We start from the raw sequence: 231,375 nt of genomic DNA on the forward strand, positions 1-231,375 counted from the left end.
CGCGGTGGCCCCGCGTGTCATCCCAGCGGCTCGGGAGGCTGAGAAAGGAGGATCGTGAGTTCAGAGCCAGCCTCAGCAGACAGCGGGGCGCTGAGCAACTCAGTGAGACCCTGTCTCTAAATAAGATACAAAAAATAGGGCAGGGGATGTAGCTCAGTGCCCCTGAGTTCAATGGCCAGTCCCTCCCACCCCGAAAATTTGTGCTGAAAATGTAGATCTTCCTAACAACACGGCTCCGGCTGAGTGTGAGGATCCGTGGGGTGCTGGGTGAGCAGAGGGAGCTGGAGTCTGGGCGACGGGGCATGAGTGCTGGTTCTGTGCACGCCCTGTACCACCGTACAGAGAAGGCTTGGGCTCTCAGGCATTTTGGCAATGCCTGGGGGGAACTTCTTCCTCTTCCTACTGTTTTGGTACTGGGGATCGAACCTGGGGTCTTGAGCATGCCACCCAAGCCCTCTACACTCAACCTCACCTTAGCCTTTTAAAAACTTTGAGTCGGGATCTTGCTGAATTGCCCAATCTGTCCTCAAACTCATGATCCTCCTGCCTCAGACTACAAATAGCTGAGATGAGAGGTGTGGCCACTGTGCCTGTCATACACTTTACAGTGTAATAAAAACTACCAGATCATCCTTGGAGTGGCTGATGCTTGAAAGTGCGGCTGTCCCCATGTCCTTCATGGTTACTGTGGAGGCTTGGTCGGCTGTTAGCATGTGACAGTGGCAACAGTGATAGGGTTGCTCAACAAAGCTTCCAACTTGGAGGTTCTCCTAAGGAAACTTCCTGGGCCAGACTTTACAGACCTCGGTTTTGTCATGAGTATCTGGTTCAATTTTAGTCAATGGGTATTTTTCCTACCATATCTGATTTCTCAGTGAATTCTTGCCATTTTCAGTGTTTACAAGCGTGATTGCTGTGGCTTCTTATCATTATGGCTTCTGAGGTCCGGTATGGTAGCCCCTGTACTCATGTGGACATTTGGTGTTTTTATTTTCATTTAAAGAGGCTCGTGTGCCATCCCATCTCCTCGAGGCTGGGGGATCACAAGTTCAGGGCCAGCCTGGCAACGTGGTGGGATCCTGTCTCAAAATGAAAATAATAAAGGGGGTCAGGGTGTGGCTCAGGGGTAGAGCACTTGCCTAGCGTGTGCTGGGCCCTGGGTTCCTTCCCTAGGACTGAAAAAATATTTAGTATGTATTTTTAAAGTGCAGACTTTTGAGGTATAACTAAGACACCATAAGATTCCTTCCGTTTTAGCATACAATTCACTGGCTTTTAGTGTTGTTAGAATTGTACGGCCATAGCACAACTTCATGCCGCAGTCTGGCTGGGCACAAATAACCGAGCCGCCACAAAGCCTTGTAGGTTCAAACAGCAACTCTTTATTCCCCAGCTCTCACCGGCACTGCACACACACTACTCGGGAACACACTCCTTCCACCGGGCTCCGGGCACCGTGCCCAATCTCCCGGAACCCTCACAAGAACTGCCTGGGAACTCCAAAGTAGCGGGAGCTACAACTCAATCAACCCAGCATCACAGCAATTACACACAGCTTCAAATCGTCATCTCAATGGTTGGCTGGTGTCACCTTTCAACCATTTCCTCTGGCAATAGGCCACCGCATCATTCTGACTCGGCTGTGGCTCTCAACAACTTCAGAACATTTTCACCACAACATTAAGAAACTAAATACTCTTTAGCCTCACCCCATCTCCCTCTTCCCCACCTCTAATACGTAACCTCTAGTCCACCTTCTCTCCATGGGCCTCTCTACTCTGGATATTTCATATGAATAGAATCACACAGTGTGTGTCCTGCATGGTTCGTTCATGTCAGAATGTGTTGGTGCTGCATCCCTTTTCCTGACTGAATACTATTCCATTCTATGGATGGACCACATTGTGTTGAGAGCCACAGCCGAGTCGGGATGAAGCATGGCATTTTTGCCAGAAGTAGTGGTTGAGAGGTGATGCCAGCGAGCCATTAAGATGATGATTTTTGAGTTCCTGTTGAGTTCCGGTTGAGCTCTCCCAGAGATTCCTGAAGAGTTGGCGTTGGTTGGTGAAGTTCCGGTGGTGGGAGTTCCGGTTGGTGTGGTGTGTTCCTGGAGGAGCCCTGTGGGTGGCCTTCGGGAAAGTTCCCGGGAAGTGTGCTGGTGGAGTTCGGAAATAAAGTTTGTTCCTGCTTGAGTGGCTGGTGATTTGTGCAACATTGTGTTTGTTTATGAATCCATTGGTAGACGTGCAGTGTCCCTCTCCTGGTTATTAGGAGTCATGCTGCTATAAATGTGGGGTATTGGATTTTGTTCTGCCTGTGTCCAGTTATTCTGGGAGTGGAATCCTGTGCAGGTGGTACCTGTTCATCTGAGGGTCTGTGGCCATGCCACAGTCTGGCTGGGCACAAATGCCGCAGTCTGGCTGGGCACACAATCACGAGCCACCACACAGCTTGTAGATTCAAACAGCAACTCTTTTTTCCCGAACTCACACCAGCCGTCTACAATCACGTTCTGGGGAAATCCACGTTCTCTTCCCAAATCCACGTTCTCTGCCCAAATCCACATCCACTGGGCTTCTATCTCCAAAATATACTGTCTGAATCCCGTGAGAACTCAAGGGGAACTCAGGCAGCAGGATACGCCCTATTCCCAGCAGGAATAATCTTAAACCTTAAACCTGGAACCTAAACTGGGAACGCCCTAAACACGATTATCTCAAAACCGGGAACACCCTAATCTGCCTTGGTCCTTGAGAAAGGTCACCTACATTCAATGTCACTGCAACATGTCAGCAACATGGGGTACGCTGGCAAGGAAAAATTGTCATACCTACTTGGCTAATGGCTCCCAGCATGGCCACACCACTTTGCATCCCCACCAGGGCAGCCTGGAGTCCCAGGGCCCCACGCGGTACGGTACGCGCACCGTCTCTGATCCTGGCTGTCCACTTGAGGGAAGCAGGGTCCCTGTGGTTGTGGCCTGCATTTTCCTGGTGACGGATCACCCTGGGCAACCTCTCATGTGATCGTGACCATGGATGTGATTTCCTGGGGAGAACGTCTCCTCAGGTCCGCCCTTTCTTGGGCTGCTCGGTTGAGCAGGAAGGCTGTTGGCTCTGGAGCCGGCTCCGCGGCAGGTGGGACCTCAAGACACAGCTCCCTCTCGGGGTTTCCTTTCCTCTCTCTTGGCCGTGTCCTTTGGGTCACAAGAGTTGTGAATTCTGGTGACGTGAGTCCTGTTTTCCCGTGTCTCTTGGCATTGCACTAAGAACCCTCTGCCCGTCCGAGGCCAGGGCAGTTCACCCCTCTTTTTTCTTTTATGACTTTGGCTTTACATTCGGGTCTGTGGTCCCCTCAGCTGGCCTTGTGTTTGCCGTGGGCAGGGTCGACTGCCCCTGCTGCAGTGCCGTCCCGCTGGCCCACTTGTTTCTCCAGGGAGTGGCCCCTGCCCTCCCGCTGAGAAACCCGATGGCTGGACACCTGGCTGTGTCCCCCGGCCTGTCGCCTTTTTACGGATCTGCGAATTTCTCGAGTGTGTGACTTCACTCTTTCCCCTCGCTGTGCCCGGGGTCAGGTCCGGGGCCTGTGCTGGCCGGGTGACCAGTCCACCCAGCCGCCCTCCTGGCCCTGTAGCTCGGGTGGGTTGACAGCAGGAGGCAGAGTCCGCCCCCTTGCCCCATCCTCAGGGCCGTTGGCCCTTGGGCGTTCCTTGCAACTTGACTGGAATCTTATTTTTCCAGTTCTGGGGATGGAACCAAGGGGCGCTGTAGCCCTGAGCCACGTCCCCGGCCCTCGGGATGTCTGACTGGACTCCTGCGCAGTGCTCCAGCAGCTGGAGGGCCGGAGAGGGCCAGCCCACCGCCTGGGGCCAGCTGGGCCTCGGGACTGGTCTGGAGTAGCCATGGCCCACAGCTCGCTCCCTGCAGCACTGGCCACAGCCACACCGTGGAAAGGACTCGGCTGTCCATCACAGGAGGTGCACAAGCGCAGTGTGGCTGGCCTCTACAGTGGACGTCACCCGGCTGAGAGGCAGTCGGAGAGGGGCAGTGAGGCCCCACACCGACAGCCCGGGGCCCCTGTAGGGTGCTGGGCTTACGGGCACAGTGCACCTGCCCGTCGTCCTGTGTCCCGTCCCTCGCCACTAGAACACTCAGGGTCCCTCCAGGGGACTGGGCTGCGTGAAATGACCACACAGAGACAGAGAGACCTTTCTTTGGGGTCCTGCGATGGCTCCCCTTACCTTCAGGGTCCGTGGAAAGAGAGGGCGAGAGCACGTGCTGACCCCTTTATTGAGGAGAAGCCATTCTAATGAGGCCAGAGTCAGGTTTCGGGGGGCGGAGTCTAGCTTGGTGATGTCCACTGTCTGCAGGCTGACTGACACCTGGGTAGGCCACCCCAAGGGCAGAGCAAGAGAAGGGGACACACAAAGGGCGTTTCCATGGAACATTCTGTGCCAAACAGGGCACAGGGGTAACATCACCAAGGAACGGGTGGGCGGAGCTCAGTCCATGGGGCGAGGCGTCCTCAACCTCCGGGACCAGGGCAGTGTCCAGGTCACTATAGTGACGGTCGGAGCCTCTCGCTTCAGGATGGAAGGCGTGGGTCACTCAGAGGGTCCCCAGTCCCAGCCACTGGGGAGGCAGAGACGGAGGAGCTGGGTGTCGCCCACGGGTTGGGCCCCTGCGAGAGCCGGGGGTGCTGGCCAGGGCTTGCAGGCGGAGGCAGACCTAGTCCTCCACGCAGGGAAGAGGGCGAGTTGCCCCTCCTCTGGCAGAACTGGTGCCCAGGCCAGCAAGGCCGTGTTTTCTTCCAGTGCGGGTGCCCCACCCAGGGCCCCTTGCATGCCAGGCACGCACTCTGCCACCAGCCTCCCACGGCCCTTGACAGTTGGCGGAGCTGTCCAGCCTGCGACACTAGGGAGGCCAAAGCCCACCACCTGTAAGAGCTGAGCCAGGCCGCGCTGCCCTCCGGCAGACTGTCCCCTGTGGGGCAGTCGGGCACCTCTACGTAAGTGGAACCGGCAGCTGGTTAACAGATAAATGATCATTTGTAAAGTTATTAACGAAAAATTGATAGGAGATTCCAAGTCTGCCAGTGCCTAAGCGTTTGGGAAATGGAGGAGATCCTGGCCGCGAGATGACATCAGAGCGCACGTCTGTGGGGGTGCCCTGGGTGGGCGGAGGTCTGGGAGAGACCACAGAGCCTCGCGCTGACGTGGGGGACAGCGCAGGGCGGACTGTTAGTGGCAGGCACGGGAATGAGGTCATGAATGGAGAAGGTGGGAAAAGAGAACAAGCCAACTCTGCAACTTGCAATAGGAAACTGATTAATTAACCTAGTGGCCGAGTTTGCAAAGATGATTCTCCGTGTGAAGGCCTCAGTGTCCACCTCAGTCCCCTTGACGTGTCTGTGCTCAGAAACAGTCCGAGCCCTCCTTGTGCGGTCCATGGTTGCCCACCTGCCCAAGGGCCCCCACTCGATGCCCGCGGGCTGGGCCTGGGGCTAGCCAGGGTCCCACCCCCCAGCTCCCCCCCCCAGCTCTGCAGTTCTGTGCTACCTTTCCAAGGCTGGGGCGGGGCCTGAGGTTCCTTATGGGGTTGCTGGGTGGGAGAAAAGGGAAGATGGTTTCTGGCAGAGGTCAGGCAGCTTTGAAACATGAACCTCGTTCTTTTTGTTGGTACCAGGGATTGAACCCAGGGGTCCTTAACCAACCCCTGAGCCACATCCCCAGCCCTTTTTGAGACAGGGTCTTGCTAAATTGCTGACCTCTATCTTGCAATCCTCCTGCCTCAGCCTCCCAAGTCACTGGGTTTACAGGCATGCACCACTGCATCTGGCTAAATCTTTTCTCTCTATAACCAAATTATAAAGAGGGAAGGTCTGTTTGGGCTCAGGGTTCAGAGGTCTCAGTCACGGCCAGTTGGTTCCCTTGTTCTTGGGCCCGTGGTTGGTACATCATGGTGGTGTGCGTGCCTGGCTGACATAGCCATTGTCTCATGACCAGGAGGTAATAGAGGAGACTAGGGTCCCACCTCCCCTTCAAGGACATGCCCCAGTGGCCCAAGCCCTCCCACGGGGCCCTGACTCTTAAAGGCCCCTCCACCTCTCAATGGCACGGAGTTAGGGACCCTCCTTTAAGACATAGGTTTTTGGGGACGTGCCAGACCTAACTGTAGCACACGCAGACACTGCGGCCACAGGCGTGGGAGGCTCTGAGCAGCCGCAGAGCACGAGTCCAGGGAATCCGGATCTGCTTCTGCTGGTTCTACCATCTCCCCCCGTGGCAAGTCCAGAGGAACAGGCTGGCTGGGGTCAGCTATAGAGTTCCTGAGTGCCCTTGAAATCCTCCTGCCCGGTTATATCTGGATCTCCTTCAGATTTTCAGGTTCAAACCAAACTCATTTAGAATTTTACTACTTTTTAAACAAAAAAATTTTTTAGTTGTCAATAGACCTTTATTTTATTTATTTACATGTGATGGTGGGATTTGAACCCAGTGCCTCACACATGATAGGCAAGTGCTGTACCACTGAGCTACAACCCCGCCCCAGGATTTTACTACTTTTTAAAAAATCAGTTAAAAAGGATTAAAAGGGGCTCACAGTCAGTGGCAAGAGGGTGTCTACCAAAAGGTTGGGTTAGGTAGTCAAGCAACATACCCCTTCAGTAAGGCTCCCTGACAGAACAGACAATCCCAAACCCAATGTGTGGAATCCAGAAGAAAGTCTGAAAAAAGCAACTTCTAAGGAGCATTTCAAAATAGAGTTGGGAGGCCATTGGGGGACAAAGGTCTATGCATGTACTAAAGGGCTACCTAGAAAAGTGAACCCTTTCTTTTTAGTGGCACTGGGGACTGAACTCAGGGGCACTCTATTTTTTATTTTATTTTATTTTGCACCAAGGATGGATCCCAGAGGTACTTAACAACTGAGCCACATCCCCAGATCTTTTTAGTTTTTGAGACAGGGTCTTGCTAAGTTGCTGAGGCTGGCCTCAAACTTGGGATCCTCCTGCTTCAGCCTCCAAAGTGGCTGGGATGACAGGTTCAGCTGGGCGGGAAAGTGAACTCTTCAGCTGGGCATGAAAATTAACAGGAAACTGACTTTGAACCAGGTCAAGGTCTGTGAAGCTGTTAACATCTCTCACTGGGGACTGCAGCTAGGCAGTTGCCACTAATGACCAGTCACATCCACACAGCCTAGTGCCACTAGATTTAGCATGAGGATAGCATCTGTGCACTTTTCTTTTCAGGCAACTTGGGGAGTTTCCTTGCTCCTCTCCTTCCCTTGAGCATTCACCCAGAGTCCTCTCGAGCTATGTTATTCTGAACTGCAGTTCTCAAGCCCAGAGGAGGTTTGCTCACAAGTTTCTGAGTTTGAACTGACAGACAGGTGTATCAGAAGCTTTGAGACAAGCTTTGAAGTGGTATCCCTGGTATCAGGGCTTCCAATTTTGTGCAGGTTCACAGGATTCTAAGGGAGGTTAATCACCAGATTAGCCAATGCCTCAGGGTCCACCAAATACTGCAAAAATATGGAAGCAAACTTGGGTATCAAGAAGAGATGGGATTTGGGGCTGGGGCTGTAGCTCAGTGGTAGCGCACTTGTGTAGCATGGCGAGGCCCTGGGTTCGATCCTCAGCACCAATAAAAACAAACAAAATAAAGGTATTGTGTAAAAATTAAAAAAAAATGAATAAGTAAGTAAAATAATGGTATTGTGTCCACCTACAACTAAGATTTTTTTTTTTTTTTTTTTTTTAAAGAGAGATGGGATTTCTCCAGCGTGGAGGTCCTTAATACTGGCTGCTTTTTGTTGTCAGGCAAGAAACTAGGTTTTACCTAAAGGAACTGCAAAATGGAAAAGCAAAACCAAAGCAACTATTGTCCCAGGGACATTGCAGCCTTTACATTCTCAAATCCTCTAGGAACACCCTCAAAAGCAAATCTAAAAGGTTCTTCAAGGGTCAGGACCCTGGGGGTGCAGCCCTCAGCTCTTTGCTGTGCTGATCTGAGTTGCTGCCTGTTGGCGGCTGAGGTTTGCGGCCCCTCCCCGGTGCAGCAGGGCTCTTGAGGTCCCCGGTCCTGGTGTCCAGCACCAGCTACGTGCGCCGGGGAGTCGTGCGGAGCGTCCAGTGCCCCGGCCCGACGTGCACTCGGAGCCGACTTCAGCCCACGTGGTGATGTCATTGTCTGACTCTGACCCTGCGGGCACCCAGGTCCCCTGTGCCATCCAGTCCTGTCCGGGTTGGGCGTCCCCCGGAGGAAACTGAGTCTGCAGTCCCGTGCACACCTGGTGCCTACGTCCAGGAGGACGCAGAGCAGAGCCGAGCGCAAACCCAGACACAGACGCGGCGACAGGAAGCGCGGCCCAGGGGAACTCCCGGCGCGTCCGTCCTTCGAGCCGCGGTCGGCGGAACCCGGAGAACCGTCCCATCAGAGCAGACGGGGCGGAGCCCAGGAACAATCGCGAGTTTGGGAGCGCGCCCTGCGTACTGGCCAATCAAGAGCTCCGGGAGGAAACCGTCCAATTGAGAGCTCTGGCGTGGGCAGCAAGAACCAATCAGAGGCCGGGGCGGGGCTTCGCGGCTGAGCCGTCCCAGGTGAAGGTGCCCGCGCGGTCCGCCAGCCACTGGGAGCGAGCGCGGGCCCGGGAGGGCGGAGGATGGTGAGAGCGGGCGGCGCCCGAGCCCAGGGGCGGGTGCGAGCGGCCTTGCGGATCCCTGCGCCCCGGAGTCCACGGCTCCGCGAGGCCACACCCGGAGGGCGGCGCGGAGCTCTGGCGCCTGGGCCGCGGGCGACAGTGTCCCAGCGTCCGTGTATGAAGACGGTCGGGGCGGGAGGAGCTGGTGGCTAGTTCCGGAGGTGGCGGGGCGGGCAGGGGCCCCGGGTCAGTTTTGGGAGGGACAGCCTGGGGCTTTAGGGAGCGGATCGGACCCGGGGTGACCTGCCCTGCCGCCTGTCCAGATCAAAGCCAGACTTGAACGGAGAGGCTGTTCGGAAAGGCGGTGGCCGGTAGAGAGGGTGCCCCGTCTCGGAATCCAGCAGGGAAGGACAGGCGAACAGGAGCTGTGAGGGGGAGGCCGGCGGGGACAGGCGGTCAGGTTACAGTTTTGTGCTGGCACCACCCCACGTTCCCCGAGTGACGATTGGTAAGAGGGGATTGGAACACTGGTCGAAGCCCGTGTGAAATAAAACATCCAAACTTAGCCCGCACAGACTTGTATCGAAAAGGATTATTGGGGGACTGGATGTAGGGGACAAGGGACTGTGGCCACATGGGGAGGGGTCTCCTGCAAGCGGCAACCATAATACTGCGGTAGGGGCAGAGGGCGCACTGGAACAGGAGAGTGTTTCTCTCGCGAGGTCCACAGCATCTGAAGACCTGGGTCAGAAGTTTTCCTTCGGGGAGGCCTAAACAAGGCTAGAAAGAGCCAGTCGTGGGAAGACTGATGAAGTCAGGCATCCTAGGCGTGCTGGTCCACCCCGCCTGATGCCAGCTGGTTCTCAGGAGGGCTGTCTGCAGGCTCAGGGTGCCCTCATGCACGCCCTGGAAGAAAGCCAAGGCTTGCCTATCAGACGTTTTGTTCCAGTTGGTCAGCGGGGACCTGCAGTTCAGCTATCCAGTATGTGAGAGAGGGTGGGAATTTGGAGGGTCTGGGTCTGATCTCCTGGGCCCACAAGGCACGACCCTTCACGGCTCATGTGCTTTGCAGAACCCTTCTCCAAAACACAGGGTGGGATTCCTTTCCCCTCTGCTGTCTCCGGGAGCACACACTCACCCCGGCTCAAGGTCACTGCCAGCTGTGGCTAGTGGCACCTGTCACAGCTCAGCACCAGTGCTTCCTGATCCAGCTCAGCTTCCATTCCTTGTAAATAGCAGCTTCTCTTGTCTTTTCCTTGTCTTAATGAAGGTGGGAAGTTTTTTTATCTGTTTTTTGCCTGTTGCTGTTAGATTGTATTCCAGGGTTTAGCCTGAGTGTGCTTTTGGGGAAAAACGTCTCAAAATAGGAAACATTCATTACCTTTCCATTAAAATTGTAGGAAGACACAGACCACCCCACAACTCAGGAGAGGAAGGTGAAGACTTGGGTGGAAAGGAGTGTAAAAATTGTAGTGACCCTGCCATGCAGGACTCTGTGCCACTTCTCTTTAGTGTCTGAGCATAATGCCCCTTCTGCAAAACACAACCCAGAAAACTGAGAAGTGTCAGTTTGATTCACAGTTTAAATTTGTCAGTTTATCGTGAGGGTAAGTATTGAGGATAAGGATAGTGGATGCTGTTTTCTTTAAGGGATCTTGGAGGGATAATACATTTCTTAGAATCTGCCCTCCCCATTCTTGAACATAGGGTGGATGTGTGATTCTGCTGCATTCTGATTCAGACACGCTCAAAGGGCTTAGTGTGAAGCAGGTGCATCACCTGGTTGGGGACTGGGGTCTGAGGACAGTGTCTCAGCTGAGCCCCAGTGGTGCACCTGGGCTGGCTCAAAAGCCTCCCTTGCTGGGGCCTCCAGCCCCTGGTGCAATGGCAGAAGGAGCCATCTGCTCAGGAAAGCAACTGAGCATTGGGGGGCTCCTGATGCAGATGTGTTTGTGGGTGTTTTGTCCTGAGGTGGCCCTCAACCTGTTTCCTGTGGTTTGGTTTGGATATGCACCAAGTTGGAGCAGTCAGAGTATAATCTGTGCCAACTAAGTAAATCTATGATGGCCTCACTAAGGGAGAAGCTCATGTTCAACAGGTGGTAGGCTTATGAGTATTTCTAAGTCACAACCTGGAGGGAAGGAGTGGGGGTCCTGAGCACCCAGTGGACCGTCTCTGCTTGCTTTCCATCCATAGCGTAGACCCCTGCCCACGAAAATGTAGAATAAAGGCACTGTGTCCACTTAAATAAAAAAAATAAATATTAAAAAAACGGGGTACCCCCCCATTCTTTTTGTTTTGCCACTGACCACACCGTTCACAGTCAGGGCCAGTCAGGGTCTCTCGGCTGGGATCAGTGAGTCCTGACCCACACAATGTGGAATGGTGCACATGGGCATCCTTTTTTTTTTTAGTATGGATAGATATTTTGCTCAGCCGTGTCAGTTGATGGGCCCTTGGTGGTTTTGGGGTCTGGCTGCTGGGAGATTTGAGCAAGCCACATATGGGTCACCTAACTGGTGATGTCTTCCATCTCTCCCTGTCCTGACTGCCGTCTCAGTCACTGTGAGGGCTCGCCCCAGCTGCCCCTGCCCCTGGCCCCACAGCACCCCGCCAGGGTGCCTGGCATTCCACTTGCTGCCCATTGTCACTGCGCACAGCAGTGTGAGGGCCAAGGGCTCAGGATTCCTGAGTCGATTCCAGTGTCCCCAACTGCCCGCCTCTGCCTTCCCTGCATGACGGGGGGGACCGTGCCTTTCTGAAACGGAATGTGTGATGTTCTAGGACCCAGTGGCCTTTGAGGATGTGGCTGTGGACTTCTCCCCAGAGGAGTGGGCCCTGCTGGACGGTGCTCAGAGGGACCTCTACAGGGACGTGATGTTGGAGACCTGCAGGAACCTGGCCTCCGCAGGTGGGGTGGCGGCATTCCTTCCCTGTGTGGGGAGAATATGTCTGTCTTTTTTCCTTTGGGCTAAGAAACTGGAGCATGCTTGAAGAGAGACAAAAGTCTTCTCCAGGAGGCCCCGTGCGGCGGCTTGGGAGCTGAGACAGGAGGATCCTGAGTTCAAGGCCAGCCTCAGCAGAGTGAGGCGCTAAAACTCAGAGAGAGTTGTTTAAATAAAATACAAAAAAAATAGGGCTGGAGACGTGGCTCAGTGGTTGAGTGCCCCTGAGTTCAGTCCCTGGTACCCCCCCACACAAAGAAAGTCTTCTCCATGAAACAAAATTTTATATCTTATTGCCGTTTTTCTTAGCAGGTTTTTTTTTTTTTTTTTGCTGCAAGGGATTGAAGTGAGGGGTCATGTGCCAATGAGCCACGTCCTGAGGTCCCTGAGTTCTGTAAGTGGGCACAGTCTCCAGTGTCACTCTGGAGCGTCGAAAGCAGCTCTGTGGGTCACTCCTGTGCGTTCCACCGTGGTCAGCCACGTGCGATGTGGCCGCTTTGCTGAAGTGAGCCCCACACTCCTGCCCCAGCAGCCTGGAGCGGAGCCGCCCTGCGCAGGCCAGGTGGTGCCCTTCCCTCCTGCCCTGGTTGTGTCCTCTCTACATGGTGGCAGCCCTCACACCCGCCTGAGCTCCCAGTGGCAGCTGGGGACCGAGATGGGATCCCTCCAGGGTCCGAGAAGGAACCCTCGAGGAGCAGTTTTGCATGAGAGGTGTAGGGACCAAGTCCGCCCTTGGTCCCTGCTCCTCCTGTCCCTCCTCTCACCGCCCCTGGAAGTGGCAGGATTGGGCTGTGCCTCTTGCCTAAGGCCTCCCTTGGTGCTGTCAGCGTAAGCCTCCGACCATGTAGAGCTGTCTCACAGGGAGCAGGCGGCATCGGAGCTTTTCCTTTGCCCTGACAAAGCCCAGCACCAAGGTCCTCCCAGGCTTTCTGACTCCCAGGTTCACCTTACAGAATGGGGTTTCCCGGGCTGGGCTGGGCTCAGAGGCAAAGCGCTCCGCAGCATGCATGAGGCACTGGGCTCAACCCTCAGCACCACGTAAATGTAGAATAAAGGCACTGTGTCCACTTAAATCAAAAATAAATATTAAAAAAACGGGGTATCCCTCCCCCAATTTCTGGGTCAGAATACAGAAAGAAATGTACCTGGGGTCTGTTATCTCACCATTCTTTTCCCAAGAAATAATTGTGTCACCGATTATCCCAGGTTGTGGCTTTCACACTGAAGCCAGCGGGTCACGTTTTCAGCAGTATATTTTGAGAAATGGAATATCCAGCGACGATGTTACAAGAAGGGATTTCTGGTCTGCTTTTGGAGAAAACTGGAGGCTCGAAGACCCTGGCGATGACCAGGTGCAGGACAGGTGTTGGAGGTGAGTGCCCTCGGGCATGTGAGCATCCTCTCCCGTGGTAGGCTGACTCAGGACGAAATGAAGCACGTCGTCCTTGCTGGACAGTGGGTGCCCGTGGAGGGTTTTCATAGGAGTGCTTTTATCAATGTGATGTTGACACTGAGAATCTGGAACAACTCGGCCCCGCCAGCAGGGGCCCAGGCAGGAAGTGCCATTGTGAAGGCTGCCGTGGGCCTCTGGCCGGCCGGTGAAGCCCAGGGCCCAGGACCCTGAGGCAGCAGTGCTGACAATAAGCAGGAAGATGGCGCGGAGTAGCCAGAGCCATCGTGCACACCTGCTGATGGGCTGCAGCAGCATGGGACCTGCATGCGGTTTAACAGTGTGCTTCCTGTTTTGAACAGAGGCAGTGTGGTGGACGGCCTCTCCAGACAGACGGAGGGTCAGCGTGGAGACGCCGTGGGCCACGCTGAGCGCAGGCGTGTCCCCAGTGGAGGTCAGCCCTGGGAATGTACCACGCGTGCAAGGGCCTCCAGGAACCAGCAAGCACCGCGCACTGGACACAGGCCTCATCCTTGTGAGGAACGTGAGCAAGCTGGCGGCAGCCCGGGTCCCCATGCGAAAACTGACACTGCAGAGAGACCCCACGAACGAGGGGACACCGGGGGAGCACCGAGTGAAGACGTCAGAAGTCCCAGTAGCAAACAGTCTCTGAAATGTAAGAGATGCGGAAAAGTTCTCTCTTGCCCCTCATCCTTACGGGCTCACGTGCGGGGTCACCGAGGGGAGAAAAGGCACGCGTGTGCCGTGTGTGGGAAGGCCTTTCAGTATCACTCCTACCTTGCCCGGCACACCAGGACGCACACCGGGGAGAAACCCTATGAGTGTGCGGAGTGCGGGAAGGCCTTCAGCTGCCCCTCCTATTTCCGCGACCACGTGCGGACGCACAGTGGGGAGAAGCCCTACCGCTGCGCGCACTGTGGGAAGGCCTTCAGCTGCTACTCCTCCTTTCGGGATCACACGAGGACGCACACTGGAGAGAAGCCCTACGAGTGCACCCGCTGTGGAAAGGCGTTCGCGTGCTACTCGTCTCTTCGGGAACACGGAAGGTCACACAGTGGGGAGAAGCCCTACGACTGTGAAGAGTGTGGGAAAGCCTTCAGGTACCCCTCGTCCCTGAGAGCGCACCTGAGGACGCACGCGGCCGAGAAGCCCCATGCGTGCGAGCAGTGCGGGAAGGCCTTCAGCTGCGCCACCTACTTCAGGAGGCACGCCAAGACCCACAGTGGGGTGCGACCCTACCAGTGTGCCCAGTGTGGCAGGGCCTACCGCTTCTCGTCCTCCCTCCGCATCCACGCGAGGACGCACACCGGGGAGAGGCCCTTTGGCTGTCAGCAGTGTGGCAAAGCCTTTGGCTGCGCCTCCTCCCTCCGAGAGCACGTGAGGACCCACAGTGGGGAGAAGCCTCACCGCTGCAGGCAGTGCGGGAGAGCCTTCAGCCACCCTCAGTATTTCCAAAAACACATGCGGTCACACAGCGGAGGGAAGCCCTACGAATGCACCCAGTGTGGGAAAGCCTACCGCGGCTCCTCGTCCCTGCGCGTGCACATGAGGTCGCACACGGGGGAGAGACCCTACGAGTGCAAGCAGTGTGGGAAAGCCTTCAGGTACCTGGCGTCCCTGCAGGCCCACAGGAGGTCACACTCTGGAGAGGAGCTTTGAGGACACAGCTGCGTGGGACGTTGCTCCCTCGGCCTGAAGCCCTTGGGAGAGGAAGAACACACCAGGGAAGACCCTATTTAAGTTCAGAAGGGGAAACCTGGGAGGGAAGTCTCTCCACTGTTACCAACGTTTACCTTCAAGTGCCTCGCTTACCAGGGCTCCCTGATGTTTAAGTCTCTTCTTGGTGTTGCTGACATGCACAGTGAACCCCCTGTTGGGTGCCATCACTGGTACTGTGTATATTTCATTAGATAAGACCTCAAATAATCTGGCGTCCACGTAGACTTGTCTAGTACACGTTATGATTTTGGACCTATGGGTGCTACCGTGTACAATTTGATGTGATTTTACATTAGAAGCTTTCTCTGTATATTACTTGATGACAACTTACTTATTCGTATGCAGTGCTGAGACTTGACCCCCGGGCCTCACAGCCCTCATGAGAAGCTTTTGATTCCTACTTTTGTTTCCAGTTTGAGGTCAGAATGTGACTGTTGTTGTTGAACTTGCTTTTCTGGTCCACAGGTGCAGGTACTGGACAGACACACACTGTCCCCCTTTCTCTTCATTCTTCATTATGGAAAGAGGCGTCTTCCTTTGCTGCTAGTGGACTCATGTAATGCACCGGAATTAGTAATTCTGGAAGGTTCTTCAAAGAGTCTCTTCCCAACTGATTTGTGATCATATTTTGATCTTGACCGGATATTGGACACACTGCATTGCTGAGAAGAGAGACCCTCTGGCATAAAGGTGAAAGTTCATGTATCAGTGGTCCCACTGAATTGGCCATCAGCATGAATAAGGCTGGAAAGTGTATGTCCTGAGTTCACGAGAGGACAGCGTGTGAGTTTTGGGATGTGGAAGTGGATAACCAGTATTCTCAGTAGTTTTTTTTTTTTAATATTTAGTTTTAGGTGGGCACAATATTTTACCTTTACATGGTGCCGAGGATCGATCCCAGTGCCTCATGTATGCCAGGCGAGCGCGCCTCCGCTGAGCCCCAGCCCCGGCCCTTTGAGTAGTTTTATTGGGAGACAGGGTCTCATCAATTGTCACCCATTTACCACGGTGACCTGTGGTCCTAGGTCAAGCACATTTTTCTGATTATCTCTGCCAATCTAGAATGGCGCAAAAGCAAACCCGGCACCCCTCTTGGCACGTGCTGCAGACTGTCCACACACCTCGCGTCTCGGGCCCTCCTGGGCTCCGTGCTCCCAGGTTCCCCTTGGGCTGCAGCTCTGTGGTTCCCTGACCCCCCCCCCAGCCCTTCCCCTCAGCTCTCCTGTCACCTGGTTTCCGCGGTGAGCACCTGTGTCCTGACAGTTATGTGGGAGCTGAGAGCCCGTGTCCTTGTAGGGCTGCTGAGGCAGCTCCTCTAGCGGATCTGTCACTTCATTCCTGTTGAGAGCCACAGCCAGTCGGAATGGCCCCTGGCATTTTGCCAGAGTAATGGTTGAGAGGCGAGCCCTTAAGATGATGCTGGATTGATTCAATTGTATATAGACCGCTGCTGTCCGCCTCAGGCGCCCGCTACTTTGGAGTTCTCGCGGGAATTCCTGGGGAGTTCGCGTTGGTTGGTGAAGTTCCGGTGGAGGGAGTTCCGGTTGGTGTGGTGTGCCGGAGAGGAGCTGCGTGGGTGGCGTTGGGGAGAGTTCCAGGGGAGTGTGCGTGGAGTGCTGGTGGAGTTCAGCAATAAAGTTTCCTGTTTGAACATACAAGTGCTTTGTGGCGGCTCGGTGATTTGTGCCCAGCCAGACTGCGGCACATTCCCAGCAGGTAGTGGTGTCATTAGTGCCGGTGGCTTCAGAGCCCATCACAGATCTCTGTGACCTGGAAAGTCAGAGCCGAGGTGGAGGACTTGATGGCCTTTCTCTGGGGTCACAGTGGTTCACACTGGTTTCCTTGGGAAGGTGCCTTAGAACTCGAGGCACTGCATTCTGCGTGTGTGCAGAGGACTTGGCACCCGCTCCCAGGCCTGCACTCACCGTGTCCCATGAGTGTGCGAAGAACCTCGTTGCACTCCTCTGGGAGACACTGCATACCATGCCCATCGCCCGATCATCTACCGCCTGGCCACGGTGTAAACTCCGCTGACTGTGGCCCCAGGCGCCTCACATGGCAGCCTGGATTCCCACCCGGTCCCCTCTCCTGTTTGGCAGTACCGGGGCTGGGTGCAGACGTCACGCATGCTGGGCAAGCGCTCGGTGCTTTTCATCTCCTCTTCTGGGACGGCCTCAGAAGTTGCAGGCTGGGCTCCATTTGCAGTCCTCCCACTCATCTCCCAGGAGCTGGGATGGAAGCCTGTGCCACTGTGCCCGTCCCCTCGTTTGACATGTTGATTCCAGATGATGACAGAAACAAGACACCACCAATCACTCTGAAAAGCAAGTCAGAAGTGTCGTGGAGTTAAACAGGCACCTGAGAAAGACTCCGGAAGGTGCCGCTTCCTGATAGGACTTTCAGAGCAGTCCCGGTGGAGAGGCGGGGGTCGTGACCAGGCAGTGGGTGGAGGGACACAGCTTCTCGGTGACGAACGCACGTCCTGCCAATGAGAGCCCGATGGGGTGAGGAGGAGCTGGGGGTGCTTTTTAGGTCTTGGGTCTGGAGGCAGAGAACACCTGGGGCCCTCAGCCAGGGCGCTCACAGCCCTGGCACAGCCGGGCATGTCCCCCTAGAGCTTCACCCCAGGCTCTGGGCATTTTTCTGAGCAGCCTCTTTCTTTTTCTTTCTTCTTTTTTAACATTTTAGAATTTGTTCTGGTTAGTTACACTTGACAGCAGGATGCACTTCAGCTCACGGGACACAAACGGGGGCAGCTTTTCATTCCTCGCTGCCCGGCTGTGGTCCCCCAGGAGCCTCTGTGGTGGTGTGTTGGTCACCGTCTTCCCTGCCCCCGAGCCCCCTCACCACCCCTCGCTCTCTCCCCTTTGCCAAAGGAGGCCCCAGGCTCTGCCCTGGCACCAACAGCCACAGTGCAGCCCAGGCTGTGCCGGGGCTGCCTGAGAGCAGGACTGCACCTAGCAGGACCAGGGCACAGACCGCACCCGTCACAGAGGCTGCCCAGCTGTGTGGACAGTGCCACACACCCTCCCACACAGCGCCAGTGTTCCTTTGTCAGAGTCCAGCAGAGCCATTGCTCTTCAAGTGCCCCCCGAGCTGAGCGAGGAGCACCAGCAGAAGTGGCGGAAATGACCAGATCCAAGGCATCCCAAGCTTATCTGCTGAACTGTCACGGACTACCCTGAGCCCAGCATGGCGCCCACCGGCCAGTCCTGAGGAGCTCGCCTCCAAGGCAAGTGGTTGGGTCCAACACTGATGCAACACCCTGACACAGTGGCCATCTGTCTTCATGGGACCGTTTAACTGTCACCTGGCTTCCTGAATTTGCTGTGTCCTAAAGGTCTGCAGCCTTCTGGGCAGCGTTGGTGAAAGTTGTGTGCATGACTCACTGTGGCTACACCGCCACCTTTGTCGTGACCTTGGCACAATTGAAAGGCCCTGGAGTCCTGGGCGTCTGGAACTCTTGCAGGGCTAAGAGCAAGAAGAGCCCGTCACTCTCCTACAGAAAACCCAGGGGCGGGGATGTGGCTCGAGTGGTAGCGCACTCGCCTGGCATGCATGCGGCCAGGGTTCGATCCTCAGCACCACATACAAAAACAAAGATGTTGTGTCCGCCAAAAACTAAAAAATAAATATTAAAAAATTCTCTCTCTCTCTCTTTAAAAAAAAGAAAAGAAAACCTAGGAAGGGTCGCACTCACCTAGCACATGTGAGACGCTGGGTTTAATCCTTAGCTGCACAAAAAAATAAAATACAGGAACTGTGTCCACCTGCCACTAAAAAAAAAAAAAAAAGTATTGAGAAAGTTGACATGTTACTTCCCGAGATATTTTTAATTCTTTTAAAAAGAAGAAGGAATAGCGATGCTGCCACATTGATGTCCCTAGCAGCTCAGTTCCCAACAGGTAGCTGTGGGGCCAGCCCAGACGCCACTCAGTGGACGAGTGGACAGGGAACCGTGGCACACACGGAACACGACTCGCCTTTCGAGGACAGAATCGTGGGTGTGCAGGTGAGTGGATGGAGCCGGAGGGTACCAAGTCAGTGAAGTTAGCCAGTCCCCAAACCAAAGGCCCAGCCCTCCCTGGTAAGTGGGTGTGACCCACGTGGGGGGTGATGGAAGAATGGTGCAGCCCTTTGTTTTGGGGCTGCGCCGCGCCCAGCCCTGGGCCAGGTGATCTGAAGTAGTACTTCACACACAGAATGTACTTGGTCTGAGCACAGCTGGACATGAGGAGTAGCTTCTATAGTCTCCAGCAAAGTACGGACGATTTTGAATGTTCCTAACACAAAGAAATGACAAATGTGCACTGCAACAGATATGCCAGCCAGTCACCCCAACCTGACCGTCAGATACTCTACGTGTGTACTGAAATCTCCCACTGCACTTCACACATCGTCCGCCCAGTTACTAGGTGTTAATGCAAAATAGACATTTTAAATACACAAAGCATCAGACTGTCATGTTAGGTAACATCCCTTTGCATGTATTAATATGTGGTAGCTTACTGTGAATATTTGTCGTCTGTCTTGATCTTCAAAAATAGACACTGGATGTTCTGGGCCTCTTCTGTACTCGAGACTGCTAGGAGTGGTCATCCAGGCTGGGAACCAGGGAAGACGTCTTAAAGGTGCCCTGATCTGCAGGACTGCCATTATAATGGTGCATTTCTTCCAGCTCCACTCTTTCTGGAACATCTGCTTTAGTAACTGGTGAGTTGGTGTCTGCTAGCTTTTCATTGCTGTGTCAAACTAACTGAGGAAAACCAGGTCGAGGAGTAAAGATTCACTGGGGCTCCTTTTCAGAGGTTTCAGTCTGTGGTCGGCCAGCTCCATTGTTTTGGGCCTGCAGTGATGCACATCATGGCGGGAGGCTTTGGTGAAGCAGAGGCGCTCACCTTATGCGGGGAAGCAGAGAAGGGGCCAGGCACAAGATACGTCCTTCTAGGGCATGTCCCAGTGACCTCCCTCCTCCAACTAGGCCCCGTCTCCCACAGTCTCCACCATCTCCCAACAGGATCGATCCACTGGTGAGGCTGGTGTCCTCGTCATCCAGCGCTCCCCACAGCCCCACCTCTGAGCCTGACTGAACGCGGACCCCACCTCCCACGGGAGACTTTGGGGACGTTCCAGGCCCAACCGTAGAGTTCTCTTGGAGAAGGGAAATTGGGACATGGTATCACACCGTCCACTGTGGAAGCATTCCTTCTGGCTGAGCCCTCTGTTGGAAGGAGGACACGGTGCCTAGCCCCCCACAGGTTTTCCTGTCAAGGAAGGTGAGCCAGGAGGACGGCACGTCACTTTGTGAGACCCTCTCTCAAAATGAAACAGAAGGAGGCCTGGAGAGTGTGACTCAGTGCAGACTGCCCTCAGCTCAATCCCCGTCACCGTGAAAACAAAACTGAGGAGGCAGCGAGCTCTCGGGTCACTGAGACTGACGGAAGCGCAGTGTAAGTTGACCCACGTGGCCACTGGGGCCCAGTTCTGCACCCTCCTCGCCCTCCACGTTCCATGACCACGAGTTGAGTGTGTGTGTGTGGTTGTGTCTGTAGACATGATCCTAAGCTAGAGCTGGTATATATTTGGTCCAGGGATGGAACTCGGGGCGTCGACCCCTGAGCCACACCCCAGCCCTGTCTTGTATCTTATTTAGAGACAGGGCCTCACTGAGGTGCTTGGCCTCTTGCTGAGGCTGGCTCTGAACTGCCATCCTCCTGCCTAAGCCTCCTGAGCTCCTGGATTACAGGGCTCCGCTGCGCCAAGCTGGATTCATACACTTGTAATCACTCTGTAAGAGGTCACTGGAAATGCCACTTGCTAGATGTCCTAAGTCTTTACTTGCCTGGGGTAATGGGCACCCCTGCCCGCTCCGCCCTCCTGGGAGCCTTCCCTTGGGGCCGCCTCCGCCCACCCGGCCCTCCCCACTCAGGAGGCCGCCCTCACTCCCAGAACCGGGAAGGGCATGGAGCTCGCCCTGTCCTCACTGGGAGGGGGAGGGGGAGGCTCTCGCCCTGGTCTCACCAGGACAGGGCCACCTATGGGGCGTGCTGGCTCCCTGTCCTCTCCTGAGAAGATACAGGGACGCCCGTTCCCCTGCCCCTCTGGGAGGGGACAACTGCCCGTCTCTGCCCCCGGGAAAGGACCGTCCTTCTGAGGCCAGGAGCCAGCTGCCTAGGACAGGGCCCTCATGGACGTCACTGCTAGCGTCCCCCTTCCCCAGGCGCGGGCAGTCCCCGCTCCTCGCAGGACGCTTTCATTCAGGGCCAGGAGAAGGTCATCTCTGGTGACAGCTGGCCAGATCTGAACTGTGACTATCTTCATCTTCTGCCGTCGCTGTTTGTCCCTCCGTCGGGGGACTTTGGACGACAGGCCGAGGCCTGCGCAGCACTGCGGCCGGAGGTCCTCGGGCCACGCGCCCTGTCACCGAGTCACGTGGGCCGCCGCGTCCTCCTCCCCCTGGCCCCGCGAGGCTCCGCAGGTCTGGCCACCATGGGCAGCGCTAGGCCAAGGGTGTTGCTGGGTCTGCGGCCGCTGAAGGCGGTGCCGGGGCACGGGGCCAGCTGCCGCTCGATGGTGCCAAGTGAGGACACAGAGGGCCACGGCCGCCCTAACTCTGCTTCCACCTGTCAGAGTGACAAAGGGGCAAAGTACTGATGGCTGGGCTTCTGGAAGGGTCCCTGCCACATAATGTCCCAGACATTTGGTCCTCTGGCTCCTGTCCTCAGTGGCTTGGGCCAGTGGGAGGTGGGCACCTATTGCAGGAGAAAGGCCCGAGGACCCGTCCAGCTGGCTCCCCAGACTCCTGGGGGACGCCCAGGGAGCCGGCCTCGAGGCGGCAGCAGAGCCAGAGGCCCCCCCCCGGCCGAGGTCCTGCACTAGCCAAGCCTCCGCGGGGACTTGTGAATCTCCCCATGACCGCCCTGACAGCCAGGGGCCAGGAGCTGAGAACCAGGCAGCCGTGGCCAGCAGCGGCTACCATGAGACACTGCGAGAGCTGGGGAAGGAGGAAGGCCCAGCCCAGGGGGACGGACGATCCCTTTGACTGGGGACTGAGCACGGCCACCTCACCACCGAGCCACAGCCCAGCCACTGCTTTGTTTCGGGACAGGGACTGGCTAAGATGCTGGGATCATAGGCATGTGCCCGTTCCTGCCTACATTTGTTTATTCAAGTAAAACGATATAAAATTGAAACACCTGAGAACAATACCTTACTAAAATAATATGAAAGATTTCAAACTGTAAAATAAAAATGAAGTTGTGCTTATGCTCTTGTCACATACATAACAACTTCTATGAGATAATCAATAAGATGGTTTTGTGGGAGCCACTACACTGGGGAGACTGTGGAGATTTAACATCCAATTTTGCTTCTAAGAATGATAAAATCTGAAATATTTATCTGGGTTTTTCCAGTGGAGCTCTTGATGGTGACAGAAAATTGAAATTTAAGAAACATTTTTGAAAAGAAATATAGATATGAAAAACTTCCAGGAGAAACTTACCCTAATGACAAGCTATAGCATGCTCTTTGTCATCTATTTATTTAGGTGCTGGAGATCAAACCCAGGGTATTTGACCACTGAGCAGTCCTTTTAAAAACCTTGTGAGACAGGGTCTGGCCCCCAAACCCGTGGTCCTCCTGCCACCATCTCCTAAGTGCCTGGGATCACAGGCAGGCACCTGTGCCCAGCTAGTGTGCACTTTATTTAGGAGTATGCACCCTTAAATATCATTTCTCATGAAACTTGTTAAAGTATTCGTGAAGCTTTCACTTTCTGACAGTTTAAAAGGATTTAATTTTATAATGATGGTAACTATTTGCCTTTTAAAGGTAAAACACAAATCCAACTGGCACACTGTGGTTTGGGGTTTTAGTACTCAGGACTAGGAAACAAAATCAAGAAACACCACAGCCGTGCAGAGACACATGATGTACTAGTCTGTTCTCCACTAAAAAGAAAAAGAAAATAAAAACCAGAGAAAGAATGTCTTGGTTTAGAACCAGGTGTGGTGGCTGGCACTCACCTGTTATCCCAGCAACTCAGGAGGCTGAGGCAGGAGGATCGCATGTTTGAGGTCAGCCCCAGCACAGTGAGGCCTTCCGCAACTTAGCAAGACCCTGTCCATAAAGGGTGTGGGAGGCTGGGGGTCGGGCTCAGTGGTGAAGTACCCCTGCGTTTGTGTGGTGTGAACTGATAAATACAATCAACAAGAGTGTAAGTGCTACTCTAATAATATTTAAGTAACAGAAAAACTTAGTATATAAAAATCAAACCTATTGTTACATTAAAAATGCATTTGAAATCACCATGGGTGCAGCAACTTCAAAATGAGAAAAGAGTTAAGTGAAGAAGAGCATCAACCACTCCCCTCTGCAGTATAGCTGAGAGGAGCGCTTCCTTAGGTCCGTGCAAGAGTGGGATGCTCATTGCCCATGGGTCCATTTTAAGCATGAGAGGTTGACAGTATGTGGGTATTGACAGTATGGGCTATTGACAGTATGTGGTATTGATACAGTACGTGGTATTGGCAGTATGGGGTATAGACAGTATGGAGTATTGACAGTACGTGGTATTGGCAGTATGGGGTATAGACAGTATGGGGTATAGACAGTACGTGGTATAGACAGTACGTGGTATTGGCAGTATGGGGTATAGACAGTATGGGGTATAGACAGTATGTGGTATTGAGACAGTATGGTGTATTGACAGTATGGGGTACTGACAGCACGTGGTATTGGCAGTATGGGGTATTGACAGCATGTGGTCTTTTTCTCCCGTGTACTGAGGTTTTTACAGCATTGAACATGAATTTGCATGGAGTGACCCCATATTTGTCACAATTACTGATTTCTGGTGATGCTCTTGGGTGTTCTGCGGGTGACTGATGGCTAGAGCTCCTGAGTGTCACATGCATTCCTAGGCGCCTGCCCAGGGCGCCTTCTTGGCGTGGTTTCCAAGGAGCCACCTGAAGCCACTTCCCACGCTCTGCTCTCCCGGGTGGGCTCCCCCCATGACGATCAGGGATGGGGCCGGCCGAGGCTCCCACGCTGCTCACGTTCATCGGGCTTCTCTCCAGCGTGAGGTCCCGGTGACCTTGACACGACCTGGGATCAGGGGTGCCTTCCCTCGTCTCCCACATTCGTCCGACGCGGGGAGGCCACCGGAGGCTTTTCCACACCGACCCTGGGAAGGGCCCCCGCAACGTGGGCCCTCGGGTCCCCTCACGGGCCCGGGGGGGCCGAGGGCTGGCCCTCGGCGGCGTGCATGGCCCCGTGCGCGCGCAGGGTCTCGGGCAGGCTGAAGGTCTTCCCGCAGCGCGCGCACTCGTAGGGCTCCTTGCGGGCGTGGGTCATCTGGTGGCGCTGCAGCGACTGCGGGTACTTGAAGGGCCTCCGGCACTGCCCGCAGGCGTACGGCTTGGCCCCGGAGTGCGTCCGCAGGTGGTTCTGGAAGGCCGACGGGTAGGCCAGGACCTTCCCGCACTCGCTGCACGCGAACTCCCTCCGAGCCCCCGCCGGGCCCGCGCCGCGCTGGCCTTCGGCGCGCTGGCCCTCGCGGGTGTCCTGGGCTCCGTGGTGCGTCTTCCTGTGTCGCGTGAGGGACCTGGAGTGCTGGAAGCCCCGGCCGCACTGCTCGCACGCGTAGGGCTTCCCCCCAGGGACGGTCCCCGCGGGTCTCCGGGAGGCGCGGACAGAGTCCTTCCCACGGACCTCACTCCTACCCGGCCCCTCGGCCGCGTGGTCCCCCGTCGCGAGGCCCGAGGGACTGCACACCCCGGGGGGCGCTGTCGCCCACGCCTGGCCCGCGTCGCTTCCGCCTTCAGTGCGCGCCGCGAGCTGTCCCGTGAGGGAGGACAGAGGAGGAAAGGCCCCCGCGCGCGGTTCCTCCCCGCTGGCTTTCTCTCCGAGGCTGCCCAGGAGCCAGGGGCAGGTGCAGGCCGGTCCGCACCCCCGACGCCCACAGGGCCACTGTCCACTGGGCCACCCGGCGGGCCTCCCGGGGCAGGAGAGGCGCACGAAGGCTGCGGCACAGCCGGGGCGCCCGCACGGCCTCGGGTCAGGAGCACCTCGCGCGCACTGGCCGGGACGAGGGCCGGGGCTGAGGGGAGCCTCGCCGCCTCCACTGAGGCTGTCCTCCACACGACCTCTGCCAAGAAAACGGGAAACGTCTTATAGCGCGATGACAATGGCGTTAACAGGGAAGTGTGGAACTCTGCCTTTGCATTCAGCCTCGTGAAGTTTCTATTCTGAACTGTCTAAAACGGGGAGAGACAGGCTCTGGAAGAGGCCCAGGGATGTCATCACTAAACAGCTCTGACACCGTCCGTAGATCAGTGCGACCCTCACATGGCACCAGTGTGCAGTGTGTGACAGTGACGCACCCGTCCCCACACACGATCATGTCAGGAAGGGCACTGATGGGTGTACGGTACTGATATCTGTCCGGGGCTGGGCTGTAGGTCCTCCAGGGCTGGCCTAGTACCGGGTGGCACTGGGTTCCACCCTCAGGACCACAGGAAAATGGATAAATAAATAAAACGAAGGCACTGTGTTCATTTACAACTAAAAAGATCTTTTAAATATATATGCAATATGTATCCGTACAAAATAGGCTTCCCTCTAATAGTCTATGAATTGTTTCATTTAGTATTTAAATAAAATTCAAAAAATTTCTCATTAAAATTCCTACAAATCAACAATTTAGAACCGTTAGGTCCCCAGACACGAGTAACTCCGTTTTACTGCTGGGACTCCATCTTAACCCAAACTGGAATTACAAACTGCCAATAAAAGGAGGATCACAGTACCCATCCCCCACCACCCTCCAGGCCCCTCCGTACAGAGCTCTGCCGTTCCCCAGCCACCTGCCCCTAGGTCCACCGAGCCCGCTGCCCCCGAGGTCATTTCCAGCTGGTTCTTGTGCCTCCTCCAGAAGATCGAAGCTTCCGAGGGGCGCTGCGCTGCGCCCTGCAGAAGGCCCGCTGCAGCCATTCTCTGTCAGTACCCTTCCCGGCACAGACTGTCAGTGTGGAACTGTGTGTCCAGCTTCCCTGGCAGGACTGCACAGGTCTACGAGCTCCACCTTGTAATGGTTTTCCTTTAAAAAAAAGTCACGACCTACTGGTCCCCAGGGACACCCTTTCTCTTACGAGTGCGACTCACCTCAGGTGTGCCCCTTGGGTCTCAGGCTCATCTTCCATGGGATGGTCTCCAGAGTTTTCTAAAATGTGGGCATAGGAATTAATTCTTGTGAACCTTGCCATTTTATGTTCCTCAGATATTTCCCCTACACAAAATCTGCTGAGAAACTCATGTCCTGGCTTTAAATGGAGCCTCATAACTGAAACAGAAAAAAGCAAACACACTGGTGTGTGTGTTTGTGTGCATGCATGTGTGTGTCATGCATGTGTTTATGTGTGTATGTGTATGTCTGTGTGTGCATGTGTGTGTATGTGTATGTTATGTGTGTGCGTGTATGTCTTTGTGCGTGTATGTCTGTGTGTGCGTGTATGTCTATGTGTGCATTGTGTGTATGTGTATATGTTATGTGTGCATGTATGTCTATGTGTGTATGCATGTGTGTATGTGTGCATGTGTGCATGTATGTTATGTTTATGTGTATTATGTGTGTATGTGCATGTCTATGTGTGTATGCATGTGTGTATGTGTGTGTCTGTATGAGTATGTGTATGCGTGTATGCGTGTGTGTGTGTATGTGTGTGTGTGTGTGAGAGAGAGAGGGAGAGGGGAGAGACTCGGAATTTAACCCAGACCCTCTACCACTGAGCTACACTCCAGTTCCCTTCCCCATTTTTAAACTTCTGAGGTAGGGGCTGGACGCTCGCCTGGCACGCGTGAGGCGCTAGGTTCGATTCTCAGCACTGCATACAAATAAATACAATAAAGGTCCATCAACAACTAAAAAATACATTGAACAATTTTGAGGTAGCGCTCCACTAAGTTGCCCGGGCTGGCCTTGAATTTGTGCTCCTCTCCTCAGCCGCCTGAGTGCCACCGTGTCCAGCTAAAACGGGAGAAAGTCCCTCTGGGCAAAGGAAGATGCCGAGGCAGCCGCAGTCTCAGGAGGGTCAGTGCAGCCCAAGAGGCCAAATGGCATCTAGTTCACTCAACAGTGAAATCATCACAAGATTTCAAACAAGAGACCCGAAGCCACCTGCGAAACCTACACTCCCTCCAATGACACCGAAGAAGCTTCATCTTTAATCAAGGCAAAAGTAACATCTGTTTAATTTGTGTATTTTAATTGTCACAGAAGAACTCTGAGGCTTAGCTCTGGGCCAGCCGACCCGTCTGTCTGAGATCCCAGCGTGTCCCCATGTAAGGTCCAGCCTCTGGAACAGGCTGAGACAAGCAAGGAACGTTCACTTCCCACAACTGGGGAGAGGCACCTCACCTACTGAGGCCAGGTTCTGCCAGGTCTCCAGCATCACCTCTCTGTGCAGGTCCCTCTGAGCCGAACTCAGCAGTGCCCACTCCTCCAGGGTGAAGTTCACAGCCACGTCCTCAAAGGTCACAGATCCCTGAAAGAGCCAACGCGTGGTCAGGAGGCTGAGTCCGAAAGCACTGCCCAGCAGGACCCGGCGTCCAGGAGGTGGGAACAGATTCTCTAGTTTCCAGCGTCCACCACGCGGTGCTGTAAAAGGCCAGGACTCCGAGTGCCCCTTTCTCTCCCCCAGATCTAGCCAAGGGAAGGAGTGACAAGAGCTGGCTGGACTGTCTCCTGTCACCTGGAGAGCCCTGCCTTCTCCCCGGTGCTGGGAACACAGGCTGCCTGTGGCCAAGCGGTCCCGGGCGAGCAAGCCCAGCTCCCGCGCCTCCGTGACCCGACCTGCCCAGCCCTCCCCGCAGCCCCGGGCAGAGGAGCGTCCACCCAGGCCGCTGCCCTTGGCAAAGCAGCAGGAAGGACAAGAGAAGCTCCTCCAGCAGAAGCCTGGGGGACTGTGTGGAGACGCTCCTGACCTCTCTGCTGCCACAGGGCATCCTGCGAGCGCCAGTCCACCCGTCAGCACTGGACCCGGGAGAAGCCCCTACGTAGCCCGCACCACTGGACCCCGGGAGCGTTTCTCAGCAGGCCTCAAGTTCCACATCCCTCTGCCGTCTCCTCCGGCTCTTGGCACAGGGGGCTACAGGCAAATAACATAAAGGCGGATGGACCTTTACTGTATTTGCTTTTTTATATTTATTTTATATTTTATGTTTCTATGCACTGCTGGGAATCCAACCCAGTGCCTCACAGGTAGGAGGCAAGTGCTCTGCCTCTGAGCTACGACTCTGCCCCAAGAGAACCAGAATCTTAGTAAACATGATTAAGTGTGCAGCACTCTGAGTTACTGCCCACATGCTGCTGCTGTTTTTAGAGTGGCTGGGAAGCAGCTCAGTGGTAGAGGCTTGCAGACCACTTTCAAGGCCTCAGGTTCAAACCCCAGTACTGCAAAAAATAACAAAGATAACAGACTATAAAAACTAATTTTAATTCCTAAATAATAATTTGAAATAATGTCAAGTTCCAAAGTATATCTAATAAATGACATGAAATAACAACCAAATGGGAAGATCATGAAACATTAAGATCATTAAATGTTGCTGAATGACACCAAAGCAGACCCAGGAGAGACAGCCTCGTTCCAAGAGCAGCCCTGCGTGGCCACACTGAGCACCTCCAGCACACGGGGGGTCTGAGTCTGCCCGGGCGTGTTTTTGATTTTATGGAAAACTGCTGAGTACTGAGGTGAAGGACACATAAAGGGGACAGCCACATTTTCTACAGGACTGAGGAGGGAGGGTCCCTGAAACACACCGAGGCCTTCACTCACGATGGTGGCCAGGAGAGGGTGACGACACAGAAGGACAGAGAGGAATGGAAGGTTCTGAGTCAGCACCAGCTGCGGATGGTCCTGTTTCTGGGGAAGAGCAACCACTGCCCGTGGCAGTGGACATGGTGGGCGCTGTGACACACAGGGCAAGGGCCGTGGTCATCTGGGATCAGCAATGTCTTCACCATCTCCAGGTGACCAACTCAGTGCAGACGGGCTGAATGACAAACAAGGCTCTGGGATCTTGCAGCCCAGTGTCCTGATGGCCCCGGAGCACAGGGTGTTAGGCACATGGGTACACCCAGAGTGCCAAGCTGCAAAGAGGAGACCACCCAGCTTCGCCCCTATGAAAAGCCCCTCCATCAGCATGGAGTCGAGGGACAAAAGGAAAACCTCCAACTCAAGAAGATCCTCACTGCACCCGCCAATCAAAAGGAAGCCGGGAGAACACCAGGCGAGCAGAGGCCCTGGGAATGAGCACACACGGGCCGGTCACCTGACACACGGAGGACTGCTGCCGCGGATGGAAGTGCCCAGACTCAAGGGCAACCCGAAACACCCCTCAGCAGGCACAGGAGACTTGCTGCACCCGCCAGTGACCACCAGGAGACCCTGCTTTATACACTACATGGACAAAAATGAATCCCAAATGTTGGTGATCAAATGGAAGAAATAAAAACATGATGGTGGGGGTCAACTCATACACTCTATTAGCAAATTTCTAGGAAATTAAACTTATCCAATTTACAATCCCATATTTTTTCCTCCAAAATTTAGAAACTGAAGATGCATTTTGCATATGGAGACCAAAACAAAGATTGATGTAGGAAAGATGAGGCCAGACACCCAGAGAATTTGCAGGAAGCAGGTTTATTAAAGCTCTAGTGGTACAGAGAGGAAAACTGCAAAATTCTTTTGACATTTATACTCAGTGAGAGGTTACATAGTTATTTTTTTTTTGAGAGAGAGAATCTTTTTTTTTTTTGTAGATGGACACAACACAATGCCTTTTTTTGTTTTTTTATGTGGTGCTGAGAATCGAACCCGGGTCCCGCAGGCGAGGTGAGCGCTCTACCGCTGAGCCACAATCCCAGCCCTACATACGTCATTATTTTGGGTACTGGGGATTGAACTCAGGGGCACTCCACCACTGAGCCACATCCACAGCCCTATTTTTTTTTTTTTTTTAATTTAGACACACGGTCTCACTGAGTTGCTTAGCACCTGGCTTTTGCTGAGGCTGGCTTTAAACTTGTGATTCTCCTGCCTCAGCCTCCTTCTTGCTCCATATTCTTAGGAGGGACAGAAGGGAGTTTTTACCAAGAAAAACAGAAATAGTAAATTTGGCACAGCAACCAGCCTGACTGCAAAGGTAACTGTTAAAAGAGGAACCTTGCAAGAAAGGGACGCTTCAAACCACAATGAGACATTCTCTAACAATCCTGCTGGCAGGGAGAACTGTTATGATTATGGTAGGGGCCTCTCTGGGGTCTTACCTCAGAATGACTACAGTAGTACTGTCTATGACATCATCGAAAAATAAACGTGAAACAACAAGCCCATAAGCTCTAGAATCAGTGAGTTAACAGGATGACCCACAGCCTCCGCAAATCCTGTGAAAGAGGCCAGTGTGTCTGGGTGGGGAGGGCATGGTTAATATTTTTTAAACTTAATGTTCAAACCAAGTGTTTAGGAACAACCTCGAAACAAACCACTTGCAAGCTTACATGCACCAGGAGCCTCCTCCAAAGCTCGGTGGCTCCTGTGAGGAGAAACTGCTCCTGCTGCGGCTGCACCAGGCTGGAGGCCATCCCAGCTCACCTCATGCACCGTGGGCTCAGCTGGACGCAGCCTCACCTCCCTGCCCCACACCCTACTCCTGTTTCACATCACCACTGACAACCTGGGTGGCAGAAGACCCCGCCCCAGGGTCTGAACACAACAGCAGAACTACTATTTCCAAGGTTCAGGTAGAGAAGGAAATGCTAAGGCACTTTTTATGTCGTTCAGTAACTGGAAACTGTCTCTATGGGAAAACAGGCCTCAGCTAACTGCAAATGCACCGGCACTGAGCGCGCTTCAGCACTGAGGTCCCATTTTACAGGACACAGTCACCTGATGCCCCCACTGGAGGAAATGCAACAGGGACAGTTGTAAACGCTGCACCTTGTGGGAAGAGTACTGTGTCGTTTTTTGTTTTTTTAGTAGTTTTTAGTTGTAGGTGGACACAGTACCTTTACTTCTCCCACGTGCGAGGCCAGCGCTCGGCCACTGAGCCCCGCCCCGCCCCGCCCCAGAGTACTGTTTTGGGGACCACAAGGCCTCTCCACCTGCTTCACCGTGGGGGGCCGAGCGCCTCCGCCGCCACCGCGGTGGGGGGACCCTGGGAGGCCTTTCCGCGGCTGCGGTCTCGGACCGCCCAGCATCACCAGGCGGCGCCAGGGGCAGCCGGACCGAGGCTCCGCGTCCTCGGCAACTGCGAGACACCCGGAGACGCGGGTCCACGTTAGCTGAGATGTGAGGCCCCCAAACCAAGCCCAGGGGACGGTGACCAGGGCATCCCAGCCCGCCGAGGCCCCGCGCAGACCATCCCCAAACGTCCCCTTCCCCACGCGGGCCGCGAGGCGGACGCCGGTCCTCCGGCTCCGTCCTCCCGGTGTCGCCGGCCCGGTCGGGGGAGACCTGGGGCCGCTCCCACGCGCCCAGGCTCCGGCCGCCTGCACTCACCATCCTGCGCTCCTCCGCGGCCACGCGACGCTGCAGCTGAGCGGGGAACCCTCCCGGGGAACCCTCCCGGGGACGCCGGGGCCGCGCTCTCCGTCCCCTGACTCTGATTGGACCGCGGGTCTCACGCCGGACGCTATGATTGGCGGACCCCCAGTTGCCGACCCCCGGCTTTCTGATTGGACAATAATGCAGGGCTCCCGCCTCCCGAGAGGCTTTCGATTGGACAGTGGTCGGACCCCGTCGCGCTGAGTAAACAGTTCCGGGTCTCGGCCCTGGCTCCCTAGGTCGGACCTGGGCCCCCATCCAAAAAGGAGCACCCTGAGCGGACGCCGCGCTGCGGGCAGAGGCCGTGCCATCTTGGGGCCGCGGCGAATAAGCTCGCAGGAGGACCTCGCGGGGCGGGCTGGGCGCCTTCCCGCCTCCTGTCGCTCAGAAGGCTGAGGAACTGTCCAATCCGGAACGAGAGGGGCGTGCCCAGAGAACCACCCGGAGCGCCGAGGGGAACCCTAGCCAATCCAGGGCGCCCGAGGCGGGTCCTTGGGAATCTGTCCAATCGGAGGTGCAGACGTCGGAAGCGCGGCCCAATTAGGGGCGGGGGCGCGGCTGAGCGGCCCTGAGGCCGCAGGTGCGGGTCCGCGGTGACCTGTCCTGGCTGCGGGGCCCAGGAGGGCGGAGGGCGGAGAACGGCGGCGGCGCCCGAGCTTGGGCAGGGACTTCTGGAGCGGAGTCCGCGCGAGTCGGTGGCCCGGCGCTCCGCCCTCGCCCGCGGCGGGACCCGGGGCGGCTCGGTCCCCGGAGCAGGTCCTACTGCCCCGGGCGCGGACGCAGGTGTCCAGGGCCCCTGCCAGCGCGGCGGAACGGGTCCCTCGACTCCCGCCGCACCATCGGCCGTTCCCGCCGCCTCGCTGCCCGTAGGGCCGCGGTAGTGCCCACCTGGACACGGACGGCGGGGTAGACGCTGAGACCCAGGCCTCCATCCGCTGCTGCCCTGCACGGTCCTCGGTCCAGCCCGACCTCCCGACCTCACGGCTGCCCAGGTGGCCGGGCCCCACTCCACCGCTCTGGGCGACCCGCCTGCTGCGCACCCCAGACAGCGCCGTGGGGTGACCCGGGCGCCCTGCTGGGGGAATGCCCGACGCCCCTTCCTCTTCGGGACCGCGGTGGGCACGGATGTCGACCCCCATTCCCCGCCCAGAGACTCTGGAGGTCAGCTCCCCGCGACCTAGAGGTGCTGAGGTAGTGGGCAGTGGTGCGTGTCCGTGGGGGGGCGTGGCCGGCCTCGACCTCCGTCAGTTCAGCGCTGTTCCCTGGGTTTGGGTCTGAAAAGATTCGTTCCCTTATTGGACCCTCAGTTTTTCAGTAAACATAAAAAAACTATAGAGTTTGAAGATAAAAATATGTCCAAAGGGGTGAATTTCAGGTTTAAAAAAAATTAATGTTTCAGCCCTCCCTTGGTTAAGTGTTCTCCCCCTTCTTCCCCATTACCACCTGTCCCCCATGCTGAGCGGGATGTTTGTAAAATGTATTTTTGTTGAATATTATAAAATAGTATTCAACAACCCTGAAGATTACAGGCAAGTCATATGAAAATATTCTAGACTTTTCCATGTGAAACAACATCTGTGCAAGAATACGTGATATACGTACAGTTTGTAGAAATATTAAAAGTCCATCATGAAGGAAAGGCCAGCCTTGATGCAGAACAGGCTTTTACCTTGGCACCCCCCTTGAAATGAAGCGGGTGTGGGGTTCCTGCACTCTGCAGATAACATTTTAAAGTATGTGGTATATATGTACACACACGCAGAGCATAGGATTCATGTTACACATAGTCATATATAGAATTCATATATCGGGGCTGGGATTGTGGCTCAGCGGTGGAGCGCTCACCTCGCACAGGGCGGGGACCCGGGTCTGATCCTCAGCACCACACACACACAAAAAAAGGCATTGTGTGTGTCCATCTACACCTAAAAAATAAATAAGTAAATAAATATTTTTTTAAAATTAAAATTCATATATCAAAAATAATGCGTATTTAGTTATATAATTGTATGTGTTTTTGCACACTCGTGTGCATTGTTCTATGTCTCTACATGTTGTAAAAGCAAAGAACAATCCAGGTATCAATGTGGAGTATTTCCTCAAATGGTTGTTTTAACGTTCTCCTTCAGGTGGCCCCGCAACTGGGAATCGGCTTGGAGTCATGCACTATGTAGGGGTCTGTCCTCCTGTGTCCCCCCCGCCTCCCAGTTTCCATGGTGCCTATGTTTGACTTGCGTGTTTATTGCTTTCCAACTGAATGTTAGATCCACGCAGTGCAGAACTCTTCTGTTCTTCAGGGTGGTCGCCCTCGTGTCTGTGTTCACTAGACTTGTGTGATTGTAACCTGAATGCAGGAGTCCAGGGAGCCAGGGGGCCGTGTTACAGAGCTAGTCTTGAGTGGAGAGGAGGCTAGGCTGGAAGAGGACGCTCCTCTGCCTCTCCACAGTGTGGGCAGATCTAGCCAGCGCCTCACCGGGGGAGTCACAGTGCTGTGGACAGCAGAGGTGTGTGCTGTGTGTGAAGGAAGGTGGTGCCGTGAGTGCAGGCTTTGTAGAGTCACTGACCCCAGACCTTCTGAGTGGATGGTGTCACTGTCCCTGCATTCCCTCGAAGGCAAGCTGATTCTACATTGGCTCTTCAGCGTCATAGGCATGTTGGAGCTGAAGTCTGTGCACCTCTTACGAACACTCATACTGTGGGTGCTTAGTCGATGGCACACCTAACAATCAGTGTGGGAGAGAGTGTTACAGCATCTGATGGTTTAAAACCAGGAGTCTTGGAGTTTCCACGGCCACGCCTGGTGTCAAGAGCCACCGGGAGGGTTCGTGGGACACTGTGGAGGGTCTTGTGGTGCGACTACTGAGTTCAATCCCCAGTGTCTTCCCCCACCCCCCGAATTACACTTCAGCCCCTTGTGGTGGTGCAGGCCTGTCATCCCAGGGGTTTGGGAGGCTGAGGCAGGAGGAGTAACATTCAAAGCTGGCCTCAGCAACCTAATGAGACCCTCTCTCAGAATCAAATATAAAAAGGGCTGGGGATGTGTCTCAGTGGTAAAGTGCCCCTGGGTCCAGTCCTCACTACCCTCCCCTAAAAAGATCATCCCGTGTGTGGCTCATGCCAGTTATTCCCTGGGAGCTCCCGGCTCACCACCTACAGCTCTTGCTGCTAGTGGATGTGGTTAGACGGGACTCCACTCAGAGAAAGACTTGTGGACAGGAGCTGCATAGCCGACCACACTCTTCTCCAACCGTGGGGCACTCTGGTTTCTCCTGCGTGAATCTTCTTGGGTGATGGCCAGGTTGCAAGCGACTAAGACACTCAGGGTCACTCCAGGGGACTGGGCTGCGCAAAATAACCACCAAGAGACAGAGAGACCTTTTTCTTTGGGGGTCCGCAGAAAGAGAGAGAGAGAGAGAGGCCCCACCCCTTGCACGCGCTGACCTCTTTTATTGAGGAGAAGCTATTCAAATGAGGCAAGGGGTCAGGTTTCAGGGGGCTGAGTCTGGCTTCCTGATGTCTGCTGTCAGCAGATTGACTGACATCTAGGAAGGTCACACCCAAGAGCAGAGCAAGAGAAGGGGACACACAAAGGGCATTTCCATGGAACATTCTATCCCAAACAGGGCAAGGGGTAACATCACAAAGGAACGGGTGGGCTGTAGGTCCACCCATGGGGATGTGGGAAGGCACGCCCTGGCAGGAAGACACAGTCGCTCTAGGCAGCCAGATCACAGAGTGACATGCCACACCCATCAGAAGAGGAGACAACGCGGTCACGTGCTAGTGGGCTCCCACAGGTGAAGTGCAGGAGCAGCAGAATGACAAGGCAAATATACAGTGAAATTTAAAATTCTTCCAAAAGGTGACTCATCACCACACTGTGGTCTGAATCCGTCTCCTTGACAAGAGTGTTCAGTGTCATAGTAAAGAGGACATCCTCAAGACATTCTTCCTGTTTTATTGGTTCACGGCCACTTACACCACGGTGGGTCTGTGGCACATGTTTGTACAGGCGCAGAATGTGGCGTTCAGTCTACCCAGGACCCTTCCCCAGGTCTTCCTTTCCTCTTTCCCCCTTGGTCCCTCTACGCCACTGGTCTCCCTTCAGTTTTCTTGAGATCCTCCCTTATCTTTCTTCCCCTTTTCCTCCCTAGTGTTACCACTGTTGGCCGGTGACGAGTCCTTGCTTCCCCCATGTTGAAGAATAACACCAGAGAGCACGCCCAGGCCAGGTCAGAGTAGAAATCAGAAGTTTATTAAAGGACAGCAGAAAAGACTTCTCCGGAGGAAGAAGGGGACCCAAGAGGTGGAAGTGCGGTTGTCTCCCCTTTTTATAGTTTTGGTGATGGAATGTAGGTGGGAAGGCCCGAGGGGTGGGACACAGGTGGGCCAAACAAGTAATCTGGGCCTTCCCCTGTGACCCAGACGCTCGCCGTGCCACCTCTGCCTCCAGATTGCTGCTCCTCTCAGGCTTCTCTTCCTGATTCAGACTCATCGTCCAGTCCCCAGCAGGACAAAGAGCCAAGGCATCCTGTGAAAACAACACTTCACACCGACCACTCTCAGGATCTCTGCCTGCTACAAGTCTCTGCCGTCGAGTCAACCAATTGGTAAGTGGCTGCAAAGCTCTACAAATAGAATTGTAGTCCTCTGGCCAAAGGTGTTTTTTCTGATAATACATACCTTATGTAAGTAAAAAAGTATTAACATCAAAATTGTTAGTTTTCTCAATAAAATAAAAAGGTAGAAAACATGTGATGTTCCGTGTGGAACACAGGGACAGTGAGATGCTAACAGACCCACGTTTCATTGGCCTGATGACCCACGTTTACGGAACCACCAACGACTACAAAAGTCACACTTACAATGTCAAAAACACACTGCAAATTCCTCGTTGGTGCAGCACACTTCAGAATGAGAAAAAGCAACTGAATTTATAGGAAAAACTTCTCTATTGAAATTTTATGTTCTATAAATGAAAGAGCACTTAGAGAAGTCTCGCCCCAGTGTTTATTTGCAGGAAAACTGGAAATTCAATTGATAGGGTTTCACTTTTAGGATGAGGTATTGGCCAAGGCGAGGCCCTAGTTATCAATAAGATTTCTCTCCTGGGGTAAATTTTCTGGACTTTTATAGATGACTTAATTTGCATAGGTTTTTTTTTTTTAACATACTACTTACATTTATAGGGTTTCTTTCCATGGCGACTTCTCATATGACCTTGAAAGGATTTGGCACAACTGAAATCTTTCCCACATTTTTCACATTTATAGGGCTTCTCTTCCAACTGCGCTGCGTTTTCGGAAGGCTGAGGGCCCCTGGGAGGCTCTTCTGCACCGCTCACACTCACAGCCTTTTCTGCACCGCTCACACTCACAGCCTTTTCTGCACCGCTCACACTCACAGCCTTTTCTGCACCGCTCACACTCACAGCGCTCTCTGCAGTGTGCTTTCTCAGGTGTTTACGCAAGGAAGAGGCCCAGCCCAGAGCTTTTCCACACTTGTCACATCTGTAGAGTCGCTTTCCGTTCTGCACGATCACACTCATGGAAGGACAGGAGCCCCCTGAAGGGGTTCCCATCCTGCCAACACTTAGTGATTTCTTTTTAGTGTGCATTCTGACGTGTTTGTGCAGGGACGAAGGCCAGCCGAAGGCTTTCCCACACTTTTCACATTTATAGGGTTTTTCTCCATTGTGAATTCTCACGTGTCTTTGAAAGGACGTGAGCCAGCAGTAGGCTTTCCCACACTGCTTACACTCATAGGGTTTCTCCCCGGTGTGCATGATCATGTGGACGCGGAAGGACTTGGGGCAGCTGTAGGCTTTCCCACACTGCTTACACTCGTAAGGTTTCCCTCCGGTGTGCATCATCACGTGGACGCGGAAGGACTTGGGGCAGCTGAAGGGTCTCCCACACTGCTCACACTCAAAGGGCTTCTCCCCGGTGTGAGTCCTTATGTGTTCAGTGAGAGAATAGGAACGCAGAAATGTCTTCCCACAGAATCTGCACGCGTAGGGCTTCTCCCCACTGTGGGTTTTCACATGCGTCCTGAGGTATGAGGGGCGACTGAAGGCCTTCCCGCACTCGTCACACTTGTGCAGCTTCTGCCCCGTGTGGATTCTCCGGTGCCTCTGGAGGGAGGACGAGTGGGTGAAGACCTTCCTGCACTCGCTGCACTCGTAGCGTTTAGCTCCCCGGGGGCGTTTCCTGGGCGTCTGGCAGGAGGAGCCGCCACCCTCGTTCCTTTTACCCCGTGCACAAAGTCGCTTTATCATATGGATTCTGTTAAAAACGGGGAGCATGTTAATGACTATTAGTGGTTCATTTTTTAAATTTTTTGTACCTTTTTTACTTTTAATTTTTTATGTGGTGCTGAGGATGGAACCCGGGCCTCCCACATGCTAGGCCCGTGCCTACCCCTGAGGGGCGCCCAGCCCTGTGGTCTCTCATAGTTACACACCGGGATGACATCCACCTCCGCGTAAGTGTAGGTGTTCTGCCCTGTTATTTCAGAGTAGAATAAACCAAAGGCTCAGGAAGAGGGTTCAGCCATGGTCCATTACGACAGAAATAGTAAGGTCTGGGGATCCGTGATGATTGCTTCCAACCGAATCATCTTTCAAATACTCAATGTTCCAATCATATGAAGAGGATTTCTGGAAACTTCTCTTTGAATAAATTTGGATCCAGCTTTATCTGCCCTCCTCCCTCCCCCCTTCTTTCCCTCCCCCTTCCTTACGTGGAACACAGGGGTGCTTAATCACCAAGCCATCTCCCAGCCCACCACCTTTGTTAGGGCCCCCCGCTGAGTTCGACCTTGAGATCGCCATCCTCCTGTCTCAGGGTCCTGAGTCGCTGGGATTCCAGGTGGTCACCACTGTACCCAGCATGGCTTTGTACTCTTTGGGTTTTTTTTTTAAGTTCCTTTTTTTTTTTTTTAATTTTTCAGTTGTAGATAAACACAATACCTTTATTTTTTTATGTTTACGTGGTGCTGAGGATGGAACCCAGGGCCCCGCACAGGCAAGGCAACCGAGCCTCTGCCCCCCAAGCCCCCGCCCCGGCCCCGTGTGTTCTAACCTTCCTCCTTACACACTGAGAGTCCCATGAAGTGACACTCACCTCAGATGTCTCCCCTGTTTGTTGTCCCTCTTCTCGATGCTGTGCTGTCCCCAGGTCTCTCCCAAGAGGGAAGCCCAGGTGTCGTTCCTTTTGAACCTGGCAATTTTCTGCTTATTGGACAACGTTTCCCCACAGGCTCCTGGCCGGGCGGGCCCACTGCGTTGACTGCCGTCATCTGAAACCCAGCCAGGGACAGACAGGAGGGCGGCGCTGAGGTCTGGCCCAGGCAGGAGCTCACTGTCTCCTTATTCCATTGTGACAGGCCCAGGGGACCAGAACGCAGGCCCCTAACATGCACAGAACCACCACAAGGACTCGGGCCAAGACCTCCCTGTGGCCTCAGTCAGTTTTTCTTAAAGAAAAGAGGTCTGTCTGGGCTCGTGGTTTTGGAGGCTGGAGGCTGGGCTGCCACGTTAGGTGGCTCCATCTGGCCAGCTTTGGGTGAGGTCCCCCCACCGGGTCAACTGTGGCAAAGGAGAGGATGGGAAGCGGTGGGGAGAGCCGAGGGCCAGGTCTGCTCTCCCAGGAAACCACTCGGTGGGCACCAGCCTGTCCCTGAGGCCAGCGTGCTCCTGCGAGGACCGAGCTCTCCTGACCCGAGACCCTGTCCTCCAACACGCTCCCACCCACGAGCTGAGGACCACGCAGCCACACCAGCCTCCACCGGGGCCTGTGAGTGGGAGCCCACACAAACGGCCCAAAAGCCAAACACGAGCCAGTGTGTCGCTCTGGACCGTCCCGGGGAGACCTCTGTGCTGTCCCCGATGGCAGCCGTGACAGTCTCCTTACCCAGGGTCTTCCCCATCTACTTTCCACACTCTGCAAGGGGCTTAGGTCAGTGGCGGGTGAAGAAGAAGCCGCCCTCACCCACGGAGGCCAGGTGCCGGAAGGTCTCCAGCATCACGTCCCTGTAGAGGCTCCTCTGAGCACGGTCCAGCAGGGCCCACTCCTCGGGGGAGAAGTCCACGAGCACGTCCTCAAAGGCCACTGGGTCCTAGAACAAACCATCAATGTGCACCCGAGAGGCGCTCCGCACTGGGGAACCGACTCGGTTCACAGGAGGCTCCCCCAGACCGTGGCTCCCCACGTCGACTTACGGCCCCTCTGTGGACTCACTTCCCGGGCCGGGATTCCTTTCCCCCCTCCTCCCTCGAGGCCATGCTGGGGACTGAACGCGCCTCACAGGGGAGGTAAATCCCACCACTGAGCTGCCCTCCCAGCCGGAGTCAGCTCTTCCAGTCCTGAGGGTTGTGCCCAGGGAGCTTCACCAACATGAAACCTTCAGTCTCTGAGTTTGGAGGCAGGGTCTCTCGGTTTGCACACGACCTCAGCTGGCGGTCCTCCCGCCTGAGCCCTGCTCTGCCCACGCACAGGTTGGCTTTTCTTGTTTAGAAATGAATGTGGCACATATCAAGGTGCAGTTGGGTGTGACACTCTACCACAGCCGCGGGTACGAATGCCCGAGCCGACAGCTGGGGTGTTCCAAGTGCGCGGTGTCCCTCACCACAGTCACCACGTGTGGGGAACTGTCCCTCCCAAGCCGAGGTCCGCGCCCCTTACCCGCGCTCCCCGCACACCCGTCCCGGGAGCCCCGTCCTGCACGCCCTCCAGCCGGCGGTCTGTCTGCCCTTCCTGCAAGTCCCTCGCGTTGGAGTGGCAGGACTTCCTCTGTCCTGCAGCTTGTGATGTCCCCGTGTGTCCTGGCCACGTTCCTCATCCCCAGCCACAGTTCTGAGCACGTCCCACACACCGAGTGCGTCTCTCTGCCTGCTGTGGCCCTTCCATTCTTTTTTTTAACTACTAAAAAGTTTAATATGAAAATGTGCGTGACCCGATTGGCGTGTCACAGGTCACAGGCCCTCGGCTGAACAGCCACCACCCACCACGCACACGAGTTTCCAGGCCTCTAACGGGTCGTCTCCTCGGGTTACCACCTGTCCAGTGTCGGGCTGCTGCCCGCGGGTCCACCCTGGCGGGTTCCACCCCACAGGTTCCTCTATCACAAGATGCATAAAGGGTCAAATCCCAGAAATACTCCTGGTCACACCTGCCACCATTTCATTTCAATGACACCTCCTTGTCCCTAAACTTTTGGGCGAGGGCAGGGGGGCCCCTCCATCCTCACAGGACCGTGGGGCAGCGTCTGGCAGAGCCCAGGATGCACTGGAGCAAGGGAGAAGAGCTTCATGAAAGTGACACACATTTTCATTTGAAGACTATCGACTCCTGTGGCAAGAATGACCTCATCCTGCCAGTGCCCCACCCACCACTCAGCACCGCACCAACCAGTCCACCCCTGGTGCCAGGGGGTAAAACCCGAGAAGGCTCCGGGTGAGGCCAGGGGTGAGGCCAAGGGTGAGGCTCGGGGTGAGGCCAGGGGTGAGGCCAGGGGTAAGGCTCCGGGTGAGGCCAGGGGGTTCTCCTGCTGCACCCCAATCGACCACAGGCTTCTAAGGATATGTGGAAACCAACTGGCACCAGGTCAGCTGGCCACAGGCAGTCATTACAAGTGCACCAGACTCTACCTGTGCATGAGGACATTTTTGAGGAAAATGCTAATTTTGTTTATTTATTTTGGTGCCAGCGATTGAACCCAGGGTGCTAAGCACTGGGCCACATCCCCAGCACATTTTTATATTTCATTTAGAGACCGGGTCTCACTGAGTTGCTTAGGGCCTCCTCAGGTTGCCGAGGCTGGCTTTGAACTCACAATCCTCCTGCCTCAGCCTCCTGGGATTACAGGCGTGTACCACCCACCCAGCTGAGAGAAATGCTAAGTTTTCAAAATTTTTTTTTTAGTTATAGATGGACACAATGTCTTTTTTTTAAGAGATAGAGAGGGGAGAGAGAGAGAGAGAGAGAATTGTTTTTTAATATTTTTCAGTTTTCGGTGGACACAACATCTTTATTTTATTTTTTTATGTGGTGCTGAGGATCGAACCCAGCGGCCCGCGCCTGCCAGGCGAGTGCGCTACCTCTTGAGCCACATCCCAGCCCACAATGTCTTTATTCTATTTATTTATTTCTATGTGGTGCTGAGGATGGAACCCAGGGCCTCATGCGTGCAAGGCAAGCCGTCGGCCACTGGGCCACACCCCAGCCCCGAGAGAGGCTGACTTTGATCATGTGTGTCACTTACCACAGTGACTTGCTCCTCCTTCCTTGCTCCCTCTCTGCACAGAGACCTGTTGGAAGGCAGAGCCGGGCAGGAGGAGGACCTGAGGACGCCGACCCCCACGGCCACTGCCTGCACCAGCTCTATGGGCAGCCGTTGACGTCTCCATGAGGGGTCCCTCCCAGGAGGCCTCTGTCCTGAGGGGACCAGGACTCAGAAGGGGACGAAGGCAGTGAGACTTCCCGGAGGAAGGGGTCAGAGGTGGCTTCCACGTGGAGGTGACATTATTAGATCATGAGAGCTGTGACCTCATGAGTGGCTGATTCATTGGGATCGACAATTCAAATGCAGTTCTGAGTGGTCACTAGGGGCAGGTGGGCATGGCTGGAGGAAGAGGTCGCTGGGGGCGTGACCTGGGACGAGACCCTGTCCCTGGATCCTCTGTCCCCAGCGGCGGAGCCGGGCGCCCCTCCTGCACTCCCTCCACAGACGGGCTCTGCCTCAGCCCAGCCCAGAGAGAGGCGCCGTCAGTCAGGACTGAGCCTCCGAAACTGTGAGCCCAGAATAGACGTGTCCTCCTCTAGCTTGTTCTGCTCGACTATTTTGGTCACGGTGACACAAGCTGTCCACACATAACCCCGGGGCGGGGCGTCTCGGCGGCATCGGTGAGCCCTTGGAGGCGCGGGGGCTTCTAACATGCCTATTGTGGAAAAGCAGGCTTGTCGTGGATCAGCCTTGTTGTTTGTGCTCTGTTTAAAATAACTGGGTGTGTGGACATTTGAGGTTCGCCCTGGCAGCCTCTGGGTGGGACCACGAGGCGTTTCTTGCAATCACACCCCATTTCTCCTTGCCCTGTGTATGAGGGTCGTCACTGAGCTGAGCCAGCGGCAAAGCTCAGACCTGACTTTTGGGTAAGATTAATTCTTTTTTTAAAAACATCTTTTTTAGGGCTGGGTTATGGCTCGGCAGTAGCGCACTTGCCTGGCATGCGTGAGGCACTGGGTTCGAGTCTCAGCAGCATATATAAATAAATAAAATAAATGAATAAAGGTCAATCAACAAATACTTTTTAAAAAAATCATTTTTAGTTGTATACGGATGGACACAATATCTTAATTTTTAAAAATTTATTTGTATGCGGTGATGAGGATCAAACCCAGTGCCCCACACACGCTGGGCAAGCGCTCTGCACTGAGCCCCGGCCCCGGCCCTGGGTTGATTCTTTACTGCACCCCAAGCATCCCATTTTGTGATTAAATTTCAAAATAGATCCCTCTAGATCAGGAATGGCACAAGGTTTGAGAAAGATGCCTATTTTAATTTACAAAATATAGAACAAAAGCAAAATAAATGAGCAGAAAAAGGAAAGAATCATTCAGGTGGCGTGAGGAGCCCGGGCCTGGGCTCTGTGGAGGGGTGAGCAGTAGACACTTAGGCCCCGCCGGGGGCTGGCGTCAGGGGTGCGCGAGTCCGAGTGACGGAGGGGAGGGGGCTTGTCTGCTGCGGCAGAGGCGCTGGCTGTGGCGCTGAGTGACAGGGAGGTTAGGCAGCGTTCTGAGCCGAGCAATGACCTGATCCAGCCCAGTGTCCCTCTGTGACCTGGATCACCCTGGTCTCGGGGCTCGGGAGCAGGTTTGCACACTGGCTGTAGCCAGGTCGTAGGAGGTGGAGGGTCTGAGGGGAGCAGGGGTGCGGTGCACGTGGATCAGGTGGATCTGAAGTCCAGCCAGCCACGTTCCCAGGGGACCGAGGGCGGGTGCCGTGTGAGAGGACAGAAGTCTCTTGCAGACCTCACCTGCTTCAGCGGAGTTCGAGGTCACAGAGGAGGACGAGGGAGGATGGCGCCTCCCCGCGCAGCAGGTGGGGACGGAGACGAGGATAAGGCACAAGAAGGCCTAAGACACAGTCACTACTGCCCCGCAGAGGTGTGAGCAGGCAGGGCTTCCCGCGGGAGGAGGGGCGCCCAGGGACAGCCACCTTCACGCCCGCCCCTGGGGGGCTGAGGATGGCCTTAGCTTGGAGACCCTGCTCCCCAGGGGGTCACCCTCTCCTGGACTCCGTGGACAGGCTGCTCATGTGTCTTTGTTGGTGCATGTGGATATTTTAATGACGCAAAATCCAGAGTTTAAAGAACCCAGATCACTCAGGCCCCTTGTTTACGTACAGAGGACGGAATAACCCTTGACGCACTTTACAGTTCAAGAAGAGAACCCGGCCCGGTCCTTTCAGAAGATGCTACGCAACTGTTTCCATAGAAACGAAAGGTTCTACAGACCATCATAGGTCCACGTTTCTAGGTGGCCCTCATTTCATGGCATAAGAATCATCATTAACCCTAAAGGCCACAGGAGATCAGCCTTGGACCACCCCTGTCACAAACGCCACCCCTATGAAAGGGGCGGACTGATCCTTGGTGGATCTTGGTCATTCACCCTTTACACACCAAGCCCTCCCTGGCAGGAGGAGGAGGAGAGCCACAGATGTGAGCTGACCGCACTCCAGAGGGGAGCAGGGAAAACGCGGCCCAGACCGCCCCAGTGGAATGCCCCCCACCCTTCACCTCCCACCTCTCCTCCGAGAGCCGAGCAGCCGGACCACGTTCTGAAGGAGACCGAGGCAGCAGGGCAGGGCCGGGCCAGCCGGTCTCCCACTGGGACTCAAGGGTCACGTCGGGCCATCCAACCACGTGGGGCATCCGCCCTGACCACCTGTTCCCGGATGTCCCCAGCCACCCTCCAAGGGACACTGGCTCGCGTCCCGGCCTGGTCTCTGCATTTTGCTTTGCAAGTTGGGGTCTGGCTCTCTCCCGTGGCCTGTCTGTGGGACTCTGGGCGACAGGGGGGGATCACCTCTTCCCTCTCCGTGACCCCAGCCCCTCGCGGTCAGTGTGTCCCCCAGAAACTAAAACCTGGGGGAAGAATTTCCCGGCAGCGTTCCGGGCCAGGCAGGGGCAGAGGCTGCTCAGGGTCCTGGGGCACCCCATGCCCACCCTGCTGGGCTCTCCGGAAGGAGAGGATGGGACCCTCCAAGGCCAGCACCGGGCAGCGCCCACCCACACTCACCATCCTGCAGCTCCAGGCTCACGCGCTCTGGGGGTCCTCGGCAGTGCAAGGCAGCGCAGGGCATCTGGGGCTGGAGGCCACTAAGGCCCGCCCAGAGGCCTGGCTGGACTGGGATGCTGACCCCAGCGCCCCATTGGACGGCCACGCCCCAGACACGCCCCAGACACGCCCCAGCCCCCGCAGGGTGTCCCAAGTGGCACCGCAGCTCCTGATTGGCCATTTCCTTGACTGGACAGTTCCCACCCAGTGTGTCCAGGGGAAGCGTGCCCAGGCCCTGGGCCCCCAGGTCTCCCTTCTGAAGTGAAGATGGTCCTTAGATAGGCGCAACCCGGGGCCCTCGGGCGGCTCCACCTGCAGCAGGTGCCGCTCCTTCTGTCCCCCTCTCGGGACCAGAGGCCACTGGGCCAGACTTGGGATCAAGGGAGGGGTCAGGGGAAGGTTCTCCACCCGTAACCCGGTCGGCCCAATCGCCTGAACTTTCCAGCACATGAGGACACACTGGCCAGCTGCCTCATCTGGACATTGTCCAACGTCTGGAGTCGTCAACCACGGCACAGCTGTGGGGTCCCGGGACAATGACCAGCTCCAAGGCCAGCCAGCCTTCAGCAGGCAGAGTGCAGGGGACACTGGGCTTCAGCCACCTGAGTGTAAACCAAGGTCACGCAGCTGTGCCTAGGCACCCGGCTCCAGGGCCACTTCAACCACTTCAAGATGGCTCTGTTTTCTGAGATGCCTGTGGACCTCTGTGATCAAAGGGACACCGCTGCAGGCTTGTCCCTAGGACAGACTTCATAGGGTCCTCTGACCGTGGTAGTCACTTAAATGTGCAGATTTCTTGCCGATCCAGAGCCCGTCTGCTGAAGGAACCCCGACAGCAGGCTCCCCAGGCTCCCCGCCCCCCGGGAGCTCGGGGCGACTCACAGTCACCAAGGCTCAGGGCTCCTTTCCCACCGCAGGACACCGGGCTCTTTACAGGGCCCCCAAGCACCGCCCTCTCTCACGCTGGGCTGAGCGGCCTCCTAGGACTGAGGGCCGACACGCTGGACCTCGGGCTGGAGCCCTGCCACAGCAGCCAGCTGTCCCCACCCAGCCCTGAGGGCCGGGCACTCTGCTGGGCCCACGGGCCCACGGAGCCTCCAGTCGCGCCTGCTGCAGCTGCCCCTCGCGTCACGGGCACTCTGACGAGCCGCGACCCCACTCTCCCGTCCTCCCGCTGGCCTCCCTCAGACCTCCCGTCATCGGTGCCGTCCCTGTGTCTTTCACAGAAGCCGTGGGCTTCCTGCCGGCTCCACGCACCTCTCCTCGTGATGGAAGCGCATTCGCTGTTCTGCGCACACGCGGCGCCATCCTGCCCACTCCATCACGGAACCGTCAGGAGGTGTGCAGAGCCGTCCTACCACCGAGGCGGTCAGCTGACATCCAGGTCATCATGAGAAGAGCCATCCTTGAAACCAGAGCAGCTGATGACCACTTGGCCCCGGCCTGTGCTGGCCAGCCAGGGAGACTTTCCTTCCCTTAAAGGGGCCGCCTGCTGCGTGGGCAGCCAACACGGGCAAGGGTTCACAGATACCCGCCAGGAGACAGAGTCGAGGCGTCCACAACGTCACTGAAATGTCTGAAAAGACGCCACAGAGATCTCCCCAGGGGCCCGGGATGACTGACTCCAAGTGCTCCTCCAAGGCCTGTTGTCTTAATGGTGCACTTCTTGGGCAGGTGGCCTTTAAAATTCACACACGGAAGTGCACTTGTCACACACACAGATGATCTGACACAGATCACTCACTGGGGATGGGTTCATCAAGAGGCTGACTCGATTTCCGTTTAGAATCCACGAGACAAGAACCAGGGAGAAGGAACGGCTGCGGAGCTGCTGGGGTCCCCCGCCACCTGGGGGCACGGCCACCTCCGGGAGCTGTGACGCTCATCAGCTGAGAGGCCTCGGCCGTGCAGACCCCACGGGTCGGAAGCAGTGAGCCCATTTCTTCTCAAAAATCCAGCTTCGTCAGAACATCCCGATGCAGATGAGACCCACGTAAAGCGTCTTTGGAGTCCCTGAACCCCAGGTGGCACCTGGCAGGAGAGTCCTCTGGGAAAGGGCACGGACTCAGGAGAGCCCTGCGGAGCAGGAGAAGGGAAGGAACTTCCCGAGCAAGAGCCTTCGACTGTGAAGGACGTGACCTCGAGTGGCACCCACCACAGACTGGGGCGGCCACACTGTGGGCAGGGACGTACCGAGCAGGGACACCCCCGGGTGATATGAAGAACGGCGAGGAAAGGATCCCCTACAATTCTGGGCATCGTCCTCATCCAGAGCAAGGCCCTGTGGTGAGGCGCCGTCCAGGCAGGGCTCGGGAGCCCTCCCCGCCCGGGACCGGTCATCACGACGTGGTCCTCACTCCAGAAGGTCCCAGCTAATGTGTGGCCCTCGTGCCGTTTCCTACACTATGTTTTACCACAAAAGAGTCAGCCAACGTGATTCACCTCCACATCACAATAAGGGAATGTCGGAGGCACTGTACACAGAACGGCCTTCCCCACGCACCCTCAGAAGACGGAGCAACTCGGGCGGTGGGACCCGCGTGCTTGACGCAACACTCACCGCAAAGCGAGTTACCAGGGAGGGGCCCGCTCAGCTGCCCCCAAGTGCAAGGGCACGTGGGCTCTCAGGGCGACGCGGTGGGAGGCTCTTGAGTGTGGCGCCGACAACACTGGTTTCAGGATTCACGTCGGTGCCTCTGAGGGCCAGGACATAGCCTCTGAGCGTCATCTGAGGGCACACAGAGGTTACAAGGGCGCGAGTCATTTAGGGTGCAGCGGGAGGACGTGGGGGAACACTTGCAGGAATCTGAGACAATGCCCAGCACCTCCTAGAACTATGCAGTGATTTTTTTTTATTTGGGGGGTAGGATGGATGAAATTGATCCATGCATTTTGGGGTGAGTTTGGAGGGCTCTGAGATCCTAAGTAAGTGACCACTTAAGTTACATGGGTGGCTCTGTGGCCTGATTCATTCAGCTAGTGCCTTTAGGAGGCTTGGAGCATCTGTGCAAGCACCCGGCTGGATCAGGTCACAAAGTGGGAGGTCATCAACTACTGCACAAGAGAGGACCTTACAGAAAGGTCACGTTGCAGTTGGATTTAGGATCTGGAAAGTCGCGGATGGGGATTCACCACCAAAAGCCGGTGAAAGAGAATTCAAAAGAAAATGGAAGGAGACAGGCCTTGAGGGATCAGCAATGCTTCATTAAAGCAGCAGAGGGGCAGACTTTCAAGGGGAAAATGGTGGCGGACTCAACAGGGGTCTGGTTGCATAGGGTTCAGCAGAGCCAGGTCGGGGGGGGGGGGGTTGGTGTCAGGCTCATTTAGGGTGGAGCAGGAGGGCGGTGGGGGAACACTGTAGACAAGGGGAGTCCCCAGAGCCGACTGTCCATCTCCTTCATTCCGCACTCTGGGAGGGGATGATGAGCTGGGGCACAGTCCTCGTATCTGGTTGCTTCCTGCTGTGATGGGGTGGGTAGGAGACCCCTGCAGAGATCTGGCGTAGGACAGGGAGATGGGAGGGACTTTAGGTCCCTATACAGTGCTGGCAGTTGTGGCTTGAGGGGGTGCAGAAGGAGGAACTTGGACATCCTCATGGGTGGCTCCTTCCTGGTGGGGTTCAGAGAGCCACGTTGCTAGTGAAGGAGGAGGGTGGCTTCTGCATGTCCCCGGGGAGGGGATGGTCTGGGCTGGACAGCTCACCTTACCAAGAAGAGCCTCTGTATCAAGTTAGGAAAGCAGCAGGGGGCTGGGCTGGGGCTCAGGGGCAGAGCGGTCCTCTCACGAGTGTGAGTCACTGGGTTCGATCCTCAGCATCACATAAAAAATTTTAAAAAATGAAGATATTCTGTCCACGTACAACTTAAAACATATTTTTTTAAAAAGTTCCACTGACAACTAAAAGATATTTTTTAAAAAGCCCAGGGGAAATGTCATTACAAAGAAAATGAATATTAGAGGGGTTAAAAGAGAGAGAAGCCAGCAAGTCCTCTGTTTCAGGGATCAGCTAATTCTCATCTCTGCTGTTCCGTTGGGTCCTGTAGCTGGGTGACCTTATCAGTCCTGATTGACACAGAAGCAACATTCTTCCTTGAAAAAGAGGCAGAGGCCACCTTGTTTAGCAGTAGGAGATCTGGACCCCCATGATTCTGCAGGACAACAGACGCCCGGGATCCAGCTGATTTTGTAAGGTCAGCACTGACTTGGCAACCTGTTGGGTGTCTTCAATCACCTGCACTGTGAAGAGAGATTCCTAATCCCCCCACTGCTGTGCCAGTCCTGGTGGGTATGTCTGGCCCTCTGAGCAGGGGAATAGGCTGAAGGGCTTTCTTGTGTCTGGTGTGTGAGGTTATCTCAAGATAGGCAAACCTTGGATGTTAGGAAAAACAAAAATGGGAGGAGTAAGGTAAACCAAGGTAGGGAGGCTGGTCCAATTTTTGGTAGAAAGGGATAAACATGGACCTCACAAAGGAAAAATGCCTCAGAATTTGGGGACACCAGGGCTGTGGAGCTGACACAAGTGTATATCTTACGTTCTATTAAAAAAAAAACAAAAAACTATTGTCTCTTTTTTAAAAGCCCAGATATGGGTGTACTTTGGTTATAACTGTTTTTGCTAGGTGTTCAAGATCAAGCTGGTCAAATTGATCTTGTTCCTATCTTTTGTAAGAGTCACAACTGAGTTCCTTCAGGGGATCACTCTTGGGAACTTGTGAGCAGCCTCTCAGCTCATTTTGTGCCATCTTCCATGAATGCTCAGGGTTTCCTTGAGCACGTGGCTTTCCTTGGAAGCATCAGGGATGTCTCCCTTCTCCAATGACCCTCCTCTCTGCAGCATGTGCACTGGTTGGCTTTCTGTTCTCCAGGGTCTCATGGATCCCCCTGGTTGGGAGGTCATGTGGCCCAGAGTTGCAAAGCCCAGGTTCAAGCTGACTCAGAGGGCAAGAGGCACATATTGGCCATTTTCTCTCTCTTGCCCTTTTATTTCCTTATCTTTAGTCTCTAGGCTTTGGTCTTAAACATTGAGCAAGCCAGTCTTAAAGTAAGAGTACTGGGGTTTAAATATTTGATGTCTATAATCTTACAGTCATTCACCCCTTTTATTTAATTGGGGTTGGTATTAGGAGTGGAAATTAGCCCTACATCCTGTACTTCTACAGATGATGGCCTATTATCTCAAATTAACCCAAGTTGTCATATTGAAAGTTGAACTTTTGTAGGACACTAACAGACAACAGTTAAAGTTTACAAGGAAAATATCAAATAAAATTTGTGGGGACCCACTCTGAATGATTTGTGCCTTCCATCCTGGAGAGGCTTTGACTGGTCACTACATTTCATAGTGACCTGGACATTGTCCCAGTCCAGGAAGTTGAGGGTGTCTCTTCAGATGTAGGCGATGCCCCTTGGGTTGAATTACACTCACCTGTCCCCTGTAACCCTGCCCCTTCTGGCCTTTTTTTTGGATGGAACTTTCTAACAATAAGGGTCCTCCAATAAAAGCCCACTTCCAAATGTGCACTCTCTCTCTCTCTCTCTCTCTCTCTCTCTCTCTCTCTCTCTCTCTCCAGCCTCTCCTGACTTTCTCCTGCTCTCCCATTTGGGGACCCTGAGGCCAAGAGCGGAGAAGCCGTCCTGAAACTCGTTTAAAGGTAAAGTGGTCTGCGTTTTATTTGGTGTTTCTGGAAATTCACTTGAGCGACCTTAAGTTTAGCTGCCTGTGCGGGTCAGAGGAAGCAGAAATTAACAAGAGTAAAAACGAGTTGAGATTGTATAATAGCTGGGAACTAAGAAACATGATTTTTATAACCCCAATCTTTTACATTAAACCTTGGTTTGAAGAAAATAAGCTTAGGAAAATGTTCTTCTAATCTTATACTATGAAGACTTGTACACGTGGAAGATATGTACACATTTACTGTACAGAGAGACCAGTAAAGCACCACAATTAACAGATGTTTTTATATTGACTAAATTTAGCATTTAAAGAAAAATTCAGAATTTTTAATGTAATGTAATACACTCAAATAACAGTTGTTTAAGCAGAGTTGTACAAACCCTAATTCCTTTAAGGCCAATTGCTCTAAAGAATAAAACTTAACATACACAATAAATTATCTTTTTTTAAACCTTTATTTATTTATTTTAGTTGTTGATAGACCTTTATTTATTTATTTGTGGTGCTGAGAATCGAACCCAGTGCCTCACACGTGCCAGGTAAGCGCACTGCTGCTGAACCACAATCCCAGCCCAAGAAATTATCTTGATAGATAGGAGCAAATTAATGTCTTAAGAAATCTTTGTTAATTTAACCCACAAAGGATCAAACTTTGGTTTACATCAGTACATCGATATTTGGCCTTAGGAAAAAGCTTTAAATAATTTTGACTCTGCTAATTATATACATCTAATTTAGTCATACAAACTCTTTGAAATTCACCCTCCACAATCCTTCTGCAACTTAGACATTTTATAACTTTTTACTTAACCACACAAAAGACTTTCTCATCCAGAAACATTTTCCCTTCTACTTTCTATATTAAAATACATTTCCATACCTAGAACCTTCTTGTATCTCTTTCCCAGCTGTTGACCCTTTTTTAAAAAAAATTTAATACTTATTTTTTAGTTTTCGGTGGACACAACATCTTTATTTTATTTTTATGTGGTGCAGAGGATCCAGCACGTTACCGCTTGAGCCACATACCCAGCCCCAACCCTTTTCTTAATTCACACTCTGAAACCATTTTTAATATTAATTTATTTTTTAGTTGTAGTTGGACACAACACCTTTATTTATTTGTTTTTATGTGGTGCTGAGGATCGAACCCAGGGCCTTGCTCGTGCTAGGCAAATGCTCTACTGCTGAGCCACAACCCCAGCCCTCACTCTGAAACAATTCTAACAAAATTTCTGAAATTTGACAAATTACTCCACTTTAATAAGATAAAATACTTTGTTTTTATGGTACTTTAAATGAAGCCCAAATGAAACCTCTTGAACTCTCTGCATATAAATCACAACTGATAGTATCTTAACTCTTAAAACCCTTGTTTTCAGTGAAAACACAGACAAAGCAATCTTAAACATTTTTCCATTTACCAATTTATGAAAACACACATAATGTTTGAATATATTACCTTATGGAATTTAAGAAGTGAAAAGTACCTGATTTTATATTCAGCAGTTAGAACTTTAACTTTGTAAATTTATTTATGATTAATCTGACTTATGTTTAATCTAATTTATTCATTTTTAACTGTAAAAACCAAGATATCATAAATGTAGTTAGCAGTATTGGCCATCACTTCCTTGTTGGAAAAAATCCTAGAAGCAATGGATATTACATTCTAGACATTTTATAGAAATCAACACTCTATTAAATATTGTCTGACAACTTAGAAAAACTTGCAAGTTAGCAATTTAAAAAAAATTTTTTTTAGTTGTAGATGAACACAATACCTTTATTTATTTATTTATTTTTATGTGGAGCTGAGGGTTGAACTCAGGGCCTCACCCGTGTTAGGCAAGTGCTCTACTGCTGAGCCACAACACCAGCCCTTATGAGTTAGTAATTTAAAGACATATTTACTCTCATTTGTTTACCTAATTTAATTTGAACATTTTCAATCATGTGAACTTAAAGATATCTGGATCCATTTTCCTTTTAAATTTTAATTTATGAGTGCTCATTTATCTATATGCCAATTTTGATACATGTACATGACATATGAACACAAATACATGTAGACACAACACACGATACACATGATACACACGTACACAAAACAGACAGGAGACAGAGAGCTTGTGGCTGTTTGTTGTGAGAGGACATTTTCCCAATGTACTTGAGAGCTAAACCTTGAAAATTAGCCTTTGAACTTTGACAAAGTGTAAAAACTGTAGTTAGATAAAATAAGACTGATCAGAAAAAGATTAATCTAGGCACACAGGATCAATGTGGCTCCATCATGAAACCATGGGCACAAAAATATAGAATCTAGGCGTTGGGGATTTAGCCATAGCAGAGCCCTTGCCTAGCATGAGTTTGGTTCTTGGCCCTGAAAAAAATATATAGAATTTTAAAGACAAGAGTTCTAGAAAATGACACAGCCATTACGTGATCAGAGTTCACTTTTTGGCTCAGATTAATTTAGATACTGAAAGAATGAGAGGGCCCTGGAATTGCCAGGTAAAGACGCTCCAGGTAAAGAAGACTTGACCATTCCCTTCCCTACCCGACCTGTAGTTTAGGGAGGAACTTGTTAAGACAGCAGTGTGGTCAGACATTTGGGTCCAAAAGGCATCTGGGATGTACAAGTGACCCTTCCCCCCTCTATGGTCCCAAATCGATTCTGTGTGAGCCTGGCCCGTCTTGCAGGCCCCCACGATTTATAGTTCGAATGTGAGCCTTGGTGAGCGGGAGACCTGGCAGAAGCCAAGGGAAGCTGCAGTCTTGAGCTAAACTCACGCCTGCGGTGTGTTAGCCCTTTTTTCTTTGTAAAATCAGCCTCCTAAGGTGTGATCCTGTGATTCATGATTCCCCCAGAGACCAGTTTTACCCCCCAGTTGATAATCAGGCCAGGTTGGTGCAGAAAGTCATCCGGCATCTCCTTTATCTCAACTGTGGTTAGGTCATCCCCTAACATCGAGGAGCAAGCTCCCCTCCAAACAAAAAAATAAAAATAAAAATAAAAAAAGAGAGAGAGAAATGGGTGCCTGTGGGGAGGACACTGTCTCTTTGGCTAGGGGACAGCTCCCTGATCCCAGAGCCTCTAGGGGGTCAGTAGCTTCTGCCTTTCCTTCCATGATCTCTGGCTGGGCCTCACTGAGAATGGAGGATGATTTTTGATAACTATCTTAATTTAAGGGAGGACATTTTCCAGCTGGTTGTGCCCTTAAAATGTCTCGCATGCTCCCTTGGTCCTGTGGGTCCTCACACTCACAGGACCACGGTTGCACATCGTGCCTCCCAGTTTGAAGTGGAGGCTCGCCTGGCAGTGCTCTGGGTGACGTCTCCACTAGAGAAATAAATGGCTTGGATTCCTGAACCAGGACAGAGGAGGGGTGGCTCTACTCTGATTAACAGGGATGGTGTCTCCACCTGCAATCCCAATCCTGCAGGACCCCCAGGGTCCAGATGAGCCAAAAGCCTGGGGTCTCTGCAGGGCGCTTCTCCACGAGACCAAAGAATGAGAAGGCCAGTGCTGTACGTGGGAACAAAGTGGCCAAAAGTGGCCTCTGACCTGAGGTCTGAGCACAGAAGGAAGGAATGGGGAGGGGCGGGTAGGAGGAGGAGGCCAATGAAGGACCGATGAAGGACCCGATGCTGGTCCTTGCTCCATCACCTGGCTCTAAGGCTCAGGACTGAGGCTGATTGCCAGTTGGTACTGGCCTCCATGAGCCACAGTGGACCTGGGGAGCAGGAAGGGTCACCTATGAGGCAGAAAGAGAGAAGACACGTCTGGAAATTCAGCCATGCTCACCCTGGCTGGGGGCTCCCCTGGCCACAGAGCCAGAGACGTGCGCGTCCTTCAACACTACCCCTGAAGTATTGGGGTTCACGTCAGTGATCTTCGCTTAAATGCAACAAGAAGCTGTGAGTCAGGGTGCAGCTTAAGGCAGGGCTCCCTGGGGCCGCAGCAGCAGGCCCTGCAGCCCCCACCTCTGCATTCCGTGTCCCTGTCCTCTCCTGGACCCTGGGCTCCAAGGCTGTGCTCGGCAGGGGCGCAGCACGACTCGGCTCACGGAGGAAGCGGGTGCTGCCCCCAACCCGCGTGGGCAGCTGTACTTAAGGTCACTCGTGTGGATTTCCAGGGACACCAAATGAAACACGGACACACTTTACCTTGAAACAAGCTTCAGGATGGCTTCTCTGCCCTCGGGCTCCGGCTCCCCACACGGGAGGGCAGGAGAAAGTCAGGGGAGGCTGGCGAGAGCGAGCACGTTCATAAGTGGGCTTTTATTGGGGGGACCTTATTCTTAGAAAGTTCCATCCACAAAAGGCCAGAAGGGGCAGGGTTACAAGGGACAGGTGAGTGTAATTCGTCCAAAGGGCCATGGGGCGACACACCTATGTCTGAAGATGCGTCCTCAAACTTCCAGGGCGGGGCAATGTCCAGGTCACCAGGAGATGCAGTGGTGGTCAGAGCCTCTCTGCTCCAGGATGGAAGGGGCAAATCGTTCAGAGTGGCTCCCACATGTTCCCCCTGCTTTCTTTGTAAAAGCAGGTGATGGGTCACTGTTTCGAGTCCCTGAATCCATGTTCTGAAGGATCTCCTCCTACAATGACAATATAAGAGAGAATCCGCAGCAAAGAGAACAAGACAAGGATAGACCAGGCAGAGTGTTTCAGAATGTTTCAGGGTTAAAGCCGTTTAATTCTTTTAATATTTGATCAGCTAAGGAAGCAGGAGCCGAAAAATCAATCTCACTTTTTTGTATTTCTTGAATGTGATGATGTAACTCCAAAAGATCCAAGCTGTTATTATTATTTTGCCAAATACCCAACAAATGGTTGTCAACCTTCTCCCAACCCCGTTGGGGAGCCGTGTATTCGGCAGCAGTAACACCCACAGACTTACAGTCCGCGTGACATTGAAGTGTTTCCTTGAATTTCAAAGCTGCAAGCTCATGACCAGTATTTATGACAGTAGCCTCTAAGGCATCTGGCTTAGTCTCAGTCCTTTCATCAATATTTATTTGACTATGAAGAGCCTTGGAAGAAATCTGAGCCAAAGCATTAAGAAAATCTGCATGCTGAATGTTTTCAGATAAGGCCACCGGAGCTGGAAACCGAGGCAACAGCTCCCACTGTCACGGGTCCAGGAGCACGTTGGTCTCGCTCACTGGGCGTGTGTGTGTTTAAGACCTGAGAACCAGCATCGGCGCACCACGGCCCTGAAATAATCGCTGGCAACGAGACAAAAGAGGGCTGAGGAGCATCTGCATTCCTCCCCTTATACACCTGGTGATAGAGTCATTCAGATTACCTTTATCACATGTCACAAGGTATCTGTCACCTCTCCTTCCCACTTCCCACGTCCAGTGATTAAAACCTAAGGAGACCGAACACAGGCCCGTAGGCCAGAGCAAGGACCTTCCTTCCAGTTTCTGCCGACGAACTCTGGTAAAGGTCGGTCAGCAAGATGTAGGCACCAGACACCTTTCTGAATGCCACCTTCACTGAAGGTCAGGATGGTGCTAACAAATCCTCCAGGGGTCGTGGCAGTGCCCTTGCACAACAGCCTTTTGTCGATTTTAGGAGACCAGTCCAAGGTGGACCCACTGTTCTAGACACCTTATGTCGAATTGGACAAGTACTTACACAGTTTGCCCACTTAGGAAAGGTGCCAACTTCTACTGCAGAACAGTTGGGACAGTGGGTACTCGTGGGCGTTCTGCTGAGGTGGCTGGGTTGTTATGAGAAAGTCCTGTTTTAATAACTGATCTGATCTAAGGCTTTAAGGCCCTGGGGGCAGTGCCATTAGCTGGTCTAGGTCCCCAACTCCTGTCTTTTCCTCAAATGACACTTTTAGACAGCCAGCATGTCTATCGTGGGACCAGCCAAGGTAGTTGGGCACTATAGGCAGAATAGTTAAATCCCGTCACACGGACCGAGTCAAGTGGGTGTCTGCAAACCCTCCCAGCGTACCTGAGTCATTAGTAAGTCCTGGGTGCATTCTCCAGTCCACACCGCTGGGTGCACTCAGGGTGGGCTGGAGCCATGTCCAGTGGTTCCCCCGATTCCCCTTTACCACAGCTCAATGGAGGGTCACTGCAGAGAGCATCGTCGCTGGGGACTCACTCTCCCCTGCCGTGGAGTCAGTCTCCTGGGTCCTTCCGTGACGGGAGCGTCCTCATTCAGTTTCTCGGGGACATCTTTCTTCCCCTCTTCCTTTGGGAGTTCTTCCTTTTGAGGGAAGGGTTCTCTGGGTCCATCTTCAGCGGTTTGAATCTTGGTTCTAGGTCCTCCATGCCTGATGGCGCATTCAGGTTCCCAAATAGGACAAGAAGCATCTTCTGGGAAAATACACGCATGACCTCTCCCCACATGACAACTGGACCTGGTCCTCTCCATTGGCCAGTCGGTAAGTCCTTCCACCAAACCCGGCCTAAAGGGCCTGTTGCTGTGGAAGCCACGTGTCGCTCGGCTGCGGTGTGATTCTCTGAGTCACAGTTTAGAAAATTCAGAATGAACAGAGCATGATTGAGGTTGTTTTGGGGAGTCCTAGTCCTATCTCCCCCTTTTTAGTTTTTGTAATTGTAGCTTAATGGATAAATGAGCTCGTTCCACAGTGGCTTGACCTTGGGGGTTGTGAGGAATCCCTGTTTATGGTCGATACAAAACTCTTGGCAAAATTGTTGAAAAGAAGAGCTTGCATAAGCCGGTGCGTTACCAGTTTTAATCTGTCAAGGACATCCTAAGACTGTAAAGGCAGCTACGCAGTGAAAGATGACGCGTTGAGCATTTCTTTTGCACGGGCTGTGGCAAAGGTAGATCTAGAGTAAGTATCTACAATTGCGTGCACATTAACATTGTTTACCAGACTGAGGAATGTGAGTTACGAACATCTGCCATCATTGATTTGGCTTTAATCCAGGGGGATTTACCCAGATGGTAAAGGTGGAAAGTGTCTAACACACTGCGGGCAGTGACGTACAAGTTGACGAGCTTGCTCTCTAGTAACATTAATTTTTTATGTAAACTGGAAGCATTTTGATGATGTAAGAAATGCAAAGCTTGTGCACAGTCATACAAAGACATTTGCTGACAAACAGCAACCGATTTATCAGTCTTATCATTACCTGATGTTAGAGGCCCTGGAAGATCAGTGTGGGCCGGTATGTGGCCTATAAAACATGGCTATTGGCACATCTGTGGCGTCTTTTGCAAGGTATGAAACAAATTGAATAACTCTTGTGATGGTGTATACCAAATAATTGAAGTTTCGATATTTTTTGTAACTAATTAATAAATATTAATTAGCTCATTGCAAAATGACTTAAAGCACAAACCAGAGCTTGAGTTCTGCTCGCCGGGCAGAAGTGTACAGTCTGTGTCACCTCTGTGTGAGCGTGACTGTAAAACCTGCGTTCCCCCGAGTCGAGCCACCAGTGAGCACGGTTAGGGCGCCATCTATTGGTTGTGCAGGCACGATTTTGGAAAAATAAATGCAGTTACTAAGGCAAATTGAGTCATTTTAGCACGAGGATATTGACTTTCTATCTGACCAGGAAAATTAGCAAAAGCTATTTTCCAAGTATTAGAAGTTTGGAAAATCCAATCCTTCTGTTGAGCAGAAAATGGGTTGATTATAATCTTAGGTTCTGATCCAACTAGCTGTAAAACTCACGTTCTGCCCTTCATAACCAACTGAGCAACAAATTCATGAGAAGGAGCTGATGGCTTTTGAGGGGAGTGGGCTAAATGGACCACTCAAGCACCCCCAGTGTTTGCTATATTGCTCCTGCAGGAGCGTGAGCCGTTGGGAGTATCAATAAATACAGAGGCTCTGTGGGCTAACTCTAGTACGCTGAGCATTTTAAAATTATTTTTTAGACATTTCCTCAAGAAGGGCAAAGCAAAAAGAGAGAAAAAAGACATCAAATACAAACCTAAAAACACCATCCTATGTCCTCATTCCTCATCCACATAAATAATGGCCGTCACCCTTCAGTACAAATGACTCAGGTAATGACAAGTGGCCCCTCCAGGAAAGGTCCTACTGTGTGATGGGGCTAGCTCGCTGCGGGGGTCTGCCGTCCACTGCCTGCAATGGCCATGCTGCTGGGAAAAGCCTAGCCCGAAAGAATCAAAAAAACAAAACGAAGCAGCACTCACCCCTGCCCCGAGGACACTGGACACCGCGGAAGCTTGACTAAGAGCCAAGCCACAGCACACGTGCTCTGCGTCATGAATCGCAGCCACCCAGTAGGTCTTCATGGGGAGGAAAATGAGTTGCTCGGCGTGGCCCCAACAGCGTCAGCACTAACCCTGGCTGCAAGAAGGCGGGGCGGGGGCGGGGGCCGTGAAGGAAGCTCATGAGAGTGTGAACCCCGTATTCCCAAACCGACGCATGTTAATTTGTGCACTTGTGCCTACATTCAACCTGCTACAGTTTTAACATTCAAAGACAAACCACAGAAAAGCCCTTCTACTTTGCGTGGTAGAAATGACCCGTGGCACGTTACCTGTCTGTGCAGTCGAATGATCATGGTGATGTCATTTTGAAATGCTGACATTGTCAAGTAAACCAAATGATAGGTGGCATATGCCTCTGAGAAGTCATGGCTCCTACCTCCTTCCAGAAGTCAGCCTCTTAAGACAGTCAGGTTAGTTCTGGAAACACCGATGGTAACAGCTGTTTTGTCTCTTTTCTGAAATGCTACCTTGGAGACCAAAGAAAGTATCATTGGTTCATTTGAAAAAAGGGACTAGAAATATGCTACAAAATTATTTTCTTTTTCTTTTTTTTCCCCCCTGCCAGTCTTTACAAAATTACAGTGTCTATGGTTTTTACAGCTTTCTGATTTGTATAACAGGCTACTGTCACCCAAGGATGGCTGTGTGCTTTTATCTTTCTCTTGTCATTAATTCTGATTAATGGTTTGGTTTTGGGGGGGTCTCACAAATGGCACCTTGAGATAGATTTAATAACAAATTACTATATGGAAAAAAATCACAAGAGGGGACAGGATTCCCCCTTGGATTAAATGCAGAATGTTGTTGTGTAGTGTGCTTGGATGCTTGTACCTGTTTTATTACAAAGTGATAGGCACTGAATATTTATCATAGTCATAGTGTTTTTTTAAAGTTCATTTTAGAAAAAGTTAAGCTTTGAGTTTTGTAGTACAAAATTATTTTCAAAATATATTTTTTGCAGAAATGATCTCTATAGGAAGCTTTTTCTTTATTTCTTTTTAAAAAAAATATTTATTTTTCGGTAAGACACAATACCCTTATTTTGTTTATTTATTTAGTTTTATATGGTGCTGAGGATCGAACCCAGGGGGCTGAGGCTTCAGAGGCACCCTCACGGGGACTGAGCCCGGGTGCTTGCCCACCAGGCTCGCCCTTCTTAAATCCACCGGCTCTCACAGAACCACCTGGGCTCCGAGAGACCCCTGAGCTCCCTTCCCAGGACAGCGCCCCCGTCACTGGGGATCTGCAGTGCCTCGGCGTCCACCCCCCCCACCCCCCGGGGCCAGGCCTCCAGCACCGTTGCCCACAGCACCTTCCCACTTGCGCTTGCTTGACATGGGCATGGGGCAGGGGCCAGCGGGGGGACGGAGGGCGCTGGAAGCAGGAGCGGCGTTGGGGGGACAAAGGCCCCTCCTGCCGTCCAGAAGCACAAGTGGCCAGGGTCAAAGGGCGTCCCAGGGCCAGGCTGCACACTCTGGTGGCCTCTCTAGCACTGCACATGGGTGGGCGGGAGGCAGGGTGAGGCCCGCAGTGCCACCAGAGCTCAGAGCAAGAGGAGCAGGGACGGCCAGCATCCCATCATGTTCTGTGCCCACGCCGGCCGGCTGCCCTATGGGACGACGCGTCCCGCCACACTGGGCTGTGACAGGCACACTCCACTCATCTCATTCTGCCACATCCCTCCCCGACAGGCCTGTATCCTCACAAGCCCCACCCGGCACAGTGGTGCCGTGCTGGCTGTGCTGTCCGCCAGGCGGAATGGCCGCTCCTAGATGGGCCAGCTGTGGCGGTCTCCAGTGGCCTCTCACCGACCTCCTGGAGTATCCGTCACTCTGCTGACCACCCCAGGATGAGCCATGACTCCGCACGCCCTGGCACATTACCACTGTGTCCCCGGGCAGCAGCATCTGTGCCCTGAGAGCGTGACGACTTCCAGGTCACTTCAGAATGAGAAACAGTAACCAGCTGTCCTTCGATGGACAAGGAAAAGCCAGAGCAAAGGTCACTGTTGTCCACAGCAAGTGGCCACGTAGAGGTCACAGAGCAGGCAGGCGCTGGGTCACGAGCTGGCCTGCGGCTCTCTGCTCCTCGGCTCACAGCTGCGTCCTTGGGGTCTTTGTGAAGCACAGACCCCCCAGCCCAGGCCCACCCCAGGGCTCTCGGCCACCTGCATCGTGCGGGAGACCACATGGGGACTGGTGTTCACTGTGGCAGTTTCCACTGTCCTGGCCAAAACGGTCACTGCTCCTGGCCTTCCAGGGTTGGTGGGTGGGTGAATTATGAGTTTCCTTTTACTGTGGCCACTAGATGGCTTTTTTGCACTAGGGATGGAGCCCAGAGGCTCTACCCGAGTCACTTCCGCAGCGCTCTGTTGAGACAGGTCTCACTAAGGCTGGCCTTGAACCCGCCATCCTCCTGCCTCAGCCTCCTGGTTGCTGACTGCAGGTGTGTGCCACCGTGCCTGGCTGCCTACCAGAGATTTTTAAGTGGCATGTGACTCACACCGTGTTTCTTTTGGGCTGTCCAGGAGAGGCCATCTGCCATGCTCCCACCCAGGTGCCTCCCGAAGCCCTCTTGAGGGCAACCAGGAGAGGTCCTGATACATGCTGGACCAGGCCAGTATTGCAGTCCCTGCCTCCTAGAACCCCTGGCATGTACCAGGTGCGTGGCAGTGCCCCAGGCTTGGTGAGAACAGAGGGGGGCACAGCCCCAGAACCCCTCCCCAAGGAAGTGAGGACTGGGGTGGACGTCTGGCCCACACCCAGTGGCCTTGGAAAGGAAGACCACAGCTGCTTCCCGCAGCCACGCTGAACCAGAGTGAGTGAGTCCACCAACCCTGCACAGGTCTGGTCACAAGGTCACAGCAAAGTCTCCTGGTGGGTGCTCGGGAGAAAGCACTATCTGTGGGCACGAGGCTGGAGCCGCTGACCAGGCAGGCTGCATGTCCCAGGAGGTCCCATCTCCACCAGGCCACGAGTGCACACAGGGTCCTGGGCTCAGGTGAGGCCAGGGCTGAATGTGGAGGGGAGAGGGAGATACCCGCAGGAGTAGAGAGATCTTAGCGGGCGACCCCAGGACCTTGGTTTGGCCAGATAGAGCCGAGGGCCCTTCCCAGGTGCCCAGTGTGAGCTTGTCCCCAGGGACCCAGGCATGCCAGAGCCCGGAGCCCAAGCACACCACTGCCTGGAGCCACACACAGGCTGGCCAGATCCCGAGGACCGAGTGGGACGTTAGGGGTCACAGAGACATCTCGTGTGACCAAGCGTAATGGCCACCTGCAGCTACTCCACGACGGGAGGGAGAGCAAAGACCAGCCGGGAGCCCCTTTTGTTTGACATGTTTAATGGCTGCATCTCAGAACCACCTCGTAGACCGAAGGCGGCCCTCAGAGGGACACCCTAGTGCAACAGGACGAGGCCCTCGCCAGGGAGGGCACTCGAGCGCCAGCTCGCACACCAGCTCCAGCCCAGAAGGGGCCACAACAGGACATCCGAGACCTGGACGTGACAAGGACAAGGGAGAGACTGCCCCTTGTGTGCTCACCCTCAAAAAGCACCGTGCTGGTGGCCGCCCACCCCAGACTGGGGCTAAGGCACAGGGCGGCAGGAACGTGGGCTGGACGTGGATCCCGTGGGCAGCGTCAGCAGGAGGGCGGCTCACTGCCCTCCACCTGCAGTCCCTTGCTCAGGAGGAAGGCGTCCTGCCTGGGGTCGCGGCCCAGGAAGAGCTTCAGCATGGCACTGGCGTCCTCGGAGCCACCGGGCCTCAGGATGGTGCTTCTGTAGTCCATGCCAACCTGCCAGGGCAGAGCAAGCTGGGCTGGGCGCAGAGGGCGGGAGGTGGGCGGGTGGCTGGGAGCACGCGTGCGACCCCATGCCCAGGGCCCGCGTCAGTGCGGACGCCTGGTGGGAAGTCCCTGGTGGAGGCTCAGGAAGGGCTGGGCCTGGGCCAAGGCTGAGCAAGGCTGGACAGGCTGCTGGGGTTCAGCAGGGGCCCTGTCCGGGAACACAGGGCCGAGGACTCAGCACCACGCCCTAGAGGCCTGGCCTCCACCTGCCCCTCTGCCACCTGGCAGTGGGCCTGAGGCCCAGGGTGTGCCGTTCCTGGTCCTGGACCAGGGACCATCACAGAACTCTGGACTGATGCAGGCTGAGACCCTTCCCTGGAGACCCCTGACCCGTGCTCGCTGCCCTCACCTTGCGGTTCAGGACACCCTCCTGCTTGAAGCGCGTGTGGAACATGTCCATGGAGTACACCTCACTCCACAGGTAGCCATAGTACTGGGCGTCGTAGCCCCCCGCCAGGTGGCCGAAGGTAGCAGGCATGTTGGTCCCTACACAGAACAGCGAGGCTCAGGTGCAGCCTCCTGGGCTCCCAGGGAGGGAGGTGCCAGCAGCTGTCCCAGAGCCTGGCCAGGCAGGAGGTGGGCACATGGCCAGAGGGAAGGTGCTGCTCTGCAGGCAGGGTGGGCATGCTTGGGTGTCACATGGGCACCCCAACGAGGGGCTTGGGCTGCTGGCTCCAGGCACACCCCCTGGTTGGCCACACCCATCATCCCAGTAACCCAGGAGGTCACGGCAGGAGGGACGCGGGTTCCAGGCCAGTGGGCAACTTAGCCAGGCCCTGGCTCAAAACAAAAATAAGGGCTGGGCTGGGAGCAGGGGCACAGCCTGTAATCACAGAGGCTCGGGAGGCTGGGGCGTTGGACTGTAGGTTCAAGGACAGCCTCAGGAACCGAGACCCTGTCTCATTAAAAATAAGGGCTGGGCTGGGGCTCAGCGGTAAAGTGCTCGCCCAGCACGTGTGAGGCCTGCCGTCCACCCCAGCTGAAAACCCCTCGTGTGAAAAATCTCTTAAGTGCTTACGAAATATTAATCCATAAAACGCTGCATGTTGAGGGGCTGGGCTGGGGCTCAGTGGTAGGGCGCTCAGCTAGCACGTGCGGGGCCCTGGGTCCCATCCTCAGCACCACATACAAATAAAATAAAGGTGCTGTGTCCCCAACAGCTAAAACGACAACAACCAATGCTGCAGGTTGAAGCAGCGTCGTCCTTGTGTGCACGAGCGTGTGCACACAGCCCAAGGATGCACACCACGCGCTGTGCCCTCGTTTTCTGTCTTAGACTCTGCGGTCTGCCATGCTTCAGGATCAAGAAGACCCTAGTTCCCTCGTTTGTTTCTCTGAAGCAAAGGCCCAGGAGAACCTGGGCCTGAGAGCCAGTCTCCCCGACACCGCCCCTAGTCGGCGGTGGTTTGCCCCCCACGGCGACTCCCACCCACCAGGTAGAAGGCGAGTGGCCCTCGTGGTGCGGCGGACAGCCCCCAGCGAGGTCTGGCACACAGAGACGCAGCAAGGAGGAAGGAGGAAGGAGGGGGCAGGAGGGGCACCCGCCGCTCCCCCCACACCATGGAAGTGTGGAGCCAGACCACGCCACGGGGCGGGGTGTCCTGGGCTGCCCAGGGGAGCCGCCTCCCCTGCCATGACCCTGCATGTCCTGACATCACTGTGTCCCTCTGGGCGGCCACTGTGGAAACCCTGGTCAGGGAAGCCCTCCAGCAGCAGGTGCTGGCAGGACACTGAGTGACGCCTGGCTGGGAGCCAAGGAGGGGCCGGGGAGCTGGAGGGGCGAGAGCTCGATGCAGTAGGGTCACCCGGCAGTGGAGAGGGCCGTCGGGACTGGGCCAGACACAGCAGCTCTGGGCACCCGGCGCAGGGCCGCCTCTCCCCTGGCTGTGGCCCCTGTCCAGGACGGGCTGGGATGGCAAGCGGCTACCTGGTGTGGCCGGGACCCCCAAGATCTCCTGGCAGAGCCGGGCATACTCCTCGGCGGGGTCTGCGTCTGTCTGCGTGTGCAGGGCCTGGTCCACCTTGGCGAGGACGATCTGGCGCAGGTTGAAGAGGCCTAGCGGGAGGAGGCGGACAGGAGGCTGACGTGGGTGGCCTCAGAGGTCCAGGCCCTGGCAGGACACACCGGGGCCACAGGCTGAGGGCAGAGCCCCTGTCCCCAGGAGCGCACCTGTGTTGGCCTGCCGGGACTTGATGAGCTTGTCCAGCAGCTCCTGGGGCACGGCGCTGCCCGTGCGGTAGTGCTGGGACATGCGCAGCAGGGGCTCCTTCTCCCACACCCAGTTCTCCAGCATCTGGGACGGGGCCTCCACGAAGTCCCGCTCCACGTGGGTCCCGCTGAACATGGCGAACTCAGCCTGTGGGGCACAGGAGGCCTCAGCTCCACGCCCTGCTCCAGACACCCGACCTGGCTGCACCTGGGCACGGCCGTGCAGGCCGCCCTCCTGAGCACAGGTGGACCCGCAGGAGACGTGCTGGGCACAGCCCTCCCCACAGCCTGTGAAGCCTGAAGATGACGGGGACGGGGACGTTCCTGGGCTACTGAAGATGGCAGCCACCTGTGCTCCTCTGTCCTGTCCGCGGAGCTGACCCCTAGAGAGGGCAAGGCAGGTCACAGAGTGACAAAAGCCCAGCTAGATAAAGACTACGGAGTGAGCCTCGTCCAGGTTAAAGACACGAGCTCCTCAGACCACCAAGGAGCGAACTGCACAGTTGGAACTCAGCCACAAGCAGGAGCGGGGGACAAGGCGGCGGTGTGGACTGTGCTCACTGGGGACCAGATACAACATCACCGCCACTCCACTGACAGGAAACGTCAAACAGGGCAGTGCCGAGACAGGAAGTGGGTGTGTGGGTACAAAGGGCTGGGGAGATGCCAGCGCAGTGGCACACAGCAGTCGTCCCAGCGACCTGCAAGGCCGGGGCAGGATGGCAAGTTCAAGGGCAGTCTCAGCAACTCAGCAAGGCCCTGTCTCAAGACAGAAAGGGTTGGGGTGTGGCTCCGTGGGACATGCCCCTGGCTCTTCTCAGTCCTGAGGTCACTACTTCGGGATGGGCTTCTTTTTGGGGCACAGGAGGCTGGACAACTTGGATGTGTTAAAGTCGACACACGCCTGGTCCCCAGGGCTCCTGCCTGCCTTCTCAGGATGTTCCTGGTGGGGGGAGAAGCGCAGTGGGACAGCGAGAGGCAGCAGAGCTCGTCCAGGGGCAGGCTCCAGGCTGCCACAGGACACAGGCTGCAGCCTGCCACACCTTGGTCCCCTGGCTTTCCTGGGGTCCCTGGCAGGAGCAGCAGGAGGCGACCTCTGCACCTCTCCCAGCACGTTGGCAGCTCCGCGAGGCCTGGGGCTGGACTGTGTCCTCTCAAGAGCCACCGAGCAGGTGCTAAGCCCTCAAACCAAAGAATGTGATGTGCCGGGGCCGGGGACTTCCAAGAGGGCAGCAGGCGGGACTCGTCCATCCCGACTTGTGAGAGATCAGGACTGGCCGGCAAGGGGGCGGTTTCAGGGCACAGGGGAAAGACGCCCTCACCAGCCAAGGCCCCCAGAGGAGGCAGCCACCCCATGCGACGGCGGGGCTGTCTCGGGACCGCCAGGAAATCACACCCGTGACTGAGCCATCAGCTTTGCGGCACCTTGTGACGGCAGCCCCAGGCCACAGTCACGGTGGGGCTGCCATCTCCATGGTGATGTCTGGTGCAGAGCCCCACGGGCGGCAGACCCCCAAGCCACACCCACCTGTGAGCAGAGCTGGTGCATCACGTGCCCAAACTCGTGGAAGTAGGTCTCCACCTCGTCGTGCTGCAGCAGGGACGGGGCGTCCGGGGTGGGCTTGGTGAAGTTGGCCACCATGGCCGCAATGGCAATCTGGCGGCTCCCGTCCTGCCGCAGGCAGCCTGGCTGCAGGCCGAAGCAGGCCGCGTGCCCGTACTTCCCTTCCCTGGGCAAGGAGGCAGGGTAAGGCCCAGGGAACAAGATGCCAGGCTGTCCCATTCTGCCACCCAACTCCAGCTCCTGCAGCCCGTCAGATCACAGACCTCAGGACCCCTCAGGACCCCGCAGGACCCCGCAGCCCCACTCCCTGGGCAGGGCCTCCCAGCGTGAAGCCCGAGGCCAGGCCACAGGGCCCTCCCTATGTGCAGAGTAGCCCAGGCACCAGCAGCCGTAACGATGGTGACAATCAGGTGTCACCAGGCAGGCCCTAGTGCTCCTCCCCAGAAGGCTCCTCCCTCCCCAGGCCCGGCCATGCCCACCTGGGGTAGAGGTCCAGGTAGAACTTGCCAATCACCTCCCCGGAGGCTGCGTCCCGCACCGAGTACAGCCGCACGTCCTCGTGCCACACGGTGGCGCCCTCCTCCAGGTGGAAGGTGAGCCCCAGGAGCTCCTGGTAGATGCCCAGCAGCCCCCGGGTGACGACCTGCATGGGGAAGTACTCCTTGAGCAGGTTCTGGTCCACACGGAAGCGCGTCTCCTCCACCTGGTTCATGTAGTAGCGCATGTCCCAGGCGTGGATGCGCCCGTCGAACGCCAGGCCCCGCCTCGCGCACTCGGCCTTCTTCAGCTCCAGGATGACGGCGCGCTCCTGCTCCCCGAGGGGCTTCAGCTTCTGGGCCAGCTCGTCTGGGGAGGCACGTTCCGTCATGCTGGGTCCAGCACGCTGGCCCGGTCCTGCCAGCCCCCCCAGACGAGGACGCAAGCTCAAGAGCGAGGACACCGGCGATGCCAGGCTGGCACCATGGCACGCCCCCAGCTCTTGCAGGCGGGTGTCCGCCATCCTCTACTCCACAGGAGGAGGCCAAGGCAGGGCTCCCGGCCCCAGGCCCCAGGAGGCGCCAGGCAGAGGCCTCACTTCAGAGCCTGGACAATCGACCGTGATGCCCCCTGAGCCCCTGCAGGCTGACGAAGGCTGACAGGTGAGGGTCACGGTGTGTGGACGGAGCAAGACCCAGTTCGTGGGCAGCAGCCCAGGCCAGAGAATAGCCGCAGGATCGATCCACACCTGGGCCGCTGCGTGGTCTTCCCGGGGGAAGCCCAGGACCAGTGCAGGTGGGGACAGGTTACCTAGGAAGGTGGCCACGGCCTGGCTGGTCTTGGCCATGTTCATCTCCAGGACGTAGTCGGCGTGTGTGCGGAATCCCAGCAGGCTGGACTTCTGTGCCCGCAGGGCCACCAGCTCCTTGAGGATGGCACAGTTCTCCTGCAATCACACGGCAGCCCGTGAGTCAGGGGTGGCCCCCTGAGCCCTCACTGTCCTGCGTCTGACAGTCCGGGCTGCTCGGCACTAGGCTGCCCGCCTCAGGTGCCTGTGCCTTGAGCTCTTTCCAGAATCAGACCCGGCCCCATTGCCCCCTGCAAAAGATGCTGAATGAGGACATGTACCCAGAGGCCACCTGGCCATCCAAGGGATATGGAAACCCAGGACTGTGGATGGGGAGTGCACAACCTGAACACCTGGCCACAGCACACAGGCTGTGCCCAGCAGGTCTGGAAGGGGTCCCATGCCACGAGCGGAAGCAATGCCCGGGGCAGGGATGGCCCCAGGAGTGGCACTGCTGTGCTTGGGGATACCACACCCTCTAGGCTATGGCCATCCCAGGCTCTATCCACCGCCACCACACTGGCACAGCAGACTGACCTGGCAGGTCACATAGCCAGCCGACCACAGGGAGTGGTGGACACCCACAGTAAGACCCACTGCCTCCCGCTTCCCTGAGGAGCAGCAGGGGCCGCTCGAACAGGACGCACCCTGAGTACCACGGCCACGGAGCCCGGTTAAAGCCAGGGATTGTGTGGCCAACTCAGATAAGAGGACCCAGGGGACATCCAGCAGTGCCCACCTCCACGTTGCCAGACACAGAGTCCCGCTCCAATCTGGGTCTCAGCTCACCCTGTACTCTGCCATTGACCTAAAGCCTGGGGGGTCAGGATGGGACTCAGGGCGAGGACTCTCCAGGGCCACAGCAGGCCGTGGTGCCCTGGCCAGAGCCTGCTCTAGAGGAGGTGCAGCCCCACCTCTCACTGTTGTGGGGAGTCCCTGGAGCCCCGTGTGGTCTGCCTCCGCCCAGGACAGCAGATCCTCAGGTTAGAACCTGCTTCTGCTGGGGGGCCTCCTGCCACCAGCCCTCCCAGTCACACAGGCACCAATGTGGTGGCACTGGGGCATCCAAGGGGGCCGGCCCCATTGCCCCCTGCAAGAGATGCTAAATGAGGACATGCACCAGAGGCCACCTGGCCATCCAGCGGGTGTGGAAACCCAGGACTGTGTATGGGGAGTGCACAACCTGAACACCTGGCCACAGCACACAGGCTGTGCCCAGCAGGTCTGCGACAGCTACACCACGTGAGAGAGGGACCCCAGGCTGCAGCAAGTGAGGGACAGCTGGAGAGCCATGCCTGGGGTAGCCCTGGACGAGAGCTTGGGAAAGGGCATCCAGGGCCACTGTGCCCAGGGAAGAGCTAGACCTGACAGACACCTCCTGGGGGCAGACCGAGCCCCATAGGGAGGCCTCTGTGGGTCACTAAAGCCACGCAGGCAGAGGTCAGACGGACCTGGGGACAAAGCCATGGAGGCAGCTCACCCGAGTGGATGGCACCTGGGCCAGCCGCGGAGGCCGAGGGAGGCCACTCACCTCCTTGCAGCGGCAGTTGAAGGCCTCCTCCACCTTCCTCCTGGTCTCGGGTACGTGGCACTTCTTCAGGAGTGGGAAGTAGTGGGGGTACTTGAGGGTGACTTTCAACTTATCATCCTCAGTCTTCTCCAACGAGTTCAGAAAGTCCTCAGGGAGTCCTCCTGTGGGGACAGAACCAGAGGCTATTAAGTGAATGGCACGGTCACAGCGGGCCCAGGGAGCGCAGGGGAGGCATGGGCTTCCCTTGTGCAAAGGCTGGGACAAGAGCCAGCAGGGAGTGGTCATTCAGGACAGCACCCTTCCGTGCCCTCAGCAGGACTCTGCACCTGGGCAACCCACAGCCTTCTCGTTAGGAAACCGTCGTGGCCAGAAGAGCTGAACGTGGGGTGGGCACGCAGGGAGCCTTGCCCTGGCTGCTCGTGTGGCACGACGGGGGTGGTGGAGTCCTAGTCAGACCATGCACGGGAGACGCCAGGGGACCTCAAACGCTAAGAAGGAAAATAGGGAGCAGCAAAGAACCAACAGAAAGCTAGGAGGCAAACCCCTGTGCCTGGCCACGTCCCCACCTGTCCCCCAGCATGGGCCTCTCGTGAGCACACTGCCACTCCTGTGGAACTGTCCCTCGTGGGGGTCTCCTGTTAGTGGCACCACCAGCCAAAGCCCCATCCAGTCGCCCGAGTGCCAACAGAGCCTTGCCTTCCCACTGGAGCCCTCAGCTGGGGGACACCCAGGCTCAGGGCCAGGCACGGGCAGGCTGTGTCATGACCAGGACAGCTTCCCAGGGCCACCTGGGAGGCCGCCTCGGCATGTGGGAAGGGTCCTGAGAGTTTCCAGGTTGGGGTGGAGACATGACGGGCTAGCCGGGCCTCAGTCCTGCTGGGTTCTGTGCTGCCCTAACAGATCCTCACTCACCAGGAGCCCCGACTGGGGTTCAGGGGCCCAGCAGCAGTGACACAGCCCTCAGAACCGACCCCCTGGGTGCCACACACTGCCCTGGGGCTGCTGGGGCCGTGCGCATCTTCCCCCACCACAATCACCGCCACTGTGAAGGGGACCGACTTCTCGCCGCCGGCAAAAGAGTCAGAACAAGGAAAAGGGCCGGCTGTGGACCTGAATGGCTGGAACTGAGGGGTCACCATGTACTCGGGGACCTTCTGAGTAGACACAGAGCACGTGTGAGACACACATGCATGCTGAGTGTATACGGACATCTCCCCACTCCAATGGGGTCACACTTGGCCTATCCACGCCCTGGAGTGCTTCCTGTCCCCTGGCCATCCCGGGCCCACCAGGAGCTACAGGTGCTGCTGCCACCCAGCACCACAAGGAGGGTGGTCCACACGTCAGCCCCAAAGACCAAAGCAAGCAGCGCCCTTACTGCTGCACGTCCTGCCCTCCCCACTGCAGAGTCAGCAGGTGGCAATTCGAGCCACCAAAGCCAGGACGCCCACACGCCCTCCTGGCTTTGTGTAGGGAGCCTGGAGAGGAGCCCTGGGTGCAACGAGTCACCTGGCACCCATGTCCTGTCCCTAAACTTCTTCCTCCACCAGAGGAGCCCGGACTCCTTGGAGAGGTGGCCAATGCGGGTGCCGGGACAGGGAAGGTGCAGGATGAGCCAGAAGGTGGGCAAGTGGAAGTGCTTGGAAGCCTGGCACACCCAGGGGCACACATGGGCACCAAGGAACCCCACCAGGGGACCGCAGCCTGAGCGGTCAGCACCCGCTGAGCACTCGAGATCCGCGTTCCACCCCCAGCACGGCACATGCACAGAAGGAAGCAGGGCTGGGACCCGCCGAGTCAGACAGGAAGCTCTGCACCTGTGCGGTGAGAAGCAGGGACCGCCAGCCTGAGGGGACGTGGCGGCAGAGGGGCACCTGCAGAGCTCCCAGCAAGGGCAGAAGTGCAGGGAGGGCAGCGCCCCACAGCCCACCAGCACAGAAGGCAAGTGCGCCTCCCTGCACAGTGCCCCTCTGCTGGACTCCAGAGGCCCTGTGGCGGGTAGCAGGGCAGCAAAACAGCATGTGGTGGCAGATGCCGCGGCTTTCAGAGCTGGGGAATAGGTGCTCTAGAGCCATCGGGGGCCTCAGCTCTCCCAGGAGCCTGGAGCCAAAGGGTGGGTCTCGCTGCCAGTGACACACAGACCAAGCAAGGAGGGTGGCTGGGCTCAGCAGACTGTCCCGGGGCACTCAGTGGAAGCTGTGCCTGGATCTTGTGGGTTTTCCTGGCCAGCCTCTTCAGAGGAGCCACCCACGTGACAACATCCCTTAGACGACACCGTCACATGGAACGGGGAACATCAGCCTTGTTAGAACCCCAGCAGAGTCCTCAGGGACAGAAAGACGAATGCCACAAAACAGGCCCGGCTTTCAAGACAGGAATGAAAGGCCGAGGGACCCTCCTGCCAGAAAGGGTGGGTCTCAGGGAGGGCCCTGGGGGCGCGTGCAGCTCGTTCCTGCTGCAGCTCAGATCACACACACGCAGAACCTCAAGAGATGGGCAGAGCAGACCCCAGACGTGAAAAGTGCCCGCAGGTCCCCCCGTGTGTCCTCGAGATCATTCTGCAGGCCTGGCATGTCCACAGTCAGTTGTTTGGGGAAGGAGAGGCGAGAAGAAGGGGGAACCAGGCCTCCAGGACTCCACACGCAGTCAGGCCTGGGAACAATGGCTTCCACGGCCCACCTTTCAGGAAGACTAAACCACCACCAGGGGACTGGGCTGCGGCGCAGTGGGGGACGCTTGTCTAGCACGTGTGAGGCCCCAGCACCACAAATAATAAGTAAATAAAATACAGAATTGCGTCCATCTACGGCTAAAAAAATATCGGGGAAAAAAAATAAACAAAAAAACCACCCCCGAGGAGGCAGGAACACCTAGTGGCCAGCCTCTCCTGCCCCCCCAGAGTCACAGCCAAGCCAGGGTTAGCGGCCTCCTGAGGAAGACCTGGAGCCTGGGCTTCCAGAAGGCCCATGAGCATGCCAAGTGAGGACGCCCACCATCCAGAGCGCCAGGCACAGCGCCTCCACCTCCTGCCACCCCAACTGCAGCAGCCCCGAGGAGCAGCCCGCACAGGTATGCCGCACCTAGCTCCTCGCGCGTGAAAGGCAGGAAGGTGGTGTCCTCATTCAGGTTCTTGTTGAAGTCGATGCACAGGAGGCTCAGCTTCTTCTTGATGCTCTTGATTTTCTGCAGGGAGAGATAACAGCAGTGGAGGAGGGAGGAACCACACGGGCACACGCACCCAGAGCGGGGCAGAGGCCCCTGCTCGCTCCTATCAAGGGCCTGCCTGGGACGGAGGCTCTCCTCCAAGACCCAGGCAGGAACAGTGACAACTGACAGAGTGACTTGGGAGGTGAGGCAGGAGGGTGGCAAGCTTGAGGACAGACTTTGCAACTTAGCAAGACCCATCTCAAAAAATAAAAAGGGTTAGGAATGTGGCTCAGTGGTAAAGTGACCTTGGTACCAAATCCTCAGTACCAAAAAAAAAAAAAAGAAAAACAACTAGAAAAAAGGAAAAATCCCCGTTACCCGTAGGAAGGTGTAGACACCCAGAGTGAAGCTCCACATAACCCTGCACCTGCAGGGCTGGACCCTGGAAAGCTCCAGACTGCGCCCTCTTCTGCTCAGGGTCTAGCCCAGAGCTTTCCAGACCCTCCAAGTAGGAGTTACCATCCGTCAGAGACCACAGCCTAAGCTTCTGGGCATCCGACGAACCTAGGTCTGCACCCTCTACCTGACTAATGTGGTTTTCAAGAAACAGGCAAAAGCCAACCCCACTCAAGTGTGAGCTGATTCACAAGGAACTGACCCCACGGCCTCTTCCAGTCCTGAGGGTGCTTCCTGCTCTCAGGGGCCTCTCGCACACCAACCAGGTGTGCCAACAAGGCTCTACAGACGAGGTGGGACCGGGACGTGCCTGGTGTATGGGGAGGTACGGAATCCCCTGCTCACTAGGGCCACTGTCCAGGAGGAACCCACTGCCGAGAGGGTGTGTAGCTGCCTGAGCTCCACCCTCCCCACCTGGTTCTGGGGGGCTGTACAGCTCCCACTCTTCCCAACACACTCTGGTTTTCAGCAACCCGAGGCGTCTCCTGATCACTGAGTCTCCTGGCCGAGGTGAGAATCTGTAGCTGCCTGAGGTGGGCTCTGCTCTTGGGATCTGGGAGTCCCTCGGTCCCAAGGTGGGATCTAGTTCCACTGTAACCAACACTGGATTCACCCAAAAACACACCTCCCAATTCCACTTTCCTCAGCCATTGGCAGGGACTCCCACCTGGCCGGGATGGCCTCTGTGTCAAGTACTGGTCACCAGCAGGGCTGCAGGCCTGATGCCTACACTAGCCACATCTGTTTCTCTGCACTCTAATGCTTTGGCATCTTGGGGTCTGGCTGACCCTGGGGAGCTGGTCCCTCTCGGGGGCACCAGTTCCTACATTCAGCAAGTGGCTCGCCCTGAAACGTGCTTTTCAGATGCAAACCTGCCAGTGCTGCGCCCACACCTCTGTGGCTCTTGTCCTCCTGGCCACTGTATGCTTGCACTGGTCACCCCAGGGCTGGCTCCTATGCCTAGAGCCAGCCTAGCCGTCCATCGCCACAATCAAGGCTTTGGCCTCGCGCCCCTCTCTTCCTGCTCACAACCTAGAAGTGCTCAGAGTCCCTGATGTGCACACCCTGTTCCTGGGAGCTGCAGCAAACCATCCTCACGGGGTGCTTGCCCTGATCTGCCTCTCAGAACCTCAGCCACAGCCCTGCTCCAAGCTCTGCACACGCTAACGCAGGGAATCCTACAGAGGGTCCCAGGAGGCAGTCCTCAGAATGTTCCCTTGGAGCCTGGTCACCCCACCAGGTGGCGGGAGGCTGGTTCAGGTTGCCAGGACTTAGACGTGGGTCTTGCTCATGGCATGGTCCAGTCTGCATCAGCACTGACCCATTATCCCTTGTTGTTTTGTGGCCCTGAGAGGAGAGATGGGGGCCCACGTGGCCTATTTGGGACCACAGGGACCTGGCCCCTGGACCAGAAGCAGGCAGCCAAGGCTCTCAGGCTCAGAGGTCAGACCCTCCACATTCAGCAGGCAGCACAGCCTGAGTGGCTCTGGACAGACCCGTCTTCCTGGAGCTTATCCTAGAAAGACACTGCGGGAGGCGGGCCAGGGACAGAGCCACTCACTCACTTCCTGAGTTTCCTTGGGGAGGTGGAGCCCGTTTCTCCGGCCAAGCTTGATCAGCCGCTCCAGGTAGCGCTGCGCCTCTGGCCTCAGTGAGTCCTTCTCAACTTTTTCCTGCAAGTACCAAATGGAAACATTGACGTGAAGAATTAGGACACCACCAAATGCTGGCCAGGAAGAAGGACGAATTCTCTGGTGGGAGTGGGAGAGTGTGGCTGCTCCCAGACAACAGCTGGGCAGTCTCTTAAGACCCAGTCACCCAATCATTAATGCCCACCACAGGCTGGGCACACGGCATTCCAGAGCAGTAATGCCATGTCCACGCAAGACCTGAACCGAGTGCGTGCTTTGCTCTGAACGGCCCCAGCTGACAGGCCAGGGTAGACAGGAACAAGGGGCAGGGCTGGGGGAGGCCGGCATTCTGGTCCTGGAGTTGTGCAACAGCTGTGCACCATGTCACCACCGGGGGAGGTGTGCAAGATGTTCTCACAAGTGCACTGAACCTACCAGTGCCTCGATAAAGACAAAGATTTTAAAAAGTTGCTTTAACTTTTTAAAAAAGTTTAGCTCCTCACGCTCTGACCCATGGCAGCAGCCATGCTGTGGGGAGGTGCACCTGCCTCCTGGCCCACCAGCCAGGGCGTGCTGGCAACAGCAGCACCAGGTCCTCGCCGCCCAGGACAGGAGGGCGGCACAGGCATCCACAGGGGCCACACCTTCTGCCACATCACCCCCGTTGGGCTCCTGTGGGCACAGCTGCTGTCACCAAGCAACACCTTGTTGGCTGGGCCCAGGAACCCAGTGGTGCCTGTGAGAAAGCCTGCAGCCCCCCGAGTGGACACTTTGCTAGACTTGTTCTTGTCATTATTTGTCTTTTTAACTTTCCCTGAGTTGCAAAGCAAACAGAAGGTGATTGTTTTGGGTGGTGGGGGGATTAAGCCCAGGGATGCTCTACCACTAACCCTCACCCCAAGCCCCTATCTCAAGGCAGGGTCTTGCCAAGTTTCCAGGCTGGCCTGGAACTCACCCCGTCCTGCCCAGACGAGTCACTGGGATGACAAGGCGTGGCCACTGCGCCTGGCAAAGTTTACCGTCGAGAAGGTGTTTAACTGTGCTCTCTGTGATGCAGCCACTCCAGCTGTCTGTCCCCAGAAGTGGTTGTCACTGTGATACTTTTTGTTGGGGTACCAGGGATGGAACCCAGGGGCGCTTTATCACTAAGCCACATCCCCAGGTTTTTTTGGTTTTTTTTTAGTTTTTTTAATTTCAGACAGGGCCTTGCTAAGTTGCTGAGGCTGACTTTGGACTTGCAATCCTCCTGCCTCAGCCTCCTGAGTCGCTGGGATGACAGGATGACACCACACCCAGCATTGTCATGTTTTTTAAAAGCAAGAGAACAGAGCTCTCTGGTCCTGAGGAAAGAGACCTGCTGCCACCTGGCCTGCCGCCTGGCGGTCCCACCCTGCCCAAGGCCTCACCTGCAGCCAGACGATCCTCTGGTACACATCCTGCCTCATGCTCATCTCCACGTCAAACTCGGAGAGCTTTTTGTCCGCCTCCGTGCTGGCCGAGCGGATGTCCTTGGCTGGAGACACATGCTGGGGGAAGTCAAGGATGTTCCTCTGGACTGCGACAGGTGGGAGAACAGATGGTGGGAAGCAGCCCCACAGGGCCCACATGGCCACCCAGCCCCGCCCTGCCCAGGCACAGCTGCTGGTCCCTCCTCACTGAAATCCTCCACTCAGGCCTGAACTGGACACTGGCTCAGAGGCAAAGAGCTGTTACCATGGTCTCAGGAGACACAGATTCAATTCATGACACTCCACGGTAGGAAAGACCACAACAGAACACACATGACCAGACCAGGGTGCGCAGGAACCAATTCCAAAGAAACGGCCACAGCCACAGTCTCCCTGTGACTAACAGAGAAGCAGCGTGAACCAGCAGCCGCACTCGCAGGGAAGTCACCTGACCAGAACGCACGACCTCAGGGGACCTGCGCACCCTCAGCAGGAGTCCCCACGACCACAGTGGGGGCAGCCCTGTACCCATGAAGGGTGAAGGGGTACACAACATGGTGCACCCACACTGATAGGAAGCGTCCAGGAGAGCCTATGGACAGAAGGTGGTCTCGTGGGTGACAAGACTGGGAGTGACACAAAAGATGCGGAGTTTCTTTCTGGGGGAATAAAAATGCTCTAAGTGGAGGAGTGGCAGCAGCTAGGCACTCCGTGAGCACTGAGAGCCACTGAGACGTGGACCTCAAGTGGGAGAGCCGCACGGGCAGCTCGGCTCAGCCAGGCAGTTTGAAAAGGAAATGGAGCTGGGAACAGTGTCCACGCCTGTGGTCCCAGTCACTCTGCAGCTGAGGCAGGAGGACCACTGGGCTCAGGAGTTCAAGGCTGGCCTGGGCAACACAGCAAGACACCGTCCTGTGGGGAAAAAGCAGCATATGCTTTGTACTGGAGAGATTCAGATCAGTGAGGTGGACACCATGATCCTGCAGCCAGTGCAGACCCCCAGCCTGGGAGGGTTCCCTATACAGCAAGACCTGTCAGGCAGCGGGGAGGCCCGGCCCGTGAAGCTCAGGAGCTGAACACAGTGGTGGTCTGCGGCAGGCTGACACAAAGTCCTTTTGGGATGTCCAGGCTAGGGACCACCCAGGCACTGCAGGTACACTATGGGTGACAGCCTAGCACCACGGGTGGAAAGGGCCTCTGTGAACAGGGAAGTACCACGCTCAGCCAGGGGAGGAGGATTCAGGTCAGGGGTCAAGGCTGTGGGGGAGGCGGGAAGCTCCAGGGCACAGGACAGGCAGGCCCAGGCTGTGGCTGCATGCGGAGGGCAGTGGTATGACCAGCTCCGGCTGCCTTCACCACTGCTCCGGCCACTGAGTGGAAAGGGAGTGAGCAGCTGCAGGAGAAGGTGGGAACCATGAACAGCCATGGCACAGTCACACCCAGGAAGAGGCAGGCGGAGTTACCTGAGGGCCAACAGACTCACTTGACACAGAGTGAGAAATCAGAACAACACACCTTGCATCCCAAGTACCACAACAAAGTTTTCAAGTGGCAGCTCCTACAACACACCATAATCACCCATCTAAAAACTTTCAGGGACAATGATGCTCAAAAATCAAACTTTCCTCCTGCCTCAGCTGAATCTCTCCAGTATATGCTGCTTTTTCCCCACAGGACGGTATCTTGCTGTGTTGCCGAGGCCAGCCTTGACATCCTGAGCCCAGTGGTCCTCCTGCCTTCACCTGCCCGAGGCCAGAGTGACCAGAGGCAGAGCCGGACTCCACCCAGCCTCTGCCAACAGCAGCAACCCCTCTGGAGTCAGCCTGCTGCGGCCTGGAATGAAATCCATGCTGGAGACGGCTCCAGGCTGAGAGCCCCTCAGCTAGAGCTCAGTGAGGCTCCATGGTTCCCAGGAAAGGGAGACGGTGCCCGAGACCTGGGGCAGGGTGTTTCCTTGCTGACAGTCCTCTGTAGCAAGACCACATGCTCTTTTGGACACACCTGTACACCGTCAACCTCTATGAACAGCTCTGGGACAGTTTCCTGACCCCTTCAACCAGGTGGTCCTCACAAAGTGAGCAAAGGGGCTGTGCTGGCTGGTGAGGGGCACACTTGAGGGTCACCCAAGTTTAGGGTGATGGAGGCTGAGGAGACAGGTGGGGCAGGACACAAAAGGAGGCTATGTGGCTTGAGCACCGTTTGTGCCCTCCCTGTCCCCAAGGAGGTGAGGCCTCACTGGGTGCAGCTTCCCAATCTTGGATTTCCCAGCCTCAAGGACTGTGAACCAAAATAAACCTCTCAACACATGACCCAGTCTCAGGTATTGTTACAGCCACAGAAAACGTACTAAGTTGACAGGGTGGTGGTGGGCACCTGTAGTGCCAGCTATTTAGCAGCCTGAGGCAGAAGGATCCTGAGCCCCAGAATTCAAGATTAGCCTGGGTAACACAGCTAGGACTTGTAGCAAAACCAGAGCTGGGCACGGTGGCACACACCTGTAATCCCAGTAACTAGGGAGGCTGAGGCAGGAGGATCTCAAGTTTGAGGTTAGCCTAGACAACTGAGTAAGGCCCTAAGCAACTTAGCAATGCCCTGTCTCAAAATAAAACATATACACACAAACAAACAAACAAAGACTCGGGCAGAGTTCACTAGTTCAACAGAAAATAAACACCCTCTGGGACTGGGAAGAGGTTAGTGGGACTCCGGTTTCAAGGCTGTCACAGGAGCTGGCTCCCTCCCACTTCAGGCTCCCAGATGATGCAACCCAGGACAGCTGTGGACAGACGGGCAGTGAGGTGGAGGAACAGGAAGGGCAGTGAGGTGGAGGAACACAGAGCAGGAACCTTCTCTCCTGAAAGACTCCTGGTGCCTGACCCGGATGGCCGTGCCTGATCACTACTGCCCTGGAAGCAGGCGGGCGTCAAGGAGTGGGGGGTGATCAGAACTGGGCCCTGAGCCTGCCGTGGTGTCACCTTGGCATGACACTCCCCACTGGATGCTGAGCAGGGCTCACCTGTGTAGGACACCTCCACATCAGCCAGTGCCTTGAGGGTGCTCTCATAGGAGACGTCCTCAAACTTCTGTGAGCCCACCTTGTCGTACACGTGCTTGGTCTGCTCGATGAGCTCCTTGGTGAGCACCTCGATCTGCTGCGCGCTCAGGTCCCACCTCAGGTAGTTCACCACAGAGCAGGGGGTGGCCGTGTCCAGCACGTCTCCTGCACAGGCTGGACAGAGAGAAGCCAGCACCAACCACGACTGAGCAGGTCTACACTCAGGGTCAAAGTGACCCAGGGGTCTCGTGGAGAAGCACAGACTGAGGTGACTCTGTCCCCTCAAGTCCCTCCAGGGACACTAGGCAACATCTGGGGACATTTGTGGTAGTCACCAAGGGAAGGGATGCCACTGGCATGGACTGGTGGAGACTAGGGATGTGCTCAACACCCCACAGTACCAGGACACCCAGCAACAATGTCAACCGCACCACTGCTAGAAACCATGCCTGGAGACCCAAGCACCTCAGAGTTCCAGGTTAACAGAAAGGAGGAGCCAGACCCCCGGGCACTCACCGCTCAACTCCCACCATGCAAGAGGACGAAGAAGGCAGGAAGGGGGATTTCCTAGAGAAGCCCCTATTGCTCCCTCCAGGCTCCACACCCAGGTGGGGAGCATGGGCTCCTAGAAGCTCATTAACTCAGTAAGCTCTTCAGGAGGAAGTGTGGCCCCACAGGTGCTGCAGGAGTACAACGAGGGGCCTCATCCACCCACTCCCGTGCCTCCCTGAGAAAGAGGTGTATAAAATGACCTGCCAGGGGACCCTGCAGGAGGGCAAGAAGAGGAACTGCTTATGGCTGGGCACAGCAAAGCTGGTGAAGCCAGCTGTCAACCCCTGACCCACAGGACCTAGTAGCACCTTACCTGGGCTGGGTTGAGATCTGTTCTTTAAAAGCCAAACATTTTAACCATAAGCCACACACAGTCTATGTCCATGGGTTGTATAAATAGGCAAGCTGGAGTTTGCCATTCCTTCAAAGAAAGGCTTAAACTTTAACCCTGAATACAAGTAGAGTCCAGGAAAGGGGGTCTGTTAACCAGATGTGCATTTTTTACAAAGGCAGGGGTGAGCCCTAGAAGATAGTTCAGGATTGCAGGAGCTAAAAGTCAAACTGCCTAGGCTGGAGCCCCACCTTGCCACTTGCTAGCTGTGGGACCCTGGCAAGAATTTACTTCTCCAAACCTCAGGATTTCACTTATAATAAAGTGGGTACAAGGTAGGACACAGAGTACAGACCTCTCTCAGGACTCAGTGAGAAATCAGAACAACACACCTAGCATCCCAAGTACCACAACAAAGTTTTCAAGTGGCAATCCTACAACACACCACAAACACTCATCTAAAAACTTTTAGGGACAATGATGTCTCAAAAATCAAACTTTCCAGTGGGTACAGTGACACACTGAGGCAGGAGGATCACGAGATTAAAGCCAGCCTCAGCAAAAGCAAAATGCTAAGCAACTCAGTGACACCTTGTCTGTAAAGAAAATACAAAATAGGCCTGGGGATGTGGCTCAGTGGTGGAGCACCCCTGAGTTCAATCCCTGGTACCAAGAAGAATAAAAGAAAATCAAGCCCCCCCCCCCCATTTTGGAAAGGTAATACAATAAGTACATAGTCCATACGTTATAACATCTAAATAGATTGGAGAAACACCTAATAACCAAATCAGTCTTTCTGCAGTGGAGCGAGGAAATGAACACTAGGATTCCTCTCTCCTAGCACTGAACGTGGAGCTGGACAGTCTCTGGGATGGGCTGCCCTGGATACTGAAGTGTGTGAAGCAGCATCCCTGGTCTCCACTCATTCCTTGCCAGGAGCACCCGCCCCAGTCATGACAGCCACAAGTGTCCCCAGGTGGCATGAATGCCCCAGTTAACCACTGAGAGGCTGAGAAAAAGGAGGTGCATCAGTCGGACTTTCTGGCCAAATGACTGCTGCGAACTTCAAGCAAATCTCGTTCATGGAGCAGTTTTAATTTAAAAACTGCAGAAAGGGAACCGTGCACCCATATTAAAACTTGTGGTCAAGCAGAGTGTCAGGAGCTCAGGGAAGATGGAGAACAATTGGAACTGGAATTGCCAGGAATTGATTGATTGATCTCAGACCCTGTGGAAGTCCACTCAATCTGTAAATATTTACTGACTGCAGCCTCTGTGCTGGGTCTCTGAGTTAATGATCCAGCAGCAAACAAGGCAGACAACATTCCTGCCTCCCTGAAGCCTCAATTGGCCTAATTATTATTATTTACCATGTTTATTGGGTGCTGGAGAAAGAACTGGGGGAGGACAGCCTGCATAAGAAAATTCAAGGATATAAACAAGGAGGCACCACACAACCTGAGCGATTCTCTAAAATACAGAAAACAGGTCACATTGTTCCCCTGATGAAAACCCTTCCAACAGTGCCCCTTTGCCCTTAAAATGAAAGAGTTCCCAGGTGCCTGTTTTAGCCAAAATGACTCTCAAAACGCAGGTGTTCCAGGCTCCCCGCCTATGCCCTGGGGGTCCCTCCGTCCGGGAGGAACCCTCCCTAGCTTTGGCAGGCAGTTGCTTCTGCCCTAGAGTCCAGGCTCCAAGGCCGCCACCCCAGGGGGGCCCTCCAGACCCACCTCTGTACAGGGGGCTCCCCGAGACCGCCTGCTGCACGCCACCGACCCCCATCTAAAGTCCTCGTTTGCTCGTTAACTTCTGAACGACCGATTTCCCTGCAGAACTGCAGAAGGACCGGGCGCGGGTCCTAATCACTGTCGTCCCCCCCCCCCCGGAGTCCACCCCAGGGCCCGACCCGTCCACGGGGGAAGCTCGCGAAGTTTGCGAATTGGATGAAGCGCTGGAAAAGTTGGTTCATTCATTCGGCAGACCAGGAGGCAGGGTCAGCCACCAAATGCCCGCCATTCTGGGCTCAGGGTCACTGGGCTCGGGTCTCAGGCCCAAGTCGCGATCCCGGGAGACGCGCGGGTGCAAGGGACGCCGGGGTCCGGCGAGCTGGGCCTCGGCGAGAGGCGGCTAGTACCTGCGGGGGGCTTCATGGCGGGCGGGTCTGCTCCGGCGGCACCCTCGCTGCACCCGGCCAGCGTCCACCAGCCTCAGCTGAGGTGGACACCTCCAGCGCCTCAGGTCCGCTGCCGCCGTCGGCCGCAGACTGAGGCGCCCGCCGCCCGCGCGCCCAGGGCATGCTGGGAGGGCGCGTGAGCAGGAACCACAGGGCGCAGGCGTGCCGGAGCTCCGCCCACACCTCGAGGCCGCCGACTCTCTGACGCTCCACTCTACGCACGCGCTGCAACCCTCCCGGCCCATCATTGGTCCTCAGAGGTGGATGGGCGGAGCTACCGGCTACACCCATCCAGAACCTCGCGGTCCACTGGGAAAGAGCGTTTCCATGGAAACCGCACACACCTCTGGCTCTGACGCGTTCCTGCCAGTTCTTCACCTGGGCTTCAGACGCCTGAATTCATTTGTACTTTCCTGCTTGCTTGCTTCCTTCCTCCTTCCTTCCTTCGTTTCTTGCGATTGAACCCAGTGGTGCTTTACCACTGAACTACATCTCCAGCCCTTTTTATTTTTCGAGACAGGGTCTGGCTATGTTGCTGAGGCTGGCCTTGAATTTAGGATTCTCCTGCCTCAACCTACCGAATCGCTGGGATTACAGCCGTGGCCATCATGCCCGGCTGCCTCCTTTTTACAATTGTGTATTGAGTTGTTTTTATAAGCTTTCTCCCTCCTTAGGGGCTCCCCCCACTCCAGAGATGGAACCCAGGGCCTTGTGCATGTGATGCAGGCACTCTACCAACTGAGCTGTATGCCCAGCCCTCTTAGGGCCCTCTTGTTATGGATCGCTTATAGTATCCCAAAACACTTTTTGTAGGTTATTTCCTTCCCAGTATCCTGTCCGGCTTCCAGCATCTAAGTAATAGTGTAGGTACCCTAAGTGTCAACTGAATGTGGTTCATCAATTTAAGAAACCACAGTTAAAAAGAAAAAGAAAACAAACATAAGCTAGAAAGTATAGTCAAGAAAGTGTCAGTAAAGAAGCCAGGCTAGGTGGTACAGGCCTGTAATCCCAGGGACTCACAAGGCTAAGGCGGGAGGATCGAAAACTCCAGACCAGCCGCAGCAATTTAGGGAGATCTTGTCTCAAAATAAAAAATAATAGTACCAAAAAATAGTAATTTTGAGAAGGATGAGGAACGTGGCTTAGTGGTACCATTGGGTTCAATCCCTGGTGCCAAAAAAAAAAAAAAGAATAAAGAAAGTGTTAGTGAAGGGACCCATGACCCCATGACTTCATATCACAAGTGTTTTGAAACAGTGCATAAGCTGACCTATATCCAGTGATGTTCTCTGTTAATCTTGAACTGTCTGGGGGGTGGGGGGACATTGATTGTACATGTATCTTAACTAGGATAAAAATGAATTGAGGGGGCTGGGGTTATGGCTCAGCGGTATAGCGCTCGCCTAGCACATGTGAGGCCCTGGGTTCGATACTCAGCACCACATAAAGATAAATAAACAAAATAAAGGTATTGTGTACAACTAAAAAATAAATATTAAAAAAAATGAATTGAGGGCTGGGGATATAGCTTGGTCAGTAGTGTGATTGTCTAGGATGCACAAGGCCCTGGGTTCAGTCCTCAGCATTCCCCCCAGCCCCCGAATAAAAAAAAAAAAAAGAAGAAGAAGAAGAATTAGGAATTGGGAGAACATTGGCAACTTTAATACCAACGGTGGTAATCTCTTGAGAACACTAAACTTAACCCTACATCCGTCTTCATTTCACTGTTCCCTGTGCTTGGGGCTTTTCCCATCTTTCAATACAAACATAAAGAAGAGGTCATCCTCACCTTCCAAGGCAGCTTAGCTCCCCAAGCACAATGACATCACACCACATCACACCATTTTTTTCCTTTAATTCGCAGAGATTAAACGAATGAAAGAATGCACTTGTGGGTGAACCGGATGATGTGTGGATGAATAAATGAACAAACAGAAGACGACAGTGACCACGGAGAGCCCATGACACTCCAGATGCCAGTGCCTAAACTCGGCGGCACCACAAATTTCTCTCGCACAGCCGGCAGGGTCCGCCGCCGTCCCACCATGCACCGCTCCGCCCCAGCTCCGGCGGGCTGACAGCCCTAATTTCCGGCCTCCATTAGGTCGCAGAGGTCAGTTGCCCTAACGACCAGCTTGCTCCCGCCTCCATATTGCGTCACTTCCTTCCACACCCTCCTCGGCCACGGACGCACCTGCGCAAAATGAAAACAAAACGGAGCAGGGTTCTCCTGCGCGTGCGCCGCGCCCGGGGGGCGGGGCCGAGCGGCGCCGCTGTGCGCAGGCGCAGCCGTCGGTGGGTCGGGGCTCGGTTGTCTCGCAGGTGAGTGGGGGCCCCCCGCTGTGAGCCGGGTGGGCCTGGACGTCAGTGGCTGGCAGTTCTCGGGGCTCGGGAGCCCTTGAGAGGTGGGGCGGTCTCGGCCGGCATCGCTGCGTCCCAAGAGGTGCCGTGAGTGGGCGGCGCGGCGGGGAAACTGAGGCAGGACTGAGGCGCGCTGTCCGTCGCGGACCCTCGCCTCCCTGTCCCGGGTCCAGCCCTGGAGATGGTGGTCCGCAGGCTGTCGCCGGGGACCATGCGGGATGAGCGCTCGCAGAGGGTTTGCTGCTGCCCCTGTTCCTGAGGCCTCCACGACCGCCTGGACGCGGGGACTCTGCTGGTCCCAGCGTCACCACTCCGTACCTGGGTGACCTTGGCCAGCGACTCGGCTGCCCAGAGGCTTACTTTCCCTTTCCGTAAGACGGGTGTTGTCACAGTCACAGTGACATTCTGGGTCGCGGGGCCCAGCACGCCGTGGGCACCCCGAAGGGTTAGCAGTTGTTGGTGCTAGTTGGCATTAGGGCCTTTGGCACAGGATGCCAGAGGTGGGGGAAATCGAGGGGGAGGACCGGCCGGCCACCTTCGCCGGCTGTGTGAACCTGGGCAGGTTGCTTTCCCTCTCTGAGCAGATCTTTGCTTCTTATGGACATAGTTGTAAAAGTTCACGCCTTGCAGGGCCATTGTGAAGTTAAAGTTTCTAAAAGAGTCGTTAATCAGGTGCCAGGAACTCAGTAAGTGCTTGCTGGAGACTGGCTGTTGTGGTTATGATGTGTCAGAAAACGTGTGTAGTCTGTCCTTTTGGCTAAGTGGTTTTCCTGTTTTCATTTGTTTCTGATTATTTGTTTTGTCACCTTTGGACCAGTGGTTCTCTACTGAGGGCAGTTTTGTCCCCCAGGGCATCCTGGGTGATGCCGGGGACATCTGTGGCTTCAGACTAGGGCATGGAATGGGTGGAGGCCAGGGATGCTGCTCAGCACCCTGAAGTGCTCAGGACAACACCCTAGAGAATGAGCCCACCCCAGGGTCCGGCGTCAAGACTGAGAAACCATGTATGAATTCAGTATGTGGATTCCAGCATTGGCTGCACCCCAGGAACTCAGGCAAATGATTATGGAACTCAGTCTCTTGGGTTCACAGAATCCCCCAGCCCAGGGGGTGTCAACATGTCCAGGAAACACTGGGCCATGCCTGGGGACATTTATGGTTGTCACAACAGGTTGCGCTCCTGGCACAGAGCGGGGGTCAAGGCTAGAGATACTATTCAGCACCCTTAATAATGCCCAGGATGTCTATCCCAGAGAGTAACCCAGCCCAGTGTGCAAACACTGTTGCTGTTAATAACATATTCTAGGCCAGTGACTCTCCCCCATTATGGCCTGTGGGAGATTTAAGGACCCCTGAAAGTATGTGCGGTTTTTTGGTTTGTGTGTGTGTTTCTAATTGTGCGGGGCAAGGAAAAGCACAGGAGTCAGACTGCCTGGATTCAAACCTCCTGACGTGTCATCGTAGCTGCAGCCTTGGGTGGCCCAGGGAACATTCTATCCTCAATTTTGTTTTCTGTAGAATGGGGGATAGAGTAGTAAACTCCTCGAGTGTCTGAGGGTTAAGCCACCACATTGATCAGAGAGCCAAACCCTGTTGCAACCCGTTTTTGTGAATGAAGACGTATGGGAGCTCAGCCAGCCTCCTTGGAAGGTTCACACTGGTTCTGTGCGTGGATTTGGGCTACAGTGGCTGAATGGAGTGGTTACCACAGAGCTCTTCCAGCCTGTGAGGCTGAAGGCTTTTAGTGCTCTGCCTCTTTCAGAAAATGTTTCCTGATCCCTGCAAAGTGCCCTCACGTGTACAGTGGGTCACTAGGTATCTGGCAAGTGCTGAGCGGGCCAAGAACTTGAGCCAGCATCTACCCTTAAATCTTTCTGGAAGGGGGAATGACTCCTGCGGGTTCTTCTCCACTCCAGGTTAGAGGCTGCGCCCTACGCTCCTCCCTCGCCGTCTATACCACTGCACGTTCTTTTTTTTTTTTTTAATAATTTTTTTAGTTGTAGATGGACATAATATCTTTATTTTATTTCTTTTTATGTGGTGCTGAGGATCGAACCCAGTGCCTCACACATGCTAGGCAATCGCTCTACCGCTGAGCCACAACCCCAGCCCCCACTGCACGTTCTTGCCGAGACTTCGGCAGCGAGGGCGTAGGAGGAACTGTGGGTAGGCAGCAGGACAGCTTTCATTCTTCACTAGGAGGAAACCAAGTGCCAAAGAGAGGCCACTTCCCCAGGGAAGTCAGGCCCAGGGCTTGAGTCTGCTGGTGACTTCTCATCGGTCCGGATCAGACACTGCCAAGCACTGGGGCCCGGGGAGATGGTCCAGGGACTCACCGCCTGGTGTGGGGGAAGCAGGTGTGAGGAACAGGAGGCCCAGGGTAGGAACAGGACCCAGGATGGCAGGAAGTGAGGTTTCTTCCTGAGTGTGTGGGTGGAAAGGCGAGCCAGCCCTGGAGGATGTGTGGACCCCACCCCCACGTCAGGTGACACCTGGTGGCAAAGGGCCTCATGGACACCCTCGTGAGGGTTTTTACATGCACAGTGACGTCCTAGTGGCATTTCAGAAGAGAACAGGCTCTGACCCTGGGAGTGCATGGGACCCAGTCAGAACCCCAGAGTACCAGGGTGGGTGCAGGAGCAGAGCACCCCACTGTCAGGAGCCGGCAGGGTGGGGCGGGGCGGGGCGGCAGAGCATGCGCAGGAGGGGCGTGGCAGCGCGCTTCTCTCTGGGCTCCAAGGTAGGAAGCCACCTTAGGACAGGCCGTTTTCTTCCTTCAGTGATTAACCCTGGGAGGAAGGTGGACGCGCAGAGGCTGTGCTGTTACGTTGTTTCAGCTAAAACAGGAGGTGGCCACTGGCCACTGAAGGGGCTGGAGCTCACCAAAGGAGCCGGCCCTGGGACCCCGGCCTGCCCCTGGCCCGCGACGCCCACCTCCCTCCTGCGCCTGTGGACCAGGCCCTGCAGCGGTCCTGGGCTCATAAAGCCCTCACTGTTCCCGCCGAGCAGGCCTCCTTTGGGAAGTTTGTCCGACAGCCAAAACCCTACAAGCCGTGATTGTTCAGAGGAGATGGGTGCGTGGCAGCGGGCGTGCAGGCCATCCTCCTGGGACACTGGACTGGCCCTCTGTAGGGAAGAGCCTTGTTGGGGTTCAAGTCAGATTTAGGGACCACGTCGTGTCCACTCCAGCAGGGTGAGGGACATAGCAGGTCGTGGCCCAGCCGGGCCTGCAGTGCAGGGCTCTGCACCTCCTGTGAGTCCATAGCCCCGGCCGCCTGTCCGCAGTCCCGAGGTCCAGGGGGCTCTGCAAGGGAGGTTCTCAGCACTCCTGTCTGGAAGTCATTTGGCCAGGGAAGTCTGTCTGTCCTGACCTAGAGTCTTTCTTCTTAGTGTCTTTGACCGTTCGTCACCCAGGGCCAGGAGTCAATGTCTGGGGACATGTGTGGCTGCCATGGCAGGAGACGCTCCTGGCGTGAGTGGAGGCCAGGGACACTGCTCAGCACCCTGTAGTGCCCAAGATGTCCACCCAGCAGAACGATCCAACCCCAGTGTTCATGGTGCCAAGTGGGAGATGCTGGATTAATTTTTTGGGAGAAAAAAAAGTCAACTCCCTGTTCCCACAGATGCAGAGAGCACTCGTGTGCGGTGGACAGCACTGCCCAGGGACCTCAGCTGCTGGGCCTGACCTCCTCTCCTCCTGACTCAGTGTGGATTTCAGTGTGGGCAGCACCTAGGGCCTCAGCAGGGCAGATGCTTGAAGGACACTGGGTCTCCTGGTCCATGAAATCCCCCATCTCAGGTGTCCCCAGGGGACACCTGCAGTGCACAGGACCAGCCCACCAGAGTGACAGCTTGCCCTGGAGCCGCCGTGGCTTAGGTAGCCATGGCTTCTCTCCTCCCTTTGTGACACTTGTCCGTAGGTGTGGTTTCCTGGAAGCGGAAACAGACCCACAGGCACTTCCACCACACTGACCACGCCGTGAAACGCCGTCTGGCACCAGGCTGTTGACATGACCCGAGTCTTGTTTTAGTTCTGGGGATTGAACCCGGGGCGCTCTTGCCACGGAGCATATCCCCAGCCTCTTTTTTTGAGATGGGGTGTCCCTAACTTTCTTGTGGCCTCGCTAAGTTACTGAGGCTGGCCTCGCCCTTGAGGCCCTCCTGCGCCAGCCTCCTGTGGTGCTGGGGTCATGGTGTGCACACCCCGCCAGCTGAGTGAAGCAGGGGCTGGATGACTCAGTCGTGCAAGGCAACGGGTCAGGAGGCCCACTCCTCATTTCCTCGGGGTCACAGGCTGTGCCGCATCTTAGGGGGACCAACACACCTCAGGCATCTGATCTCTGGTCCCAGGCCTGTTGGCTGTCTGTGTTGTAGGTGAGGGGCAGGAAGGGCCCACAGCTGCCCTCAAGTGCCTGGCTCCTCCGGCTTGTGTGTTCTGGTCCAAGGCCCCTGGCATCACTGTGGACACTGGAACCAATTGTCCTCCGGGGTGTGCATCCTGGACACTGTAGGATGCTGAACAATGTCCCTGCCCTGCACCCACTCCAAGCCAGAGCACCACCAGTCATAACAACCAGTTGTCCCCAGAATCGGCCTGGGTCCCTGGGGCAGAATCAGCACCCATTGAGAGCCACCATTCTAGGAATGAAACCATCAGGAAACAGATGCAACCATGTTCGCTGCACAGGAGATGGGTAGGGAATCCACAAACCATCTCAGTTTGTTAAAAATTCCCTGGGTGTGGTGGCCACACCTGTCATCCCAGCTACTCAGGAGGCTGAGGCAGGAGGGTCTCCAGTTCCAGGCCAGCCTGGGCAACCTACCAAAAAGCCTGGGGGTGTGGCAGTGGTAGAGCGTCCTGGGCTCAGTCCCCAGTGTGTGGCGGAGTCTGTTTCCTCAGGAGGCGGCTCCCCACTTGCTGACAGGCACAGTGTGTGGTTTACAGGCCACAGAGCAAGTGCTCAGGTTTGCTACCTCTGGGCTCGCTCTCCAGTTTCACCCACAGGCGCCTTGTGTGTGCGACCCTGTGTCTTGGTCCACTGGACACCTGGGCACTTGAAATGAAAGGAGATCAACACGCACTTCCCTGCAGAAGAAGAGCTGCTTCCGCTTCTGGCTCCCGGGTCCCTGGTGGCGCACAGCCAGACACCCCTTGCAGGTGGACTGGTGCCTCTTTCCTCCGCGTTGATAACCTGTGCATCCCTGCACAGTGGCCCTGGGCACGTTACCAGGTTCCTCTGCCTGAGTCGGCTGCCTAAAAATAGGACCGACCTGCTGTTGTGAGTCCAGAGCACGGGGCTCACCATGCTCCCCGTCCCCAGCGGTGCCTGGTTGGCCTTGGCTGCGTAGCAAGGGCCAGAGACAGCAGGGCTCCGTCAGAACTGAAAACCCCTGTTTATAGGGTCACCAACACAGGTCAGGCCACCTGGTGGCTTCATTTGAACTTGATTACCTCTGTGAGGACCTGGTCTCCAGCACAGTCACATTCTGGGGTCTTGAGGATTAGGACTTCACCCTATGGAGTTTGGGGACACAGCTCAGCCCATAAGGGCACCTGGCAGTTGACCTGTGTGTGCAAGTGGTCTCAGGCACCAGACTCTGGGTGCCGTTCCAGCTCAGAGGAGAACTGGGCCCGGGGCCTGGGCCAGTGCCTTCACTTTGAAGCTGGACCAGGGCTCAAAGCGGAGCAGCAGTCACCCTGACGCAGCCGTAGGGAACCGAGCAGGGGGCCCCCAGCCCAGCGCCCACAGTTCCAGCGAAGCGTCTCCCTACCCTGGAAATCGGTCTGTGTCTCCTGCGCGTGGCTGGCCTGAGCTCCCAGGGCAGAACAGCAGCCCACTGGGTGCTGCTTATCCTGCCACACGTTTGGTGCCCCTAGGTGGCACCCGGGCAGCTGCACAGCAGGCCTGACCCTGCCCTGGCCCTCTTGGCTGGCCGGCTGGTTTTACTGGCACCTGCCCCACAGGAGGCTGGGGCAGCCCTCGCGGGGCTTCCTGCTGGCACTGCCGAGGCCACTGTGGCTGAAGTCTCCAGGTTGGTCCAGGCACCAGGACAGCCCGTCTGTAAGCTGCAGTTCCAGGTGCAGGGCTGGCGTACCCTCTGGGCCCCCTAGAGCTGTGTGGGGAAGGCGAGAGTCCCCATGAGCACTGGGAGCAGAGGCGCCAAGGAGCAAGGCGGTCCTTGGAACCCGGGTGGGGCACGAGTGTCTTAGACAAGAGCCACATTCTGATACTGACGTGTGCAGTCAGTGTGCCCTGGAAGAGGTGGACCAGGCACGGAGATGCTCAGAGCACCGGCTCTGGCCTCCGCTAGGCAGCCCCGCGTCCGCCCTGGGACCAGGTCGTTCTGTGTACAGAGGCAGATCAGTGAATTGGGGTCCCCATCTGTGACCTGCATAATGCTGTGGTCCTGCCTCTATCCCCATGAGATTGAGACTGCCCAGAACACGCGAAGTGGCCCTCACCGTGCAGTGGGCAGGGCCCAGTGAGTCGCGGCAGGTCTGGATGCTTGCAGCAGAGTGTGAGGGGCTGGGGGGAGGTTCCCCGTCCCCACCACTCAGCACACCCTCTCTGCGTGCACCACAGATCCTGAACCTCGGGCGTCTCCCCCTCCCGTCTCAAGATGGATAACAAGAAGCGCCTGGCCTACGCCATCATCCAGTTCCTGCATGACCAGCTCCGGCACGGGGGGCTCTCTTCGGATGCCCAGGAGAGCTTAGAAGGTACGCAGGGCCCCTGTCTACCTCCTGCCCTGGTGGGGGGACCCCGGCCCCCACTGAACTGTGGACAGGTGAGTGTAAGGCGGCCTCCCGCTGCCAGGCCTAGGTACCTGGCCTTTCCTCAACTCTCAGGTAAGTAATCAGCCCAGAGAAGGGCAGGAGCCCATCCAAGGGCCAGTGCCCACCTGCTGGCCCAGCTCTATTTTTTGGCTGTGGGCCAAGCCCCCTTCAGGAGCATTTCATCACCCCGTCATCATCCATTGAGCTGTGGTTCCAGAATGTTCCCAGCCCTTCTGTGCACGTTTGTGGGAGAAGGATTCTCCTTGGGTCCCTGCCCCAGGTTCCCAGCCCACTGGTCCCCAGCGAGAGCTGAGCGTGCTCCCCTTGCATGGTGCCAGGTGTGGGAGGGAGAGGACGCCTCTGGGAGGCAGCCTTGGTGGCCTGTGTTCTGCCAGGCCTCCTCTGCCTGTGTCTGCTTCCTGTGGAAGTTCTGTTGAAACTCTCAGGGCAGAAGGAGGCTCTGGTGGGCAGCTGTGGGCATCTGCACACACCCTCCAGGTGAGGGGCAGTGGGGCTTAGTGGGGCCTAGGAGGAAAGAGCCCAGGGGCGCTGTGGGACCTGCCCGGGGTGGGTGGCGCCACAGCATGGATGCCACCTGGGGAGGAGAAGGCGCCCTCCTCCTTCCCTCCACTCCAGCTGGGTCAGCCCCTGGGTCCAGGCGGCAGGCGGCACTGGGCTCCCTGCTGCGGAGGCAGAGAACTTGAGCTGCTGACCCTTGCCAGGTTCCCCTGGAGTCCCGCAGTGCCCCTGGGCACTTCCCCCCATATGGCCCTCCAGGCCAGACCAGGCCCACCACCCCTCCACCAGGTGGCCTCAGCATTGTGACTCCACAGAGAGCCCTGAGGTCAGCCACCTGAGCCCACGTTGCTTCTCCTGCTGGCAGGTGTGGGCACATTGTCCACCCCAAGCGTCCAGGCTTTGAGGTGGATCAGAACAAAAGGAAGCCCAGTCAGGAGCCTGCGGGCCCGGGCGGTGGGCGAGGGGGCCTTTGTGAGTAGAACGGCCGGAGAGGACGTGTGAGCCCCTAGGCCTGAGAACCCCCCGGCGTTGCCCTCCCAGGGCTGGGTGGCCTCCCAGGAACACCCCGTCCTCCCCCGCAGTTGCCATCCAGTGCCTGGAGACCGCCTTCGGGGTGTCGGTGGAGGACAGTGGCCTGGCGCTTCCCCAGACTCTGCCAGAAATATTTGAAGCAGCCGCCGCAGGCAAGGTGAGCCCCGGGCTTCCCCCACCTCACCCCAAAATGAGGACAGCAGCAGCAGGAACGTCTCGGGGTGCTGACTGCTCCCCCACCAGCTCAGAGTCGGAACCCAGGCCCAGGGGCGCTGGCCATCCTCATCCTGTGAACAGGGGCTACTGGCCCCAGTCACTCCCCAGGGCCCTGCAGAGGGCCAGGAGCCTCTGAGCGGGTTGTCCAGAGCCGTCCCACGGGGACTGCCAGGCTGAGGCTGCAGGGCTGCCTGAGCACACTGGGGCACCTTCCTCGGGCAGGAGATGCCACAGGACCTGAGGAGCCCTGAGCGGACCCCGCCCTCCGAGGAGGACTCGGCAGAGGCAGAGCGCCTCAAAACCGAAGGTGAGGGCCAGTGGCCAGTCAGGAGGTGACGCTGGAGGGCAGTGGTCAGCGAGCTGGCCCGAGGGGAATGCATGGGGGTAGTAACAGAGTGCAGCCTCTCGAGCACAGCCAGCACGAGTGTCGCATGGCACAGCCATCGTGGAAGGCAGGCGCCTGCTCTCCTCGGGGCCTGGGGTAGTTTCTCTGACCAGCCATTTACTTTGGGTGGATTCCAGGGAAGCGAAGCAGCACGTCTGGCAGACACTGCAGTCACATGCACAGCAGCCAGGCAGCCAGGGGAGCCACAGGTGTCCCGCGGGATGAAGGGACACACAGCACAGTCCATCCACCATGGGGTGTCCTCGGCCAGGGCAGGAGCGAGGTGACATGGCTGCGGCTCATGCTCAGGGAAAGCCAGACAGTCCACAGTGTGTGACCCAGTGACGGGAGATGTCAGAGGCAGGCAGGGGCTTCGTGGATGTGGGGACTGGGAGGGGACAGGGGACTATTTGTGGAGACAGTCTTTCTTTTGTGTGTGATGGAATGTTCTGGACTGGATAGAGGTGATGGTCATGCAATGCACTGAATATAGGGAAAACCACTGAGCTCCATCACCCAGGACGACAGGCACAGCCACAGGTGGTTGCTGCCCCTCCTCCCTGTTGGAACAGGGACCAGGCCTCAGAGGACAGCCACGGTGCTGTGAGGTTAGCAGAGAGTCCAAGAAGTGGCTGTCCCTCTGTGCCACCAGGCTCCCCATCTGCAGAGTCAGCCAACCCCAGATCGTAACACTCAGAAAACAGGCATCACACTGGTCACCACAAGTGTCCCCTTACTGTCCGTCCTGAACGACATGGCTTAGCCGCTCTTACCAGAGTGCTCATAGGGCCACCTGGGGATGCTGTGGCGTCTACCAGAGGAGGTGCCATCTCATGCCAGGAGCTTGAGCACCTGTGATTTTGGTGTCCGTGGGGGTTCTAGATCCAGTCTCCCGAGGACACCAGGGGATGGCTCTGCTCGCTGGCCTGGGCCTCCTGCCGCTCACGTGCAGAGCTGGAAGCTTGTGCCTGGAGGACCCCATGTAACTCCAGCAGTTCCTGAGCGGGACCTGAATGTTGCACCCTGCCCTGTGATCGGAGCTCGGGCGAGCCAGGGTCACACCCGTGTCCCCAGGTCTGCTGTGACACGCTGGGCACACACCTTTCTTTCCTTTTAGGGAATGAGCAGATGAAGGTGGAGAACTTCGAGGCCGCCGTGCGTCTCTATGGGAAGGCCATTGAGCTCAACCCTGCCAACGCCGTCTACTTCTGCAACAGGTGCCACGGGCCGGGGCGCCAGGAGGCTCAGTGCGCGGGGCCAGGGAGCGCAGGCACAGCAGATGGGCTTGTCCACCTGCGCCTCAGGAGGAGGGAGGTCAGGAGGTGGCCTCCTAACCTGTGGTTGGGGGTACGACTGCCCACACCATGCCGGGAGCGGAGGCTGGCCTTTGGAGAACGTGTCACGCGTCTGCCGTGGGCTTTCTGATGGTGGTGAGCAGCAGCGTTTGGCCTCCACTTCTGTCTCATGTGGTGCTGGGGACAGACCCTGGGTCCTGTACGTGCCACCGCCTGCTCTGCCATGGCTACATCCTGACCCTGGCCTGTTTGGGGAGGCAAAGCCAGCTGCCCTGGCAGAGCCTCGCAGCGTAAGGCGCAGTCTCGCAGAGCCCGTCCTGGCTGGGGAAGGAGCGGAACTGGACGCAGAGTCCGGTGCCAGGCCGTGGAGCGGCCGCGCCCGAGTGTGTCCGTCACTCGCGAGTCCCCTGCGCGGGCCTGGCTGCTTTCCTGGGATTTGTTCTTTTACCGTTTTATTTTGGACTAGTTCTGGGTTGTCAGGAAAGTGGCAGAGATAGGACAAGTAGAGCACGCAGAAGTTCTGAGGCCCCACAGCCTGGACCCCGGCCCCAGGACACCTCAGGTGGGGATTCCAGACACAGAATACAGGCACGACAGCGATTGGCAGGGAGTTCAGTGCGCGTCACCCTTGGCCTTGGGTCCCCTCCTCAGGATGCCTCGTGGCGTCGGAGCTGTTCCAGGATCTGAGGGAACTGTCCCCAGCCTCTCAGGTGGGGTTCTGGCTCTGTACTGAGGCCCCGCCGCCCCTCAGCCGCCACACCCCTGCTCCCCAGCACCTCCCCTAGCGCTTCCCTCTGTCGGAAATGAGCCCCGAAGAGGCTGCGCCAGGAGCCTGGCAAGTTCGAGAGCGGCCTATGCCGCTCAGCAAGGCGCTGTCGCCAAGTGAAGTCCCGGGTTCACTGAGAGCGTGTGGGGAGCCAGGGAGGGAGTGGCGCAGGACTGGGGCGTGAGGGTGGCCAGGTGGCTGCAGGCCCTCCCCTCCCCCTGCACAGGTTAGGCTCTGAAAGCCAAGGTGACAGGATTCTGCTGCCCGCTGGCCTTTTCCAGAGCGGACAGCGCACAGCCCTCGCTCAGTGCCGCGCGGGGAGCTCTGGCTCTGTGCCCTGCGCCTCAGGTGCGCTCCTCGGAGGCCCAGCACGCAGCCTCGGCCCCGGGCCTGCACTCGGGGTTGCAGTGCACCCCCCGGATGTGGGGGGCGAAATAGAAGGCTGGCTGCCAGAGGGCGGGCAGGAGCTGTCTCTGGCCAGGTCCTGGGTGGCCTCCCACCTGGTGAGGAACGGGTTCTTTTTCCCCCCGGGACAGACGAGGAAGTGAAGGCAGAGCTGGGACAAGGCCAGGCAGGGTGGCGTCGGTGCCTTGCTCTCTCCTCCCTCAGCACGCCTGTGGGCACACTGGCCTCTGGTGTCCCCATGAGTGGGTAGAACCTGGGTGGCAGAATCTGGTGGTGTTGGGTGCAGATCTGGTGCTGAGGCCCCATGTGCCAGGGCCAGCTCCAGGCCGCGCCCCTCCCTGCCCACAGGCCGGTGCCCAGGTGTCCTGGCCCTCTGCGTCCTGGCTGGCCTGTCGCCACCCGCTAGCCCCGGGGCTGCCTGCAGGAGCCGCCTGCCTTTGTCCCCGCAGAGCCGCAGCCTACAGCAAGCTGGGGAACTACGCAGGAGCCGTGCAGGACTGCGAGAGGGCCATCTGCATAGACCCGGCCTACAGCAAAGCCTATGGCCGCATGGGGTGAGTGGCTGCGGGGTCCTGGTCCCTGCTGTGGCAAGCCGCCTAGCAGCTCAGCTCCACACGTCGGTCTGGGGTGGTCCGACCCCGTCTTGAGGCACCAGCCGTGCATCCCACGTCTGAAGGCGGCTGGGGGTCCAGGCTCCCGGGGCCCTGCCCTGGGCCTGGGCCGGGCGTGGTGGCAGCCAGGTAGCCTGCAGAGAGGAGTAGCCAGACTTCAGGGGCCAAGCACAGGAGCCCCTCCACACAGTGTGGGGCACAGAGTTCCTGTCCTCTTTTTGGACTGTTGTGGTCAACTGCCCCCTGCCAAGCTGCCTGGGGGCTCACCAGACTCCACTGTGTCCCGGGGCACTGACACTCAGGGTGTCCCAGCGTTTCAGCAGCTGTGTGCCAGCAGCGTGCACGAAGGCCAAGCCCAGGTCTTTGGGACCATGACATTTAGAGTGACGTCCTCCCGTCCCCGCACCTCAGGAGGAAGCACTGTGTGTGGCCATAGGGGCCCTTCTGGTGGGCCTGGGCTCAGACACCCCCGGAGTCCCTGCAGGCGGTGTGCCCCACCAAGCCCAGGCAGGCAGCACCTCGGGACCCTGGCGGCTGCCCGGCCCTTCAGCAGCACCCTTCCCCCGCAGCCTGGCGCTCTCCAGCTTGAACAAGCACACCGAGGCCGTGGCCTACTACAGGAAGGCCCTGGAGCTGGACCCCGACAACGAGACCTACAAGTCCAACCTCAAGATAGCGGAGCTGAAGCTGCAGGAGGCCCCGAGTCCTGTGAGCCGGGCGGCTGCGGGGTGTGGGCCGGGGCCTCGCCGACCCGGGGTTTGTGGTGTTCACGTGTGAGACTCGGGCACGGGAAAGACTGTCACAAGGAAAGAAGTTTACACCCCCCAACCCGGGAAACAGAGTGCCGGTCAGGGCTGCCTGGGGCAGCACTGCCTGGGTCAGGTGGCAAGGGCCCTGCTGTGACCCAGCTGGGTGGCAGGCTCGGGCTGGCTGCTTTGGCTCATTCAGCCACCCGTGCACCCGTGGCCTGGGTGGTGAGGCTGGGAGCCCACGAGGGGGGTGCCCCTGAAAGGCCCTCTCTGGGCAGGGTGGGCCCTGCAGGTGGTCAGCCCAGAGAGCTGCCCCTGCAGGCTCGCCAGCCCAGGGTGCCACAGCGCAGGAAGTCAAAGGCCTGGCCCCTAGCAGGCTTTCCCCAGAGTGCTGGTCACGGTCTGTGCCAGGAGGCGGCCCTCCTTGGTACTCAGGCTAAGGGGCCGCTGAGCCCCGCAGGGCTCTCACCCCTCAGGCCCTAGGGTTGCTGGCCATGGTCCTGTGTCCGGCCACCACTAACCAGTGCTTTCTTGTCTCCAGACAGGAAGTGTGGGCAGCTTCGACATCACTAGCATGCTGACCAACCCAAGCTTCGTGAGCATGGTAACAGCCCCGGCTCCCCGCCCACAGCCCCTACCCAGGGCCAGGCTCACAGAGTCCAGGAGGTGACCCCCAGCTCCCCCGTGTGGTAGAGAGTGCAATAGAAATGTCTGGCCGTGTCCATCTCCTGGGGTCCAGAGAAGATAATGCAGGGTTCCAGGTGCCACTTTCCAATGCCAGTGCTTCTACTGTGAAAGGGACATTAGCCTGTGGTAGTGGACCTAGTAGCCTGTGGTAGCCAGGACCCTACACAGCCATCCACACTGCACCACGTTCCCTGAGTGCCCACCCCTCTGCCACGCACAGGGCCTGCAGCCTTGGGCTGCGGTGACTGGCGCACTGCTAGGGAGGACACTGGGCACCACGGTGCACGCGGCATCTCGGGTGGAAGCTGTGGAGGAGGATGGGGATGTGGCTCAGGCGTCAAGCCCCCCTGGGTCCAAGGCCCAGCACCAAAAAAATGAAAAGAGGGGCCATCAATGTCCTGGCAGCCAGAGGATGCCCTCCCCAGAGCAGGCAGCGGCTGGAGCAGCACCACCGGGTGCCTCCCCTGCAGCAGAGGGCAGGGCAGCTGTGCTTGCCCTTGCAAGGCTCAGGCAGCAGTGGACAGTGGTCAGAGTCCTGGCCTCGTGGGTGTGGCAGGTCATGGCCTGCCAGCGGTTCTGTGAGGCAGGCCTTGTGGGCATGCAGCCACCCCACCCACACTGGCAGAGCTGCGTGCACCTGGGAAGGCGGAGGGCACCTGCCTCCTGCCCGTTAGAAGGAGGCGCCGGCCTGGGAGCCGCCACCCTGGAGGCGCCGTGAAGTCTGCTCGGGCACGCTGAGTGGGTCCCAGAGACCGTCCCGTGCCCGGGCACACCCAGACACGCCCTGGGGCAGACGCGGGGGCTTGGCCGGGTGACAGCAGGAGGCCGTGTGGCGAGGCCCTGTCGCCCGCGAGGAAGCAGCAGGGCTCCAGGTCTCAAGGCCCCCGGGGTGCAAGTGGGAAGAGCTGGCACTGCCACGCAAGCAAGGGGACAAGCAGACGTAGGGGGAGGGCCAGGTTGGTGGAATGTGGGGCTGGCAGCGAGGGTCAGTGGCTAGCGCTTCCCTCGCTGGTGGGGGGACGGTGAGAACTCGGGGTGGAGAGTGGCTTCCCGACCTGTGTGTTTCCCCTCAGGCGTCAAACCTCATGAACAACCCGCAAGTTCAGCAGCTGTAAGTGACAATCCTTGTGTCATTGTGTGGTGGGTTTCTTTTGTTGTGGCACAGTGTACATGACATAAACTTTAATTATTTTGAAAAACGAAGTACAGTGGCACACGCCTGTAATCCCAGTGATTAGGGAGGCTGAGGCAGGAGGACCACAAGTTCAAGGCCAGTCTCAGCAACTTAGCAAGGCCTGTATCAAAATTCACAGTATTTTCTTTCTTAGTTGAAGTTTAACAGTTCCTTGGTGTTAAGTATTCAGAGTGTCGGGGGCCAGCTTCCACAGTGTAACTCCTGGACACTCTGTGACCCCAGAGGAAGTCCCTTCCCCACAAGCTGTCCCCCATCCCTTCCAGTCTTGCAAGTCCACATCCCATCTCTGGACTCCCCTGTCACTGGGTCACACGCTGTGGCCTGTGTGTCTGGCTCTCACTGAGCACCAGGTCCTTGGGACCATCCATGCTGCAGCTGTCACTGTGCTCTTGCTGGCCGAGGACGCTCTGGGTATACGGGGTCAGGCTGTGCTGCCCATCTGCCAGCAGACCCCTGGCTTCTGCTCTGCGTCTCCTGAGGGGGTGGTGCTGCTGTGAACCGGGGGTGAGGGTCGGGGTCCCTGGTACGCGCCAGAGTGGCTGGCCGAGCACATACTGCCAGGCCACTTTCTTCCCTCACCAAAGCTTGCTCTCAGCCACAGCAGGGTCCTCGGCAGGGCCAGGTGGCTCGCCGGGTGGCTCGCCGGGTGGCTCTCCGGTGGCTCTCTGGCACTGCAGCTTGCTGAGCAGCATCCCTGCCTCCACCTCTCCCTGCCAGGACACCCCAGTGCTGGTCACGGTCACCCCAAATGTCATGCAGTGTCCCTGGGGGCAGCCACTTGGCTAAGACCACTACTGTGTTTAGGCCAGAACGGGGCAGTCCTGGGAGGCTGGGCTGGGGACCTGGGGGTCTGCCAGGTGCAGAGAATCGGCCTGAGAAGGATGGACCTCCCAGGCCACACACCAGGGCCCCATGGGGAGAGCCGTCTGGCCGTTGGCTGAGTCCTGCTGCTCCCCACAGTGTGTCCGGGATGATCTCCAGCAGCCACAACCCCCTGGGAACTCCCGGCACCAGCCCCTTGCAGAACGACCTGGCCACCCTCATCCAGGCGTGAGTAGAGCTGCTCCACGGGGCACGGGTGGGCACATAGCACGTCCCTGGGTGCCCAGGGACCTGGTGTCCTCCGGCACGGAAGGCAGAGGCCCCAGGTCCAGTCTGGGCGGAAGGAGGAGCTGAAAGCAGCGGCCGGCCCCCGCCAAGCTGCACCGTCCCCACAGGGGCCAGCAGTTCGCACAGCAGATGCAGCAGCAGAACCCGGAGCTGATCGAGCAGCTCAGGAGTCAGATGCGCAGCCGGACCCCCAGTGCCAGCAACGACGACCAGCAGGAGTGACCGGCCAGGTGAGGCCCCGCAGGCAGGTCCTCCTGCCAAAGCCGGGTTTGCCCTGAGCTCCGAGGCCAGACAAGGCTTCCCTGGTCATCGGGACCCTGTCCAGCGTTGGCCCTACCCCAGCATGGGATCAGTAGACGCCCGGCGGCCACCGGGATGGCCCATGTCTATGTCAGGGCTTGTTGTCACTCCTGAGAGCAGGTGTGGTGCTGGTGGCTGTTACAGTGGGCTCACTGTCCCAGGTGGGCCCCAGCGGCCCTGGCTGGCTTAGTTAGCGTCCCAAGGTCCCTCACTCAACCTGCCTGTCCGCAGTGGACATGGCTCCCGGGCCTCTGCCCTGACGCCACCTTGCACAATGTCATTGACACACACACACACGTTGATTTCTTAACCAGATGACCTTAGGGACACCTGAGCGGAGCCGTTTAGGGCCTGGCCACTTCCCCCAGGTGCTTCCTGTCCCCCCTCCTCCTCTGGGGCCAGGGATGGCGCCAGGCCCTTGCTCAGGCTGACCTCTTGCTCCCCATTGGAGTGAGCTTTTCCTCCAGCTTCCTGAGCCCCTCTGTCTGCGCTGGCCCAGCGCCATGGCCCCAGAGCCCTGGCCCACGCACACGGGCCTGGCCTCCTGCTGCGGCCTGACTGCCGGGCCTGGTCTGCCTTCCCGCAGCCGTCCCGGCGCCGTCCTGCTCTGCCCGCCAGCTGCGGCCCCCGTGTGGTTGGCCACTAAGGAAACTGAAGTTGGACCTGCACGTTGAGAGACTTTGTTCCGCCCGCCCCGTCTGTCCGTCCCGTCCGTCCCGTCCCGAGCCTCCCCGGCCCCCGCCCCCCCAGCCCCAGCCCCGCAGAGCCCAGTCAGGCACTGCAGAGTTCTCTAGAACTCCTGGGCCGCTCTGGAGACGCGACAGTGTGCTGTTGGGCCTCGTGGTGACCCTGTGGCCTTGGGAGCCCTCTGCAGCCCTGCCCCGTCCTCCGTCTCCAAGGACCCGCAGAGTTGCCTCTGGCTGTCCTGCTGGCACTGTGCCAGGAAGAACTCACTGCCAGCCCGGCCCGTGCTGCGTCCTGGTGCCGCGTCCCAGCAGCCCAGAAGGCGTGCTCCAGGGAGGGACTCCAGCCCCGCGCCCGGCGGGCAGCTCCTACGTCCCGCACCCCTTGGCCAGTGTGTCCTGTGCACAGAACCCAGCTCTGTGACTCTTGTGCTGGGTGCGTGGATGGACGTCTGTCTGCCTCCCACCTGCCCTCTTCCACGCCCCGGGACAGATGGTCATGACCTCCTGTCCAGCTGGGCTCCGTGGTTAGCCCTGCACAGAGGTTGACTAGGACATCCTGGCCCGTCTGTGTCCCCTCCCACACTCCTCGTGCCCTCTGGGGTCCCCAACACCCCCACCTTGGCCCTGAAGCAGCTGCAGGAGCGACACCCAGGAGGGGGGGTCAGGAGCAGGGCCCCTTGGACACCCTGCGCCCTGCCCAGCTGCAGGGCAGGCTCGGCTCCACAGAGGGTCGCGTCTCGCAGTTGGAGCCCGGGCGCCCTGGGTGTGGGCTGCGTGCCAGGTGGGGCAGCGCGTGTGTGTGTGTGTAGGTAGCCAGTAGGAAGAAGGGCGGCGGCCGGCCCCCGGCGCCCCTCAGGCGGCCGAGCTGACAGCCAGCCGTGTGGAGAATAAACAGACCTTGTGGCTTTGTCTTGTCGTCTCTGACGCCCGGCCCTCCCTCCCCAGCCTCACCTCCAGGAGCCCGCCCGCCTGGCGCCCCCAATCCCATGGAGCCCACAGGTGTTCCTCCTGGGTCGGGGTCACGGGCACCTGGTACCTTCCCGTGATGTGGTCCCCTCTCCTCCCTGGTGCAGAGCATGGCCACCTGGCCCAGCTGGGGGCAGAGCAGGATCCCAATCATACGTGGGCTCTATCATAGCCTCCCTGAGTGACAGACATGGCCCATGAAGCGCTTCTGCATGGGTAGCCGCTCAGGAACCTTCCGGCTCCCTGTACCCCCCGCCAGGAGCCGAGTGGGGTTTTCTGTGGGTGCTGTGGCACCTCAGCTCCGGGCTCTCAGTTCCCACCTACAGCCACCTGACAAGGACAGAAACCAAGGCTCTCACTGGCCCAAGGTCCCCCCGCCAGGGAACCACAGAGCCAGGTGGAGCCCTGCTCTGTGGGAGAGTGGCCGTCTCCCCCACGGGCCCCCTCCCTGTTCCCGTCACAGAGAACCGGCACATGCAGGGGTGGGACTCGGGGCCCAGCTCTCACTCCCTTCAGTCACTGTGGAGACTGGAAAAAATCACAAACTGTCTGCAGGCCTGCAATCCCAGCACCTCAGGAGGCTGAGGCAGGAGGATTGCAAGTTCAAGGCCAGCCTCAGCAACTTAGCACGACCCTGTCTCAAAAAATAAAAAGGCTAAGTGCTCTGGTCCAATCCCCAGATCCCTTAAAAAAAAAAAAAATGGTGATGTGCAGGAGAGGACGCCCTGGGAAGGAGCTGTCTCTGGCCCCCCTGAGGAGCCCTGGGTAGAGCTCACGTTCTGGGGTCCCCAGGCCAGCAGTAGCAGTACTGCCTGGGACCTGAGTGGCCAGACAGGTGCCTAGCTACCGAATCATCCTGATGGTGGTGGGGCCCGTGGTGTTCCAGGTGATCTTGGCACACACCAAAGCTAGAAGACCACCTGTCACCTCGGAAGTGCGCGTAACCCATCGGCCCCACGGGCAGAAACCCCGGTGCACACAGATGTGAGCTGCGTCCCTGAAGCCACCTGTGGAGCCGCACAGGTCCCAACCATCTGGTCTCACCAGGATGGCCTGCAGGCCACCCCTGGGCAGGCAGTGGGGCTGTGGGCAGCTTGCAGGGCCAGGACTTTGCTGGGTGACTTGATGAGAAGCACATCGCGGTGATGCCGTCAGCCCCACACAAGTCAGAAACAGCACATCTGAGTGCTCCTGTCACTAGCCACGGCTCCCGGGGAGCAGCTGCCGCCACCTTAGGGCCCAGAGTCAGAGCCACGCTGCTGCTCCACAGCCCTGAGGTGACATTCCCTGGACCACGGACCCCGCCTTGCTGCCCTCCAGGGAAGCAGGAGGGGAAACCAGCTGTGTGTCACAGAAGCAGCGGTTTGCAGCCTGGGGTGGCTTTCCCCCGGGGCTCTGCGGTACCTCAGCTGGAGGTGCGCCTGCCCTGGGACTGCTCTGCACCCTAGTGCCCAGGACGCCCCCAGAGCAGCGCCCCCAGCGCTGGGGCTCGGGATGCCCGTGGCCGCAGGCCCTGGGCCGACTCATCAAGCAGTTGTGCCGAATCACTTGCCCCCAGGAGGGGGATCTGCCTGCTGGCTTTAGAATCTCTCTACACAGAAAAGCATCTCAGCCCAGAGGGGTGACTTGGGAACAAAACGCAGCGCCCCGCATCCCCGGCCTCAGCGACTTCCCTTGCTGAGCATGAGCCTGCCGCAGGCGCTTGGCCGGCAGGGGGCCCACGGGGCTGGCGCAGCATCAGGACCCGCCGGAAGGATGCGGCCCGTGAGCTCCCCGGCCGCGCCCTGAGCCCGCTGCGCCTGCAGCCCCGGCGGACCTTGCAGAGCCAGGAGGGGGTGCCCGCCGGTACGTGCGCTCTGGAGCAGCACCCGAATGGCAGAGCCGACGGGAGGGTCAAAGAAAGTGCCCCCAGAAACCACAGGCTGTGTTGGGCCGCGGCGGTCCGGTCCTCCTGTTTCCACTGTACCAGGCGCAGGTGTCAGGGCGCAGACAGAACCACCTCCACCGGCCCCGCTGGCCCTGTCACCCCAACCAACGTGGCCATCTGGCCTGGAGGGGTCCACCGCGGCCCCACAGCCCCCTCCCTCCAGCCGCCCCTCCGCCCGGGAGCCGCCTTGGGCCAGGCCTGCGGGGCATGGGCTTCTGCGGTGCAGGACCTCGGGGCCCAACCGATGGCACCCAAAAGGTGACGCAGCCTACCTTGGTGGCCGAGGGTAGCGCCGCCCAACTCTAAGGTTCTACTCATGGCATCTGCAGAAGGAAACAGCATAAGGATTTTAAAAGGAAATACAGACTATATTCTGGGTTGGGCAAGATTTTCTTAAAGAGAACATGGAAGCATTAGCTGTGATTTTTTTTTTAAATCAACCGGCTGGATCACATTGATTAAAATAAGGAGTCCACTAAAACAGAGAAATCAGTGGATCATCAAGTACATTAAGGTAGCCGCGTGTTGGTGCCCGCCTGACAGTTTAGCAAGGCCCTAAGCAACTTGGCAAGGTCTTGTCTCTCTTTATTTAAATTTGTAAAAAGCGCGGCTGGGGTTGTGGCTGTGGGTCAGTGGTAAAGTGTCTTCTCACATGTGTGAGGCCCTGGGTTCCATCCTCAGCACCACATAAATAAAAGGATTGTATCCACCTACAACTAAAAAAATTTTTTTAAATAGATATTTTAAAAGGGCTGGGAATGGGCTGGGATTGTGGCTCAGTGGTAGAACATTCCCCTAGCACGGGCGGGACCCAGGTTTGATCCTCAGCACCACATGAAAATAAAGGCATCGTGTTGTGTCCATCTACAACCTAAAAATAAATAAAATTTTTTTAAAAAGGGGGGGGGCTGGGGATGTGGCTAAATGGTCAAGGCCCCTGGGTTCAATCTATCACCCAATACAAAAAACAAAAAAGGTGTTTATTTGCAATTCATACTTTTCAAAAGTATTAATCAGGCATGGAGGGCATGCCTGTCATCCGGCTAAGGAGGCGGGGGCAGCCTGGGCCACCGAGGGAACTGTGCCTCAAAATAAAATAAAGGACTGGGCGGCTCAGTAGTCGATGCTTGCCTAGCATGTGCAGGGGCCTGGGCTCCATCCCCAGTTCTGAAAAAAAAAAAAAAAAGCAAATATAAATAAGATCATCCTCATTAGAAAAAGTTCAGACAATGGCAAAATATTTAAAATACAGTAGAAAAATCACACCGCATCCTGCCTCCAATCCCACATAGCCACAGTTTGTCTTATGTCCTTCCGATTGTAGCTGATAACTCTGATAGATTCTAAGTGTTTCTGTTCCTTTTTCACATGCTGAAATGGAACCCAGGGCTCACACATGCTCTACCACTGGCTGTACCCACAGCCCAGATGTCTGCTGTCATACTTTACAAACTGGCATAATGTCGTCTATAATTCCTCCAAATTTCCTCTCCATTTAATACGTATCATGGTAATTATGTTAATGAGCTTTCCCGTCACTAGAACAAAGTACCTGAGATAATCAATTTATAAAGAGGAAAGGTTGGTTTGGGATCGTGGGTTTTAGGGTCATAGCCTAGGATCGTTGACTTGTTGCTGTGGCCCTGTGGCAGGGCAGCATGTGGAGGAGTGATCAGCCCACCTCATGGCCAGAAAGCAAAGAGGAGGCCCAGGGCCCACAGTCCCCTGTGAGGCCTCACTCGCGACCCGTGCCCTTCCAGGCCCCCTCCTGAAGGGCCTTGGGAGAACACTCACGGTCCAGATCATGGTCATTTCCTCTCAGGATCCACCTCGTTTTCTTACACAATAAGCCATAGGAGGGGTGGACAGGCTCCTGGACTCTGTTTCTCTACGACGTCCTGCACGTCATCCTCACTCGGGGGCTAGGTCAGCCCACAGGAGTGAGCATCACGCGTGGGGGTCAGCGTCAAGAGACCCTTTGGCCCAGAATGCAGCCCCTGACGCCCGCAGCCGCCGTCCAAGACAAGGCGGAATGGAAACAGGGAAAGGAGAGACTTCGCAAGGCACCCTGAGAAGCAGCACCTCAGCAGGTGCTCGAGTCACCGTGAACACGGCCAGTCACGTTGGTGGCATGGACCCTGGACATGAGGTCAGGAGAATGGCCCCTCGACTCCCTGGTCCTGGAACTACAGCATCCGTCCAGTCAGGAGGAAAGTGTCAGAAGGGTTCCAGGTCATGAAATCCAGGCATGTGGCGAGACGGTCACAGCCAGAGGAGCCCAGGGGACGTGGTATCTGGGTCACCACTGGGTCCTGGGCAGAAGAGGACATTGGGAGAATGAGCGAAGCTTGGACTCCAGTTAATGACAGATGAGCGCCTGTCCCGTGTGAGGGGCGGCACCCAGGGAGGCCCTGAATGTGGCCAGGCTCTTAGCCAACGCCCGGTCACTGTGAAACAGCCAGGGTTTAAACTGCCTTTCTTCTTCGTCTCCCTAGCGCCGGGGACTGGACCCAGGGGGCTGACCTGCTGAGCGACTCGCCCACAACTGTGATGCCCGCGCTCACAGCTGACATGGGGTCGCAGGCGTCTCGCAGTGTGTCTCTCCCGAAGACCAGGCATTCGTGACATGAACCCAGCGCGGTCATTAAATTCAGGAAATTGAACCAATTCCGATACGACCCTATTATGTGATACACAGTCCACATTTAAATTGTGTTGTTCATTCCATCACATTTCTGGAGACCTCTTTCCGAACCAGGATTGAATCCAGGACCTCCCGCTGTGCTCCACCATCACATCTGCTGTGGATCTGACCGGTTTTTCAGGTTTTCACGGCCTCTCGTGACGTTGACATTCGGGGGACACAAACCAGCTGTTCAGTCTGCACCTGGATGGTCGGAGCATTTCCTTATGAACAGACTTAGCCGCTGGTGCCCACCCAGCTCACGGCAGGCCCTGAGTTCCGTCCCCAGCGCCAAAACACGACAATGAGACGACATGGGGCGGGGGATCCTTCCACAATGTCCTCATTTTGGCAGGAAGCAATATGGTGTTCTCCCCAGCTCTCCCTTGGGAGCCCAAGTGTCACTTTGGTCCCATGTGGGTGACACTACCTTTGACACCCTGCTGTGGAGAGGTAGGCTCCGTCAGGTTGTGCCGCTGTGAGGTCCATTCTGCCCACTTACTAAGAAGTCTGTGGGGGGACGTGGAAACTCCGCCTCCCGGTTCCCACACTCACGAGACTCTCAGGCTCCCACCGTCCCCGCTCCTGCCAGCCGGCCTTGGCACCGTACCCCACCTTCCTCTGCCCCAGCCCAGGTGACAGACCCACGCTGCGGCATGAGCAGAAGCCATCCTTGCTTGCGTTGTTAGGTGCCTGGTCTTGGCAACTCCGCGTGGCCAGCACCTCCCTTGGCGGTCACCATGTGCTGTGTCCCTAGAGCGCGGAGTCTCCAGGGACGTCTGGCTGTGCCCTCTCAGCCGCACCCCTGGGGCCGTGCACACTGCAGCCCGATACAGGAAAAAAAAGTGCCAGGACACTGAGCGGCGCCCCGGGGCCTGGACGCAGCGGTCCTCCTACCTGTTCACCTGGCGACGGGCACCCCGACTGGCTCCAGTCTGGCCACGTGGCGGTGGGGGTCTTCTAGGTCCCCGCTGTTTGTGGAAGGCCTGGTCCCAGGGTGGTGTGGTCGGGAGGTTGGGACCTGGTGGGAGGCCTGGGTCCCTGGAGGCGTGCCTCTGATGGAGGTGCGGGAGCCTGCGCCCTCCTGCCCTCTTCCTGGCCCCGAGGTGGGCATTCAGTCCTCCACGTGCCCCGGCCAGGAGGAGCTACCTGCCCCAGGCCCACTGTCTGTGGACCGAGCCTGCAGAGCCTCCAGGCAGAGCGGCCCTGGGCCCTGGTGCGGTGATGTCTCAGGCCCGTGTTGTAGCCGGGGAGCGCAGGCGCTGGGGTGACTGCCCTGCCTCCCCACAGCTCCGGGTGCCTTGGTGGGTAGGTACTTGGGGGAGGTGGCCGGGTCCTGGGCAGGTGTTTGTTGAACGCAATAAGATGTCACCCGATCCTTTCCTGTGCCAATCAGCCGGGTGTGAAAGCTCCCGATGCTGAACACGTTTTACGTCTTGCGTGTATTTGTTTTCAGTTTTAAAATGTCGTCTTGACTGGAAACGACCCAATATCCCCCAGGTAAACAGAGGAACCATTTTTAGTGAATCCATACAATGGAATCCTACAAAGTCAACACAGCCAAGCGCCCGCCGGGCACAGCCTGGTCTCGCACACCCTGAAGGTGTGTCTTGCCGTCAGTCACACCTCCGTCACGCCTCCGTGGAGCTGTGGAGGGGCCTTGGTGGACACCTGCTTCACTCCACCCTGTAGGACCCGCTGCCTGTCCTTACGTTACTGTGCCTCTTGGGTCTGTCCCCCTATGAACTGCCGGCGTCCCTTTCCCGGCTTCATCCCGGGGCAGTCCTTCTGGGTGGAGCGCAGCGTCTAGCATATGATTGACATTTCCTGGGGCTGGGCTGGGGCTCGGGTGGTTCAACCCTCAGCACCGCATAGAGATAAATAAATGAATAAACAAACAAGCAAACACAGGGATCGTGTCCATCTACGCCTAAAAATGTATCAAGTCTCTTTCCCTCTGTCTTGTCACTTTTTCCCTTTTTTACCAGGTATTGAACCCAGGGGCCCTACCTAACCACTGAGCCTCTCAAAAAATATTCGATTTAGAGACAGGCTCTTGCTAAGTTGCTCGGGGCTCACTAAGAGGCTGAGTCTGGCTTTGAACGGTGGCCCTCCTGCTCCAGCCTCCCGAGCCGCTGGAGGACAGGTGAGGCTCGCCGGCCTCACCTGCCCTCAGGGCCACTCCTAGTGCCTGGCTGTGGGTGATTCCTCGTTTGGTTTTAGTTGTCAGTGGACTTTATTTTGTTCTGTTTACATGTGGTGCTGACCAGGGAACCCAGTGCCTCACCGGCCAGCGACAGCTGAGCTCCACCCCAGCCCCATGGATGCCCTGAGATACTCCGCGCAGTCAATCCGCCCAGGCTGTCCTGTAGGGCCCCGGGGATACGTGGTTCTGGTGCACTGACCTCCTGCAGCTCCTGCTTGGAAGCCTTGCTTCCCGACTGACCGGGCGTAGAGGCGGCCCTTCCCCGTGTTCCCTCGGAGGCCCCTGGTCTTTGCCTGATGTGCTGCTGCCACAAACCGCCTTCTCCTCGTGAACTGTGCAAGACACAAAGAGTCAACTTCTCAGTGTCTCCTAGTGACCGGCTGGGGACCAGGGTGCAGTGGTGTGCACCTGCTGTCCCCGCACACAGACGTCAGAGGCAGAGGTCCCTGGAGCCCAGGAGCTTGAGGCCAACCTGGACCACACAGACAGACCCCATCTTTAAAAAAAAATTTTTTTTTTGAAAGCACGAGACACAACTTATAAATAGCTACGGGAGATCGTGGGTTCCGCCACGAAGCGACCTCGGGGGAGGCTGACAGTGGCGTTCAGCGTGAGTGCCTGTGGCATCGCATGGGGACCTCCGCAAAGGCGGGTCCCTCACAGCCTCCAGGGCTGCCCCTCGGCCAGTCCCTCCGGCTTTGGGAACAACACCGGCATCCACCTCCGCGCTCAAGCCAGAAGGCGAGAAGATGTCCCCGACGCTCCTCCTCTGAGACTCACGCGGCAGGCGGCGGCCTGCCCTGCACCCCTCCACCCTCCTCCTACCCGGCGGCTGCCTTCATCTAAACCATCACCAATTCCTACTCCAACGATTCTTAACTGTCTCCCTGCTTCAGGACTTGCTCCCTAAAATTCAGCCTTTTTTCCTGTTCAGTACTAGGGTTTAGAGCCAGGGGTGCTCTACTCCTGAGCGTTTCCAGCACTTTTTAATTTTAGTTTGGGACAGGGCTCACTAAGTTGCCGAGGCTGGCCTCGAACTTGTGATCCTCCTCCCTCAGCCTCCTGTGTTACTGGGATTACAGGCAACAAGCAATCAAGCCTTTTTTTTTTTTTAGACAGAGAGTTTTTTGATATTTTTTTTTCTAGTTTTCGGCAGACACAACATCTTTGTTGGTATGTGGTGCTGAGGATCGAACCCGGGCCACACGCATGCCAGGCGAGCGCGCTACCGCTTGAGCCACATCCCCAGCCCAGGCTTTCTTCATACAGAAGTTAAAATGACCTTAGAACATCAGTTGGATTATGACCTTCACCTGCTTAAACCCTGTCACTGAGTCACAGCTGGGTCTACAGCAGGGTTCCCAATGTCTCCTCTCCCGATTGTTCCTGACATTCAGCCGCCTGCCCTTCCACTTCCTTAAGTGTGCCAGCTCTTTTCTGCCTGTTCGCCGACTCTCGCGTCTGCCCCCTCCTGCTCAGCACTCTTCATTGGGCTGATTCCCACACAGTGTTCTTTTCTCTTCTTTCTTCACAGCATTCAGTACAATCCACAGCTTTTCTATGATGTATTAGTTATCAGTTGCTGCATAACAAATTTCCCCAAGACTTAGTGGGAAGAAACAACTTTTACCACTCCAGATCCTGTGGATTCAGGATTCAGTTTCAGGATTCAGGTGAAGCTGAGCTGAGACTCTGCCTTGAATCTTCAAAGGCTGCATGTAACCAAGGTGTCCACTGGGGAGTTCACACGGGACAAGAGCCCTTCCAAGACCAGACGCTCGTGGTTGTAGGCAGGGTTCAGTTCACAGGCTCTGGGAGGGAGGCTCTCATGCTGACTGTTGGTTGGGGACACCCTCAGCTCCTTGCTTTGTGGCCTCCCCACAGCGTGCTTCATCAAGGTGTGTGAGCTGCGAAGGCAACAGGCAACCTGCTAGCAGGACAAAGTCACGGTTTTTATAACCTCATTACAGAAGTGACCTTGCATCTCTCTGGCTCCCCTTGCTGGTGTGGATCAAGTCATGGGGGGCTGGGGTTGTAGGTCAGTGGTAGAGCACTTGCCTAGCACTTGTGAGGCACTAGGTTCGATCTCCAGCACCACATAAGAATAAATAAATAAAGGTTAAAAAAGGACAAAGTTCTAAAGTTTTTTTGTTTTTTAAAAAGGGAACCAAGTCATTGGGTTCTGTTCACAGTCGGGAGAAGTTACCTGAGGGCATGGATGCGAGAGGGTGGGCAGCGAGACCCTCCTGGAGACCTGCCCTATCCCTCTCCCATCTGCGCAGCCTCTTGCTGGGCTGTGAGCGGTGATGGGAGGGGCTTTGTTTTTTCTTCTATTTTATTCTCCTCCTTTTCCGTTCTGGGGATCAAACCTGAGGCCTTACACATGCAAGGCAAGCACTCTACCACTGAGCTACAAAAGAGTGAGCTACATCTCCAGTCATCCATTTTATTTCTTAAAAACTTAAAAAAATTTGTTTTTAAAATTGTACCACTGAGCCACATCCCTTGCCCTAAGAGTGTAAATGTTATGCATAACATTTACACTCTTAACCGTTTTGAAGAGCACAATTTTAGTGCATTAGTGCAACCTCCCCACTTCCTCATCTTCCCAAACTGAAACCCTCCCCCTAAGAATTAACTCCCCATTCTCTTTCCATCCTGTCCTCAGATTTTGTGAGTACGACTATGAGGATTTGTCCTTTTCCTTCTGGATTATTCCACACACCATACCCTCTGATACCTGGCTCATGGGTCTGCCAGAAAGAAGATCACAGCTGATAAGTGAAGACAGTCTTCTTCATAAGTCTTGTTGCTTTGGAGGGGGCACATGGGAAGCCTGTTTTTCCCATGTTCCTTCCACCTTAGGGAAAAAAGATCAATGTTCAATAGTCAGCCTTGAGTTACTTGGCCTGTCAGTAGTATGGACAAAAAAAAAAAACAAGATGATTCTCTTGAAATATGTTGGATCTATCCTATCTCCCATCAAAGTCCTGCAGTGATGCCAGGCCTGGTGGTACATGACTGTCACCTAGCAACTAGGGAGGCTGAGGCAGGGGGGTGCAAGTTTGAGGCCAGCCTCGACAACTTAGCAAGACCCAGTTTCAAAAATAAAAAGGGCAAGGGATGTGGTTAGTGGTACAGCAGTTGCCTGGCATGTGTGACGCCTTGGGTTGAATGTCATCCCATCTTTTTAGGCCCTCTAAGATCTGCCTCCCCTTGTGATCGAAGTCACCATGAATCTCCTGACCTTGAATTTATTCCTCCTATCAACTGAGATTTGTTGGACCCATATATATTCTTCTTAAGACTCCAGGAGGGGCATCATCAGAGAGGACGCTTTGAGAAGGAGCGCTCTCCGTGGAAAATCGCTTCCCGCCAAATCGTCCACCCGAACAGAATTCAGCACCAGGCGCCCCTGGACAGCTCTGGAATCCGAACTCTTCCGGAACCATTCCTTAAAGTCCCGGGTTTCCCACCGGAGTTGCCTGATGGTTGCTCCCGTAGCTCAGTAGGAGGAAACTACTTTTCCGTGCCGGTCGAGAGGCGGAGTCGCAAAATGAGTGGCAGCCTCTTCAACCAATGGAGAGGGGCGTTTTGCCAGCCGTGCCCAGGAAGACCAATGGGCGTGAGCGTGGGTGGGTCGTGGGCCGCGGCGCGCCGAGCCGAGCCTGGGACTAGCCAGGACCGCGGCGGCGGGATTGGGATCGCGCAGCGGTTGGCGGTGGGCGGCTGAGCCAGGCGGGCTACGGCCGGAGCAGGTACGTGTGGGGTAGGGGGTGGGCCCGGGAAGGCGGGGGCAGGGCCGGGGCCTGGTGCACTCTGCCCGCCGAGGCCTGGCACCCACCGGGCACACAATAGGCGCTTAATAAGTGCTGAATTAATGTGCCTTCTGTGTCCCAGCCCCAGCAGCTCCCAGTTTGAGAGCGTCCAGGCCACCCTCATTCTCACTTTCCGGAAGGGGGCACTCACACACCCATTAGGTATTTATTGGGCGCCTGCTGTGTGCCTCCGTGCCTCTCTCTGCTGGGGGCTGCTGGGCGCTGCTGGGCTTGAGCAGACAGACTCACTCCCCTGCCCCCGCGTAGTTCACAGCATGGAGGGAGAGGTGCCTTTAAATGCTTTAATTAATAAAGTTTCCCCAGTGCACAAAATAGAGGAAAATAATCCAGAAAAGGGAGGGAGGAGGCAGCTGTGACCAGGGACATCAGAGCAGAGCCTAGAGGCAGGGTGAGGTGAGGGCTGGGCCATGAGAAGGGCTGGCACCTACCTGCGGGAAAGGAAATGAGACTCCACTCAATAATGGTGACATTTTTGGGTCCAGGACAGAATCCACTGCACTTTGGCCCGTCCATCCTGTGAGGAGGCCCAAGGCTCCAGCTCATCCAGCCAGTGGTTGCCGCGCATCTGTTGTGCCAGGCCTCGCGGTAGGCGCAAGGGACCTGGATTAGAGCAGGGGTCGGCCAGGGGAGGTCCTCCCGCGAGGTCCTGGGGCAGTGAACCAAAAGACGAGGATGCATCCTTAGAAATCTAGGGGAGGGCTGGGGCTGGGGCTGGGACTCAGCAGGAGGGCGCTCGCCTAGCACATGTGAGGCGCTGGGTTCCATCCTCAGCACCACATACAAATAAATAAAATAAAGGTGATGTGTCCACCACAGCTTAAGAAAGAAAGAGAGAAACTTGGGGGAGAAGGGTCTTCCAGGCAGAGTGGCCCTGAGGCAGGACAAGCTTGACACGTTCGAGGCCTAGGAAAGCTGGTGTGGGCCGAGGTGAGGCAGAAGTGGGTCACGCAGACCCCAGCCGGGGGGTGAAGAGTTGGGGTCTGCAGGAAGCCAGGGGAGCAGCACCCCAGGGAGCGTTCCGCAGCAGTGCAGGTGTCTGCTGGGTAGCCCAACGTGGAAGCCACTAGGCTCCCGGGCACAGGCACAAGACCGAGGACGCAGGCTCTCACGTTGTATCTGGGGTTTTCTTATAACTTTGTTTATGTGACGCTGAGGCTCGATCCCAGCGCCTCACACATGGCCAGGCCAGCGCTCTGCCCCCGAGCCCCAGCCCAGCCCTGCATCTGTCTTATTTTAATTAAACAGACACGTGACCAATGGCTGCCCGCTGGTTGGTGCAGTGCAGGGGGATTTTTCGTGGGAGGAGTGATGATGTACGGGAGCCCTGGGGTGGGTAAAGGGTGTGGTGTGACCGTCCTGGATGACCCCAGGCTGACGTGGCTGCCCCCGTGTCCGCAGTGGCCGAGTGCCGTCATGCACCTCCAGCTGCGTGGTCAGGCCCCGTAGCGCGGGTGTGTGCACCCATGCGTGACCTGGGCCCTCGGTGACCACGGCGACCCCAGCCACCACCATGATGAAGTTGTTAGTGGCCAAGATCCTTTGCATGGTGGGCGTGTTCTTCTTCATGCTGCTGGGCTCCCTGCTCCCCGTGAAGGTCATCGAGACGGACTTTGAGAAGGCCCATCGCTCCAAAAAGATTCTTTCCCTCTGCAACACCTTTGGAGGCGGAGTCTTTCTGGCCACGTGCTTCAATGCGCTGCTGCCTGCTGTGCGGGAAAAGGTAATGCTCCCTGCTGACAGTTGGAGCCCTTGGCACCTCGGCGCCAAGGGGCTCTGATGGTTCACCAGCCCGGATACCAACTCGAGCGGGGGCCTTGATTCTGTGAGGATGACAGGAAGGAGAAAATGGATTGCTGTGTGATCTCATACCGATTGCTGCCCCTCTCTGTGCCTTGCCTGGTAAACAGGGGGTTTGATTAGATCTGTGTTGGGACTAGACTGATGAGCCCAATGGGAGGTGAGTATCCAGACCCTCTGCCCACTCCAGGCAGCATGATGCTCCGTCCTGAACCGAGTGTGGCTGTTCTCCTGCTCCTGCGTCTGTCAGCTGTTGCTGTGTGGCAGGTCACAACAGACCTGTGTCTTCAGGCCACAGATGCTGTTGTCTCTCAGTCTCTGTGGTCAGGAGTCTGGACACAGCCTCACTGTCCTCTGCTTCAGGGTCACCCAGGGTTGCTGCCCCCGACCTGCATGGGCAGCTGAACTTAAGGTCGCTCGTGTGAATTTCCGGGGACACCAAATACAACACGGACACAAGTTACCTTTAAACAAGCTTCAGGACGGCTTCTCCGGCCTCGGCCCCCGGCTCCCAGAGAGCAAGAGCCCGAGAAGGCAGGGGAGGCTGGCGAGAGAGCGGGCAGGGTCGGAAGGGGCTTTTACTGGGGGGCTCTTGTTCTTAGAAAGTTCTGTCCAAAAAAGGGCAGGGTTACCAGGGACAGGTGAGTGTAATCAACCCTGGGGGCACAAGGAAGAGCCCTTCCTACCCGAGCTGGACCGCCCGAGCCACGGCGGATGCAGTGCTTGGTCAGAATCAGGCATCGGGACTGGAAGGTGCGGTTATTCAGTGTGGCTCCCCACACAGGGTAGCAGTGGGGACGTGTCCTGGAGGGAATCCACCTACAGGCGCCTGTGGCTGCCATCAGCCTGGGGACCTGAGTTTCTCACCCTGGTTTCCTGGAAGTGGCCCCCGGGCCCTTGCCCATGTGCTCTGCTGCAGGCTGAGAGCGCTGGGCTCTGCCCCGAGTCTCCAGCTGTGGCTCATGCAAGCAGTGACAGTGTGGCCACCTTCTCCCCTGCTGGTGGGAGGCGAGGGCCAGCCCCCGCCACTCAGGGGGCTGGGTCACTGGGGACGGTCTCAGGGTCTGTCTGCCATGACACCCAACCTGGTGGCCCTGCAGTGGCCCATTCCTTGAGCACTCCTTCGGGGTCCCAGGGTTCAAGCCCCTCCGGGGGCCGCAGCTGGGTGGCCTGGCCATGCCTGCCTGGTGACCTCAGGTGAGCTACTCTTTCTCCCTGGGCCAGTGTGGGCAGGGCCTGGTGGACATCCTGGACTTCTTGTTCTTCCTCCATGAAAGCACAGCAGCCCCTCCCAGTGTCCCTGGAGCTGGGCTGTCCCTTCGAGCCCGTGAGTGCAAGGGTGGCATTCTCAGACGGCCCTAGATGCCAGCCCTGGGTACACGTGCCCCCTGCCTGGTACGCAGGTGGGGCCGGGAAGGAGGGCCGTTGCTCCTGCGGCCGCGTTCTCCGGCTGGAGGGATTTCGTGACTGCTGAGGCCCGTGGCTCAGGTGACACGGAGGTCATCAAAAGGCAAGTAAGCGGGGTGGACCTGGCCGGCCTGGGACAGTGCCAACCCTCCTGCCAGCCTCAGGGACTGAGGGCCAGGCGTGGGCAGCGGGGCAGTGAGGATCTGAGGGAGGCCCCAGCCCAGGCCACCCCACCAGCAGCCAGTGTGGTCCTGGGACCTCAGTCATGGCTGCCAGGGGATGGGACTGCCACCACCCGCGGCTGCAGACTAAGCAGAGGGCCAGCCGCCGTTAGAGCCGCACGGTGCCATTCAGTGTCCTTGGCCAGGAGGCTGTCCTCTGGGCACCAGGCACGGCTGTGCCCCTGAGAGGGTGACTGAGGCGTCTCTTGAGATCTGCACTTTCTCCTCATGCCCACGTCACCCGGCCACCCTGCCTCAGGCCTGGACGTCTGTGGGTGGCCTCCTGTCCCCTCTGGCCCATCCTCCTGCAGCACCGGCGGCCTCTGGGGTCCTCCTGGCCTCCGCACTTGCCTGCTCAGGGCCGTGCCCCCTCAGCACGCGGAGTTCCCAGCCCGGCCCGCCACAGAGCAGGCCCCCGCCTCCTGCACGTCCTTTGGATCCGTGCTCAGCCCCTGGGAGCAGCCAGTGGTCCCCGTGAGCCACCATGTCCCCAGGAGAGGCTCGCAGAAGCCTCTGGTGGCTGTTCAGGGAGCAGGTGAGGTGGCTTCTCTATGGAAACCGTCTCCACTGCAGCAAGGTTCTCTTCTGGGCCATCTGTCCCTGGGGTAACCGGGCCATACTAGGGACACAGGTGGCCGTCCCAACTCGGGGTGCCCTGGCCTGGAGTGGGCAGTGCTGAGCACCCTGCAGGCCTGGGGTGGCTTGCCACAGAGAAGGATCCTGCCCTAAATGCTCCCATTCTAATTATGACACTCAAAACTGTCCCCAGACCTCGTGGCCACGTGTCCCCTGGGGGTAGACACCTGGCAGGTGAGGACCTGTGTCCCGTGATGAAATGATAGTGGGGGTGGGAGGTGGGGCTCCCTGCACTGGGCCTCGTGGCCTCGGAGAGTGGCCATAGCTGGCCCTGCCTGCCGACTCCCAGAGGGTGGCCAGTGTCCACAGGGTGCCTTCCACAGCACCTCGTCCTGGCAGACAGCCTGAGGCCTGGCGTCCACCCTGTGGGGTGTCCCTCTCACAGGAGCGTCTGTACTCCTGTGGCCCTTGGGAGCCAGGAGCTCGGGGCTCGGCATGTGGTCAGCTCTGACCCGTGGGAGGGAGTGGAGGAACCGGCAGTTCACCAGTTCCAGGCCGGGGCTGTGGCAGGACACCCTGCAGGCCCCACTGGGGCAGAGAGCAAGGGGGCGAGGGACCCGGGCCAGGGCCTTTACTGTCGGGCGTCACCTGGGGGGCTCCAAGAGCAACTGGCTGGGGATCAGAGCATGTGGCATGGTACCTGGAGGTGCCTGAGGCTGCGAGGGTGTCCCTGGCACGTCCGCACGTCCTTTTGGGGTGTGGTCAGCCGGGCGAGTCAGGCAGCCTGCATCCAGCGTCCCCCAGTGAGGTGCTCACTGTGGTGGCTGTCCCAGGCAGAGGGCTGGATGGACCTCACTGAGGAGCTGAGAGCAGGCCCGAGGGGGAGGCCAGGTTCAGGGTGCACGTGGAGGGGACAGAAGCAGAGTCTCTGCAGGGCACCTGGTGTAGGTGGAGCACCGTGAAATGCCAGGGAGGTGAGGACCCGAAGGGGGAGTGGACGGCACGGTCCTGCCCTGGGGGTGGCGGGCGCTCGGGTGCACTTCCAGAGAGGCCTGGGCCCACAGCCGCTGGCTGCAGCTCAGGTTCCAGGGGACAGGACCAGACTCCAGCCACACGTCACTCCCCCTGGCCACGTGTGGACAGTCTGGGAAGTCCTGCAGGCAGTGCCAGCTGAAGGTCCCTGGGTCGGGCACAGGCTCCAGAAGCAGAGCTTCCCAACTGCCCACTGGGGAGGCCAGCTCCACACAGCCCCGGGCACACGGGGGCCACACCTGTCATCCCCGCAGCTCTGGAGGCTGAGGCAGAAGGATCAAAGTCAGAGGCCAGCCTCAGCAATGTAGCGAGACCCTGTGTCAAAATAAAAAGGGCTGGGGAGTGGCTCCCTGGTGGCCTGCCTGCCCTGCCGTGTCCCTCCCTGGTGGCCTGCCTCTTCCCGTGGACTCCATGTGCATGGGCACCTGGCATCTGTCTCTGCACAAGGACACCAGGCCTGTGGGTCAGGTCCCACCTGATGATCATGTCACCTTTTTGAAGCCTCCTCTGCAGATAGGTTTGCATTTTGAGGCCCTGGGGTGGGGTTCAGCCGTGACACTTGAGTTGCATTCGCAAGACCCTTCCTCCAGATGAGGCCACGGTGTGTGGTTCCTGGTGACGTGTCTCTCAGGGACACGGTTCAGCCCCCTGAGGTGCTCCATGCACGTGAGGCCCTCGGGCGGCCTGATAACAGGGGTGGGTCTTTAGGTCCAGCACGTTGAGCGCCTCCCCTCGCTGAGCTGCGGGCCTGGGGTCGGAGCCCAGGGCATCCACCGGAGCTGCCCTCTGGGCTCACACTGAGCATGACGTGACCCTGTGCCCCGCCACTGCCGCCCTGACAGCCTTTCCCTCGCGTGTCCCCACTGCAGCTGCAGAGGGTGCTGAGTCTCGGGCACATCAGCACTGACTACCCGCTGGCTGAGACCCTCCTGCTGCTGGGCTTCTTCCTGACCGTGTTCCTGGAGCAGCTGGTGCTGACCTTTCGTAAGGAGAAGCCGTCCTTCATCGACCTGGAGACCTTCAATGCGGGCTCCGACGTGGGCAGCGACTCCGAGTACGAGAGCCCCTTCATGGGGGGCGCGCGCGGCCACGCCCACGGCGCCGGCCTGAGCGTGCGCGAGCTGTCGCGCTCCGGGCCGCTGCGCCTGCTCAGCCTGGCCTTCGCCCTGGCCGCCCACTCCATCTTCGAGGGCCTGGCGCTCGGCCTGCAGGAGGAGGGGGAGAAGGTGGTGAGCCTGTTCGTGGGCGTGGCTGTCCACGAGACGCTGGTGGCAGTGGCCCTGGGCATCAGCATGGCCAGGAGTGCCATGCCCCTGAGGGATGCAGCCAAGCTGGCGGTCGCCGTGAGCATCATGATCCCCCTGGGCATCAGCATCGGCCTGGGCATCGAGAGCGCTCGGGGTGTGCCCAGCAGCGTGGCCTCAGTGCTGCTGCAAGGCCTGGCAGGTGGCACCTTCCTATTCGTCACCTTCTTGGAGATCCTGGCTAGGGAGCTGGAGGACAGGAATGACCGCCTGCTCAAGGTCCTCTTCCTGGTGCTGGGCTATGCGGTCCTGGCTGGGATGGTCTTCCTCAAGTGGTGAGTGCCCTCCTGGTTGCTGCCTTGTGAGCCCTGGAGCCCCAGGCTGGACGTGGGCTGGGACCTGCTGCTTCCTGGAGAGGGAGCGCCGTGAGCCCCGGCCTTCACCCAGGAGGACCCCCGGACCAGGCCGGGCCCAGCCCTGCGCCCCTGCCCGCACCCCAGCCCCAGAGCACTGATCCTCTTTAAAACACTCTGACGTACTCACCAAAGCCGTGTGGCCGTGTCAGCTGCCCGAAGAGGGTCGTAACTCGCAGGAGGTGGGGCGGGGCTGGTGTCCTGGCGGGGCCAGGCCAGACCTTCTCCTCCCTGCCACACCCCAGCCCCAGGCCAGCTGGGCACATGGGACCAGCTGGGCACAGTGCGGGCAGCGCCTGGGATGCGGACAGCTGGGGGCTCGGGCTGTGTGCTCCTGCCCGCTACCGCTGAGACCTGCCCTGGCTCACCACGTCCCACGCCTGTGAGGTGTGTTGGCGCCTCCGTGCCACAGCTGGACGGCTGGAGCTCTGTCCCTCCTGCCAGGGGAGCTGTGCCTCCTGGGGGCCAGGCGAGTCCCAGTTACCCACCTGGGCTCTGGCTCACACTGACCACTCAGAGGTGCCCTCACCTTCCCTTGCTTCTGCTGTGGTCCCCTGGAACGGGAGGCTGCTCTGCAGGGGGACGAGGCCCTTGGCTGGGCGTCACGATTTCCAGACATGGAAGGAGGCCAGGACTCAGCATGGTGATGGCCTCTCGGCCCCGCACACGCCAGGGTCTCCAGAGGAGGCAGGCAGGGCAGTCCTGGCCTCGCAGCACAGCAAAAGCCCCTGGCACAAGGGTGCCCAGGGCAGCAGGGCAGCCAGCAGGAACAGGAGCCCTGGCCTCCCTGGCAGCCCTCTGCTGCCTGGCCTGTCCCCCCACAGCCCCCACCGGTCCAGGCAGGCGAGCCACATTGCTCCCCGGAGTCTGCTGCCTGTCTCCGTGGACCCGCTGCTGTGCCGTGGCCTCCCTCTGGCCTCAGGCCCCAGCCGTCCATCTCTGGGTTCAGTCACGGGCCACTGAGGCCTCTCAGGACCACAAGGATCCCATTCCCTCACCATCCCCTTTGCCTGCCACCTGGCCCGCCACCTCTGCTGTGTCCCAGTGCCACCCAGGGTTGGCTAAGCTCCCCAGCAGGGTGGGGCTCCCTCTGCCCAGGCTCCAGGCTGGACAGGGCCTTCTGTTCTTCCCACTCTGGCCAGGACCGACTTGTCCAAGGGTGGCTGCCACCCACTGGCTCACAGGACTCGAGGCTCAGGAGGACCTGCCTGTTCACAGCCCTGCAGCCAGAAGCAGGCCAAGTGCCTGGACCGCCAGACACAGCCCCTCCTGCCGCTGGGCGGTCCAGCTCTTCCCGGGGAGCCCAGGCAGTCCAGCCGGCGCTTGCCCAGGTGTGGGGACAACTCTGCCCCTCCTAGTTCTCATCCTCTCCACCTGGCCCTGCTGGGCGGCTCTGATGCTCCTCCTTAGCCTTAGCTGCTGTGGGTCCTGGGGCAGCCGGGTCCCCAGGGGAGGGCCCAGGGTCTGCATGTGGCTGGGCTGGGAAGGCTCAGGGTCCCCTGTCCTCCACAGCCAGCAGGGGTCTGCCCCTCCCTTCCCCCATCACTGCCAAGAGCATGAAGTAGTGTCCCTTTCCTGCCACACATCAGCTCCCTGGGGTGGCCCTAGGGACACCAGCAAGCCTGCCCTATGCCACCTCAGTGCCTCATCCCCCGTTGGGGCCTCCAAGACCATGTGGCCCCCTAAAGGGCCTTCCCTAAGTGTGGGAAGATGCCAGGTGCCCACTGAGCTGGCCATGTTCACCTTGGGCCCAGCCTGCCCCACGGTTAGACCCTTAGCCACCAGGCAGAGTCCAGTGGTGGGGCATCCCTAGGTCCCGGGGCCTTGCTGCCGCTGCCACCCTGGGCTCCTCCCTACCCCTGCCCAGCCTCAAAAGCTGGTCCAGGCCCCACCCAGGATGAAGGGCCACTGCCTGCCTCCCAGCCACCGTCTCCACCCGCCAAGGTCCTGCCCTCTGGTCCCCACTTCTCTGCTGCAGCCAGAGGGTCAGGTCAGTCCTTCGCACCCCACCTCTGGGGCATGGGGAAGGGCGGACGTGGCCTGGCAGCAGGTGTCTCTGGTCTCGTGAACAAAGAAGTCGGTGTCTCCAATGTCCCTGGCCGACTTGGCGAGTCCAGCCGGATCCTGGTCCGTGGCCCCCGGGCACCCTCACTGCCTGCTGCTGCACACTGGCCACCAGGGCCCAGCCAGGAATATCAAGTCGTGGGAAAGGCTCCGTCCACCTGTGCGACCCCAGCCCGGCCACGCCAGTGCCCATGGGAGTTGGGTTGCTCCTAGGGGGTCTCTTGCTGACTGGTTCTCAGGGTGACCTGAACCACGTCTGGGGACATTTGTGGCTGCACCACAGGAGAGTCCATCACAGACCAAGTCGTCGATGGGAACAGCGGCTGGAGCGACCGGATCCCGCTCCTCATGGAGATGGGGGAGGCAGCGGCTCGGCTCCCAGTGAGGCCGCCTAATAACAGCGTGTCAGGCTCCTACGCGGCTTGTTTGCGTCTCTGCCGCTGAAGTCATTAGCGCAGGCGGGGGCGCAGCTCGGGCCCCCCCCCCCAGTCTCGGGCCCAGAGAAGCCCATGGCACCTTTGGACCTGTCCCAGCGGCCGCCCCTGCCCTGCCCTACCTGGGCCCGAGTCTCGGGTTGGCTTCAGGTCAAGGCCAGGGGCCCCGTCACTCCTGAAGATCCAGGCTTCCCCTCAGTGCCCCCGGCCATCCCAGCCCCTCCTGAGCAGCAGGCAGGGGCCCAGGCTCCTGAGAGCACCGGAGGGTCCCCTCGGGATGGCTGCTGCCGGGCGCGGGGGCCTGGACGCGTCACACCTCTCCGGCTCCGTCCTGCCCCCTCCCAGGCTCTGAAAGCTGCACCTGTAGCTCCTCAAGATAGGGACACGGCTGACCTCTGCCAAGGGCAAAGTGACCACCGTAGGGCCGACCGGCTGTGGGAGGCAACACGGCCCTGCCGCCCTGGGGCACAGTGGCAGCCGCCTGCTCTGCTTCCTCCTTAAGGGATGTGACTAGGTGGGGGGCCCCTCTCTGGAAGGACCCACTGGGCTCGTCCCAGCTCCGTCAGGCCCACCAGACTGGCCCGATGAGATGGGCCCTAGAACAGGGACTGTCCCCTTGGCACTGGGGACCTTGGGGCCGGCGGGTGTCATGGGTGCCAGCAGCACTCCTGGCTCTGGGCTGGGCTGGGGCAGTGTGACCTGTGCCCCTGCTCCAGGCCCTCCACTTGGCTCCTGGCACGGCAGAGTGCTGGGGGTCAGAAAGGACCCTGGTGAGAGCCAGCCCAGGTCCAAGGCCATCACATTCTAGAGAGGGGTGTGGCACCAACACAGTGCCACATCCAGTAGCAAGAGGGCCCTGAGGAGAGATGGCAAAGGGACAGGGACCTTCCACCCAGGGGCCAGGTGACACCTGAGAGGCACCAGCGGAAGAGCAGTCAGTCCAAAGGCCCCGGGGCAGCTCCTGTGCCTGGCTGCTGTGCGAAGAGCTCAGGTGTTCCGGCGCTTTCCTGCCACAGGGAGGCTTCATCGGCTCCCCTCCTCCAAGGTGATGGTGAGGAGCCCCCATCCCTCAGGAGCGTCCAGGCCACCTGTGGGGCCGGGCAGGAGCTCGGGGGAGGCGCGTGTCCTCCGTGCTGGGCTGTGGTCCTGGGGAGCCACAGATACTGACGGGCAGAAACGGGCTTAGAGATGGCAGCCCATTTGTTTTGGAAGACAAGCTGCGTTTTGACCAATGACCTCCTTGTTTTAAAATATTGATGCAAACTTAATGTCAACCAAAAGCCCTGTGGGCCAGACCCCAGCGCCTGAGGCCGTGGCAGGCAGCCTCTGCTCACCTGCAGGTGGTATCAGTCCCTAGAGAATGCAGAGTGAAGCCAGCTGCCCTCCTGCCCAGGCCAGCCTGGGGATGCCCAGGCCTGGCGTGGCCCTGGCCAGGGGACTGGGGTGAGATCGGGTCCCTGGGGTGGCCAGGCCAGGTGAGGAGCTGGGACTTTGCCCTGGCACTTGGGTGGGAGGAGGATCTGTAAGACAAGACCCACTAAAGGTCCCTGGGCTGGGCCCCAGACGGCCAGGGGCTGGAAGGAGGGGCATCAAGAACAGCCCCCAGACCCAGCCGCCTGCGCTGTTCAGATCCTGTTGGAACCAAGTTCCAGTCCAGGTCCTGCCTCTTCCTTGCTGAGCCACCTTGGGCCAGTTGCTGCCCTTCTCTGAGCCCTGGGAGCTGGATGCACTGGGAGCTGTCAGCATGGATGAGTGGGGACCCTGTCTGACTGGGGAGCTGGAGGGGCTAGCTAGAGCTGGGATGTCCTCTCCCTGTCCAGAAGCAGTCAGCACCCGGGGAGCCCAGGGACTCCAGGGAGGGAGTGCCAGGAAGGGGTGCTGCCTTGGCTTGCTCTGCCTCCCGGGGTCTGCTCTCTCCAGTAGTAGGAGGTCACAGCTCCCAAGGAGGGGCAGACTTGACAGTGCCCATCTCCTTGGCCAGCCATGGGAGAGGCAGCACTGCCACCCTTGTGGGGTGCTCCCATGTCCCAGGGAGAGCAAGGAGGGACCTGAAGTCCCTGGCTCACAAGGCCAGAGCCTGGCCTGGGATCTATAAATAGCAGCAGAGCCTGGCACGCTGCGCGGTGCCCACTCTCCTACCATGAGTCAGCCTGCCCCAGCCTGGGAGAGCTGGAGAGCTGGCCAGACCCCGCCCAGGGCCCTCCAGTCATTCAGGAGACTGGCAGAGACCAGCGGGTGTCAAGGTGGAGGGAGCAGGGCGCCCATCCTGAGCCTGTCTGCACTTGGCTGTTCCCAGCAGCCCTGAGGGGCAGGAGTCTGCCGCCCAGGGAGCCTGGCTGGGCAGGGTTGAGCACACCCTGAAATGAAGGCCAGGCCACCCTGTAAGGCACCCCGCAGGGCCAGCAAGAGCAGGATGGAAAGGAACCTGAGCCTCAGACCAGGAGGCTGCACCTTGACCCAGGAGGCAGAGGGAGGCTGGGATGGGAGGACAGGACTGAAGTCAGGGAGAGATGCCCCTGAGCCCTCCTGCTGAGTCCTGCCTGGCAGGAGAGGAGGCGGTGGTCCTGGAGGCAGTGCTGGGTCTCCAAGGGAGCAGCAGGGGCCCACCTCAGCTAGGGCCTGGAAGTGACGGGTCAGTAACAACCAGGGAGCTGAGGGCTTGAGGGCGCCTGGCTCCCAGCACCAGCTTACACCTTCCAGACCAGCCTACAAAAGCCCCTCCTGTAGGCCCCAAGGGCTGACCTCCCAATGAGGGGCACCTTCCTCCAGCATGTTGGGCCTGGGGCTGTGGCACACCTGCCCCCAGGGGACCCTGCAGTGTGCTCCCTGGACCCCAATGTCCAGCCTCCTCCAGGATCTGCCAGGTGGGGTCGAGAAGAGCGTCTGCTGTGCTTCACTGCACTCACAGGGACACCTCAGGCACATGCACCAAGGTTTGTTCTCGGACATTGTGGGGAAGACAAGCGCCTCCCCAGCAGAAAAGGCGAACCCGCTGCCGGGCCGCACTGTGTCCCGGTCGGGCCCACCGTCGCACGACCCCGGCGCGTCGGGGACACAGACAGCCTGGGCAAGGTACCCGCTGACCCGAGGCCGGCCCCTCGGCCTCTCCACCTGATTGATCCGTGTGTTCATTCCGCCAGGCGTCCCTTGCAGTCGGGGTGAGCTCGACCAGGACCCGCCAGCCCTACCCGTGGCTCCGCCCCAGCCCCTTGCCCCTCCGGCTCCCGGCTCCCGCGCATCCTGGGCGCACGGGCGCCCGCTCGGAGCTGGGGGAGCAGGACCCGCGTGCCCGGGTGCAGGGGTCGGGGAGGGCGAGGCTGGCGCGGGGGCGGCGGTGACCTTGGCGGCCAGCGCGGGTCCCAGGCGCGCGGGCGGGGCGGGCGGGGCGGAGCGGAGCGCGGCCCTGCGGGCGGGGACAGCGCGGACGCGACTGCGGCGGCGGCGGCTCGGGCGGGCGGGGGGCGGCGCGGCGCGGACACGAGCCGGAGCAGCAGCGGCCGCGGCGCCGCAGGGACCAGCGGCCCAGGTAGGCGGCGGGGCGCGGCGGAGGGGGTCCCGGCCCCACCCGGCCGGCCGCGGCGCCCGGCTCCCGCGCGCCCCTTTGTCCCGGCCCCACCCTCGCGGGCCTCCGGGCGGTCCCTGGCCCTGCAGCCCGCCGGGCGCTCGCTCCTCGCCCACCGAGGACAGCTGCCACCTCCGCCCCAAGGGGACCACCGCTCCGAGCCCCTCGCCAGGGCGCCCTCGGAGCCGTCTGTGGGCCATAGGCGTCCCCCACGCTGGCCCACCGGGCTCCCAGCCTGCCCAACCAAGCCCCTCACTCAGGACCCCTCTTCCACCAGGTCCTTCTCGAGTTGAGGGAGCCTCTGGGCTGCCCCCCATTGTGCTTCCCTCTACTCAGGGTCCGGAGAGCAGGTCCCATCTCGATCAAACCTCTCCCTGGTCAGGTGCCCCGAGGTCACCCCCCCACATTGGTGAGCATCCCCCGAGACCCGCCCCAGGCCAGGGTTCCGTGGGCCTTCTTGAATAGCAGTTCCCTCAGTGTCCCAGGGCCTGGCCCTGGCTCCACGACCCAGAGCTGTGGCCTGGGCATCTCCGGGTGGGCTGCCTTGCACATGTGAGGACCCCAGGGCAGTACAGCCAGGCCTCTCTGCTTTGCCTCCTCTTGCTCTGTGACCTTGAGCCAGTCCCTCCCCCACCCAAGCTCCATGCCCAGGACCCACTCCCCAAATAGGAGGTGGGGATGGGATTCAGACTGCACCAGGTGGTCAGTTGGCATGGACTCAAGGATCATTGGATGTGAGGGTGTCCTAGTCACGGGATTCCAGTCCCAAAAGGGCCCCTCTGGAGAGACCACTGCTGAGGAGGGCACCCAAAGCAAGACAGGGGCTGCATCTGGGGCTGCGGAACCCCACCACCAGCACAGACCCCAGGTCCTTGGGTCAGCAGCAGCAGCACGGGGCTGTCCACCAGTGTGCCTGCTTCCTTTGCCCACCATGAAGGGGCCACCTCTGCAGAGCTGCTGGCACCCAGGCCGTCAGCCCCCTTCCTGCTCCTAATGCTGAGATTCACTGTGCGTGGAATCACAGACCTCCTGTCAGGCCCAGCTGGTCCTCTGCAGCTCCCCAAGTTTTCGGACAGGGAACTGGGCTCCGTGTTGGCTGTGGCTTTCATTATCGCTTTGTTTTGTTTTTCCTGACAAAGCTGGTACCTCTGAGAATTCAGAGCATGCTCCAGGCCCATTGGTCCAGCCCAGTGCGTCCCCAGAGCCCTGGGACTGCTGTGAGAACCGTGCCTCCATCTGTGTGGGGACTGCCCCATGCCAGGCACCTGCCCCAGGGCCTTTTCCACCGTATCACCCACTGGCCCAGCGTCCCCGTGGAGACAGAGGCCAGGGACATGATCTGCCTGTCCTGGTCCACACCCCCAGACCTCGCCTGGTTCTGGGGCCACTCTCAAGCCGCCCTCCCCTGCAGACACACAGGCCTGAGGGAAAGGACCTGCCCAAAGTACAGGGACGTAGAGCCAGGAGGCGCAGATGGCCCTCCCCATGCCGAGGACACTCAGGGCAGTGGGGAGGAAGAGGAGGCCGCTCCTGTTTTGTGTGCGTGAGGACATAGATTCTGGAGACGGGCCTCCCACCTGCTGTCCCCTGCCCACGACTCTTCCCCTCCTCCAGCTCTCCAAGGGTGGTGTGCTGTGACCTCCAGAGGCCACTGGCCCCTCTGTGCCTGGGAGAGGAGAAAGATGAAAGGAGCCCTCCCAGGGAGCTGTACTCCTAAGGACACATCAGGCCAGATCACCAGAGGATGCAGTTTAGAAAGCGGGAGGGTTGGGAGGGATGGTTCTTGTTGTGCTTTGTTTTGTGGTACTGGGGCTTGAACCCAGAGTGCTCTACCACTGAGCTACGTCCTGTCCCCAGCCCTTTTACATTTTTTTTTTTATTTTGAGACAGGGCCTCACGAAGTCACCCAAGCTGTCCTTAAACTTTCAATCTTCCTGCTCTGGCCTCCTGGGTTGCTGGGGGGACAGGTGTGGCCACCATGCGGGGTAGGGCGTTTCCTATTTAGTCTGACCTTTAGCATTGTTATCCACTTCTTGGCTGTGAGCTCCTACCGTGCAGAGGTAGGGGCTGCTTTAGGGAGTCGGCATCATGATCTGCAAATTGTGGTCTTGGACCCGCTGTGTCAGGGCACATTGTTGGTGGGGAAGCAGTTCCCAGGGCCAACTGATTCATCATTTCTGGGGCCAAGGCCCTGAAATGCTCACTTTAAACTATGGCACGGCCCCTGGGGTCTAGGATGCGCCAGGCTCCTAGCAGGGAGCTATGGTTGCTGGGATGCAGTGTTTTGCCCTCTGGGTTCAGAGCAGGAGGACACAGAGGGTCGGGGTGGTGAGAGGGCTGGTCTAGGTGTCAGAGCAGCAGAGGAGCCGGGTCAGCTGGCTGCCAGGAGGTCACAGCGTGGGGACAGCCTACAGCAGAGAGGGAGCCCGGGCCTCATCTCTGCCCCTCAGAGGCCCCTTGGGGAGGCTTAGGCCCCGGGTTTGGGGAGGCAGAAGCAAGTCGAGGAGCTGGCGGTGAGCCCTGGTGCCCTCGTGTGGGGCAGAACTGCAGTCGGCAGCGGGCCTCCATGAGGCGGCAAGCGCCCCTTCCTCGGAGAAGCCTCCCCGCCTGTCCTCAGGGCCAGAAGCTGACGACCCTCTGGGCTGGGTGGCCTTCTGTCTGACTGTCCTCTCCACACAGGGTCGGTCTGGGCTTCTAGCAGCCGCCCCGTCCCTCACGCGGCAGGGGGAAGATGCCCGAGCAAAGCAACGACTACCGCGTGGTGGTGTTCGGCGCGGGCGGTGTGGGCAAGAGCTCACTGGTGCTGCGCTTCGTGAAGGGCACGTTCCGTGACACGTACATCCCCACCATCGAGGACACCTACCGGCAGGTGATCAGCTGTGACAAGAGCGTCTGCACGCTGCAGATCACGGACACCACCGGCAGCCACCAGTTCCCGGCCATGCAGCGCCTGTCCATCTCCAAGGGCCACGCCTTCATCCTGGTCTTCTCGGTCACCAGCAAGCAGTCGCTGGAGGAGCTGGGGCCCATCTACCAGCTCATCGTGCAGATCAAGGGCAGCGTGGAGGACATCCCCGTCATGCTGGTGGGGAACAAGTGTGACGAGACGCAGCGGGAGGTGGACACCCGCGAGGCCCAGGCCCTGGCGCAGCAGTGGAAGTGCGCCTTCATGGAGACGTCGGCCAAGATGAACCACAACGTCAAGGAGCTCTTCCAGGAGCTGCTGACGCTGGAGACCCGCCGCAGCATGAGCCTGAGCATCGACGGCAAGCGCTCCAGCAAGCAGAAGCGGACAGACCGCATCAAGGGCAAGTGCACCCTCATGTGAGCCGCCGCCCCGCCGCCCGCCCCGCCGCCTCCGCCCGCGCCTCCTCCTGCTCCTCCACTCTCCCGTCCGCCTCTCGGCTGGGGAAACCGAGGCTGCCTGGCCAGCGGGCGGCAGGGCTGGGCTCCCCCGGCCCCTCACATCGCTATGCCCGCCTTCCCCACCCGCCCCCCTGCCCTGTCTGGGCCCCCACAGCCCAGCGGCCCCTCGACCCACGGTGGGGGGGGAAGCAGGGAGCCAGGGGAGCTGCGTGTCCCAGCGGGGACCAGAGAGGCCATCTCTCCTCCACCGCAGCCCAGGACCCATCTCTGTCCCCCACCCTGAGTGTCCCCAGCCCGATCCGCGCCCCTCCCCCCCTTTGATCACTGTGACCTTCCGGGGGAGGGGCGTCCAAGTGCACATGGACCTCAGAGGGTTTTGTTTTTCTCTTCTTGGTGTTCGACATGCAGCCAGTCTCGCCCAGACCCTCATGACCTCTGACCTGTGCCCCCTCCCTGGGCCCCTGGAACACCCATCCTGTCCCTGTCCACTCACCTTGGTGGAGGGGCCCATGGGATGGGCCTCAGGCCACCAGGCAATAACCATGGGGCCTGTAGGGGCACCCCTGCCAGCCCCAGTAGCACCCCGGGACCAGCAGACAGCCACAGCACCACCCCTGGGACTGTCCAGCCAGGACTGCCCAAGGGGCAGGTGGACCCTGGGGCCTGGAGTGCGAAGGTTTCCCTGGACACTGTGCCCTGGGGATGTGCCCTTCCTTTGAGGCACAGATGCTGGTGTGGTGGTGCTGGGCCCTGGGCACTGAGCACAGGGTGCCGGGGCCCGGCCAGGAGCACGTCAGCTAAGGCCCCGTCCAGAGGAGGCGATGGCACTCCACACCAGCAGGACTGGAGGGGGCTCCAGGTGGAATGCTGCCCTGTCCCCTCCTCCACCCACTGTGCCCAGTGACAGAGCCCCAGGAAGTGTTGCCCAAGTCTGGTGTACCTGCAGCCTCAAGGTTCGGGGTGTCTTTGTGAGACAGTCTGGGCAACTCCACTCACGTGACCCCCCTGGGGCTGTGTCCTTCGCGAAGGACACTATGGAAGGGTGCATGGGTGGTTGTGCCTGTGCGTCTGTCATTCAGACGGCGTGTCTGCAGCCGGCATGAAGCAAAGGTGTAGTGCGTGTGGCGTGGTCGGTGCCCGTGTGTGGGGCTGGCTGAGGGGTGTCTGCGTGAATCGAGCTGCCTGTATGGGCACAGTTGTCTTGGGAGTGCACGACGTGGTCTATCTGTGAACCTGTGTATTCTGACTCTCTGAGGGTCACTGTGTCCACTCTAGTCTGTGGCAAGTTGACTTGTGGCTGCAGGACAAACTGGACCCCAGCTGGCGCTGCGCAGCAAGCCAGCACTAGTGCAGCCACCTGGAGCTCAGCACGCCACCACCTCACAGTTCCCGGGGTCAGCCCCGGGTGGGGGGAGCCAGATCCCACTCAGGGCCTCACAAGGCCGCGCTCCCAGTGTTGGCTGGGCTGGGGTCATCTGCGGGCCCCGTGGGGGATGTGCAGCATTCCGTGCTGAGGGGCTTGAGATGTGGCAGCTAAGCGTGCGAGGGAGAGAGTGGTCGCCCAAGGCGGACGCACCGCGGGTTGGGGTGGGAGACTGTGTGTGCATGTGCGGGACGGGAGGGTGTCGCATGTGGCTATGCGGCCCCAGCAGGGGCGCAGGATGCAGCGAGGCCGCTCTGTGGCTGACAGTGTTGAGGTGATTGCTTTCCTCTGTGTTCCTGTGGCTCCTGAGTGGTTCCTGGCACACTTGGAGAGGTGTGAGTGTGTGTACCTGGGCGTGCGAGGCTGCGGGTGTGACAGGGCTCCCCTGCCCCCAGTCAGTGGTATTGTCTGAGCATAGCTGAGCTCTGACCCTTCAGCTGGCCCAGGGCCCCCAGCAGCTGGTGTCACCATGGCCCCTGGCTGGACAGGGGTCTCAGCCCTTTCTCAGGGACATGCCCTGATAGCACAATCTCCCTGGGGCCTGCCCGCCTGTCCCCAGGCCTCTCCGGCCCTGGGCCCTGCCCCCCCTGGGGAGAGGGACTCTGCAATAGGAGGGGCCGAGCCGCCCTGACTGCCGCCCGCCCTGCCCGGGCATCCTGGTGCTGGGGACCTGCCAGGCCATGCTCGCTGTGACCCTGCCCCTCCCCCCGCATGTGGGAACCCTGCCCCCTGGGGGGTCTGTGTAGCACTCGCTCATATAGACATAGTCTTCCTGCAATAAAGAAGTGGATCCTGTGTTCTCCCGCGGCTCCTGCGCCTTCTTCCAGGTGGGAGTGTTGGGGGGGGAGGTGATGCATGGGGGCCATGGGGCATGGAGGAGGAGGGCTCTGCGGGGGTGGGCAGGTGGGCCGGTGAGCAGCTGACCAGCAGGAGCCTGGAGCAGGGCTGTGACTGGACACTGCTCCATGCTAGCCTCGCGTGACTCCTCCCAGGGCCTCGGTTTCCCCCTTCACTCTGCACCATTAGCCTGGGGCCCCCAGGCTTTCTGTGACCTTGGATGATTTCCCTGCAGGGCACATGGTGGAAAGGGGCAGGTTCACGGTGGGCATGGAGGGCACCCGGCAGGGCTCCCTCCTGTCCCCAGCCCTCAGGCCCCACCCAGACCAGAGGGTCTTGTTCAGGGACAGAACAAGAGAGAACAGGAGAGCTGTGCTCCTCCGTCCCTTCATCCAGTAGGTGACAGGCACCACTGTGCCCTGGCCCTGCCCTAGACACAAACTCCGGGGTCCCTGCCCTCTCAGAGCTCCTCACCTCTGGGGGAGAGGGCCCCCACAGAGAACTGGCTGGTCATTCAAGATGTGGGCTGCACACGACAAAGACATACTGCTCTGCAAGACTGCCGTGGGCGTGAGTTTCCGGGCTGGACTGGGAAGGCAGGGTGGCAGCGGCTCAGCAGGGTTGGAGCATCAGGTAGGGGGCAGCACATGCAAAGGCCCTAGGGCAGGAGCCTCTGAGGCCACAGTGCCTGGAGAAGAGGAAGGGGAGGGTGGTTGCCAGGGAAGCCAGAGAGGTCATGCAGGGCTGGGGACCAAGAGTCAGGGTGTCATGCAGAGGACACTGGGCCATCAGATGACATTTGGTGTTTCCTGAGGGGCCTCACAATGGCCACGAGCTCACTGCAGTCCGTTGGGGACAGCAGGAAAGCAATGAGGTTCTATCCCTTAATTCTTAGTGTGTGGTGCTGGGAGTGGAGCCTGGGCCTTGCCAAGCTGAGCACCGCTCCACACCGGGCCCCAGGCCCAGCCAGGGCCCCACTTAGAAGTGAGGAACTCGCAGGTCCTCATCTCCCCATCTGCACCACACGACTTTGTGGCTGAAGTCCAGCTTTCCGGGTCCCCGGGGACAGGGAAGGTGGGTGGTGGCACAGCTGTAGGGTCAGAACTTGCTGGGAGCCATTAGCCAAGTAAGTATGACAATTTCCTTGCCAGCGTACCCCATGTTGCAGTGACATTGAATGTACTTAACCTTGCTCAAGGACCAAGGCAGATTAGGGTGTTCCCGGTTTTAAGATAATCTTGTTTAGGGCGTTCCCAGTTTAGGTTCCAGGTTTAAGGTTTAAGATTATTCCTGCTGGGAATAGGGCGTATCCTGCTGCCTGAGTTCCCCTTGAGTTCTCACGGGATTCAGACAGTATATTTTGGAGATAGAAGCCCAGTGGAGGTGGATTTGGGCAGAGAACGTGGATTTCCCCAGAACGTGATTGTAGACGGCTGGTGTGAGTTCGGGAATAAAGAGTTGCTGTTTGAATCTACAAGCTGTGTGGTGGCTCGTGATTGTGTGCCCAGCCAGACTGCGGCATTTGTGCCCAGCCAGACTGTGGCATTTGGCGTCCCGTGTGGGGAACTTCTGAAGCTTAGAGGTAAGTGAAATTTCTCACCCTTGAGGAAGAGAGAAAGAATGGGTGAACATTTCAAAAAACAATGTGTTATTGTTTTGATTTATTTTGTTTTTATTTCAAGTTGCCTGTTCCTAGAACTTTCTCAGGCAAACTGGGGAAAATGGTTGACTCAAGGTTTGAAGTTGTTCGCCTCCGAGCAAGATAAATTGTTAGAGGAAGGAGGCGCCCCAGTGAGACCAAGAACAATTAGGGCATATGTTGATACAATACAAAAATGTAGCCCATGGCTTTTTAAAGACGAGTTATTAAGTATATCAATGGGACCACCATGGTATCCTGTAGAAGGATTTTTCTTCAACAAGAAAGAGATGGCTAGTTCTGTTTGCTACACTTGTCTAAGATCTTGGTTTCTACAAAGTTCTGATTAATTTACAAAGCTAAAATGTTGAAACATCAACCACTCTTTACTTATTAAGTTACATAAGGTAATATATTTAAGCATGTGTGTTTTCATAAATTGGTAAATGGAAAAATGTTTAATATTGCTTTGGTCTGTGTCTTTGCTAAAACAAGGTTACTAAGTGTTAAGATTCTATCATGTGTAATTTATATACAAAGAGTAGAAAAATTTTCAGTTAGGTTTCAATTATAGTATTATAGTATCATAAAAAAACATGAAAGTCTTTCATCTTATTAAAGTGGAGTAATTTGTCTAAATCAGAAATTTTATAAGAGTTGTTTCAAAATGTGAATTTATAAAAAGCGTTAACGGTTAAAAAAGAGAGAAAAAGATTCAAGATGTGGAAATATATTTTAATACAAAAGGTTAAAGGAAAAAGAAATGTTTCTAGATGAGATAATCTCTATGTGGTAAAGTAAAAGTTATAAAATGCCATTTAAAAAGATTTTGAGGAAACTAGACTTACTTTAAAAGCTTGAGAAAGGAAGAAAGAAGAAAAAGATATTTGTACATGGCAGATTGAGACAAAGATTCTCAATGGAGTTAAAAAAAAAAAAGCCTTTGGTTGAAAGGCAGCCATGTAAACTAACATTGAAGCGATTTAAACAAAATCTAAGCCTCGTTTAAAAGAGTGAAGTTGTAGGTGGTGAAAAAGTACATTTAAAAGTACAGTATAGATGATAATTAAAAGGTTAAATTGAAGGTGGTCGAGATACCTTCATGGCGGAAAAAAGATTGCTTTATTGCATCATTCGAAGCCTAGTTAATCTTAAAGGCATTACAAAAAAAAAATGGGAAGATAATAGGATAAAAGATATTTAGATAAAGAAGATTAAAAATTTAAAGTGAAAAACTTTAAAGACAGAAGTATAGAAAGTTAAAAAAAAAAGATAAAAAAGATATAGGAAGATAGAAAAGATGTAGGAAGACAATAATTTTAAACCCACAAAATAGAAAACAAACAAACAAAAAAAAAACTAGGAGGAAAATAAGCAACTAAGGGTAAATATACAAACCTTAAAAAAAAAAAAAAAACAAAACTAGAAGATAGTAAAGGTATTTCAGATAGAAAATGCAAAAGGCTAAGACAACTATTAGATACAGACATGTACTTATTAAAGCAAAAAGAGGGAATTTGAAAGGGGTATATATCCCCCAAAGATAAACTTAAAATAACGCTTTTTACACTAAACTTTTAAAAATTTAGATTCATCAGGACTTAGTGCTGCAGAAAGGCATATGTATCCAAAAAATGTACATAAGTCTAAGGTACTTTGGAAAGATATTCTAACAGGACAATGGAAAGGTCCTGACCCAGTGATTGTCTGGAGTCGGGGTTTTGTTTGTGTGTTTCCACAGGGAGAACAGCAGCAGATTTGGATTCCAGAGAGATTAACTAAAACAATTTCTACAGATCGAGAAGAAGATGATTTGACTCAAATCCATAACAGCTGATATCCAGAGCTCCAGCTTGGCCATTCTTACATCTGTGACAGTGATTAACTAGTGATGCAATTTTTATTTCCTTGCCAGCACACCCCATGTTAATTGTGGTAGTGCTGACATATCTTTGCTGATGGTGTCACCAGTGATGCAATTTTTCCCAAGGAGCCGTCAATTGGCTTGGTGTCGTGGCATTTCTGTATCCTCCTCCCTTCTGCTAGTGATGGTCTAAAATTTGGGGGCCAATGGCTTATGCTGGACCGGTAGTCAGTGACGGGTATGATCCAATTGCAGTGGTATCAACCTAAGACAGGAGGCTGACGCCTAAAGGTCAGTTTTCCAATGACGGGTAAGAACCATATGTTGAATTGGACAACCTACCAGGCACGGTCCATAAGCCACATTAACCTCACTCCCCCACTGGCACCAAGGCCAAATTTGGGGGCCAACAGAGGTGAGGCAAAGAACCTCACCCCCCCACTGGTGCATAGACCTATCCACAAGTATGGCTGTATGCTGGACCGGTAGTCAGTGACGGGTATGATTCAATTGCAGTGGTATCAACCTAAGACAGGAGGCTGACGCCTAAAGGTCAGTTTTCCGATGACGGGTAAGAACCATATGTTGAATTGGACAACCTACCAGGCACGGTCCTTAAGCCACATTGCTTGTTGTTTAATTAATCAGAAGGGGGGAGATGCTGGGAGCCATTAGCCAAGTAAGTATGACAATTTCCTTGCCAGCGTACCCCATGTTGCAGTGACATTGAATGTACTTAACCTTGCTCAAGGACCAAGGCAGATTAGGGTGTTCCCGGTTTTAAGATAATCTTGTTTAGGGCGTTCCCAGTTTAGGTTCCAGGTTTAAGGTTTAAGATTATTCCTGCTGGGAATAGGGCGTATCCTGCTGCCTGAGTTCCCCTTGAGTTCTCACGGGATTCAGACAGTATATTTTGGAGATAGAAGCCCAGTGGAGGTGGATTTGGGCAGAGAACGTGGATTTCCCCAGAACGTGTTTGTAGACGGCTGGTGTGAGTTCGGGAATAAAGAGTTGCTGTTTGAATCTACAAGCTGTGTGGTGGCTCGTGATTGTGTGCCCAGCCAGACTGCGGCATTTGTGCCCAGCCAGACTGTGGCAAGAACTGGGGAGCCCAGCTGCACCTGGGGCAGGAGGGGTCATTTTTGAGAGTACCCAGCGCCAGTGTGCAGCAGGGCTCCTGGCCCGGGTCACCCCTTGGTTTGTTGAGCACATCCCGTCCCTGCTGGGGCCAGGCATCTGGTGTATTCTCAAAGGCCAGGAAGAGCCAGCTGGACAGGGTTAGGGGAGTCGGCAAAGCCCTCGCTTTGAGCACAGAGTTTAAGGGGTCTCAGCCCACAACCCCCTATCATCAAGATAGATAAGCGTTTAAGGGCTGGGGATGGGGCTCAAGTGGAGCACACTCACCTGGCATGTGTGAGGCACTGGGTTGGATTTTCAGCTCCGCATAAAAATAAAATAAAGATACTGTGAAAACCTAAAACTAAACAATAAATATTTAAAAAAAGATAAATAAGTGTTTAATATACTTGATTTAATTGTACATCAAATATAAACTTGTTGGTAATATAATTGATGTGCACTAGTGCAATTATTATTATTATTATTAGTAGTAGTAGTAGTAGTATAGAGGATTAAACCCAGGGGCACTTAACCACCGCACCACACCCCCGGCCCATTTTGTATTTTATTTAGAGACAGGGTCTCACTGAGTTGCTTAGGGTCTCACTAAGTTGCTGAGGCTGGCTTTGAATTCACAATCCTCCTGCCTCAGCCTCCTAAGCCACTGGGATTACAGGCATGCACCACGATGCCCAGCACAATCTTTTGACCTTTTAATTTAAGATCAGGTACAAAGAAATCACACAGGAGGATTCTCCTTCCCCTTACTGCATCCTGCAGCCACAGCACAGTCTCTCTGCCAGGAACCTACAGCGCTCAGACCTGGAGTATGCCATTGTGCGTAGCCCTCTGCCCCCTCCTTGCACACACAGCTTCCCGGCACCGGCGCTGTCAAGACACTCAAGTGTGCAGTCCCGCACACTCCTCCCCCTTCCACAGCCATGCCCACGAATGCAGCATTCTTATTTTAAAAATAAAAATTAATCTTTAAAAATTGATATGAATGCAAAAACCTGCATTAAATAAAATATTAACATTTTAAATGAAGACAGGATCCAATATTGCCATGTGAGCCTCAGGCAAGAGAAAAAATTTGTGTGATCTCTGTATTTCTTCTCTCTACATTATATATATATAGACAGATAGATAGATCTATATATATCACGCATCTTTACATGTCTTTATGCATTTTTAATAGTTTTTTTTTTCCAGAAGCAAGTTTTGAAAGTATGACTAATGAATTTGCTCCCATTAAAGCAGGAGAGTATAATTAAAATATATTGGGCATAAATAAAATATTTAAACTTAAAGATATTGTGAGTTTTTAACACAATGTCTTTTCAGTTCTTCAGTGTTTTTCAACTACTTAAAAGGCTTGGAAAAAAAATTAACATTCTGGGAGGAAATCTGGAAACTTCTAAAAAAACTAAACCTGCAACTACCATATGACCCGGACAGCTGTCCCAGAGAAAGGATGCTGTGTGTTCACACATAAGATACGTATTTTGGGCAATTTTATTTGGAAAAGTCCAAATCTGGAAGGCCCACTGAAGGTGTTCGGAGGATGGGGTTAAACTAACGGGCCCCAGTACCACGCGACACTTGCAATCCAACGTTGCAAGCCAGCGCCGCAGCTCAGTGGTAGAGCGCATGCGCCAGGCCCTGGGCTCCATCCCCAGCGCCAAAAACAAAGAACGAAATGTTAATACACGCAACAGCCTAGAGGAGCCTCCAGACCGTTGTGCCAAGTGAAAAAAGAGCCAGTCCCCAAAGGTCACACTTTGTGTAATTCCATCCAGGAATGGTAAAAATCTCAGGCCAGAGAAGGGGGCAGGGGCAGCAGGAGGGCGTGGCCTGGGAGGCTCCCTGGGAGCGTGACCTGACAGGTTGGGGGCGTGGCCGGGGAGGGGCGAAGGGGGCGAGACCTGACACGTTGGGGGGGCGTGTCAGGGGAGGGGCGAGGGGGCGAGACTTGACAGGTTGGAGGGGCGTGTCAGGGGAGGGGCGTGACCTGACAGGTTGGAGGGGCGTGTCCGGGGAGGGGCGTGACCTGACAGGTTGGAGGGGCGTGGCCCGGGAGGGCCGGCTGCGGGGCCCTGGGTGGTGCTGGTCTGCGGCGCTTGTCCTCCGCTGCGGTTGGGCCAGAGCTTTCTCTATTTAGAATTGCACGTGACTCCTCAAGCTAAAAAAATTGCCTGATCTCAAACTAAAAAATTTTTAATTTTTCGAAAAGGGAAGACGATGGGAAAATCTGCAAGTAGGGATAGGCGCATCACCCCTCTGGCCTGTGCCCACCGGGCTCTGGCTGGCACTATGTTAAGGTCGCTCGCTGTGCGCAAAGCAGCTGTGATCTAGAGACCCCATCATGGAGAGCCCCTCCGCCGAGGCAGGGCCCACACTCCCGGGGGAGGAGCTCCGGGAGCTCCCGGGGCTTTGTAGGGACGACCGCGGTGCGTAGGTGAGGGCCCGACGGGCCGGCGCACGCCACCTCCCGGCCCTCGCGGCCGGGCTGGTGGCCGTTTTGCCCCACGACTTTCCCCTTTCTGGGTCTTACTCCGGTTTCCCTCCTCAGTCCTCCCAGTCACCAAGAATTAATGGAGCTCCTACTGTGTACCAAGTTCCGTGCCAGCCGCGGGGACGAAGGCAAAGTAAAGCCTCTTACGAGGTTGTCACGACGCGCCCAGGTGCCGGCTGCCAGGCGCGCGGCAGGGGCCTCCAGAGGGCTTGCACACTAGAAGGAGGCACAAGACTGGCGAGGCACGTGCCAGGGACACGAGAGGCACGGGAAGGAGTCATCAAGAAGAAGCCTTCCTGCGGTGCGACATTGAGCGCAGACAAGGTCAGGACGGCCAAGGATCCATATTTGAAACAAAGACGGTTCCGACAGAGCTGGGTCCCCTGGCAGCTGAGGGAAGCTCGTAGAGTCCATCAGAGTTTATCTTGAGCCAGGTGTGGTAGCACACACCTGTAATCCCAGATACCCGGAGGCTGAGGTCAGAGGACCTCAAGTCCAAGGCCAGCCTTAGCCACTTAGGCCCTCAGCAACTCTCCAAGACCCTATCAAAGTCAAAAACAAAAAGGGCTGGGGATGTGGCTCCGTGGTAGACTCCTGGGTCCAACCCCCAGCCCCCCATAAATTGTCGGTCCTTTGTTATCATGGATTATTTACGCATTCATTTTCAAATTTAAAATCTCATATTAACATAGTGCAGTTGTTTTTCTTTTTCTTTTCTTTTTTTTTTTTTTTAGAATTTTTTAATATTTATTTTTTAGTTTTCGGCAGACACAACATCTTTGTTTGTATGTGGTGCTGGGGATCGAACCCGGGCCGCACGCATGCCAGGCAAGCGCGCTACCGCTTGAGCCACATCCCCAGCCCCATGTTTTTCTTCTTTCCTTCCCCCACCCTATTTAAAATTTGGATTTGAGAATAAAAAAGGTATGAAGGAAATAAAATTTTGAATTTGGATCTAAATTTTGAATTTTAATTGTGAATTAAGTTATCTCGGATTGTTTGTTCACTTTTCTTTCCTTTTCTTTAGTACCAAGGATTGAATCCGGGTGTACTTAACCACTGAGACACACCCCCAGCCCTTTTTATTTCTAATTTTGAGACAGGATCTTGCTGAGTTGCTGAGGACTTTGCTAAGTTGTTGAGGCTGGCTTTGAACTTTCAATCCTCCTGCCTCAGCCTCCTGAGCCGTTGGGATTACAGGTGTGCCATGCCCAGCTACATTTATTTCAAAACATCTTGTTGAGCACCACAAATATATACCATTATTGACTGTCAATTTCAAAAATTAAGATTAAAAAAATTAAATTTTGGATTTGCAACCGACCTCTGTCCTGTCTCTTTTGTGTCTTGGGGCCTGGTCATGGCCTTGGCAGTGAAGTGCACTCAGCTGCTCACCCACAGCTGCAGAAAATCCTGAGGCCTTCTGATTTATCAAGAATGCTTGCAAGGTTGGCAGGGGCTAGGGTTGGGCCTGACCCTGGCCTGGTCCTGGCTAGGCTAGGCTAGGCTAGGGAGGCCTAGACTGGACAGACCTCTGGGGCTTGTGTTGTAACCGAGGGATGGTGAATTTGCTGCTGGCCGCAAGGGTCTGGCCCGTCAGCAAGCAGGAGGCCAAAGAGGGTGGGAGAATTATTGTGGGAGTTGATGACTAAGTGGAAAAGATCAGGAATTTAAAGGTGGATGATCAATCGACACATAGCTTTGGAGACTCCTGGGAGCAGGTTGTGGCATTCAGCTTTGATTATTGCTACTGGTCAGTCAACCCAGAGGACCCTCAGTATGCATCTCAGGATGTGGTGTTTCAGGACTTGGGGACTGAAGTACCCCTGGAGCTGCTAGAGGCTACAACATGTGCCTTTTTGCTTAAGGGCAGACAGGCTCTGGGAAGACAAGTGCCACGCTGGGGACTCCAGCCTCTGTTGGGCTGACACCTCGGATGTGTGAGGGTCTCTTCACCAAGGAAGAAGACCCTGATCATTGCCTCCCTCCTGTAGGATAAAAGTAAGAGTCGCCAGAGGGGGGGAGAGAAGCCCCAGAAGGCGCAGCTTGGAGAAAGGGAGACGAGAAACAGTTGGGTTCTCAGGTTGCAGGACACTCAGTTCCCTACCCTTGGACCTCATGAGCCATGTCCCCTTCTGTGGCCCAGCTTACCCTGGCTAACTCGTCCCTTTCCTTCGTGTCCCAAAGTTTAATACTAGATTTTGAGATTTCTTTTTCCAATCCTTGACTGGGTGATTTTGTAGGGAAATGGTTCTCAAACTCCAGTACCCAGACTATGACCATCTTTTCCAAGATAAAGTTTTGACTAATTTGTAGTGGAAGGTTCACGTAAGGTTACCAATTTCTATTTAGGTTGCATTTAAACCAAATTTGTTTCCTTCCTTCATTCCTTTCTTCCATGTTCAATGTCCTTTCTAAATATATATATATTGTTGTAGTTGGACACAATATCTTTATTTATTCATTTATTTTTATGTGGTGCTGAGGATCGAACCCAGAGCCTCACACGTGCTAGGCGAGCACTGTAACGCTGAGCCCCAGCCCCAGCCCCTAAAAAAAATTAAGATGTAATTCACCTACCATAAAATGCCAGTACTACAAAATTTTGAAGTATATAGTTTAGTGATTTTTACAATATTTCCAAGATTATACAAGCATTATCACTGATTCTGGAACATTTCCATCATCCCCCAAAGAAAAAATACTTTCTTAAAAATTAAGTGATTATAAAAGTAATTTTTTAAAATCATGAGTGTATAAAATAAAAATATACAAATCTTGAAAAAATAAAAGAGTGCCTGCAAACCTGGATTTATTTCTGTGAAACATCCTGAGTTCTCTTTCTTTTGGTGCTGGGCACTGGACCCAGGGCCTTGCACATGCTGAGCACACACTCTGCACTGAGCCTTCAACATCCTGATTTGAAAATGTTGACAATTTAAAAGCTTTGAAGGATTTCCAGGTCACATGTCTCCTGATGGGCCACCAGTGTGACTCCTGTTTAGACAGTCATTCTGCTGGGGGGTGTGAGCAGGGGACAGCGTGTCCAGGGGGACAGCAGGGAGGAGAGAGGCCCTGCCTGGTGCTGGGTTTCCTCTGGGCATGGCAGGAAGCAGCTGGAGCCAGCTATGAACAGGGGGCTCCTGGGGCATGACAGGAGTCCTGGGGTTGGCTAGCAGCTGGGGACCACAGCATGCCAGCGCTGGAGGAAGTTCCTGAGGTCACAGTCGTGCTGGCCCGTGCTCCCCACAAGGGGTTTCCTCCCAGGACCAGGCGAGGCTCTCAGAGCCCTTGCACACGTCTCCCAGCACCATCAGGGGCTTGTTAAATGTGCATCCTGGGTCCAGCTCCCAGCAGGATTGCGGTTCCTTTGATCTGGGGGGAGCCAGGAATTAGGAAACAGAACCCCTGGAAGTTGTGACACAGGCTTGGGCGAACGACTCAGGTTTCGCCTCACTCAAACTCAGTGTCACTTCTATTGAAGGGGGATAATTCAATCTCCAAGCCTTACGCAGAGGGAGCCTGGACAGTGCTCAAGAAAGCGGTGCCACTCCAGTGAGCCTCGGAGTTAGGATTCGGGATGCGAACACTCTGTCCCCATCCAGGATTCGAACTTGCGAAAAGCATCGCGCCTCCCTGATGTCACTCAGTCTTCTCTGAAGAGTTGCCCCTCGCCCGCAGCCCCGTCCACCACAGCGTGCTGATTTGCATATTAGCATAGCCCCGCCCTCCCTCTCCTTTCCCGTTCAAGGGTGGCCAGCGGCGGTGCCACTCAGCGTTCGGGGCCCCTCCCCGCTCTCCTGGGCGCAGCCTACCCCGCTGCCTGCCCCATGCCCCGCCCCCGGCTCCTGCCTCCGCCGCCCCGGTCTCCGATTGGTCGCTCCTGGGCGCCGGGCCCGCCCCCCGCGCTCAGGGCCCGCCCCGTGGAGGGAGCGAGCGCTCCCCGGCCGGCACAGCGGGTTCGGCTGCGCGGCGGCGGGCTGAGGCGGCCGCGGGCCAGATCGCAGGTAAGGGCGTTTGCTCGTCGGCTAGGGGACGGCTCCGGGCTGCTCGCGGGCGGAGCTGGGGGTCGGGTCGGCTGAGGAGGGGGCTGGGGCTGGGGCTGGGGATTGGGCCTGCAACTGGGGGCTGGAGCCGAGCGCGGGGTTGGCTGGGGAAAAGGGCTGCATTTGAGGGTCGAGCTCATCTGGGGAGGGGGCTGGAATTGGGAGTCGGAACTTTGGGTGGGGGTCGAGGTTAGCTGGAGAGGAGGGTGGAGTTAGAGACTGGGGCTGGAGTTGGGGTGCGTGGTTAGCTGGGGAGGGGGCCAGAGTTGGGGGCTGGGACTGTAGTTGGGGGTCGAGGTTAGCTGCGGGAGGAGGCTGGAGTTGGGGGTCAGGGCTGCAATCGTGGGTGGTTTTAGGTGGAGAGGGGGCTGGAGTTGGAGGTCAAGGTTAGATGGGGAGGGTGCTGAAAGGTGGCTGGAGTTGGTAGAGGAAGCTGGGGAGGGGCTGGCTCTGGAGTTGGGGTGTAGGGTTAGCTGAGGAGGGGTCAGCCGTTGCAGGGACTGAGACGGGGTAGAGAGACCACTGCAGTTGGAGGTCAGGTTTAGGGGGAGGTGATGGAGTTGGGGTTGAGGTCAGCGGGAGGGGGGCTGGGTGGGAGGGGTTTAGAGGTCTGGGGTAGCTGGAAGGAGGCTAAGGATGGAGTTGGGGGCCAGGTCAGCTGGGGAGGGCACTGGGATGAAGTTTGAAGGGGGGCTCAGAGGAAGTTGGGTTAGCTGAGGAGGGGGCTGCAGTCAGGTTGGGGAAGGTGGGAGGGGAGCAAGTTGGCAGAGAGGGATGACTGAGGATTGTGTTTAGGGCTAGCTGAAGGGGACAAGGACAAAGTCAGGACAGAACCAGGAAGAGGCTGAGGGATGGAAGGGGATCGGCTGTGCCACGGGGGTCCAGGGAACCTCAGGGTAAGTGGAGAGCTTATGTGGGGGTGGGGGTCCGGGGAGGAGGAGTCAGGGTGGGTGATGAGAAGGGAGGTGGAGGAAGAGGAAGGGCCCTGGGCTGGGAGGCCTGGGGGTGTGTCTGGCCTGAGGTGGACCAGTTAGCAGGAGCTGGGATGGTCTCAGTTTGAATCCACTGCAAGGATTTGGAGAGGAATTGCCTCCTGTTGGGTCAGAAGAGCTGATTATTTGGTGAGAGATCACGAGGGGTGAAGCCCCTTGGGAACAGTGTGCTGGTCCACTGCTCCGTCTATTTCTAGGGTGGAGGGTGCCCAGGGGCAAGTCTTAGGGTGCATGAAGCTCATAGGGGTGATTGAATTTTTCAGGAACTGCAGTGGGAGTTTTGGGGACGATGACATTGAGGGACGTGGGTGGCACTTTGTTTTTCCCCGGTAGCGGGGGTTGCTCGGGGCTGAGGTGGGCGGCTGAAGACAGGTGCGACGAACTGTAGCAGCAGGTCCCCAGCTCAGTCTGTAGACTGTTGCTAGGTGTCCTCGAGGCAAATGGCAAGTTCACTAACTTGTGTGTGTGCGTGTGCGTGTGCTGCCGTGGTCCTGCGGCGACGGTGTCAGGGGCTCTGGGAAGGGCCTGTGTTCCCTCGTGGTGTCACCTCACCTGGTGGGCCTGATGAAGGCGGCAGCAGGTACGTGCAGGGTTGCTGCAGGGACCCAGCGAGGGAATGCAGGAGGGAATCCCTGCTGGTGGCACAGTGAGGGTGTGCGGAGCGCTGAGCAGAGCAGAATGTTCTAAATTAAGTTTCCCCTGGAGGGGGAGGTGGGTGGGAGAATGATGGGGTTGTCACAGAGGAGGGAAAAGAAAGAATGGCAGTTTGACTCCAGTCACCCTCATGGTGGGGTGCACGTGAGAGTCACCCCAGGACCCCAGAAAGCGTCCACAGGAACAAGACAGTCAGACAGCCAATTATCAAAAGGAGGAAAGAGCCAAGTGGGAGGGGAGCTGTCGAGTGCCTCCGAGGGCACCGTGACCAGGAGCAAGCTTCGGCCACAGCAGGCTGGGGTCGTCCTGATGGAGGCTCCCAAAGGCCACCGAGCCCCTGAAACACGCCTGGACTCGCGCTTACATGACACCTGCAGGCTTCGCAGCCTCAGCGTCGTGGACACGGGGGTCTTTCCTTCTGGGGAGTGGGTGGGCCTGGACCCTGCCGGGGGCAGAGCAGCTGTCCTGCCTCCTCCCACTCCAGGCCAGGAGCTCTCAGTGTGACACCACACCTGTCCCCAGACGTGGCCTCCCGGCCCTTGGGGCAGAGTCACCGCGGCTGAGAGCCATTCTCAGGACAGAACTAGCTTTACTCCCCACGTGGAGACCCCTCGCTCCCTCAGTGCCGGGGAACGTCCCCCTGGTTCTGGGTGCTGTCACTTCAGAGGAGGAAAGACACCAGAGTGCTCTGGAGGAGCTTGGACCTCCTCCTAGGTGGCTCTATGTGGCCTTTGGTCCCTTACTGATGGACAAACTGACCAGCCGCAAGCACTGAAAGACAGACGTCCACATTTACAGCTGGTCCCCTTGGCCCCCCTTGGCCCCCCTTTGACCCCCCCTTGGCCCCCTTTGACCCCCCCTTGGCCTCCCCTTGGCCTCCCCTTGGCCCCCCTTGGCCCCCCCTTGACCCCCCCTTGGCCCCTCCTTGGCCTCCCCTTGGCCTCCCCTGGTCTCTCCTTGGCCCCCCCTTGGCCCCCCCTTGGCCCCCCCTTGGCCTCCCCTTGGCCTCCCCTTGGCCTCCCCTTGACCTCCCCTTGACCCCCCCTTGGCCCCCCCTTGGCCTCCCCTTGACCTCCCCTTGGCCTCCCCTTGGTCCCCCGCTTGGCCCCCCCTTGGCCCCCCCTTTGACCCCCCCCTTGGCCTCCCCTTGGCCTCCCCCTGGCCTCCCCCTGGCCTCCCCCTGGCCCCCCTTGGCCCCCCCTTGGCCCCCCCTTGACCCCCCCTTGGCCTCCCCTTGGCCCCTCCTTGGCCTCCCCTTGGCCTCCCCCTGGCCTCCCCTTGGCTGGAGGCTCATTCTAAGGAGGCCCCATACCCCAGGTGGTTTTGGTCTGTGGAGGGGCTTTATTTAGAACCCTGTCGGTTGAGTGATGCTATCATTTTCTGTCCTTGTTTCGTGCTTGATCAAGCAGGTCGTCCAAAGGGAAAGTCAGCTGAACGCGAATAGCCCCCATGATGATGGGTTGTCACAGAGGAGGGACAGCCGCGCACGGGGACAGCCGCGCACGGGGACAGCCCCGCTTGGCGGTTGCTGAATGGGGGAGCCTCTGGTGCACTGTGTAGTAGCAGGAAAGCTCTCTGCACTTCAAGGTGTCCTCACAGATCTCCTCATTTGCACGTGGCGACAGCCGCCGCCGTCTGTACACGGCTTTTACTAGGAGGGGACATGGCTTGCGGGGGAGCGCCTGCCCGGCTTGAGCAGGGCTCCGGGTTCCACCTCGGCTCCCCAAAACAAAGGCGTAGTGTTTGTGGGTTTGAAGGGCCTTTGTGGCTTTCTTTTTTTGGGGGTGCTGGGCTGCCCCCCGGGGCTTGGTGCGTACTGAGCTCCCCCACGGAGCTGCACCCAGCCTGAGTCGCTGACTTCTGAAGGGCAGTTGTTCCTGGCCTCTGTGACTTTGGGACCTCCTAGGAGGACCACCATGCAGCTGTGTGGGACTGGGGCAGGGAGGTCCCTGGAGCAGCCTGGGGCAGTGCCAGGCTGGGCTCTTGTTCTGGGGAAGTCTTTTCCTGGGCTGCTGTCCCCGAGCGGCCACTTCTGCAGTCCGCGTTCTGGGGGGCGTTTCATGACAATGCTGCTTGCTCTGCCACCCTGGGACTTGGCCTTGTCCCTCAAGGGCTGGAGAGGAGTCACCATCTGTGGCTGGAGGGGGAGCTGGCTGCTGGCCCTGCCCTGGCGGGGGGGACCAGCCACATTCTCCCTGGGCTCCTGGGTGAGGCCTCGTGCTCTGGTCCTGCCCCTGCGGACAGCTCTGCTGGACGGTGGCTCATCTTCTTGAGAGGCCACAGAGGGTGGCCCTGGCTTTGGTGCTCTCCAGGGAGGTGCGACTTCCGTATCCTAAAACCCAGCCGTTGTGAGCACAGAGTCCCCAGGTGCCACAGGTGACTGAGTTGGCAGCTGTTCCTGGAAACCACCCCAATTAGAAGCCCTGTCCCCACGAGCAGCCCCCGTCCCTCCGCCCTGCTCCCGTGGGTCCCCGTCCATCTCTGGACTCTCTGTCCTGGACGTCCCCTGTGTGGCCTATGTGTCTGGCTGTCACTGAGCATGAGGTCCTCAGGTCCGTCCACGCCACAGCGTGTCACCTTGCTCCTGCCCCGGCCGAGGGCGTTCCAGGTGTGAGTGGCCGTGCTGTGTCCCCCCCTTTGTCCCCTGAGGGCCTTCTTCTCCACCTCTGGCAGCGGGGAGTCCTGCTGCTCTCCCCAGCTTGTCACCTGTGCCCAGCATCAAGGCCTCACATGGCCTTCGTGGCACAGCCTGAGCCGGCCCCACCGGGCCTCTGCTGGGAGCCCCTGGCCACCCAGCCTAGCACATGCCCGGCTGCCCGGCGGCCTGTCCTTTGTCGGCCGCGGCCTGCCTCCCTTCCTCCGACCCACAGAGGCGGCTCTGTGCCTGTTTTAAGCCTCAGAACTTGTTCCAGGTCCTGGCGCTGCGTGAATGGACGCTGTGAGTGGGCCTGGGAGTGTGGACATGGAGCCGGGGTGTGGCCGCCTGCGGCTCTCGGGTCGGGGTGTCAGGCCTGCGTGTCACAGGAGGTGACAGCCGACATGCAGGACGGCTCTCGGGGAGGAGGGGTGGGGGTAAGAACCAGCCAAGGACGGTCCAGAGAAGAGGCTGAGGGAGGTCTGGAGAGGAGGCCGGGAGGGAGCTTGGAACAGAACTCAGCCTGCCAGGGACCCGTGGGGACAGTGACCCGTGGGGACAGTTCCTGTCTTCACGTGTGCCCAGGGCAGGCTGGCCGTCCAGGGTACCCTGCAGGTTCTCTCGTCCTACGGGGCTCTGACACCCAGAGAGGGGCTTTCCTTTGGGGGCGTCCTGGGCTACGGGTGCTGAGCGTGTCCCTGGCCTCCACCACTCCAGGCCAGCACAGCCCCAGTCGGGGGACAAATGTCCCCACCATAATTGTCCCCAGCTGAGACCACTGCACCAGATCAGGCTGTGATCGAACAGATGATTTTAAACTAAAAGTTATTTATTTTTCTTTTCAAAGAGGAGTCTTGGGGTGTGCCACTGGAGCGCTCCCCCAGGTCGGCCACTCCAGCAGCCACTTCCACCCGCGTGGCTACACAGTGTGGGCCCAGTCATACCCGACCAAGGAGAGGCGGAGGGGATTCCTCCCCTGGGCTCAGAGATGCTGGTCCCCGAGCAGACGCCGCCAGGTGACAGACGTTGCCCGATGTTGGTCGCAGAGTGAAGTGTCTGGTGCCGGGGTGACAGGTTAGAAGTGAGGGTGGGACTCCAGGGCTGAGGAGAGGCAGCCGCTGCTCAGTGCCTTGGGAATGGGTCGTGCAGGCTTCGTGGTGGCCGCGCCTGTCATCCCAGCTGCCCCAGAGGCTGAGGCAGGAGGACGGCAAGTCCAAGGCCAGCCTGGGCAACTCTGCAAGACCCTGTGTCAAATAAAATAAAAAGGGCTGGGGGTCAGCTCAGTGGCAGAGCACCCCGGTTCAACCCCCAGTGCCACCAAAAATCAATCGATAGAATAAGGAGGGGAGGACACAGCTGTTCGTTCTTAAGCCTGGTGACACGTGTGTCCAGGCTGTCCCAAACCGGGGCCCTGATTCTGGGGGCTCTGCCCAGGGACCCTGAGCCGTGTCCAGGGATGTGCATGTTGCGTCCCTGCAGCTCTCGGGGACAAGGGGGGCTGGGGCTCGAGCAGGGACGGAGACGGCTGGGAGCTGCCACGGGGAACCGCGTGCCCTTAGCCCCGAACCCCCGTGAGAGGGTGGGGAGGTGCGAGACACCCTGGGCCCGGGGGACTGTGGGCACTGAGCGCCAGGGGGACTGGACCCACGCTGCCCGGTGGCCGGGCCACCCATGCGCCTTCCCGCTCGCTCTGCGATCCCCACACAGCCCTGAGATGGCGTGGCCTTCCCAGAGGTCAGGGGGCCCGATGACAGCAAGACCCCACCTCAGCCCCCTGCAGCCCGACCCCTGGCTCACCTGAGGGGCTTCTCCCCAGTAAAAGGCTTCAGCGCGGCTCTCGCTCTCGCCTGCCCCCCTTGTGGGAGCTGCCGCTGAGGGGCGGTCACTGAACCCAGAGGAAAGGTACTGTCTGTGTCTGGGTCTTTATTTAGTCCCCAAATTGGAGTGACCCTGACCAGTTTAGTCGTGTGTGGTGACGATAGGCCCACTGTCACCCGCCTGGTCTCACCTAGGGTGTCCTGGGCTGCCTACCCAGGGATGGATTCTCCCTGGTCCTGGGGGCCCGAAGCCAGAGGTCCAGGTGTGCGGCCCTGCCCTCCAGAGGCTCAGGGAGGCCTCCTGCCTCTCCCCGTCCGGGGCTCCAGGCGTCCAGCCTCCGCCATCACGCTGCCTCCTGCCAGTGCCTTCCTAGGAGGACACCTGTCACTGGACTGGGGCTGCCCCGTCCTGCCACTCCTGCAGAGACCGGTTTCTAAATGGGGTGGTGGCAGCAGGTGCTCCCGGAAAGTGGCCCCTGTGCGTAGGGAGGAGGTCTGGCCCCTGGACGGGGCTCCCGCCTGCCTTCACAACAGGAAGATCACATGGGCACCCTCGCACCAGGACGGGGACCCTGCCTGACGGCTCCTGGCTGCGGCTGCAGGGGGCGTGGGGTGTGCAAGTTCACGGGCCCCCAGGAGGCCCCCAGGAGGCCCCAGACGCCCTGACCTGGCGAAGGCCCCCCGAGGAAGGAAGGACACGGTGAATTCCAAGTGCTGTGAATGCTGGCGGCTGTTACCACGGCGAGAGGGTTTGAGTCGCGGCCTCCTGAGCTCAGCTCTGTGACTGGGCCGGGTCGTTCTCCAATGGCGTCCTGGGTACTCGGGGTGCCCAACAGTGTCCCTGCCTCTACCTGCTCCAGGCCAGGCCTCCCTAGGTGGCACCACACCTGTCCCCAACGGCCCAGTGTCTTCTGGGGAGAGCATCACCTGGGCAGACCCCCACAGACCCGTGTGCTCGTGGTCCTGCTGCGTGAGGTGCCCGGCGAGGCTGAAGAGCACAGGCCGACCCAGTCCGAGGGCCGTCGGGGTCCCCGAGGATGTGTGTCCCTCCGCTGGGCCTCTGATGAGGCTCAAGGTGGCCGCACGTCATGGAATAGACAGTCACTTCTTGACCTGGAGAGAGAGAGAGAGAGAGAGTCTGGGTCCCACCGTCCCCTTTAAGGGCACCGCCCCATGGCCTGCAACTCCCAAGAGTCCCTGCGTCCGTGGCCAGCCTGGGACCAGGCGTCACAGGCCCACTGCAGGCCCTGCCCCTTGGCGCTGGGCCCACCCTTCCTGAGAAGGGCCCCGTGTCTTGGACTCTGCCCTTGTGACCCAGGGCGAGGTTCCAGGAAGGCCTCTCCTACCCCAGGACACTGTCGGGGAAACCAGCCCCTTTGCGGTGGGGGACACTGCGCCCCTCGTGGTGGTGGGCGTGTGCCGTGGGAGGCCAGCCTGCTGCTGGGCACAGAGAGGCACGTCGCCAGGCCCTCAGGGGTCCGCACAGCTCTGTCAGGGGCTTCTGGTCTCTGGGTGGAATCGAGTCACAAACCAGCCAGGCAGAGAGCCGCCACGGCCGCCTGGTCACCTCACAGGGACAATCTGCTGCCCAGGTGGGGTGTTTCGAGGGCAGCACTTGGGGTGACCTCCAGGTACAGCAGCCAGGACCCCAGGCCTCGGGAGAGGTGGGCAACGGGCACTGAATGGGCTTTGTGGCCAAGGCCCCTAGACGGTGCCACCCTGCGGCTGTGGACGACCCCAGGACGGGGGTCTCGCAGGCCACCAGGGACCAACGTGACGCAGGCTGCTGTGAGCCGGGTGCGTCCTGCCACCTCCCCTGCTTGCAGTGCCGCAGCTTGGCCTGGCGTGTGGTGAGTCACCCTGGCACGTGCCCTGTCACCGTCTCCGTGGGGGAAGCCCGGGGCCTGCAGCACGAGCAGGGCTGGGCAGCGTCCTCCTGAGCTCTGCCCCCGCTCTCCCGCCCCTGTCCCGCCCAGCGCTGCACGGTGCCCAACGTCCCTGCAGCTCCCCTCAGCAGGGCCACAGGCCACACGGCCACATCTGCTCTCCGATGAGCAGGGCCCTCGAGGTCCATCTGCCGTGACCTGTCATGGCCTGACAGCACCGCTTCGTGGGCAGTGGCCACCTGGGTGTGCGCCCTTCCGTCTGTCGCAGGACACGGGGTGGACTCCACTGTGGGCTGTTGAGAGTAGCCCTGTGGACGTGACTGCAGGCTCCTATGTGGACCTGTGTAGGGACGTCGTCCATGGCTCAGCCCATCTGCTGGCCCTGGCCTCTGCGCGGTAGAGCCTCGTCCATCTGTGGCCCTGGGAGGTTCGAGTTCCTCTGCTGACTCTGTTGGTCACTGCTGGCCCCTGGCGCAGCTGCCCTCCTGGTCTCTGCTGGGCAGACGCAGGGCAGCTTCCCCTCACCCGGGCCCTCTGCTGCTTCCCTCGGCTCAGCGGGGCCCAGGCCCGTGCCCACTGCCCGCCTGCCTCCTTGCCCGCCTGGGCTGGGCGTGGGGTCACCCACCTTCTTGGCCTGAGCCCCCACTTTCTTTCATCTATAAATGAGGCACCTACCTCCAGGCAGGGGCCACGGTCACACAGGGTGGACATTGTGTCCTGGGGGCTTCCCATCAGAGGGAGCCTGGAGGGAGGACAGGGCAGAGGAATCTGCAGCAGACCTGGTTGGTCTGGGGGACATGCTGTCCTCGTCCCTGGAGCCTGTGGACGTGGCACCTCCCAGGGCAGAAGGGACCCTGAGCAGGGTCACCCAGGGTCACCACAGGGTTCTCCTGAGAGAAGGACGGAGGGTCAGGGGGAGGGCCGGGAAGATGCTGTGCTGCTGGCCCTGGAGCTGAAGGAGGGGGACAGGGACAGGGACTGTCCTTGGGCCTCAGGAGGCCACACCTGGGTTGAGAACGTCCCCCACGCAAACTAAGAGGATAAACCGTGCGTGCGTAAGCCACTGGGTCTGTGGCCCCGTGTCACATCAGCGCAGGACACCGGTTTGGAGGACACTGTGGAGGGCGGGAAGCTCGAGGTCGGCTGTGCCCTCCCGCCCGCCGCGGACCCAGGCCAGCGCCCAGCGCCTCATGCAGCGGCCACCCGGGCACGTCTGCCCCTCCTCCCTGTTTCCTTGGCTGCTTTGTGGCGCCAGGGCCCCTGCGTGCTGGCCTGGGCCCGTCCGGCCTCACCTGGCCACGCTGTGTCTAGAGGTGGACGTTACCGTTGACCCGGGTGCAGTCTCCCAGCAGGCGGCAGCTGGTGTGAGCTGGTCCCGTGGCCTCAGCCTGAGGCAGCGCCCACCTGGACTGGGGGCCGCTCTGTGCCCTCCGTCTCCCCTCACCCGTCCCCAAGGTGCCCCGAGGGTCCTTTGGGGCGAGGGAACTGGCCTTGGTCCTGGAGGCCTCACTTCATGGGGAGGCCCATGGCCGGGAGACTGTCCTCCCTGGCCACGCGACAGGGCTGGCCGCTGGCTGCTCTCGCCGTGATTGGCAGAGCCCTTTCCCGTCGTGGAGGGGCAGCCCCGGCCAGCCGGTGACTGCCCATGGCACCTGGCCGCCTCTGGCCATGGAGTGGGAGACGGGAGGCCTCCTCCTGCTGGCAGCTGCTCTCCGTGAAGACACGCTGCAGGTCCCCGTCACCAGGAGGGTCTGTCGAAACTCGCAGGGGCAGCCTCACCAGCGCGATGGCCGGAGCCTGCAGCAGTGTGGCCACCCAGCAGACGGGCCGCAGGCTCTGCCCTGGCGTCCAGCAGTGCCGCTCCTGGGGTGCAGCTAGGAGGGGGACACGGCCTCAGGCCTGTGCCGGGGCGTGCGGAGCAGCAGACAGAGCCGGCAAAGAGGGACGGCCGGGTCCACCAACAGGGGAAGGGACACACAGCCTGGCCACGTACACCAGAGTGTCCTCGGCCACAAGCAGGAGCAAGGTGACAGCCGCAGCATGGAGGGACCTCGCGCTCAGTGAGAGCCAGACGCACAGGCCACAGCGTGTGACCCAGTGACAGCAGGGCCCAGGACAGGGGAGTCCAGAGAGGGAGGTGGATCTGTGGGGGCTGCTCGTGGGTGGGGCTTCCTTCTGGGTGGTGGAATGTTCTGGAATTGGAGCTGAAGGCTTCAACCTCTGTGAGTGCCGGGTGCCAGCAGGAGGCCCACCTTAAACGGTGACAGTGTATCTCACGTTACGCTGCCGTCACTCTTCAGAGCGCGAGACCCGTGGCAGAGTCCTCTGTAGGTCACGCCCAGGCGAGTGGTGGACACTGCCGCGCCCTGTTACGATGTCCCCGGGTCTGCACCAGGCGGTGGGTTCCTCTGTGTGGAGGGCAGCGGGGCGGGTGGCATCACTGGCCACGGTCCTGCGGCCCCGGGGCACTTAGGGTTCTGTGGAGGGAACTGGCCCTGAGAGACCGGGGAGCCGACGCGGGGTGACCGTCCTTGTTCTGAGGGGCAGGACCTGGGGTGCGAGAGGCACAGCCAGCAGAAGCTGAGTGGCGAGACTTCCAGAACCTTCTGGAGCTCCTGGGGTTTCCTGGCGCAGGGGGGCCCTGGCGTGCGGCCGCCGCGGGGCTGGAGTGGATTCCTGGCGGTAGTTGAGTCCACGCTGGCATTTGCATTATTTCTTCTCCACTGTCACCCAGACGTGGCCCAGACCTTTATCCTGTGAGCCCCAGGGACACACACGGGGACACCTCTGTGGGACGATGACAGTGTGCGGCTAGCTGGGCTCTTTGGACTGTGACGCTGAACACTTGGGGGCCATGTCTCTCTGGTGGCATCCCGGGCACTGCAGCGACCCTGGTCACCCACTTGAGGCAGGAGCTCCAGAGTGACACCACACATGTCCCCAGGCGTGGCCCCCTGGCTGAGATCCGTGTGACACCTCCGGTGCTGTGACTTGTTCGGGACAGCTCCTCCCGGGAGCCGCCGGCCATCGGAGTCTAATTAAGCAGTCGTTTCCTCTGCGGTGCTGACACCGATTGTGTGTGTGACAGACGTGGCTTCCCTCCAGGCCTCGTGGGGCCGAGGCACACAGGCTCCTGTCCCTGTGGTCCTCCCCCTGCCTGTGAGACGCGGACCCTGCTCCCACCGAGGCCTCGGGGAGCCACTCAAGCCCTGACCCTGCTCTGCAGGGACCGCGGCCCCTGGGGGCCTCCGAGGGTTCCCAGGACCTTCCAGATGGACATAGGCGTCCAACTGCCCTTGGGGCTGTGTGGCCTGCCTGGCAGGGTCTGTGTGGGGCAGGGAATGGACATTTGGAGGGTGCGTCCACTTCTAGGGTCGCCGTGGCGGATGACCTCCAGCTGGGCCTCAGAACAACAGCAGTCTGTTCTCATGGTTCTGAGGCCCGGGGCAGCTGTGCCTCGCATGCCCAGGCCCCGCGTCCACCCCAGCACCACAAAGAAACCAAACTGACCCCAAGAAGCAGTTCCGGAGGCCAGGAGTGTGAGGTCCAGGTGTGGCAGGGCCATGCTCCCTAGGCTCCTGGGCAGGCTCCTTCCCCTTCTGGCTTCTGTTGGTGGCGGGCACCCTTGGTGTCCTCTGGCTTCTGGCCAGTCCCCTGCTTGCCTCTGTTGTCACCTGGCCATCTCCCTGTGCACCTGTGTCTGACGTCCCCTCTTCAGGCCCACCTCGGTGACGACATTCCCAAAACAAGGTCAGGTTTGAGGCTCCAACACAAATTTGTTTCCCCTAAATCATTAACCCAGGGTCTCCGTCCCTGGGGGCTGTGGACGTGGGGCCGGGCCTTCTCTGGAGTGGGGTCCTGGGCCTGCAGGTGCTGAGCAGCAGCCCCGGCCCCACCCACTCCATGCCAGGAGCTCCCCAGGCGTGACACCCACAAGTCCCAGTCGAGGCCCTGAGGATCGTGTGAGGAGCATGGCGGGCATGTCCCCCGTGTCCTGTGGGATCCTGGGAAGTGTTTCCCAGCATTTCTGTGGCTTGAGCCAGGGTGGGTCGACACTGTCCTCAGGCCTGTCCCCAGCGGGGCCACACGATCCCCCGGCCAGCCCCTTGTGGTGAAGAGGCTGCTGGCTCTGGGGGTCGTCCTGGGCACCAGGCCTTCAGGTTGTCACCGTGGGGCGTGTCGGGCGCCTGGCCTGCAGGTGGTCACTGGTGAGGACACGGCCATGTGAGGTCGCAGTGGCGCCGTGTCTGGTTCTGAGACGCAGACAGGAGGGAGCTGGATCTGGGACCCTGAGGTCTCCGCGTTCTGCTGCAGACCCGGAGTTACCCCAGCTGAAAGGTTTGCTCACAGATTCCAGAAGGTCCCACTTCACCTGGGGAATGGGCAGACCCGGGCGAAAGACTGAACCTCACACCTGTGCCCTGTGCAGGGGAGGTCATCGCACACGGGCCAGCAGGAGCGCACGGAGGCCCGGGGTTGGGGCCCAGTCACAAAGCAGAAGAGAGAGGAGTGGCACCGTCCCAAGTCGCTCATCTGTGCCAGCCAGGGCTCAGGCTCCGTCCGGGCTCCTTGGCTTCTCCTCCTGGCCCCCTCCTGGGCCCTGCAGGACTGTTGCTCGTCCCCCTCCGCTGGCTCCTGGGTGCTGTGTCGCCTTCCTCCTCCCTGCCCCTTCCCCCACTGGGGATGGAACCTGCCCCTTGCAGATGCTGGGCAAGCACCCACCCCCGAGCCACCCCCCAGGATCTGGCTAAGTTGCTGAGGCTGGCCTCAGACTTGCCGTCCTCCTGTCTCAGCCTCCCGAGCAGCTGGATGGCAGGGGTACAGGGCTGACCTGGCCATGCCCTTTTTCTTGATGACCTGGAAATTTTGACAAGGATCTGTCAGGGGTTTCAAAATGTCCCCAATTTGAATGTCTCTGGTGTTTTCTCTCGAGGGGCCTGGGGTTGCAGGTCCTGGGGAGGAACACATCAGGACAGGGGCTGTCCACACGACTGACCCCAGGGGGCGAGGACCTGTCACCCAGCCGAGGTGGCACTTACTAGTTTTATATCTGAATTGTTGCCAGTGCTGAGAGGTCAGGAGGTTTGGCCACAGCGGCCCCCCGGCACTTGGCAGGGCTGATGGCCTTGGGCTGAATCCCACCCCGGGGCCAGGACAACCCCAAGTGACCTGGGCGTCCCCTCTCCAGGGCTCCACCGTCCAGGCACCTGCTGTGTTGGGCTGACTTTAAGCTGGGGACCCGTGGATGGGCCCCCTGTCCCTCTGCTCTTGAGGACGAATGTCCCTGTGGTACATTTCTGTCCCCTGTCCCAGAGAGGTGGCACTAAATCAAGGGAGTAGGTGGGAATGTGGGAGTGAAAGTCATCTTGAGGCCTCATTGGGCACCCAGGGCTTGGGTTCCTCGGGTGACCTAAGGGCCACCAGCCAGTGGTGTCCCGGGCAATAGGCTGGGGAGGGCTGCTCCCTGCAGACCTGGGGTGGCCCTCAGAAGGCCCAGCTCAGGCCTCCCCGCGAGGGTCGGAACTTGGGTGGAGAGCCCTCGGGCAGGGATGGGGTGTCGCTGGCCAGGACGTCCACCACGGAGAGCCATCAGAGCAGCGTGGAGGGCAGACTGCGGGTGAAAGTGACCTTGAGATCTGAGAGCGCTGTGTGACCAGGACAGAGTGGAGCCACGGCCGCTCAGGCCCCAGGACAGAGCGTGTGCACGGCGGCCCTAGCTCAGCAAGTTTGCCGTGGGCCCTGCGGCTGAGGCTGACCTTGCTGTCGGGCGACCGTCCCCGCAGCCCAGCCACAGCAGAGCCTCACCTCCAGCCCACGTGACAGCCAGGGACAGCCAGCGAGCTGCTGCCGGGGCCACCCCGGGCCACTCCCGGGTGGTGGGCACACCAGGCACACGTGTTTGGGGCGGGCAGTGGGGGTGGTAGGCGCCAGCCCAGCCGGGGAAGACTGGCCCTGGAGGTCACCTTGGCAGAACGCGGCTCGTGGTGGGGAGAGCGTGGGGCTTGCTGTGGCGGAGGCCTCCCTCCGAGGGCCCGAGGGTCTGGGGGTCCAGGGGTCCGAGGGTCTGGGGGTCTGGGGTCCAGGCAGTGGCTGCTGGGGGCTTCGCAGCCAGGGAGCCTCTGTGGCGGCCGCTCAGCTCTGCGTCCCCCCGAGACCGCGAGGGCAGGTGGGGAGGAAGGGGCACCCGCGTCTCAATAAAACTTTATCGACTAAAACCAGTGGCCGGCCAGAGGTCCCCCCTGCCTCTCCTGGTCCAGGGATACCGTCCTTACAGTGGCCTTTGGCACTCAGGATGATGACCTTCCTTCCCCTGGGGGCTGCCCCCCGGGCTCCGTGGGCAGGGCCTTGGCCTCCGGCTGGAGGGTGAGGAGAAGCGCCCTGTGGGTAGCCTGGGTCCTGTGGAGGGGCCTCCCTGGAGGTGACTGCCCCCAGACCCCGAGCCATCTCTGGGGACATGTGAGGCCCCCACGATGGCATCCTGGCCTGGGGTGGGAGGGGCCAGGGCTGCTGCTCAGCACCCTGCAGGGCCACCCTGCGGCGGGCGTACCCCAGCGAAGGTCTAAGGAGCCGTCCTGGAAGACCGGAGGCCATGTCCTGTTGGTCCCGCCTCCTCCCCCTTCTAGAACTTTCTTCCCTCCAGGAAAGGCCTCCTCCAGCCCCGGCCTGGCTGCACCCTGCGGCCCTGTGTGCAGCTTCCTGAGCAGAGCCCCCACCTGGCCCTGGCAGCGGGCTGGGGACGGGAGGGGACGGGCGGGGCGGGCGGGAGCGGGCTGCCTGCCTCCCCTCCCTGCCGTGGCTGGCTGATGTGCATATCCTGCTTTTAGAAAGAGTCCTTCTCTGCCGTTTATGTAACCACCCGTTAGGAGGCTGTCACAGGGTGTCACTGCTCCTCCGTCACATGTTCCAGAGCAAGTGGCTGGCTGCTGTCACCTCCCTCACTGTCTGAGATACATTTTTCCTTTTAGTTTAGATTCACAGAGAACTTGGGAACTCAGTCCAGAGAGGTCCCCACGTGCCCCACCTGTGTCCCCGGGGTGCACGTCCTGGTGATGTGGTCATTTGTCGGTCAGCAGACCAGGTGCACATGTGACCTGCCCCAGCCCCTGTGCTGCCTGGACCCTCCTAGCTCATCCCCCCACGTCCATCTCTGCCCCAGGCCCCCTCGGGGCCCATGTGGCTCTTTCTGCCACGGTGCTGGGCTTGAACCCAGGCCTTGGCGGCTGAGGCGGGTGCCTCACCACCAAGCCCCGGCCCCAGCGCCGCCCCCCCATGCGGCCTCCGCTGTCCTTACCCCGCTGCACCGGCATCTCAGGCTGGCCCTGTTTGGACTGGGCAAATTTGTTTTCTTTTTCTGTTTTTGCCCTGAAGACTGAACCCAGGCACCGAGCCACACCCCAGCTCTCTTTCTTTTAGGACAGGGTCTCAGTAAGTTGCTGAGGCTGGACTTGAACTTGCCATCCTCCTGCCTCAGCCTCCCGAGCACCGAGGATGACAGGCGTCCCCTCCGTGCCTGGCTGACGTGGAGGTGACCAGGAAGATGGGCAGCGCCCCACGAGGTGCCGGGTTGGAGTGGGGCGACTCTGCTGTCTCATGGACTCTTGTTGCGTCTCGCTGCCCCCCGTGGGCCAAATCCAAGCCACCTGACTTTGTGAATGAAGTGTTGTTGGCACCAGCTGTGCCCCTTTTTTGTGCAGGGTCTGCGGCTGCCTCAGGGACAGCAGGGCACAGGTGGCAGCTGCCACGGGCCAGGAACCTGAGACTCATCCTCTGCCCCTTGATGGAGCCCTTTGTGAGCCCAGGTCCGGCTCCTCGAGCAGGATCCAGGCCCTAAGTGGCACAGCAGCTCCTGACCTGACCACAGAGCCCCTCTGCCCCGCCTCGGGCACGGCTGGACGCCCGCCTGTTCCCCCTGGCGACGACTCAGACAGGAGGCCGCAGCCGTGGGCGGAGGCTGGGGAGGGGCCGGCTCACTGCAGGCCGAGTGCCACCGGGAGGCGGGACTGTCCCCACCCCGCTCCCCGGCCTCGGCGTAGCTCTTGTGGTTCTGAATGGAGAAGAAATGGGTTTGTACTCACTTTCTTTTCTTGTCCCAGGTTGGCCTCTTCCCAGACCTCGGTGTCTGCCTCTGTGCATCACGGTTCTGACGAGTGGGCCTGGGGTGACCGCAGAGCACAGGGGACGTTTCTGCCCCCAGGGAAGGTCGGCCTTGTCCCCGGGGCCCAGGGGGCCTGTGTTCTTATTTGGGAAGAGCTCCTGAGCTTCCTGCCCCCAGCAGGCACCCGAATGGCTTCTGCGGGCGGCGTGTAGACCAGGGACACTCCGTGTTGGGTGGAGGTGGGGTCAGGGGCCTCAAGAACACCAGGGACGTGGACCAAGCCGCTGGCCTGCTGCCCTTTAACCCCGGGGCCTCACGGGGCTCCAGGTCGGGCCTGTGACCACCCTGGAATCTGGTGCCACCCCCTTGTCCCCCCCTCGCCTACACCCCAGCCGGGGGAGTGTCACCTGTCACCCGGCCCCCCTGCTCCCCCTCAGTCAGCGCTCCTGGGTGACATATTTAGACGGTTGCTGTGGTGATGGCGAAGGCTGCGGCTGGCAGCCCCGGGAGGCGAGGTGCCTCTGCTGCGGGCTGGGTGCCAGCGTGGGCTGTGGGCCCGAGGCTGCCCGGCCACCCACGTGATGCCCCGAGGAGCCGCAGTGGGCAGGGCTTGCCTGTGGTCAGTGCTGGGTCCCGCTGTCCCTGCCCTGGGGCACCCTCAGAGCAGGGTCTCGCTCTGAGCAGATTCTGCTTCAGGGAGCCCCGGCCATGTCTGGGGACATTGGTGGCTGTCACGACTGGGGTGTCCTGGCAGAGTGGGGGGAGTTGGGGCCCAGGTGGTCACAGAGAACCTTCCAGCCTCGGTGTGCTGGGCCGGGAGCCCGTCCCCAGACAGCGCCGCCTGCTGGAGTCCGCAGTGGCTCGCGGCTGGGTCACCGTCCCTCCCCTTGGCCCAGCTGCTCTCACACTCCTCACCATGGACAGAGCCAGGTCTCAGCAGATGGTCATCCTCGGGCGGAGGGGAGGCGGGACCCTGCAGACCCCAGAGCTGCTGGCCCCGCTGCTCAGGAAGGTGGCCGGGGAGGGCCACCTGGGTGCCTGCGGGTCCCCAGCAGCCAGCGCACCGTGGGCCTTCCACATGGTGTCCCCAGGCGGGGACTTGGAGACAGCCTCATGGGCACTTGTCTGGGGCATCTCTCGGAGCCAGAGCCCAGGTGGGCTGGGGCTGCCGTGGCAAGGTCCTGCTGTCCCCTTGCCCTGGCTCAGCCCTTCACGGGGGACCTTGGTGATGCCTGGGGACAGGTGGCTGTCATGACGGGGAGGGGTGGAGCCCAGGGACGCTGCTCAGCCCCTGCAGGACCAGGACTGTCCCGTGTCCCTGGCTCCAGGGCTGCTGCTGTGTTCAAAGGGGGCTCTGGACAGAGGACGGCCCTGCCAGGAGGGCAGGAGGGTGTGCCAGAGAGGGCCGTGCCCAGTCTTGGCGTCTCTCTGTCCCTCTCCTTGCCGTCTGCCCTGGGGCCACCAGCTCCGTCCCTGTCCCCAGCCAGAGCCAGTCCCTTCCTGCTGGGGAGGGTCTGGGGCTCGCAGTGCCAGCTCTGTCCTCTGAGCTGTCACTTTGCCCTTGAGGAGGGCTGCCAAGGTCAACCGAGGCAGAGGGGCCTGGGGCATTGCTGGCCCTCCAGGGTCCCTCGCTCTTCAGGCTGTCCCCTGTGCCACACAGTGGGCAAGGGTCCCCTTGGTATTGCCCTGGCATGTGGCCCCGTGTGTGAGCCAAAGGCCCCAAAGCTGGCCAGTCCCTGCCTCTGGTGGGGGGCTTGGCTTTAAAACAGGATGCCCGTGGGCACGGGGCACCAGAGGCCCTGGCAGAGGGCCTGGTGGGTGCCGCCTGAGAGCCGTGCGCTCTGAGCCTGGGATCCGGGACCTCTGCCGCGTGTGGGGGAGCGCCTGGGAGGGAGGGCGGGCGCCGTCTCGCAGGGTCCTGCCTGTGGGCTCCGGCCCCCCCCCCGGGCACCGGCTGTGTATCGGGTCACGTTCGCTGTGCTCAGACAGACCGCTGCTCCTGCCTGGCCGTCCTCCCCTCTCACGTCCTCAGCACCAGGTCCTCTGGGTGAGGTCCTAATCTAAAAAGAAGAAAGAAAACGAAGCCCACAGACCAGACGGATTGTCAGCAGCACTTCCCGGGACACAGTGGGGGGCAGGGGAGCACTGGGGTGTCCCCTGACGTCTGTTTCCTCAGAGTGACAGATTGTCCCCTCGGGTCATGGGGCCGGTTCTACCTGGCCTTCCTGCCCCGTTGCACCCGGCCCCACTCTTGGTCCAACCCGGTTCACACCCGCTGTCCAGCAGGGCCCCGCGGTCCATCCTGCCCTGACTCTAGAGGTCCCCGCTCCGGGGCCTGGGGCTCCTCGTGGGAGACACGAGACATGGACGCAGCGTTTCTGTCTGACTTGGGGGTGGGTGAGGGTCGACGGGACAGCCGGGCGCCAGCTGCTGCCCCACTGTCCCTCTCTCTGCCCGTCCCTCTCTCTGCCCCACTGTCCCTCTCTCTGCCCGTCCCTCTCTCTGCCCGTCCTTCTGCTCTGGGGTGCAGCCCCGGGGGCCTGCAGCAGCTGCCTGGTGGCTCAGGGACAGGTCATGGGCAGGAGGGGAGGACAGGCTGGTGAGGAGCCGTCCTCTACATGTTCATGAGACAGACGCGTCTCATGTCTGTCAAGAGGCAGAGGCTACCCAGGTGCCCGTCAGGGGACACACAGCATGTTCTGTCCACTGGGAGAGTCCTCCAGGCAGGAGTGAGGTGACAGCTGCAGTGTGACACCTGAGGACCTCATGGTCAGTGAGAGCCAGACACAGAATGTGACCCAGCCACAGGGGGTCCAGAGTGGACCTGCGGGACAGGGCTGGGAGGGGCCGCTCGTGGGACGGGCTTCTTGGGGTGGCGGAATGTTCTGGGCCGTGCAGGTCTGACTGCGCCCAGCAGTGCACTGCCCTTCCAGCGTCCAGACTGACCCCCTCTCTCCGGCCAGTGCCTGTGTCGCCCTGTTTCCTGGCGTGGACAGTGTCCCTGGTGGATGAGAGGTGCACCATCCCTCCTGCACTGTCCGCCAGCCCCCCCCCCCAGTCTGTGCGGAGCCACCAGTCTGCGCATGGGTGGGGCCCGCGAGGCAGAGGCCTGGCGTCCCGGCCCCTTCGCCACTGACCCTGCTGACTGCAGCCCCTCCGCCGGCCCTGGTGTGGACGGGGTCCTGCAGGGTCCGGCCACCAGCGTCCCAGGGCGCCCCGTGTTCCTGTGGCACGGGCGCCACCTGCAGGCAGCGTGGGGGGCTGCGCTCTCCTGTCCTTGGGTGCAGAGGAGCCCACATCCTCAAAGCTGTGAGTGGTTTTAAAATCTGCTGTGACCTGGCCGTGGTGGCCACCCCTGTGATCCCAGAGGCTCCGGAGGCTGCGGCAGGAGGATCAAAAGTCCAAGGCCAGCCTCTGCAACATAGCGAGACCCTGTCTCCAAATAAAAAATGAAAAGGGTCGGGGTCTGCTCAGTGGTGGAGCCCTGGCTCCCCTCCCTGGCTCCCCTCCCTGGCTCCCCTCCCTGGCACCAGTAGTAAATAAATAAGCAAATACACAAAAAGTGACTTTTAATTTTAGAATTTCAGACGAGCCTCTAAGGACACTGGGGCTTCCGTGCCCCTCAGAACGCAGCAGTCCCTTCCCGCCGGCATCTTACCCAACCTCAGGGGATTTGTGACAACCAGAACCCCTTGGGGACACGTTCCCATTGCTGGACTCCAGTGTCCTCGGACCTCTTGTTCTCCCCGTATCCCTTCCCCGCCCAGCATGGCACCTGGGACCGCGGCTCCTCTGGGCTGTGCACCCCGGTTCTCCCTACTTTCTGTGACCCGACAGTCTGGCCGGCTCCTGCCCCCTCTGGCCTGGGTGGGCCTGAGGTTTTCCAGAAAGACCAGGGCTCTGGGTTCTGGGAAAGTACTCAGGAACGAGTAGCCTTTCTCACGTGTCAGATCCCTTGGAGCCAGCACTAATTGGGCCCCAGCTGTATACTGGGGTTCCTAGGCCACCCCAGGCCTGGTGCCCTGCTGGGGTCCTCAGGTCTCAGCAGGTCTCAGCACGGGCCGTTTTCCCAGCTGCGGTTCTTAGTGACAGGACCCAGAGCAGAGTCAGAGGTGGGAACCGCATGTGGGGGCACTTGGGGACCAGGCAGGGCCTCCAGAGTCTCCTCCCAGGGAGTCCCACAGGGTGCACTTGGTCCCCACAACACACCTGTGGAAAGTCGCTGAGAGCTCACAGAGACCCAGCGCCTGGGGTCAGTGGGGGACACGCGGCCCCTCTGCCTGGCGCGTGCTGAGATCCCAGATCCAGAGGCGCCCAGGGGCTGAGCAGAAGCCACACTGTTGGCCCCACGGCTCAGGCCCAGGAGCCCCTCCTGTCACGGGGGGTGGAGTCCCCAGGGCCCGGTCCCCAGACGCTCAGGCCAGCCTTGGAGCTCGGCCTCAGGCTGCTCAGAGACCTGCTTGTCCCCACCTGCTCCTGGGGACCGAGGCTTGCTTCCCTGGACTGTGGACTTTGGTGGTAACTTGGGGAAGGGCAGGTGGACAGCACATTTGCAAACAAGGAAGGCCGTGCAGCTGTCCACCCTGGCCGGGAGTCCTCTTCTCAGACGTGGAGACTTTGTTAGCGACACCTGGGGGAGGGGGACAACGCCCCTCGGGCAGGTGGCCCCTGGGGTTTATCCTGCCCACAGGCCGAAGCCTCCCACTGGTCCCGCAGAAGGGCCCCGAAGGCAGGACTGGTGGGCCTCTGGCGTCCCCTGAGGGCATGCCCCTCCGTGCCAACCCTGCGCCCACCTCCAGCACCTCCCACAAAGTGGTGCCAACTCACGCTGTGTTTCTCTTGCAGGAAGCGAGGGCTGGGTGACGGACGCGGTGGAGGTCGCTCCCGCACAGGTACGTGCTGCCACCTGCCCTTGGCTCTCGTGTTCCGTCGCTGCTCTTGAAGTCAGGCCGAGAGGGGAGTTGGGCGGCTGTCCAGGAGGCGTCCGCTGTGACCTGCCCTGTGTCCGGGGGCTTCTTACCACAAAGACTGTGCATGAACAGTGGGGAACAGGGACTGTGCGGGGTTCCTCACAACGTGTCCTGCTGTGTGTGAAGCCATGGCACTGGTGGGGCTGGTCCTCAAGAGCTCTGGACAGCGTCAGGACAGGGAGCACACGGCTGTGCCACCTGCCTTTTGGTCATCTGAACTCCACCCCAGCAAGTTTTAAGAGGGAGCTTTTGTCCTGAGTGACCCAACAGTAGTCATGGCCAAGGCCAGAGCTGTCTTTGAATGGAAAGTGTATTAGAAACTCGTCTCAGTCTGTTTTCTGTTGCTATGACAAAGCACCCAAGGCTGGTTACTTTAAATATAAGAAAGGTTCATTCCGGCTCATAGTTTTGGAGGCAGGATCCGGTGACTGTACCTTGTATTGTATCCCAGCAGGACAGGTGATGTCATGTAGTGGGAGCTCAGGGGAGATGGGGAGTGTTGTGTGCAGAGGTGACGTGGCCAGAGCTGATGCAAGAGACCTGGGTAGGGCCGGGTCACTCTCTTACAGCAAACTGCCCTTTTGCGCTGGGCCAAACCATCCATCTTGTGCAGTCCACCCTCCCCACCTGGGACCGTCACCTCCTGGTCCCCTCCCACTCAGCCCACCCCTTAATCCCACTGCTTTCAACACTGACATCAAAGTGTTCCGCTGACCACTGTGACGGTCACAAGCCTGGGTGACAAGCCACCTTCAGACCTTGGCACCCCTCTGTGCCCTGGCAGGAGGGCAGATGGGGAAGGTTCTTTGTGACAGTCACGGGTGAGGCTAGGCCCAGGTTCGGTGGTCACCAGGGTGGCTGCTGGCACAGGAGGGGCCCGTGGCCCAGCGCTGTGGGTGTCCCTTGTGTGAAATTTATGGAAGGGTCAAGTCTGTGGGGACAGAAGGGTGGTGGGCAGTGGTGAGGCTGGGACTGTGGTCACTCCACATTCTGCCGCGGTGATGGAGGTGAGGGAGGTGACAGAGGGGATGGAGGTGACGGAGGCCATTCAGAGCCAGGTGGCACCTGTGGCCCCGGAGCCCCAGGAGGCGTCCTGGGCCATGCGCCTGTGTGACGCCACACCAGGCTGAGAATCTGTGCCTTAGCCCACGGACGTCTTCTGGTGGAGGAGATGACCACGGTGGCCCCGGTGGAGCAGGCAGTGCTGGGCAGGGGAGGACATGGCGCACGAGGGCGTGGCAGGGGTACAGCCGTGAGCTCATGGAGCGTGGGGACCTCATGGTGCTGGACCCGCCCGGGGAAAGCCCCAAGAGACCCTCAGCCTCAGTCAGCAGGAGCAGGCGGAGGTGGGAAGGTGACATGGAGTGGGACAGGCGCGTGCCCGGTGGGGACAGACGCTCGCTGGGCGGCTGCCGCGGTGTGGCGGGTTGGCCCTGGCTCTGGGCCTCTGTGGAGGCCAGGGAGCAAGGAGCAGGCTGTGGTGGCCTCCACCTCCCGGAGCGCCACAGGCTGCCCACCAGACCTGACCCAAGCCCTGTCCCCAAGCAGGACTCCCACAGAGAGCAGGGGTGGGCGTGGGCTCCGGGGCTGCGGTGACGGCCACCAGGGCTGCGTGGCCGACACCAGCACAGAGCTTGGGCCTGACCCTGTGGCCAGGAGCACAGAGCGGCCTCGCTGGGCCGAACCAGGCCCGGAGCCCCGGTGCCGCAGGCTGGCCCCACTGAGGCCCAGAGATGGTCCTCGTCCCCCTCCTCCAGCGTCAGAGCCAGCAGCCCGTGTCCTCAGTCTCGCTGACCCTGGCCGTCCACAGTCCCAGGCTGCGGGGTGCACCCTCTGAGCTGGGCAGTTGTCCCTCCTCTGACTTGTCACCTTGGGGCTCTGCAAGCCGGCCTGGGGCCGCCTGGGTCCCGTGTCTGTGCGGCCTGTCCACTAAGAGCGTCTCTGCATTGGCTTTCTGGGGTTCTGGGCGGGGGGCCCGCGGGCAGGTCCACAGGCGCTCTGTGAGGCTGGCCTCTTGCCTGTGGCCTCCAGGGCGCCCTCCCTCAGGCCGTGCCCGTTTGCACCTCCCACCGTGGTTGGCAGGGGTCTGTGACCGTGGCCTTCTCCCCGGTGATTCCTCGGTCACCCGCGGTGCTGACCTTCCTTGGGGCTTGTGGAAACCTTGACCCCCGCGGTGGCTCTGCCCAGGAGGGTCTGGCACACCTGGGCCCGCGTCCTTGGTCTCGGCCTCGCTCTTGTGTCTGCACCTGGCCGCGCGTCTCCTGCGTCTCGGGCCGTCTGAGATGCCGCTGTGCTGGCCTGGCCCGGGGGGTGACGGTGGCCCTGCCCCACTTGGGGACACTCGCAGGTGGAGACGTTTGTGGTGGCCATGGCTGGAGGAGGGACCCCTGGCCTGGGGGGAGCAGGGTCGCTGCTCAGCACCTGCGGGGCCAGGATGTGGCCAGAGAGCCATGGCAGGTGGCAGCCGTGGGGGACGGCGGCCAAGGAGCGCCCACCCTGACCTCACCTCTGTCCCCAGCAGCACCAGGCCGGCTGCTGGACTCCTCTGAGGCTTGGAGGGCCGGGGTCTCCATGCTGAGTCAGTCTTTCTGGGGCAGCCTCAGGTCACCCGGATGTCGCCAAGTGAGGGCCACGGCCACCCTCAGGGGACAGCGCTGCATCCTGCTGTTCTGGGGGCTGGGCTGGGGCAGGGCAGGCCTGGCACGGTGAGGCCCTGGGTTCCACCCTCAGCTCCACATAAATAAATACACAAAATAAAGGTAAAGCTAAAAACTGAAAAAACAGAGAGCTTCTGCCAGTCCCCAGGGAACCCGGCCATTGCCACCAGCAGCCGCCGGGGGCAGAGGAGGCCGCGGGTCCTGCAGTCCCCCACGGCCCTGCAGCTCTGCCACCCGCCGCTGGCCTGGCCATGGTGCCCAGCAGAGAGACTCCAGGACACTAGGCTGGCGTCCCCCATGCTGCGGGCCCCTGTGTCACAGCTGGCGCGTTTCCTAGTGTCCACACCCACCAGGGCCCCGAGCCCACCCAGGCCGGGAATGAATGTGTGGCCACGGCAGAGGGGCAGCCGGGGCGTGGAGACGACCCTCACCAGGCCGGGGTGACCGTCCCCACCCCCCGGTGCCCTGGCCTGGAAAGGGCTGACACCTCCCAGCTCAGGGTTGGGCCATCTTCCCTGTCCCTGTGCGGGAGCAGAGGCCTCTGCCAGGTGGAGGTGTCTGGCTGCCGCCGGCCAGGGGAGCGGGCATGCAGGGTGGGAGGAGGCCACCCGGCCAGGGCTGCCCCCACGCCTGTCCCCACGCCTGCCCCCACGCCTGCCCCCACGCCTGCCCCCCACGCCTGCCCCCCACGCCTGCCCCCACGCCTGCCCCCACGCCTGCCCGCGGTGACCTCTGGTGAACGGGGGCGGCTCCGTTGTTTTCCTCAGAGTTCACGGGTCTCTCATCCGCTCTGGGTGCCCTACCCCCCCACACAGGGACCCTGGGCGATGTCACTGGGGAGCTCCTGGCCTGGAGTGGTGGGACAGGGACGCACCAGGAAGGACCCGGGCCCTGTGGCCGAGCCGCTGGAGCTTCTCAGGCCAGGGCTCCTCAGCCGTGGCTGGCGGGCTGAGTGGCCTCTCTGAGCGTCCTTGTCCTCGGGAGGCTCCGGGGGCCTGCTGGAGTCGGCTGGAGCCTGTCTGCGGCTTGGCCTTGGGAGGGCCACCTTCCGCCTGTCCCGGGGGGCTGTGACACACACTACCCTGCTTCTGCCCATGGACAGGCTGTTCCCTGGAGGGACTGCCCAGGCGTACGGGGGGTCCTGGACCCGCTCTGCCCGGGCAGGCACTGGTGGTGGCCAGTGCCCAGCCCACGGCAGGACCAGCCGCAGCCCCCTCCCCTGTCTGCTCCGTGGCACGGGGACTTCCTGACGCACAGGGAGCTCAGACGCGATCCTCTCCCGCAGGGCCCACCTGGGTGATCCTGCCCCAGGGACACTGGGCCCTGCCTGGGGACCCGTGAGGTCCTCACAGCTGGGAGTCCTGCAGCCCCTGCAGAGCCCAGGGCACCCCCAGAAGACCGCCCGGCCCAGCTGGTCCTCAGTGCCCAGGGGACCCTGCGTACATTTTTGGAAAAACAATCGAGTCGGCTCCTGCCCACCCTGGTCAGCATAGGGAAGTCCCAGGGGGCAGCCTCGTCTGCCTGGCCTGGCGCTGAACAGCCGGCCTCCGGTCACCGCGCTGCCTCGGACACGGGGACTTCGGTCCCTTAGCACTGGAGGGCGCTGTGCTGGGCAGACGTGCCCACCCTCTCCCCCACTCACCAGCTGATGGTGCCACAGCACCCAGGTGGCCCTGCGGTCATCATTCAGGAAGCACTGAGTCCCCTTCCTGCTCACAGACAACAGAGCACACCCAGGGCAGATGGTGGAGACCAGGGCTCCCGGCCTCACCAGCCTGGGCATGTTGCTGGGCAGCGTCCCGGGCCTCAGAGGGCAGGTGAGCATGGGACAGGGCCTCCGGGGCCCCGGGATCGAGGGGTCTCCCCTGGGGTGGCTCTGGCCCAGGGAGGTTTCTGACTGAAGGGTGTGGACGATCTGGGGGAGGCCACCCACCATGCCCCGGGTGGCCCCACCAGGACTCCCCTCGGGGACAGTCAGGTCACTCTCTGTCTTTTGTGTTGGGGCGTCTCCGTCCCCACCAAGCCCCAGGGACACAAGCCCGCCCTCCGCCCCGTAGAGCCAGCTGGTGTCCCCAGCAGCTGTTGTCACCTCCAAGCTCACCACCGCCAACCCCGAGACGCGGAGGGTGCCGTCTGCGGCCCTGAGCAGGGCGTCCCCCGAGGGGCGGTGCCCAGCTGCCCAGGAGCCCAGGCAGCAGACGTGTGCCGTCGCTAAGCAACCGCCCACAGCCGCCTCGCCAGCACTCACGGAGCCCCGGCCCCCTCTGACTCAAGGCACACGTGGGGGTGACTGTCACGCTTCAACCAGGGACTGTGGGGACACGGGGGAGCCCAGTGCAGGCTGGAGGGAACTCACCTGGGTGGGTGTGGGGGTCCGCGTGGGGGAGCACACGCCTAACAGATGGGTGGGCGCAGCGGAGAGGGCCCTCGGGGCTGGAGAAGGCAAGCCGCGGGGACCCACGTGGCTGGGTGTGTCGGGACAGCTTACAAAAGTGTCCTGTTAGGGCGGGGCAGTGGCCACGCCTGTCATCCCAGAGACCCACCCGGGAGGCCGAGGCAGGAGGATGGGAGTTCAATCCAGCCTCAGCAACTGAGGAAACCCGGCCTCAAATAAAGCAGGCAGCTGGGCTGGGCTCCGGACAGGGCACTCGCGGGGCACGTGGGAGGCGCGGGGTTCGGCCTCAGCGCCACGTAAATAAATAAGGTCAAGGCATCTGTCCGTCGCAACCACAACAAGTGTCAGAATAATAAAAAGTAGACAGGGCTGGGGCGTGGCTCCGAGGTGGCTCCATCCCGGGGACCGAGCGCAGCGGGAAGGCCCGTGAGGGCCCCGGCCTGGGTCACCTGTTATTGTTACTGGACGCGTCTCTGAGTGGCGCTGGTGAGCTCCGGACCAGGCTGTGGACTTACAGAGTCCAGCTCCGCCGCCCCTCCCTGCTCCCCGTCGGCGGGACCCCAGTTCACACCGTGGCCCCCTTCCCATCTCGTGCTGTCGGGTCCAGGAGCCCCGTGGTGCTTGGCCATCAGATCCTCAGGCTCCTCTGGGCTGTGACAGCTCGAGGCGTCCCCGGTCGCCTGACCGTCTGGGGGCCTGGCCGGCATTCTGCAGGGGGTTCTTCACGGGAGCTCGTCTGGTTTCAGGGTTAGACCAAGGTCACAAGACTTGGGGACAAATGTGCCCAAGAGGTGTCCCTCCTCGCCCTGCCAGGGTGCTGAGACCCACAGGACGTCACCGTGACATTGATCTGGACCTCCTGCTGGAGGAGGGGTCGCCAGGGCCAGCCTGGCCTGTCCTGCCCTTTGGGACCCAGTCCCCGAGTCCCACTTGCACTTGGGAGAGGGGAACCAAGCCCCACCTCGTGGGCAGACAACCGTGGTCCACACGGAACTTCCCTCCGTGACATTTCCAGTTCGTTTTTAGAACTTCTCTTTTCTTCGGTGCTGGGGATGGAACCTGGGGCCTCCACCCTGACCGCCCTCCACCCTGACCGCACCTGGCCACATGGTGCTCGGGGCTCTGACGAGGACAGACACAGGAGAGAACTGGGCAGAAGGACGGCCCGCGGCCCTCCGCCAGTGTCCCCAGCAGGGCCCAAGTGACCTGGGTGCCATGTCCCAGAGCTCTGTGACGTTCTCCACAGAGCCGGCTCCTCCTGGGTGGGCCACAGGGGTGGGCAGAGCCCTGGCACCAGGGCGGCTGGTTCCCACCGCTGAGCCTGCACATGGTGTCCGGGCCACCGGCTTCTTCTGTCTCCCACAGACCAGGCGTCACCTGCCACCGCCTTGAGCTCCGGCCCTGTGGGTGGCTGCAGGTGGGAGGGGGCTGTTGGCCGGGCTCTGGGCACCCGAAGGCCCAGCCCAGGTCCACGTGGCCTCCTTCTCACCTGGGCATCTAGGAGGCTCACCTGGCTGGCATCTCACTGTCCCAAGGGGACCGCCACGTCACTCACTGGGTTGTCACCTGAGCTGCCATGTGCCTCTCACAGCCTGTCACCATGCATCCCAGCACTATCGAGAGCTCGGTCCTGTCCCCATGTCAATCCAGTAACAAGGACACAGTTTTGAGAACAAGTTTCTAGAGCAAAGGAGAGCCCAGGGCTCCCAACCCAGAGGCTGGATTCTGTTGGGGAACAGGGGACTCTCAAGAGGGGACTCGGCCACGTCACCTGGTCTCGGCCAGCGTTGCAGTCCACCTGTTGATCTGGAGTGGTCACTCCCAAGGTCTTGGGTGCCTGCGGCTGGACTCCTGGGCTGCCGTGGTGGGTGGGTGCTGGGGGCTGGGGCTGCCCAGGGTGGGGAAGCCATCCCCGGGGGCCACGGGTGCTGCGCTGGGGCCCAGGGCGGATGCCCCATGGCAGGTGTGCCCAGCGACTTCCCAGGGCGGGAAGCTGCCCTCCCCCCTGCCGCCCACCCCCTCCAGAGGCCTCCCAAGGCGCCTGGTTGTGATGGAGCCGACCTGAGCCCCCAGGGACCTTGGTGACCTCTCTGACCCCTGGCTTGAGCTGCTCCGGAGGAGGCTCCCGGGTGGCCCTGAGTCGCCCTGCCAGTCTGGAGGGAAGCAGTCAGGCAGGGTGCCAGCTGCCTTCAGGGTGCCCATGGCAGAGCCCCAGAGGGACCCCTGGGGGCCAAGAGCCACCTCCACCCGGTGGCCAGCAAGAAGCCAGACCTCCTCCCACAGTGTCCAGGAAGCGGATCCGGCGACAGCCCAGGAAGCTTGGCAGGGGATCCCAAGTTCCCGATGTCACCCAGCTCCTCGGGGCCTGTTCTGGCCGCTGAGACTTGGAGCAGAGGACCCAGCTGAGCTGAGCAAGCACCGACTCAGGACTCGGGGGAGCCGCGAGAGCCCACGTGGGCACCACGTGGCCTGCCCGGCGAGCGGCAGTTTGTTACGCGGCACGGGTGACGGAGGCACCGTCCCTGTGGAGACGAGATGACGTCTGCTTTCACGTCTCCACTTCCCAGGGGGGAGAATCCTAGCAGCAGGAGCCTAGGCACGTCCCAGGGCCACGGGCAGCTGCTGGCCGTGCCATTTGAATTAGCCTGTGCACCGTCCGGGCTGGACTGTAGCACCTTAAGGTCAGGGAGCTGGGCCAAGCCCAGCCGGAGGCTCGGGGCTGAGGGAGAGGAGGGAGAGAAGAGCCTGGGTAGGCCCCCACTGACCGGCCCCACAGTGAGCCACCTGGGACCAGGACCGGTGACGTGTGAGGGACAGAACTCACAACAGTCACCGTGCCCCCAAAGGAGGGACACTCACAGGCACTGCCCGGCCGAGTCAGCCACCCGGGGGTGGGGGTGAGGAAGCCACCGGGCAGAGATGGCCCTTGACCCCCAGGGCAGTGGGGGCCACAGAGGATCCAGCCCGCTGCGAGACCACCGGAGTGGGAATCTCGCCTCCCTTGTGTCAAGTTAGGGAGCCGAGGCGCAGGGAGATGCCCAGGCCCCCGACGTGGAGGGCAGGGGTCCCAGAGGCTCGGTGTAGGTGGTAACGCGGCCGGCCAGGCGGCTCCGGGTGGGTGGCTCTGGAGCCAGACCTGGGAGCCGGCCTCAGGTGCACCCACCGTCACCGTCTCCCTTTGGTAAAGCCGGGGTGATGACAGCCCCCGCCACGCTGGGCCAAGGCGAAGAGTCAATCACAGAAAAGGGGCGCAGTGGGCACACCTCTCACTCCAGGGACCGAGGCCGAGGCAGGAGAATGCCAAGTTCAAGGTCGGCCTCCACAACTTGGCGAGGCCCTAAGCACCTCACTGAGACCCTGCCTCAGATGAAAGGAAAAAAATTAAAAAGAGCAGGTGCAGCTCAGGGCTGTCGCCCGGGCCCAATGCCCAGCACCGAGACAAAGAAGAGGTGCACGAGGGTCTGTCTGGAGCCCCAGCCCCGGCCTGGTCACAGGAGGCTCCGTGGAAATGGGGGGCCTGGCGACCCCACCTCCCGAGGCAGCCTTGCCCACAAGGACCCGCCCCCTGCACCCCCTCCCAAGGGCACCACCCCTGGCGTCCTGGTAACCATGGAGACATGGGGAGCCCGAGCCCTGTGGTGGGCACAGCCTGGTCCCCGATCCCCGTCCAGCGTCCTGTCCTTGAGCAAGGAGAGAGAAGGGGGTTGGACACACCCAGGCAGCCCAACAACGGGACCCCGCCTGGGGCCCCCACTCTTGCCCCGGGGGGTGCCAGCCCTGAGCCGCCAGGGCCCTGGCCCTGTGATGCTGGGAGGGGGCAGCTGGAGGGCTGTGACCCTGACCTCCGTGCCCCGGCCACAGGTCTGCTGGCCTGGAAGGAACCTGTGCTCTGCTGAGGCCACCAGGCAGGGCACAGTGTGGCTGCCCGGGGCAGCTGCAGCCAAGAGGTGGCCTCCTGGGGTGACCCTGCAGCGCCTCCTCTGAGCCTGGTGCCTGTCGCTGAGCACTGTCCTCAGGCCCGTCCAGGTTGTGGCAGCGGTCAGGATGGCCCGTGAGTATCCCACCATCCACTGATGGACACGTGGCCCCTTTGGGCCGGGGGTCAGCGTTGCTGTGGACGCAGGAGCGCAGACGTCTGTCTGAGCCCCTGCTCGGCACTCTGGGGCTTGGGCCACCTTTGTGGTCGGCTCCACCCCTCTGCCCAGGCCTGGGCCTCTGCTGGCCTCTCAGGACATGGGCATCCCCGGCCAGCAGGATCGAGGGCCTGGACTAAGCGTCCCCTCACTTGGGCCCACGCACTTCAGGAGGAGCCAGCTCCGGGTTGCTGACCGCTCAGCGTGCGGTCTCAAGGGACACAGGCCATGCAGGTCCCCCAGAACTACTGGCCTTCCCGGGTTCTGGTCCCCGGGTGTGGTGGCCTTCCCGGCCCGTGGAGCTGGTCTCTGTCCAGTGACAATAATCTTCCGTCAACAAGAGACAAATACCCCGGGAAGACAGGCGGCGCTGGGGGCAGCCTGAGCCAAGGGGACCCTCCGCAGTGCCAGGGCCTCGGGGGGCGTTCGGCCACCTTCCTCACGGCCTGGGTGTGGCAGGGGGACGAGCAGGCCTCTGAGGGTCCGTCACCCGGCCTCGCTGCGGGACTGGAATCGAACCGGAGCCCGCGGGTCCGAGATCCATGGCCGGACGCACTGCCCCCGCAGGGCCCCTGGCCACGCCTCTGCTTGCCTGGTCACGCGGACGTTCCCTGTCTCTTCCTCCCACTTTCCCTGGCCACCCTGCTCCAGCCGGACTTGTTTGTGGCCACCTTCTGGCTGTGTCCCTCTGTGGTAGGAGCCCCAGGTGTCCCCTGGGAGGACGTTCTGCCTGTCCCGTGGGACTGGACCCACCTTGTGGCCTCTCGGAATCTTCCTTGCCTGTCCCGAGGCCCCACTCCAGATGGTCACCTGGGTTCTGGGCTTCCACAGGGACTTCCAGGAAAGCAGTCCTCTGAGGTCCTCCGAACGTGGTGGACACTCTTCAGCCCCAGGCAGGGCAGGTGGGCTGGGCCCTGCCCTCAGTGAGCAAGTGGTGGGTGCAGGAGGGGAGGGGTCAGGTCCCCCAGGAGGAGGGCATCAGCCAGGGAAAAACGGAAGCTGACCACCGGGAGCTTGTCCCCTTGTCAGCCAGGGAGGTGACCCAAGGCCACCACACAGCCCAGTGGGGCCAGCGCCGCGGCCACAGGCATGTTCCCTGTGGGACGCCAGCGGCTCAGATGGGTGCCCTGGGCGGCCGTGGCTGCCGGGGCCCTGCGAAGCCCACCAGCAGCTGGACCGTCCCTTGGAAGCTGCAGCTGCCCTCCCTGCTGGGGTCAGCGTCCCTCCAGAACTTCCACCTGCTTCCGTAGGATGCGGCTCCGTCGTCGGCCTCCCTGTGACGTCCTGTTGCCGGCCTTGAGCGCCCGTGCGGCAGGTTCCCGGGACTCGGCCCTGCTGTGGGTGCCGGCCCCCGGGCAGGCGGGCAGGGCTGGGGCTGGTCCTCGCGTGGCGCCCGCCGCCTTCACTCTGCTGGTTGGCTCTGCTTCCCCAGTGAGAGCGCGACGGACAGGCGATAAAGTTCACCCTTTAAAAGCGGGTGACCCCCTTTGAAAGCAGATTCGTGCAGCCATCACCACTGATTCCAGAACATTCCACCCCCAAAGGAAGCCCCTCCCCACAGGCAGTTCCTCCCACCCCCGCCCTGCGCCCGTGCGTCCAGTCCCGTCTCTGGGCTCCCCTGTCACTGGTCACACGCTGTGGCCTGTGTGTCTGGCTCTCACTGAGCACCAGGTCCTCAGGTCCCTCCACGCTGCAGCTGTGTCACCTGGCTCCTGCTGGTGGCCGAGGGACGGTGACACTTGTTTTAAGAGGTTGTGCATGGTGGACCCTCCATGGTCATCTGATTGTTGAGGACCACTGCTCCCTGGTCAGGGCTCGTCACGATTGTCAAGAGCACTAGCCACAATCTGGCTGCCGTCTAGAACGTGGACAGCAGGCTGCCCCGAGAGGACAGACTGTAAGTACACTAGAGTCCGCAGGCGGGCGGTCCCCTCCTGGCCGCCCACTCTGCCCACAGGCTGGAAGCCACCACAGGCCACAGGTAAGCCATGGACCGCACTGCCCATTGCCCTTCCAAGTGGCATCTTCCTGGTGCAGGACATTTGCAGGACATTTTCGCGGGCTGCCCTTCCGCGGACACCTTCCCTGTGGACGACTGACCGCCTGCTCCTTGGGTTGGGGCTCAGATGTGCCCTCTTGGCGAGGTTCCCTAGCCTCAGCTCTTTGCTTTGCACCCCACCCTGTCCCTCTGGGCCATCTCATTTCCTCCAGGGCTACCCAGTCACAGAGTGCCTCCTACACGGTCACTGAGGGCCAGCTCCCGGGCATCGTCTAGACCAGGGACTGGCAGACTCTGACCATAAGGGCCCCATGATCAATAGCCCTGGGTTTGTGGGCCAGAAGGCCTCAGTCACCGTTGCCAGCCGCCTCGGAGCACATCGGGGCTGTCACAGTGCACGGGGGCGGGTGGCGTGGGCCAGTGAGACCCACTGATCCAGACGGGCGGCACGGGAACTGGTCTGCTGTCCCCTGAATCAGAGGGTCTCCTGAAGGACCCATCACGATCCCTGCGTGTGGGCGTCTCATCTGGGGTGATTCAGCCCCCAGGGAACATCGGCCACATCTGGGGACGTGTGTGGCTGTCACGCCTGGGGTGTCCTGGCCTGGAGCCGGTGGAGGCAGGGATGCAGTGGACAGGAGTGCGCTGGCCCTGGTCCCCAGGGCCAAGTGGCCAATCCAGTCGTGAAAGCAGAAAGTCGTTCTGGTCATTTTCCATCAGCTCATTAAACAGACGCAGGTTTGAGCCCCCCCACGGGCAGCGCCCCCAGCCGGGACCACCCGCCCCCACCGCCACGTGCTCAGGCCCTGCAGGGCCCTTGGGGCCGTGGCCACTGGGTGGCAGCACCGTCCTGTTGGCTCTCTGGGCCCAGAAGCCCGCGGTCTAGACGCTGGCGGGTGAATTCCTCTGCCCTGATGTCAGCGCCCACCGGCGGCCCCCACCCTGCGTCTCGAGCCGTCTCGCCTTGATCCTCCGCGGAGTGGCTTAGTAAGGGTCAGGGTGGGGAGCCCGGCTGCCCGGAAAGCAGATCGGGAGAGGGCACCCCCTGGCAGGCTGCCCCACGCCTGGGGGACATGCTGCGGGGCGGGCAGTCTGAGTGGGCCTGGCTGGGTGGTCATCCTGAGAATGTTCCTGACGCTGCTCCCCGGCGGCCGCTGACCCTCCAGGAGCCCAGTGTCTGCTTCAGTGCTGAGGCAGGTGTCTGCACCACAGCTGGGCTGTCACCAAAACAGCCCGAGGCCCCTGGCCCAGACTCCTCGCTGTCCCCAGGTCACCCCCGTGCTGCCCGAGGCCTCACCCCTCACCCTCCTGCCTCCGCCCTCAGGCTGCCCGAGCTAGCCCATGATGACCGTGCTGACCTGCTCTTCCTGGACCCTTCATTCCCGTCCCCTGAGGGCTACCCAGCGGCCAGGGGCACCTTCTGGGTCCCCTGAACTGGGCTGGGTGGCCAGTTGGTGGCTGCTGGCTCTGAAGGGCAGTCCCCTCCGCCCAGCCCGTGGGTTTACGATGAACACAAACTGGGCAGCGTCTGTGAGCGGTCAGTTGGAGGACCAGGTGTGGGCAGGGCTGCTCCTAGGGCCCCTTCCCAGCGTCCCTCGAGCTGACCTGCCCCCTAGGACCTCCAGCTGCTGCTCCCTGTGCAGGACCCTGCCCAGGCCGGCCGGCTGCTGGGCGAGGCCTGCACGTGGGAACGGGGGCGAGGACCAGGGGCTCTGCCAGGACTCCAGCCCTGGCACACTCGTCACCTGGCTCAAGGGGGACGGGACAGACCTGGCTGGGGCCAGGCGAGGCCCAGGTGGGGCGCAGAGGGGCACCGGGGTGCCGTCTGCTCAGCGGGCACCTTAGGAGAGACCTTCAGTGCTGTGGAGCCTCCTAGAGCTAAGGAGGACGCCTGAGAGGCCTCCAGGGAGGCTGCCCAGGCGGGGAGGGCCCGCGCCCAGCCCCCGCTGTCCAGGACCTTCAGACCGTCCAGGGGGACACTGCCCTCCACGGTGCTGGGCTCCTGTCTGAGGAAACTGAGGCACCGACCCGAGGGGACGTGACCCAGCACAGGGCTTAGGACAAGGACACAGCTGCTGTGCAGCTGCCAGTTACACTAATGACGGTCACCAGAGCCAGGCACAGAGGTGCCACAGGAGGTGTGGCCTGGCCACTGGTGACAGGAAAAAGGGGATCGGATGACTGAGCAGTTCTGCTCGAAAGTGTGTGGGACAGGTCAGCACACACCCACGCACACACATGCACACGCACACACACATGCACACGCACACACACGGCTCTGCTCATAGCAGCCCTGAAGTGAAAACCCAGACGTCCATTGGCGGATGAGTGAATAAACGTGTATCCGTCCACTGGGAGTGTCCCTTGGCCACCAGCAGGAGGAGGTGACGGTTGCAGTGTCGACAGAGATAAGGACCTGGTGCTCAGTGAGAGCCCGACACACAGGACATAGCATGTGGCGGTGACAGGAGACTGCAGAGATGGACGTGGACCCGTGGGTGCAGGACTGGGCTGAGGGGGCACTGCCGATGAGGATGGGCTTCTTTGGGGTGAAGGAACGTTCTGGAACTAGATAAAGGTGGCACCGTGCTGTGAATGTGCTGAATGCCACTGACTTGGGTTCCAGGGTGGCCGGCCCTGGGCGTGGACCAGGGCTCTCCCCGGAGCTGCGCTGGCCCTGAAGCGCGTCCCCCCGTCTCGCGGGTCTCACCTGAATTTTGTAAGAAGCGTTGGAAGCAGGGAGGCCTCAGGGCAGGCGGGAGGTGACCTGTGGCCACAGGTACAGGGCTGGTCTGTGCTGCAGGGGGGCGACGGGGCTGTGGGGGGACGGGGGGGAGCCAGGTGTCTGGCCCGAGGGGCCCCGTCCTGCCATTGAAGGCCTGGGTGCCCTGGTCCTGCTGGAGGACGTGGAGACTTGGCTGCTTAGCGGCTGCTTGGTGGCAGGAGCTGGCCCCGGGGTCAGGCAGGGAGAGCAGGTGTCCCAGATCTGCACAGGTGCCTGACGGGGACACGGTGCTGGCTCCGAGTCTGGATTACCAACCAGGGTCACTTGGGGGAGCCCCCAGGCTTCCCCTGTGGCTCCCAGACTGCTGGCTGGCCAGTTACTTGCTCAGAGCGTCCCCGTGGCCCCGTGGCCCCCAGCCGGCCCTGGTCCCTTCACGCTGCAGGCCTTAGCTCTGTGGCCTGCCGAGGAAGAGGGGGGCAGTGGGGGTGGACCTCTGCTGAGTCCCAGCACCGCCCTCTCCTGGGGTCCTCCCGCTGCCTCTCCTCCCCATGGAACCAGGGGCGGGCCTGCCCTCCTGCTCTCCTGGCCTCACCTTTCCCAAATGCCATCTGTCACCTGACGGCCCTCAGAGGGCTGCCTCTGGGTGCGCTTAGCCAGGTGCAGGGCCTGGCCTTACCCTTCTGGCCCCCGCCAGGGAGGAGCCGGCTTTTCAGCCGCCCCAGTCACTGTGACTGAGTCCCACGGCACCAGGCGAGGACTCCCCAGAAAGCCCCTCCATTCCTTGGGGGGCTGCCCACCATGCCCGGTCCTCAAGCCCTGGTGGCTGGTGGGAGGGGCCTGGGGAGGCCCGGGCAGGCCAGAGCCTCCTGGGGGTCACACGAGGGACAAGCAGCTGTGCCCTGGCCCGTGGCCTTGCCTTCTCCTGTTGTCACTCTGATCTTTTCCAAGTCTGTGCCTCGGTGGCATCAGGTGCAGGTGACCGTGGCATTGTGGGGAGAGGCTCAGGGCCTCCTGCGGGAACCAGATCTGGGAATGCTTCCTGGCCTGCGGTGCCCGGTGCTTTTGAGGCATCTGGAGCCTGGTCCTGCGCACTCTGGACGTCTCCGGACGTCGTCCAGCGCCGGAGCCACGTGAGGCGGTGGACAGCCCAAACCCCGTGCAACTGGGTTTCAGGATTTTTTTTTTTAGACAGAGAGAGAGAGAGAGAGAGAGAATTTTTCAATATTTATTTTTTAGTTTTCGATGGACACAACATCTTTATTTTATTTGTATGTGGTGCTGAGGATCGAACCCAGCGCCCCGTGCATGCCAGGCGAGTGCGCTACCACTGGAGCCACCTCCCCAGCCCTCTGAGTATTTTTGAACCAGCGTTGGCTGATCTGTGGACGGGGACCCTGAGTGTCCTGAGGCCACCTGCGCACCCACCCCTCCCTGCACACCCACCCACCTGCACACCCCCTCTCCTTGTACACCCACCCCTCCCTGTGCAGTCGGCAGTGTGTCTGGTTTGGGAACACTTTTGTCACCCTTAATGGGAACTTCCCTTTGTTTTGCAATGTCCACAGAGAAGCCTCAGTGCGGCCAGCCTGCCCTGGGTCTGTCCCTCAGTTGCTTCTCCTCCCCACTCTGAGGGCACACATGCAATCTTGGGGGTGTGGGGCGGGCGTGCCTGGGGGGTGCAGGGCGGGCGTGCCCAGGGGGTGCAGTGCGGGCGTGCCTGGGGGTGCAGTGCGGGCGTGCCTGGGGGTGCAGTGCGGGCGTGCCCCGGGGTGCAGTGCGGGCGTGCCCGGGGGGTGCGGGGGGTGCGGGGCGGGCGTGCGGGGGGGGGGGGGGGGGTGCAGTGCGGGCGTGCCTGGGGGTGCGGGGCGGGCGTGCCTGGGGGTACAGTGTGGGCGTGCCTGGGGGTACAGTGTGGGCGTGCCTGGGGTGCAGTGTGGGCGTGCCTGGGGTGCAGCGTGGTGGCGTTTCCCACAAGCACCTGGGAAGAGGGGTGCAGTGGGCTGCTGGCAGCCTCTGTGGGGCCTGAGGCAGCTCCAGGATTCTGCAGCCTCTTGCTTTGCTCAGAGTCCTGCACGGGAGAGGTGACACGTGGCCCCAAGTCACCCTTTCTGCAGGTGACTCTCCTCCCCCTCCACCAAAGCCGAGGGGACGCAGAGTAAGAGAAGCACCGGGTCCTCACCCCCAGAGAGCCCACCACAGGGCAGGGCCCGGGTCACAAGCACACATGTGTCCAGCGAGTGAGCCCCGGCAGGACTGCGGCCTCGTCACCACGGGAACAGGAACCCTGGCACCTGGCAGCCAGTGGGTGAATGGAACCAAGGGCCTGGGCGTCTCAGGTGGTGCCTGAGGGCGCTGGGGACGTGGGACCGGCTTGTCCGGGCCACCCTGGGGCGGCGTGGGGAGGGCATGTGGCCTCTGGCCTGTTTCTGGTTCTTGGTGGACCCTCGCAGGCCGCTCGCCCGGGGCCTCGCTTACTCTGCGTGAAATGGAGAGACCAGGAGGACGCTCTGTGGGCCCAGGGACCCCGGGGCCTTAGCCAGCCTGTTCCCGCTGTGGCCGAAAGGCTGGCCACCACTGAGGGGGGGGAAGGGGACGCCCGGCTCGGGACTTCACAGGTCTCAGTCCACAGACAGGCGCCGTCCCTGGGTGGGCGGGGGAGTGTGGGGAGGGACGCGGCTCGGTGCTGACCAGGAGGCCTGAGACTCCACTCTCCAGATAGACATGCACCCTAAGGGCGCACCCAGGACCCCACCCAGGTCACCCCGACTCCCTCCTCAGCCTCAGCCTGCCTCCAGGTCACCCCCTCCTCAGCCTCACCTCTGCCTCCAGGTCACCCAGGTCACCCCCTCCTCAGCCTCTCCTTTGCCTCCACTGCCAGTGACTGGGGCTCCTGGCCAGGGCTCTGCAGCACACTGCTCAGACTGTCAGCCTCCACACTGTGAGCTCAATTAACCTTCTGTCTTTGTAAGGGTTCTTGCCTCAGCGATTTCATGACAGTGCCACAAAACTGACGCAGCCCTGACCATCCCTGACTGTCCCTGACCACAGCTGCTGTGCTGCTGGGGGGCCACCGGCGCGTCTTCCTGCTTTCCTCACCGTCAGCTGCCCCACCCAGGCGTCCCCTCCAGTTGGGCAGGGTAGGCACCTGCTGGGCAGGGACCCCGTGTCGGTGGCCCTCTGATTCTGTAATTGGACGCCCGAGGACAGGCAACTCTGCCGAGAAGAGAGGGTTGTGTGGCTCACGGTTCAGCAGGTTCAGGGCCATGGAGCCATCGTGGCCAGGACCTCATGGCGATGCCCTCCTGCTGCTGGTGCCTGGACCCCGGCTCAGGTGTGGGCAGGCCCTGAGATGGGCTGGGGCGCTCACAGGCCTGCAAGGGTGACGGCGGTGTCACCACGCTGAGGTGTAGGAGGGGCAGTTGCTGCGGCGGCTGGGCCGAGGCTGGGCTTGGGGAAGGCAGGTCCCAGCCACGGCCAGCAAGGACAGGGCCCAGTGCCGCGGCCTCAGGAGGCTCCGGGTCCCAGCTGCCGGCGGCCCTGGCCTGTGGGTCCCCCCAGGAGGTGAGGTGCAGCCTGGACGGTGGCCTTGACCCCCAAGGCCCCACTCAGCTGCCGCTAGACAGCTGCCCAGACAGGGGCCGGGGAGTGGTGCTGACCTCTGACTGTCCCCTGCTGACAGAGGTGAGACCCAACGGAGCCCGGAGGCTGAGGCCTGGTGGCCAGGTGGGCTGCAGGAACTGGCCCGCCTTCCGTCCTGGCTGTCCCCAGACGTGTAAGGACGGCAGCGGCTGTGGCTCTACCCCTCCGTGTGCCTCTGCCGGGGGCACTGGCTGTTTTGTCACCGCCAGGCTGCAGGCCACCTCAGGCTCAGAGTCCCAGCCCAGGACCCCCTGCTGCGGGAGCTCTTCCGTGTGCCCGCGAGTCCGTGTGCCCGTGCCGCGAGGTGGTGGCCCTTCTGCTCTCTCATCCCAGCCCGCCCACATGGGTCCCACGGTGCCAGAGGCCTGTCCCCTGAGACACCCAGGAGCTGTGGCCCACCCACGGCTGTGCACAGCCCTCGGCAGCCCTGCACACCAGGGGGACCGCGAGCTCACGTCAGGGAGGGGACCTGGGGGAGGGGGCTGCAGCAGTCGGACCCTGGCGCCCGGCTGGGAAGGGTGATGCGGCAGGCGGAGTGACCAGATGACCCAGCCTGTCCACTCTGAGGAACGTGACACCGGCACCGCCTGGTTCACGGCAGCAGAAGTCGCAGGTGCCCCCGTGGAGGCGCCCAGGTCCCCGACAGGCACCAGGGTCCAGGCAGCGTGGCCACAGGATGGGGCATGGCCATGGGAGGGGCACCCGACACCTGCTGCACGTACCTGGACCTGGGGTGCGTGCTCAGTGACAGCAGCGGCACCACAGGACACCTGCAGGGCACCGGGCTGCACACTGGGCCCTGGCCGAGGTGGCTGCCCTCTGTGCCCAGCCCTTCCCGCCAGGCCCTCCTCAGGCCCCCTGCCCTCCCTGGCCCCCTGCAGCCTCCTTGGGCTCCCGTCTGTGGACTGGAGTGGCCCCATCTCTGTACGACGACGTCATGTGTGTGAGTGTGAATGTGTGTGAGTGCACGAGTGTGTGCGAGTGTGAGTGTGTGTGAGTGCATGAGTGTGCAAGTGTGCACGAGTGTGTGGGCACGTGAGTGTGTATGCATGAGTGTGTGTGCATGGGTATGTGTGTATGGGTGTGCAAGTGTGTGTGAGTCTGTGCGTGTGTGTGCGTGCACGCGTGTGTGAGTGTGTGTGAGTGCGTGAGTGTGTGTATGAGCGTGTGTGAGTGTGCGTGTGTGCACACATGCCTGAGTGTGTGTGAGTGTGAGTGTGTGCCACAGCTTTAAGCTTGTTATTTTGAATAATCAATGAGAAGAGAGAGGAGAGGCTAAGTTGCAGCCTCCACCCAGCCTCTAGCTCAGCCTCAGCACTGGGCTCTGTCGGCTCTTGTGTGTGCTGGTGGCCACGTTGGGGGTCTGGCACATGGTGGCCGGGACATGGGCAGCCGAGACCCAAAGAGACGAGGACCCTGCGGAGGGGAGGGCAGAGTGGGCAGCCTCCTGGAGAGCCAGCCTAGAGAGCAAGAGGACCCACAGCAGGGGCCGCTGTCCCCCAGCACCCAGGCGGTCACACCCTGCAGGGCTTGTCCCGGCCCCTCCAGACCGTCTGCTCTCGCACAGGTCCACCAGGCCCACAGAGGTCAGCGGCCCGCACAGGTCCACCAGGCCCACACAGGTCCACCAGGCCCACACAGGTCCACTAGGCCCGCACAGGTCCACCAGGCCCACAGAGGTCAACCAGGCCCGCACAGGTCCTGGGCCCACACAGGTCCACTGGGCCCGTGCAGGTCCACTAGGCCCACGCAGGTCAGCGGCCCACACAGGTCCACTAGGCCGCACAGGTCCACTAGCCCACACAGGTCAGTGGCCCACACAGGTCCACTAGCCAACACAGGTCCACCAGGCCCACACAGGTCAGTGGCCCACACAGGTCCACTAGCCCACACAGGTCCACTAGCCCACACAGGTCAGTGGCCCACACAGGTCCACTAGGCCCGCTCAGGTCCACTAGCCCACACAGGTCAGTGGCCCACACAGGTCCACTAGGCCGCACAGGTCCACTAGCCCACACAGGTCAGTGGCCCACACAGGTCCACTAGGCCCGCGCAGGTCCACTAGCCCACACAGGTCAGTGGCCCACACAGGTCCACTAGGCCGCACAGGTCCACTAGACCACACAGGTCAGTGGCCCACACAGGTCCACTAGGCCCACACAGGTCCACTAGCCCACACAGGTCAGTGGCCCACACAGGTCCACTAGGCCACACAGGTCCAGTAGCCCAAACAGGTCAGTGGCCCACACAGGTCCACTAGCCCACACAGGTCCACTAGCCCACACAGGTCAGTGGCCCACACAGGTCCACTAGGCCACACAGGTCCACTAGACCACACAGGTCAGTGGCCCACACAGGTCCACTAGGCCCGCGCAGGTCCACTAGACCACACAGGTCAGTGGCCCACACAGGTCCACTAGGCCGCACAGGTCCACTAGACCACACAGGTCAGTGGCCCAGGTCCACTAGGCCCACACAGGTCCAGTAGCCCACACAGGTCAGTGGCCCACACAGGTCCACTAGCCCACACAGGTCAGTGGCCCACACAGGTCCACTAGGCCACACAGGTCCACTAGACCACACAGGTCAGTGGCCCACACAGGTCCACTAGGCCCGCGCAGGTCCACTAGCCCACACAGGTCAGTGGCCCACACAGGTCCACTAGGCCGCACAGGTCCACTAGACCACACAGGTCAGTGGCCCACACAGGTCCACTAGGCCCACACAGGTCCAGTAGCCCACACAGGTCAGTGGCCCACACAGGTCCACTAGCCCACACAGGTCAGCGGCCCGCATAGGTCCACTAGCCCACATGGGTCCACTAGCTCCGCGCAGGTCCACTAGCCCACACAGGTCCACTAGCCCACACAGGTCCACCAGGCCCACACAGGTCCACTAGCTCCGCGCAGGTCCACTAGCCCACACAGGTCAGCGGCCCGCATAGGTCCACTAGCCCACATGGGTCCACTAGCTCCGCGCAGGTCCACTAGCCCACACAGGTCCACTAGCTCCGCGCAGGTCCACTAGCCCACACAGGTCCACCAGGCCCACACAGGTGCACTAGCCCCACACAGGTCCACTAGCTCCGCGCAGGTCCACTAGCCCGCACGGGTCGTTCACAGGGAAGGCGGAAGTGGCTCTTGCTGGGACGCGCAGCCATGACAGAAGGCAGCCAGACAAGCCTGGGCCTGCCCACCATCCCCTGCCCTGCCCCATGTCCCCGAGAGTGGGCCCTGACAGAGGCAGGGGTTCAGCACCTGGTGGATGGGGGAGCCCCTTCCTCCTGAGCAGCGTGACCCCCGCCTGCAACTCCACACATTAGCACAGAGAACACCCGTCCATTTTCACAGCTGCGTGATATTCCACTGGTGGCTGCAGGCAGAGGCCAATGCTCCCGGCCCCGCAGATCTATCGGTGCAGCGGGGACCGTCCAGGTGCGACTGCCCTCACCACGCTGGTGCTGGCCAGGCTCCAGCAGGAGCTCAGAGAACAGGGAGGCCTACAGGGACAGGAAGCAGGTTATCGGCTGCCAGGACTGGGGAGGGGACAGGCGCCTGCTGTGGGTGACGGGGTTCTGGTCGCGGGCACTGTGAGGGTGGGCGTGCAGCTCCCTCCTGACCCTGGAGGACAGCGTCGCCACCCCTGACTGTCCCTCCTGCCACTACCCTGCTCCCGAGGAAGGCCCCCGCTTTCCAGGGGGCTCCTCAGCCCTGTGGGTGCCCACCTCCCCCTGGGCCTGCGCCCGCCCAGCTCCGCCTCCCCTCGGCTCTGCTGCTGCCGCCTCTGCCGCGTCTCTGCTGGTCGACCCCCGGGACAGGAGCCTCCACCCATTTGGAGTTTGGGAAGGGGGCAGGTGGGCATGCAGCCTGCCGGACACTGACCACTGTGCCCGAGGGGCTCTGGACACCACCTCAGTAATCCTCGTGCTCAGATCAAGAAGGCAGGCCAGGGGCACTGCCCAGGGGACCCTGGCCATGTCTGGGGACTTGTGTGGTGTCACAACTGGGGGGCTCCTGGCCTGGAGTGGAGGCCTGAGGCTAGGGCACTGGTCAGTGCGGGCAGCACCCAGGCTGGAAGCCCTGCTGTGCACCTGGATGCGAGGGCAGGTTTCAAGTGACCAGAAATCCTGCTCACGGTGTCTTAAAACAGGAAGAAGCCACTGCAGGTGTGTCCCCATGGGGCTGGACAGGGCTGGTCACTCGGGCGTCCAGCCGGACCCCTGGGAATCTGAACCCCAGTGGGTGGAGGGTGTGCTCGGCTCCCACGGGAGGCCCAGCGCTGCCCCGAGGGAGGCCTGGCGGGGACGCCCAGCTGCCCGGTGCCTTGAGGGCCCTCCGCTCCTCGTGGGAGTCCTGAGGTGGAAAGAGAAAGGGGGAGGGTCTGTCTGTAGGTCCCCAGGAGAGGCCCTGGGGGCATGTCACAGCTGACGGGTGAGACCTGCAGCCGTAAAGGACCCAGGGACGGAGAGGCCAAGGCCAGGAAGGCAGCTCTGCCACATGACCCTTGGTGAAGCCGACCCAACAGGGCTCCCTGGTCGCTGTGGACATGGAGCTGGATGGCTCCCTGGGGGGGCTGGGCCCTGCCCCACGCACTCTAAGCCAGGACACCAGTGTCCCCCTGTACTGCAGTGTCCCCCGGGGGACAGGATCACCCTGCTGCAACCTAGTGACCTAGTGACCTAGAGATGCAGGTGCTGCCTGACCGTCTGCCTGTGCGTGTTGCACCCCCAAGTGAGCACCTGCCCCAGTCCTGCATGGAGCACACCTTCCAAGTGAGAAGCACGCGGTCAGGGCCCGGGGGCTCTGCGGTCACCTCCCCAGGGCCAGGACCAGGGACTCTGCGGTCACCTCCCCAGGGCCAGGACCAGGGACTCTGCGGTCACCCCCTCCCCAGGGCCAGGACCAGGGACTCTGCGGTCACCCCCTCCCCAGGGCCAGGACCAGGGACACTGCGGTCACCCCCTCCCCAGGGCCAGGACCAGGGACTCTGCGGTCACCCCCTCCCCAGGGCCAGGACCAGGGACTCTGCGGTCACCCCCTCCCCAGGGCCAGGACCAGGGGCTCTGCGGTCACCCCCTCCCCAGGGCCAGGACCAGGGGCTCTGCAGTCACCTTCTCCCCAGGGCAGGACCAGGGACACTGCGGTCACCCCCTCCCCAGGGCAGGACCAGGGCTCTGTGGTCACCCCCTCCCCACAGAGCCAGGACCAGGGACTCTGCGGTCACCTCCTCCCCAGGGCCAGGACCAGGGACTCTTCGGTCACCCCCTCCCCAGGGCCAGGACCAGGGGCTCTGCGGTCACCCCCTCCCCACAGAGCCAGGACCAGGGGCTCTGCGGTCACCCCCTCCCCAGGGCCAGGACCAGGGACTCTGCGGTCACCCCCTCCCCAGGGCCAGGACCGGGGACACTGCGGTCACCCCCTCCCCAGGGCAGGACCAGGGCTCTGTGGTCACCCCCTCCCCACAGAGCCAGGACCAGGGACTCTGCGGTCACCTCCCCAGGGCCAGGACCAGGGACTCTGCGGTCACCCCCTCCCCAGGGCCAGGACCGGAGACTCTGCGGTCACCCCCTCCCCAGGGCCAGGACCAGGGACACTGCGGTCACCCCCTCCCCAGGGCCAGGACCAGGGGCTCTGCGGTCACCCCCTCCCCACAGAGCCAGGACCAGGGACTCTGCGGTCACCTTCTCCCCAGGGCAGGACCAGGGGCTCTGCGGTCACCTCCTCCCCAGGGCAGGACCAGGGCTCTGTGGTCACCCCCTCCCCAGGGCCAGGACCGGGGACTCTGCGGTCACCCCCTCCCCAGGGCCAGGACCGGGGACTCTGCGGTCACCTTCTCCCCAGGGCAGGACCAGGGGCTCTGCGGTCACCTCCTCCCCAGGGCAGGACCAGGGCTCTGTGGTCACCCCCTCCCCACAGAGCCAGGACCAGGGACTCTGCGGTCACCTCCTCCCCAGGGCCAGGACCAGGGGCTCTGTGGTCACCCCCTCCCCACAGAGCCAGGACCAGGGACTCTGCGGTCACCCCCTCCCCAGGGCCAGGACCAGGGGCTCTGTGGTCACCTTCTCCCCAGGGCAGGACCAGGGGCTCTGTGGTCACCTCCTCCCCAGGGCAGGACCAGGGCTCTGTGGTCACCCCCTCCCCACAGAGCCAGGACCAGGGCTCTGCGGTCACCTCCTCCCCAGGGCCAGGACCAGGGGCTCTGCGGTCACCTCCTCCCCAGGGCAGGACCAGGGGCTCTGCGGTCACCCCCTCCCCAGGGCCAGGACCAGGGGCTCTGTGGTCACCCCCTCCCCACAGAGCCAGGACCAGGGGCTCTGTGGTCACCCCCTCCAGGACCAGCTGCAAACCCTGTCTTGGACCCAGCCAGGTGTGACTTCAGCACAGCCCCCACAAGTGACATCTGAGTGACCAGGGCAGGGGCTGGGGTGTAGCCCAGAGGGGAATCAGAGCAGGACACTGGACCTGCCCAGCCTTCAGCCAGGTCAGCCCCAGAAGCACTGCAGAGCTACTGGCCCCTGGCCCCTGGCCAGCCACTGGGCTCTGGACCCCAAGGACCACAGCACCTAGTCCCCACCCAGGGGCAGGAGCCCCAGGAACCTCGAATCAGAGACCCAAGACTGGTGCAGGTGGCAGAGCTAGGACTAGAGCGCCTGTGGACACTTGTGCTGGGAAGACTCAGCCTCCCAACCCCTCTGAGCAGATGCTGGCTCTTCTAGAACCTTCTGGAATTGTCTGGGAAGCTCTTCCCTCCTTCTTACTGACATCTCATACTGCAGCCATCATCTGGAGTCTGCAGCACCCTTTACGCTTGGCTTCCTCTTCCACGTCTTTGGTCACCTTTGGTCAACCGTGTTCTGAAAATATCCAATGGGCGATTCCAGAAATAAGGAACTCGAGGGTTTTAGCTTGTGCTCTGTGCTGAGTAGCATGATTAAGGTCTCATGCCATCCTCCTCTGTTCTGCCCGAGTGTGAGTGATCCTTTTGTCCACTGTATCCGTGCTGTGTATGCTACCCTCCCATGAGCCATCTCGGTCATCAGATCAGCTGTAGCTACAGCACGGGGTGTGTGTGCGAGTGATCCTTTCTATACTTCATACCGGTCCCAAAGCTCCAGACAGGGAAGCTGGCATTTTATCATAATCATAAATCACATTTCATGATTTTTCTCTTTTCATAATTACTTTACTTTTGGTGTTATTTCCCGTCTGTGCAGCACCTAACTTACGTGCTGAACTTGGTCACGGGCGTGTAAGTGTAGGGAACCCACCGTCCACCCAGGGCGTGGTTCCAGCCATCCTTGGGGGTCTTGGAACCATCCCGGAGGATAAAAGGGACGGCAGGAATGATGAGATCATTAAGGGACCGCAGCATCCCAACCGGGAGGCCAGCGGGGAGGGGTGCGGGGCGCTGGGGCTGGGGGAGCCTCTGTGCAGGAGACAGCGGCACAGCGGTGCCCCCGCAGCATGCCTGGAGCTTCAGAGTGACCGTCCACCAGAGTCTGTGCTTTCCTAAGGTGTTGGAAACCCAGGGCTGGAGGCCCGCCCAGCTGGGCAAACCCTTGGGAAGGCCACGGTGGGGGTGGACAAGACCCTGGACTCCTTCTCTTCCCTTTTTCTTTCTGTTTTGTCTGGTGCCGGGAGTCGCGCCAGGGCCTGGCCTGCTGCTGGCCCGCATCCCGCCCGCGGCCCCTGTGCTTTTACCCCAAATTCAACTTGGGAATTGATGTGGGGGAGAAGGGGACAGAGGCGGACCCAGGAACCGGGGTGCGGTGTCCGCGGCGCAGTGATCTCCAGGAGGGGAGACGGGGAAGCGGCCTGGATGGCCATGATGGACCGTGGGTTGATCTGAACTGACGGACAGCGTGCAGGACAGAGGCCGCACAGTGGCCACGCTGGCTCGGTGACAGGCAGGTCCTGGGACGGGAGCCCCGGCGAACCCTGCACCGCGCAGGCGCAGTCGGGCTGGACGCCTTCCGGGGCGCCGGCTCCCCCAGCCGCAGGGGCCTGTGCGCGAGACTCGCGTCCGGGTTTCCCCAGGCCTTTAAGGAAGGGGGTCACCCAGGGTGACTGCACCCCAGGGCACCGGGGCCTTGTCTGGGACCTTGGTGGCTGTCGTGACTGGGGCGTCCTGTCATGGAGTGGCTGGAGGACAGGGACACTGCCGAGAGCCCTGCAGTGTCCAGGACGTCTGGTCACTCTGCCGAGGGAGCCCCAGGCGGAGAGAGAGCCGCCCAGCCACCCGCTGGTGCCCGGGCCCCTGAGGCCGCAGCCCCCGAGTCTCAGCCTGGGGCCTCTTTGGGCCTCGGATGAGCCCTGGGCCCAGGGAAGCTGAGGGAGGCTGTGGGAGGCCCTGGCTCCAGCCCGGGAGCAGGCCGCGGGCCGCCCTGTGTGCAGCTGGAAACCTGCTGGTTGTGGAAACGGTGAGTGAGCACAGGAAGAGGGGCCCGGCCCACCCGGAGGCCACAGGGGACCTCAGGGCGAGGGAAACACCTGGACCTCGGGAGCCGGGCGGGCCTGCAGTGGGTCAGGAAGCCAGGCCTGGTGGACCTCGGGGGCAGCTGCGGCACATGATCCCCTGGACAGGGCCACGCAGGGCATGGCAGGGCGGCCAGCACCCGGCCTTTCAGGGTGAGCGGCGTCGGGTGGGGTGCCGGCCTGGCTCTGGTCACCGGCCCCAGGCCTCTGCCACCTGCTCTCCGTCCAACGCAGGAGGCTGGTGCAGGCTGCAGGGCAGGGCTTGCCTGGTCCCGCCGTGCCCGGGGGTCGGGCACCTTGGTGGGGGCCACCTGGGCCTCACTCACAGAGACCTCAGTGCACCCGCCCGCCGGCCAATCTCTGGAAAGCAGCAGTGCCCCAGCACCTCCCTGGGCTGGACACGGCGGCCTTCCCTGCCCACTGCCCTCCTGCCCTCTGGCCGTCTCCCGGTCAGCCTCCCGCAGAGGTCAGTGGTTGGCCCCCAGCTTGGCGGCTCCTGGCTCTCTTTCCCCGACTCCGGAAGCCACCAGCCTGTGCATGGGACTCGGGGCCTGGGCCTGGGCTTCTCCTGCCCCTGCCCTTGGCGCTGTGGACTTTGGCACAGCTGGGGCCCGTGTCCTCAGGGGAAGAGCACAGGCTGTGGACCACGGCTGACCCCCTTCCCCGTGGCCATCCAGAGCATGGAGTGCACCACCCAGGCCCTCAGCGGGCAGAGGCCAAGCCCCGCAGTGGGGGACCCCCTGCCCTGCACAGGGAGAGCAGGTGAGGGAGCCCACCTCCCTGGGCCGGACGCTCCTGCTCCTCACGGAGAGACAAGCCAGTCTATGACTCGTTTTCATTAATATATATATTTATTTCCTGTAGTGCTGGGGTTGGGACCCAGGGCCTCAGGAACGCTGGGCAGGTGCTGACCCTGGACACACCCCAGCTCCTGGTCACCAGCCTTGAGGCCTCTGTGGACCAGGGACACGGGGAGACACCTGGGGGCAGCCTTGGATTCGGGGCCAGAGACCATGCACCTGCTCTGCGCCGTGGGCAGTCCTGCCTGCTCCCCGGGAGCCTAGGCCACAGGGGGCATGTCCTTGTCCTCCTGTGGGGCTGGGGCTGGCCTCGGGTGGGTCCGTGTGAACCGGGTGCTGTGATTCCAGGACTGTGTCCCTTGCGCTTCAGGCGCACAGTTTGGGGCCCGGACCTGGCAGGCTCCCCCGCTCCTGATTGTCACCTGACTTGAGCGTCCGCCTCCGTCCCTGGCTCTCCCTCCTCAGCCTGGCTGAAGCTCGGGTGGTTCCGTCACCTGTTCTGTCCCGGACTCCCCGACGGAGCCCGTTCGCTGCCGCTGCGTGAGCGAGTGTCTGGTGGCACTCTCCTGGCTCCCGGCTGGCTGCGATGGCCTCAGCTCCTGGTACCCCGCGGGCCACGGGGGAAGGAAGGGGAGCCTGGAGCGGTTCCCGGGGCTCGGGGGCTTCACCTCGTCCGCATGCCATCTGAGGGCCGCGGGCACCGGGCCAACAGGCCACGGCTGAGGCTTCTGGCTGGGGCTGCAGCCCGGGGCCCTCGTTAGCTTCCTGGGGCCACCACCCAGGAACCACCTTTTGGGGGACATGGTTTAGGTCAGAACACCCCAAGCCCTGGCTCGGGGCCCACCGCAGGTAGAAAGTGCCACCTCCCATCCTGCTGCTCATGGGGACGGGCCGGCCATCTTGGCCCAAGAGTAGCCCACCCCTGCTCTGTGCTCTCGAGCATGGCCGGGCTGTCCACCCCTGGCCGGGCTCCCCGTGAGCCTCCCTGTCCAGGCCCTTGTGTCTCCTGGATCCTTAAAACGCCCCCAAGAGGCACCCTGTGATGTCCCCGCTGGGGGTGAGGCTAGGCCCAGCTCCTGCCCCCAAGACCCGGCCACTGTGTCTGGGTGGGACCAGGCCAGCTGTGGTCCCGTCCACGGCTCCCGTCCTGCTGTCCAGCGGAGCCCACCCACTCCCTAACGAGGGTCCCCCAGAGGCCCTCAAGCAGCCGCTGCACGTCGTCCGTCTCGGCAGCAGTGGGTCAGAAGCTCACTGGCCGCTGGCTCCAGCCTGCGCTAGGGCCTCCTGGGCCCCTGAGGGGCGGGGTCTCTGCTTGGTGCAGCTCTTAAGTGGGACCAGTGGGTCGGATGAGGCCTGGGAGTGGCTCTGTGACAGGGCATCTGTGTGGCACGCGCAAGGCCCCCGCTCAGTCCCAGCAGCGGAGGGCTAAAGGAAATCCCGCAGGTCACGCCGTAGTGTGCGCGTGTGCGTGTGCGCGTGCCAGACCGGAGCCAGGGCCTTGTGCACGCTGGGCTGCTGCTCGGCACGGAGCCTCACCCCAGCCCATGGCACAGTATCTCTTAAAAGTCAAAACCAACGCCCCTGGGGCTGCGGGGGGGCTCAGGGGTAGAGCGTCCCCTGGCATGCGTGTGCCCTGAGGTCCATCTCAGCACCACCTAGAAATGGACCGTGTACTGTGTCCGCCACAGCTAAAACACACACACGGATATTTAAAGAATCAGTGCCCCCTAAATCACAGTGAGACTGGGGTTCTACATGGGTGTGGGGAGCTGGAAGGGCACCACCGCGCGCTGCCCGCCCCGCGCTGCCCGCCCGTCAGGTGCCCTTGGATCCCGGCTGGCGCTTCCTCCCGGGTGTTATTCTGCTTTAATCTCGGGGTTTTGAGACACTGCGTGACAGCAGGCCTCTTCAAGGTCCGAGCTTTCTGCTGTCCCTGAGATTTGCTCCCAAGCCAAGTGCCTGACGCAGGACCGTGTCCTAGCCCAGCCCCCACGCCTGTCGGTGACAGTGTCAGTGACGAAGAAGTGGCTTAAGTGAGGCTGAGGGCGGGGGGGCCACGTGCTGGACACCTGTGTGGCTCCTTTTGCCTTCAGGCGAAGACTGGCCCCCCCATTCTCCTGCTGGGAAGGCCGGAGCTCAGCTGCCCGAGGGTGGACGGTCGGGGCCTGGGCTGCGGCCAGGGGTCGGGTGTCATCCACGTGCTGCCTGAGCCGCAGGCCACGTGGCCACGTGCAGGGGGATGAGGCGGCTACCTGGCAGCTCTTGCCAGAGGGTGAGATTGAGGTCCCTTGCAGCGACATCGGGCATTCCCTGTGGACACGGTGACGCCCCGGGCCAGCTCCCACATGCCCTCCAGGCCAGCTGCCCCGCCCTTCCCCACCACAGCCCCCTGGGCGCACAGGGCACTGCAGGCGCCTCCTGTCCCTGCTCAGCACCTGGGCCTGGAGCCCACCCACCTGGCCCTCTGCTGGGCAGCAGTCTGTTCTCCCAGGAGCCCGGAGCAGCCCGCTGGGCCTGGTTACAGCTGAACCGGTCAGCGGGAGAGACGCGCCCTCCTGCCAGAGCGCCTGGTCTGACACCCTCGGGTTGCCCCAGCTACCTGCCCCGGGGCAGGCCCCCGGAGCCCTCAGCACCACTCTGCTGGGGGGGCCGAGGGGCGGGGCTTGAAAGGGAAGAGCTAGTTGTAGCTGGTCCTGCACAGTAGCTCTCCAGCTGCCAGAGACCAGGCGGTGGGGGGGGGGGGGGGGGGGGGGGGGGGGGGGGGGCGGGGGGTCGCAAGTTCCAGGCCGGCCTCGGGCGGCTTAGTGAGACCCTGTCTCAAAATGAAAACCATGGGCCGGGGCTGGGGCTCCGTGGCAGAGCGCTTGCCTGCCCCGTGAGGCCCTGGGTTCGCCCCCAGCACCACCTAAAAACGAACAAGTGGAACACAGGCCTGCGGCCATCTACAGCTACCCAGAGGGAAAAAACATAAAAACAAAAAAAAATGAAGAGGGCTGGGGTGTGGCTCAGTGGAGAACACTGGCCCCCGCCGAGAACAAAAACCAGATTGGAGCAGCCCTGGTGTCCGCCAACAGTGGACAGACACACGGAAGTGGCACATCCAGGGCCTGGAATAGTATGCAGCCTCAAAGAGGAGGGACACCACCGTGCTCCCCCCGGACAAGCCCAGAGGACGGGGTACTCCGTGGAATAAACCAAAGCGGGTGCGTGAGTGCTGCTGAGCCCCGACAGGTGCCGCGACAGCATCACCCTGGCCCCTCCTGGTCAGGAAAGAGGCTGGGACCGGCGTGGCCTTAGCGACACCTGTCCCCTTCCTGCGAAGGGCCGCAGGCGGTTGCAGACACCGGGTGGCCTCACGTCCAGCCTCCCCGGGGGTGAGCAGGAGCTCTACTGTGCAAAAGCCACCTGCTGCGAGGCTGCATGGGCTGGGGCCACAGTCCTGGCCACCACGGCCTCCTCCACGGGCCACTTACTCCAGTGAGCAGCAAGAGGGGGCGAAGGCTGGGCCGCTGGCCTCGCTCGGCCACCAACCTCAGGGCGCCCAGCCTCCCTGCAGAGGCCCAGCCCCCAGGGAGACCCACAGGCAGCCCGTCCTCTCCCCAGGAGCCGGAGCCTCTGTCGTCCAGCCTGGGTTGCATCTCATTCAGGAGAGGCTGCGTCCTGGGACCGGGCAGCAAGAGAAGGAGGTGCAAACTGCCCTGGTCACACCCAGAAGTCCATGGTCATCACAACCTCATCCCCTCCCAGTCTGCCCAGGTCCACTGCGGGCCCCGCGTGTCCCTGCCCTAGCCGCTGGCTGACCCTGGCCAGTGGCCTGAGTCCCCCCACACTAGTCAGCGGGGCAGGGTGCAGTGGCCGGGGCTCCTCAGGAGGTTCCACCCGCACGGCCGATTTCCAGCACCGCCGAGCCACTGTGACCTCCCACCCTGGCCTCCAGGAGGGAGGCCCTGACGCACCCTGCCCGCTGCCCGCCGCCCGCTGCCCGCCGCCCGGTTGGCAGTTGCACCCTGGCTGGACGCTGTCCTCTGGCCTTCCCTGTGTCAGGGTCCAGCTTCAGCCAGACAAGGCCGGTCTGCCCAGGTGCCCTGACACCCTCTTCTCAGCGCCTGGTGGGCACCCGGCGTCCCTCGGGCCTTGGCCTTGACACTGAAGATGGCAGCCACAGCAGGCGCAGGTGGCTGGCAGCCACTTTGGTACCAGCTTCTGGAATGTTCTTGGGGTCAGCAGAAGAACAGCCCCCGGGCACCCAGATCCTCGTCCCTGTGGCGTGGAACCTCCCAGGGCAGAGGGCTCTGAGGTGGGATCAGGGGAGCCCCTGAGCAGGGGTCACCCAGGGTCACCACAGGGTCCTCCTGAGAGGAGGCAGCAGGGTCAGGGTCAGGGGGCTGGACGACGCTGGGCTGCTGGCCCTGGAGCTGGAGGAGGGGGACGGGACTGTCCCTGGGCCTCGGGAGGCCAGCTGCCACACCTGGGTCTGGCCCCCCCAGAACCGCGAGAGGGTAGATGGGCGGGGTCCTGTCACCTGCTTTGGTGACCTGGCGCCGTGCCGCAGTGTCAGGAGGACCCCGAGCCGCGAGGGGCCACAGGAAGGGCCTTGGCGACCTCTCCTGGGTGCTTGTGATCGGGAGCTCCCCGAGGGCCCGGCCTGCAGGAGTCCGCGGGCCCTCGAGGAGGACAACCTGCCCTGGCCGAGGCGGGAGGCCTGGCACAGCCCCGAGTCGGCGTTGACGAGGCCGCGCTGGCCCTTGCCCTGGCACAGGGCCCAGGTGACAGCCCTTGCTCGGTGCTGGGAAGCTCCCAACAGGAGTGACACGCGCCGTGGGGCTCCGCATCCTGGCCCGGCCCCGTGCCTGGGCTGACACACTCTCACATGACCACGGTCATCCTTCAACGCCACCGAGCCAACGGGGAGCAAAGGCCACCCCTGCTGGCCGCCCTGGTGGACAGACGGCAGCCTGTTCTCCAGCTCCGGTCACGCGCTCCAGCTGCCCCGTCACCCTGTCACCCTGTCATCGCAGACCGCACTGACCGTCAGGCCACTCGCTCCTGGGCGGGGGCTGCCTCTCACCCTGGCGGGCCCCTCACCCCCCCTCCTCTGGCCGCCAGGACAGATTGAGCCGACTCAGGGACCTCGCTGGCGGGAGTCACAGGACTGTTCTCCAGTTTCCCTGGAATCCAAACCCACGGCCACCGGCCCCCACCAGGCCACCGTCCCCACACCCTGCCCCTGGACTGCGCCGACCCTGGAGACGCTGCGCGCGCGGGATCCCCAGGCTCTGGGTGTGGGCGGGGCCGGGGGTGCTGACCCGCCTGTGGGCTGGGGAGGTTTCTAGGTCTTGTCTTGTCCCTGTCCCCAGAGCCCCGGGCACTGACTTCAGATGCCCGCCTGGTGCCCTCGATCTGCACCAGCCCCTCCGTGACCTCGAGCTGGTAGCCCCGTGGGCTGGGATCAGAGGGTGTGGCAGCTCCAGGTGACGCACCAGGACAGGTGCCTTCGGGTCACCGTAGCGCCTGCTCCTGGTGCTAGGCCACGGTCTCCCCCTGGAAGCTGTGGACGCTGGGGCCAGGCCATTGTCCAGTGTGGGTCCTGGCACCCCAGGCGTGACACACACGTCCAGTCCCTAGGGTAGGCCTGGGGCTGCCCAGGAAGAGCTGGGAAAGTGCTGGACCAGGTCAGAAACCGCCGGCCAGACGGCTGCTCTGCGGACACCGCAGCGCTTTCCTGCAACCTGCCCCGCGCCCCAGGAGAAGGTGGCCCTCCGCCCAGGCTGCCCCGAAGCTGCCCGAGGGGCCGACTGCTCCCCGCAACCCCTGGCGATGCCGCCCCTCCCAGCGTCCATCTTGCTGGACCTCGTCCTGGGTAAACAGCTGGCCCCTGTTCCCGAACCCCGGGCCGCAGCAGTGTCCTCCACGGCCGGGGCTCCACGTCCCTGCCTGACCGTCCCCTGGCTGCTAGGCTCTTGTTTTCCTAACTTTCTGATGACCGGCAGGGTCGGGCGGGGCAGGCCACAGGGCCTGGTGGGGGGGGGCGGGCAGGAGTGACCTTCCGGAAGCTTCCAAGTGAGGTGGACGCAGCTCCGTTCCCTGAGGACAGGGAGTCGCTGCTGCCCGTCCCCTCCCCAGCGCCCTGTCTGACTCGCAGCCGCACCGTCGCCCTGCTGTGACGGGAGGTGGCAGAGCAGGCCTTGGGCAGCTGCAGGATAACCACCAGCAGGGAGCCCGGCCACGTGAGGCGACTTCCTGTGCCACACGTCACCCTGGGAGGCACGCGTCACCCTGGGAGCCTGTTTCAGGAAGCACCGAACCCGCGGCCACAGATGGAGAAGTCACCAGCAGCTGCCCCGGTGTCAGTGCCACAGCTGCTCCTGGGCCTGCGCGGGGCAGGGGCCACGCAGGCTGGGTGCTGGCGTGGCGTCCAGCCGCCGGGCTGTCCCGCTACATGAGCTAGACGAGCCCAGGGAGGGCGCCAGCAAAATGCCAACCCCCGCCCGGCGCAGTGACCACGCCTGCCATTCCAGTGGCCCGGGAGCCTGAGCAGAGGACCGCAAGGTCCAGGCCAGCCCTTCAGGGCTGGGTGCAGCCCGGTGGTCAGCGCTTCCCTAGCATGTGCGAGGCCTGGGCTCCATCCTCAGTGCTGAGAAAAGCAAGTCACCTCCCCAGTGGGGACACCCAGTGACGTCACCCCAGTCTGTGCCAGCCATGGTGCCAACCGTCCACACTGCAGAGCAGGGCTGGTGGCCCTCGGCTCCGGAGGCCTGGCATCGGGCGTGAGGCCGGGTCCTGTGCCCAGGGTCTCCCCAGGCCCGTGGAGAGGTGGTCTGTGCCGCCCACTCACTGGGTGCGTGAGCTCATCCTCCAAGTCCATTCAGACTGTTCCAGAATTTCCTGGTTCTGGGCCCAGGACCAGCTCCCTTTGCTGGCTTCCCGTTCCTGGAGGCTCCCCCATTCCCGAGCATGGGGTCCCCTACCCTCAGGGGCAGCAGCGAGGCGTCCTGACCAGCCCCTCCCGCCTCCTCTCTGCAGGGAGGGCTGGCCCTGCAGCGTGGCCTCGTCCTTAGAGCTGGCCGGCCTTGTGGCCTGCCCCAGGGCCACACTCAGGGGAGGGTCACTGTGTGCGTCTGCCCTGGGGCGTCTGCCCGGGCCCTTAGTGATGCCCTTGCCCTTGCCGAGGCACAGCCTGGGAGCTGCCAGGCCGCCCCTCAGGAGGCGCGCGTTCCCTGCTCTGCTGGCTCAGGCCCCTCCCGAGCAGCGGAGCCCAGGCCCCAGGGGACCCTGCCTGGAGTGCTGCTGGCCGGGGACACTGCTCAGCACCTGCAGGGCCCAGGACCCACCCTGACAATGACCCAGCTCCAGCTCCAGTGCCCGGGAGCCCCTGCCGTCACCCACCTGGGACCCTTGTGATGGGGCTGGCAGCCGCCCCCAGGCCTGGCCTGTCTCAGCAGGAGGCAGCCGGTCCTCTGGACCTTGCTCTGCGGGGGCTTCGGGAGGGGTCGGCCAGGCTGCAGCCTGCCGGGGCCAGCTGCCTGCACGCTGCGCTGGGCCCAGGGAGCGCGGGCCCGGAGCTGAACACCCGCGGCCCCAGGGCCCATCCCTGGCAGGAAGCGCCCGGAAGAGCCTGGTGCAGCCTGCAGCCTGCGGTGGGCTGTCTGCCAGCTGGGACCTGCCTGGCTGCCTCCTCTGCTGCCAGCTGGGACCCTGCCCTCCGCCCCTCCCGCCGGCCGCTGGGCTGCCCGGCGGGACATTCTTCACATTCCTGTCCTGGCAGCCCTGCCAACTCTGGGCTCACGTTCCCTCTCCTGTGAGAAGGCAGCCAGGCGGGCAGCGGCTGGCGGGTGTCCCCGCCGTGGAGGGGGAGGCGCTTTCCCGCTATGAGAGCTATGCCTGGAATCCAGGGACGGCATCTCTGTGTCTGGCTGTCGCTGCTTCCTGTGCCGCTGGGAACCCCCGCGGGTGGAGGTGGCATCACGGGCCTGAAAGAGAAGCCCTGTGTCCCTGCAGGTCTGGTGGACCAGGGGCCGCCTGCCTCTGGCCAGTGCCCTGAGCCGGGGGCCCTGCAGGGCCGAGCCACACCAGCTGGCCGGAGCCTCTCTGGGCGCCTGGTCCAGAGCCTCAGGTCTCCGCAGAACTGTCCAGGCCTGCCGCCGGCCTCCTGGCCTCGTCCCCAGGGTGCCGACAGCCCACCCCAGCAGGTCTTGGCACCTGGTGGCCAGGCGTCCACCCTCTGGGCCATGTGGGCACCCAGCAGTCTAAGAATCTTGGCTGGGGCTGGGGCGTGGCTCACGGTGGAGGCCCTGGGTCCATCCCAGCCCTGCCAAAAAAAGGACCTTGACCCTTGACAAGACCCAGAATCAAACTGCCCTTGGCCCCGCCTCTCCCCACCCCCACCCCGGGCACCGCCAGGACTGCTTCGCCCGGGAACGCAGGGAGCAAACCGGGGGTGCCCTGGTGGGCCGTGGCACCTGTCCGGGAGCCGGGGCTCACGGAGCTCGGTGGGCAGTCCGGTCAGAGGGGGGCAGGAAAGGCTCTCAAGTCGTGGGGAAAACCCAGGTCTCCGAGAGCCCCGGCCACGCGCAGCCAAGGGGCAGGGCGGGGTGTGTCCCCAGGCCTCCCCGGGGTCCCTGCCACCTTGGCCTGTTACCCCAGGCCCAGCACCTGGGCTCTTGGCTCTCCAGACACCGGGCAGGCTCTGCTGAGGGCCAGGCTGTGACTCCTTCCTGAGGACGTCCTGGGACCCCTGTGCTCGGGTGCAGAACACCTGTGGGTGCCGCGGCCTGTCTCCCCGACCTGTGGTGCCGAGTGGAACCCGGGGCCTCACAGGTGCGAGGCGAGCGTCCACCGCTGAGCCCAGCCCAGCCCGCTAACGATTCTTAAGAAAGAGAACACACCAAGCCTGGGTGGCCTGAGGGGTGGCCTCCCCGGGGCAGGTCTCCTGGAGAGCAGGGCTGCACCCTGGCAGCTGCATCTGGGTGCAGCCAGCGTCCGGGAGACGCCCAGGCACAGGTGGGCCGTGCTGACTGGTGGGGCTCCTCTGGTCTGTCCCCCAAAAGGCCTGGTGCAGCAGGGCTGGCCTGGTTCCTCGGGTGTTCCAAGTCCTCTGGAGGGGGCCCAAGTCCACAGAGGTGCTGGGCGCCCCCCACCTGGGGACATGAGTGTTGTGACAGTACCGCTGGGACCCTGGGCCTGGCCTGGGAGGGCACCTGGGCAGTGCAGGCCCGGCCCAGCCAGGGAGCGACTCCTGTCAGCACAGTGCTGTCCAGCCACTGCCCAAGCCCTGGTGGCGCCCCAGGGACCCGCTCTCCAGGTCCCAACCCGACAGATAGAGCCGAGGCTCGGGGTCCAAGGGGCTCAGCCACAGCCAGGTCTCTGTCCGGGCCACTGCTCTGGGCACCGCCTGGTCCACAGAGCCCCGTGCTCCCCACCCGTGGGGCCTGTGCAGGTCGACTACAGGAGCCGACCTGTCCACTGGAGCCCAGCAGCCCCGCTGCTAGAAGCTGACAGCACCCGCTTCAGAGCTGGGGTTCAGTGGGACCAGGGAGAAGTGCTCTGGTTCCAGCAGCCGCAGCCGAGGCCTGGCTCTTTGTCTCGTGTTTCCCCTTCTAAGAGGCACTCAGCGAAGCTGGCTCCCGCCTGTGGTCCCAGCCCTCGGGAGGCTGGGCGGGAGGGCGGCCCGAGCCAGGGCCACGGCTGGAGAGTGCCCTGCGCCCTGCCCAGAGGCGGCCACCTCGATCCATTTCCTGGTTCTTGGACTTCAGATGAGCGCCATCTTGAACAGACAGCCTTAGTGTCTGGCCCTTTGCTTCACACACGGTCTGGGGCTCGCCCACGGGGCTCCATCTCTCCAGTGTGCTTTTCTTGGGCTGGTAGTATTCCAACATGGGGTCGCCGTGTGGGTCCTGCGCCCTGCTACGGACACTGGCTGGTGCCTGGGTTTTGCTGTCTTCCCCGAGACTGGAAAACTCCTGTGGGCAGCCGTCCGTGGCGCTGACCTCCTGCCCATCTGGGTCGGCCCTCAGAGGGGCGCTGCTGGGCCCCGGGCAGGCCGGCATCTGGCCTCAGGCTGCAGAGCGGCCAGGTTCTCTGTCCCCGGAGCCCAGTGCCACCGCCCTTCTCGGTGCGTCTCTGGAGGTCCTGAGGCTGCGCTCACCCGGGCTCCTGGCCCCCTGGGCCCCTGGGTAAGCCCAGGTCCTGCCTGAGGCTCTCGGGGCCGTGAACCCGGGGCGCGAGGCTGTCGGTCACCAGTCACCACAGTCCACTGCTTCCGACTCTGTGCCCCTTGCCCGGCACCGGGGGCCGTCGCCCTGTCCTGTCACCCCACCTGCGGCTGCCCCCCCCCCGCGTCCCTGCGTGCCCTCTGGACCCCCAGGGGTCTCCCCTTCACCCACTTCCTCTTCTTTCCTCAAGTTCTCGCACCTCGGTGCCATCTGTCAGGCGGTGGCACTCTGTGGGTGGCCCGCGGTGCTGACCCCGCCCAGTCGGACGTTGGATTTGCAGATTTAGAGAGAGATCATTTGAGGCCTGGGAGGACGTCCTCTAGAGTGGAGGCCCCGTGTGGGGCTTGAGGCTACTGGGAGCCCGTCCTGGGGCCCGAGGGCTGCCCGCCTCCCGCCAGCCCTGGCTGACACAGCTCCCGCCATGGGCCACCTGTCACCTGGTGGGGTTGGTGGCAATGCCACAGGGCCTCAGACAGGCCCTGGGCGTCCTCCCTCCCTGAGCATGGCTCCCGACCTCCTGCAGGGGCCTCACATGCTGTCAGGATCCCCCCCCCCGCCGTTGCCCTCAGCGACTGTGGCGTTAGCTGGCCACTGAGGGGCAAGGTAGCCTGGGGAGAGGTTTGTCAAAGCAAAGCTGGGTCTGTCCCCGCGTCCCTCTGCTTTCTCACAGGAGAAGCCAGGCTGTGGGCGGAGCCGGGAGTCCTGCGGCCTCCGAGTTCTGGAGCAGCCTCTACCTTCAGGGAGCAGTGGCGCCCTCAGCCCTGAGGAGGGCGCTGGGCGACTGGCGCCTGGGACGCGTCCTGCACGTCCTGGGGCCAGGCTGGGCCGAGCCCGCTGCTCCTGGCCCTGTCATAGGACCTGCAGCCCCTGGGCCACGGGTCATCACCGTCCTCAGGAGGACGGCGAGTGGAGGGGGACCTGCGAGCGAGGGAGGGACCCTCCCAGAGCCCTGGGTGCGTGCTCCCAGGCGCGTCTCTGGTGTGGCTTCTTGCTCTCTGGTGTTGGAGGACATGCACTGGGCCCCAGGTCCCCAGGCCAGGTGGGCCCACCCGCCCCCGCCTCCAGGCAGCTCAGGGAGTGGCCTGGGGCCAGCCAGCCAGGTCTCCCAGCAGCTTCCCGCAAACCTGCCCGTCCAGGTTCACGGGGTGCAGATGGCCTGGTCACCTCGCTTTCACCCCGGACAGCAGCTGGGCCTGTGCCTGGTGGTCGTCACGGGTTCTGAAGGAGGGCAGAGGCCCGCCCTCGTGGCCGCTGGCCTCTGGCTTGGTGGACCCAGGCAGGGTTCAGGCCCACGCTGCCCAGGGCAGCACCAGCCCCAGGGTCCCCGCCTCTGGAGCCGCTGGCCGGCTGGGCCCTGTGCAGCGGCATCTCCCAGTTACTAAGGGTGGCGATGCCCGCCCGCCGCCCAGAGAGCTTGGAGTGAGGCCGGAGGAGTTGGAGGCCAGCCTGGGCTACTTCTGCAAGACCCTGTCTCAAAACAAGTCGTTAAAGAGGCTGGGGTGGAGGCCTCAGGCTCTGTCCCCAGAGACAGGTCATGGTTGTCCCAACATGGGCGGGGGAGGATGGAGGCCAGGGGAGGATGGAGGCCAGGGAAGGATGGAGGCCAGGGTGGGTGAAGGCCCAGGGTACAACCTGAGAGCCACTGGCCGTGTCCTGTCAGATCATCCCTCTGACCGGGTCTGAGATGACAGCTGGAGCCTTTGGCCACCTTTGAGGTGGCTGCTCCTCATCTCCCTCACCTCCAGCCAACGTCCCCGCCAGTGCCACCCAGGGGAGGGGACCCGCGCTGGGCCTCCAGGTTATCTAAACCACCTGCGAGGCCACGATTATGTCAAAACCACAGCCAGACCCGCCAGGAGGACACAAAGCCCACAAGAGGTCCCACAAACAGCTGGTGACAGACACGCAGGCCAAGTCCGCACAGGTCAGCAGCAGCCCGACCGTCAGGGCTGCAGACCCGCGAGTCCCTGATGGTGTGTGAGTGACCCGGCTCTGGGCGCCACGCCAGTGTGAAGACCTAAGAGTGTGAAGAACACAGAACACACGGACACGGCAGTGCGCGGTGACCCGGGGACGCGTGCGTGACAGACGGCCAACACACGGGGGGTGCAGCCGCCAACAGATGGCGGGTGAAGGTGCCGGATGTGCGGCGCAGGACACCTCCGTCAGGGGCAGGAACCTGAGCCGTGCCGAGAACACGCATCTGGTGGCCGCAGGTGACATGCAGCAGAGTGGGGCCTGACCAAGTGGCTTTACAGTGTGGCCTGGAACCAAACGGAGGACCGCGTGACTGTGCTGGAGCAGGGACAATCAGGCCACACGGTGCCCCTGAGTGGACCTGGAGCAGGTGGCAAGGAGCAGTGTGCCCGCGGGTGGCGGCGTGTGACGGGACGTTGGTGTGGGGACTTTGGAAGAGCATCGTGGACGGGACCCAAGCCCACAGGGGCGGCCACCATGCCGGGGGGTCATAGTGGACACACCACGGGATGACGTGCGGCAGCCCCATCCCCCTGCTGGGTGGGGTCCTCGCCCCTTTTCGGGGATATCAGGTCTGCCGCGTGCTGGCCACGGCCACGCAGACCACGCTGAGACCCCGGGTCCCCACTGCCCGGGACAGACCTCACTGCCCCGGGGCTGCCTCTCGCTTCTGTTTCACAGCTGACCCAGATGCGGCCAGTCTGCGTCCCTGTGGGACAGCTCAGGTCCCCGCTGTCCCAACCGCTGCGTGCAGGGTCCCCCGTGGCAGCGGAGGCAGGGGAGGGTGAGATGGCTCCAGGTGGCTGGGGACAGCCTTGCCCCTGGGCCCACAGGGCCTCCCTGAGCACCAGGTGGTCGAGCGGCTGGACCGTCCCACACTCCGGCCCAACAGGCGCTGGTCAGGCCCTGGTGGGCTTCGTGCAGCCCTGAGTCTCCCAAGTCCCCTGGAAGCGGCTCCTTCCGTAGCTGTCTCCCAGGCCCAGAGGGGCTCTGCAGGGGCCAGCAGCCACCTGCGCGTGGCCTGGAGGTGGGGTCTGGCAGGCCTTGTGACCCCCCTGGCTGTGGTCAAGCAGCTGCACCTCGGCTCTGGGGACCAGCCCCGCCCTGAGGGGACCGGCTCACCAGCGGCTGTCAGGCTCCTGGAGGGGAAGAGGCTGTGGCCAGTCAAGGGACACCTTGTGGCCGCCTTCTCGTCCAGACTGGCCAGCGCAGCTGGTCCACCTGGGGCTGTCCCTGTCCCACCCTGAACATCTCGTGGTGAGGGACACTGAGCCCAGGGGCACTGGACAGCCGGCCACACTGTTGGTGACCTGGGGACCTTGCTCTAGCCCCGCCACGGGTCTCTGCACAACCCTAGAGTGTGGAACTGAGCAGCCACCTGGCCCCCCACACGCCGTGGGCGGGAACCCGGGACCCTGCCCACGTCCAGCCAGGGAGACGGGAGCCCGTGGGCCACCCGAACCTGCGCGAGTGTCTGTCCACACCTTGCTCACAGTCACAAACCTGGAAGCCACCCTGTCCCCATGGGTGACTGGACTCCCATAGTGCTCTGTTCTTACAGCAGATGCCACTCAGCCAGGAGAAGGGCCCAGGCAGCCCCAAGGGGGACATGGGGACCAGGGTGGCCAGAGGTGCACAGGCCACTCCCTGTGTGGACTTCCTGCAGAGGCCACAGAGGACAGAGGGGAGTCGCCGGCCAGCTGCAAAGAGGCCAGGTGGGGTGAGCTGGGGACCAGGGGACGGTGTTGGTCACCGCCATCTGTGCCGGCGAAACCTGTGGCTGTGTGGCTGCAGGTGACCCGCGAGGCCCTGCCGCTGCAGGGAGCTGGTGACAACCCCGCTCAGCCTGGGGCCTCCGCCCGCCGCCCTCACCTCCCACTCAGCCGCTCACAGGGTCGGGTCGCCCTGCCTGGCCCTGCGGGTGCCTGACCCCAACGTGGCTCCTGGGATGGGCGTGGAGATGAGCCGGCTGACCACTGCGCAGGACAGAGGCCCGGCCAGTGGGGACGGAGCTGTGGAGGGCTCGCTCTGGGGGTTCCTGGAGTGGTTCAGGCCACAGTTGGCCGTGGGCAGCTGAGACTGGAAACCCAAGCCGTGGGCCAGGAGGGGCAGTGGCTCCTGCAGGGCCTCCGTCCCCAAGGTGGCCGCACGCTGTGCTCCGTCCTGCCCGCCGTGCTAGCACCTGCTGGGTGCCCGGCCCTGCACCTTCCAGGAAGCCTCTGGTTTTGATTTTGCCCCTGGGGTCCACCCCGGAACGGACAGCAGAGACAAGGTCACTGTGCGAGACCAGGGAGGCCAGCGCGGCCCTGCTGCAGCGGGATGGGGGATGGCCAGCTGGTGAGCTCGGGCGCGGGGGGCCGGAGGGACGGGCCTCTGGCCTGCTGCGTCCATCTTCCTCAGCCTCTGGTCAGCAGTGCAGAGGGCCCCTGTGGTGCTGGCCGCGCCATGTCCCGGCCGCTGCCTTGGTGCTCCGTAGTGCTGGCGCATGTCCACCCGGGACCCCTGCTGGCCTGGAGCGCGGTGGCTCCAGCGTAGCTTCTCAGTGACGGAGTCGTGGGGGCCTGGTCTGGGCCCCACATTTTCTTTCTGCAGCTCCGTGGGAAACTTCAGTGGGGACGGGGGTCCTGTCTGTGGGTGGAGGCCAGGGACACTGCTCAGCCCCAAAGCAACCTGCCGCCCCTGGACCATGACCGGCCAGGCCCACAGGCCCCTCTACCCCCCAGGGCCCAAGGGGCTGCGTGCTGCTGGCCCTGACCCCGCCCCGTGAGCTTGGGCCTGGGGTCCGGGCCGGGTCTGCTGCTCTAGGTGGTCAGGGCCCTGGGCGGGCACCTGGCCTTTCCGTGGAGGCCTGAGGGGTGCGGCTCCCCCGCCCTTTGCCCCGAGGCCAGCCCCGGGCAGCAGCGCTGGTTAGAGCCTTACTTTTAGAGAGCGGCCCTGGGTTGTGGGAGTCTGAGCGTGCCTGTCGGGCAGGCGGAGGCCACAGTCAGGAGCCTGCACCCCTGCTGACCCCTGGCCAGGCCCCGTGGCCCCCGCTCCACCCTTCCCACCGGCCCTGAGGCCCTGCCCACTGCTGGGGCCCTCAGAGACTCCACCAGGCCCAGGCAGGCCTGGCCAGGTTGCTGCCCGGCCATCATGTGCCTGGGCCAGGCAGCTGGTGAGGAACGCGCCTGCTGACTCAGGCTACACGTGCCCATCCCTGGGGGCATGGCTGCCCTGAGTCAGGGGTGGCCGGTGACACCAGCCGCAGCGGGCAGTCAGGAGGGGCGGCGTGCATGGCCGTGATGCAGGCGTCTGAGTCACACCTCAGGTGTACGGTGCAGGGACACAGGCGTCCATGTGTGTGCACACGAGCGCGCTGACCCGCTCTGACCGTGTACAGACCTGCCACGCACACACACAGATGCTGTGCACACGGCACTCGTGCCACGCGCTCACGTCACGCCCATAAGCGCACGCACAGGGGCAGATGCCTGGGGCCACGTGCACACTCGCCCTCGCACACACAGGGTGCAGCCTGCTGGAGTGCTGGCCAGTCCAGAGGGGGCCTCGGGAGCCACAGCCGCAGGCCCGGCTCAGGGAGGGCAGTGCTAAGGCCTGCAGCTGGGGACCTGTGGGCTGACCCAGGGCGTCATGCAGCAGCAGGCCCACACCAGAGCCCCAGACCAGGGAGGCCGCACTGCCCCAGGGTCACACGTCCCCCTGACAGCAGAGCCTTGGAGGGAGGCCTGTCGCCCCCGGGCAGCCGCTGGGCAGAGCCACCAGGGGCGTCCAGCAGAGCCAGGGGCGGCCTGTGCCTCCTGGGAGTGTGTGGTGTGTGGTTGTGTCACCAGGTGTGGCCGTGCGTGTCCTGGGCACCGCAAGCGCGCCCTTCTCCCTCCTACAGCAGCTGCCTGGCCGTGCCCTGGCCCTGGCCGCCTGCCGAGGCGCTGCAGGTGCAGGGGCACAGACGTCTGTGTGTGTGCGCGCGTGCTCGAAGGAGTGGCCACTGTGTGCACACACTCATGCACACGCACACACACACACACACAAACACACGAAGAGCGGGGCCGGGCTCTCCCTCCCCCACCCCCCACCCCGGAGTCTCTGTGGGTGGGAATTTCTGGGAACCTGGAGATGCCTTCACTTGGGAACAGCCTCCTGGCCTCGCTCAGCCACCTGGCCAGTGTCTGCCCAGGGGAAGTGGGCGGGATGGAGCTGGCCTCGATGCCCAGCACCCAGGGGCGCCCACCCACAGGCCCTGTGGTGCCCGCTCCCACCGACAGCAGGGACATCTGGGATGGGTCGTGAGTCCTGGGGGTGCTGAGCAGCATCCCAGCCCCACTGACTGCAGGCAGGACACCGCAGTGTGACACCACGCTGTCCCCAGGTGTGGCCCCGTGGTCCTGGGACAGATTCACCCTGCTGCTGAGACCCCTAGGTCAGCGCTTACCAAACCACAATTGGATGGAAAAGTGGGATTTTTGCTGCGTAAATAAACAGGCGACGGGTGTTCCCAGATCGGAGACTGAGCCGGTGTCCCCGCAGCTGGGGGACCACCAAAGGGCATGACCAGCCACCCTGGAAGACACTTGGGCAGTTTCTTAAAAAAAAACACCCACACATTCACCGCGTGGCCCAGTGATTCCACTCCTCGGCGTCTGTCTCAGAGGCGCAGAGATGTTTGTGGGCACCACACAGATGTCACGCAGCTTTACTCAGGACAGGCAAGGGGCAGACCCAGGGCTGGGGGTGGCCTCAGCACCCAGGAGTCTCATCCCAGCACAGAGGTCCTCCACAGGGGGTGCTGGCCCCTGGTCTGCTGTGCAGTGGAGTACTACTCAGCACTGTAAGTGAGCAGCCTGGGGGCGCCAGTCCCAAAAGGCCACACTCCAGATGTTCCTTCCCCTCACACAGTGTCCTGAGATGGAGGAAGTGTGGGAAAGAAGAAAGTAGCGTTTTCCAGATGTTGGGGACGCAGCTGGGCCGGGAGGGTGAGGGTGAAGGCCAGCCTGGGAGGACCATCCTACGGGGCAAAGGATCTGCACTGTGTCCAGGCCACCCTCAGGGAGTGACGGCCAGGAGAGCTGGCCAGAAGGAATGTGGGTGGGGACCCACTGTCTCCGCAAGGGGACAGAGACCGGCTCTGGCATCACTTAAAATTGCACGTAAAACCCAATGAGCACAAAATTACCAATATGATTTTAAAATGAGGACTTGGGCACAGTGGCCACACCTGAGATCCCAGCGGCTGGGGAGGCTGAGGCAGGAGGACGGCAAGTTCAAGGCCAGCCTCAGCAACTTAGCAAGCCCCGTCACAGAATGGAAGAGAACCCGGTGAGGTTGGGGTACTCAGTGGCGGGGCTTGCCTGGCCTCCTGAGCACCTGAGTTGGATTCGCAGCACCACGAAAATGACAATAAAGATGAAGGCTGGGTGCGGCTCGGTTGTTGGGCACAGTGAGACTCATGAATGACACAGAAGGCTGGGTGCAGCTCAGGGGCAGAGCTTGCCTGGCTGCGTGAGGACCTGGGTGCCATCCCCAGCGCCTCTGAATAAGGAAGAGGAGAGAGAACAGAAGTGTGTGGGGAGAGAAAACTGACCGCCCAGGGCCCCACCAGCAGAACCCGGTAACGTGAAGGACTGACCTCAGCAGGCAGCAAAGCCCCTGGGCCCAGAGCCACCGCCCCCTCCCTCCCTGTCCCTCCTTCCCTCTCCCTCTCCTTCTCTTCCTCCTCCCTCCCTCTCCCTCCCTCCCCCTCCCCCCCCCCTCTCCCTCCCTCCCCCTCCTCCCCCCCTCTCTTTCCCTCTCCCTCCCCCTCCTCCCCCCCTCTCTTTCCCTCTCCCTCCCTCTCCCTCCCTCCCCCTCCTTCCTTCCCTCTCCCTCCCTCTCTCCATTTCCCTCCTTCCCTCTCCCTCCCCCTACCTCCCCCTCCCTCTCCCTCCCCCTCCCTCTCCCCCTCCCTCCCCCTCCCCCTCCCTCCTCCCTCCCCCTCCCCTCCCTCTCCCCTCCCTCCTCCTCCCCCCTCCCCCTCCCCCCCCTCCTCCCCCTCCCTCCTCCTCCCCCTCCCCCTCCCCCTCCCTCCCTCTCCCCTCCCTCCCCCTCCCTCCTGTCCCTTCTATAATACATCCCTATGGTTCCTAGGGATGCAGGGCTGGTGCCAGGTAGACAGGTGTGGTTGGGTGCAGTGGGGACAGCCTGTGGACAACCCTGAGCTGGTTGGCTGAGGTTCCCTGGGGAGGCTGAGGTGGCTTCACCAGGGTCTTCTTTCAGGCGAAAGGCCCCTCCCTCAAGGGGGCCATCCTGGGGTGACCAGTGTCCCCCCAACATGCCCCCCAGTGGGACCTCATTTGGAATCAGGCGTTTGCCAATGTCATCAGAAGGGGGCACAGGAGAGTGGCCTGTGCAGTGACAGGCGTCCCTGGGGCAGGAGTCCCTGGAGATGGCCCCATGAAGAGCGGCAGAGACTACAGCCACAGCTGGGCCTGGGGCGGGGTGCTCGCTCCAGGCTCCAGGACCAGCGGGGGCAGCCCCTGGGGCCAGCTGGGGCCGCAGACCCAGGACACTAGCAGGACCTTTCACACAGGCCCTGTGCCAAGCCCGGCCGTCCCTGCAGAGCTGAGTGGACCCTCCAGCCGGGGACCTCAGCTGGTGCCTGGAGCTGCTGGTGGAGCCCAGCACCGGGGCCACCTTCCGGGAAGAGCCAGCCCTCCCTTCCCCACCTGGGCCTTCCCCATGGGGCTCCAGGACAGGCGGGGTCAGCCGTCCAGTGCTGCGCCCTGGGGAGGCTCAGTTCCCTGTGGGGTTCGCTGAGGGAAGGGGGGAGGGGGAGCAGGCCCAGGGACCTCCTGCCCCCAGGGCCACTCTGCTGACTAGGGACGCCTGGTCACAGCTGGGAAGCTGTGCCCGAGGGTGGAGGCAGCACCTGCTGGGCCAGGAGGCCCCGAGGAGGACCCGCCATGTCCACAGAGCCCAGGGGTCCCCGGAGCAGGGCAGAGGTCAGAGAAAAGCCTGACCCTGTCCCCACGGTGTCCCTCCTCCGTGACAGCTCTTCTGCAGGGAGCAGTGGGCAGCCTTCTGGGAGGGGCTCCTGCCTCTCCTCCCTGGGTGTGGCCAGCTGGCTCATGTCCCTGTGTCCCCACAGCTCCTGGACGTTGGCCCAGGCTGATGGCAGACGATGTCAGCCACCAACAACACAGCGCAGGCCCGCAAGCTGGTGGAGCAGCTACGCATCGAAGCCGGGATCGAGCGCATCAAGGTGAGCCAGGGACAAGGGACACCCCAGCTGGTGGTGTGGCCCCCGGGCCCAGCAGGGGGTGGAGGTCTGCTCTGCCCCTGCGTCTGGCTGTGTGACCTTGGGCCACACACTCCAGGTCTCTGAGCTTCCATTTCACAGCAGAAAGAGCAGCAGATGTGACTGTGAAGACGTGGCGTCCGCGGCTGTGGACGGCCATGGGACGGGACAGGCGGCAGGCGGCCCCCCAGCAGGCGGGCACCCCGCTGGCCGTGTGAGTTCTGCTTCTGGGGAAGCTTTGCCATTCCTCTAAGGGAGGAGCAGGACCTTGCAGCCGGTCCCAGGCTCAGCCGCGGAACGCCACAGCAGAGCGGGGTGTCCAGGCCTGTCCGCCGGGCGGACTCTGCTCCGTCCCCGGGGCACAACTCAGTGGCCATTGGTGTGGCCACAGGACAGGCCACAGCTGCCACTGTCCAGTTCCAGGACATCTGGAGCCTGTCCCCACGTGCAGCCCCTGTCCCCTCCCAGCCCTGCACCCACAGGTCCACATCCGGCCTCTGGCCTCTGCTGTCACTGGTCACGCTGTGGCCTGTGCTCTCACTGAGCCCTGGGTCTCGGCCACCAGCCCTGTGCTGTCACCCGGCTCCTGCCTGGTGGGGACGCTCCGGGTGGGGAGTGCATCAGGTGGATTTCACGCCCACGCCTCCCGGTGGCCGACCGTGGCCCTGCTGGCCGACAGGTGGACAGTGGCAGTTCTCAGGGCGCCTGCTCCCAAACTGCGTCCCCCTTGCAGAGAGCACTGTGGGGCACTTCCCAAAGGCCTGACGGGACACAGGCCCTGTGGCCAGCATGGCCCCGGAGGGTCAGCTGCAGCCGCCCGCTGCACTAGCCAGAGCAGGGCCAGCAGCCAGACCCCGCCTGCCTCCGCCTGGGGTCTCGCGAGGTCTCGGATCCTGCAGGATGACGCTGTAAGGACACGTGTGTCAGCGGCGTCCTGCAGTCAGCAGTGCCCGGCTGCCTGTGTGGTGCCCTCAGACGGCTGTGAGGAGCCGGCCCCGTGGGTGGGCGGCCAGGCCAGAGCTCGGGGCTGGCGCTCCGGGAGGGAGGTCTGGGGCCGGACCCTTCCCGGGGCTCCAGCCGGGCCAAGGCCCACCCTCACCACGGAGGGTCCCCTGCTTCCCTCAGCGTCAACGACAAGAAGGATCATCAGAGCAGGCGCGGTGGCTTCACCTGCCATCCCGGCCGCTCGGGAGGCCGAGGCAGGGGGATCACAAGTTCCAGGCCAGCCCCAGCAACTTAGAAGATTGTCTCAAAATAAAATAAAAGGGGCGGGGTGCGGCTCAGAGGTCAGTGGCCCACACAGCAAGAGCTCCTCACGTGTAGGAACCTCGTAGCAACATCTAGTGTTGACCAGCCGCGGGCCCAGGGCTGGCCAGGCGGACCGCTGCTCTGACCACCATGGAGTCCCCCAGGCCTGGGAATTCATGGGGAAGGTGGCTGGCCCAGGGCTCCCCGGGGGACACACAGACTACCTGCTGGCCAGGCGGAGGGGCAGTTGGAGACAGCCCCAGGGTCCTTGCGCCAGCCTGGATCCAGCTAGGAGGTCAGGGACACCTCCCACGGGCGTCTGAGTCCCAGAGTCCCCCCGCAAGGACTGACCTGAGCATCAGAGCCTTCCCCGGGGCCAAGAGGAGAGCACCCAGCTGGCCGAGGTACTGACGGAGTCCAGTGCCCCTTTGAAAGCCGCGGCAGGGGCGCCTGTTCCCCGTCCTGCCTGCGGCTGCCCAGCCCCCGGAGCTGGGACAGACTGCAGAGTCCTGGCAGCAGACCCGGGGCCCAGCCGGCCCAGCACCCCCGGGGCCGAGGGGCACCCTCCTGCTGCGGCCACGCACCAGCTCTGCAGGGTCTGGAGTCCATTTTGGGTGCTGGGGTTGGCTCTCTGACCGGACGTCTGGGGCGGTGGACCCGCAGCCACCGTGCTCCTAGAGTGGCGATTGTCACTGTCTGTGGGCAGGAGCTTCCCGCTGGGCAGCTTGGCGGAGCCCAGCAGGCTCCCGGGGACGGGGCTCAGGCATTCTCCGGGTCCCAGGATAGGCGAGGACGGAGAATAGGCTGAAGGCATCCCGGACAGAAACCAGAGGTTGCAAGCTGGGTGCAGGGGCGCAGAACTGTCACCCCAGTGACTCTGGAGGCTGAGGCAGGAGGATGGCAAGTTCAAGGCCAGCCTCAGCAACTTAGCAAGAGCCCATCTCAGAAACTCTAAAGGGCTGAGTGCGGCTCAGTGGTTCAGCTCCCCCGAGTTCAATCCTCAGGACCAAACACACAGCAATTGTTTAAAAAAAGAAGAAAAAGAGCCTGGGGAGGTCCCCGGGTCCCAGGAAGACACAGCACCACCAGGCTGAGATCCAGGAGAGACGGACGTCATCCTGGGGACCTGGTCAGGACACCTGCAGCCCAGCCTTGCAGCCCTGCTGGGTGGGCACAGTGAAGCAGACAGGGAAACAGGGAGTGTGGCCTCGGGGCAGGTCCCCCCAGTGACCAGAAGGGCCAGCCCCATCAGGGTCACCGAGGCCCCAGGGGCTTCAGGCTGCAACAGAAAGATACAATTCAGAAAGGACCCACAGGACCCACTGGGTCGTGCCAACGCCACGAGGTCCTTCCCTGGGTGGCCTAAGTGTCTCCTGAATCCAGAGGCCCATCTCCCCTGGTCCCTCTGTTCAAAGCCCAGTCCTGCCTATGGATGCTCAGCTCTTTATTTGTTATGATTATTTTTAATCTTTTTTTTTTTTTAATGTGGTAAAAAGCCGGATGAGGGGCTCGGGAGGCTGAGGCAGGAGGATCTCAGTTCAAAGCCAGCCTCAGCAATGGTGAGGCACTAAGCAGCTCAGTGAGACTCTGTCTCTGAATACAATCCAAAACAGGGCTGACCTCAGTGGTCAGGGCCCTGAGGTCGATCCCTGGTACAAAAACAAAGTAAAACGGGTCAAGTCACCCCGCGTAGACTTCGCCCTGGGATCTCCTCTCTGTTGCCGTGCGGGGTGGGACCAGGCCCACGCAGGCTGGGCATGCTCCTCTGCTGAGTGCACCCAGCCCTTTGGTGACATTGGATTCATTCACAGTGTCGTGCAGCTGTCACCTGTCCAGTTCCAGAACTCTGACCCCAAAAGCAGCCTCCGTCCCTCCGGGCCCTGCACCTGCCAGCCCACGTCCTGTCTCTGGATCCTGCTGTCCTGGACCCTCCTGTCACTGGGGCACACCTGTGGCCTGTGTGTCTGGCTCTCACTGAGTGCCAGGTCCACGGGTCCCTCACTGCAGCTGCCGCCTGGCCCCTGCGGGTGGCTCCCCGGTGTCGTGGCCAGGCCGTGTGCCGGCCCTGACCGGCCCTCTCTGCTGCCCACCCAGGTCTCCAAAGCCTCCTCGGAGCTCATGAGCTACTGTGAGCAGCACGCCAGGTCCGACCCCCTGCTGGTGGGCGTGCCGGCCTCCGAGAACCCCTTCAAGGACAAGAAGCCCTGCACCATCCTGTAGCCGCCCGCACCAGCCACCGAGCTCAGCCAAGACCTGAGCCCTGAGAAGTGCTGGGCTGGCGGCCCCTCCAGGCCACGCCGGACGCCCAGCCCTGCCTGTCGCCAACACACACAGCCAGAGTCCGCGGCCAGCGGTTGTCCAGGACCCTCAGTGTCACGGGCTCAGCAAGGAGGCCGGGAGGGCAGCAATTCCCTCTAAGTGGGGCATCTGCAAAGAGTCCACGCTGGGCTGCCGGGATGCGCCTTGTGTGACGAGCGGAGGTCAAGTTGGGGTGGGACGAGGCTGACATCATGAGATTTGCGGGCAATATTCCTCCCTTCCACTTAAAACAGTGTCACTCCCCACGCTGAAACCCGCTTCTCATGGCTGACCCAAGCTGAGCTGTGGGAGGATGCACAGGTGGACTTCCGGGGTGGGGAGGGGCTCGTCTGTGAAACGCACCCTGTGATGCCAAATGTCACCCCCTGTGTGGCATTTGCTACTCGGCCCCACCCTGTCCCTGGGGGCCCACCCGTCACAGACAGGCTTTGGGGATCTGAGGTGGGGGGTGGTCGTGGGGCACTGTGCTGCTCGGTGGCCCTCCCTGGACCGTCCTCATTTCCCCAGTCAACGTGGCCATTTTTCAGACAGAAGTGCAGGCTGGGGGTCTGGGCCTGGTGGGTGCAGCCCGTGGCACGGAGCCCGGGAAGCACCTTCCAGTGACCTCAGAGGCCAGGCCTGTGGCCCCGGGGGGGGGGGGGCAGCGGCAGCTCAGCTCTCCACGTTTGGTGGGCAGGAGGGAGACCCAGGGTAGGGCCCATGGCCTGCCTCCCCGCGGCCTTGGGAGCTTGGGGTGTCATGGGCGGGGCTTTCTAAGGACGGTCACAGGCGCAGGCCGGAGAGGAGCCCTGGGCACCCTCCTGCAACCCTGCAGCCACTCCGGAGCCGTGTGTTAAGCAGCGGGGACCTTGGTGGCCCCGGGCCCCGGAGCCGGGCCAAGAAAACCAGCCAGGCTGCCCCTGTGACCCGACAGACATCGGGGCGGATGCCAGGACGGTCCCCGCCCAGCCGCCCCTGCAGGCCAGTGGGGCAGGGCCCGCAGCCTCCAGATGACTCCCCAGGCAGCCCCCTCCTGGGGCGGGGGCAGAGGGAGAGGTCACTGGGTGGGACACAGCTCAGGAGACGTGGCGGGGGGCCTGGGCGGCCCTCCGGGTACCTCCTCGCGGCTCCCAGAGGGCACAGGCGCAGGGCAGGCCTGTCCAGCTCCCGGCTCTCTATGGCTGGTCCAGGAGGCCGGGGCTTGGGGTCTGCCACACACTCCTGTGGTTGGCCAGAAGAGGACAGCCGGCCTCTGCCCCACCCGACAGGAGGCGGGAAAGGGCAGGGCCAGTGCCAGAATGCCAGGGCCGGGGTAGGCGGCGGAGGCCCCAGAGCGACCTCTCGAGGGTGGCAGGGCAGGGCTGTTTCCTGGGGGAGACTGGCCCCCGCTTGACCGCCTGGGTCACCGGGAACAATTCACCCATTTCTCTCAAAAAGAAGCCTTAACCCTGGAGCTGGTGTCTGTCCCTGCATGGCCGGCCTCTTCCTTTGTCCCCACTGTCCAGGTCCCCAGCCACCAGTCTCCCAGGAGGACAGTAGACCCTGGCCCCAGCATTGGCAGCCCCCCGTGGCCAAACCCCTGTTCCCCCCACTTGCCCCGCCAGGGCAGAGGACGGGCACTGGGAATCCGAGCCCAGGCCCATGTGACGCCCCACAGCCGTGACCCCAGGGAATGGCTGGGCAGCGGGACGCCCTGGGCGGAGGGTCAGGGTTGACCGGGCCTCCGGGCTCGGCCACACTGAGGCTTCTCGGCCAGCGGGTCCCAGCGCCCAGCCCTGCAGGGCCTCACAGGGTTGGGACATGCTCTGGCCTGGAGGGAAGGACAGGCTGCCTGACTCAGGGTCAGCTGCCCCCGAGTGGTCGCCCATCCTCATCTGCCCGCCTCCTCCTCCAGGTGCCCCTGCCCCGTCCCCAAGCCGGGTCACCAGGTGCCCACAGGTTGGGCCTCGGGGAGGTGGCGACTGGCAGGAGCCCGAGCTTCCTTCTGAGCCGGGGCCTTTCCTGACCCTGCAGGTGACTCTCCAGAGCTTCCAGGAGCAGCCTCCCTCGCAGCCGGGCTGCCGCTGGCGCCCTGTAGGACACGTCCCCGGCACTGTTCTCTGGTCACCTCAGGTCCCTCGAGTGTGTCAGGGGAGGAGCTCTCAGGAGGCTCCGCGGCCCACCCACCCAGAGGGCAGGCGCCTGGGAGCAGCGGGCACTGTCTCCCCGCCTGCTCCAGGGTGCCCGGCCAGCGAGGGCCCCCACTGGAGGGAGGGGTCGCTGATCTCAGGATCCGCGTCCAGTCCCCACCTGGGGAATCTGAGCGGTCCTGGCCATCTCAGAATGAGCTAGGACATGCCGCCTTCTCCTACAGTCCCCAAAGGTGACCCCAGAACAAAGTGGCCTCCAGGGATGGCAGATGGCAGAAGGTGCTTGTCTGTCTTTCTGCCCTGTCCCTTTGATGGTCCAGCAGCGGCCTCCTCCAGGCAGACGCTGGGCCCTCAGGCAGCTCATCCCAGCTCCTCCGGCTGGTCCTTAACTGACCCAGTCCTGCCACCCCAGCTGGGGGGACGGGGCAGGACAGGACCTCAGACCCCGGCTGGAGCCCGGGGACAGGACAGTTACAGGCCAGCCAGGCAAAGCTCTGCCCCCTGGCTGGCCAGGCCGCCCCAGGCCCAGTCCCCAAAGCCTGGGGACTCGGGTGGTCCCAGCCCCTCCCGTCGGGGACTCTGTTGCCAAATGCCCCAAAGACCCTCGTCCCCAGCAGCTCCACCCGCCCTGCCCCTGGACGTTGGTGGTTTCTTTCTAAGACCCCAGCTGTGCCACACCCACCTTCTGCCCGTTTTGATACCATGTGGAACCCTTGTCAAGAGTGACTCACACTCAATAAAGGCCCCAGTGCTTCTCCGCTGGCTCCACTCCTCCCTGCTCCCTCCCTGGCCACGCTGGTGAGGGCCCCGCGCCATCCCCCTCCTGTCACCGCTGGGTACACACAGGTGGCCTTGGGCCCCAGGGGGCTTTCAGTCTGTGGCAGGGGCTATTTAGGGATCTGCACACCTGCACACGGTGGGGGGGGCTCCGGTTTGGGTGGGGGGCAGCGCTCTCCTCGGGGCGCAGGAGGTGGGAAGGTCCTCAACCTGCCCTTCGCTCCCTAACCCGTGGACCCCACTCTCAATGCCAAAGTCTGACTCCTGGGCAAGAGGCCGGGTGAGAGCCGCCGTCACCAGTGAGGCTGAACCGTACAATCTAAACAGGTCACTCTGGCCACTGAGCAGGGAGCAGCTTCTCTGTGGCACACGCTTGCGCACTGCACTACCTGAAGAGGATTCCCAGTCAAAGGCGGGCGGCAGCTCAGAGTGGAGACCGCGGCCACGGCAGCTGCCCTCGGGGGTGTGGGGAGCAGGGCCCGGAACACACGGCACCTGCCTTCACAGCAGACCGCAACCACAGGACCGGGAGCGAGCCCATGTCCATCCACAGCTGAGTGGGCACACGTGTCCCCTCCCAAGGAGGGGGCCCCCGCTCAGCCTGGGAGGGAGGGACAGCCTGACGCCTGCCCCAGCAAGGACAGACCTGGGGACGGGGCACCCCGTGCAGAGAGCCAGTTGTAAGGGGACACAGGCTGCAGCATCCACCCAAGAGGTCCCTGGGGTCTCAGATCCACAGACAGGAAGCAGCAGGCAGGAGTCAGGCTGGGAGGGGCAGTGGTCAGTGCTGAAGGGGCAGAGCTCATGTGGGGAGGTGGAAAGTTCTGGAGGTGGTGGTGGGGATGGCTGCACAGCCCTGTGATTGTGCTCCCTCACTCTGAGCTCTGCATATCAATTTTCATCATGCATATTTTACCATAATAAAAAACCAGTTCCTACAAATTAGAAGGAAAATGCTAAGAATCCAATAGACAGACCCAGAATGTGTGCAGGGAACACATGCAAAAGCATTACCAGTCAGGCATGGTGGCTAGACCTGTGATCGCTGCGACTCAGGAGGCCGAGGCAGGAGGATCAGAAGTTCAAGGGCAGTCTCAGCAACTTAGTGAGACCCTGTCTCAAAATAAAAAAATAAAACTGGAGGGGTAGCTCCAGGGGTAGAGCACCTCTGGGTTCAACCTTCAGCACCAAAAATAAATGTGAAAATCAGTATGGATTCATAATTGACTGAAATGATATCCTTTTGCTTCAAAATTCATCCAGATTAACGAAAGCTGTTGGGTTCCCCGCCTGCTAGGCGGGATATGGGCTGTCCCCTGCTGCCAGGGACCTCCAGAGGTGAGGGCTTCCTAGGAAGTGCGGAGAACCCAGGAACATCTGCTTCCGAGAGTGGGCGATTCATGACACTGACCTGGAGCACAGTCAAGAGAGCCGTGATTTATTCCACTGTGACTTACAGTCATAGACTCGGGAATGTGCAGCCTTCAAAACGTTTATGATTTTAAATCTGAAAATCACAGAACGTAAAAGTCACCCTTTCAACTCAGGAGGCCGAGGCAGGAGGATCCGAAGTTCAAGGCCAGCCTCAGTAATTTAGCAAGGCCCTGTCTCAAAACAACAAAAAGGGCTGGGGTTGTGGCTCAGTGGTTAAGTGCCCCTGGGTGCAATCCCTGGTACCAAAACAAATTTAAAAGTAAAAATTTAGTCCTCAGGAAATCATGACCATCTAGTTCTAGAACAATCTATCATCCTCAAAGGAGTCCCCTCTGTGGGGGGCCGTCATGCTGAATGACTAGCATTTCCTTCCCAAGAGTGAAAGAGGCTCTGTCGGTCACCTTCGTAGTGACCTGGTCACTTTCGTAGTGGCCCAAGACGATGCCCAGATCCTCCAAGTAGCAGAATGTGCCTTCGGGCGTAGGCGTGGCCTCCCGCAGCCCAGGGGTCGTTACTCGTGGCCCTTGTGACCTGCCCTCTTGGCCGGGAGCCTCCTGGAGCTCCGTTTAAGGTAAGCGGGGTCTGCTTCACTTGGTGTCCAGGAGATTCCCTCAAGTGACCTTCAGTTCAGCTGCCCGCGCTGGTCGAGGGCGGCACCCCTCCTCAGCCCTGTACCCACAAACATGTCCTGCCCTGGACTTGCCTGCCCTGACGTGTCCTGTGGCCTGTGTGTCTGGCTCTCACTGAGCACCAGGTCCTCAGGTCCCTCCACACTGCAGCTGTCACCTCCAGCGGCCCAGCGTCCTCCCGGCTCTGACTCGGACCCTCCTGCCTCCTCTCAGGAGGACCCTGTGGGCTCATCTCAGCGTCCCTGACTTACTCCCACCCGTAGCGTCCCCTCTGTCCCATGAGGTGACATCCGCAGGTCGTGAGGGCTGCCTGAGGATGTCGGGGCCTGTTTTCTGTCAGCTGCAGCCTGGGTTCCCTAGGGGCAGGGCCAGCGGGAGGGTGTGTGCTTTGTCCCTGGGTGAGTCTGGCTGGTCCGTGTTTGGGGGTCAACCTGGACAGCAGAGTCGGGGGGAGGGCAGGTGTGGGAGGGCCTGGGGGAGTCAGCCTGGCTTGGTGAGCCGCTGGCCTCACCTGGGGACTCGTTCCCACAGACTCCCCAAGATGGCACCCTGGGGCCGGGTGGGTGGGGACGAGAGGAGGACAGACTCCTGGCTCCCCAGTAGCAGGGGTCACCCTGCACTGCCCAGCATGTCTGCCGAGTGCAGGGCCAATGCCCAGGGGCAGGAGGTTGTGCCTGTGACCTGGTCCAGTCCATGCTGGTGCCCCATGTCCTCCATGCACAGCTGGACCGAGAAGCTCCACAGAAGGCAACGGGGCCTCATCTAGTGGTGGCCGCTGGTCCACAGGCTCCACAGGAAATGAAATGCAGGGCCCTTCCCAAACACCACGAGCATCTCAGGACGATGACAGCACAGCCTCAGACGCTCCGAGTGACTCACAGGTCACACGCCCACCAAAACCTCCTTCGGGCTTTCTGAGCGGCTTTGTGTAATCTCTCCCAGGACAACGGAGACATGTCACAGTGGACTGAAGCAGTTAGCATGCAGCGTCTCAGATAAGGCACCTCAGAGTGGACAGGGCCGGGCAGGAGGCCCAGGGCGGTGCCAGAGGCTGGTGTCTGGGGACAGAGCTGGGGAGAGGAGAATTCTGGACACAAGTGGGGAGGGCCGTGCGGCCTGTGGATAGAAGGGCACCTTGATGTTGTGCACAGTTCACCAGAAGGAAGCAGAGGCCTCTCCCAAGGTCCAGCGAGTGACCAACGCTCGGCAGGGGGGCCTGGGACTGGGGTGCTTGGGGCCCGGGGAGGCTGCAGCGTCCTGGGACACCTCTCGCGCTGGCCAACTCCGGGGAGCTTTTCCGGGAGCCACCCAGGTGTCAGCGGCAGGAACAGCAAGGAGGAGCCCCGCGCAGCCAGCGCCTGAGAGGCGGCCGCGGACCCAGGCTGCCCGCAGCGCGATGCCCCGCGCACTGCGAACGCCAGGGCAGACCAGGGCAGACCAGCGCGGGCAGCGTGGGAGGGGAGACTGCCCAAAGACTGCGCATCCCAGCCCAGCACTGCGGCTTGGAGTGACAGGACCTCAGCAGGTGACATTAAGCACCTGAGAGAATCGTCCTGTGTTACGCTGGTGCCCCATGTCCTCGCAGGACCCATGCAGGGGGAAGCAAGCACTCGGGGTCAGAGGAGGGGCCTGGAGCAAGGCGGGAGGGAGGCCACGGGCAAGGAGTGCAGAGGGGCCTGCAGGTGGACAGACAGACAGAAGAGGCAAACCCCACGGGAAGGCCTCCCGCTGCGGTTCAACCTCAAGACCTCCCAGGAAGGGCAGGATGGTGGCCAAGGGGTCGGTAGTTGCCAGGGTTGGGGAGGAGAAGGGAGAGGGTGAACAGGAGGAGTGCAGAGGGCTCCTGGGCGTCGCTGTCCTGGTGGACACAGGCCGGAATCCATGGGGCCGACCGACAAGGAGCAGCACGAGTGGGCCCTGACGGGAGTGTGGACAGGGCTTGTGCGCCGCAGAATGGACAGCTGCCCCCGCAGGGCAAAGAAAGCCCGGCATGACGAGGCCTGGGGGGTCCAGTGGCCTCCCTGACTGGGTCAGTCTGCACTCCGTGGGACCCGCCACCAGCTTCCATCCCTCAGGGGAGCTGCCCTCTCCTCAGACCCTCCTGCCGGCCAGTTCCCGTCCCTCCTGGCCAGGGCAGGTGTGGCGTCTGGGCAGCCAAGGGGGCAGGCTGGGATTCAGCCTCCCCCAGGGATCCAGAGGGATGCATGAGAGATCCCTGGAGGGGCCCCAGGCAGCAGCGACGCCCCAGCCACAGCGGGCCAGCGCCCTGTCACAGGGAGGTCTCAGTGGAGAGAGTGACGCGAGGCCTTCGGAGCCAGCCTCGGAGGAGCCCTCCTTCTCCCTGGGATTTATCACTCTGGGAAGAGCTCCAAACCCAGATTGAGAAAGGCCCCCTCTCTGCCAACTGCCACAGTCTGGCTGGGCACAAATGCCGCAGTCTGGCTGGGCACACAATCACGAGCCACCACACAGCTTGTAGATTCAAACAGCAACTCTTTATTCCCGAACTCACACCAGCCGTCTACAATCACGTTCTGGGGAAATCCACGTTCTCTTCCCAAATCCACCTCCACTGGGCTTCTATCTCCCAAATATACTGTCTGAATCCCGTGAGAACTCAAGGGGAACTCAGGCAGCAGGATACGCCCTATTCCCAGCAGGAATAATCTTAAACCTTAAACCTGGAACCTAAACCGGGAACGCCCTAATCCGCCTTGGTCCTTGAGCAAGGTCACCTACATTCAATGTCACTGCAACATGGGGTACGCTGGCAAGGAAATTGTCATACTTACTTGGCTAATGGCTCCCAGCAGCCAACAGGCTGTCCCGCCTGCACGGAGGCCGGCCAGGGCGAGGCAGAGGCCGGGCCGCCCACAGGTGTCCAGGGTCCTGATCCGCTCACTTCTCCCTTCCAGTCCTAGGCAACAGCCCTGCAGGCCACCCCTACGCCGAGGTCCAGTTCCACCCAGCCTTAGAGATGAGGAACCGGACTGGGCAGCTGTGGGGTTCTGCAGCCAGTGGTGGTGACACTGTCTGAGGTCAGGGAAGCAATGGACTTCAGGGAGGAGAAAGATGAGTGTCTACCCCAGGCACCTGCACAGAAAGCTCTGCCTGCCCTTCCCCACCCAGAGCCACAGGAGCCACCTCTGGAAAGCAGGTGTTCTCAGGCCAGGTCCTAATGTTTCAGGGGTCAGAGTGGCGGCTGCCCATCAGAAAGACGCGCAGCAGGTTGGCTGGGGATGGGGGAGCCAAAGCCCCATCCCTTGGGTCAAGGGAATTTGCTGGTCAGTAGCAGCCCCCAACTCAGGACACGGTGCGGTCATGTCTCCCTGCCAGCCTCATCCTGGCCACCTCTGGAGCCTCGGCTGGGAGCAGAGTGAGGGGGAGATGCCCCTCTTGCCCAGTCTCCTTCCTGGTCCACCCTGGAGGAACAGCTCTGGGAAGCTCCCTACTCCAGAAGACTCCAGAAGACACCTCAGCCTGGGAGAGCTGCCTGGGCTGGTCCCGGACCAGGGCCCACCTCTGCCCACTGTCGCAGAGGGCGGAGGAGGAGGCGGGAGCAGGGCGGAGCGCCCCTGAAGTTCTGCGCACAAGAGGCAGCAAAATAAAAGAGGAACAGGCAAGGCCACCAACCTAGCCCCGGGACGGCCAGCCGCGTGGCTCCGTCCCGTCCGCATCTCCTGGTCTGTAAAAGGGAGATGATTGACGCCGCAAGGCTGCTGAGAGGCAGTTAATAAGGACAAAGTCAATCACGAGCATCAGGGAAACTGGCCCAGGTCTTCAGACTGCAGTGTGCTCAACGTCCACCGGGCGGCCAGCACCAAGGAATGCCGACCCTCACTCTCTTCTGCACGCCAGGAGCATCTACCCGGGAATCCCATCTGCTCCTGGACCCTTCCCCAGGCACAGAAGCAGCAGCTGCCCAGGCAACCCGCACCCCGAAAACAGGTCTTAAAAGACAGAGATCCGCTGCCAGCTACAAAGGTGGCTGCCCCCCGCGGGGAAGGGGCAGCCCAGGAGCCCTGCAGGCGCACAAGCCCACCCTCCTGCAGGCGGCCGCCGGCCCAGCGCTTCCTCGGCTTCCGGCTGTTTTCTCCGAAGAGCCCGCGCTGGCCAGAGGGCGTCCTGCTTCCTTTCTGCGAAACCAGGGCCTGGCCGCCAGAGGACCCGGCCCCTTTCTCCGAAGGGGCCTGGCCGGGTCTTGGCACCTCTGCCTGCCTCCCAGGCTGGCCTCAGACCCTGCCCAGGGACGCCTGAGAGGTCAGGGATGTGGCCTGGGGACGCCTGAGGGATGGGGAGCCCGGTGGCCTAAGGGCCACTGGAGGGGCGAAGGGGCGGGGTCTGGGAACTGAACTTTCTCCCGAGAAACCTAAGCAATGCCCCGCCCCTCGTGAGGCTCTGCCCAGTGCGGCTGCGCAGAAGGCCCCGGGAGAGGGGGACGAGTGGGACCTCAGAACCAGGCCCCAAGACTCGGCTGCTGATTGGTCCACTGCCCGCGATGCTAAGGTGGATGCGCAGCCGCAGGCGAGAGGGGCGGAGCCTTACGTATTCTGGGGGCTATAGAATGGAACCAGAAGGGTGCCTCTGTACCTGCGCCCACTTTCCTTTCTTCAGGGGCACTCAAGTGACCACTGAGCCACATCCCAGCCCTATTTTGAATTTTATTTAGAGACAGGATCTCACGGAGTTGCTTAGCACCTCACCATTGCTAAGCTCCTGCCTCAGCCTCCCCAGCCGCTGGGATTGCAGGCGTGCACCCCGGCACCAGGCCCTGCACCCACTCTCATCCAGCACATGAGCTTATTCATTACCTACAGTTAAATCCCTTCCATGATAAATTATAACGCGGTCTACTCACACTGGAGTAATATTCTGCTATTTTTAGTGTGGTTCAAATATTACATGGGCATATTAAAATTTTTAGTATGTTATTTTCTAAATATTACATGGCACACCAAAAATTACTTGTTTTTCAAGATTCAAATATATTTTACTCAGGAGCCTACTTGTAAGCATTTGTCCCTTATGTGACCACACGTCCATGCTGACCTCAGTCCTTCAAAGGGAAGCTGCAAGACAGCAGGCACCCCTCGGGCTTTGTTCCTCTTGGCAGCGCCCAGCAGGGTGCTGAAAGAAGGTGGCTGCGGCAGACTCAGGTCACTCAGAGACACCCATTTCTAATCCATAGAACCTGTGAAAAACGTTCGAGTTTGCAGATGGGATTAAGTTAAGGACACTGAGATGGAGATCGTCTTGAATTCTCCAGGGGCCAATTTCATCATGGTGATGGGGACAGACAGACGTGAGTGGTGGGAACGCGAGGTTAAGGGAATAATTCTATGAAATAGGCCCACTGTGCTGACACCTGCCTGCTTTCTTTTCCAAGAAGCAATTTACCTGCAGCCCTGCCTGGCTTAAGTGGACAGGCCATGTCACATTCCTCGGCAAACGACCTATTATCTGCAGGAGAAATGCAGGCCCAAGTAGTGTTGAAAAGAGGAACCCAGGTTACCCTGAAGGGGGAGACCTCTGTGACTCTTTTCACAGACCAGATCCCAAAACTCAGGGAGATAAGGATCATTCCTTCTAACCATAAAATCTCTAAGAATCTGTGGTTAAGAATCACCCCAAACACCCCACAGTTGTCATGGCAGAGGGGACCTGAAAGTCTGATGTCATCTTGCTGTCAGTCAGAAGTGAAGAGGTGGACCTGGGGCTGTAGCTCAGTGGCAGAGCACTTGCCTCAAATGTGTGAGGCACTGGGTTCGATCCTCAGCACTACAAAAAAATAAACAAATAAAATAAAGGCATTCTGTTCATCTACAGCTACAAAAATTAAAACAAAAAAAAAAAGTCAAGAGGTGGACCTGGATGCCCTGGAAACTTCTCTGGGATCCCAATAAAATGAAGTGCAGGAGAAGCACACTGTCTGTCTCCTCTCTGAGGGGACTGCTCTCTCCCTTGAGGGTCCCCTTTTCCTATTTCTTTAAGAAACTCAGGCCTAGGACTCTGAGTGACATGTCTGAAATCTTTCTGACTTGATCACAAGAATCAGGTGTTTCTGGGGTGGGGCGGAGTCTTCACACTGCCTCAGTTTCCTGGAAGTCCCAAGCCCTTCACAATGGGGTCTTCATAGAGGGAGGCCAGAGGGTCCCTCTGAGAGGGGCTGGGAGACACTGAAATACCGACTCTGAAGCTGGAGGCCGCGAGCCGAGGTGGCCGTGCCTCCAGACTGAAAGAGACAGAGCCTCCCTGACCGTCGTGCAGAATCTGCTGCAATTTTGGACCCTAAAGGCTGGGTCCTTTCCCTCTCAGATTGTGGAACCAGGAATGAGGCCCAGCATGACTGGGCAGAGCAGGAGAATTTTATTCTTGGCCAAGAAAAGGAGAAGTGGGAGATAAACTTGCAAATCAGCTTCCCGCCCTGTAAGAGTTGGGGGTTTCAGAGGTAGGCAAAAAAATAAAAGGGGAGAGAGAGGCTCATAAAGGGGAGGAAGCTCATGGATTCCCTGGACCCTAGGTGCCACCTCTTTGCGCTCCTACTGTGGACCTCACCAGTCACCATCATGGTATTGTCCACTCTCAGGGCAGGGGCCACCTAGCATGCACATGAGATCATGATGACGTCAGACCTAGTCTGGTGGCCTTGCTGTTCCTATCCAGCCAGCTTCAGCCAAGCCCACATGAAGAGGGACAGAACCCTGTCAAGGGTGTCAGGGCAAGGCAGAAATTCAGCAGGTCAGCTAGACGTACACACAGTGAGGACATCAAGGCAGGGTAAGAGCAGGAGGATCAGAATCAGAGACTGAAGGAGCCAGGAGCTCAGCGATTCGGACACCTCTAGGGGCTGGAAAAAGGGACAAGGACAAGGACTCTCCCTTGGAGCTTCCAGGAGGGACAAGCCCTGCCCACCTCTTGGTTTTTAGTCTGGAGAGATCGGTTATGGACTCTGACCTCCAGATTGTAAGAGAATCAATTCATGTTATCTGAAGCCACTGAGTTGGTGGGGCTTTGTTACTGCAGCCATAGGACACTCATACATACCCAGAAAACATCTGGTGAGTGCCAGAAGGCCCGGGAAGAACACAAAGGCAGCTCTGGAAACGTGGGTCAGAGCCAAAAAAGTCAGGAGCCTGGCCTCCCATGTGTCATTTGTCATGAGACCCTGGGCCTCTGAAATCAGTCCAGGCCTTGGGTTTCCTGATCTGTAACCTGGGGAGGCTCTGCCCGCCTCACAGAAGATGAGGAGGAAGGAGGCCCCTCAGCTGCGGCCAGACCTGGCTCAGCGACCTCCCTGGGACCAGCCCCTCCACTGCCAGGGCTTGTGCATTCGCAGACTCACTGGGTTGTGACTGTCACCCTGTTTCCTGAAAGGAGGCCCAGGGAGTTGAAGTAGCTGCCCCAAGGTTATCCAGCTGTTAAGGGGGAGAGTGTGCATGGGAATGAAACCCTCAGGGAGAGCCCACCCGGCGCCCCCAGCACCCTCTCTGCCCTCAGTTTACCCTCACGGTACAGCTCTTCCCACTGGGGCCATCCGAACCCCCAATCAAGGGATGCGTGCCAAGGTTAAGACGTTTCCTCAGCAGGCAGACACGTGACAACCCAGGAAGGAGGTGAAAGGTCAGGCTCTGAGAGCCCCACCCCGGCCCCAGGCAGAAGTCAGGTGTGAGGCGGTCACGGATTCCCGGAGGTCACGGATTCCCGGAGGCCGGAACGTCTCACTCACCTGGAACAAGGACACGCCCTCTAAATCTTCCCTACCTCTACCCAGAGATCTGGGGGTCTCCCCACCCTGGGGCTGCCCCCAGGCTGGTTGTCCCGGCCAGCCCGGTTCTGTGGGAGGCCAGCCACCGGTCAGCCGGAGGAGCAAGAGGACAGGGAGGAGGCGGAGAGGCGGGGCGGGCAGCCAGGGTGGAGGAATCCCCAAACTGGCTAAAAATAGCCAGGGAAATTATTCCAGCACCTTCCCAAAATAGAAGGCAGCCTCCCAGCCCAACAAAAGGCCAGCGCGGGCTGGCAGCAGGAGAGGGGCGGCTGAGGAGAGGTGGCGAGGTGGCGGCCGGCCACCTCTCCCCAAGACAACACCCAGGCCCGTCTTTGACCTTCCCCGCAACCCTCCTCCCAGCGTTGGGGTGCGGAGGTTGCGCAGAAAGCCTGGCTGGGCTACCCAGCTCCAGAGGAGGTGGGGACCCCGGAAAGTGGAGCCGCCCCTTCTTCCTAACGCAAGGTCCTGGCCCTGGGCTGCCGACCTGGGAAACCGGAGGGCCCAGGCTACCCAGGCTAAAAATAGCTCTAGCCTCCTCCCAGGCTATATTTAGTCTGTTAGCCTTGGCGTCCGCAATAAGGCAGCCGGCGGGCACACCCCGCCGGGCAGCTCGGGTGCGGGCACCGCCTCTGGCCACCACAGAGGCCAGGGATGGGGCGAGACCCACAGTGTGGACAGAACTGGCTTCAGCTCCCGGCTGGCTGGGTGGCACAGGACACCCACAGGCTCTCTCTGTGCCTGGCTGTGCAGAAGAGAGGGTGACAAGCGGGTGTGTGGGGGGGTCTGGATTCCAGAGAGCTCTAGAAAAAGGATGCAGCACCTCTGGTCACCACACCCTGCGGAGATGAGACCTGAGCACGACTCTGTGCCAGGCATGCGCTGGAGGGGTGGCAGTGCCTGGGCCTCAGTGTCCCCGTGAATGAGGAATCACATCGCTCAGCCCGCGGCAGACCCCCTCCTAAGCGCTCTGCACGTGTTGTCACTACAAATAAGTTAGTGTCACTTTCGTTTTTCCAAGTTCCCTCCCGCGCAGGCCGGCTCCAGTAACGCAAGGGGCTGACGTCACCGCAGCCCGGGTCCAGCCCCCCGCGCGCCCGACGCAGGCCGGCGCCGCCGTCACGGGCGTTCCTGCGCCAGGGAACCCCGGCCCCCGCGCTGGGGGCCGTGGAAACCCGTGACGCCAGCGCGCGCCGCCGCAGGTCTTCCGGCCCGCGCCCGGGCAGGCGGAGGGCGGGGCGTCCTCGCTCCAGCCGCGTGCGCGTGCGCTGCGCTCTCCCACCCCACGCGTGCACACCCGCGCGCCACGCCTGCACCGACGCAGGGGCGTGCCCGGCGTGTGTCGGCCTGCACGAGCTCGCGGGCTTGCGTGTGCAGGCCCGGGACCCCCGGGGCACGAGCCCACTGGGACGCACAGCGCAGGGCTGGGAGGAGGAGGGGAAGGGGACCACCCGGCCCACACCCTGCTCTCCCGGCCCCACACTGTCTCCCTGCAGGTGCCCGTGGCCTGTGGGCGTGGGGCCGTCGCGATGACGGGGAGGCTGTTCATGTCTCCCCACCAGTCTGGGAGCTAATTACCGTCAGGACGAGACGGGTTGGCTGGAAAGATGAACAAATCGCAGTGTCTGCAGCGCGTCTGGGTCTCCAGGCCCCTGCGGCGACGGTTGTCGGTGCCCGGGCTGTGGGGCGGGACGCCGCGCTGGGTGGGGTCCAGGACGACCTTGGTGCTGCCTGTGGGTAGGGGACCTTGGGCTCCCGCGCGGGTCCTAGAGGGACTAGGCGAGGGATGGCGGCCCAGTCTGGTGTGTGTGAGCGAGAGACAGACCTGTGGCAGGCTAGTCTCCTGATAAATAAAATGGGTCTAATAATAGTACTTACCCCATCAAGTCCCCGAGGACCTGGCAGCCCACGCCCTGAATTATCCACGAGTAATCAGAATTTCGGTCCACACCAAGACCTGGCGTGGATGCCCATAGCACTTCTATTCCTCCTCACGGAAAACCGAGAACTTTCCAAACCTCTGTGCTCAGGTGAGCCCGTAAACCGAGGTCCAGGTTGATGGACGGAATGGAATTCTCTTTAAAAAGTACTGTGACCGGGAACAGAGCGACCTTGAAGATGTCTGCTGAGCCAACCAGATCCCAAAGGCCACAGCGTGTGACTCTATTGATAGGAAACGTCCAGCCCAGAAAGTGGACTGGTGGGTGCAGGGCTGGGGGAGGGGACCACGTGATTACTGCCCTTGGGAATGGGGTTTCCTTTTGGGGTAATGGAATGTTCTGGTGTTAGACAGTGGTGAGGCTACACAACCCTGTGACTGTGTTAAAAACTACTGCACTGTACATTTCAAAAGGTGAATTTGTAATGTATGTGAAGTTTACCCTTCTTTTAAAGGATAAAAAAAGAACTTGATACTTGCGATATCAAGAGTCCCCAATGCATTATGCTGAGTTGAAGGACAGACTCAGAGGCTGCATACAGACTGGGGATGTGACATGTTGGTAGCATGCCTGCCAGCAGGGTTCCTTCCCCAGCTCAGCAGGAAGAGGGAGGGGGAGGAAGGGAGAAAAGCAAGACTACTCACTTTGTGATTCTGCTTATCTTTCTGGAAAAGGCTGATCTGCAGGTCAGTGGTGGCCAGAGGGTGGGTGCCAGAAGGGACACACTACCAAGGGAAGGGAGGGGACCGCAGGACATAGAAAGCCCTCACATCTTGACTGTGATGGGTCTCCCTGTGGACGTTGGTCAGGACTCATCAAGTTGTACACTTTAAAGTGTGAACTTGCAATTTGTGAGTTATGCCTTAATAAACCTATCTTTAAAAAAAAAAAACAAGTGTACGGTGTTTTAAAAAATGCCTGATACTTAGCAAAAGAGCAAAAACACAAGGGCTCTCCTTATTGTTGCCGTTGTTGTGGATGTGCATGTGTGATGTGTGTGTCCAAGCCCCATGAAACTAGGTTCCCAAATTGGGGGCATAAATACCTGGGACGCCCAGAGTCCTGGAGCATCCCTCTCCTGGACATCAATACACATTCAGTAAACCACACACCTTAAAACCCACAAACACAGGAACACACAAGCCCATAAAACGTGCACACACACAATGCACATGTATATAAACACAAATTCACATATATGCATGCACACGGGCACCTATCAACATGTAAGTACAGACACACAGTAACACACCCCAAACGCAAATATACCCACGTTCATGCAAAAACATGCACGTGCACCTGTATGTACACATGCAACACACAGTTGCACAACACACAAACACACATGCCAGCAGGGCAGGGTTTCCGTCTGAAGGAAGGGAACAGCATCTGCTGCAGGAAGACCAAATGTGACTATGTCCTAGCCTGGGTCTTTGCTGGTGGCTGCTGGAGCATGTCTCTTGCTCTGTCTGTCCAGGTAGATGTCTCTATGTTGCCTGGCTCTGTGTCTGTCTCCAGGGCTCAGCAACACCCCTCCTCCCACCCTGCTGGCCCCACCCCCTCCTCCTAGCAGGGTCCCCCACCTTCCTGTCCCCACCCTTGTGGCCCTGGGAACCTGCTGTTCTGGCTGCAGGGAATGTGGACAAAGCTAGGGCATCTGTTTCTCATGATCTGCCTCCTCCCTCCCCAGCTGCACAGGAAGACCCTCCCCTCTCTAGGCCTTAGTTTCTCTCACTGTGAAATGGAAGGTTTCTGGGGATGTCTGGCACCCCTTTCCAAGGGTCCCCACCCTGCACAGCTGGCCAGCCCTGACTGTATGTTGTCTGGAGCTTTCTACAGGCAACAGTCTAAATCCTAGGAGAATCTGAAATAATGGAAAATATTTACAGAGAGGGGCGTGGGGCTCACCATGCCTGGGAAGCCCTCCAAACACAGGCCTGGACACCCTGTGGCCTCAGGAGGGGAGACCAGAAAGGGAGAGAAGAGGGAGATGGTGTGTGCTGACCCGGGAGGAGGCGTGCAGACACCTGGCTCTCTGCAGGTGAGTGAATTCATGTGAAGCCAGCTGCTTCCTGACCAATGCACCAGGGAATCCACAGGTGTGTGCAGATGTGGTTCATCCCCGCCCCTCCCTGCCTGTCCAGAACATCAGTTCCAAGGATCTTTTGGTTTTCCACAGATGTACGAGTGCCTGGTGCAAAACAGACACTTGTAGACACCTGCAAACTGACATGTCCATGTATTCACACACTTGTCCACTAGACAAACAGTGACCAACCATGGACTGTTGGGCACTAGAGACTCAGTGAGCAAAGCAAAAAGTATCTGTTCTGTGGAATGTGTGGGTGGACATGCCCACCCCCATTGTCTGTGTTAATATTCAACATACAAGTGTGAGCCTGCCTGGTGTGCAGGGGGCAGCGAGCGTTGACACCAGCATGGCTCGTGGGACTGCACATGCACACACACACATACAAATGTGTGTGCACAGTTCCATTGTGGCTCTGGTGCAACAGGCATGTGCAGGCCGGGCCTGGTTGTTCCTTGGATACCCGCCCACCAGCCCAGCCCATCTTCGAGAGTGCCCAGGGCCAGGTGGGGTTGGGCGGGCCGGAAACCTCTCCCAGCTGCTGTGCCCAGTTTCAGGGAAGCCAAGGACTGGCACCCTGCCGATGGAGACTGCCTGCCCTTGCACCTGCCCCCTGGGCTTCCTGGAAGGCCCCAGAAGCCCAGCCCCAGCCCTGCTTGCCTGAGTCTACCTCCCACACCCACAAGGAGGAGGGGGTCTTCAGTCCCCCAGTACCTACACCTCAAAGCCCCTCAAAGTCAGAGCCAGGAGAGATTCTGAATGTGTGTCCCAGGTATTTTTGCCCCAAATTTGGGGGCCAAGTTTCACAGGGCTTGGACACACACATTGCACACATGGGGTAAACTGAGGCACACAGAAAGGCACCTTGGAGGGGGTAATGCCCTGCATCCTTTTTACCTCCCAAATTGGCACACGCACACTTCCACAGGGTGAGTGGATCTCTGGGCACAGCGGGAGTGTGCAGGCTTGGGGATCCGCAGTAAAGTGCCCCCTCCCCCCGCTGTGCATTGAACTTGGCCTCACATGCATGCAAAGCACACATCCTATTGCTGAACTGTGCCCCAGCCCCACAATAAGCATTGAACTTAGAAATGTGTGCTGTTGGACTAGGTCAGAATGCAGGTGCGCGTGCATCAAGGGCTTTACCCACGTGAGCCTGCAGAGAGGGGGGAAGCTGTTTGAAAGTACAGGGCGTCTCCCTTAGAGTCATTTGAGAGTCTAATGTCAGGGTCTGGGCACACTAGGTGTTTGCATGCCTGAGGGCATCTGCTCTCTGCGGGAGTTTGTTTACAGGTGGATGCTAGCACACAGTAGGTGTTGCATGAAGTACGTGGGTGTTTGCATCCCATAGGCCTTGCATGCTAGAAAGGGACTGTGCACAGTGGGCCCTGCACGCCTTCAGGGGTCTGCACACAGCGGGCGTTAGTACACAGGATAGGCATTGCGCACAGTAGGTTCTAGGTGGCGGCCGCAGCACCATGCAGCTGAGCACGAACCCGGGCTCTGCGCCGCGGGGCCGCGGTCTCCCCCCGCGCCTGGCCGGGCAGGTCAGGCGGCTCCGCCGGGGCGTTGGGCGGGCGGCGGGGCAGGGAGGCTATTCCGGGCGCTGGCGCCGTGCCCGGGCCCTGCGCGCCAGGCCGCCCGGGGAAGGCGCCGCTCACAAAAGGAGGGTCTGTGCAGACGCCCCGCCTTCGGCCAGGCCGCCCGCCGCCAGGGGCTGGGGGAGGGAGACGCCGCCGGGGCCGCCGCCGGCGCGGACCCCCCCACCCTGCCTCACGGCGGGGCGGCCGCAGACACCGCGCCTGGCGGGCACCAGAGGGAGGCTGGCACAGCCCAGCACGGGAGGGGGTCAGCAGCTGGTGCTGGGGTCTCGGAGCGCACACGCTGTGCGCCCAGGGCGCGCCAGAGGAAGCGCTGGTGAGAGTCGGGGGGGCTCCTAAGGTGGGGAACCTAGGGGACAAGACCCTGCATTTCGCCGACTGGGGATCTCTCTCTCTCGCAACCGCCTCTGTCTCCAATTATCCAGTTTAAGGAACCGGGAAGCCGGGAGTCCTGCTGGGGAGGGCCTGGGTCACTGCCCGCTCCTCCCCCGGAGTGCCCGGTAGAG

General features: G+C 59.9%; 9 protein-coding genes and 3 long non-coding RNA genes across 26 annotated transcripts; 7 read left to right on the forward strand and 5 right to left on the reverse strand.

Annotated features, from left to right (window-relative positions):
- The first annotated feature begins 8,672 nt into the window (after nucleotides 1-8,672).
- Nucleotides 8,673-16,375, forward strand: LOC124092313 (zinc finger protein 77). The gene is made up of 4 exons (XM_058579228.1): nucleotides 8,673-8,817; nucleotides 11,427-11,553; nucleotides 12,794-12,959; nucleotides 13,340-16,375. Exons 2-4 carry the CDS (start codon nucleotides 11,520-11,522, stop codon nucleotides 14,655-14,657), a joined length of 1,518 nt encoding a protein of 505 aa, XP_058435211.1. The 5' UTR covers nucleotides 8,673-8,817; nucleotides 11,427-11,519; the 3' UTR covers nucleotides 14,658-16,375.
- Nucleotides 16,376-22,635: 6,260 nt separating this feature from the next.
- On the reverse strand, nucleotides 22,636-31,600 carry LOC124092507 (zinc finger protein 555). Of its 2 annotated transcripts, XM_046444189.2 has the most exons (5): nucleotides 31,283-31,384; nucleotides 27,702-27,865; nucleotides 27,136-27,262; nucleotides 25,884-25,941; nucleotides 22,636-24,867 (listed from the first exon to the last, which is right to left on the reverse strand). In XM_046444189.2, exons 2-5 carry the CDS (start codon nucleotides 27,720-27,722, stop codon nucleotides 23,943-23,945), a joined length of 1,131 nt encoding a protein of 376 aa, XP_046300145.1. In that variant the 5' UTR covers nucleotides 27,723-27,865; nucleotides 31,283-31,384; the 3' UTR covers nucleotides 22,636-23,942. The 2 variants fall into 2 exon arrangements, with proteins under 2 accessions (XP_046300145.1, XP_058435213.1); XM_058579230.1 differs by lacking the exon at nucleotides 27,702-27,865 and having other exon boundaries at nucleotides 31,283-31,600.
- A 335-nt stretch (nucleotides 31,601-31,935) lies between these two features.
- On the forward strand, nucleotides 31,936-36,080 carry LOC124092317 (uncharacterized). The gene is made up of 2 exons (XR_009226770.1): nucleotides 31,936-32,488; nucleotides 35,482-36,080. It is a non-coding gene; the product is annotated as an uncharacterized LOC124092317 (long non-coding RNA).
- A 420-nt stretch (nucleotides 36,081-36,500) lies between these two features.
- Nucleotides 36,501-37,604, reverse strand: Znf556 (zinc finger protein 556). Its single transcript, XM_046443774.1, has one exon. The coding sequence runs from the start codon at nucleotides 37,602-37,604 to the stop codon at nucleotides 36,501-36,503; it is 1,104 nt and encodes a 367-aa protein (XP_046299730.1).
- Nucleotides 37,605-54,608: 17,004 nt separating this feature from the next.
- LOC124092220 (uncharacterized) lies at nucleotides 54,609-59,738 on the reverse strand. The gene is made up of 3 exons (XR_006851562.2): nucleotides 58,968-59,738; nucleotides 58,511-58,667; nucleotides 54,609-57,151 (listed from the first exon to the last, which is right to left on the reverse strand). It is a non-coding gene; the product is annotated as an uncharacterized LOC124092220 (long non-coding RNA).
- A 2,178-nt stretch (nucleotides 59,739-61,916) lies between these two features.
- On the reverse strand, nucleotides 61,917-81,978 carry Thop1 (thimet oligopeptidase 1). 2 transcript variants are annotated; one of them, XM_046444190.2, is made up of 13 exons: nucleotides 81,821-81,978; nucleotides 78,765-78,977; nucleotides 75,707-75,855; nucleotides 74,235-74,342; nucleotides 72,147-72,249; nucleotides 69,067-69,227; nucleotides 67,499-67,634; nucleotides 66,691-67,057; nucleotides 66,176-66,377; nucleotides 64,609-64,795; nucleotides 64,366-64,494; nucleotides 62,788-62,924; nucleotides 61,917-62,387 (listed from the first exon to the last, which is right to left on the reverse strand). In XM_046444190.2, the coding sequence occupies exons 1-13, from the start codon at nucleotides 81,834-81,836 to the stop codon at nucleotides 62,232-62,234; spliced, it is 2,064 nt and encodes a 687-aa protein (XP_046300146.1). In that variant the 5' UTR covers nucleotides 81,837-81,978; the 3' UTR covers nucleotides 61,917-62,231. The 2 variants fall into 2 exon arrangements, with proteins under 2 accessions (XP_046300146.1, XP_058435214.1); XM_058579231.1 differs by lacking the exon at nucleotides 74,235-74,342.
- A 2,099-nt stretch (nucleotides 81,979-84,077) lies between these two features.
- On the forward strand, nucleotides 84,078-101,358 carry Sgta (small glutamine rich tetratricopeptide repeat co-chaperone alpha). 2 transcript variants are annotated; one of them, XM_046444191.1, is made up of 12 exons: nucleotides 84,078-84,181; nucleotides 90,805-90,941; nucleotides 92,099-92,205; nucleotides 92,487-92,571; nucleotides 93,767-93,866; nucleotides 95,565-95,669; nucleotides 96,296-96,482; nucleotides 97,017-97,079; nucleotides 98,236-98,273; nucleotides 99,318-99,407; nucleotides 99,575-99,697; nucleotides 100,354-101,358. In XM_046444191.1, exons 2-11 carry the CDS (start codon nucleotides 90,842-90,844, stop codon nucleotides 99,687-99,689), a joined length of 990 nt encoding a protein of 329 aa, XP_046300147.1. In that variant the 5' UTR covers nucleotides 84,078-84,181; nucleotides 90,805-90,841; the 3' UTR covers nucleotides 99,690-99,697; nucleotides 100,354-101,358. The 2 variants fall into 2 exon arrangements, with proteins under 2 accessions (XP_046300147.1, XP_046300148.1); XM_046444192.2 differs by lacking the exon at nucleotides 84,078-84,181 and having other exon boundaries at nucleotides 96,296-96,434.
- A 10,516-nt stretch (nucleotides 101,359-111,874) lies between these two features.
- Nucleotides 111,875-118,898, forward strand: Slc39a3 (solute carrier family 39 member 3). 2 transcript variants are annotated; one of them, XM_046444195.1, is made up of 4 exons: nucleotides 111,875-111,993; nucleotides 112,557-112,659; nucleotides 113,473-113,794; nucleotides 117,977-118,898. In XM_046444195.1, exons 3-4 carry the CDS (start codon nucleotides 113,585-113,587, stop codon nucleotides 118,688-118,690), a joined length of 924 nt encoding a protein of 307 aa, XP_046300151.1. In that variant the 5' UTR covers nucleotides 111,875-111,993; nucleotides 112,557-112,659; nucleotides 113,473-113,584; the 3' UTR covers nucleotides 118,691-118,898. The 2 variants fall into 2 exon arrangements, with proteins under 2 accessions (XP_046300151.1, XP_046300152.1); XM_046444196.2 differs by lacking the exons at nucleotides 111,875-111,993; nucleotides 112,557-112,659; nucleotides 113,473-113,794 and adding an exon at nucleotides 115,897-116,034.
- A 127-nt stretch (nucleotides 118,899-119,025) lies between these two features.
- Nucleotides 119,026-124,563, forward strand: LOC124092511 (collagen alpha-3(IV) chain-like). Its single transcript, XM_046444193.2, has 2 exons — nucleotides 119,026-120,095; nucleotides 120,632-124,563. Exons 1-2 carry the CDS (start codon nucleotides 119,066-119,068, stop codon nucleotides 121,039-121,041), a joined length of 1,440 nt encoding a protein of 479 aa, XP_046300149.1. The 5' UTR covers nucleotides 119,026-119,065; the 3' UTR covers nucleotides 121,042-124,563.
- Nucleotides 124,564-124,691: 128 nt separating this feature from the next.
- Diras1 (DIRAS family GTPase 1) lies at nucleotides 124,692-130,413 on the forward strand. The gene is made up of 2 exons (XM_046444198.2): nucleotides 124,692-124,788; nucleotides 127,504-130,413. The coding sequence occupies exon 2, from the start codon at nucleotides 127,556-127,558 to the stop codon at nucleotides 128,150-128,152; it is 597 nt and encodes a 198-aa protein (XP_046300154.1). The 5' UTR covers nucleotides 124,692-124,788; nucleotides 127,504-127,555; the 3' UTR covers nucleotides 128,153-130,413.
- An 11,089-nt stretch (nucleotides 130,414-141,502) lies between these two features.
- Nucleotides 141,503-215,394, forward strand: Gng7 (G protein subunit gamma 7). Of its 5 annotated transcripts, none has more exons than XM_046444201.1 (4): nucleotides 141,503-141,594; nucleotides 162,558-162,604; nucleotides 208,813-208,926; nucleotides 212,305-215,394. In XM_046444201.1, the coding sequence occupies exons 3-4, from the start codon at nucleotides 208,846-208,848 to the stop codon at nucleotides 212,428-212,430; spliced, it is 207 nt and encodes a 68-aa protein (XP_046300157.1). In that variant the 5' UTR covers nucleotides 141,503-141,594; nucleotides 162,558-162,604; nucleotides 208,813-208,845; the 3' UTR covers nucleotides 212,431-215,394. The 5 variants fall into 5 exon arrangements, with proteins under 5 accessions (XP_046300157.1, XP_058435216.1, XP_058435215.1 ...); XM_058579233.1 differs by lacking the exon at nucleotides 141,503-141,594 and adding an exon at nucleotides 142,508-142,529; XM_046444203.2 differs by lacking the exon at nucleotides 141,503-141,594 and adding an exon at nucleotides 149,032-149,581.
- A 4,556-nt stretch (nucleotides 215,395-219,950) lies between these two features.
- LOC124092518 (uncharacterized) lies at nucleotides 219,951-227,465 on the reverse strand. 7 transcript variants are annotated; one of them, XR_009226775.1, is made up of 5 exons: nucleotides 227,118-227,465; nucleotides 226,818-226,970; nucleotides 224,980-225,203; nucleotides 223,139-224,892; nucleotides 219,951-222,937 (listed from the first exon to the last, which is right to left on the reverse strand). It is a non-coding gene; the product is annotated as an uncharacterized LOC124092518 (long non-coding RNA). The 7 variants fall into 7 exon arrangements; XR_009226774.1 differs by having other exon boundaries at nucleotides 226,818-227,014; XR_009226773.1 differs by having other exon boundaries at nucleotides 223,139-223,255; nucleotides 224,110-224,892; nucleotides 226,818-227,465.
- Between the last annotated feature and the right edge of the window lie 3,910 nt (nucleotides 227,466-231,375).

This window comes from Marmota monax, unplaced genomic scaffold (genome assembly GCF_021218885.2).
Source record: "Marmota monax isolate L192 unplaced genomic scaffold, Marmota_monax_Labrador192_F-V1.1 WCK01_AAM20220418_F8-fsc00102, whole genome shotgun sequence".
Taxonomy (NCBI): domain Eukaryota; kingdom Metazoa; phylum Chordata; class Mammalia; order Rodentia; family Sciuridae; genus Marmota; species Marmota monax.

What these genes read in the sequence shown, in the direction of transcription:
- LOC124092313 (XM_058579228.1), top strand. Translation starts at nt 11,520, where the DNA reads ATGTTGGAGACCTGCAGGAACCTGGCCTCCGCAG. An exon ending in CAGGAACCTGGCCTCCGCAG is followed by an intron (nt 11,554 to 12,793) that starts GTGGGGTGGCGG and finishes CGATTATCCCAG; the next exon opens with GTTGTGGCTTTCACACTGAA. An exon ending in GTGCAGGACAGGTGTTGGAG is followed by an intron (nt 12,960 to 13,339) that starts GTGAGTGCCCTC and finishes TGTTTTGAACAG; the next exon opens with AGGCAGTGTGGTGGACGGCC.
- LOC124092507 (XM_058579230.1), bottom strand. Translation starts at nt 31,585, where the DNA reads ATGGGGGCCCAGGTCCGACCTAGGGAGCCAGGGCCGAGACCCGGAACT. An exon ending in CCGCGGAGGAGCGCAGGATG is followed by an intron (nt 27,263 to 31,282) that starts GTGAGTGCAGGC and finishes TGGCTCTTTCAG; the next exon opens with GGATCTGTGACCTTTGAGGA. An exon ending in GCAGAACCTGGCCTCAGTAG is followed by an intron (nt 25,942 to 27,135) that starts GTGAGGTGCCTC and finishes CCCACATTTTAG; the next exon opens with AAAACTCTGGAGACCATCCC.
- Znf556 (XM_046443774.1), bottom strand. Translation starts at nt 37,604, where the DNA reads ATGATAAAGCGACTTTGTGCACGGGGTAAAAGGAACGAGGGTGGCGGC.
- Thop1 (XM_046444190.2), bottom strand. An exon ending in GGGGGTCCCGGCCACACCAG is followed by an intron (nt 62,925 to 64,365) that starts GTAGCCGCTTGC and finishes TGTTCTGTGTAG; the next exon opens with GGACCAACATGCCTGCTACC. An exon ending in AGGGTGTCCTGAACCGCAAG is followed by an intron (nt 62,388 to 62,787) that starts GTGAGGGCAGCG and finishes CTGCCCTGGCAG; the next exon opens with GTTGGCATGGACTACAGAAG.
- Sgta (XM_046444191.1), top strand. Translation starts at nt 90,842, where the DNA reads ATGGATAACAAGAAGCGCCTGGCCTACGCCATCATCCAGTTCCTGCAT. An exon ending in GCCGTCTACTTCTGCAACAG is followed by an intron (nt 93,867 to 95,564) that starts GTGCCACGGGCC and finishes TTGTCCCCGCAG; the next exon opens with AGCCGCAGCCTACAGCAAGC. An exon ending in CGGGGCCTCGCCGACCCGGG is followed by an intron (nt 96,483 to 97,016) that starts GTTTGTGGTGTT and finishes TCTTGTCTCCAG; the next exon opens with ACAGGAAGTGTGGGCAGCTT.
- Slc39a3 (XM_046444195.1), top strand. Translation starts at nt 113,585, where the DNA reads ATGATGAAGTTGTTAGTGGCCAAGATCCTTTGCATGGTGGGCGTGTTC. An exon ending in TGCCTGCTGTGCGGGAAAAG is followed by an intron (nt 113,795 to 117,976) that starts GTAATGCTCCCT and finishes TCCCCACTGCAG; the next exon opens with CTGCAGAGGGTGCTGAGTCT.
- LOC124092511 (XM_046444193.2), top strand. Translation starts at nt 119,066, where the DNA reads ATGCGGACAGCTGGGGGCTCGGGCTGTGTGCTCCTGCCCGCTACCGCT. An exon ending in TCCAGCCGGCGCTTGCCCAG is followed by an intron (nt 120,096 to 120,631) that starts GTGTGGGGACAA and finishes ACCCCTGCCCAG; the next exon opens with CCTCAAAAGCTGGTCCAGGC.
- Diras1 (XM_046444198.2), top strand. Translation starts at nt 127,556, where the DNA reads ATGCCCGAGCAAAGCAACGACTACCGCGTGGTGGTGTTCGGCGCGGGC.
- Gng7 (XM_058579232.1), top strand. Translation starts at nt 148,905, where the DNA reads ATGGCCTGCAACTCCCAAGAGTCCCTGCGTCCGTGGCCAGCCTGGGAC. An exon ending in GCAGCTTGGCCTGGCGTGTG is followed by an intron (nt 149,582 to 162,557) that starts GTGAGTCACCCT and finishes TTTCTCTTGCAG; the next exon opens with GAAGCGAGGGCTGGGTGACG.